The sequence below is a fragment of the Leiobunum rupestre genome, chromosome 9 (genome assembly GCF_980474605.1).
Source record: "Leiobunum rupestre chromosome 9, qqLeiRupe1.1.hap1, whole genome shotgun sequence".
Taxonomy (NCBI): Eukaryota; Metazoa; Arthropoda; class Arachnida; order Opiliones; family Sclerosomatidae; genus Leiobunum; species Leiobunum rupestre.
This window is the reverse complement of record NC_143392.1, coordinates 28,070,965-28,297,444: the sequence shown is the minus strand read 5'-3', so window position 1 is coordinate 28,297,444 and position 226,480 is coordinate 28,070,965. Positions and strand designations below refer to the sequence as shown.

Below are 226,480 nucleotides of genomic sequence, written 5' to 3'. Positions count from 1 at the left end.
TCGAAGAAATTCTAATTTAGCGTTTTATCTATAGATTAAAAACAAATGCGCCACCCAGGTTTCGAAACCAGGCCATTCGGCTTGGCAGTCGAGCGCTCTACCACAGAACCAGCGATAGCTGCTTAGCTTCACTGAAAATAAGACACTCATCTTAAGCATAATAGGTAATAAAGTCTTGAATTTTTTTATGAATGAATTTATGAAGGCCTAATCTGGTTTTTTTACGAATGAAATTATGTTGATTTAATCTTGTAAATATTTATGAACTGAATTTATAAAAAATTTATAATTTTATAACTAATTTATGAATTAATAATTTAATAGTAAAATACGATCATGACGAAGAATCGAACCCAGGTTATCGTGTTACTGAGCAGATGTTTTACCGCCGAGCTACTGACTTCCTTGAAACAAGAAACCTCACAGGCAAAATATTGAAGTAAAGGAGCCGTTATGATACGGCGTTTTTTTTATTTTGGTGAACTTGTTTATATTATTATAAATATATTAAACTCCATGGTTTCGTCTCAATTATTTTAATTAAAATTAATTTTATTCGTCTTAGTATCAATTTACGATTTATTAGTGCCGGCCGGGAATCGAACCCGGGTCTGCTGAGTGCAACAGATTTACTCTAACCACTTAGCCACCCACGCACGAGCTTTGCTTGTACCATTTAATTTTTTTTAAATGTATAAAATTTTCAAATGTGGAAATTGATCAATTTGTAGTTAAATACGAGCGTCGTCAGGAATCGAACCGGGGAATATTCTTATGACGCGGACGTTTTACCGATGAGACATTGACGTTTAAATCTCTATAGTTTAAAAAACAGTAAAACCGGGATAAAAATAAATGTAATATTTGTTTGGGTGGGAAGATTATAAACACCTTACGTAGATGTTTATTTTGTTTTTAAAGTCAACATTTTTTACGTATGGAAATTTACAGGTCAAATCTTGTTTTAGCGCAGTCAGCAGATAAGATGATTAAAGGGAAGAACCCGTTAGTTTTTTGTAATTTATTTCGTTTTTTCAGTCGTATATTATTATCTTTTGTGTTTAGCGTAATTGTTCATTTATGAAGAAAATATCGAGTTGTATACATCGCGCGCTTACACTTATGTTGGTCTGGTTTTTAACTGGGTCGTCATTACTTCGTAATTTATTTTAAACGTTTTCTCGACTGATTAAGATGTTTAATGCAGTTCATCAATTGGGTTTGTTGGTTTTAATTTATAAAGAGCCCTAACTATTCCGTCTACGGTCATTTATTGATATACGAGCTGTGGTTTAGTCAAGTGGCTTTCTGTGCTTTGTGAATGGTAAGTTTTTCGCTTCTTGTTAATACATTTTTTATTGGTGCGGATATTTGGACATCTACGATTCCTAATGCAGTCATTGATTTCCTGGGTGTGCGAGTCATTATATGATATTGGAAGTTGGACGGTATTGGTCTTTTTCATGCGGTATGTGTCACAACGTCAACTGGAAGTCTTCGAGTCGTCCATTACCAGATGTCGAATATAGCTATTCTACGGTATCATCATCGAGGGCGAGTGTTGAAATAAAATAAGCGTTAAAGATGCGGCAAGTATTTCGTAAGCGAGAAAAATACAAATACCCTCTGTAGATATTTCTTTCGTTAAAATTTGCTTCGTATTATATTTAACTGATAAACTTGCTCTGAAAATAGGGTTAAATTCAATTGTGCATTGTTTTAGTACGTCTAACTCGCTGTTGTAACTACTTAGTTTATATTATTCTGAACAAATTAAACTCGGTTGTTTCGTCTCAATTATTTTAGTTTAAATAAAAATTTTATACCGGGCGGGATTGAATCGGGATTAAGTTTTTAGTAAATAATTCTGAATTGCGGAAATATCTTAAAGGGTCGTCTCGAGAAATTAATACCACTAAGGACAATTCTTTCGAGGAGAGGTATATTTTGGCTTGCCAATATGTTTTATTTCTTACCCGTGTTTGACTCGCGGGGATGAAGATCAACGAAACGGGCACTGCTCGCGGGGACTTCGTTACCAGCTGTAATGTTGAAAATTTACCTATTGTAACATGATTTATTAATACAGTTAATTAAATGTTTACTTAACAATAAAACTTAATTGTAAATGAAATAAACAACCTTAACAAGAAGAAAATCAATTTTCTCAAAAACATTATTTGTATTTTCGAGCTCTCAATCAGACTTTCCATTTTAGAAACGTAGGTTGCTTCACGGGACTGCACTGTAAGGCCAAATCCAGGCGTGCGAAGACATCCGAGGCAATATTCGAAGCGGGAGTGTCAATTTTGTCAGTTAGGATATTGTGGCGTGAATCAACGCAGACTTTAAACGCATTCGTTTTAAAAGTGATTTGGTTAGATAACAAGTCAAATTTAGCGTCACGCGACTGTTCGAGTCACCGCTGACACCGGTGTTTTACTGAACGGCATTTTAATTTCGGGTATTGACGTCACGATAGTCATCGGTGAGACACCGAAGTCATCGAAAGAGACAGTCGGTTTTTCCGATGACTGACGTCATTACTGACGTAAAACTACTATAAAAGCTACGCCATTTTAAAAAAACAACGATGACTGAATAAAAGCGTTCAGCAACTTACGTCATTATGACGAAAATGCTCATCGGTGGAAAATATCAAATCCATCGGGTTTTTTCCCGTCGACTGCAGCTGCTGAACGTACCCCTTGTTTTCCACAGGCGCGCGCAACGACGCGTTTCTCAGCTTTGAAACGTTCAAACGTTTTTACGCGCGTAAAGAAAATAACATTATGAAGCTTGTTTTCCACTAGCGCGCGTCATAATGTTATTTTCTTTACGCGCGTAAAAACGTTTGAATGTTTCAAAGCTGAAAAACGCGTCGTTGCGCGAGCCAGTGGAAAACAAGCATTACGCACGCTAGTGGAAAACTTTACGCGCGTGGGTGGAAACAAAATGTTAACTTTGAAAATTCCCGCTTCTTATTTCCCCCACTGCTCTTCGTAACGTCTCCGTCCTAGCTTTCACAAGCCTTTGCTTCGTAACGGAGACAATGCCTTGTGGAAGGCTGGACAAATACGAAACGGAGAGCCAGTGGGCGCCTAGCCTTAGCTGCTAATTCAGTGGCCTCCGAAAAGATGTTAACCTCATCCAGCCATGTGTCTCAGGCATCCGCAGATGCATCACCCAAGGAAAGTTGTCCAGGAGCAGGAAACGAGGTAGTAGTGGTTGTCATTGTAGTCGTATTGCCAACGGTTGACGAGCCAAGGCCCGAAAGTTCCAAATTTAAAGTAAACAAAATGATGGAAAAGAATGATCCAAAGGGGAAAAACTTATTTTAAATAGAGCATGGTAACGGTGAGCAATATTGAGTCACTTCTGACACCATGTTAATATAATATCCTTATAATAATTATAATAAATAACTCTGCTAAATATGAAGCTCTTTATTTATAATTTTATATCTTTGTCTTATATCCTCTGACCCCATTGGTCCTTGGATACACGTGATCATATACATTTAGATATATTACGTGACATACATTATACCCGAGTTTGAACAAAATCGGTGATTATCATATTGGGTCGTCTCCTTGTAAGTGTAAATATCAATCATGAAATGAGTAACCCTATGAAGAAATTGTTTTTGCGGGGTTTGCAGAATTCTAACTTTTAATTGATGTAAATTTCTTCTGAAACTGTGTGGTTCTTTTTGAGGAGAGCGTTTTTACACCGAGTATATGAGACTGAAACAATATACTCTGTTTGTCGCGAAAAAAACTACAAGGTAAGTTCTGACGAACCAAAAATTATTTATTTAAATATTAAATTTAAACATTTTGTCCTTTCGGGACCGGCTATTGCCTGCTTTGGCAGTTTGGGCTTGGAGTAGAATTTTTCCATTCAACTGGTTTGACCAGTGACCACTCCTTAGCCGAGGTATTTATACGGGGTTCAAACATACTGTTCGGCCTCAGTGTCAGTGACGTAATCTCCACAGGGGTCAGCTAGGAAGCGATGATTTCCTAGTCATCCACGGGTTCGGTCGGTTTACAGTTCGTTCGACGCCGAGTTTGCTTTACAGTGGTAAGCAAAAACTGAGATTTTTTTAGCTTCTTTCATTCGAGAGATGGCGCCATTAGTAAATTGTAGCTAAAACGTACTAGTGGCGCCATCTCAAGAACTTCTGAAATTAAAAACAAAATCCTAACATCGCCCTGCCCCTGTGACTTACTACCCAGTTATGCATCAGTAAACCCACCTATCTCAGCCAAGGAGTGCTCTTATCGTCTAACAATGGAATTTTTCTGGTCGTTATTTTACAGTTTACAAATTTTACAACAAAATATTTTTTTCACTTTTATACTAAATTAATTATACATTTTTATTCATTTCTTTAACAATTTTTAATACACTAAAGACTAAAACTAAATAAACTAACTTAAAAGTAACCAATTAAAGTGGCACGTAATTATTTTTCTACACCCTATACCTCTTCATGAAAAGATTGGTTAGGTTAGCAATGACATATGGAGAGTTACACTTGATTGCAACATCTTAGAACATTATGTGCCCTTGCACCTGGAAAAATCAGGGAAATCAATTTCCCAAAAGTTGTATGAACCCTGAATAAAATGGTATTAAAGTTAAAAAATAATTGTTTTATATTAGGTAAAAAAACATTTAATTGTAAAACTTGTTTTCATTTCAAACCCAAGTTTTTTTTTATATTCTATCATGGTTAATCGTATAAGTTAAAATTATTAACCATGGTTAAAATTATAATTATTATTTTCAAGCTACTGTCTGGACTAAATTACAAATTAAATTTTAAATTTAGTCAAGACAGAAATATTATTATTTCTATCATGGCTCTTTTTACTTTTTGATCTTGGGAAACATTTTCCTAGATTTAGTAGAGATAAGCTAGTACCCAAATTAAGTTTGCCCTTAGAAACACGTAAGTAAAACAGTCTGCGTTTATTAAAGCCACGTCTACACTATCATACGTTCTCCCTACGCGTTTTTCAAGCGCGGGCTTAACCTTACTAAATAGCGTAGTAGGTAATTTAATAATCAGCTTATTAATAATAATATATATTGGCTTATGTTTTCCTAGTTTAAAGAGGGTGCTTTTTTATTGCCTTCTTGAGTTTTCTCTTTCTCATTCTTTCACAGAGCGCAAAAAATTAATTAAATATTGGAGAAAAGGAGAAAGCCAGGGAACTGACGTGAATGATTTCAAAAGAATAATCGTCCTAATAACTTTGGCCGTGAGCAATTCCAGCCACGCTGAAATTCCAAAGCGAGCCGGCAAAGCACCTCCTTCAACCCAACTCTCCATCTCGAAGGCATCCCGCGCGAGCTCTCACTCGCACGTGTCTCACCTCCCCTTCCATCCATCTCCTCTCCAGCATCCCGGCTCTTCTCATATTTCTCATCTTATTGCGCGAACTGCCCAAACCATACATGTATATATAAAAGCGATTGGAAGGTCTATTGTCTACAATACAGGGGCTCTCTACATTCTAAGTTTGGAAGTGCTTATAGAAAATATTTCCCGGGCTGGCTTGTCCTATGATTTGGGACTCGTGATGGCGAGAAACCAAACTCCAGAGCCAGTTGGACTTTTAAACCCCTTCGAGATCGGTTGAGCACGCGAGCTTTGCCGTTAGTCTCGGGTTTTCGCGTAATTGAATTCATTTAGCCATGAGTGTTCCAGAGCATACGGTTAGGAAAATGAAGGAAGAGGATCTTCCACAGGCGTTAGCGATTTGGGAAGAGACTGGAATGTATCAAGGCAGCGACAGTTTGAAAACGTGGTTTCAAATCGACTCCAACGGCATGTTTGTGGCGGCTACCGATGATGGTAAAACCTTTCTTTGATTTGGATGTTGTGTGTGTTACAGCGGTGTCGTACCGTGATTCAGTCATTTACGAGGATACGTGTTGAACTACCAGGTCAAGTATTAGGTACTTGCGCCGCCGTTTTCTCCAGAGATGACCTGGCCTTCTTGGGACTGTACGCCGTTCGCCCGGAATACAGAGGACGAGGTGTGGGTGGAGGTATGCTGAAAGAAGCCTTGGATTACATCGGAGATCGCAATTGCGCCCTCAACACTAACGAGAATCACTTGGTTACTTATCGAGACCGCGCCGGATTCAAAACCGAGACCGAGTGGATATCTATCGCTTACGAGAAGGAGGGAGCTAATGTGGACGTTTTGCGAGAAAATATACCAGGAGTCATGGTCGTCAATCTCGACAAGAGCAGATTTCCAGCTGTGGTGGCTTACGACGCGGCTGTCCAAGGTTATTGCAGAGAAGACCTACTTCGTTTGACGTTAAAGGAAGCGGATACATCGGCAGTAGTGGCGCTCAAGGAGAATGGTACGTTGTTGATGTTTTGTACAAACATAAGGTCCCTCTGTTTTTAAGTGGAAGCGACCGAAAAGAGTCTAGGTGGGCTAGTGTCTGATATTGTCAAATTAGATAAAAATGCCTAAATCTAGACGATATAATTTCGCTGTGTTACCACGTAGTGTAAAATTATAATAAAATAAAATAAAATAAAATATACTTTTCAACGCATATATTTCATTCACAATACGCAGGTTTAAATTTAGGCAAAATATCTAATACATTTGGCAGAAAGATACAAGCACGAAATTCCCGTAAATCGGCGGCGGGAATTTCGAATTTCGCCATTTTCTGTTGAATTCCTAAAGGTTCCTACGCGTGTTATATTAATCTATTTTAGAAATCTCTATTGCGTAAATTTCAAAGTTATCAATAAATATTGTGAAATTTTTCACCTTTACGGCAGCAACAAGCATTCCCCATGGCGTTCCTTTTTAACCAGGTAGCTTTTTTGACATATTAAGGCTTGGCAAAAACACGACATTCTGTTTACAAGTGAAAAATTTCCATTATTTCCAGAAGCACTATATCAACAATACCTTGCGGGTACTGGCTCTCGGAAATATTCTTTCTTGGCGATTTCCTATGAGGATGATTTATTTAAGCGCCTATAGACGGTATTCTAGAAAAGTTTATCACGCGCGTGCTGCGCGGGTATATTTATAAATTCAACCGAAAACAGGTCAAATTAGGAATTTCCGCTACCGATTTACCGGAAATTCGAGCTACCATGTCTTTCCACCAGATGTACTAGATACTGATATTTGGCTTTTCTTAACCTGCAACGGAGTATTCCCCTCTGCTGTTTTGATGGTAACTAAAAGAGTGTTTACTGCCAGATTTATGAATTTTTCTTTAATTTGACAAATCAAATGCAGACGCTAGATCATACGAGCTAACTCGGAAGAGCCCAACGGGGTCTCGATCGAGAAACGGTTTGAAATAATTTTTGGATTGCCTCCAAAATTCGTCTGTTGCTGACGTCACCCAGATGAGATCCCATTGATTTTCAATAGGATCTCATCTCAGTGACATCACGATGTTCGTTAGCAACGAAGTTACCATCCTTAGCCCTTAGCAACCACAGCGTATCGAGGCAACCTTTTATAGCCTAAAATGTACTAACCTTGGGAAGAGCCAGCATCGCAGCGCCGCCTACACTCGTTTAAGTCGCAAAATATGTATAACCAATACGCGCTTAAATAAACATCTTCCCAGAAATTTACAAGAAGTAATATTTCCGACAGCCAGGACTCATAAGTTACTATTTATATAGTGCTTGTTGAAATATTAGAAAGCTGGAAACTTTTCTCGAACATAACATCGGTTTTTTGCTAAGCCTTAACATGCCAAAAAAAGTTACCTGGTTAAAAGGAAACACTTGTTGGATACCGTACGGCAAAAGTAATACGTTTAGTTTTTAAAATATAATTTATATCAAACATCGTGCTTTTGTTTTTTAAAAAATCATTAAAATCAAATCTTTAAGGTTTAGTAACGTTTTCAGGACCCAGATGGGGTAAGGACTCCTTCAGTATCGCATTGTATTGACGGTCGTTTGTCTCTCACCAAAGACTATTATTACCTTGCCGCAATATAAGCAAATTAAAAATTAAGAGTTGTTAGATCTTTAGAAGTGTTGAAACTGTAGTAAATAATATAAAAACAGAATCTATTTAGTATTATACGTTTCCATTATTTCAATAAGCACTATGTAAATAGTAACTTGCAGGTCCTGACTCTCGGAAATGTTACTTTTGGTCAATTTCTAGACTATCATTAACCGAATTCGTTCTGTACCATAACTATGTTTATAATGTTACTTATGCTTACAGGTCAAACTCTTTGCGGGTATGGAATTATTAGAAAAAATGTCCACGGACACGGAATGGTTGGTCCTCTTTACGCGGACGACAAGGATGTGGCGGAAGTCATCTTCTCCAAGTTGATTCGAAGTTTCCCGGCAGCCCGGAACTATGGGGTCATTTACATTGCCTTGAAGAATAATGTGGAATCTTTAGCTTTCTCAGAGAAGCTGAATATGAATGTCTTTGATGTGGTCACTAGGCTTTTCAAGAAAGAAGCCGTGGGACCCGCTGAGCCTAATAAGATATGGGCGCAACACGACCTTAATTTTTGTAATTTTTAATAGCTGCTGCTGTCTATACATCCAAAATAATATTACTGCGTAATTTATCTAAATTCATGCTTAAGTAGCATCTGTCAAGTGTCAATCAAAGATGTGTAGTATAGCGTAAGTAAAAAGTTTCCTCAAAACGTATGTAACTTTTTGTTTCGTTCTGACATGTCATGTTAATTGTAGTCGTTTAAAGTGACTAAAACACTGTCGTCTTGGCAAATGTCATAAATATATTCACGTCTAATAAAGCTGATGTCAATGTGATTTGATGATTTCAATAAATATTTTTCAATAATAATCAGCTAGGCTAACACCCAAGGCACCAGCCTAGGCCGCAGTCAGCTAGCGACTTTTAATACCTTTTATTCGGTTGGCCGGGTTACAATGAGTAGGAATGTGGTGGCAAGCCACGTGAGCCAAAAGCTCCCTACACTAACTATCATCGTTAATCTCAACAAGGAGTTTTTACAAGTTTCTACCCAGTTCCACAGTGTGTCAGAATTTATAGCCCGGTGTACCTAGTAACAGAGACCATACCACCGGAGGTCCATCACCATAGTGCCCTACGCCAGCGTCCACCTAGCCGGACAGGTGACAAATCCAGCATGAGTAGTAGTACCCTACTACTGATGGTTGCCCCTTTGACGCAAGCCACTCAACCCAGCAGAAGGTGCAGCAATGAGTGGACCATTTCCCACTTCGCACACCCAGTTCCACAAGATGAGATCGAAGACGGCTACTCTGGCTGCGAGGGGAGAGGTCTAACCACTCGGGCACTACCCACTAATTTGTGACGTCTCGTTAACAATCAACTCCCGGTCCATTTTCAGAGCGTGATTGCGTCCCGACTTAATTCGCCTCCAGCTGTAGCGTCTTCAACCAACCTCGAAACGTATGACTACCTCCCGCCATGAGGTTAATGAGTCAACTAAAGATAATCTAGCGCTAAGTATAGTGACGTCAGGATTTCAGTTAATTTATTACTAACTAAGTGGGGTCACTTCCGCTTTGACTGACATGATCCGATTTTAAAGTCGATCAAATGGTGCCGTCACTTTCGCTTTGACTGACATGATCCGATGGTAAAGGCGATCAAATGGTGGCGTCACTTTCGCTTTGACTGACATGATCCGATGGTAAAGGCGATCAAATGGTGGCGTCACTTTCACTTTGACTGACATGATCCGATGGTAAAGGCGATCAAATGGTGGCGTCACTTTCACTTTGACTGACATGATCCGATGGTAAAGGCGATCAAATGGTGGCGTCACTTTCACTTTGACTGACATGATCCGATGGTAAAGGCGATCAAATGGTGGCGTCACTTTCGCTTTGACTGACATGATCCGATGGTAAAGGCGATCAGATGGTGGCGTCACTTTCACTTTGACTGACATGATCCGATGGTAAAGGCGATCAAATGGTGGCGTCACTTTCACTTTGACTGACATGATCCGATGGTAAAGGCGATCAAATGGTGGCGTCACTTTCGCTTTGACTGACATGATCCGATGATAAAGGCGATCAAATGGTGGCGTCACTTTCACTTTGACTGACATGATCCGATGGTAAAGGCGATCAAATGGTGGCGTCACTTTCACTTTGACTGACATGATCCGATGGTAAAGGCGATCAAATGGTGGCGTCACTTTCGCTTTGACTGACATGATCCGATGATAAAGGCGATCAAATGGTGGCGTCACTTTCGCTTTGACTGACATGATCCGATGGTAAAGGCGATCAGATGGTGGCGTCACTTTCGCTTTGACTGACATGATCCGATGATAAAGGCGATCAAATGGTGGCGTCACTTTCGCTTTGACTGACATGATCCGATGGTAAAGGCGATCAAATGGTGGCGTCACTTTCACTTTGACTGACATGATCCGATGGTAAAGGTGATCAAATGGTGGCGTCACTTTCGCTTTGACTGACATGATCCGATGATAAAGGCGATCAAATGGTGGCGTCACTTTCACTTTGACTGACATGATCCGATGGTAAAGGCGATCAAATGGTGGCGTCACTTTCACTTTGACTGACATGATCCGATGGTAAAGGCGATCAAATGGTGGCGTCACTTTCACTTTGACTGACATGATCCGATGGTAAAGGCGATCAAATGGTGGCGTCACTTTCGCTTTGACTGACATGATCCGATGGTAAAGGCGATCAGATGGTGGCGTCACTTTCGCTTTGACTGACATGATCCGATGATAAAGGCGATCAAATGGTGGCGTCACTTTCGCTTTGACTGACATGATCTGATGGTAAAGGCGATCAGATGGTGGCGTCACTTTCGCTTTGACTGACATGATCCGATGGTAAAGGCGATCAAATGGTGGCGTCACTTTCACTTTGACTGACATGATCCGATGGTAAAGGCGATCAAATGGTGGCGTCACTTTCACTTTGACTGACATGATCCGATGATAAAGGCGATCAGATGGTGGCGTCACTTTCGCTTTGACTGACATGATCCGATGGTAAAGGCGATCAGATGGTGGCGTCACTTTCACTTTGACTGACATGATCCGATGGTAAAGGCGATCAAATGGTGGCGTCACTTTCACTTTGACTGACATGATCCGATGGTAAAGGCGATCAAATGGTGGGGTCACTTTCGCTTTGACTGACATGATCCGATGATAAAGGCGATCAAATGGTGGCGTCACTTTCGCTTTGACTGACATGATCCGATGGTAAAGGCGATCAAATGGTGGCGTCACTTTCGCTTTGACTGACATGATCCGATGGTAAAGGCGATCAAATGGTTTGGGGAATAAAAGGTGTGGTTTGGTTTCTTTAAATCGCGGATCCTACTCGTCAAAAAATAACACTTCACGGAATACATATTTATTTGTAACATAAAAAGGTCACTAAGCTAGAAAAAGCTTATTGTATAACCCACAGGTATTATACAAAGGAAATTAACGTAACAGGAAACGTATGTAAATTGGCAAAACCAACGGGAAAGAAGCAATGAGAAGGAAATAATATTAAATATGATTACAAAGCATAAAATTGGGGAAGGGTAAAGCCTAAGTATTTAGACGTAGGTGGTCACGCGCACATCTTCGGACCTTACCTCGAGTACTGCAATTAAATACCTTCTCCGGCGAAGAGTTCTATTGAGAGATAAGGCGAAAAGTGAAGTGTCACTGACTGACCGTAGATTTTACCCGAGATTTAAAAATCTTGGCCCAATGACTTCTCGTTTTCCAGAGTACAGAAAACTGGAATAAATTTCGATGAGGTAAGTCAGAGCTCTCCTTCCACATGCTCCAAATTTGCGGTATATCATTTAGGGCATGCCCGAGAAAGTTTTATGAAAGATCTCGTTGAGTGAATTAATATTACTGGTGACCTTTGAGGTTTTGGCTCTGAATGTCAACATGTGAAGCTAAAATTAAATTAATTTTTTCACTTGTCCCCCAGTTTAACCAACATTTAGATTTCCAATATCCCCAATTCCAATAATCCCTTATCTATATTATAACAAGACGTACGACGGTCAGAATACACACAATCCTTCTAATGTGTTAAGTTTTTTTGAGCTATTCACAGCAACCTGCAACGCCGGTATCACAACCAATATATATCCACGGTCACACATAATTGTATTTACACTTATTTGTTACTTCTAGTCATACTTTGAAAACATCGAAGATTCCTTCGATCAGTGTAACTCTTATTTTTTACTTCTGATCACACTTATTTGTTACTACTAGTCAGTCGTTGAGTGTTATATTCAAAAATATAACTTTCATTAAAATCGGACTTAAATTAAGGAACTGTAGGCCTATGTAGATTTTTAGGCCAAAATATAAAACCACATTTTTGCTGACTCAGCATTTTTATTTGAAAAGTTGGCTCGTGTGAAAAGGTCTTAAGTTGAGCGCTCGAAGTTGATGGTAGAAATCCCATTTGTTTTACAAATATATAGTATGTGAACGAACACTCGGCAAACCCTATGGTAGATCCGAGGGCCGATTTGCTAAATTTTCAATTCAAATTCACAAATTTTCTCAAGATTTCATAAACATTTGTGGAAAATCATCAAATTTCCTAAGATTTATTAAATTTGAGAAATTTGTCGGAATCGATAAAAATTTGAAAATTTGCCAAAACATTGGAGAAATTTGAAAGAGTGTTGGACCCCTCGGTCCGTGGCTCTCTCGGCGTACGTTAGTCCCGTGGCCTTTATGCATTAGCCATTGCATACAGGAGGTTTAAAGGGGTACGACTGCGAGTTTGAGTTATTTTTGCGGGGAACAGGGTACCACGGAAATTCTCGCATGGGAAAAAGGGGAAGGTGGGTACCACGGTAATTATCACATGGGAAAAATGGGGAGGGGTACCCCGGTAATTATCACATGGGGAAAATGGGGAGGGGTACCCCGGTAATTATCACATGGGGAAAAGGGGAGGAAGGGCCTTACTGGGGTGGTTCTACTTTGGGGAAAAGAGTTACTGGGGTGGTTCTACTATGGGGAAAAGGGTGGCACGGAAATTATCCCATGGGAAAAAGGGGTTGGGGGCGTACTGGGGTGGAGTGCCTCGAAACACACAACTAGCTGAGGACCCGCCTGCGTCTTTATAATCATAATAATCATAATCATAATCATAATCAGCTAGGCTAATACCCAAGGCACCACCTTAGGTCTAAGTCATCAAGCGACTATTAAAGCCATTAATTCAGGTGGCTGGGTTACAATGCGTAGGAGGGTGGTGGCCCTTCAAGCCACGCGAGCCAACAGCTCCCTACACTAACTATCACCGTTAACCTCGACAAGTTGTTATGGAAAGGGAAACCGAAGAACTCGGGGGAAAACCCCTTAAACCAGTGGGGAGAGAACTTGCAAATTCAACGCAGAAGGAGGTGTTCCGAGTTTTCACCCAGTGCCACAAGCTGGGATCGAACCCGGCTCCTCTTGCTGCGAGGCGAAAATGCTAACCACTCCGCCACCCCACTTATGACTACTAACTACACTTGCTTATCTCTTAAATTTTTGGCGTTTTTGGGCCCCCGACATAAACTTTCGGGAACTCATTCTGGTTTTAGTTTTTAAAGTAAAAACTCCAGATATTATGCCTTTTAAAAATGGTACCACTATAGTCTTTAAAAAAACTAGTTTTAAGAATGGTACCACCCTCGGCACCACCAATAGTTTGGTTCAAAATATCTAGCTACTAAAAGCTTCAAAAAAGCCAACTAACTATATAAACTAGCCCGAAATGTTTTTATTTAAAACAAGCGCAGTATGGCTTCTTTAAACCTCTAGGAGATAGAAGTCGGCTCTTGCCAAAAATATTAAAACAAAAAGGACACTAAATTAACTGACTGAGAAAGACCCGAAATGTAGAGAACTGCTTTGAAGAAACACACAAAATGAAATGAAACTCTGGTAAAAATAATGTCTTACAGTTTTACCCCCATGGTGGAGGCCCACCCCTTCTACGATATTGCGCTTATCAACAAACGACATTCTTGAGGAGGGGTTATACAATCACCGTGTCTGTCAGTCTGTCTGTCCTTCGCAGTTTCTCGAAGGCAAAACCACCGTGTGACGGTGAGCGTTAACGGATTGATTTGCGGTTGGGTTTGGTTTGGATGGTTGTTTACTTCGTCAACGCTCTTCGTCGCGACAATTTTAATTCAGTTTGATTGGATATTTCGTTATTGTAATGTTTATGTGTAGGACGTGAATGTTGAGTTCGCGTTATGACGGTTGTGGGTGTTAAGCTTGTGTTATGATGGTCGTGGATATTGAGTTCGTGTTATGACGGTTGTGGGTGTTGCGTTTGTTGTGTTTGTGTTATGATGGTTGTGAATGTTGAATCTGTGGTTTTAGTACGGGCGTTTTCTCTCCAACTTCTTCTTAATGACTTTGGGATGGACCGAGTGCTGAGTATTATGCAACCTCTCAACGTCCAATGGCAGGGTTTCCACCAATTGTACACGGTATTCGTCTTAGTAACAATTTGAGATTTATTGGTGCCGACCGGGAATCGAACCCGGGTCTGCCTCGTGCAAGAGATTTACTCTAACCACTCACCCACCAACGCTTGTTAAGTTACGGTGTTTTTCTAAAAAACAGCTTTGGTGAATTTCCTTTACAAAGTTATAACTTTAGGTACTACAATTTATTCTACATCATTTTAAATATTTATAAATTATATTAATCTTATATTTAATTAAATATTTATAAATTATATTAATCTTATATTTAATTAAATATTTATAAATTATATTAATCTTATATTTAATTAAATATTTATAAATTATATTAATCTTATATTTAATTAAATATTTATAAATTATATTAATCTTATATTTAATTAAATATTTATAAATTATATTAATCTTATATTTAATTAAATATTTATAAATTATATTAATCTTATATTTAATTAAATATTTATAAATTATATTAATCTTATATTTAATTAAATATTTATAAATTATATTAATCTTATATTTAATTAAATATTTATAAATTATATTAATCTTATATTTAATTAAATATTTATAAATTATATTAATCTTATATTTAATTAAATATTTATAAATTATATTAATCTTATATTTAATTAAATATTTATAAATTATATTAATCTTATATTTAATTAAATATTTATAAATTATATTAATCTTATATTTAATTAAATATTTATAAATTATATTAATCTTATATTTAATTAAATATTTATGAATTATATTAATCTTATATTTAATTAAATATTTATAAATTATATTAATCTTATATTTAATTAAATATTTATAAATTATATTAATCTTATATTTAATTAAATATTAATAAATTATATTAATCTTATATTTAATTAAATATTAATAAATTATATTAATCTTATATTTAATTAAATATTAATAAATTATATTAATCTTATATTTAATTAAATATTTATAAATTATATTAATCTTATATTTAATTAAATATTTATAAATTATATTAATCTTATATTTAATTAAATATTTATAAATTATATTAATCTTATATTTAATTAAATATTTATAAATTATATTAATCTTATATTTAATTAAATATTTATAAATTATATTAATCTTATATTTAATTAAATATTTATAAATTATATTAATCTTATATTTAATTAAATATTTATAAATTATATTAATCATATATTTAATTAAATATTTATAAATTATATTAATCTTATATTTAATTAAATATTTATAAATTATATTAATCTTATATTTAATTAAATATTTATAAATTATATTAATCTTATATTTAATTAAATATTTATAAATTATATTAATCTTATATTTAATTAAATATTTATAAATTATATTAATCTTATATTTAATTAAATATTTATAAATTATATTAATCTTATATTTAATTAAATATTTATAAATTATATTAATCTTATATTTAATTAAATATTTATAAATTATATTAATCTTATATTTAATTAAATATTTATAAATTATATTAATCTTATATTTAATTAAATATTTATAAATTATATTAATCTTATATTTAATTAAATATTTATAAATTATATTAATCTTATATTTAATTAAATATTTATAAATTATATTAATCTTATATTTAATTAAATATTTATAAATTATATTAATCTTATATTTAATTAAATATTTATAAATTATATTAATCTTATATTTAATTAAATATTTATGAATTATATTAATTCTATATTTAATTAAATATTTATGAATTATATTAATTCTATATTTAATTAAATATTTATGAATTATATTAATCTTATATTTAATTAAATATTTATGAATTATATTAATCTTATATTTAATTAAATATTTATGAATTATATTAATCTTATATTTAATTAAATATTTATAAATTATATTAATCTTATATTTAATTAAATATTTATAAATTATATTAATCTTATATTTAATTAAATATTTATAAATTATATTAATCTTATATTTAATTAAATATTTATAAATTATATTAATCTTATATTTAATTAAATATTTTAGTATTTTAATGTAAAAGTTGATCGTGATCACGAATTGAACTCGGGTCGCATTGTAACAATGCGGATAGTTCACCGCCGAGCCATTGACTTCCTTAGGGAAAATATTTAAGTAAAGGAACCATTATGATAAGGCGGGTTTTTTTACTAAACGGATTAATACAATATCTGTATATATTGTTTATTGAACTTTTTTTAAATTTTTGTGAACTTGTTAAAGTCTAAATATTTTACGTATGAAAATTTAAAGGTCAAATCTTGTTCGAGGTTATTTTTTTTCCACGAAAACGTCCAGTTTTGGAGGAAACTTTACAGTGTGTACGTCGTGTTATTTAGCTTATCCGGGTCATAGTAATAACGTCGAAAATTCCTGTTTGTTAATGGTAAGGTGTCGCACTTCTTGCTATAATTAAATTTTCTATTGTTTTGTTTCTAAATTAAAGTATTTTTGTTTTGAAGGCTGATCGATTGGGTTAATATTAAATATTTGCATAGGTTATTTTTGCTCTGAAGCCTGATCGCTTGAGTTATTTTATATTTTTCTATTTGTTATTTTTGCTCTGAAGTCTGATTGATTGGGTTATTATTATAAATTTTTCTATGAATTATTTTTGCTCTGAAGTCTGATTGGGTTATTATTATTTATTTTTCTATTAATTATTTTTGCTCTGAAGCCTGATTGATTGGGTTGTTGTTATATATTTTTCTATTGGTAATTTTGGCTCCGAAATTTGGTCGATTGGGCTTTTGTATTTTAATTTGTTGATTGTGTTGAGCTTTTGGGCATAAATGTTAGCATTAAATTATTGTTCTTTGAGTTAAATGGTTTAAAGTAGGTTTTTTTGTTATTTAGGAATTGTATTATGCCACAAGGTTTGTTTTATTGAATTTGGTGAGTGCTTTTTAAATAAGAGTTAGTAAATTTTGAATATTAGATGGCAGGAGACGAGGGTTTATCTAAAGAAGAACTTAGAAAGGGTATCGGTTTTACCCAGGTTATCTTCATCATGGGCGAGTGTTGAAATAAAATGAGCGTTAAAGATGCGGCAAGTATTGCGTAAGCGCGAAAACTAATAACAAATACCCTCTGTAGATATTTCTTTCATTGATATTGGCTTCGTATTAATTGATAAACTTGTAATGTTAAGAGGGTTCCATTCAATTGTGCATTGTTTTAGTACGTCTAACTCACTGTTGTAACTATTTAGTTTATAATATTCTGAATAAATTAATTTCGGTTGTTTCGTCTCAATTATTTTTATTATAATTAAAATTTTATACCGGGTGGGATTGAACCAGGATTACGTTTTCAGTAAAAAACTCTGAATTGCGGAGATATCTTTGGGGGTCATCTCGATAAATTAATACAACTAGGAACAATTCTTCCGAGGAGAGGTATATTTTGGCTTGCCAACTTGTGTTTTAATGTAGAAAGAGCCCCCTTCCCCGTATATTGTAGTTTCTTATAATGCATTTAGGGTTGAGTTTTGTTGAAAGTTTACAACTAATCATCTAAATGCCCGACCCGACCCGACCCTTACCCGCGACTGCGTACTGCGTTGGTCGTGTGAAATGTTTCGGCCCTTCGGGTGTTGTACGAAGAGAGATAGACGTAATGAGTTCGGCGAGCAGCGCGACTAGCGTCTATTTCAAGGTCGTCCGATTCGCCTAAACTTCTCTTACGTTTCGTTTTGGTTTTACTTTCGATTTCACGGCGTTAAATTGTGTCTCGGCGTACTTTAAAAAAATATAACTAAAAGAATTCTAGATATTCCCGCGTCACAAACGAGTGACGAACGTGTATTTTCCAGGACGGGACTCATACTTGGTCCTCGAAGAACGAATTTAAAAGGTGCAACTCTTTCGCCACTAATACTCTTTACAGACGAGGCTTATATACCCGGGTTTAGATCCCGTTTTTGAAACCAGAGCTTATATAGCTATACTGAAATGTGCTATAAAAATTTAACTTTGGTTTACTGAACTCAGTTTTATTAGCCTCGTCTGAATAGGGTATTACTGTTCTTTACAAAAATTGTTTAAATAAATAAATGCCTCTTGTTATATTTTGTATTGAATATCTACATCTACACTTTATTATAAAATTAAAAAAGCTTCATGCTAGGGTTCTTCAGGTCTTATCGGGTTTCCTGGTCGGGTTGGGTCGGGTTTTCGGGAATTATCTGGTTTTCGGGTCTTGTCGGGTTTCCGGGACGGGAAAAATCGATTTTTTAATTTATCGGGTCGGGTCGGGCAAAAATTATTTTCATTTTTTACGGGTCGGGTCGGGTCGGGCAAAATTTAATTAAAAAATTTTCGGGTTGGGTCGGGTCGGGCAAAATTTTATTTTAATTATTTCGGGTCGGGTCGGATCGGGCAAAATTTATTTTTACGTTTTTCGGGTCGGGTCGGGCCGGAAAAAAAGTCGGCCCGACTCGTCTCTATCTATAACTCATTGTGCAGATGCTGCCATATATTTCTCTTTTATATATCAGTTGGATGGATATCCAAAAGAAAAAGGTGTGTAGAATTGAGCGATTGCCGAAATTAGAATTCTAGTGAGCTTACAAAGTTGTACTATTTCTTGTGAGAAAAACCTGAATAAGGTATTTTCACAAATCTTCCTAAACAATTAAATTCAATAAAATTTTATTAATTAATTACAGCTTACTTATTTGCAAGTTTTAATGACTGCTTTTTTGGCTTTTGACTGTCTAAATTTTTAATTCACAGCAAACTAATGAAATTTATCAATCACACCACAACATGAAAAGTGTTGTATTTTATTTTACAGACTCGCACTGGAGTTTTACAGAGGCTTTTATTGGGACATATTTTAATTGTTGAACTCGTGAATTAGTATTTTAGTGTTAGTTTGAAATGTTACACCCCTTCCTTTAGTTATAATTGATATTTCCAAGGTGCCACTCGTTTCCTTTCTAAAAATGGTTCGAATGACGATCTGGCACCAGAACATTTATTAAATATGGTCAGAAATACATGAACCGAAATTATCAGCGACCTATCCCGCTTATACTAAAAGCGTTTTCCCCGTCTCCCCCTCTCTTTACTCGGTTGTAGTCCCCCCCTCCGCGGAATGCAATCCTCTACGGGTCCGTGGTACAGATTTGAATACTCACCCTGGTGGCCGCCGTGAGAAACTTTAAAAAAACACGGACTAAAAAAATACTTAAAAAGTACCTTTTTCAGTCAGTGTAAAGAATTACAGCTACCATTATATCAGATATCAATTTAGTTAAAAAAAAACCTGCTTTCTTGACGCAACAAACGGGCGGTTAAGGTTTTTTAAATATCCTATCAATTTATCACGTATTCTTAAGTTTTCTTCCATTATTTAAAAAGTTAAACTACTTTCCGACTGCATACTAAATGATACTACAACTTCACAATCTATCAACTAGTAAGCCTAGGTTCGCAGACTATAATACGTTCGATAATTTGACCTTCGTTCAACTGGAACTATTTCATTTTTCACTCACTAGATGGCATAATACTCTACCCGGCATGCACTCAAAAATATACCTTGGCCGCGGGTGGGTTGAAATATTTGAATGCTTCCTTGTCACGCTCCCCTAGCGCTGTGGGAAAACGCCTCAGAATAAAAAAGCAGTCGCTGATAATTTCGGTTCATGTATTTCTGATATGGTATAATGTTATTATTAAGTTGAAAATTATTTTCATTTATAGATAGAATATAATTAAATTAAATGAAGAGAAACGTTGCTGTATGCAATTTGCAAAATAATTTAAGAATTTCACTCATAATGTATTTATGGTTTGATTTGAAAAGTAACATTGCACATATTTTGAAAACTATTTTATTTCTGGAATGACAAATTTATTACCAAAAATAATATATTTCAATATTGAATCAGCAGCTGTTTTGATTTATAAGTATAAACATGAAAAAAAGTTATCATCTGTGTATGTTATAATTTTATAAACAATGAAATTTGTATCTCAATGTACATAGTTTAATTTCAATTTACTACATTTAATATAACAGTACATCAGCTGTTTGGTGTTATTTGGAGACAAAACAAATAACTTATCACGAATTACAACTTTTTAAAAGGAGCTTTTTTATTGTAAAATTTAAACCATCTTTATTATTGTTTACATTAAAATCTAATACAATGCTCCTGAAATTTTATTTTATTCCTCAGTTCAGAAGAAGGGTCAGATATTATCGGAAAAAGTTCAGCTGCGCTGAGAAAAAAGGGGATATATAGGTACACCTTGGAATTTTACTGCGGTTAAGAAGGGACAGGTATTAGTGAGGATGGTATTAATTGAAAACGCACTAACTGACATCGTACCTAATGACATCTTATTTAGTGACATTGTACAAAGGGCCATTGCCCTTACAAGGAGAGTACCCGAGGTGTTTATTGCCGATTTAGTTCAAAGTCGGCCGTAATGTAGACCTATATGAGATATGAAATTTCCCAAAAGGAGACGTTGCACTACCCATTCGATTTGCCATGGCAACCGAAAATGTTTTTGACCACTTACAACCAATATAAGATTTTTTCCTTATTTTACGCAAAATTTGTTACAAATTTACCCTAAAAATGTTTCAATTTACCCAAACTTGATGAAATTAACCTAAATGTGGTCCAAATTACACATTTCGTGATTTTCAAAAATTTTCAAAATCACATGCTTTTTTAAATGGAGATTTTATTGTTTTAAGTGATCAAAAACATTTTCGGTTGCCATAGCAAATCGAATGGGTAGTGCAACGTCTCCTTTTGGGAAATTTCATATTTCATATAGGTCTACATTACGCCCGACTTTGAACAAAATCGGCAATAAACACCTCGGGTACTCTCCTTGTTAGTAGAATCTACCTTGTGGTATCGCCCTAAATGGCATATAGTACCTGGTGGCCTTGCCCTAAGTGGAATTGTACCTAGTGGCATCGCCCTAAGTGGAATCTTTATCTGGTACTGAAGTCTGGTGTGTTTTGAGAAGGGAAATTGGTTTTCAGCCTATATATCACGGCCTTTACAAACTAAGTAGGCAAACTTTACCCATATTTAAAAGTTATCTTCTGATATGGCAGTGTTATTACTATTTGCATGTTTCATTTAAATACAGAATATATTTCCATAAAATAAGTCAAGAATTCTATAATACAACGTTTGTCAAAAATATATAGTCCCCTAAGTATCGTGAAGTTTTCCAAATTGATTTACGTCATCAAAATAGCTTTATTAGTGAACAACGTTTTTAGTAAAAAATTTAGTTAAAATTATTTATCAGCACTTGGTAGAGTAACTGGTAATATCACCGTAATTATTTTGGGAGCTTTTAGAGTGCCGTACCTTATTTGGAAAATGGCAAGGTTTTGTAATTTACTCCTTTCGTCATCCAACGCGCATTAGCCCACGAATCAACGTTTTTATTATATTATAAATCCTTTTTAATCACAATTAAATATTATATCTACTTAGTTTGTAAAGGCCGTGATATATAGGCTGAAAAGCAATTTCCCCTCTAAAAACCCACCAGACTTCAGTACCAGATAAAGATTCCACTTACGAGGAGACTACCCGAGGTGATAATCACCGATTTGGTTGAAACTAGGTGGGTATGTAGACCTTATGGTAACATGAAATTTTACCAAGGGAAAAAGTGCAATGGGCTTTAGTTTTGCCATGGCAACCGAAAATGTCTTTGACAACACAGTATGTAAATTTTCTCATTGAAAATAGCATGGGAATCTGAGCACTTCTAAGGGTACCCCCTGTGAAACATTTTAAAAAAAATTTCAAACTTCAAAACCAAACAAAATAGATCAAAATTGACAAATGAAATGAATTTAATTATATTTTGATCAAAATATGTAAAAATTGATCAATTGTTATTTTCAATGGGACAATATACAGACTGTGTTGTCAAAAACATTTTCGGTTGCCATGGCAAAACTAAAGCCCATTGCAATTTTTCCCATGGTGAAATTTCATGTTACCATAAGGTCTACATACCCACCTAGTTTCAACCAAATCGGTGATTATCCCTCAGGTAGTCTCCTCGTTAGGGCGATGCCACTAGGTACAATTCCACTTAGGGCTAGGTCACCAGGTACTATATGCCTTTTAGGGTGATACCACTAGGTACATTCTACTAAGGGCAATGTCCCTTCGTACAATGTCACTAAATAAGATGTCATTAGGTACGATGTCAGTTAGTGCGTTTTCAATTAATATCATCCTCACTAATACCTGTTCCTTCTTAACCGCAGTAAAATTCCAAGGTGTACCTATATAACCCCTTTTTTCTCAGTGTAGCTGAGCTTTTTCCGATAATTATATTATAATTAACATATTTCCTGGAAGAACTTCGTCCATATCTCCCAGGAAAGCGAAGTGTATATAGAAACTGAGTACAGGAAATGGTTCATATTGTTCCGTATGATGAAAATCTTACATTTTCTAAATTTATATTAAGTACAGGTCTGTGATGGCTTTTATAAAAAAATAAATAAAAAGAGACCTACAGCTATACGAAATCATATTATAGCCTTGGTGAACTTGTTTACCTTAAAATATAAATGACCTCACCTCTTTCCGGTTCGGAGGCTCTGGCGAGGGCTCGCGAGTTAGTTGATGTGGTACAGGTCACCGTTGCTAACTTATTTCTAAAACCAGGTATCTCAAATAATTCAGTTAAAGTAAAGTTCGCGTTTCGCTAGCTTATTTCTTAAACCAGGTATTTAATTATCATTTAAATATAAAAACGGCTCTATCACGATCACCATTGGGGACTGTAACGTTGGGAGCTTGATTTCTCAGCGACCACTGAGGCGACAAATATGAACGATACGTCCATGAATGGGGTATGAAAACTCTCAGAGGCGTTTGGGTCATTAAATTTTATCTCGATCGCTATATCCATTGGGGCCCTCGGGGGCCCTTAAATTTGGGAAATTGATTTCTTGGAAACCGCTGAGACCAGATATCTAACGATATGTCGATTCATGAGCTAAAAAAATTTCTCTCGATAGTGATGCCCATTGGGGCCCTTGGTAACACATACATTTGGCCAATGTGGAACTAATATTACGGCGGGTAAGACTTGTTGTATAATAGAGTATGTGCCGAGTAAAGCTATTGTCAGCGTTGCCAGATCGAAAATCTGAAATTATCGTATCTAGGCCAAAAAATTATCGATTTTCCTGGAAAATTATCGTAAATTTATTTTTGGTGATAAATTTTAATTCATACATAAATGCGTTGAATTTAGATGATTTTTTAAAGCACTACAGGAGTTTTATTTCAGGGAAATAAACAAAATGTCTATTATAATTATTAACTGAACTTAATATGTTTAAAAATGTTTTAAAAAATGCGGTAATAGCTAGGAGTAATAAACTCACACTCTGGACTACGCGTACAGAAAATATATATCATTCATTTTTAAGTAGAAAAGTTATATAAATGAATAATAAAATATAAATCGTTCGTAGGTTTTAAAAAAAAATCTAAAGATTATCGTACATTATAGTACGTTGAGGCAGAATTATCGAAATAATGGTACGATATCGTACGCCATGAAAATTATGGTACGCCCTAAAAATTTTGATTAAATTATCGCACTGTGCGATAATTATCGTACGTCTGGCAACGCTGGCTATTGTTAAAACATTTGCGTGTATCATCCTTGTGAAATAGTATAATAGACATATTTTATAAACTTATATTATCGACTTATGCCAACTTTCTACCGACTTTGATACCGTAGCCTTTATTTTACGTTTCCCGCTCAGATATGTTACATTTTTAGACCGTCAATTGTTTTATTTTAACGCGAAAAAACATAAGTAAATAATAAATGATAAAACGTACATTTTACGCATTTTAGGTTTTTTATACAACAGTATATAAGATTTGACTCTTAATATATTTCCTTAGAGTCAAAGTAAGCGTTATACGTAATCATCGAGTCGCAGTTTCAACTAAGCAATCATGAGAGAATGTATAAGTATTCACGTCGGACAAGCGGGAGTACAATTGGGAAACTCTTGCTGGGAGCTGTACTGTTTGGAACACGGCATCAACAAAGACGGCACCCTGATGGAAAATCGTTCCGCGACGAAAGACCAGGACTGGCCAACCACGTTCTTCAGCGAGAGCAGTTCTAGGAAATTCGTCCCACGGGCCTTGTTGGTGGACTTGGAACCGACCGTCGTAGACCAAGTACGTACTGGGCCCTATGGTAAACTTTATCACCCGGAGCAACTCATCACGGGTAAAGAGGATGCCGCTAACAACTACGCCAGAGGACACTACACCGTTGGGAAAGAGTACTCCGATCTGGTTTCGGATAAGGCTCGGAAACTCGCGGAGTCGTGCGACAGCTTACAAGGGTTTCTGATATTTCGAAGTTTCGGTGGTGGTACTGGTTCCGGGTTCGCGTCCTTGCTCATGGAGAGGTTATCCGTGGAGTACGGCAAAGTGGGGAAATTGGAATTCGCCATTTACCCTTCTCCGAAGGTAAACATTAACCAGCACCAAAATTACTGTATTAATCAATAATCGTAACCGATCCTTTTTCAGGTATCAACGGCGGTAGTCGAGCCGTACAACTCAATCTTAACAACGCACACGACTCTGGAACATTCAAGCTGTACCTTCATCGTCGATAATCAAGCCATCTTCGACATTTGCACCAGGAACCTGCAGATTGAGAGACCGGACTACACGAGTCTAAATCAACTCGTTGCCCAAGTGATGTCGTCCATCACGGCGTCTCTGAGATTTGACGGTGCTCTTAACGTGGACCTCTCCGAATTCCAAACCAACTTGGTCCCTTATCCACGCATCCATTTCCCGCTCGTGACTTACGCTCCGATCATCTCGCGTGATAAAGCATACCACGAACAATCTTCCGTCATGGATATTACCCGCGCCTGTTTCGATCCTAATAACCAAATGGTGCAATGCGATCCGCGAAGAGGAAAATATATGGCCTGCTGTCTCCTTTACCGTGGCGACGTCGTGCCCAAAGACGTGAACAACGCCATCACCCAGATCAAGACTAACCGATCTATTCAATTCGTCGATTGGTGTCCTACTGGCTTCAAGGTACGCTAGTGTGTTGGTAAACATACATTCTTACTTAGTTTTGCGTTAACAACTATTATGTCCAGGTGGGAATCAACTACCAGCCCCCTATCGTGATTCCGGGAGGTAACACGGCCGAGGTGAAGAGGGCCGCTTGCATGTTGGCCAACACCACTTCTATCGCGGAGGCGTTCGCCAGCCTCAATCACAAATTCGACCTGATGTATTCGAAGCGAGCCTTCGTGCATTGGTACGTGGGTGAAGGGATGGAGGAAGGCGAATTCTCAGAAGCCCGCGAAGATCTGGCCGCTTTGGAGAAGGATTACGAGGAAGTGGGCAACGACTGTTTGGATGACGAAGGAGAAGAAGATGAAAACGACGAATATTAAACCAACGCCAGTTATTCCGTTACGTTTCATGATTTAAGTTATACAGTTCAATAAAGTTTATTTTTAATATCTTAACTGTGCTGTTATTTTTGGTCGTTGTATTACATATTAATACAAAATAAGAACTAGTCGAGTTATCTTCAAAGGAGATTATTACGTTGGGTTTTTGAAGCGTAACGAGATTCATAACGAAAATCTTGAAGCTCGATTAATCCTCCATAGTTGCGAAAAATTTCAGTTTAAAATTAGTTTAATTTGGGTCATTGGAAAGGATTGATACACGCACCGCAAAAAAGCCAAGAATTCTAAGAAGTCACTGTCCACCTCAACATTCTAATCATACACGCATTGTAAAATTCGATTTTATTGATTCCTCTAATAGCCTAACGTACGTGTACAATTCGGAAGCAAATCGTTTGATGTCGCCAGACAATCGGAGCCAATCCTGACGGACGTTCTTTCGCGTTTCAACCCGGAATGAAATTATTTTGCAATTCAAGGTTCGAAAACCGCGTGTACTGGAATGAGGGGATTATTTTCTGTCCGTAAAACTCCCGACTTGAGTGGAGACAACGTAGGGGTAGCAGCTGCAGCCTGGAAGAAAGATCAGATAATCTCTGCATCCGCCTGTTACTACACTTCACTATTATTCCCTCAAAATCTCATTTTTGTTCACGTTTATTACGATTTGAATATTTCTAAGACCAATAGTTCTCACATATTGCTCGCTTCATTAACTTTTTATTACATTGTGTTTGCTTCTCGGACAATTAAGTTGACGAATGACCTAAGTACCATTCGATTTTCCAGGCCCGAGGTTTAATTTTCGCGGAAATTTAGCACATAGAAGATGTGCTTCGACGACTTGTTTTTGAATGTTGTTTTTGACTTGCAAAATTATTTTGGTACAACTTGTTACCTGGACGTATTTGATTAATATGCCTTTTTACTTTGCCAACTTTACATTAATATCAATGGGGGCGGGTAAAAACTTTTAACCAAGTTTATTCGTGATCTCACCACGAGAGGCGCTGCGTGTCATTTTCGTTTGAAACCGACAAAGCGTATAAATAATAATATAATTTATATAAAATATTTAAAACTACTCCTACCTATGAAAATATACGTTTGTGCCTAATTTATCAAATGCAAAAACGCGCAACTTTTGACCATTTTAGGCTTTTTTTAGCACTTGTAAATATCAAAGATAATATAACTACGTACCCTAGATTCGAAATCAAACTCCTTTCACGTAACGCAGGCTCTTACCAAAGATAATTTAAACTCGTACCCTAGATTCGAAATCACTCTCTCGCGCGTTGCCGATAGCGTTTACCCACTTGCCGACGGAACTCAGAAAAAATTCGCTCCATGGTTGGGCCTTACCGCAACCACGGCCAACTTCGATTACGCGCTATATAGCGCGGCAGCGCGTGATCGAAGTTGGCCGTGCCGCAACCGATGGAGCCCGATTTTTCTGAGGTCACGTGCCGGAAAAGGGTAAACGCTTCGTAACAAAACCGTCAATGAGAAAGCTCTCAGTATTCGAATCTAGGGTATGAGTTTAAATTATCTTTGTTCATACATAGGATAAAAATTTCTATACCGCCATCAATTCTCCGAAATAAATTTCAACCAGAGAACAATATTATCAATATAACTGAAAAAGGTTTTCGATAAGGTAGGGCTCGCGAACACGGAAATAAATATAAAAAAGATGCTGGACCAAACTAAATACGTATTAACAATCATAGATGGCGATAGCTGTTTCAGAAAAGAATGTAGTTTTCGCAAGATTAAGAAATATAATTAATGAATTTTTATTATCAGAAGTAAATGAACATGAGTTATTGAAACTGGCTTAAAAACTGGAAGGCATTTTGTCTATGTGCCATACGCTAGATCATTGTCGCTACCTCGAAGGCTCGGAAGAGCGTGTTGCGCCAACTAAATTCGTTTCAGTCGCAAATATTCCACCATAAAATAATAATTGATGATAAAGTCCCAAACCAGAGAGTGTAAAGATTATTCCCAAACCCTCCGTTCATTTTCATCATTAGTCTCTTACGCAACCTTTCAACGGTTCAACCAATCAGTTAGCGTGTCGTTGCGTCCGCTCGCGATTCGTGAACAAACCACGTATGAATTGTTTCGAGACCAAATTCAATGAAGTTGCGATGATACAAAATACAAATTTAAGTTTATGTATAATTTAGGTTGTTTACGGAATCTTTCAGTCGTCTAATTCACAATTTAAAAGTTTTTTGTTAATTAAAAAATTACCCTTTCTACTTTTTACAAAGGTACTATACAATTATTGACTTTATTAGCACGAGTATAATTGGGCCTTGGATAATGGAAATTTTTATTTTAAAGGGAGTTTTTAATCAAGAATGAGTGAGATACAAACTTGGTTCAAAAGCTTACCAACATGTACACGATACTGGTTTGGTCTTTCCGTTGGTTTTGCACTGTTAGGAAGAATAGGTTTAATCAATCCGTATTATCTCATTTTAACATACGAACACTTTGTTAAAAACTTTCAGGTATAATGTATATCTGCCATAAATATCAACTTCAGACCTCAATTGCTTATTTTATTTACTTTCTTTTAGATATGGAGGCCAATTACGGCATTGTTTTACTACCCAATAAGTCCTAGTACAGGCTTTCATTATTTACTAAATTTATATTTCTTATATAATTATTCCATACGATTAGAAACTGGTAAATATGAATTTTCTAACGAGAATATGTTTCAAGCAATAACTAATTTTAAAATTTCAATTTAGGTGAATATGCAACTCGTCCTGGTGATTATTTCTTCATGCTTCTTTTCAATTGGATAAGCATTGTTGTATCCTTAAGAAATTCAATAATTTAAACCAGATTAATCCCTTTATTAATATATTTGCTTCCTTAAGTCAATTTCCCTTAAGCTTATTGCCTTGTTTAGTAATATAATGGTAAGAGTTCCCCCTTCTACACATTTTACTTAATACTCAAATTAACAAACAAAACTTTAAACTGTGTAGTTATTGATGGACCCCATGGTTTTAAGCGTATTATACGTTTGGTGTCAACTTAACAAAGATACCGAAGTTACATTTTGGTTTGGAACAAGATTTAAGGTAAATACAAATGTTACCCCCTAAAATACCAACCTGTGAGAGAGTTGCTCATGTTACAAATTTTTCACAGGCGATGTACTTGCCTTGGGTTTTGATGGGTTTCAACATGATTTTGAGCGGAGGGTAATTAGGATTTTATTTCCAATCTAAATTATTTAAATGCCTAATATTTTTATATTAAATTTTGAAGTGGACTTTATGAAATTGTGGGAATTTTGGTGGGACATCTATATTATTTCTTAACGTACAAGTACCCGCAAGATTATGGTGGTCGTCGTCTTATAAATACTCCGGATATCATGTAAGGCAGTGTTTGGGTTTAATTATTTTTAACCCTTTTTAAAAAATGCACATTCATTACGCAGCTATCAATATTTTCCAAGTCGCCAAGGCGGAGCAGGGGGTGTTGGACAGGCACCAGCATTTAGACAGCCTCCACCTCCAGCAAATAACCGTAGAGGTCATGATTGGGGTCGTGGTCATAGGTTGAATTAAACACCACACTTTCTAACCCAAGCAACTGTTTTGTATAAATTTTACATGGATTTTTTTAAGTTAGTTTATATCCCTGTAACTCACAAATAAGGTTTGTCGACTAACTTTACTAAAGGTTGGTAACAAAAAGCTAGTTGACAATCCCTGTTAATTTCTCCATGATATGTAAATGTACAGTTACTGTAAAAAATAAATACTATCGGAGCTGTCTTATTTATATACAGTATTTTGGATTTTCTTACCTTATAAATTTATTAACAATTAAATGGGTGTAGAATCTACAAGAACAATTCTTATTTACATGAATTCAATAAGTGATTAAATTAGATCTAGATTTAAAGGAAATTGGACCCTTAAGAAAAAGTTCAATCTAAAATAAGTCTTTTCTATAATAAAAGCTTTGGCAAGAGTTTTCAAAAAGACCTATTTTTAACAATGAATGAGGTCAACAATATTTAGTTTACTTTTTAGATTTTCTCTTTTGAAAGACAAGCTAATCTGAAATCTCGTGCCAGGCTAAAAAATTAAGCCAATTTTTTAAAATTTTAACTTGGTAAGAAAAATATTGGCCCATTATTATTTAGGAAAATAAGCAAATAATTATATAATGCAAATATTGAAGAAAAAGGGATAGAAACCGGATTGATGAATATCACTTGATTTTGTTTAAACAACCCATAATCTACCACGGTGCTGTTTATTGTTATAGATAGGAAGAATAGGTTCAGATTTAATTTTACTTTTCCGAGGGATGGAATTTGATTCTATCAACTCCTGGCATCAGTCCATTTTTAACTTGGGGAAATTTACAAATTCTTTGCCATGGATGTAAATGTAGGCCCAGACTGTTGCGATCATTAAAGCCCAAAAGAAAGTGTAGATTAAGGTATCTGAAAATATTGAATTAATTAAAGAGTTTAATATTTGTAATTAGGGCTGTGCGAGTACTCTGTCCCGAGTCTAAATCGGGTACTCAAGACTCGAAAATCGTTTTTCTACTACTCTATCGGGTATCCGGGTCCTTTGTCAAGGCTTAAAAATTACTATTTATTTATTTATTATCACAAAGCCGTAATAGGCTTATATGCAGGCTTCCAATCTTTTACAGGTGAAATGGTACAAAACACAATGTAATACAATACAAAATGGGGCAAGAACAGTAACAATTACAAAATCAGAACTAGAAGTGGAAGAGTTTATAAATAAAATTAACAATACCCGACCAGTCCATTATTTCCCGTCGATTATTTTTTTGCTTTGCTTCCAAATATTCCACAAATTTTTATTTAGTAGTTAATATTTATCACAAAGCAATAAATCTCTGATAAAAGTGGTAATAAAATTTAGTTTTTGAAATTTTTTTAATACCAATTGGAAATTTCAAATTAGTCATATAAATTTAATAATTAGTTAAGTACATAATGAATAATTAGTTAAAATATTTTTTTATGATTTTAAATGGATAAAATTTTGGGCTCTAATAGGACTCTATTAAAAAATTAGGACTCTTAATTGGCCTTGAAAGAGTTAAAATCCATTTCTTATGGACTCTAAGACTCGAATGAGTATTGGAAAATTGGACTCGCGTGTCTTCAAAACTCAGGATTAGACTCTAAACCTAAAAAACAGGACTCGCACACCCCTGTTTGTAATAAATCAGCCGTATACATACCAGTTGCCATAATTATAGACAGGAAACACATTGAAATTGCGGTTAATAAAATTACGGGGACGGCTAAAGACTTCCAGTCTTGTTTCTCTGCTAATGGGCAGGGAAGTTGGGTCCCTTCATTTTCTTGAATCTCGTAATTTCCCAAAAATAAATTTATAGCATCTTGTCGCGTTCCGTCGGCAAAGTTGTTTTTATAATAACGAATCATGGAGTTCAGTCCATCTTTCATTAACCCAAATTTGGTCCTTGTTCCAGTCCTGTTAAATTTATTATGTATTACGTTTTAAATAGTATTAAAAGTAGAAGAAATTACCTTGTAAAATCAGTTTTTAAAGCCCCTGTACCCGCATACTGAATACTGCAAATGTCTGCATTATCTGCCCAGGCTTAATTGAAATTTTTTACGTTAATTGTAAAACATCTAATAGTTGGTAGGTAAATAAAATTAAAATTACCATTTTTGTAAATTTCCTCAAAGTAGATTTGGTCTTCTACATTTTGATTGGGTTTTAAAATGCCTAAATACTGTAAAAATCAATAAAAATTTAGTATTTTTACTTCTAGACCCTAAAGTTAATCATATACATACCGTTAATTGCTTTTGGAGGCTTTTTCTGGCGAGCATGCTCTGAACTACGTTAGTTCTGTCCAGACAATCGATGCAATTTGTCCGGAAAACACCCTCTTGTAGCATTGTTACAGTCCCATCTCGCATCATTAAGAAATACCTTTTAAAAAAAAAGTTTATTCAAAACCATTTTTAATTTAAACTAAAATTATATCTTACTCCATCTTATCTAGGGAATCCGCTATTCTATCCATCAAAATAGAGAGCCTGTCCCATCGCATTTTGCCACATTCATGGTGAAAGTCAAACGAAACATAACTGAAATACAGGGTTTATTAGAAAAAAGTCTTATAACATAGATAATAAAAATATAATTACCTTATATCAGAATTGTTAGCTAATTTAGAATGTTCCGCAAAAGCTTTTTCCAGAACATCTTCTGATCCTTTATGATCAATCTAAACATTCTATTAATGCACAAAAATATCGTAGCAATAATTAAAAGTAAATATCTTACCAGATTAATTAAAATTTGGGGGCCGTATGTAACTAGCTGAGTGTCAAAATGGCGTTGAAATCCATTGAGCTGAAAATAGCCAAAAATTGAACTAACAAAATCTTATTATCTAGTTTAGCCAAATAATTACTTGTGGTTGACTTTCACTCATTTTCGGTTTGGGTTTATATTTGATATTCGGATACTGGTTCCAAAATAATGGAATAGACCCTCTGGTCTGAAATTTTAAAGCATTTTAATTAAATTTCCATAATTCATACGTTTCCAATAACAATATACCTGAACAAAAGAGCTCCTTGCCCCATCAAACTCTATAATCTGTTCAGTTTCAACAAAATTAGCAACTTCTCCTAGTGGATCAACTCCCCTCATAAAATAACGTGTTCCAGCACGAAAACAACTCCTCCGTGATAATAAGATCCAAGTAAAGATTTTTTGATTTATATTACATTGCTTGTAAATGATGCAACCATGAATTACTGGTAAACAGTATCGAACAAGCTCCGACTGAGCTTTGAGTTCCTTAAGCAAGTGATGGTTCCAAATAAACCTGCTATCAGCCTGCGTAAACAAGTATTCAGTAAGTAAATGCAGTTTTTCTGTACATTTTCTCAGTTATAAATTACCCGGTCACTAAAGGGCAGTTCTAAGAAATCTGGACTAGTGTTATTTAGCCTCTGTAGAGTGTGGCTCAAATCGTAAGATGTAGAGTAGTAGAAATAAGGCGTTTGAAGCACAGTTTGAATCATAGAAACGTACTGCTTATTGAATTGAACCTAAAATTTCATTAAAAGATACTTTGAAATACAACTTTTTTTAAACTAAATAAGCATATATCATAGCGACTAGATGGTTAATTTGAGGACCTGATGCAGAACTCAATGGCTTTGATCAGACAAAATTAGGATTGATTTGAGAACCAGGTAATCAAGTACCTAATTTTCTTAAAAACTAATAATAATTTTTTTCATTAATACCTGCTGATCGGTTAAATGTAAAAGTGCTCGTGAATAAGATATGATATCCGTGTCTTCTATCCTCCATATTACGTGACCATTTATTTCTCCAACTTTGCTTCTTTTGGTGATTACGATCAAATAAGGTCCTTAAATTATGACCAGATTATTAGTTACTTGTGAAGTAACCCTCCATTAACTTAAATTACCAGCTAAGAGACGAATAATTCCTAGTATTCCACATATGGGTTTAGTTATGGCATTTTCAGCAAGATGCCCTAGTTTGTCTGTAATGTAATTACGCAATAGTTGGGAATTTTGGTATCAAACTTCTATAAAATCATTTGCAATGAATGGTTTACCTTGCAATTTAATTTCTTGGGATACTCTGTCAATTACTAGGAACTCATTCTGAACTTGAGTTGGTTCCACAATGAACCTCTCTGATGTAATATGTCTTTACAAATATAAGGAAAAATATTACCTTATAATTAAATTGTGTTATTGAAATGTCTGGCAAGTACAGCTACTCCTGTTCTAATTAAATTTTACGTTATATTTTATACATTTTTAACTCAATGAAACTCTAACATGATTCATTAAAAGGAGAAAAAGCACTTGCGCTAATGTAAATTAAAATAAATTTTTAACTTACAGCAGAAGTTCATCATAAACTGTGTTCGCCATCGACTTCTTGTGGTTAGAGACGTGCAGGCGTACACTTTATTTTTTGAGGCTAAATCATACGATAATCTCGATAGATGGCAGGTGCTAAAATTAAATTGGCTTCTCTGCTAATGAAAACCGTTTCCTTTTTGGGCAATAGATGGCGAAATTTATTGTGGTTTTCGTGACCGGCGAATAGCGAATCAAAAGCTAACGCGTTTTTGACATTTCTTGAGTCTTGACAGTCAGCAAACTTAGCATCATAGCGTTAGTCAGAAGAATCGAAGAACGCTTTTATTTTTGGCGAAAATGTTGGGGTTTCGGTGTTTTTATTTATTTTTAATATATTACTTAACTTTTTGTCATTGCGAAGAGTTTAATGGAGAGGGTAATTCTATAATTTGAAGTATTTCACTTCAATGTTTTAAATTTAAAAACTGATTGTACTTATTTAGAAATACCAGTTGTTGAAGGATACCATGTGTCAGAGGATGAAGATGTGATGGTTTTAACTGAACAGAATTTTGATAGTGTTATCAAAGCAAATAAAATTATACTAGTAGAGTTCTACGCACCTTGGTGTGGTCATTGTAAATCTCTGGCTCCTGATTATGCATCTGCCGCTCAAACACTTAAAAACGAAGACCCTCCAATACCTCTAGCCAAAATTGATGCTACAATTCATGAAGGGCTAGCTAAGAGATTCGAAGTGCAAGGTTTCCCCACAATTTTCCTGTTTAAAAATGGTGAAAAAAAAGAGTATGACGGCCCAAGAAGTGCCTCTGGAATTGTGGAATATATGAAAAAGGAAGCTGATCCTAATTACCAACCACCTCCCAGTGACGTTGTTAGTCTTACGCAAGATAACTTCACAGATTGGGTCAATAAGCAAGCTTTAGCTTTGGTAGAGTTTTACGCTCCTTGGTGTGGGCACTGCAAGCGTTTGGAACCAGAATTAGAAAGAGCAGCTTCCACTTTATTAGCTAGCGATATAAAAATTGCGAAAGTTGATGCTACAGAGAACAGAGAATTAGCTGATAAATATGAAGTTAAGGGCTATCCCACCTTATTTATTTTCCGGAAAGGAAGCCATTTACGCTATCAAGGTCCTAGGGAAGAAAGGGGTATTGTAAATTATTTGAAAGAGCAGGCTAAACCTCCTAGCAAGTTGATTGAGAATGTAGCACATTTTGAAAAAATCACGGCCGGAAAAGAAGACAAAGTGGTTGTGATAGGCTTTTTCAACACAGAAGACAAGCTTTATGAAGAATATATAAATGCTGCAAATACGCAAAGAGGCGAATATTTATTTTACCACATTCTCTGCCCCAAAGTATTGGCTATATCCAAAACAGAAGCTGGAAACATAGCTCTGTATCAACCTGAATTTCTACGTTCCAAATATGAGCCAAAAAGACAACTTTATAAACCTGAGGTAAGTCATTTTGTGCGCTAACGAGAATGTATTCAGATTAACAGAGACTATAAACCACAACTAAAGGGTTTTTTTTTGTGATTCTGTACTGGTTGAGTGTAGGGAGCTGTTGGTTTGCATGGCATGAAGAGCTTAATTCCCCCCCCCCCCCTCATATGCATTGTAACCCAGCCACCTGAAATAAGGACTTTAAAAGTCGCTTGATGACTTAGGCGGTGGTGCTTTGGATATTATTATATTCTCCCTTTGCCTATGTGGAGAGAGCCTGTGATTTTAACTGAGAATCTTTGTTACCCCAAAAACATTTTTGGAATTTAGAGGAATAATCTTTAATATTTTTTCCACAGGATGATGCAGTTTATCATGATATGGTGAATTTCTTTGATAAATATCGCCTTCCACTAGTTGGACACAGAACAAATTCAAATGCAGCCCTTTATAGCACTCGTTATCCTTTGGTGGTTGTATACTACGATGTAGATTTTGGCTTTGAAAATAGAATACGTAAGTATTATCTGACTTTTAATAGTTATATGTGATATTTTTCTTAGTTTTACACTTTTTTTTCTCTATAGAAACTCAACTTATCAGAGAACAAGTACTTAAAGTAGCTAAAGAATACACAAGTTCTGGAGATTCTACAAGAGCTGTAACTTTCTGCATTGCGAAAGAGGATGAATTTTCCCAGGATTTGATTGATCTGGGCTTGGACGATAGTGGGGAAGATGTTAATGTTGGTCTGTTTACTGCACTGTCGATTCGATTTGCAATGCCATCAACGGATGACTTTGATGCTGATGTTTTACGCTCATTTGTTAGAAAAGCTCTTAAAGGTGAAGAGATGCGAAACAAAGTCCAATTTATTAGCGTACACTCATATTTCGATTATTTTTCAGGTGGAATCAAACCTAAAATAAAATCCCAACCAATTCCAAAGAAAGACAAAAACAGTGGTTCTTTAGTTAAAGTTGTAGGGTCCACTTTTAACGACATTGTGCTGGAGGGTAAATTTGGTGAGGGGGGAAGAAAGAGTGTGTTAATTGAATTCTACGCCCCTTGGTGTGGTCATTGCAAAAAATTAGAGCCCAAGTACAAAAGTTTAGCTAAACAGTTTGCACAGACCCACTCCGATCGTTTGGTTGTGGCAAATATCGATGCGACAGCTAATGACATACCTTCGGAGCAGTTTAAAGTAGAGGGATACCCAACTGTCTACTTTGTATCTCACATAGACTCTACAGATGAAAAAGCTAAGCCCAAAGTTATTAAATTTGATGGTGCGAGCAGAGAGGTGGATGATTTTAAAAAGTTCGTTTTGGAACAGTTTGGGGAAGATACGGGAGATTTAAAAAGTGAAAAGGATGAATTATGAGCTTTAATTTAAGTATACAATGTGCCAATCAACTATTTCTTAATTTCCAATGGTTTTTTGAAGTTATAATTATTGAAATTAAAAAAAAAATCGTGGGTTCTTCCAAATATAATATCAGAAAATGATCTGAGGGTATACATCTTTTCCAATTTACCCCACATTAATATTTTTTTATAAAAATAAAAATCTTTTTAAAAATTATTTTGTTGACTTTTTTCCTAGTATTAGTTGAGTTTATATGTTTATAACCACATTGGCGTTAATAGAGTCAAAAAGTAAGGTCTTAATTTTTTTAGGGGCCCCAAATTCTACTTTGCACAGGGGGGCCCACAATAGTGTTAATCCGACCCTGTAGGAGTGTAGCCACAACCAATTCTGATTAATATATTAAGGCGTTGATGACATTTTTTGGCAGCCAGGTTGAACAAAAACTTGTTACTTCACATGAAAATATTTATTTTTACAATTTATTGTGATATGATATTTTTTTGCCATTCCAAAGCGTACGTAGAGATCGTACATTTTGCCGCAAAAAGTTTAAAACAAAAACTATTATAGATTTTGCCAATCAGAATTCGACGAAGAGGGGCGCAGCGGTAGAGTTCGTCTGCTATCTACCTCTCGAGAGCAGCGTTCGAAATTTATACGTCGGTGTTTTAGCGTTTGTTTCCTGCTATTCGCTTCTTCAGTCAGTGAGGTCAAGTTTTTCGCTAGACTCGTTTTTCGGCTTTTGGGCGAAGTATTTTGTTTTGCTTTCATTTTAAAGAGGAAAAAATGATATCGTGCTTCCACGTAAAAACAGAGGATAGCCCAGTGCCGAAATATAAAGTCAATAGGTGGAGACGCAAAAAATCAAAGACTGAGAACGAAAATTCAACGAATATTTTGGAAAATTTCAAGGAGCGGGAAAATGCAAATATGCCAAAATTACCAAGGCCACCGTTAACTGTAAACGTAACGGATATTAGAAACTGTAATCGGAACAATATGGAAGTAGAATCTACGTCGAAAGTCAAAATTAGGCCACATTTTTCGCCAAAATTGCCGGCGGTCAGAGTTGAAAGTTTGAATTTGCCGGACGGCTCCTGCTTCAACAGATCTATGTTATTGCGTTTCTCCATGAAATTATCGGTAAAAGAATGTCAGGTATGTTTCATTATTTAATTATGTAATTAATATTGAGTATATCCCCTTAATTTTCGCGCACAAAACGTAATAGTTTTGGCGTCTATAAAACCCCAAACCGTTTATTTGATAAGTGGGCCAGGTGACTCATAAATCGGGGACGTAGTTTTTCATTCGACCTAGCCCTAGTATTCCTGTAATTTAAGATTGTTTGTAGAAGAATTTTTGGCATCTTTATTAAAATACATATACCTATAATAATGGTATAATTACAAGTTGTAGACTGTTGAGCGCGAGGGGCTAACCACTCTTAGAAAGTCTGTACACCGGATTACGCTTAGATTAGCACTACCAAAGGCAGGGACTTCAAAGACTACGCGTAATCCCATTAGTACAGTCAAAGGTACGGCTCTGTACACCGATTACGCGGAGTGATCAGCCCCTCGGTTGAGCGTAACTTTTCCTCTAGGAGTCTTTCTCGGGCCGGATGGGAGGGGAAACTGGAGCCCGGTGCCCGGTTTGGAAATCTTTTATCAAGTTGCTCCCTAAAAATATATAATTATTTCGAGTAACAATGTCAATCTCTGGGGCCCAGAATTGCTTGTTCGGGGCCCGGGCCCACTCTCGGTGGCCCTGGTTCTACTCGCCCTTTCAGTAGGAAGTTAGGAACCCACCCTCTGCTAAACGCGTCTCTAGGCTTAAACCAGTTTCCCGGTATGAGTTGTAGTTTGATTAAACGAGCTATAGAAAATATAAAGAGGAATAGCATCTGTAACTTTTGTTGACATTCCTCTTCTATATTTTCTGCGAATTAACCAAAATTGTAAGGTAATTTTTATTATGATTCTCCGATAATAGATTTTCTATAGTTTATTAAGCCTTTGTTGGTTACAAGGCCGTTTGCTAATCATTCCCGGAACTAAAAAGGCGAAGCCAATGACTTAACAAAGAACACGCTTTTTGAGTTAAAAAAAATTCGGAGTTTGGCAAGGTTGTTCAACTTCTAGTGAATCGTCTAGTTGGTAAGAGAGTCTTAAACTGTCTGAGCCTTTTAGCTTGTCATATGTAATTTTAAAATATATAGAAAAACAATTTCTCAGAATTGTCTGTTAGAGGAGATTGCGCAAGATTGTGGGTATAGTTTCTTGCCAAAAACAACTTTTGTTGGAAAGATGATGGAGACCTATTTAGACCGAGTTTGTTTGGGTTATCCATTAAATGGGCCAGTATAAACTTGGGTTCCTATCTAATTACCCTCGACCCGTTAAAACAATGGGGAAACCTTAGACCCGTGTGCCAATTTCGACCACTTTTTTTAAAACTATTTAGTTAACGTCACTTTACCTTCTCCCGTTGTTATAATCTACTGTCAGGTGAGTGGTTTAACTCGGAAGACCTAAATGCCGGAGACAGACTTCTATTGTTCACCTGAATATACGTATAATTAGAGTTTCCTGATCTACGCCTATCAGCGGAAATTCCTCCTTTGTTTAGTTATTTTAATTAAAGGTGTTATTGTTTCAAGGCCATGGCTAAGTTTATTTACGGCCGCTTGTTTGCAACAATAACCTAGACTTAACTTTTTACGGTATTTTACGAATTTTTACATACGGAATTATCAGGTTAACAGTAGGCCAGCATGGTTCCACGAACTTGAGCCCAAAATGTTAGGAAAGTTGCTTATTTTTTTAGATTTTGGTGGATTATTTCACATTCTCCCATGTATGTATTTTCGCCATCTTGGAAAATGGCTGCCCAAATCGATAAAATTACGCGTAACTCTGGTTCTACTTATCCGATTAATACGTCCTGAAATTTACAAATACCCGTTTATATAAAATCTATTTATATTTTATGGAGACTAAAAGCATTGAACTTTCAGTTAGCGTTAAGAAATTGTTTGAAGCTTTTTATAATTATAATAAGCTGGAATCCATACCTTTACTTGGAATGCTTTTCGTGGCAGATTTTCGTCACGATGTGGCTGACTGTTTTTTTGACGTCACTATGTTAAATTAACTAACAACAACGTGAGAGGGGAGCTTGCGCAGAGGGGATTTTTTTATCTCGTAGGCGGAGCCAAAGCCGTCAGAGTGATCTTACCATACGCGATACGCCAGGATAAGCATTCCAAGTAGAGATATGGATTCCTGTAATAAGCTATAGTTTTATAATCTGTAACAGGTCATAGGCCCTACTAACAGCTATACAGAGGACTTTAAAAAAGTGAGAAAGTTCTGGATAACCTTGCCACAGATAACCACTAACATCCTTACACTATCTATTAGTATTGCTTCAAAACGTCTGTAGGTATTTTTGGAAAGGGGAAACAGAAGTACTCGAAGTAAAACCCCTTTAACAGACGGAGAATGTGTCTTTGGCCAACCATAAGGCTATTATAATTAATTTCCTTAAAATATACTGAATAATCACAAAGAACACCAAGATCTTGGGTTCAAGGTGAAAATATATTTTTATTGCGTTCAGTTCCCTATCTTAAGCTGAGGTTAGGGGCCCAATCGAGCTCTGGTTTATTCGCCACGGCATGAAATACATCATTTTATTAATAAATTTTTGTTTTAAGCAGTGTTACCTAAATTTAAAAAATTAGAAATTATTGCCTTAAAATGACGTAGATAAGCCAAAATCACCAATTTACACTAAACGTTTTTTTCTGAAAATTTATTTTAAGAAAGAAAAATCTAAAAGACGGTTCATACGTTTTCAGAAAAATCTTTATTTCCTTAAAAATAGCAAAAAAATAAAATACCTAAAATAATCTGGCAACCCGGCTAGTATATTTGACTAAAATAGCCCAAACCTGAATTGTTTTTAATGACAATTTTTTTGTGATTTAAAAATATATATTTGCTACATTATTGGCACCTGTCATTTATCACTTTGGAACGCTGGTTTTTAAAAAAAATTAATTTATCAAAACAGCGGAATTTTTTAACGAAACGTATATCCGTCGTATTAGACTAGAATCTACGAAAACATCAGCTCTAAATTGCACGCTCAAGGTCTATCGAGTTAAAATAATACACTTATTGTTTGCTTACCCGAAGGTAAATTGGCAAGAAATAGCTTGGCAACAATCGTTCAGCCTTGAAAAGGAAATCTTAGTGCGTCCTTTTAAGTATATGTATAGACCAATTTGTGACTCGAATAAGTGAACAGGAGAGCTCCTACTTGTATTTCTAGTTTAGTACAGACCTTAGAAACAATTTTTAACTTAGAAGGCTGTATCTCACGTCAAATGTGAGTTTTTATAAATACATTTTAAATTCGACACTCTTTTAGTAAGCTCAAAGAAAATATGTTTTTCAATGGAAGAGGCTTAATTTTATTACCGGAAGTTACATACTCTAAATTACCCGAGACCATAAATCGGTTGCTATTTATCTTCTATATTTTCTTAATCAATTTAAAACTAAACATTTAAAAAATTTAATATTCATAGTATAAACCCTTGTACCACTAAATTCTTTAATCGCATTAATTAATAAATTGAATAAATGAGTTTCAATAATATCTGACATACGCGCAGTGGTATCTTCCCATTCGACCGAATTCCGCCAATGGTTTTGATGAAATTAGCCCAAAGGCGAGTTTTGTATTTTTCTAATCGACCGACGCAATATTCAAAATTGAGCGACCACAAAAAAAAATAGTTTTTCTTTCTACTCCTTTTGATTTTTTATGGAAGCGTTTTAATATATTTTTAAGTCTGTTAGGTTAGGTTAGGTAACACTGCATGCTGTTCTGACAGATGCTGAAACGGATAAAACCGAATCCTAAACCCGGAGAAGTGCGGTTTTTTCGGTGGAATGGGATTCGGCGCAATGGAACAGATTTCGCGCAGTTACAGACGAAAAAGTAGATGAGGATGGCACTTTGAAGTCATACCTCAGCGTGACCTCGATGACCTATGATAAATACCATCCTAATAGTTATTTTTAAAGCCGGTAGGTGGTTGGTGTGGTTATTGAAACTCGTTTATTGAATTTAATACTTTGAATATGGTAAATTAATTCCCTCTACCTTACACGATTCAAAAGAAAATGACTTTTAAGGTAAGGGAATAGAGTAGTAGCAGTCCTTAGCTTGGGCTAAGACCTCCATTTTCGGTGCAAGGTTTTTTCTATAAGAAAAATCATGGGTGACGTCATAGTACCTTTACTTTATACAGTGCGTTTCAATTTGATCTCCCAGGCATTTTGCTCAAAAACCTTATTACCTAGAAATTTGAAATTTTACACTATCGGGGAAGGTCGTTGTTATTTGTAAATTTCAGCAAAATTGTGACATTTTTCATGGTTTTGAAGTTTCAATTTTTTTAACGCAGACGAAAACTGTTAAAAAAAAGTTTTAGAGCATACTCTAAAACCTTTAATGAATTTGGTTTAGTCGGAATAGGTAAATTTTTCACTGAGATATTAGGTCATGGAAAAATAACAAGTTGGTAGTAGGTGGCCAAAACCTTTACACAACTAATTTAAAAAGAAACCTATCTAAATTGTAATGTTTGTATGGCGGTTAAAAATGAAGGTTTTTAAACAATTTGTTTTTGTTTTTCCGAAAGTGTTACAAAATTAAAAAAAAAGGAGATTGTAAGAAATCTACGAAAATTGTCTAATGCTTGTTTTTTTTCATGACCTAGTATCTCAGTGATAAAATTTACCTATTCCGACCAAACCAATTTCGTTAGAGGTTTTCGAGTATTCTCTACAACTTGCTCATTGATACAATTTTCGTCTTAAACCTATCGTTAAAAAAATAAAAATTCCATCCGTGAAAAATGTCACGATTTTGCTTTCCCCGATAGTGTACATCCTGAAATTTTAAAATTTCTAGGTAATACAGTTTTTGGACAAAATATCTGGGGCGTTCAAATTAAAACAACCTGTACAGTAGCGTACGAATAAAAAAAAATGCTACCTGAGTTTAAAAAGGTTGTAACTCTAGCTTTAGTATAGCCCGAATTACGATGTTTTTCAACTAAGGTAACGAAAAGCTCCATTTTAAAACCTTATACTATATAATAAATGTATATTGTTATTGTAGATAAGTCTTAATTAGCATTTAATGAGAGCAAGCGAGACTATAATTAACCGTTAACTAGTTTTTAATTTCGTTTAGCCGACCGTTATTATTGGCAGTAAACATCTCTAGAAACTTAGAAGTGAATTAAAAAATATCCGGTAGATGTCGCGATGGCGGCTTACGACGAATTCTTCGGGGATGACAAAGCATCGCTGGGAAACGTCCATTTAGGGGATTCAATGCCTTCGAAATTGGTGGCAATGTTGGGCTCGCCGCCTAAAGTGCAAACTGATGTTGATTTATCGCAATCCGATCAAGCCACCCCCGCCCACACGCCCACACGCCCCATCCTTCAACTCTACATCCCCCCGTTAACAACATCTCTCGCTTCTCGGACGCTGTCCGGGAGACGGACAGCGTCCGACGGACCTTGTTAACTTGTAACCGATAAAACCCTGTTTATCCATCACCATTAGCCGCCTCTTCCACTGATTTTATCCTTTGGTGGAATTCATTTTTTATTAGGACCCTTTCCCACATAACGATTATTTATACAGACTGATTTGCTTTTCCAGTATATTGGAAGTTTTCTCGTGGAGGGCTCTGACCAGGAGTCCAAAGCCCAATTCGTCACCGAGCAGTTGCAGAGATTAAAGGTAATTGGAAAGTTTTTTTTTCTAATTTGGCGCTTTTTATTTAGGTCGGTGAAAATAAAGGTATCTTGTATCTTTAAACATTTAATAATATGGACCAATAGACCTTGGATAAATAATAGTATTTCCTACCTGGATATAGCAATCTATAGTTCCGCGTGCATTTGCTAAGTGTTTGTTACGGGTTCTGCCTTGTAGAAGGCTAAGTGTTACGGGAGTTTCGGAAATTCACCCCTAACTTCACCGAAGCGGCACTGCTATCGCAAAAGCCATTTGCTAGTCAGGTTTTTTTTCACGTGATATATCCAGATAGGAACTACTACTAGTAATCCAAGAATAGACATGGTACAAGCCATAACTATTATGGTTGATTTAAAGTAGGCAGTTTATTTTCTTGGCACCTATTTATAGCGACAAATTTATTTTTCTTAAGTATTTTTCAAAATATAGAAATATTAAAAATTAAATATTATCGCAAAACTGTATACCATGGTTTACTTCATATATTTCATGTATTTAAAATAATAATTATAATAATAATCAGCTAGGCTAATACACAAAGCCTTTTAACCTGTATTATATATTACATAAATTATATTGTGAAATATTATTATAATTTAAGTTATTGTCCAATTTTCAAACGAGCCAATCAACCCAAGGGATACTTTTATGTCAAGCTTTTTGGTTCAAAATATAGCTTAAGTATCTTGTTTTGATTTCGACGCTAGCGACATCTTCTGGAAAAAGAGTTATTTAACGTCGAGCCGACACTTTCTTTAAAGTTTAAACCATATTTTTTACGAAAAAAAACAATTTCTTCTAAACCGTATCTTGTAAAACCAGCTGAAAGTACATTGAAAACGGTAATAGTGAGTGTAGAGAGCTGTTGGCTCGCGTGGCATGAAGGGCTTGCTACCACCCTCCTACGCATTGTAACCCGGCCACCTGTTTAAGGCATTATAAATCGTTAGATGACTTGGGCTTAAAGTGGTGCCTTGGGTATTAGCCTAGTTGATTATTATTTATGATTATTAAATTATTAACCTGGAGCCTGCGAAGGTAAATAATTGAGAGATGACGACAACTCCTCACTAGGATCATATCATATACAGGGTGTTTCAAAAGGTTATGGTTGTAGGGGGTGAGTTGAGAAGTATTCCCGTTTCCCCCCTTTTTCCTACGATGAGTTAAAAGAGCGCCAGAGAGCTTCAAAGTGTGGCCTACTAGCCCCTGGAAGTAGGCTGCAACAAGCGCCAAACCAAGCAGCAGGGACTTTAAATACTGTTTAAGTTTACTTTTTCACGCCGGTTTCCTCGAATTGTTTACAAAGTCCTTTTTAACCTATCACACGAACCCAAACCTTAATGTTCGCGTTTCCCTGCTGCTTGGTTTTGCGCTTGTTGCAGCCTACTTCCAGGGGCTAGTAGGCCACATTTTATATATTAAATATGTGGTAACAACGTCTTTACCACCAAAAAAATGTTTTACCACAGAAATAAAAAAAATTAGGGAACTTATTAGCCTCTAGGGAAGTAATCACGTGTTTGGTTTCCGAGGTCCCCCCCCATTTTTAGAGGGAGGAATGAAATAACCAATCAGAGCCTAGTTAGGAAGCTAGTACGGTGGAAGTTTCGTTGCGGAGGGGAGGTGTGAAGTTCCGCTAATAAACGGCGAAATGCGGGGAAAACTGTCGACAGGAGGAGTATAGGGGGGAGGGGGGGACTGCTTTTAATTACAGGCAAAACGTTCTAATTGCCCGGGTCATTTATAGTTCAAAAAATTAATTACGTTCACCCTTCTATCATCACGCGTTTGAAGAGTTAGCCCATCTCCCTTACTCGGGTATTAAGGGCCGGGTGCAGGGATCGAGCATTTCATTTCCTAGTCGTCCCTCGATCCCTGGGGGGCTGGGGGTTTTGAAGCCCCTCTCGGATTAAGGGCCGCGCTGGCAGGTCGATTTATGTCCGGTAATAATGATGATGAGTTCCCGAACGGATCATCAACGGATCCTTCCGCGAGTGCCATTCAACTCGATCAACCGCCATTTTTTTGGTCATATTTTCTTTTGGCGTTATTAATTCTTATTTACATCGACGTTTTTAATAGGCGATTCCTTTTTCGTTTCCGAGAATCATTTTTTTAATAAGCCTCGTTCGAGTCGACTTCCTAGCCTCCTCTAACGATGAACGGAAGTGTTAGTAGCGATTCCCCCCTTTTAAGAGAGGAACGATATTTTGTTAATAAGGTATATCGACTAGGCTTACTTGATATCGAGTCCCTTTAAGGTTTAACGCTCGCTTTACCACACTTCTTAGGCGTTGCGATAAGAGTCGGGTGAGATTTGGAAACCCCGGGCCAATGTTATTATTACGGAAAACTCGGGGAACTATTAAACGACTAGATCGAGGTGGCTTGTCGTCGGGATGTGTTTGAACAGTGGGTAGAGCGCCCACTCTCCGATCATTGTTTGTCCCCGGCAAGGTGATCTGTCACTCTGCCAACTGCCAATAGCGCTTAGTTGGCCTCTTTATTGATGCTTGTTCGCTATAGTGTAGCCTGTCAAGGGAAACCAATAAGCCAGTCAGTACCCTAATTCTCGGGGGAACTTCGAAGCCCTCTCTTACGTAACCGAATATCTAATGGGAATGCCCATAGATCTTCAATCTCTGATCTACTACAACGTTTTCGCTTTATTCCTCCGATATTTTTTATTTCGCGCCAAGGCTTAAGGTGAGCTCATTTACGTTATTTTTTATCTCCACCAGAGTCGTTTATTTTTATTTTGCACCCCTTTTTCGCGGGTTGATGGGTGCAACGCGGGGGAAAGACGCTCATTTGCGAGTAAACGCGGGCCTCTCTTCTAATGCGTTTTCCTATATTTCACGGGCATTTTTCCTTTTCCCGCTCGGTCGCGCCTAGCCCCACTCGCCACAAGAAAACGCTATCTAAGGCCTACAGCACTCTCTCTTTTTTGTCGTTGGTAATGCGGATAAAAAGACCACAAAGCCACCTAAAAGGGGCTGGTTTTTACGGGACTTGAAAGGTGAATTTGTCATCTGGGTATACCGGTATAGTGTCGGAGATAATTTAACCTATTTTGGGTTGCCCCTGGGTTAAATAGCGTTGCTTATCATTAGGCCGTTTTTTTTACATATTCGTGTAAGTTGGGCGCATGTTATTGAGTGATAATGTTGAGACTCTGTAATGTATCCGAAGTTTGACGACGAACGGATTTTCGAACCATTGATTTATCATGATTTTCTGTGATTTAGATAGATTTATCACGATTTTCTGCGATTCAGATTGATTTATCACGATTTTCTGCGATTCAGATTGATTTATCACGATTTTCTGCGATTCAGATTGATTTATCACGATTTCATGTGAGTTAGATGCATTTATCACGATTTCATGTGGTTCATATTGAGATATCACGATTTACTGTGATTTAGATTGATTTATCACGATTTACTGTGATTTAGATTGATTTATCACGATTTACTGTGATTTAGATTGATTTATCACGATTTACTGTGATTTAGATTGATTTATCACGATTTCATGTGGTTCATATTGATTTATCACGATTTCATGTGGTTCATATTGATATATCACGATTTCATGTGGTTCATATTGATATATCACGATTTCATGTGGTTCATATTGATATATCACGATTTAATGTGATTCAGATTGATATATCATGATCACCTGTGATTCAGATTGATATATCATGATCACCTGTGATTCAGATTGATATATCATGATCACCTGTGATTCAGATTGATATATCATGATCACCTGTGATTCAGATTGATATAATAAGATTTCCTGTGATATACATGCAGATTAGTTTATCACGATTTGGATTGATTTCTCACGATTTCTCACCATTTTCTGTGATTTAGATGGATTTCCATTGATTTCGCACACTTTTTCAGTATATCGCCATCTTTGAGTGATTTCCATTGACTTTCTGATGTGAATGTCAGTGTATTTATCACGATTTGTACACCCGATTACTTAAGTGACTCCGTTCTCTTTTGAATCTGAAAAATGATAATTCGACTTGAGACATTTCCGCTCCGACATGGCCCTCCCCGGGAAAAAAAATGAGTATGGATTCGTCATTTTGAAGTCGCAGCCAAGGTATCACTCCCTCTAAATGTGTCACTTTTTCTTCATTTCGAGCCAACACCTTTCTCGCATCTCCTAGTCGTAAGAAATTCCTTCTTCTCCCCCACGTAAGTAAGCCCTAGCTGTATCTGCCGATGTCCGCACCCGCTCCCATCCTATTACCAATCTACGATTTCCCGTCTTGGTACAACGGCTCTTCTTCCTTAGATTACATCTCCGTTTCTTGATATATTCTAAAAGCCTCCCGTCCCCGCCCTCTCGCGGGTACCCACGTTTCCCTCTAGACTATATTCTTCGTCTAGATTCGGCTGTGGATGTACGTTATGTATTCTTACGCGTTAAGAGTACACTTTGCCAATATCTCGGTTGCTGCGGGGGACCCTACTTCTATTGGTATTATGGCGACTTATGGCAGCTTTCGCGTTGGTTGGTGCCGGGGTACTTATTTGACACTAGACGTCGGGTACGAACTGCCACGCTGGCGTAATATACTTTATATCGGGTTAGAATTGGTACATAACACCTGTGTTTGGCGACATTTCGCGGGGCGTTTGGTGTTTTTGGTGCATGTCTAATGAGGCGTTGGCGAGTCCCGGGGGGATGTTTCAGACAGTCTAGGACTTCTTGGTTTGGGCTTAGGCTTAACTCTGTTTTCTTCGCAATGCCGTTATGGCTCGTTTGATGTCGGCTGCGGTAAAATTTCTTACTTTCTTTCGGGCTTCCCTTAAAAATACAAATTCCAATTTCGTCGGGCATCCGTGGTTGCTCTCTTGTTTTCCATTTTCCGTTTGTTAGACGCCGAGATTGTTTTATGGTAATGTGGCCACGGAGCTCTCTGAAGTTGGCGATAGCAGACGGCTCTGCGCTTATGGCACATTCATTTTAGTTCTTTTTTCCTTAAAAGTAAGTTATATATTTCGATTTGTAAGGAATTTATTTTTTAGTGTCTTTTTAGGAAGGTTTTCTTACAAGCGGATGGTTCTTAGAAGTTTTTATTAGTGGAGCGTGACTTTACTGGTATACTCGAAATATTTTTGGGTTTTCATGTCCTGACGCGGCAATGTATCATTTGATGAACCCTTCTGTTGATGTATTTGGTATCATTTTGTCAGTGGCGTAACGACAAAATTTGGGCTCCCCCGCAGGATATCAAAAGGGCCCTTTATAAAAAAAAATTTTTTTTATTTCCCCCATTTTTACAAGTTCTCTGAAAATATTGGGGATATGTGCCAGATTTCTACATTTTTACCAATAGTTAAAGCATAATTTTTTTAGTTATTTAAAAATTTAAATAAATTTTAAATCAATACTTAATACGAAAGGGCCTCCTATTTGGTGAAAATGTCATGGGCCCACCCGCGGTCGCGGGGTCTGCGGGTCCTTAGTTACGCCACTGCATTTTGTAACATAAGTTTCATAAAATTTAATTAACACATTATTTGAACAAACAATATGGCGAGCAACAACTTCCTAATTGGAACTAAATCCGTAAACCCAACGGTTCTCGAGATAGTTTTTGAATGACCTTGAAGACATGGTTCAAGGGCATTAAATTTGATACTAGTAAATGTCCCCCTGCACGAGGAATATTCCATATAAATTTTAAATTTTCGTTTTTAGTGTACACCGTGTATATATACTAACAGAATCTGATGAAATGAAGTACATAAGATTAGTTCAGGGGAATATGAAAGATTTACTTGACTAACTGATTATCTTCAGATATCTGATAATTCAAACCTGAATAACCTGATCAGTTGGCCGTTGGAAGAACTGTACTGTTCAAGTATGACTTTTTGTATAAAACATTTTTTAGCGAAACAGCGGAAACGTAAAAGCGGTTTTAATTACTGAAATTATTTAATTAATTCTGAAAATTAACAGAAAATGACGGATTAGCAAAAACTGAGGTTAGATAAAAAGGGGTGGTCTAAAAACGGTTCCTCATTCAGAGCTGTATAAAGGCATGTGCCAAGTGTACCATGGTATCGGGCCCTAAATGGGTCGGAGTGTGCAATAACTGGTGGCTTTACAGAGGAGTCGGGGTCCGGCTCTTGTAACCCGTAAGGGCGGTGGCGCACTGGGAGATGTTAGCTCTGATCAAATGGTCCTATCGCCACCTCCGACTTCGGTCAGGTTTGGGCTGGATACTGAACTTCGGTTCAGGCTAACGGAGAGGGGCCGGGCAAACTGGCCGCCTCGGCGGATTGGGTTGCCTGCTGTGGGGCTGCGGGCCTCCGTATGAGGGCGCGGCGGACCCATCTCTCGGCCTTTTGGATCACGCCGGGATCTCCGGTGCCAGCTGTGCCGGGTTACTTGGACTGCTGTGTGCCTGCCGTTCCCCTTTAGGCTCTCTCTCCAAAGGGCTTGGCTCCCTGCCTTTGTAGGTGGGGTGTCGGCCGGAGTTGCTAGAGCATCCGTTCTCTATCCCACTGCTGTGTGCGAAGTGGCGGGCTGGTCGTCCCATTGTTGCACCTTCTGCTGGGTTGAGCGGCTTGCGTCGAGGGTGCGACCATCAGTAGTGGGGTTCTGCTACCCATGCTGGTTTTGTCACCTGTCCGGGCTTGTGGACGCTGGCGTAGGGCATTCTGATGATAGGCCTCCGCTGGTGTGGTTTCTTGATTTTACCGGTACAGCGGGCTATCAATTCTGACAACATGTACCATGGTATCGGGCCCTAAATGGGTCGGAGTGTGCAATAACTGGTGGCTTTACCGAGGAGTCGGGGTCCGGCTCTTGTAACCCGTAAGGGCGGTGGCGCACTGGGAGATGTTAGCTCTGATCAAATGGTCCTATCGCCACCTCCGACTTCGGTCAGGTTTGGGCTGGATACTGAACTTCGGTTCAGGCTAACGGAGAGGGGCCGGGCAAACTGGCCGCCTCGGCGGATTGGGTTGCCTGCTGTGGGGCTGCGGGCCTCCGTATGAGGGCGCGGCGGACCCATCTCTCGGCCTTTTGGATCACGCCGGGATCTCCGGTGCCAGCTGTGCCGGGTTACTTGGACTGCTGTGTGCCTGCCGTTCCCCTTTAGGCTCTCTCTCCAAAGGGCTTGGCTCCCTGCCTTTGTAGGTGGGGTGTCGGCCGGAGTTGCTAGAGCATCCGTTCTCTATCCCACTGCTGTGTGCGAAGTGGCGGGCTGGTCGTCCCATTGTTGCACCTTCTGCTGGGTTGAGCGGCTTGCGTCGAGGGTGCGACCATCAGTAGTGGGGTTCTGCTACCCATGCTGGTTTTGTCACCTGTCCGGGCTTGTGGACGCTGGCGTAGGGCATTCTGATGATAGGCCTCCGCTGGTGTGGTTTCTTGATTTTACCGGTACAGCGGGCTATCAATTCTGACAACATGTACCATGGTATCGGGCCCTAAATGGGTCGGAGTGTGCAATAACTGGTGGCTTTACCGAGGAGTCGGGGTCCGGCTCTTGTAACCCGTAAGGGCGGTGGCGCACTGGGAGATGTTAGCTCTGATCAAATGGTCCTATCGCCACCTCCGACTTCGGTCAGGTTTGGGCTGGATACTGAACTTCGGTTCAGGCTAACGGAGAGGGGCCGGGCAAACTGGCCGCCTCGGCGGATTGGGTTGCCTGCTGTGGGGCTGCGGGCCTCCGTATGAGGGCGCGGCGGACCCATCTCTCGGCCTTTTGGATCACGCCGGGATCTCCGGTGCCAGCTGTGCCGGGTTACTTGGACTGCTGTGTGCCTGCCGTTCCCCTTTAGGCTCTCTCTCCAAAGGGCTTGGCTCCCTGCCTTTGTAGGTGGGGTGTCGGCCGGAGTTGCTAGAGCATCCGTTCTCTATCCCACTGCTGTGTGCGAAGTGGCGGGCTGGTCGTCCCATTGTTGCACCTTCTGCTGGGTTGAGCGGCTTGCGTCGAGGGTGCGACCATCAGTAGTGGGGTTCTGCTACCCATGCTGGTTTTGTCACCTGTCCGGGCTTGTGGACGCTGGCGTAGGGCATTCTGATGATAGGCCTCCGCTGGTGTGGTTTCTTGATTTTACCGGTACAGCGGGCTATCAATTCTGACAACATGTACCATGGTATCGGGCCCTAAATGGGTCGGAGTGTGCAATAACTGGTGGCTTTACCGAGGAGTCGGGGTCCGGCTCTTGTAACCCGTAAGGGCGGTGGCGCACTGGGAGATGTTAGCTCTGATCAAATGGTCCTATCGCCACCTCCGACTTCGGTCAGGTTTGGGCTGGATACTGAACTTCGGTTCAGGCTAACGGAGAGGGGCCGGGCAAACTGGCCGCCTCGGCGGATTGGGTTGCCTGCTGTGGGGCTGCGGGCCTCCGTATGAGGGCGCGGCGGACCCATCTCTCGGCCTTTTGGATCACGCCGGGATCTCCGGTGCCAGCTGTGCCGGGTTACTTGGACTGCTGTGTGCCTGCCGTTCCCCTTTAGGCTCTCTCTCCAAAGGGCTTGGCTCCCTGCCTTTGTAGGTGGGGTGTCGGCCGGAGTTGCTAGAGCATCCGTTCTCTATCCCACTGCTGTGTGCGAAGTGGCGGGCTGGTCGTCCCATTGTTGCACCTTCTGCTGGGTTGAGCGGCTTGCGTCGAGGGTGCGACCATCAGTAGTGGGGTTCTGCTACCCATGCTGGTTTTGTCACCTGTCCGGGCTTGTGGACGCTGGCGTAGGGCATTCTGATGATAGGCCTCCGCTGGTGTGGTTTCTTGATTTTACCGGTACAGCGGGCTATCAATTCTGACAACATGTACCATGGTATCGGGCCCTAAATGGGTCGGAGTGTGCAATAACTGGTGGCTTTACCGAGGAGTCGGGGTCCGGCTCTTGTAACCCGTAAGGGCGGTGGCGCACTGGGAGATGTTAGCTCTGATCAAATGGTCCTATCGCCACCTCCGACTTCGGTCAGGTTTGGGCTGGATACTGAACTTCGGTTCAGGCTAACGGAGAGGGGCCGGGCAAACTGGCCGCCTCGGCGGATTGGGTTGCCTGCTGTGGGGCTGCGGGCCTCCGTATGAGGGCGCGGCGGACCCATCTCTCGGCCTTTTGGATCACGCCGGGATCTCCGGTGCCAGCTGTGCCGGGTTACTTGGACTGCTGTGTGCCTGCCGTTCCCCTTTAGGCTCTCTCTCCAAAGGGCTTGGCTCCCTGCCTTTGTAGGTGGGGTGTCGGCCGGAGTTGCTAGAGCATCCGTTCTCTATCCCACTGCTGTGTGCGAAGTGGCGGGCTGGTCGTCCCATTGTTGCACCTTCTGCTGGGTTGAGCGGCTTGCGTCGAGGGTGCGACCATCAGTAGTGGGGTTCTGCTACCCATGCTGGTTTTGTCACCTGTCCGGGCTTGTGGACGCTGGCGTAGGGCATTCTGATGATAGGCCTCCGCTGGTGTGGTTTCTTGATTTTACCGGTACAGCGGGCTATCAATTCTGACAACATGTACCATGGTATCGGGCCCTAAATGGGTCGGAGTGTGCAATAACTGGTGGCTTTACCGAGGAGTCGGGGTCCGGCTCTTGTAACCCGTAAGGGCGGTGGCGCACTGGGAGATGTTAGCTCTGATCAAATGGTCCTATCGCCACCTCCGACTTCGGTCAGGTTTGGGCTGGATACTGAACTTCGGTTCAGGCTAACGGAGAGGGGCCGGGCAAACTGGCCGCCTCGGCGGATTGGGTTGCCTGCTGTGGGGCTGCGGGCCTCCGTATGAGGGCGCGGCGGACCCATCTCTCGGCCTTTTGGATCACGCCGGGATCTCCGGTGCCAGCTGTGCCGGGTTACTTGGACTGCTGTGTGCCTGCCGTTCCCCTTTAGGCTCTCTCTCCAAAGGGCTTGGCTCCCTGCCTTTGTAGGTGGGGTGTCGGCCGGAGTTGCTAGAGCATCCGTTCTCTATCCCACTGCTGTGTGCGAAGTGGCGGGCTGGTCGTCCCATTGTTGCACCTTCTGCTGGGTTGAGCGGCTTGCGTCGAGGGTGCGACCATCAGTAGTGGGGTTCTGCTACCCATGCTGGTTTTGTCACCTGTCCGGGCTTGTGGACGCTGGCGTAGGGCATTCTGATGATAGGCCTCCGCTGGTGTGGTTTCTTGATTTTACCGGTACAGCGGGCTATCAATTCTGACAACATGTACCATGGTATCGGGCCCTAAATGGGTCGGAGTGTGCAATAACTGGTGGCTTTACCGAGGAGTCGGGGTCCGGCTCTTGTAACCCGTAAGGGCGGTGGCGCACTGGGAGATGTTAGCTCTGATCAAATGGTCCTATCGCCACCTCCGACTTCGGTCAGGTTTGGGCTGGATACTGAACTTCGGTTCAGGCTAACGGAGAGGGGCCGGGCAAACTGGCCGCCTCGGCGGATTGGGTTGCCTGCTGTGGGGCTGCGGGCCTCCGTATGAGGGCGCGGCGGACCCATCTCTCGGCCTTTTGGATCACGCCGGGATCTCCGGTGCCAGCTGTGCCGGGTTACTTGGACTGCTGTGTGCCTGCCGTTCCCCTTTAGGCTCTCTCTCCAAAGGGCTTGGCTCCCTGCCTTTGTAGGTGGGGTGTCGGCCGGAGTTGCTAGAGCATCCGTTCTCTATCCCACTGCTGTGTGCGAAGTGGCGGGCTGGTCGTCCCATTGTTGCACCTTCTGCTGGGTTGAGCGGCTTGCGTCGAGGGTGCGACCATCAGTAGTGGGGTTCTGCTACCCATGCTGGTTTTGTCACCTGTCCGGGCTTGTGGACGCTGGCGTAGGGCATTCTGATGATAGGCCTCCGCTGGTGTGGTTTCTTGATTTTACCGGTACAGCGGGCTATCAATTCTGACAACATGTACCATGGTATCGGGCCCTAAATGGGTCGGAGTGTGCAATAACTGGTGGCTTTACCGAGGAGTCGGGGTCCGGCTCTTGTAACCCGTAAGGGCGGTGGCGCACTGGGAGATGTTAGCTCTGATCAAATGGTCCTATCGCCACCTCCGACTTCGGTCAGGTTTGGGCTGGATACTGAACTTCGGTTCAGGCTAACGGAGAGGGGCCGGGCAAACTGGCCGCCTCGGCGGATTGGGTTGCCTGCTGTGGGGCTGCGGGCCTCCGTATGAGGGCGCGGCGGACCCATCTCTCGGCCTTTTGGATCACGCCGGGATCTCCGGTGCCAGCTGTGCCGGGTTACTTGGACTGCTGTGTGCCTGCCGTTCCCCTTTAGGCTCTCTCTCCAAAGGGCTTGGCTCCCTGCCTTTGTAGGTGGGGTGTCGGCCGGAGTTGCTAGAGCATCCGTTCTCTATCCCACTGCTGTGTGCGAAGTGGCGGGCTGGTCGTCCCATTGTTGCACCTTCTGCTGGGTTGAGCGGCTTGCGTCGAGGGTGCGACCATCAGTAGTGGGGTTCTGCTACCCATGCTGGTTTTGTCACCTGTCCGGGCTTGTGGACGCTGGCGTAGGGCATTCTGATGATAGGCCTCCGCTGGTGTGGTTTCTTGATTTTACCGGTACAGCGGGCTATCAATTCTGACAACATGTACCATGGTATCGGGCCCTAAATGGGTCGGAGTGTGCAATAACTGGTGGCTTTACCGAGGAGTCGGGGTCCGGCTCTTGTAACCCGTAAGGGCGGTGGCGCACTGGGAGATGTTAGCTCTGATCAAATGGTCCTATCGCCACCTCCGACTTCGGTCAGGTTTGGGCTGGATACTGAACTTCGGTTCAGGCTAACGGAGAGGGGCCGGGCAAACTGGCCGCCTCGGCGGATTGGGTTGCCTGCTGTGGGGCTGCGGGCCTCCGTATGAGGGCGCGGCGGACCCATCTCTCGGCCTTTTGGATCACGCCGGGATCTCCGGTGCCAGCTGTGCCGGGTTACTTGGACTGCTGTGTGCCTGCCGTTCCCCTTTAGGCTCTCTCTCCAAAGGGCTTGGCTCCCTGCCTTTGTAGGTGGGGTGTCGGCCGGAGTTGCTAGAGCATCCGTTCTCTATCCCACTGCTGTGTGCGAAGTGGCGGGCTGGTCGTCCCATTGTTGCACCTTCTGCTGGGTTGAGCGGCTTGCGTCGAGGGTGCGACCATCAGTAGTGGGGTTCTGCTACCCATGCTGGTTTTGTCACCTGTCCGGGCTTGTGGACGCTGGCGTAGGGCATTCTGATGATAGGCCTCCGCTGGTGTGGTTTCTTGATTTTACCGGTACAGCGGGCTATCAATTCTGACAACATGTACCATGGTATCGGGCCCTAAATGGGTCGGAGTGTGCAATAACTGGTGGCTTTACCGAGGAGTCGGGGTCCGGCTCTTGTAACCCGTAAGGGCGGTGGCGCACTGGGAGATGTTAGCTCTGATCAAATGGTCCTATCGCCACCTCCGACTTCGGTCAGGTTTGGGCTGGATACTGAACTTCGGTTCAGGCTAACGGAGAGGGGCCGGGCAAACTGGCCGCCTCGGCGGATTGGGTTGCCTGCTGTGGGGCTGCGGGCCTCCGTATGAGGGCGCGGCGGACCCATCTCTCGGCCTTTTGGATCACGCCGGGATCTCCGGTGCCAGCTGTGCCGGGTTACTTGGACTGCTGTGTGCCTGCCGTTCCCCTTTAGGCTCTCTCTCCAAAGGGCTTGGCTCCCTGCCTTTGTAGGTGGGGTGTCGGCCGGAGTTGCTAGAGCATCCGTTCTCTATCCCACTGCTGTGTGCGAAGTGGCGGGCTGGTCGTCCCATTGTTGCACCTTCTGCTGGGTTGAGCGGCTTGCGTCGAGGGTGCGACCATCAGTAGTGGGGTTCTGCTACCCATGCTGGTTTTGTCACCTGTCCGGGCTTGTGGACGCTGGCGTAGGGCATTCTGATGATAGGCCTCCGCTGGTGTGGTTTCTTGATTTTACCGGTACAGCGGGCTATCAATTCTGACAACATGTACCATGGTATCGGGCCCTAAATGGGTCGGAGTGTGCAATAACTGGTGGCTTTACCGAGGAGTCGGGGTCCGGCTCTTGTAACCCGTAAGGGCGGTGGCGCACTGGGAGATGTTAGCTCTGATCAAATGGTCATATCTCCACCTCCGACTTCGGTCAGGGTTGGGCTTCAAAAATTTTGAAAATCACGAAATGTGTAATTTGGACCACATTTAGGTTAATTTCATCAAGTTTGGGTAAATTGGAACATTTTTAGGGTAAATTTGTAACAAATTTTGGGTAAAATAAGGAAAAAATCTTATTTTGGTTGTAAGTGGTCAAAAACATTTTCGGTTGCCATGGCAAATCGAATGGTTAGTGCAACGTCTCCTTTTGGGAAATTTCATATCTCATATAGGTCTACATTACGGCCGACTTTGAACTAAATCGGCAATAAACACCTCGGGTACTCTCCTTGTAAGTATTTAGTATTACCCCATCCTTTTTAAATATAGGCCTACTTTTAAATTATAAAGTCCATTTCACAAAAGTAAATTTATTAAATTAAACCTTGGTATTGGGCTAAGAATATTTCGAAAAATATTGGTCTAAATTGAAATTTATCCTTTGGCGATTTGGAATTGGTTCGTATCACAACATTGAAAATATACCAATTGGATAACCCTTTTTTTACGAACTTCTAAAATCAACAATTTTTCCATTTGCGGAAAGAAGTACCAAATATTTAAGTAAGTCGCAGTCGCTTGACGTGTTTTCTTTTCTCATAAAATTTAATGTAAAAAAAAATCGACTATGGATAAATGTAAGGTAGGAAAAACGGAGACGTGCCGTCGAAACGGAGAAGAGAGAGAGAAAAAATCATTGATTTAAGACTGGTACAAATTTGTCTTTGGATCGAATGGGGGACATTCCATAAAGGTCAGCAAGAAGGAGCGTTTCGACCTTCATCTCGCCTTGTTAACTTTATGACATTCGTCACTCGCGCTTAATGGCGAGGGGCGTTTCGTCGGCCATCGGAATTTTCCGTTTTTCTGTGGCCGTTAATGTCCTTCTGTCGTGACCTTCAGTCGTTAAATGATGGGAATTGCCCTGTCTAAGGGTTACGCGTCTCGACAGGCACGCTAAGGCCTGTCCCTGAAACAAAAAAGATACTTTCTTTAGCTTTTAGATATTCACCATTACCTCTCAATTTCTGACTCCATATTTATAAATGTTCTATGCTTTGACCAAGAATCTATTTATTTCTAGTTGGCCAGAACTACTATGTTGGGACGATTTTTAGAACTGCTACCAACCTCGTGTTCCAGGAGTAAGATCCTTCCCCCTAAAAATATTAAATCGGCACCAGTGTTCCGATTGGTAAATGTCAAATAATGTGGCAAAAGGTGGTAAATACCGACATGGCGAATAATACTTTTACTGGCTAATATGCCAAATAGTGGCAAATAATGAATTTTAATAAAAATAAAAAAAACATACCGAAGAAAAAAATATTTGTGCTATTTTAGACAAATATACTGGATTAGTTGCCAGGTTTTGGGCTAGAAACTCAATTATAGCCCAATTTAGTTATTCCTTTTGGCTATTTTTCAACGATTTTTCCTGAGTTTGAATTCCTCTTTTAGGTGTTTTTAATGGTTCTTTTGTGAACAACTGAAACATTATCTCGCATGTAAGTGATGCTACATATCTGAAAAAGTTAGTTCAATATTCCAATTAAATTAAATGTGATTTTAAAAGGAAAAGATTTAGTTACTCCGTTTAGTCAAGTTACTTTCCTAAGTTGTGACAAATATTTTTAGTTGAAAAGTTATAATAAAAAGACTGCTACTTCATGGATTTATAATTGTTTATTTTGATTAAAATATTGGGAGTTTTCGGACCGTAGTCCTTCGTCAGCCACTAGTTACAAGTGACTATTTTTCCTTTAAAGTGACTATTTTTCCTTTAAAGTGACTATTTTTCCTTTAAAGTGACTATTTTTCCTTTAAAGTGACTATTTTTCCTTTAAAGTGACTATTTTTCCTTTAAAGTGACTATTTTTCCTTTAAAGTGACTATTTTTCCTTTAAAGTGACTATTTTTCCTTTAAAGTGACTATTTTTCCTTTAAAGTGACTATTTTTCCTTTAAAGTGACTATTTTTCCTTTAAAGTGACTATTTTTCCTTTAAAGTGACTATTTTTCCTTTAAAGTGACTATTTTTCCTTTAAAGTGACTATTTTTCCTTTAAAGTTACTATTTTTCCTTTAAAGTGACTATTTTTCCTTTAAAGTGACTATTTTTCCTTTAAAGTTACTATTTTTCCTTTAAAGTTACTATTTTTCCTTTAAAGTGACTATTTTTCCTTTAAAGTGACTATTTTTCCTTTAAAGTGACTATTTTTCCTTTAAAGTGACTATTTTTCCTTTAAAGTGACTATTTTTCCTTTAAAGTGACTATTTTTCCTTTAAAGTGACTATTTTTCCTTTAAAGTTACTATTTTTCCTTTAAAGTTACTATTTTTCCTTTAAAGTTACTATTTTTCCTTTAAAGTGACTATTTTTCCTTTAAAGTGACTATTTTTCCTTTAAAGTTACTATTTTTCCTTTAAAGTGACTATTTTTCCTTTAAAGTGACTATTTTTCCTTTAAAGTTACTATTTTTCCTTTAAAGTGACTATTTTTCCTTTAAAGTGACTATTTTTCCTTTAAAGTTACTATTTTTCCTTTAAAGTTACTATTTTTCCTTTAAAGTTACTATTTTTCCTTTAAAGTTACTATTTTTCCTATAAAGTTACTATTTTTCCTATAAAGTTACTATTTTTCCCATTTTTTCTATAAAATGACAATATTTCCTATTTTTTCTATAAAATGACAATATTTCCTATTTTTTCTATAAAATGACAATATTTCCTATTTTTTCTATAAAATGACAATATTTCCTATTTTTTCTATAAAATGACAATATTTCCTATTTTTTCTATAAAATGACAATATTTCCTATTTTTTCTATAAAATGACAATATTTCCTATTTTTTCTATAAAATGACAATATTTCCTATTTTTTCTATAAAATGACAATATTTCCTATTTTTTCTATAAAATGACAATATTTCCTATTTTTTCTATAAAATGACAATATTTCCTATTTTTTTTATAAAAAATTTGATTTTTTCCTGTGTTCACCCGTAAATTCAAATATTTAAACCGAATAATTTTTGTACAAATCCTTTTCATTGCGCAAAACTCCATGGAAATGATTAATATTACTAAACTCTATAAATGTAATTTTGCTTTAAAAGTAATTTCTCATTTCTCGATAACTTTTCGTGGAGAACACGCTTGTTGGTCGAAATTGAGCCGAAAATTGATCTCCATAAATGTTTACTCCCATAAATAGACCTTTAGAAATATATATAATATTTGGTTAATTTCGGTTTACAGCCTCCAATAGATTTGTTTACCAAATCGTCAACGTTCGATAGTGTGGTTATGATTTTCGGGATAGTTTGGAAAATACGCGTCCCGCGTACCTGTTGCTTCCGAGCTCGCTCCATTCTCCGAAACGGCCGATTTTCCCGGAGACCGCTATAGACGGTAGCGCCGCTAACGGGCAAATAGCGAAGCTCTAGATTGAGTCCGCCCCCGTCTCCATTCCGTATCGTTTACGGAGAATTCGTTTTCGCACCCTAGCTGTTAGTCGGCTTCCCGGTCGCGCTCCGAGTCGGTTGCCTCAACCGCGGCTCTCTAGAGCCATTGGCTCCTCCCGAAAGATCGTCGGCCGCGCCGATCCTCGTGACGAGGGCTCCCCCGAAACCAATTTTTGTCATTTCCTTCAATTTGGGTGAGTCGACAATATCTCTTCCGTATCCTTCGAGGACGGGACCGGCTTTGTTTTGCCTCCCGTCCTTTGTGTGTGTTTTTCTTTGATTTAGCGTTTTCGATTTCTCCATGATGAGCACGTGCGGGCTGCTAGATCCCCCCCGCGTACGCCGCTACTTATTACGGACTGACCTTTATCAAACGTCTTCGCGCGGCTACGAAGCGTAGTGGAAGGCGAAATTGCTCAGGTTTCGAAGTTTCGGTCCACTCGCGTACATAGTTGAGGGTCCCGGGATATGGGAATAAAAGCACTCGCTTTGATTGTGTTCGCCCGCATATCGGCTCCTTCATCTTTACCACTAACCAGCCTATAACTGATGGGCCCCGATCTTTACAAAAGAAAACCCCCTTTAGCGGCTAAAAGATTCCCTCCGTCTATTGTATTTTGATATGCTCCGTAGTTTTCTTAATGTTAGGATATATCGCGTTTCCTTTATTTGGGGATCGCAATTTCCTTTATCTTACTTTGTATTGGACGCTTAAATTCATTTCTCTTTTAATATCTTTCCGTGTCCTTAAATGCCTAGGTTTTCTTCTGCCTCCCTTTAAATTAGGACAACCTGTTCAGCGGTTGGCCTACCACCAGGGTATTTGTGCTCCACTAACAAGGAGACGACCCGAGGTGTAACGCACCGATTTGGTTCAAACTCGGGGGTTTGGTAGACCATCATATAACTTGAAAAACCCTAAATGGAATTTATTCAATGGGCAACCGCTTTGCCATGGCAACCATAAATGTTTTTGACAACACAAAAAGGAAATTTTCCCATTGAATATTACATGGGAATCTGACCAATTTTAATTGTCCCCCCCCCCCCTCTAAAATTTTATCCAATTTCGAACTTTTTCATTATTTTTTTTATCTATATTTTCTATTTTTAGCATTTTCAAAAATTGCCCATTGAATAAGTTCCCTTTAGTGTTTTTCAAGTTACATGAAGGTCTACCAAACCCCTGAGTTTAAACAAAATCGGTGCGTTACACCTCGGGTCGTCTCCTTGTAAGTTAATTTAAAGGGGGACAGGCAGACAAAAACCTAGGCCTTTATGAAATCCGTAGACTTTGGTCTATTTTTAGACTACTAGCGCCTGTAAAAGTGTTCCTTCCGCGGTACAATGGTGTTCAGGGTGAAGTTAACCATTATGATTTTTTATTATTTTTAATTTGCCATTAATTTACGAGTCTTAATTAATATTCTTACTAACACGTTTAATTAATTATGGAACCTTTTATATCAATTATCCAAGTATTTGTGAATTACTTATGCCCCTAATGTATTAATTCGAAACTTATTTATGAAACTAAATAAGCGAACCTGATTCTAGGAAAAGATGTTACTGAAAAGTTGCTTCTCGTTTCAATCTTACAAATTACATCTACATAATTTAACGTGAAAACTGTGTATAGAAATTAAAAACTAAAATTTATTAGATACCTCGAAATGCGTTGCCATTTACCTATATTTGTGTTTAATTTAGCTATAATTATCCTTTATACAGGGTGTTTCAAATGATGATGCTAAAATTTTAAGGAGTTGTAGGGGATGAGTATAGAAGTAAGCCGGTTTTTTCCCTATTTTCCTAATATGAGTTAAAAAAGCGCCAGAGAGCTTCAAAGAGTGGCCTACTAGCCCCTGGAAGTAGGCTACAACAAGCGCAGAACCAAGCAGTAGGGACTTTAAATACTGTTTAAGTTACATTTTTACGCTGGTTACCTCGATTTGTTTACAAAGTCCTTTTTAACCTATCACACGAACCCAAACCTTAATGTTTGCGTTTCCCTGCTGCTTGGTTTTGCGCTTGTTGCAGCCTACTTCCAGGGGCTAGTAGGCCACACTTTGAAGCTCTCTGGCGGTCTTTTCACTCATCGTAGGAAAATGGGGAAAAAACAGGCATAATTATCAACTCACCCCCTACAACACATAAACATTTTTGCGTAACCTTTTGAAACACCCTGTATAAACAGCGAAATATACAAAGTTAACTGCGAAAGCAATTTAATTTAGACCATCTAAATCAACGTAAATTAACTCCACCGTTATTACATATACCAATCGGGTACGGTCTATACTGACAGACGTCGTTATGGGCTGTCAACTTTCTCTTTTCGTGGAAGATTCACTTCTTTATACTTTTAGTTTTATCATTTTATGTATACATTCCGGTAGAGATAAAATAGAAAGTTCCTCGGGATAAGAGGAAAAACTAAAGGATTTGTATTGTTATCTCAACGGGGGAAAAAATAACTTTTGTCCTCATAGCATCAGTTGAAACTCGTCGAGTTTTTGCCACCACTACTATATGAAAGTAAAAGTAAAGAAGGGGGGGGGGGTTCCTTTAATCTGGTCGTTGTCAAGAGTTTTCTGCCGTGAAAAATAGCCCGATTTCTTTTGGCGAGGAGAAATATCTCTAGATTTTGTGTATAAGGTGGAGAGGCGCAGCTCGTTTCGGCAAATAGGTCCAGCATCTTCAGCCGGAGCAGGATCAGATAAGGAGGAGGGAAAGTGGAGCTTGGAATAGCGAGCAAAAAATCCCCGGCTTCGGATTACTAGGCGGGAGTCGACTTATGTCTTTTAGCGATGATTATTTTTTTACTCGCTAGTCGTACCCCTTTTGGTCCGGGAACGAGTTGCCAATGGATGGGGATTGTTATTTTAATGGTGGTATTTTTTTTCCCAGCTTATTTTTTGTCATCCGGAATCAGACCTTAAAGTCTACAATTAAGGACTAATTTAGGCGTTGCCTGCGTCAGGGTGACCATTCTTCCTTTATTTTATAATTTTTCCTATATTTTAATGCTTTTCTTTATTTTCCTATAATTTAACCAGTTTTACTATATTTCAATGCTTTCCTTTATTTTCCTATAATTTAACAATTTTTACTATAATTCAATGCTTTACTTTATTTTCCTATAATTTAACCATTTTTACTATAATTCAATGCTTTCCTTTATTTTCCTATAATTTAACCATTTTTCCTATAATTCAATGCTTTCCTTTGTTTTCCTATAATTTAACCATTTTCCCTATATTTTCCTATAATTTAACCATTTTTCCGATATTTTCCTATAATTTAACCATTTTTCCTATAATTCAATGCTTTACTTTATTTTCCTATAATTTAACCATTTTTACTATAATTCAATGCTTTCCTTTATTTTCCTATAATTTAACCATTTTTCCTATTTTCCTATAATTTAACCATTTTTCCGATATTTTCCTATAATTTAACCATTTTTCCTATATTTCAATGCTTTCCTTTGTTTTCCTACAATCTAACCATTTTTCCTATAATTCAATGCTTTCCTTTATTTTCCTATCATTTAACCATTTTTCAAATATTTTCCTATCATTTAACCATTTTTCCTATAATTCAATGCTTTCCTTTATTTTCCTATAATTGAACCATTTTTCCTATAATTCAATGCTTTCCTTTGTTTTCCTATAATTTAACCATTTTTCCGATATTTTCCTATAATTTAACCATTTTTCCTATATTTCAATGCTTTCCTTTGTTTTCCTATAATTTAACCATTTTTCCTATATTTCAATGCTTTCCTTTGTTTTCCTATAATCTAACCATTTTTCCTATAATTCAATACTTTCCTTTATTTTCCTATCATTTAACCATTTTTCAAATATTTTCCTATAATTTAACCATTTTTCCTATATTTCAATGCTTTCCTTTGTTTTCCTATAATTTAACCATTTTTCCTATATTTTCCTATAATTAGATATTATTTTATATTTCGCGCGGTTTTTTCGAATTCCCCGCGTGCCTAATTCTCTTTTCGTAATACAGATGTACTAAATCCCTTTGATAAAATGTAAACTGCTTCTCTAAAGAACAACACTGCACGGAATTAAGAATATCACCGCCGGCTTAAAAGAAGTTCCTTTTATATTAAAACAAATTTAAATTTTATTTATGCAAATTTTCCGATATGTTCCAATATCATCAAAAAAATACTCCTATATTCTCCTACAAATGAAGTGTTGAATTTCCCTGCTACGTTATTATAAAGGCGCGAGAAATTTATTCAATAGGCGAAACTATAAAGTCCAGGGGAGCTGAAACGATGGTAGTCACGTGACTTGGAGAACTGCAGTGCCATCTATCCTAAGAAATACGAACTATTTTTAATTTTATTTTGCTTATGGCGGTTTATATTTTGATCGATTCATCCAAATAATCTAATTATTATTATTATTTAAAACATCTTGCAATAGAAAGGTGCCAGTGAATTAGCTGTCAGCAGAATCTGGAATTAATAGTTTTTCCTTTACCGTCGCACGGCCAACTATGAACACGAGTTACCGCATCGAAGTTGGCTGTGATATGGTAGTCACGTGATTTTGTTTTCCCATTTTAACAAGTTGGTTAAGACCGAATTTACTTTTTAGTTTCGCCTATTTCGGTTGTCTTAGTTCGACAATTATTTCGCCCAAGACCAAATTTACTTTATAGTATTGCCGGTTTCTGGTGTTTTAGTTCGACAATTCTTTACCCCGTTGCCTAGGTGTCAACTTTCAAAAGTCAAAAACCGAAAATCTGGGAGGCTATTCTGTAAAAATCAAATATGACAAAAAATCATGATCCGTCAAAATTGACAATGTGTGTGCGTGGAAGAGGCTGCTATCGAAATATTAAATTATCGATAGTATTGGTCAAATTGAAAATCGTGGAGGTCTGAAATGCCGACGTTAGTGATTTTAATGAAATGCTTCGACATACGGTCGATGGTGCCAATTTAAGTCTTGGGCACAAAAAATAAACGGGTATTTGTCGTCCGCTTAAGCATTTAGTTTATGATTTGACTAACATACCGGATATAGCGTAACATATCGATATTTTTTTGTAATTTTTGATTTTTACAGAATAGCCTTCATGATGTTGCGACGTGTAATCTGTTGCAATATAACAAATTTTAAATGCAATTTACATTTTAGCTTTTTTAAAGAAATTTACTTTTAATGGTTTAATATAAATTGTTGTTTGTGCGATGGAAAAGTTAAGCACAGGGTTGGAATAAAGGTTAAATAAAAACCCAAAAAACCGGTTTAAACCAGGTGATTTTGGTTTAAATTTTACTTTTAATCCATTTTTCGCTTTTGTTTAACCATCAACAGGAATGCTTATCCTGGCGTATCGCGTATGGTAAGATCACTCTGACGGCTTTGGCCCCGCCTACGAGAAAATAAAATCCCCTCTGCGCGCGCTCGCCTCTCACGTTGTTGTTTGTTAAGTTAACATAGTGACGTCAAAAAAAAACCGTTAGCCACATCGAGACGAAAATCTGCCGCGGTAAGCATTCCAAGTAGAGGTATGGATTCCTGACGTTAATCATTAATACGAGTATTATTTCAAGTCTCACGTGACCAGAACGAAGTTTTAGTTTTAGTGTCATTTTTGATTTTGTATAAATGCAGGGTGACCTGGAAAATGCGTAGAAAAATGGTTAGAAAAAATTGGAAATTTTGAAGCGAATTAAAGGAAAATATAGGAAAAAGCAAAAATGAGGATTTTTATCGAAAAACAGTAGATAAAATAAAGTGAAATATAGGATGAAGAAGGGTGAGCCCACGAGGACGGAATGTTTTCGGGTTATGAGAAAGCCTGAGTTATTTATAGAAGGTATCGAAAATATAGGAGATGAAAAAACTATTTATTAAAAAACATTTAAAAAAATAAGTTGGTTTAAACCAGTGTGGTTAATCCAGTCATCCCTGGTTAAGCGTAACTTTTTCAAAAATCCGTTATTATTAGATAGAGATCAGAAAGTCATGTTTCGTGAATCAGAAGCAAATAAGTCTTTGCGTCTTTAAAATGTGCCCTCATTGTCGGGGTCTTTATTATAACGTAGGCAACGATTGAGGTTACCGAGAACGTATAAGTGGACTGGTTTACCGAAAGCTACATGAGAGCTAAAGCTATTTTTGAAAGATAATCGAGTGTTTTAGATTAAGTTGACTTAAAGGAGAACTGTCACCACCCTAAAATTGGTTAAAAACGATTTAAACGGATAGAGGTCGTCCGAAAATGGTTGTACAAAAAATTTAATGTTAATATTTCCAGTATTTGATTTATTATAAGCTACCAAATTTCGTGTTTTATCCCCCCCGACTCGAGAATCTCAGAACCGATTGGTTGAACCTACCTGCAGCGCCGTCTCGTGAACGAAATATTTTTTCCCCATTTTTATCGTTTTTCAGTCGGAACTGTCGTCTGCTACGACATTCTCCTTGCCTTTTTAACCTAGTTATATTGGTATATTGTAGTTAATCGTGTTTTTAATATGCTTTACACTCCGCCCTTTCTCAAATTTTTGCCGCCTCATTCTTTTGGCGCTGCACGTAGGTTCAACCGCGATTTCTGAAATTTTTGGAGCCGTTTGATGTAGGTTGCGGAAAAAGTAGCGTAACTTTTTAAATACTTTTCCAATAACTATAAAATTTCAGGGACATAATTATTAATATTTTCTATCTTTCTGTAAACAAACCTCGTAAATTTTGGTTTTGGTGACAGTTCTCCTTTAAGAATGTTGCACTGTAATCCGGCCACCTAAATTATTGGGTTTTTAGAGTTACTTGGCTTTGGTTCTTGGACTGAAAATCGCAATTCAAATTCAAACATTACGCCATCTGTCTGGAAGTTGTTTTAAAATGAATTTTTTTGACACCAAAATTAAAAATATTCTAACGTTTTTTTATTTATGGTGAATTTAATCGTTTAGATTTAAATAACATTGTCGAAATAAATTAAGATTTAAATTGAACTTTTACATAACTAATTAAACAGCTTCTCCTTGGAGTAATTAAACTTGGGAAAAATTGTTTTTTTTTCTTTGAGAAGGAAAGTAGGAAACTTAGGTGGTTCTCAATTACCTAAATAAGCTCTTGCTACTTCGATTGAGCCTAAATTCTAGAGTTTTATACTTTTTGGTTTTCAAGGTCCTTCGATTTGCTATATGGCCTGTAAAATATTAAAACTGTGTCTCTAAATTATTGATAGTGCATAGTAAGATATTTTAAGTGTACTGTAAATGTTTTAAGAGTTTGAAGGTACCAAAAAGGCTGGAATATTACCTAAGGTAATATCAGCTTAAAGGCCGACTACATAGTTATTCGTTTTACTGTCTTTCACTGGTAGTTGGCTGCTTGTATAGCACATGTGTGCTGCAGCGAGCCAGCTTCCAATGAAAAGAAAGAGTAAGTATGTAGTCGGCCTTTAAAATTACTTTTTTATTTGTACAAAGTGGGTCTTTGATTTCCCAAAAAAACCCCAAAAGAATTAACTTTATCAATTTCACTCGCTAGACGAAAAATCCCACTGCCTAGGATGGTATAAATATAGCTAATACAGTTTATAGAATATAGTTTATATAGCAGATAAAATTTGGTTATTTCAAAACTGTTGCTGTATCACTCTTTAGTGGGGATGCACCAATATGAGTACAGCCGATATTAACAAAGTTATTAAAATAAAATAAAAACAACCACTTTTGCATAGTAAATTTTTTTTAAACATTTTATTTAAAAGTTTTTACTATGCAAAATTGGTTGTTTTTATTTTATTTTAATATCTTAATGCATAGGGTTAGTCAAACCTCCCCATTAACAAAGTTATCTTTAATAAAATCATTGTAAAAGACTGTTCAGTACACTCGCATACCATTTTATTCTAATTTTTCATTAAACAATTTGCAAGAGCATATCCGAATATGTTTCTTTTCATTTTACGTGATACATATTTGCTATCACAAATTTATCGTTGTTTTTTGTTTACACTCGTAACCTCCTGTCTAAAATAAGGGTATGATCTAGCTTAAACGAAGCCGATATTGGCCTATACCGATATTATAAAATTAGGCCAAATATATCGGTGTATGCCTACTATTTAGCAGACCACCATTTCTAGAATCGTTAAACAGTTCAGCAATGAATCGGGAGATGGCGCCACGTTTGCTTCGGCCGCACGCTAGTCACCATGTTAGGGTGTTATCGAGCTTAATGCTTCAGAAAATTAGATTCGATTTAACCGAAAAATCAACAGTCCCTAAAATTAAATTGATATCAGTAAACAACGTAGTAATTTACCAGATGAGCAACCCCAAAGTAATAGTTTATTTTTCGAAAAATACGTGACATTAGAAGTCGGTACTATCAACTGTTTCGTGAAAAGTAATTTGTGTCGCTTCAGAATATTTCCTGCAAAAACGTCGGTATACTAATCCAAAGGCGTTAAATTAAACGGTGCAAAAACGTGTTCTTGCTGTATTAAACTTTAGCTAAATTGAAGCCGTAACTCAAACGCGATTTTTTTCTCCCAGTTTATTAAAGACATCACGCGCCGCTAGATGGGAATCATTACCCGCTGTAACCTCCTTATAGGTTGCTTTTAGTAATTTCTCGGCGCTACGATACGGACCAAAAATTCTTCCTATTTTCCGCAAATGACGCGAGAGGGGGTACCATTCGCTCCGAAAGACAATTTATATATTTCTCTGTATTTTCATTTTACGTTTTGAAATTAAAATTCTCTCGATTTTCGGATGGAAATATATCTTGGAACGTTGATCCCTTAGCGCGGAATGACATCTTCATTAAAACGGAAGGTTCCAATTTAAAGTTTGAACCCTTAAACATTTTTTACCCTCTGGGGAGATTGTGTTACGAAAGTTTCATTCCCAAATGACGTCGAACGATTACTTTTCAAGTTTTAATCCCGGAGGAATGTTTTCGAAACGCAGTGGCGTAAATGAGGGCCACAGGGCTTCAGGGGGCTCCTAAATTCCTATCAAATAATATGCTAGGTACTGACTAAAACCCCGAAAAGTGTTTCGCGGGGCGGGGGGGGGGGGTGGCTAGGATGACTTAGCTACGCCACTGCACGGCGCTTCAGCCAAAAACGCCGATGATTTCGGTTCATTATTTTTCAAAATTTAAATAACATATTTGCTACTGATTTTATCGAAAATAGAGCAGTGTTCAGGGCCGCATTTACAAATTTTCTGCCCTAGGCACTAATAAAAATGGCGCCCTTTAAATTAAAAAAAATATTTGCAAAATTAAATTTTCCGCCCCTTGAAATATGCCACCCTAGGCACGTGCCTAGTATGCCTAATGGGATATCCAGTACTGGCAGACTTGTTTAGAAAATAGCGGGTTTAATTTAGTATTTAATTAATTAAATCACTTTTTAATTTATATAATTATATGAATATCAGGGTTGCTCAAAATGCTAAATACTTTCTTCATAACTCAAAATTAAAATTATAAAACGCATTTTGAAAACTGGTTTTTCTAAATGCAAAATGTAAAATTTAAAATGGGTTTTGCAGCTCAAAATAAAAATACAAAATGCATTTTTAAAATGATTTTTGAAAATGCAAACTGTTTTTTTCAAATTCACACTGTTTACTTTTATCACTATAACTGTGGTAACTAATTTATTAACACAGTTTGTAATAATTAATAAATAATTAGAAATTAATAATAATTCCGTAGAGATTTCAAAACCAACCTCGCAGCCAGCGTGGGCAATAAAGCGGTGGCACTGTACGAATGTTCGTCTGCTTCTGAGTATCCCCATCTATGATTACTTGGGAGAAAATAGCAGACGAACTTTCTATACAAGATCTGCGATGATGCTACCACAGTTAAAACTTTTCGAAAAAGCAGTTTGAAAATGTTTTTCCACATATCAAAAACCAAAAAATGTATACTTTAAAAAATAGTTTTCTAGAAACTCAAAATGCAAAATGTTATTTTGAACAACGCTGAATAATATATTATTATATTACGTATAATATCATTATTTCTGAAAGTTTGGAGAGTTATAAAGTGTGATATATGAAATCTTTGGAAGGGCAGTTTCGGGGGTACAAATACATGGATTGTACCCCCGCCCGAAATCTAGGAGGGTACAATGTACTCCTGTACCCCCTAAACCGCCGCCATTGTCCGCGTTAACAGAATTGGAGCCTAAATAATAGCTTCTCTTGTCACGATTCGTGGAAGATATATTAACTAGGGGTCGGACATTTGTACAAAATCCCGTACACTTCTCAAGAAATCTCCGACGAAATCGCAAAATCCCTGACGAAATTTCAAAATCTCTGCCCAAATTTCAAAATCTTACGAAATCCCGAAATCTTTGACGAAATCGCGAAATCTGACCAAATCGCGAAATCTCTGACGAAATCGCGAAATCTGACCAAATCGCGAAATCTGACCAAATCGCGAAATCTGACCAAATCGCGAAATCTGACCAAATCGCGAAATCTGACCAAATCGCGAAATCTGACCAAATCGCGAAATCTGACCAAATCGCGAAATCTGACCAAATCGCGAAATCTGACCAAATCGCGAAATCTCTGACCAAATCGCGAAATCTCTGACGAAATCGCGAAATCTCTGACGAAATCGCGAAATCTCTGACGAAATCGCGAAATCTCTGACGAAATCGCGAAATCTCTGACGAAATCGCGAAATCTCTGACGAAATCGCGAAATCTCTGACGAAATCGCGAAATCTCTGACGAAATCGCGAAATCTCTGACGAAATCGCGAAATCTCTGACGAAATCGCGAAATCTCTGACGAAATCGCGAAATCTCTGACGAAATCGCGAAATCTCTGACGAAATCGCGAAATCTCTGACGAAATCGCGAAATCTCTGACGAAATCGCGAAATCGCTGACGAAATCGCCAAATCGCTGACGAAATCGCCAAATCGCTGACGAAATCGCCAAATCGCTGACGAAATCGCGAAATCGCTGACGAAATCGCGAAATCGCTGACGAAATCGCGAAATCACAAAGATTTCGAAATCCCGTACGCTTTTTTTGGGAATGTCCGACCCCTCGTATATTAAGCACATTTTGATTATAATTAATTTAGGACTATAGTTCGTTGTCTTCGAGTTTACCGATGAAAACAAGGAGTGTCAACATTATATATATTTAAAAAGAACTCAAGTTTATTCATGGGTATTAAGTATCTAATAACAAAACATTTTCCCAACATAGTTAAATTAAAAGTTTATTATCTTTTGGCCGGCCGGTTTCTGAAGAAGCCGAGTTCCTGTCATCGAAGCCCGACACGAAGGCTCGCTGGTCAAGGCGACGGTGGAATCTTTTGGCCGCAGCTAGGAGCAACAAACCCAAGGAGAACGCAGCTAGCCTTTAAACACGCTAACGAAGGGTTGTGTACGAATTTCATTGGACGAACGTCACGAGCCTTTACGCTGAACGTTTTACGGGTGCGGGGGGGGGGGGAGACAATTTCTGAACTTTTCCCCTTCCGACGGCAGCAGGTGCTAAAGCGTCTAGCCAATGAAAATTGTACGCAAGAAAATAGAAGACTTTTGACGAGCAGCGTTCTCCTTGTGTGGGGTGTTGTGGGAAAACTGTTTCGGTGTACACGGTACTCGGTAGTCCCCGGCGGCGCGATTGGCGTGCGCCGACCTTTTTGTCGGCGGCGGCGTTGCGCGGCGTTTATATGAAATTTCGTTTTCATTGTAGGACGTTTTAGCAATCCTTTTTCTAGGAGTTTAAGACGTTAAGAGTACACACTAAATACCCACAGACGTGATAAAGGAAACTAAATTTTTGTTAAAGCTGCAATGAGACTGATATCAACGGGAAATCTGGTAGCCCTGTTAAAAATATTATAGAACGTCACCATTCAAAATCATTCGGCGGCGCAAAAAAACGATCGGCGTCGGCGGCTTAGAAAAATATTTGTGGAGAACGTTCATAAAATTATAATGAAGGTAGCATAGTCTTTTACCTGTGTAAAAGGCTACAAATTGTTACAGCACTTACCCTAAATAACAATGAAATCGACCCGGTATATAAAATAATCAGCTAGGCTAATACCCAAGGCACCCGGTGTTGCCAATGTTCAAGACTCGATTCCAGCTTGTAGAACTGGGTGAAAACTCGGAAATACTCATTCCGCGTTGGGTTTGTAAGTTCTCTCCCCACTGGTTAAGGTTGTTTCCCTTGAGTTCTTCGGTTTCCCCTTTTCATGAAAACTTGTAGAGGTTAACGGTAATAGTTAGTGTACAGAGCTGTTGGCTCGCCTGGCTTACCACCACCCTCCTACGCGTTGTAACCCGGCCATCTGTTTAAGGCATTAAAAAGTCGCTAGATGACTTCGACGGTTCGACCTAGCTGATTATTCCCCGAGTTTGAGAAGTATAACTTCGTGGTGCCAGCATTTAACATTTTTATAGTTCTTAGTTATTTCTACGTTATTTTCGGGAAAAATGAAATATCTTAAAAATACGAAAGATGTATTACTTTTGAAGGGTTTTTATTGTAGACTAGTCTAGAGGTTTATTTTTACTTTTGGATTCGACAAAATGAGGCGAAAATACCGGGAAATTTAAATTTGGGAATAATATTAGGCTAATCATAGAATTAAAACCTTTTTTTCCGGAAAAAAACTGAAAACTTTCCAGAGAAAAGGAATTAGTAATTTTCCGACTTACAACTCTACGTTTTCTCGAGAAGACTTTATCAACCTTGATTAAAATAAAAGCATATTATCTTGGAATTGAAGAAAATAATCGCGTTGTGGAGAAAATGCCAAGCTTGAAACGGGCCTAATGTTATTTTGATTACTTGCGACTTTTCTCGTTTTTAACTGCGAATTTGTCATTTTTCTTCGTTAAATCTCATTCTACGCTGGAGAGTCACGTCAATAATTTTCTCAAGAATAAGTAATTAATTTTAATATCTCGGTTTATTGACCTCGCTGGATTTAATATTTGAAAGCGTATTTCGATATAATCTCGCAAAGGCAAAATATTACAAAACGTTGATCAGGGTTGCCACACGTCAGGGAAATCAGGGAAAAGTCGGGGAATTTTAAGAATTTGTAAAAAGTCAGGGAATTCAAATTTATTTTGACACTTTTTGAAGGTATTGTTACTCTAGATTTATGACAAATTGTATGATTATCATTTATTTCCGTGAAAGTTTGGATAATTTTTTCAACATTGTAATAACCTGTTTACTGAAAAGTTCATTTAAATTTATTAACATCTGATAAAAGTAAAATATAAAATAAATGTTTTGACTTAAAACGTCTGGGAAAATCGCTTAAAATGGTCAGGGAAAACAGGGAATTTCGAGGGGTCGGACACTTGCCATTATTTTGTACGGGATTTCGGAATTTCGTAGAGATTTTGGCGATTTTATCATTACTTTTTGAAGTGATTTTGGGATTTCAATATTAATTTACCATAGTGAGAGTTAAAAGATTTTGCGATTTTAGACAAAGTGTACGGGATTTTGTTAAATGTCCGACCCCTCGGGGAATTTGAATCTCAAAATTGTGTGGCAACCCTGTTGAAAGAAGCGTTTAAATTTTAATGAAATATAAACTTTCCTTAATAAATAGCGCTATCCCAACAAACTCCCAAAGATATACATCCCATTGTGTAAATTTTAAGTAATTGTTTCCTTAAGTTTGAAGAATAATACATCATTTAATGAGCACCCTATTCTCTATCTCTGTCCCCTTCATTCCAAAACCCTCGCTACGACATCACAAAGGGCCAAGGAAGGGAGGCCTAAATTTAAACTATAATCCCTCGTGTTGGTCGTAATAACGCTTTGAATTCAATAAATGGGAATTTTGAAACCTCCTTCTCATTCTATTTAAAAGTCTTTAAAAGTCGCGAGGGCGGGAGTGGTTTGAGGAATCTTCCCCCGCCAGAGGGCGCGATAAGGATGGTTCCTTTCCTCGATGCGAACGAGACTCTCTTCGGTTTCCCTGAAAATTGCGAACGTCCGTTAAACTTTTGGACATTTCTGTCGTCTTGGCGAGTTAATCCAGATTTGGCTGGCTTTCTGTTCGGGCCTTTGCCGGCACTGCGAGAAATTCTCTTCGTTTTCTCTTCAAACCTTCGAAAAGCTCCTTTCCTCCGGTAGCTAGCGATAAATAATTACTGACTTGGCGACCCGAGCAGCGCCTTCTAGCGGAGGGATTAGTGGAAGCAATTAATTAGCCTGGGCTTTAAAATTGGGAAAAGCGCGGCCCCAAATTCCTCCCACCTCTTTTCCATCAATTTTGTCCCCCTCGCCGAAATGTTTGACGTTTTATAACAGCTCAGTTGTTAAATTTGGGGGAAATTTTCTTCCTTTTGTTTTAGATGTATTATTTGGCCCCACCTTTTAGCGTTTCCGACTTTACCGACGCGTCTGCCCCGATTACCTCGAGTGTTGTTTTCGTAACAAAACTGTCGACTTTAGACCTAAATCTGACGGTTTTCCAATTTTAAAATTTACCTATATTCTTAGAACTGGGCGTCATTAATAAATTTAGCTTGATGTATTGTATTAGCTGTCCCAATGTGTTGATTTATAATTACTACACGTAGTTTGGTTCTTTTTGATTGATTCATTCTTTTCCGAATGAAACGAGGCGGAGAAAATTTGCGAAAAGGGACTCGCATTGTAGACCAATGATTTAAGTGCCTGATTTATTTGAAATTATTCGAAATTTACTTCATTTAAATAAGCGAAAGTTAGTATAGGCTGGTCTTCGGGTCTGTATGAACCCGGCCCGAAATGGATTTAACCCGAACACGGCCCGAAATGGACTTAAACCCGAACCCGGCCCGAAATGGACTTAAACCCGAACCCGGCCCGAAATGGACTTAAACCCGAACCCGCCTCGAAATGGACTTAAACCCGAACCCGCCTCGAAATGGACTTAAACCCGAACCCGGCCCGAAATGGACTTAAACCCGAACCCGCCTCGAAATGGACTTAAACCCGAACCCGCCTCGAAATGGACTTAAACCCGAACCCGCCTCGAAATGGACTTAAACCCGAACCCGGCCCGAAATGGGCTTAAACCCGAACCCGGCCCGAAATGGGCTTAAACCCGAACCCGGCCCGAAATGGGCTTAAACCCGAACCCGGCCCGAAATGGGCTTAAACCCGAACCCGCCTCGAAATGGGCTTAAACCCGAACCCGCCTCGAAATGGGCTTAAACCCGAACCCGCCTCGAAATGGGCTTAAACCCGAACCCGCCTCGAAATGGGCTTAAACCCGAACCCGCCTCGAAATGGACTTAAACCCGAACCCGCCTCGAAATGGGCTTAAACCCGAACCCTGCCCGAAATGGGCTTAAACCCGAACCCGGCCCGAAATGGGCTTAAACCCGAACCCGCCTCGAAATGGGCTTAAACCCGAACCCGCCTCGAAATGGGCTTAAACCCGAACCCGCCTCGAAATGGGCTTAAACCCGAACCCTGCCCGAAATGGGCTTAAACCCGAACCCGGCCCGAAATGGGCTTAAACCCGAACCCGCCTCGAAATGGGCTTAAACCCGAACCCGCCTCGAAATGGGCTTAAACCCGAACCCGCCTCGAAATGGGCTTAAACCCGAACCCGCCTCGAAATGGGCTTAAACCCGAACCCGCCTCGAAATGGGCTTAAACCCGAACCCGCCTCGAAATGGGCTTAAACCCGAACCCGCCTCGAAATGGGCTTAAACCCGAACCCGCCTCGAAATGGGCTTAAACCCGAACCCGCCTCGAAATGGGCTTAAACCCGAACCCGCCTCGAAATGGACTTAAACCCGAACCCGCCTCGAAATGGACTTAAACCCAAACCCGCCTCGAAATGGACTTAAACCCGAACCCGCCTCGAAATGGACTTAAACCCGAACCCGCCTCGAAATGGACTTAAACCCGAACCCGCCTCGAAATGGACTTAAACCCGAACCCGCCTCGAAATGGACTTAAACCCGAACCCGCCTCGAAATGGACTTAAACCCGAACCCGCCTCGAAATGGGATTAAACCCGAACCCGCCTCGAAATGGGCCCGAACTCAAACCCGTCGTATACGATATGAAAGTATTAATTTTAGAAATAAGTTTAAATTTATTGCAACAAAAAAATGCGTTTAAGGGTTTTAAGTTTAAATTGTGTGGGTGGTCTCTGGTAGGTAATATACACACCAGTTTTTCTTCGACTTCAAGTCGACGCGTAAAAAATAAGAGATAATTATCCAACGATGTGCATTTACCCTCATGTTTAACATATACTAGTCCGGCTATGGAACCCGAACCCAACGCGGCGGCAAGCTTTGATTAACATTTTGCTCCAACTAAGGGTAATTTAGTTTAGTTAAAAAAAAGAATTTTAAGTATTGTAATTTTTAACAATTTTTGCCTTTTTTTTCTCAATTTTGAAATATTCAAATTGGACGAAATTTGAGTGTAATATGTTTGAAGAAGTATTTAAAAAAACATTCCTAAGTTTAATAAGTATAATTTACAAAATAACACGTCCACGGTTTAATGGAAGTTTTTGTAGTTTTGGAAAAGAGCCCCCGGAAATGTACCAACCGCATTACACGGGTGCTGTACACCGAAACCAACCCTCTAAATCCTCCAGGGGCAAAGAGTTTTCTCTTTTATCCGAGAAGCAGCAGCTCGGGATTTTAAGAAAATTTTAATTTTCTCACTCTTACCAAAGAAGAAAAAAGAATTCCGAAACACGTTTCAGGACTTAATTTATCTTTTGCAAATTAATTCCGCGGGTCCTTGCCAGCGCTTAAACAGCCCAAAAATCCCGAAATCTTTCCGCTTTGCGAAGTTTCGCCCCCTCCACTAGAAAAAAAATAAAGAAGTTGGAGAAATTAGAATAAAAAGAAAAAGTCTTTGGTGGTGTTGAACAATTCATAACGCTCAAGTTCTTCGAACAACGCTTAATTTTTCCGTTTTCCGTTTTCTCTAAGCGCCTAGCGTATTTGTACACTACCCCGAGAAAGAATGTCTTAGCCGCTCGCATCCGCTTTCAGTTCCTTTTAGCCCTAAATTATATCGAGTGGCCGAAAAAGAACGCTTAAGCCAAGCGGAAGGAATCTTCAGACCTTGGAATTAGGCTCGTGAAAAAATGACAACTTACGGGGAACAGTCTTAGAATGGTTAATTAAGATAGAACCGAAGTTGGGTCTTATGGGACCGTGACGGATTAGTGTTGATTTATGATTATTTATAATCGCTCATAATGAAAATTTGTCATTTATCAAAATAATTATGTTTGCTGAAAAATACTTCAAGTTTATAACTGGGATTTATACATACCGAGGGGCTGATCACTCTGCGTAATCGGTGTACAGAGCCGTATCTTTGACTGTACTAATGGGATTACGCGTAATCTTTGAAGTCCCTGCCTTTGGCAGTGCTAATCTAAGCGTAATCCGGTGTACAGACTTTCTAAGAGTGGTTAGCCCCTCGACACATACAGCGATATAAGTGGAATATTTATATACTTCCCTTCTGACATCATAAGGGGGAAAAACGTCATTGGCTACGGCAATTATTACTGCAATAATCATTAATTAGCGATTACATCCCAAATTTCTAAGCTTTTCGTCTACTCTTGTTCAGGAACTGTTGAAAATATCAAAGTATTCGGGGGCGCGTAAGATTTGTTCCGTTAACCAATTATTATTAAAATCGTACCTATTTTTAAATTAACGAGGCTAGGGTCGAGTAGCGTACCTTCCGCGACGTCTTGTTTCCGCTATCGAAAACTTTTGTTGGTTTAAAACATCACGGTAGAGCGAAAAGGTTCCAAAGTTTAATCTGATCAATTCACGGCAGAACGAATTTCAATAATCCCACCCAGTCGCCACCCCGTCATAAAAAGTAGCCACCCCACCGACCTTGGATTTGGAATCCACCGTCCCATTGCGATGATATTAGGTGGTTTCTTTTCGCCTGTTCGCGGACTAAAAGTGTACTCATTTTACCCTAAAACGTGTTATTCGCCTGTTCCGGGGATGAGAATTACCCCGTCCCATAAACTATTCGCCTGTTCCGGAGTATTAGGGCTACTCTTTTTACTCCTTCTGAAAAGGAGGTGTAAAGAGAGTAAATCGGATTTTGTTAACAAGAATTTATCTGCTACAGGCAGCAATTTACAGGGTTCGTACAGAACCTGGATATCCTGGAAAACCTGGATAAGTCAGGGATCTGTAAAAGGAGGGAAAATGACAGGGATAAGTCAGTGATTTAAATAATTTCGTAGAAAGTCAGGGATTTTAGTTAGTCAACCAAACCACACATTAACAAAGAATTTTTGACCTAAAATAATGAAAACAATGTCCAAAAATATAACCAAAAAGGGCAGGAATATTGGCAAAAATTGGTCAGGGATAACCTGGAAAAGTCAGGGATTTTAGATAAGAAAATTTTCGTACGAACCATGATTTAGGAAAAACGTTTTTACTCCGACTCAAACTATTCGCTACCACAGAATCGGACTATAATGACGTCATAGCCTTACTCTTCCTGCCCTACTCCCAAATCCCGGAACCAGCGAAAAGAAACCACCTCTTATTGGAAACCTCTCAATACATCGAAGACCTCAATTTGAAGGGGTTCTCTACTCTGTTAACTTTATAATAAATTTGTTTGCCTTTTATAAATACGCTTCTACCCATCGTGGGGGGTCGCGGGTGGAGTTGGGGCTAGTTAGCACTTTCAGTTCCAGCTTAAGGATTCACCCCCCATATTGAGAACATCCACGCTCGGCTGCCTAACGCGCTAGCGTTGCGGGGAAATGAACTCGGTAGGGGCTCTTTCCCAAAGAGTTCTTTTTCTAAGGTCTGAAAAATCCTATTCTCCGTGATATATTTTAATTTTCCAGTTTCGTCGTTCGTTTCTTTTGTACGGAATCGCGGGCGCGTACGTAATGCCCTCCCTCTGGCGGAGTAATTTATACGGCTGGCGTCAAAACTGTTTTTCCTTTGACTTAACCACATACTTCGGATCCAACGGACAAAACCGCGATGTAGTGAAGTTCTTAATTGCGTAACCGCGCAGACGTTACCCAGCCCCCCTTCTCACTAATGCGAGGCTGAAGCCTTGGTCGCCCTAATACACATAGACGCTGCTCTATTCATCTCTGTCTACTCTGTTTCGTCTTCTTCAGTCGACCCCTTCTTCGCTTCTACGCGTGGCTGGATTTTTCCGGGCTAGCAGACGACAATATCTCCGGTCTCCGTAGCATCGGGGTTTCGCTTACAACGAAATTCTCTTTGGTCCGGGAACTATGTTTTGTGGGCAGTGATGGGCACCGCTACTCTCATTGTGAGCGCTTTTGTTATTATGAGCGGTATTGGGCGGAAAAATGTTTATTTAAGAGTGCGAAACGAAAATGAGAGGAGCGCCAATTTCAGCGCTCGAAAAAGAGGGAATAGAGAGGAGCCCCGATTTGACCGCTCTAAAAAGAGGGAATAGAGTGGAGCGCCGATTTGACCGCTCTAAAAAGAGGGAATAGAGTGGAGCGCCGATTTGACCGCTCTAAAAAGAGGGAATATAGAGGAGCGCCGATTTGACCGCTCTAAAAAGAGGGAATATAGAGGAGCGCCGATTTTACCGCTCATCAAAGAGGGAAAAGAGAGGAGTGCCGATTTTACCGCTCATCAAAGAGGGAAAAGAGAGGAGCGCCGATTTTACCGCTCAAAAAAGAGGGAAAGAGAGGAACAATTATTTGAGCGGTCAAATAAGAGCGAAAAGAGAGGAGCGCCGATTTAACCGCTCAAAAATGTGTGAGCGTGAGCGGATATTAGGTTAGCGAGTGCGAGCGGTGAGTGAGCTGAGCGGCTATTTGACGAAAATGCCCAACGCTGTTTGTGGGCCTGGTAATACATCACTTCGAGACTAGCTAACCCCTCCCCCTTAGCCTCCCCCTTGTTTCCTTTTCATCATATTCCACCCGCTTCTACGCGCCTTAAAGTTGACACACTATTTTAGTTTTTATAATGAAACTTGCCAACGCCATCTGTTGAATTTATTATAACTTTATACGTAGGTCGCCCCATCTAGTTGACGGGAATCAAGATCTTGTATGTTTTTAAATGGAAATTAGTTTTTTAAACGATTCTGAATATTTTCTTTTCCCGAGAACGCTTAAGGCTTTACTAAGCTTTTATCAGCGGGGTATTGTCAACTAGTACAGCGAATGTGTAATTTATAAGCCTCCTATACTTACGAAGCTAACAACATTGCTATAATTCTGAAGTGGACTTGAATAAAAAGTTTATTGTATAACCTATCATAGGATATTATGAATCCTTTTAAATATATGATACGAAGGCTGACCACAGAACATATATTTTTATAATTTTTACTGTAATTAAACTTTTTTAATATTTTGAAAAAGAAAATTGACCAAAATTACGTCATTCATATTTTATCCATAATTTATTCCACCAATGTATTTATTTAGACTTAAAACCAGTCTAGGCTCTTTCAAAAGAAGTAACAACCACGTGAAAAAATACGCTACTATCATGTGCTTCCATCTATTGTTATATATAGAAACTAATTTAGCATGCGCTTTCATTTATTGGTGTATATATATATATATATATATATAACTAATTTAGAAGCTGCTATAGCACAATACTAAATGAGGGACCCGATTTCAAGACCCATTGTGGCTTAACTACCTTGCTTAGATGTTATTTTCGGTGACATCTATTGAGCGACATTCGAAACGAGTCGGAACCGTACAACATTCGACCATTCTTGATAAACCAAATTCCCTTTCATTTCAATATTTGAAACCTATATTTTTGTTTATATTTAACCTGAATTCTTCTATATTTTCCTTTTGTTTTTCTTGGTTTAAAATTTATAAATCGCCTGCAAATTTTCGTATTTTTCCGATACAAATTTCCTATTTAAAAATTAGTCTAAACATGAGGGAATATTCAGGTTGCAAATATTTCTTAAAAATTGCCAAACTTGGGTAAAAATTAAGACAGCGAAAATCCACCGAAATAGTTAGGGAAATGGTTGAAATTAGGTATTCTTTACTAAAATTTATTTTAAAAATATCCAATATATGGTTTACAAAATCAAAACGAAACCCGGAAAAGTCAGGGAATTTGAATCTGAAAAAACCGTTGCAACTTTTATGGCTTTATTGTGAAATATTTACACTTATATGTCGTGTAAATTTGCACTTTTAATCCTTAAACTATTTATCCAGTAATTCCCGTATTTGTTTGGGCACTATTGGTTTCGGTCTTTGTTGTTATACGAGTAAGATTAAATTAGCTTCGTAAATTTGCGATAAAAAGGAGCCGCGTAAAATGGGCAATGTACATTGGTTTTTGATCAATAGATGGCTCTTTCCTCGATCCGATTCTTTCAATTAGCAGCCGAATAAAGTTCCCCAGCCCTGGTGCAATCTCTCGCTCAGCGTGGGCCGCGACCCCCCGTTTTCCGTATTCAATACGCAGCCTCCCAACGCAACTCCCTAACTTCTCCATCCAGTAAGGTAACGATATAAATAGCGCGTAATTACGGAACTTTATTAAACCGCGGAGAACGGGTAGCTCCCCCGACATCCATGATTTTTCATCTCCCGCGTTTGGCAGTAGATGGCGCCGTGGGTGGGATGGAGGATGCTAGTTTTACCCGCGACAATCCCAAAGCAAAACTCAATAATATCCCCCCTAGCTTAAACTAACACGAATTTAGGATGGGGAAGGAGTTTATTTTTTTTCCTTTTTTGCCTAGATAAGGGGCCCCAACTCAGTTCCGCAAATGTTTTCATTGACGTATTTAATTGCGCGAAATGTTGTCAGATAATTTCGAATCTTAATTGCTTTTTGCCTCTTTTATAAACATACAAAAATTTGCTAATTTCGATTCAATTTACTTTTTTTATTTATTTTTGTCTATCGGAAAAACACGGCTGTAGGTGAAATAATGTCGTCTGCTTTGTTTTCCGCTCTTTTTATTCTCGCGTTTGAACGAATGGTAGATCTTTGTTACAGATTCGTTCGCGTTTAAGCGAGGGTCTAGTTACTCGATAATTTTTTTCGGTTTGTTTGTCTTTTGTTTTTATTCCTGGTAAAGCTAATTAAGTTAGTTATTCCTTTTTTCCACCGTGGATAAATTAGCTCTCGATTTGCGGAGAGCCAAAAAAAAGGTATAATCTCCGGTCTGGCTTTTGAGATAACAAGCGACTAGAGAGAGAAAGACCCCTTTGTTTCATTAGGATTAATAGTTGTTAAGTAGGAACGTTTTTCGCGACCACTTTTGCGGTTTTATTCCGAAACGTCGTTTATCTTTTTACGCCTTCAGCGACAAGTCTGATTTATAAACGGCCCCGCCTGGCACTCCTTTCAAGACGGTACCTCTTGTACGCGCTACGTAAGGACATTTAGTTTGCGTATAACTTTGCGTGAACTGTTAGGTTACTATTGCTTCAATGTTAACTTCTCCCAGTACGCGGATGTATTGCTAGTACAACACTTTTACGGGCGTTTTTAGGTCAAAATAGACACTTTTAAACCGGGAGTAAATTTATTATTTTAATTCTTGGGCGAAAGGCGTTTTGATTTATCAGGTTGAGGGACTGGTAACTCCCCGTAATCCGTGTACAAACTTGTAGCTTTGACTGTACTAAAGTGATTACAGAATTAGTATTGCCAAAGGCTGTACTACTCGCAAGTCAGTTTCATATTCCTGTAATCGGTGTACAGATTTTTAGGAAGTGGTTAGCCCTTCGTATTAGATTGTTAATTAGATTGTTGACAGAAAAGTCAGAGAAATTCTTATTTCTTTTTGGTAAAAATCAGGGAAATCATGGTAATTTTAGGGTTTAGAACGTTTTTCTTACAGTACAAATTTACATCAATACGCTTTTTAATTATAGATGGAACTTCATTACTTATTTTATATATTGTAATATGAAACCAATTTAGTTCTAATGTCAATCATGAAATGAGTGAATTTGTACCGCTTAGTTTTAATTGAGGTTATATTGCACCAGGAAGGCTTTTCTGTAAAAATCATAAATGACAAAAAAATCTTGATCCGTCAAAAAGGGCAATGCGCATGTGGAGAAGGGGCGGATATCAAACTATCGATTGCGTAAGTTCCATTTTAAGTAGTGGCAGTATGTTATGTTATATCCGGTATTTTGGTCAAATCATAAACTAAATTCTTAAGGGGGAAGACTACAGTGGCCATTGTCTACTTTCGCGCTATTTCAAGCTGAACTCTTTTAATTTTGTATTTTAACTTATAAAATTAATATTTAAGTGTAGAACACCCTCTTGTTTAGTGACTAAAATAATTTTTACAATTTTAAATTTAAAAGTAATTAAGTTTTTACGTTTTAATTCGGACCCCCGGAACTAAACAAGTTGGGCAAGTACCCAAACTACCCTTTAGTTAGGACCTTATATCTCGTTAACTATTAATATTAGAATTATCAAAATTATTTTAAGCACTAGAGGAAAGTTCAGCCTAATAAGAAAAATATAATTCAATTGTGTAATTGTTAAAACAGAAACGTTCAGCTTGAACGGAAAAGAGGCTTTTACTGTATTCTTCCACCTTAAGCGGACTTTAAAATACCTGTTAATTTTGGGTGCCCAAGAGTTAAATTGGTACCGTATGTTGAAGCATTTGACAAAGAGTGTAGTTAGATTCGAAACGTTGTGTCCAACTTTGTTGTAATGTATTAAGTTGTAAATAATGTGTTATTTTTATTGATTTTATTAAATCTTAATTAAATACACTCATGAGTATTCCGTAATATATAATAAGTTCTATTACTGAAGGCTCTGAAGCATTTCATTAAAATCTCGTACGTCAGAATTACAGACCGCCACGATTTTGAATTTGACCAATACTATCGATAGTTTGATATTTCGATAGCAGCCTCTTCTGCACACGCGCACTGTCATTTTTGACAGATCATGATTTTTTTGACATTTTGATTTTTACAGATTAGCCTCCCTGGAAAAATCATTGGAATAGTGGTGCGCAATCCTTGAAATATCAGGGAAATAGAATTTTCCAATAGTTGTATTAAAGGGGAACGGCCAAGCTTTAACCAGTTAGATAGCCCTATAGCCCATTAAAAACCTAAAATTTATGGCGAAAACCGCATCAAAAAATATTGAGTGGTTAATTTTTAATAAAATAAAGAAATTTCGGGAAATCGAAAAGCGCGCGTCCGCCGCGACATCTGGTGAGAAATCGGTGAGACAGAAAAACAACGTAAAAGCGCGCGCTGCTGAAGAAGCAAAAAATAATGTTTTGCGCGTTCCAGTTATAAGAGACCTAAGCCTAAATTGCGCGATTTTAAAAGTTAGGATAGCAAATCGCTCATACGGGGTTAGGGGCGCTGGCGGCAGCCCCTAAGATGGCGGCGAAAATTCAAACCCAAACACCTGGCGTTATTTTTCGTTTCAACTTTTTGGTCCAAAAGTTATTTTTTCAAGACAAAAAAAAGGTACGTGTTAGTATATTGAACGTCTTGTTAATCTTTTGATACGGAAATAAGGCCATATTTGGAAAAGCTTGGCCGTTCCCCTTTAACCCTGATTATAATATTCCAGATATAATTCTGTAAGTATTTTGTAATTATAATATGCACTACTTTCTCATGGTTTTTAGTCATATTTTGTATTATTTTTTTTAATTATTTTGTTGATTGAAAACACGGAAACGTTTTGAATTTGATTTTGCCATTTCAACCCGTTTAATTTCCTACAGTCTGACAATGTTTTTGTTAGAAGTAAATGCGAGTTGTCTTCTTGTCGTAACCTGGCGCGAGAATCGTACCTGTACGTCCTAAAAGTAGCTTTTTTCCAATTTCCTATTAGAAATCCTTTCCGAATAGTTCCGCTCTCACCTCGAGGTTTTCTCAATAGAAATTCCTTTAATTTGACGCGGGGACGGTGAATGTCAGGTGAAACGGTCAAGATTAAAAGAACGTTCCGCGTCCTTTTCATTCTTACCGATAGATGGCCACCTTTCGTTTATTACCTGCCCGGAGAAAAAACCTCACGTTGCTCTTCGCATTTTTTGCGCTCCAAGAATCTTCCCATAGTCTCTATTTCTATACCGTACCATTTGACGGCGCCTTCCGAAGCCGGGATAGGGTACAATCTACGCGGTATTACTGAAATGTCGTCATGTCGAAACTTTTCATTTCGTTCGGGAGTGGAAACCCTATACTTTCTTTTGTTTCTAAGGGTGACAAGTGGCTCCCTCTATTAGGTGGCCGGGAAAAAAGCATCCTCTGTCGGGGGCTTTGATTAAAAATTCCTGGATAGCATTAAGAGACGGAGCGACTCGCCCTATTGTCTAGTTCTTACGCCACTAATTCCATTCCCAGGTTTCCGCCCCGCTCGTTTCACCCCCCTCTAGCGGCTCTTTCTCGAATTACTCGCGACGTGCTAATTCGTTTAGCCGCCGCGATACTAAGTGAGTCTTGTTCTAATCTTTGCCCTCGTTTTAATTATTTTTAGCCTAATCCGCTTCTACGATAGGGTTCGTTGTAGCGGCTTAAGCCCCTCTAAGGTAGCTTAACGGCACCGTTTTTGGTGGTGACTCTACGTAGTTAAGTGGCGGGGACTATTTTTTCGAGCGGGTGTCGACGCTTTGGACTACTCCGTCGCCGGTTCGTTCTTGTTTATTTTTAGAACGAGAGTGTTATTGCCTTTGGGACGTACGGGTAATTTAGCTTAATGCACTTGTGGCGTTGTATGTACTTGCTCTTTTTTCTTAACTAGGCTGCCCCTAGCGCCATCTCTGAGACATTATTTGCTCCCTCTATAGTTCAATCTTGTTTTCGGTAAACTCTCCGGTTACAATGCGAAAGGGAAATATAATGCTAGGAAATGAAAAGTATCTACTTCGGGAAAAGGAATAAGATGAATCTGCCTTGTTCGTTTGCTCTTAGGATAATACATGGGTTCTGGTATCTACAGTAAGGGGACCGTTCCTGAAGATATTGCTACATTACTCACAAGGAGACGACCCGAGCTGATTTTCACAGATTTTGATTAAATTCGGGGGATAAGTAGACCTTTATGTTACTTGAAATTTACCAAAAGGAAAGGTTTCGAGTGACTTTAGTTTTGCCATGGCAAACAAAAATGTTTTTGATTACTTAAAATATACTTTTTCCTATGGAAAATAACATGGAGAAACATTTAGAATATTAAAAAATAAATCATGTTAAAAAAATTGTACATTGCGTATATTCAGTTTAATTTGGGTAAATGCGTGTAAATTTGGGGGGAAATTAGCAAATTATGTAAATACAAGAAAATTTGGGTTATATTATTTAAAATGGGTAAAAATGGGTATATTTCGGTAAACATTAGTAAAATGTGTAAATTAGGTAAATGCAAGTAAATTGCCTAAATTTTGGTTATGGATGGGCAATAGGTGATTCCAAAAAAGATCGGTGGTCACATGATTTGGAATTGGTTGTATGGTTAAAGTATTTGAGCGCGCGTTTCTTTTATAATTTTCAATTATATGCATTTTTCGTTATGCATTTACCAATAGGTGATTTTGAAATATAATAAGTGTATCATATTGTTACATAAGTGTGACACTTCCTGTTCTTCCCATGCAAAAGTTTTACTGAGAGTTATTCACAAGACCGACTGCATTACGGGCTTCGTCGCCGTTTTGCGTCCGCTTGCTAACGCGTCACACGTAGCCTTTGACAGCGCCTCGCTAGGGGGAGATTTTCTTCTTGGGATGACGTCACTCCGTCTTCGAGCAAACATAAAGATGCGAAACTCGGACTAAATTTCTAGCTATTTTATTTAATTTAGTTTAGTTTTGACTCTAAGATCTATTTGGTTAGAGATTCGCGTCTTCATGTTTGTTCGAGCTATTGGTAAGTTTTTAATTTTTTTCAAATTTGATTAGGGTTTAGCTTTTTTATCCTTTTTCAATATGGAATTTTCTACTTATTCGCGTATTTTATCAGTCTTTGCAATGCAGTCCATAGCCGTGATTCATTTTAACTTGGCTTAAACCACACTGGTTTAAAACAAGGGTTTTTTTGTGTTAAATTATTCTAAATTATTTGAACATTTTCTTACCAAAACACTTTTAAACTAAAACAAAAACGTCTTCTTGGCCAAAATATTTGTACATAATCGAAACTAAAAATCTAAAATATCGTTTCTGGCGAGACTTTGGTAATATTGAACATTCTATTATTAGCTAATAATAATCGACTAGGCACAGATAAAGTATATAAACTTATGTTTTTGTTTAAAGGCTTTAACAAATATGTTAATGAGAGGCAAAGCAGTGTAAACCCTTTAAGTATAGTCACAGTATATAAAAAGTTAATTTTTTCATTTTGACATATAATTGTTTTACTTTAAATTTTTTTAACTGAAATTAAATTTTAGCAAATAAAGAACAGTACGTATAGTTAAAAAGATTTTTAAAAAAAGGGAAAAAATTGTTTAAAAGTAATGTAAACCACTACTCAAATTAAATTTTAGTTCATAAAGAACAGTACGTACAGTTAAAAAGAATTTACACAAGAAAAAATTGTTTAAAAGTAATATAAACCCGTGTTTTAAATACACCTGGTTTAAACCAAAAAAAACCTGGTTTAATATAAATAAAACCCTGCTATAAATACTTTCTTTTTTATACCAAAAGAAAACGAAAACATTGCTTGTAAAAAAAAAACTCCAATACAAAATACCAATTTGCGCCAGCCATTGTAACCAAAAATGTTTTTGACACCACAAAATGGAAATTTTCCTATTGAAAATAACCTGGGAATCTGACCAATTCAAAGGGTTACCCCACCGGTAAAAAATTTTATTTTGTTTTTTAAAATGCTAAAAATAGAAAATATAAATAAGAAAATTATAGAAAAGTTCGAAATTTATTAAAATTTTTACAGGGGGGGGGGGGGTCAGATTCCCATGTTATTTTCAATGGGATAATTTCCAATTTGTGTTGTTAAAAACCTTTTTGGTTGCCATGGCAAAACGGTTGCCTATGGAGATATTCCCCTTTGGTGTTTTTCAAGTTACACAAAGGTCTACCAAACCCCCGAGTTTGAACAAAATCGGTGCGTTACACCTCGGGTCGCCTCCTTGTTAGTTTTAGGTCTGCTCCCTCAATTAAATATGGCAACTATGGACATTGCCCATAATCTAGCTTAGTGGATAGACCAACATTACAGCTCCCACTTATCGCGGATATCCGGATAAACGTAGTCCTTCATTTAGCTTTCGGTCCGCTCTGCTCTGAGCCATCACCAACATTCGGACCCCGACATTCTAACATCACCAGGCCGTTCCTACTTCATCGAGTATAAAAAGTAGAAAACTATAGATAAATTCCCTCGACTGTCGTCGCAGACTTTACCAAGATGGAACTTTTGGCCGCTAGTGTCCGTTGACCCTCTTCCGGACGTCGGTGGGTGGCGAGGTGGTCTTCTCTATCTTGACCAGACCTGGCTATCAGGCCCTCGTGACGATCGAGAGGGAAACACCCCAAAGTGAAATGGCCATACAAAGTAATTCGGGGTTGGGGTACTGGAGCAAATGCGAAAGGGGGCATGTAAGTGATAGCTCTCCTCGATTCGCCAGACTCGTCTTTGAGTTATTCCGGGAGTTCTTTTCGCGAACGCGACCATGTGGAGCGAAAATGTTAGCCTCGTCTCTCTGCGCTACTGCGCGTCATCCCTATGAATTTCACCGATGGCTCGTATCTTCGCGTTCGAAGGACGGGGAATATTTTAACTGACAATGTGAGATCATCTCGACGAAATCTACTGTATGACCATTTTTATCTAAAATATGGGTTTGTGAGATGGGGGAATTTTGTTATTGGAGAATTTCATCTTCATAATTTATAACGGAATTTTATAGTCTCATACTATCACCGTTAATAGACCCTTTGAAATACAGATGCCTTTATAGAAACAGAAAGGAAATAGAGTGGTCGGACATTCACCAAAAATGTGTACGGGATTTTTAAATCCGGGATTTCTCGTCCTATTTTGGAATTTCACGCTGGATTTCGAGATTTCTAGCCGGATTTTGAGATTTCTAGCCGGATTTTGAGATTTCTAGCCGGATTTTGAGATTTCTAGCCGGATTTTGAGATTTCTAGCCGGATTTTGAGATTTCTAGCCGGATTTTGAGATTTCTAGCCGGATTTTGAGATTTCTAGCCGGATTTTGAGATTTCTAGCCGGATTTTGAGATTTCTTGCCGGATTTTGAGATTTCTTGCCGGATATCTAGATTTCTTGCCTAGCTGATTATTAAGATTTTAAGAGAGATTTCGAGATTTCGCGTCATATTTTGGGATTTATCGTTGGATTTCAGGGTTTCTTAAGTTTTGTCCCGGATTTCAGGATTTATCGTCAGATTTCGGGATTTTTTAAGTTTTGTCCCGGATTTTGGGATATCTTGTCGGATTTCAAGATTTTGCATCGGATATCTGGATTTCTTCCCGGATTTCGAGATTTCGTGTCCAATTTTCGGATTTTGAAATTTATCTGATTTGTGTACGGGATTTCTTGAATGAAAAAACTACGATGAGTGACAAAATACTTATCGATCCTTTGAAATACAATTCCCTTTTATGTCAACAAGGAAACCATTATCTCGATTCGCAAACCAAAAATCATAACTACGATACATTTGTCAAGGGAGAAGATCCTTTTACGGGGGTGTAACGCCATTAAAGGCACACTTTGAATTCCCGTCTTTATGATCTTACCAAAAACCTTTTCAGTTGCCATAGCAAATCGAATGGGTAGTGCAACGTCTCCTTTTGGGCAATTTCATATCTCATATAGGTCTACATTACGCCCGACTTTGAACAAAATCGGCAATAAACACCTCGGGTAAACTCCTTGTCAGTAATAATATAATTTCCTATTTTCTCAAAATTGTTCCTATAAATTCCTATTTTTTCGAAATTTACTAGTTTTTCTATAGCTATATCCAGAAATTCCTATAGTTTTAAAAATAATGTATTAGAAAACAGCCTTAACTTTTGGGAAAAATTTGCCTTCTAAATAGAGCTTAGCTCTGGCTTAGGTCCGGTGTTCCCGAAAACATCAAAGATTGGGTTCCCAGAGCTCCTATAAATTCCTATAATTTCCTATTTTCTCAAAATTGTTCCTATAAATTCCTATTTTTTCGAAATTTACTAGTTTTTCTATAGCTATATCCAGAAATTCCTATAGTTTTAAAAATAATGTATTAGAAAACAGCCTTAACTTTTGGGAAAAATTTGCCTTCTAAATAGAGCTTAGCTTTGGCTTAGGTCCGGTGTTCCCGAAAACATCAAAGATTGGGTTCCCAGAGCTCCTATAAATTCCTATAATTTCCTATTTTTTCAAAATTGTTCGTATAAATTCCTATTTTTTAGCTAAGATGCTCTTATAAATTCCTATTTTTAGGCTAAAAATGTTCCTATAAATTCCTATTTTTAGGCTAAAAATGTTCCTATAAATTCCTATTTTTAGGCTAAAAATGTTCCTATAAATTCCTATTTTTAGGCTAAAAATGTTCCTATAAATTCCTATATTTTCTATGAAATTTCATATAATTCCTATAATATTTTTAAAAAAATCGCTGGGAGCCCTGACATTGAAGAATAGGAAGTGTCACACTTACAAATATTATACACTTTTGATTTAACATACTTATTAGGAACGGTCTAAATTACCCTTCGACGTAATCGCGCGTCATTATTACAATTTCCTTTGCACGAGGCACTTCACAGCCGTAATGACAATTACGAAAAAGGCGTCACCGATTCTAAAAACACTTATCTCCCCCTCCCCTTCATATTTTACATTGCCTCAATCGCTTCCATGTTCGTGAACACACTATATACATCTATTCATCTTTTAAATTTCCCGCAATGACGTCACCCTCGACGGTCGAGTGCATCCGGAAGTTTTTGGGCGCTGGTCAGAAAATGGCCTTCGCCTTTTAGGAAGCCTAAATAATACGTCCTAGAACTCGTCCCCCCCCCTCCCTATTTATGCGGACGCGGGGATGTTGGGGAGGGGGGTTGTAGAGGTCATTTCGGATCATAAATAACGTGGCGGCCGGAGCGATTAATCTTTCGGCGAACGAGGGTGGCCGTCTGATTTGTGAGAGTGGTCATGGCTTGACCCCCCTCGACCCGTCGCTTTCAGTTTCTGAATCGTTTAGAAAACGAGTCATTTTTGCTCCCCCCAGGGTCCCCCAGAGGTCCTATAATTCCTATGAAATCCTTTATTTTCAAAAATGTCCTATAACATCCTATATTTTTAGCGAAATACCCCAAAAGTCCTATAAAATCCTATAATTTTGATATTTTGCCCATTTCAAATCCAATCGCTCACATTGTCAGTTAAATAATAATAATAATAATAATAATAATAATAATCAGCTAGGCTAATACCCAAGGCACCACCTTAGGCCTAAGTCATCAAGCGACTTTTGAAGCCTTTAATTCAGGTGGCCGGGTTAGATTTAGCTATAGGATAAATTCCTATAGGCTATACCAAGTCATTCTAGTTATACTTTTGTTATTGTTAACATGGTTAAATTAAAAAATAAAAAAACCACGAATTTAATGCGTAAGTAAAATTAGTTATTAATTTAAAATAAATAAAAACAAAGCCGACTAGTTTCGACGCAACATTGTGTCATTGTCAAGGCGATAAAGAAGAGCGGCGAAAAAACATAGTTAGCTACTAGTATATTTTTGTGATAAAATGGTTAAATAGTTTCTATTTTTAAGTGAAAATCAAAGATTTATTTCTCTAAATATACATTTTGTTTTTTAAATGGATAAAGTTAGTAAATTAAATAGCATATTTAGTCCTATAAAATCCTATAATTTTGTAAAAATAGTTCTATAAAGTCCTATATTTTTAGAAATTTAATCCTATTTTTCCTATAAAAAATTGAAGATTTGAGTGGAGGCCCTGTCCCCCCCCCCCTTACCCTTATCCCGGGCCTTTTTGGCCCCTTTGGCGTAGGCTTCCTGGTAACTGCTTTCATTCGGGTTTTAACTTTTCGTTATAGTAGGGAAGTGTCCAAAGAAATGGACTCTAAAGAGTCCTTCCAATTTATCGTCGTTTCTATGGTCTCGCGTTATTTGGGAATTCTCGCTAGAAATATACGCGTACTTTGGTGTGGTTCCCATGGTGACTGGCTAGTACAAGAGGCCCGTTTTGCGATGAGAAGTTATCGAGGTCTGCAGGGGTTAGGAATAAACGTCAGACTTACACCTGTCTCTTCTGGTGTGTTTTGTTGTGAAGATAGTCTTACTAGTACGGCGAATGGCTGGGAATAGGGTAAAGTCCTGGCTATTTTCTTCCACTAGAATTTTTCCTTTTTTATATCGTTATATATAGTTGGCTTTCGTTCAGATAAAAATTGTATCGTTTCGGTTTTGGAGAGAAAACATGGTGGTTATTTTTGATAGATAATTTTAGTTTTCTAAAAATCCTCCACAATCTTCGAGATAGATTTGAGCCAAGGTTCGTCGAAATTTATTTCTATAATGGATTCGAGCGTACCTATATTTTTACGTGAAAAGGGCGAAATTTAATATTACGACGTTATATTTAAATTTATTTAAGTAGATTTTGATGAATTTTCTTTTTAAAGGCGAAAGACATTAATTAATTCCGCGAATAGAAGATTTTTATCGGAACATATTTTTCCCCGGATAATATTATTAAAAAATCAATGCAGATGGCGGTATATTAGTTTTTATTAAAGCGGGGAATGGAGGGATGTATAGATTGGGCTAAAAATAATCCGAAATCCATTAATTTTCCCCCTTTGGACCTTCGACTCGGAACATCCCGCGTACTATGACGTTGATTTTTTAATGAACTCGGGTACGTTATACCGCGTGGAAGGACAATTCGTACTAACCTCGCAGTTCCTTTAAAGTGACGGAACGGGGTAAAGCCTGTTTAACTCGAAGACGGGAATTATGTAAAACGACGTTCGTCCCGGGAACGATTTGAGATCAATAAATCATTAAGCTTCAACAAAGAATCCCTCTTTTCGTGATGATTATTACTTTGGCCGAAGTTCGCTTCTTCTGCCGCAGCCCAAAAAAGGGGATCTTTGATCTTTCGAACAAAACCCTTTTCGGTCGAGCCCCCCTTTCCCCCTCTGTGGTAGGGTCGTCTTCGATCTCTCTCTCTCTTGTTCCTCAAACGTGAATGGCTAATTATTCCGAAGTCTTAACAAACTTTGTTAGCACCCATTTTATCTCGAGCGCTTTCTTCCTCGCTGTCTGTAACGCAATTGGTTTTGATTGGTCTGACTGCTGTTTCGCCAAAATTGTAGTTTTTTGTTTGGACCCGATGAGAGAGAGGGAGCCGATACTCTATTCCGGAATTTCCGGAGCCCGTGCTGATTTGGGGGCCCTGACTTGTACCCTTTCCAAATATATCCCATTTTTTGTAATAATGCATCTCTTGGGGCCTTGATTTATTATTTTACCAGGGCCCGGGTTTCTACCCTTCCTACGTTTATACATAGTTTGCACCAAAGGGAGGGGCCTATGGTCTCCTTGGAAACCAGGAGGGGAGTGAAAATTTCAAACCATTTCGCCAAATAGGACAATAGGTAGCCATTTTGTTGGTAATCTCATCAAAGCGACAAAACGTACGAAAATTAGATTTATATTTTCAAATTTGTAAATTAATATCGTTAAGGGCCTTAAGAAAACCCAGATAGGATTTTAAACCCGGGTTATTTAAATAAAATAGCAAATAACGACAGGAATATCTAAGAAAAGAAGTTAGCAAAGTTTATCAAATTAGGCCTTTGTGGTGATCTCTTTTACAATTGCCTTCGGTATTGAATAAAATGACAATTTTCGGTCTCCCTTTCTAATGGAACTACTCGAACAATTTTAACTAGGCAGTTAACCATTTTTAACGTGAAACTTAATTCTTAATCATTTAAAAATAATTAAAATCCACAAACCGACGATTGAAACTGTTAACCCTTGCGTTTTACTGAGAAACCCACACCAGCAAAATGGCGACATCGTACCGTTCATTCTTGACTAAATTACATATTTATTTTTGGTTCATGTATCTATACTTGGAACTGCGTCATTGATGACGTAGGGATGCAAACTATGTATACCATCTTTATAAATTAGTAATAAGGAATCTAATGGGGCCCTGATTTATTATTTTACCAGGGCCCGGGTTTCTACCCTTCCTACGTTTATATCATCTTTATTAATTAGTAATAAGGAATATAATGGGGCCCTGATTTATTATTTTACCGGGGCGTGGGTCAGAATTTGTACCCTATATAACCAACAGGGTGACCACAGTTCCTATATTTCCTATTTTTTCCTATAATTTAACGTCCTTCCTTTTTTCTCCTATAATTTCATTAAATTTCCTATAATACCCTATATCTTAATTTAAAAGTCAGAAGAAATTAAAATAGTTGATATTTTACCCTTAGAAGTCTTTAAAACATCCTTGTTTTTAAAGATGCTTATTTCCAATTTGCCGATAGTTTTCGACTATTTCTATCGGTTATTCACTTTATTTTGAATGTTATACCCCTTAAACAATTTTGACAACCTTTTCCCTTATTGTATATTTAATTTTCTCCTTTATTTTCCTCCCCCCCCCCCCGGTTTTCTTCCTATATTTTCCTGATAAATTTCCTAAGGATTTTAAAATATTCTGTGGTCACCCTGAACCAAGTGAATACCATCTTTAGTAATGACGGATATTATGGGGCCCTGATTTATTATGGTCAGAATTTGTACCCTAGCCAAGTGTATACAGTCTTTAGTAAAGACGGATCTTACGGAGCCTTGATTTATTATTTTTTACTGTTGACGTTTTTAGTTTTAATTTAACCGCCTACGTTCAACGATAAAATTGACACGCTAATTTTTTAAGTTCAAATAAATCTTTTCGCGTAAATTTCCTGGGGTTTTATTTATCTAACGAGATGTACTTTATATGGGCCAACATGCTCGGCCTACGCGGTGCAAAGACCTTTTAAAAAGGTTCAACAGTGAAAAACAAATATCAGTCTTTTTCACCCTTATCGTATAAAATTAATGGTTTCTCTGGCCAAAGAAACAGAACAGTTCCCAGCTTTTTAGATAGCTGTTTTTTTTTACGGAGATAGCGAAAAAAATCTTGTTTTTCCCTCAATTTTAAATCTTTTTATTTTCTGAGGAAGACACTTGATTCTAAGAATCATTTTGTTTGGACCTTTTTTCTAGATTTGGTTTCTTCGATTTAGAGACAAGCTAGATTTTTTATTTTCTAAAACGATTAATAGACCAATTTATTTTACAATGTTTAAAGTGATATTTTTATTCCTAGATTTTTCCCCCGTGTTATTTTTTAAGGCTGTTTTTTAATGGAAAAGCCGATTGATTACCAGTCGCTTTTTATGCAAATTAGATTGTTTTTGGGGTCATTTTTTTTCAAAGTCCTAGGTTGTCCTTTTGTTGAGGCCCGTTCAATTTGTTTTATTAAAGACTAATTAGTTCTTTACGGGATTTTAAATTCTCGTGTAAAGCGTTTCCAAAAAAACGAAACAAAATACAATTTAACTTAAGGAAATATTGATGTTTTCTTTTGTACTTTTTTCTTAAAAATTTAAACCTTTTTCATACTAGAGGGGGCGAAAAAGTGGGCCCGAGTAATCCAATTTGCTCGTAAGTTTCTTTCATACCCAACTGGTGGAGCTGTCTTCTAACACGCCGGGCTAACGTATAGTAGTTTTATCAGATATAAACTTAACCCTCTACCGCCTGAGCCCAAAAATGTCAAGTAACTTTTGATACTCTGATGGAACGAACTCGCTGTAAACACTGCCAGGATAGGTTGGTTTAATGTGTCTCCGTTGAAAGAAAACGGCTCCTTTACATTTAGGATTCTTTGGGCTCTCTGGAGTGCATAAAGCGATTGAATTTCTTCTCCTTTCTTCGTACGCGGTATCAAAAATGTCCATAGCTTAAGCCAAGATAAATGGCTAGCGGGTTAAAATCCCCTTTTACACGACTCTTTGAGCTCCGAATATATTGTTTTCTCGACCCCCCCCCCCCTTTGCGCGCTGTTTTATGTTTATTTAAACAGCGTTTCAAACCCCGGTTTAGTTGGAAATAGATAAGTTTTATATTTTTGTAGAGTTCGTTGCATTTAAGTTCTATCGAAAGATTAAGCTCTTCTTCATTTTTTAAATTATTGTGAAGTGTTGAGTACCTTAACTTTATTATTTTCATCGCGATTAATCTTTAAATTGGTTCTAACATTAAAATTGTTTAAAATAAAATTTTATTTGTTGCTCTTCAATTGCCTTTAAGTTGCTCTCTTAAAACAGATTTTACAATCTTTCGGTTGGGATCAGTACCAAGCATAGCTGACCAAATTTCCGTATTAAAATATGAGCTTTTCGGGGTAGAGATCGTCATATTATTGGCAGTTAATTTTTATTATAAGATTTTAGTATATTTTCAATATTGTCATTTTCAAGGTCATGGTCGCCATTTCAAGGTCATGATCGAAATTTACCGAAGAACGCTAATTTGGTGTCCCTGTTATAAAATAAAGCGTTTTAATACAATTATCAGTGTATCCTGATTCCGTTATATTTCAAGACATTTGCGCAGGAATCCATACCTCTACTTGGAATGCTTATCCTGCCGTATCGCGTACATGGTAAGATAACTCTGACGGCTTTGGCCCCGCCTACGAGATAAAATATCCCCTTTGCGCGCGCTCCCTTCTCACGTTGTTGTTTGTTAAGTTAACATAGTGACGTCAAAAAAACCGTCAGCCACATCGAGACGAAAATCTGCCGTGATAAGTATTCCAAGTAGAGGTATGTATTCCTGATTTGCGTTATTACGGAAAACGATAATAAATAAATATAATTATGCGCGACCGATAACAAATTGAACATGATAACCGACAAGGAAAGTATACTTATCTGTGTTGCGTAGCAGAAAAATCTCAGCGAAAAGGTTAACTGGGAGGGATAACATTTTAAGAGCTAAATGTATGGAGAAAAAAATAACCTCATACTTCCTGCAATCCGGTAACCATCGTTTAGTATTAAGTTTTGAATTGTATCAAATTATACTTAAAATTTTATTTTAAATCTACCCTTTTTGAAGCTCAAATATATCAGGGCCCCCAGAGGTCATATAATTCCTATAAAATCCTATATTTCCAAAAATGTTCTATAACATCCTATATTTTAAGCAAAATCCCTCAAAAGTCCTATAAAATCCTATAATTTTGATATTTTGCCAATTTTAAATCCAACCACTCAGTTAAATTGCTAGATTTAGCTACAGGATAAATTCCTATACCAAGTCATTCTAGTCTATACTTCAATTATTGTTGACATGGTTAGCTACTAGTATATTTTTGTGATAAAATGGTTAAATAGTTTAAATTTTTTAAGTGAAAATCAGACTTATTTATCTATATATAGATTTTGTTTTAAATGCATGAAGCTAGTTAATTAAATAGCATATAGTAAAAATAGTCCTATAAAATCCTATAATTTTTGTAAAAATAGTCCTATAAGATCCTATAATTTTTGTAAAAATAGTCCTATAAGATCCTATATTTTTAGAAAAATAATCAAATTTTTCCAATAAAAACAATTTAAGATTTGAGTGGGGGCCTTCATATATTAAAGATTGAATGATGCCTTAATTAAGAAAAAAAAACACCCGAGATATTAAACAACCAAATACAGTTCCAAAACAAATAACTTCGTTTCGCCATTTTATTTTAATAGGAACCCTACCCTCAGCGCCATTCGGCGGTAGACGTGAAAACCAACTTAATATTAACGCTATTTTTACGAACCTTATCACGTGGTTGTCGAGTCACCCTGGTTACAGACGGGACTCGGAAGACTCTATTTAATGATTGATAAAGTTTCTGAAGAGGGCGTTGCGATCTCTGTAAGTTGAATAAATAAAAACCTTTAAGTCATTACAAAACAACCGCTGAACATATCTGAGCGTGGTTTTCGCCATAAAAATTCAGAGTTTCGTAGTCAATACTGGTTAAAGCTTCGAACTTCCTCTTGAACATCGTCAATGACAATTAAAATCCCTCTATAATTTTTGGATTCGCGTATGTTAGTCTTTAAAATTTATAGTTAAAAGGAACCACCTATGGACTGCATTGTAAAGGATTATATAATTAGCGAATAAGTAGATTAGTCCATTCTGAAAAGGGATAATAAAACTAAACCCTAAACAAATTTGAAGAAATTTAAAAACTTACTAATAGCTCGTACCGATAGGTCTTCGAGCGAACAAAAAGACGCGAAACTCGGACCAAATAGATCTTCGAGTGAAAAACTAAATTAAATTAAATTAAATAGCCAGAAATTCCAACGGTAGACCGGTTTCGTCCTATTTGGGACTCATCAGTACCGTGCGGGATATCTGGCTATAGTCAGTTGCAGGCTAAGAAAGACAAAATATATAGTACATTCGGCGCAAGGATACCTCAGACCAGTTCCGGCCAGTCGACCGCGCGTAATTTAAATTTGACCACTTTACGGTCAATTTCAAATTTCGTGAGTTTTATCATTTTTTCGCGCCATCTAGGAACCGAAATTGGAATCTATTTTTTAATTTCATGTTGTCATGAGTTTAATTACTGAATGCAGCTAAAGAAAATTCGATAATTGAAGCTCCAAATATTTTAAATAGCCCAAGAGGTTACTATAAAAAGCATGATAAAGGTTTATTGTTAACAAGTAAAGAGAAAAATATAATTTTAAACGTTTATAGCTCAGGGGCGTAGGAACCGGGAGGGGCAAGGGGGGGAAATGCCCCTCCCTAGAATTTTGCTAGGAGGGGCATCTAATGTTACTGCCCCCTCCAACTTTTTGGTCTGTTGGAATATTCAAAAGACTCAAATTCTCATTTTAAAAGCATATATAAAGCTTATCGAAATTCAACTGTATTTAAATTTCAGTCTTTTCCCGCCAATTTACATAGTGTTAAACAGTACACATGCATTCGGAGAAGCTACACTCCATTAAAAATTCAAAACCATTCTCCAGACCCCTGTTCGTTTCACTTTGCCCCCTCCAACTTCTAGAACGTTCCTACGCCCCTGCTATGCCTCATTAAGACAACGTTACCCCCAAGAAAGCGTGGTAACTATTTTAAAAGAAACTGCCGATTTAACTGGTAAGACGTAGAAATAAATTTACAAAATTAAATAATTATACATACTATTTTAAATTTAAGAATGATAGGAATGCCTTATCTTTTAAATATGCTCGCCACCACTATTATGAAATTAAAAAATAAAGATTCCAATTTCGGTCTCTAGATGGCGCCAAAAGACGACAAAAAGAGCAAAATTCGAATTTGACCGTAAAATGGCCAAATTCAAATTTCGCGCCGTGGAATGACCGGAAACGGTCTGAGGCATCCTTGCGCGCCGATTGTACTATATATTTTGTCTTTCTTAGCCTGCAACTCACTATAGCGACTATAACACCGAATAGAGAAACTAAGCCTAAATATTAAAAATTTCAAGAAGAGTTGCATAGCGACGGAAAAATTTATACCGTTTCTTAATTTTTTTTTAACTATCATAGATATGAAACTCGATATTTTATCGAAAAATTACCCTGTTGGGAGTAAAAGTGCTCGGAGCAGTAGTAAATCTTTTTTTCTTTGGGAAAATAGTTCTGAGAAAATGGGATTGAGAGAGCGGGTAGAACTTAATTAGTAAACTTTTCCCTCAGTCTCGCTTTGGCTGGAGTGTGGGCGGGGGTAGACTAGGGCTGGTGGTATCAATTAATATTGTCCCCTGCCCCAGGAAGGGGGAATTAATGGGTGAAGGGGCTTCTGCCTCTCCAACCCCCCCCCCCCCCCTCGTCTCTTTTATTAATAACCTGGTGGTGAACGATATGAAAGTGAGTGTGGATGTACAGCAATCGCGCCAGGAGAGGCCAGCCTGGGAATCCCGCGGGGACCATTCTTTCCCCAGGACAATTTCGATGGAATTAGGCATAAACTACAACGCAGACTTCCACATACATAATTTATAATGAGCGTTATAATAGGACAATTTTCCGTATATTATATATTTTAAATTATATGATGTATAAATAATATAGATAGACTATACAAATATGGGTTATGGACTATAGAATGTATAAATAATATAGATTATAGACTATACAAATATGGGTTATGGACTATAGAATGTATAAATAATATAGACTATAAAATATGGGTTATGGACTATAGACTGTATAAATAATATAGACTATAAAAGATGGGTTATGGACTATAGAATGTATAAATAATATAGTTTATAGAGTTTACAAATATCGGTTATGGACTATAAAATGTATAAATAATATAGATTATTGACTATACAAATAATATAAGTTATAGACTAGAATGTATAAATAATATAAGTTATAGACTAGAATGTATAAATAATATAAGTTATAGACTAGAATGTATAAATAATATAAGTTATAGACTAGAATGTATAAATAATATAAGTTATAGACTAGAATGTATAAATAATATAAGTTATAGACTAGAATGTATAAATAATATAAGTTATAGACTAGAATGTAATAATAATATAAGTTATAGACTAGAATGTATAAATAATATAAGTTATAGACTAGAATGTATAAATAATATAAGTTATAGACTAGAATGTATAAATAATATAAGTTATAGACTAGAATGTATAAATAATATAAGTTATAGACTAGAATGTATAAATATAAGTTATAGACTAGAATGTATAAATAATATAAGTTATAGACTAGAATGTATAAATAATATAAGTTATAGACTAGAATGTATAAATAATATAAGTTATAGACTAGAATGTATAAATAATATAGATTATAGACTATACAAATATGGGTTATGGACTATAGAATGTATAAATAATATAGATTATAGACTATACAAATATGGGTTATGGACTATAGAATGTATAAATAATATAGATTATAGACTATACAAATATGGGTTATGGACTATAGAATGTATAAATAATATAGATTATAGACTATACAAATATGGGTTATGGACTATAGAATGTATAAATAATATAGATTATAGACTATACAAATAAAATTTTATCGCCAAGGTGTGGACGTCAAAAAATAGAACATTCGCTAGATACCGCGGAGACGCGACTTTAGTGGCAAATTTGAAAAAAATCGCAAATTTTATTCGCGAGCGTCAATTTTCAGAGCGAAAATTGTTTTTTTCGCTAAGTGGGAACTAGGCTTTAACCGGGCCCTTCGATAGATACGGACTCTAGGCAATCGCCTATTTTATCTAGGCTAAAACATGGCCCTGTAATTTCATCATAGGCTACGAAATATATTTTTGGTCCGTACCAAACTGGACCTAATAGCTGTATCATAGATTCAATTAAATGCCAGTATTATAATGGTGAATTTCTACCCCATAGGTTTTAATAAGAACAATGCTATAATTAATCATCGTTTAATTTCGGCGTATCAAAACCACCGCAGCGACTGAGATTCTCGGCATATCTTGAATACGGTTCTCCTCCTGGCGTATAATTTGCCTTTGCCAATTATCTCGCCCGGAATGAATGAATGTAACTATAATTGCGACCCCTTATAACCGGTCACTACGGTGACTGGTCCGAGGTACAAGGACGGGGGTAAAGTCAATACCGTCGCGAAATGGGCGGCCGAGTCGAGTCCGCGGAGGCGGCGTTATTAGATACATCTTTTGATGTTGTCTGCCCGATTGGGTCCACAATCAAGCTTCATAATTCTCTCTTCTCACACGCGCCTCGATTCGGCTGCGCGGTAATTTTGCCTCCGTTCCATCACAGGCCGTTTCGCTTTGTTCCGCGGCGCTAAGCTTCGGCGTCGCTTCGCGCTAAGCCTCGGCCACGCTTAATCTTTAAGTTTCCTTTCCATTTGAATTTGCGAGTAGCGCACCTTGTCTATGGCTCTTTAGACGTAATAAATGAAGAGGCTACACGCGGACGGGAGGGGGGTATTTAGTTAAGACAGCTTTGTAGTCTCCCTTCCCCCCTCGTTCTATTTGCTCGCTGGCGTATGGCTTGGTCCTTTGCGGCGGCAAATCGCGAAATGATGTTGTAGGCCTAGTAATTAACAGCTGTAATCCAGAGTCTAGAAATTAAGCGATGGTACGCAATTAACTTCAATAGGAAAATCTTAAGCCACACGTCAGATTCTAATGTTTGGCGCTAGTTGTATTTGTTTTTTGCTCCCGTCGGCGAATTATAGTTTGGATTATGACAATTATTTCGGAACAGCGCATTTGCAAATTTGAGAGCGTTTCAAGTTGGATTTTAATTTACGGGATTTTTGGATTTAGTTCCAGGGATATTTTTTTAGTAGTCAGCCTGACTAGTGAGCCTATAATGCCTCTTATCTTCATTTATTTTAGTAGTCCATGACTAGTGGGGGTAAAAATGGGGGAACAAGGACAGCTAACATTTTGCTTTACCCTTCAGAATTAAAATAGTTACTATCACCAAGAATGTATTTATTTATACCTAGGGAGAATGTCTATGTCGAGACGGTTTTTAGCCTTTCTCTCAATCCACCCGTTGGTCCACCCAGTACGCTCCTCCGCTTAAAATAAAACGAATAGTCCCGGTATTCCATTGGCTGCTTAAAATTTACGTCACCTAACGCGATGGTAATCAAACGCCGGTGACGTTTTGTCTTTCCCCCCGCGCGAGACTGGGGAAAGGCTTTCAACGCGTCCGGCGATTGTCGCAACATAATCATTCTTCCTAAATATAAATAAATACATTCTTGCTATCACTTACATGTTGCAATTTTTTTTAAAATAAAATGGGATTGATGAATGATTAATTTATGATACGGCATATTCGCCATTATTTATGAATATTTTTGGTAAATTTTCCACTAGTTAAATTGACTAGTCAGCCCGCAGATTTCGATTTATTTTAGTAGTCAAATGCCGTAACTAGTGCCTTATGTCCCGCCCAAAATAATATTTCGCTGCGAGTAGCGCGGAAACGTAAAGTTGAAAAAATGAATGGAAAATTAACGCGTGGGCTCGCGCTGTTCAAAACAGTTTTAGAAGCGCGTGAATTTTCCATGCTTCTTCAAAAAAAAGAGCCACGAATGAAACTATTTATTTACGTTAATTATTTTATTAAAACTAGCGTTAAAATAAGGGGGCATCCATACATTAAGTGTTTCGAAACTTCTAAACGGCGGCCCCAAATCGAAAAAATGTCATAGAAAATTTTCGTCTTAAAATAATCTGTAGAACCCGTAGGACTTCGCTCATACCACCCTTTTTGAAACACCCTGTATAGAAGTTACTAACCTTTTAATGACCTAAAAAGAAGATAATTGTTTAATTCGTGCTGTAAATTTACCGTATGACTGAACGTTAAGACTTAAAAGCGAGTTAATATACTATTATAATAATTGGGTGCTTGCTCGTAGCGTCGAAGGCATACGTCATAACTAAGCCCCGCCTTGAAACGGCCGCCATGACATTAACGTCACGGATGACGAGATCCCGCTAAATAATTACCTGACCGCCATGGGCTTCTTAATGTAATGGCCGACCAATATCCGTTACCATGGCAACGAACACAAGCGCGTTACTATTGTCGATGTGGTACTATCGTTAAATTAGCCCCCCTTTTGTTTTGTATTTTTTAAATTTTCCCAATTCTCGAGATGGTGCAACGAAAAGTTTCGATGGTGCATTTGGGTGCATGGAGGGTAATAGTTAGTTGGCTCGCGTGGCATGAAGGGCTTGCCACCACCCTCCTACGCATTGTAACCCGGCCACCCGAATTAATGGCTTTAAAAGTCGCTTGATGACTTAGGCCTAAGGTGGTGCCAAGGGTATTAGCCTAGCTGATTATTATTAATAAGGTGTAAAACGTAATTTTTTTCTATTTTTACTTCAAAAAGTGTTTTTCTAAGAAATGAATGAGTAATAGTATAATCGCATTAATATCAAACCTTGAAAAACCTTTCCTCTAAAAGTTAGTTTCCCTCCAAACAATTTGTAAATCGTTCTCTACCAAGTGTTACATTTTTCAATTAAATATAAATCTACAATATTTAATCATTTAAAATATAAATCTTTGTTCTTAAAATGGTCATGAACCTTAGCATCTTTTAGCATTAGCCAGCGTAACAAATAGTGCTATGATTTGTTTATTCATTATCCACAAATTTTCCGATTTATTTAAAAAACGTTGGTAAAAAGAATACCATTTTAACTTATGTTTTTTACGCAACCAAGCATTTATTTGAATAAAAGTGATATTTATTTAAATAATTGTTTGTTTTATTTAAATAATAGGCTTATTCACTTTCTATTATTTAAACATGTTACAATTTTTATTCAACTACTGGTTATTTAAATAAATATTATTTAAATATCGCCGAGCTTTTTTTATTCATGGATAAAAATTAATCGAATGCCGAGCACTAGTAACAAATGCGAACAAGACCCTATGTACTAAGAAGGTCCGAAACAAATCATTCACGTACTTAATCCGCGTGCCACATAAAGTTAAAAACCAGATAGATATGGTAATGAAGCAAACCCGGTTTAAAATCCCGCTTTAAATGGGCACCCTTTTTAAGATTTACCTAAACGGCGCGAGAATCTCCATTGTTGGCCAAGTTGAATTAAGGGACCTTGGTTGTAGGCTTAACCAAACCGAACTGGTCATATTTTTAGTAATTAAGCCCAACGACGTGGGAGGCGGAGGAAAGCCTTTGTTCGCGAGCGTCCATTCTCTATCAATAGGAACCGAGGTGGGGCGAATGGCCACTTTTTGTTTTGATGGTGTATACCGTAAGCGGCTTTGTTAGAAGTCCTTATTCATTCGTATAAAGAGGACTCGAAGGAAGGCCGGGTTGGCTCGGCTGTTTCGTAAAAGACGCGCGTGCTCTTAATGTTTTGGGGTCCCGCGAGCCGAGCCTACTAATGAGCCTCTATATCGTTCGTCTCGGACGGGGGTCCTCGGGGCCGGGGCTGCCCCCGTTTTAATCGCCTTAGAAAAGGTTTTCCTCCGATAATTTACATCTTTATAAATGTTCCTTCTGGGCGCTACATTCCTTTGAAGTCGCTCGCTCTGAACCCGCGCTCATTTTTATTCGACAAATCTTCGGGGGTCTTCGCTACGTTGCTAATAAAATTAACTCCGGCCTTTTCCATTCGCAAGCGCGCCGGAGCGGTGATGGGCACTCTCCTCTCATCGTGAGATCAGTGAGAGCGATTGAGAGGTGAGCCTTCTCTAAGTTTCCAATGGAGAGGAGTATCCGAGCTACGCGTTTAAGTGAGAGAAGAGTGATTTATTAATTATCGAAATGCGATGAGAGGAGATCAGTTCAAAATTTAGTTTACGGTGGTGAGAGGAGATGAGTTTGAGTGTAAAATTTTAGAAACGGGAATGAGATGGAGTGAAAGGTATCGCAAAATCTTCCAAAATGCCCATCACTGCGCCGGAGAGGTTGGACTAAATAGAGACTCCGTTAAGTAAAGGAAGTCGTTACTAAGGCGCTTGTTTACGAGTTCAGTCTGGGGAGACGCTTACTTTGGGATTCTCTTTCCAAATTTACCTTTCGATAAACCCCGGGTTGGCTGCTCTCTATACGCAACCAAAAGTCTGTTAATATTATACCGTAAGTATGTTGCTTTTGGGGGAATATTGTACTCCGTAGCGAAATGAAATCGACTTACCTTTAGGCCCTGTTAAACGGTAACGAAACTGGCTGAATTAATGGCTTTAAAAGTCGCTAGATGACTTAGGCCTAAGGTGGTGCCAAGGGTATTAGCCTAGCTGATTATTAGTATTATTATTATTGGCTGTATCTTTAATGAAAAAAAATGGTTGTATGTGAAGAAAAGCGAGTGTCATACTTCTAATTAAAATATTTTATGCACTAATGATGTAACTTTATACTAATGTTATTCACTGAAAATTTAATTTCCCGTTTTCTGCTTGACTGATATTATGTCTCTGTAACTAATGACTTTTTTCATAATAACTCCCAATCAAAACTTTCCGAACCCCAATATTCTTAAAAAAATACAGTTCTTTACGCTGTTTTTTGGTTTATCTTGGAGCACGTCAGTAAATATATTACGATAGAACCTTTTTTAATTTCCCCAAAAGTGATATTTTTATTTGTGACTCGTGAAATTTAACGTCCACTCTCTATTAGCTAAGTAAGGTAATATTTTATGCTCTAATGATGTAACCTTATACTAATGTTATTCAAGCACTTGTGGTAATTAAAGACGTTATCCATAATCAAAACTTACGAACCGAATCTCAATAATTTTAAAAACATTACGTAATAATTACAGTTCGTGTACACTGTATTTAGGTTTTAATATCGCTTGGATCATTACTGTAGTATATTACAATAGAAACTTTTTAATTCCCCCAAAAGTGATATTTTTATTTGGGACTCGTGAAATTTAACGCCCACTCTCTATTAGCTAAGTAAGGTTTGTTCGTGTTCCATTCTTTAGTAGCGTCCCCTTGTAGTCTTTTGGAATGAAAACGTGGTGTTTCGCGTGTCTTTGTCGATTCGGAAGAAAGGTGGTCCGTCTGCGTGGAAGGGACTGCATTACCGCCTGGGCCTTCCGTTCTTTATCGCTCTGGTTCCGTCGTCACGATCCCGCATCCCGGCGGCCCATCTCGCCCCCCCCCCCCCCCCCGCGAAGCCGCTAATTAACCGGAGGCGCGGCGCCTATTAAGCGACACCGGAGAAAGAGCAGCTTCCCTCAATCCCTTTAGCTGCCAATATCTACTTTCTTATTATTTAAATGAATAGCCGCGATGTTTGGTCCAGAGAATTAATAGTGTTTTCGCTGGAGGTTTTTCCGCTTTTTCCTACCAAAAAGGAAACTATTTGCGATTCTATATGATTCGGGATTAATCCGTCGGCCGCTACTTCGGTCCTGGCGGGGGTGAGAGTGAAGTCTGCGACGCCCTTCGCTTCGACTAAGTACCAAATAAACGATATTATCTCGTTCTCTTCTTTTACTTAAGAGACTCGTTTCTAGATGGTAATCTTGATTATTCGATTAGTTCGAGTAGCTGGAAGAGCAATTACCTCCCGATTGCTTCGCCTTCTTCTTCTCGAGATCTCTGGCACGGTAGCCATCGTTCTCTTATTATGCCGAGCCTCGCTAATCTAATCAGATCTATTTTTAAGGATTACTCCGCGACGCTGCGCTGCCTAAGAGCACTTCTTAATGGATTTTTTTTTCTCGTAGCGAGAGAAGACACGGACGAGGTCGTGGGAAAAAGGAAATTGAGTTTCACCCCACCGATCACTCCCCCCCCCCCCTTCTCCTATTTGCCCTTAAAATGCTGGCTCACTTTCATTACATAGAGGAAATTCGGGCAAAACGCTTTTAGAGGGGCCGCTTGCCTCTTCTTTTTCTTTATCTCGATGTAGAGCAATTGTTTCGATCCTTGATTTTTGTTGAAAGTAGATGGTATTTTAACGTTAAATCCCATTTTAGATTGAAATTATCGTTGCCTAATTTTGCTACGATATGATTTTTAATTATTTGGTAATACTTGGGTCAAGAATTCATTGTAGAATAAATATCTTTTAAGGATCTATACATATCAGGGTTGCCACACGTCAGGGAAATAAAGGAAAAGTCAGGGAATTTAAAATGGGCCTTAAAAGTCAGGGAATATAATTTAAAAAGTCATGGAAAGGTCAGGGAATTCAGTTTCATATGGGAAATCAGTGAAAAGTCAGGGAATTCAGTTTTATATGGGAAATCAAGGAAAAGTCAGGGAATTTATAAATGGGCCTTAAAAGTCAGGGAATTCAAATTTTATTTAAAAAGTCATGGAAAAGTCAGGGAATTCAGTTTCATATGGGAAATCAGTGAAAAGTCAGGGAATTTAAAAATGGACCTAAAAAGTCAAGGGAAAGGTCAGTGTACTTTTTTTAAAGTCCTGGAAAAGTCAGGGAATTCAGTTTATTATTGACAGTTTTTTAAGGTAATTTTGCTCTAGATCTATGACAAATTCTGCAATTATTATTTTTTAGATCCTTGAAAATTTTTTAACTTTTGTACTGAAATATAAGTTGATTCATTTATTAACTTCTGATAAATATAAAAGTTAAAAAACTCTCTAATTTTGACCTTAAAAAGTCAGGGGAAATAACATATAATGGTCAGGGAATTTGAATCAGATAATATTGTGGCAACCCTGTAAATGTTGAATGAATTAATTAATTTTTATTGTCCCTTAAGCCCCATTTTCATGCTCGCTGGTAGCGGATATAAATCATCAAAATTCGCTTCCGCCACTCGCAAGCGTGAAAATAAAGCTAAAATATCTGTTTGAAACAGATCGACAAAATGAAAAATAGAAATGAAAAAGTTATATATACAACTACATACAATAATATAGCAAAATATGCACAGATAAAATTGAAAAACAATTGTTAAGGGAAAAGAACCTTTTACAAGCGTAATGCCATTAAAGGCCAATTTTAAAATACCCGAAGTCTTACCAGATGGCGCCAATAGTTTCAAACGTATACAAAACTAAATTTTTTTCGCGTTTCTTTTTGTGCCAAATTATAATTTTCCAGATCAATTCCTAAAACTTGGTTTGGTTAAAAATCATCCTTTTTCGTAATGTACGCTGTATAACTTATAATGGCTATATTTACGTGTATGGCTTCTTTTCTTGTAATTTATTTTTAGCGTTTCCGAAATGAAATTGCTTTTATAGAAGGATCTCTCTATAGTTCCCCAGAATACCTACAAGTCCCTAATTTTCCCTAAACCACCTTAAAATCGATATTGGTTCCTAAAGAACCATATTTTTAACAAATCTAGTGAAAAGCACAGCCAGATTAAAATATTCTTAGACTTTTGTATAAAAGGATTGTTTACAAAATTATCTGAGGTGCTTCATACGCGACTTCAGTTTTTGGGATAATTAAAAACAATTTTTGGGATCGGATAATTAAAAATAAGTCAGCTCTTCAAATAAATATTTAATTTCCAAGGAAATTGTAACTTCTAATTTTTCTGGAGTTCCAAAGTTGACTGCTTCCTACTATGGCTTTGATAGTGAAAGCGCATGGTGATAAATTGTTCGGAATTGGTATACAGCTCTGAAAATGGATATACACGTGCCTTGAACTATACTCTCGACTAACTAATTTTTGTTTTTCAAAAAGACATACTGGAAAAACGTTTATAAGCAAAAACCTGGTTGTTGCCGAGGTCGCGCGCATCTTCATCATGTTTTTAAATCCATTATTCTAAGTTGCACCGCATATCCGCAACTTTACAAATAAAAAATTGTAAATCGCGTGTTGCTCGGGTGGTAAAGTTATGAATTTTTCTATGGTGATACGTGTCATAGTACTACATAAAACCTAATATGGAACCACATTGATATATTTTTTACTTGACGTTTTTACCTTTTTCGTCGCTTTTTTTCTGTGGTTCGTTGCTATGGTAATACCTAAAAATTGTTGTTGTGGAGGGTATATTTCCTTAAAAATTGGGTGTATTTGGTTAATATTTTAAATATTGTCATCCAGATATCATTTCTTCAAACGACCAATATAATTTAATGATACATAAAAAAAGCTAACAAAATAAAGATACTTCCCGAGTTCCCGCATTATATCAGTTGCAATAGAGAAGGCTTATAAGAAGTAGATCAGACAGTACGTAGAGAAAGCTCTCCCGTATTAAATTTAACCAAATTTACCTGTTTTGCATGTATAAAATATTCTCCTTCGCCGCTGGCGAAAATTTCAATCTAACGTATAATAAGCTATCCCAGCAGCACTCCGTTGAAATGCCGCGTCAAGCAAAATAGCCACCCCTCGACCCCCCAATTAAAGGGATACATACACGTCATCTTCACATCCTTGTTTGGACCATAGTCTGAAATTAGCCACTTGGAAATGAAGCAGATGTCGGGGGAAAGGGTGAAGTCTGTAACCGAATCAGCCCTCTTCCGTCGGGGCGAGGTAGCGCGGAGGCGGCTTTGCTAATGAGCCCTCGCGCTCCCCCGAGGCTTCTACGCTTATTAGAGCGCTGGCTGTTGGGCGGAGGAACGAACGGCTGGCCGGATTATATTCTATTAGAACACGTTCAACACGGGGAGAAAACTACTCATTAAGTGCTGAAAACCATCTAGCCAGATTTATTCATTAGCGCTAGATGTATAAATTAAGTTTAATTAGTTTTATTTTTGATAAAAAGTTTGACCTTTTTAACGGGATAGCAAAAATTAAGTTAAGTTTAGATCGATTTACAATTTTTGACGGGCAAAGACGACTTTAAAGAGGTAAAATTCATCCGAGGTAACGTGGTGATGGCGTTATTTGTTAGTAGATGGCTCTCTGATAGCAACATGACGTCATAATTTTGATTTTCAACGATTGGTTGAAAGTTTTCAGTTTTTTGTGGAGAAAGGTTTTGTCGAGATTTAAAATACAAAATTATCTTCCCTGATTGGATAGTTTAAATTTGTATTATAGTGCCATCTATGGCGGAGAGTGCTAACTACTGTTAAAATTAATCGTTAATTTAAATTACAAAAATTATATATTTTTAATAGGGATTTAAAGTACTATAATTTAGTAATTAATTAATAACTTTTTAAAAAAGTTTATTTTTCATAAACTTTATAGTGTCGCCATCTACCTCAAACATGATTAAATAGGAAGGTACCTTGGGTGGATTTCGCCCCTTTTTGCATATTTCCCTGTAGGCAATATGTGAATGCGTCTATCGCCATTTGAGTTTAGTGTTTATTCTCATAGGGTCGTTGTTTGAGAGAATTTATAACTTGGTTCTTTTTATCATTTTGTCTCCAGGAATCGCCCGGGAAGAGCAGAAGAGTTGTTCTAGTGGTTTCCGAGACCGGCATCAAAGTATGCAGACCCAAAACAAAAGTAAGTTTTGTTTAAGTAATTGTCTTGGGCTTTATCTGGGGCTATTTCGACATTGTTATAGACCCAGTGAATGAATGTTTATTTACTCAACACAATACATGAATAATTTTTAAATTAGGGATTAGCCTCTTTTTTAGCAGATTATCTGCTTTAACAATTTCAACAAAATAGCAAAAATTTCTAAGAAAAAACTAAGTTAAAAAACGTATTTACAATAGTTACAAAAAATAAATAAATTCCAATCGCCAACGGTCATGTGGTCAGAAAATTTATATCCCGGTGCTCCAAGCAGAGCTTAAAGCTCATTAAGTCTAATACACCGGTGATCTCATCAGAATACCCTACGCCATCGTCCACAGCCCGGACTGGTGACCAACGGTCAATAGATTTAATAGTCACCTCAATGGTCAAATAATTTTGAAGGAGCTTAGGTCGGCGTGTGTTCCAGCTTTTGAGTATGGCGAAAAGGTTTAAATTAGCCCCATCTACTATAACAGGGTTGCCACGCGTCAGGGAAAACAGGGAAATCAGGGAAAAGTCACGGAATTTAAAAATGGGCCTTAAAAGTCAGGGAAATGTCAGGGAATTTTAAGAATTGGTAAAAATCCAGGGAAAAGTCAGGGAATTCAATTTTATCTGGGCACTTTTTGAAGGTAATTTAACTCTAGATGTATGACAAATTCCACGATTATCATTTATTTCCTTGAAAGTTTGGCTAATTTTTTCAACATTGCAATAATCTTTTTACTGAAATATAAGGCCATCTAAATTTATTAACTTCTGATAAAAGTAAAATATAAAAGAAAAAATTTGGCCTTAATAAGTCAGGGAAAATCTCTTAAAATGGTCAGGGAAAACAGGGAATAGTCAGGGAATTTAAATCTGAAAATTTCGTGGCAACCCTGTATAAATAAAATCATGAAAATCTAACCTATAAGGTTTAAATCAGGTTTTTTTAAACACTGCTTTATTTTACTTTTAATATATTTCCCGCTTTTGTTTAACCGTGCATACGTATTACCAATCAACTAAGAATTAATGAGTATTAAGTCTCACGTGACCAGAACAAAGTTTTAGTTTCGTTTTGGTATAAATGCAGGGTGACCAGGAAAATGCCTCGAAAATGTTATAGAAAAAAAAACGAAATTTTCAAGCGAATTAAAGGAAACTATAGGAAACACCATAAGCGAAAATAAAGATTCTTATCGAAAAACAGTAGCTAAAATAAAGTTAAATATAGGATTCAAAAGGGGTTCACGACGACGGAATGTTTTCGGGTTATATGCTACACTTGAACACCTAAGGAAATTAAAGGAAGGTATTGAAAATAAAGGAAATGTGGTCACCTTGTAAATTTTTTAGAAAAGTAATCATACAAACATTTTGGAATAATTTTTAATTAGTCAAAAAAACAAAAACCATGATTTATACCATGGTTTAAACAAGCCAACGCTGTGGTCGACCGTGAGCAATTTGTGAATCAATTCATTTAAGTGAAGTATATTGGTAAAATAAAACTACAATATAAGTTATTAAACAGCAATGTTATTCGTAGGTATTCAACTAACCCCCTAAAACTACACGTTAAAAACACAACGATTTTTTCCTTTTTCCTCTAAAAGTCTTTTGTTTCTGAAGCGATTGCAAAAGGAAATCTGATGGAGAACATTTTCAAGCTTTCTCCATTCTCAATCGCGATTTTGGTAAAAAGCTTTTTTAGTACTTGCTTTCGCGATCTGAAGCGACCGGTATCTTCGAAGTGAAAGGTTTTCTAGTTGAAAGGAGGAAAGTGGCGAGTCTTGACGGTGATCGTTATCGGGCACTCGCCGCTGAGGCCATTTGAAAGGGTGCCAGAGAAGGTTAGGGGAGATCATGACCTCTTGTTCGGACTCGCTTCGAACTTTTATTTATATACGGAATGGCACGTAAAAATAACCCTTGAGTAGAAACCGATAGATCCAATATGCCATTGAAACTACGATACTGTTCAGGTGCGCTGCCCATTGTACTTTCCACCCTCAAAGGATCTTTTTTCCGCGCGAACTAACCCTTATTTATTTATTGATTGTTTGGGTTTAAACGCCAAAAAATAATACAGCTCGCTTTAGTACCATCGTACCTTGCATTTTGAGACTGAATAATTTCAAAAAATAAGTTGATTATGATATACCCAGTTTCCCGAATTAAAGGCATTAAAGCTGACTTGGACATAAGGTGGTGCTTTGGGTATCATCCTGGTTAAATATTATAATTATTAATAATCAGGTAGGCTAACACCCAATTCACCACCTTAGGCTTAAGTCATCAAGCGACTTTTAAAGCCTTTAATTAATTATTATTACGTCAGTAAATATCACATTCTCAAATACAAAAGCGGGGTCGCCACTCTACCTGGAAAACCTTGAATTCCAGGAAAAGTAGGGGCATTTTAGATATTAGTCTAAAAATCAGGGAATTTAATTTTGGTTTACATGAAACCTTTACTAAAATATATGTTACAAAATAATAAAAAATTTGGTCACAAAATAAGTCGGGGAAAACCTCCGGAGATGATCAGAGAAAACTGTAAAAATCAGGGAATTTGAATCTGAAAAATGTGGCAACCCTGAAACAGTGTTGGAAAATTCTGGGATCCATTTTGGCCTTATGGAAAAAGGTAATTTTTATGAAAGTGTTGATTTTGTGGGAATTTTAATGTCTGCGGGTATTTATCCTATGTTTTATTTTAATTTGATTAGCAATAGAAAGCTCAAAATTATATAGAGCAGTGTATTTTCGTGAATCTTGGCATATAAAGGAAGCGCCTATTAATAGTACAATCATAAGGGTATAATATTGTTACATAAGTGTGACACTTCCTATTATTCACATGCAAAAGTTTACTGAAAGCTATTCACAAGACAGACCAAAGAATATAAAGCCCCAGGAATGGAAGGATTGATATTATTGGCCGCGTGTTTTGGTTGCGTTAGAAACTTCTGGCAAAGCAAATCAGAGTAACCGGAAACGGTTAACGCAACCCGGCCTCTCTTTAAAAACGAGAGGTGAAAAGGTTCCACTAGACGGAGCTACACCTTCCATTCCTGGTGCTTTATATTCTTTGGACAGACTGCATTACGAGCTTCGTCGGTGTTTTGCGTCCGCTTACACACGTAGCCTTTGACAGCGCCTCGCTAGGGGGAGATTTTCTGCTTCTGATGACGTCACTCCGTAACTAGCTCTCGGTAAAATATTCCCCAAAGTGACATCCTTATAGTACGATATTATAGACTTATGGTACAATCAATCAATGCATAGGCCTAACAAGCAAAATGTTTAAAACTTGTAATTTCAATCAAATTTAATTTTGAAAAGTTCATTTTCCGTTGGGGGGGGGCTAAATAGGATTGTGGGTATTCGTGGGAAATTTACTATAAAACAATGGGAATTTCGACTTTCGATCGTAGACAATCCTGCCCTGAAAAGTTAAAAATAACGTTCTCATTACCAATTTATTACCGAAAGTAAATACGAAAGCAGCACTTTCTCGAGAACTATGGAGCGAAATATGGTAAATGCGAACGTGAATTTGGACGGGATCTTCGCGTTGGTTGAAGGATTTAGCCAAAAGAAAGAATGATCGTCAGAAGCAAAGAGTGACAGTTGAAAATCCAGCGCGGGGAAGATTTAAGAAACAAAAGGAACCGGCCGCTTCGGATCCTGAGTTACGGTGATGCTCTACGTACGTGGATACATTTCCAACTTGTATTTTTTCCGGAGCCGTAGGTCTTCTGGCCCTGTTTCTATAGGCTTAGCCGTTCTCGGCAACTCTACAACTCGTACCTTTTCTTCGTAACTGGCTGGTTTTATAAGCCGGGATATTGTAAGGAACGGGTAACCCCGCACGTCCGCGGTCCGCACCGAGAGAGATTTGCATCTTGTGATAAATTATTTTCGCGTTCGGTGTGCCCGCTTTCTAAGCATTATTCGTATACACCGCGTTTCTTTACGGTAGGACCCGAAATAAGGTTCTAGGTTTTTTATATATTCCGCGAGCGAGGGCGAGGGCGGAGAAGTTGGATACCAGGGGGATTTAGTAGCCCTTTTTTCTTTCCGCGTATATTTATAGATGCCCTGCCCGATGCACTTTATTTCTTGTTGTTCCCAGTGACAAATCTTCGGGGTTACGGATACGAAGGCCGCAATCTACGTTGGGAAAATCTACAGCCTTCTAACCCGCATTGTGGGTTTGTTTTCAATAGAACTGCCCCGTGGAGGGAGTACCTTTCGTCTCCGGGGCTATTGCGCCACTGAGCACTAACCGTAACAATATTTACGGTTTAAAGTCCGCGTTATTTATCTTTGTTTTATACTTGTATCGGATGAAATGTGGTGGTTTTGGAAATTGAATGTTGAAATAAAACATCTTTGCATTGTTTATACGAGGGGTTCTTAAATAGGGTTTATATTACGGAAGAGATACTATTAATATTCGTCGTATGCTTGTGACGTTATCAGTGTTCACCCCGTTCTTCTCTGCTTTGTCTACCAAGACACCAAAACCTATTGTAGCCCATTATTTTAGAGAAAACCTCAGACGAAAAATTCGACACTTCCTATGGCTTGAATACTAATTTTATTGCCGAATCTTTTTTCGACACTAGGTGAGCTTAGCTGAACTAAACCTTTACTTAATTGTTAGTAATACCTCCGAAAATTGGTACGGTCATAATTTTCGCTAACTGACTTATTAATATTTTGTTGCTTATGGTGATGTTTAATTATTTAAAGCGAGTCTTGTTGAGAGGATTAGTTTCATCCATTTGGTTTCTGTCGCTATTGTAACGGAGATAATAGCAGTCATTTAATTCTTGACTTTTTATAAGACGTTTTATAAATTTTTTTCAAATTCGTTCCAGCGTATAGCGGTGCCGTTATTTATTCTTTAGAAGTCAACCGCTTCTCGTCCCAAAATTCAATCTCTTTCTTTTAATTCAAGAAACTCGCTCCCCAATATCTCGCCTTGTCTTCTCAAAAGGGAATTGGTTCCCGAACCAGTCGAAGCAAGCTTATTATTATTATTTTTCGTTGAGTTCCCCTTTTTAGCGAATTTTCAAGGCTGTCGACCATTTACATGACAATGCGTGGCCTCGCTAAGCATTTTTGGCCGTCAACTAGCTCCGGCTGAAAGACCAGCGTGCAAAAATCGGTTGGGTTCGCATTAACGAGTCCCCCACCTCCTTTCCATCTGCCAATCATAGATGAAATTCCGCTAGAGCGACCCATTTTGATGTTGGAATTTCACGTTTCACCGCTTTGTTTTCCCTTACATAATGTCATATAATAGAATAATATATAATATAAGGTAACATTCCGCTTCCTTACGCGTTTGGCCTATTTTTGACCTACTAGCGCCTGTAGAAGTGTTCGAGTAGCAATACACGGGTGATGAGAGATAGGATAACTTAGCTGATAGTACAATGGAAGGCGGTGTTTAGGTAGATTTTGCGCGGTTTAACTTTAACTGTGATTTGTTTTAACGTATTTCTTACTTCTGGCCTATTTTTGACCTAATAGCGCCTGTAGAAGTGTTCGAGTAGCAATACACGGGTGATAAGAGATAGTTTAGCTTAGCTGATAGTACGATAAAAGGCGGTGTTTAGGTAAAATTTGCGCAGAATAAATTTAACCGGCATTTGTTTGAACGTGGTGTATACTTAAGATCGTTAGTAACTAAGCCTAATTGGTATGATGAGGGAATTTTCTTCTCTCTTTTTTCATTAACTGGCGATATAAAGGGTTTACTTTCGCGGTTGACTTATTACCAGGTGTAAGGCTTCGTCGTTCACGGTCTTTTAGCTAATAATCCTCTGACAGGGGCCCTGTAATAATGGCTTTCTACAGCAGAACTATCGGAGACAGCTTTTGACGTCGCCTCGCTCGTAGTTGGGATCTTTGGGGCTTGTCATTCGGCGGTGCGCTGCCAGCTCCCCCTTCCTTTCTGCCAGTGAAATATTAATTGCGCGTCACGTCACGCCGATTACCGAAGAAATCCTTTTCTCCCCGGTCCCCCTCTGTCTCTATATCTTGGCTTGTGTGTACCCACCAAGTTTGCCCAAATCTAACCCTCCTTCGGGATTTTTGGTGGCACCTTATATTTGAGTTCGCGGCTTTATCGTAATACCAGAAGTTCCAGGATCCACTATCAATGCAGATGAACTTACTACTGGCTAAGCAGGCAGTCTAGATGTCAACTATAAAATATTTTTTTAACCTGAAATGTCCTTGAAATATTGTAATTGTATCACTCTGACTAGTGTAAATATAATTAACTTGAAATAAAGTAATTTTCTACGATGGACTGTACACTATCGAACACTTTATTTTTAAAAACAAAATTATAAAGTTTACGTTACATGTGTCGGCATATTTGGCGAGTACGCCGCCGTTCTCAAACGTTTCTATAATATTTATTTGTTGGGACAATTCTATAAGCAGACTCTAGTATCTGCCAGAGGCGTTAGACGTTTCTCCAATTTGACTATAACCGCTGCGCCACCTACACTCGTTTCGGTCGTGAATAATCAGTTTTTTTTTCGCAAGAATTTTAGTCCATTAATATCTTATATTATATTAACAAATTTGTCTTTGGTATTTAATACTATAAATAAAAATAAAATTATATTTTCCCTATGACGAATTTAAGACATTTTTATTATCCAAAATAAATTATTTTTATTTTTTCTTAGGGTATCCCTAAAGATAATAACAACAAGTTGAATATAGCTAGACATTTCCAAATTTATATGAATTATTTTAAAATAAAATTTTGTTTCAAATTTTGGTTTTATTGATTTTTAAACAATTTATCGCTTTTTCACTGTCAGATCGAATAATAACTTTGTGTCGGTAAAGGAATTTAAATTAATATAAAATTTTATTACTATTTGTGATTTTATTTAAATAATTTATTTGTAAATATAATAAATCACGATTGATCAAACGTACTTAAATCAAATGTTTTTATAAAAATGAACCATTTGATTTAAATAACCATTGTTCAAATTGATTTAGATGAAGAGTTTTTATAAAAATAACTTGATGGAATTATTTAAATCAAAAGTTTAAAGAAATAAATTGCTTAATTTAAATAATGTTTTTAAATCAAGTGTTTATAAAATATAGATCAATTGATTTGAATAACCGTTGTTAAAATTGATTTAACTCAAAAAAATAACGTTTGATCGAATTGTTTTAAATCAGTCAACGCTAAACTTACTTCTCGTGTTTGGATTTGAATTTCAACGACGTTTCTATTCAAGGTCGAGCGCGTTGATAGAACGTGATATTTCGTTATCTCCCTCCCCGCGCACGTACGCTCGGAGCGACACGTTGTCGTGATGAATAGTAGTTCTACTGTTAGTTCCTCGCGCGATGGAGCGTTTCCCACGATGTAGTGGTAGAATCCCGCTTGGAGCCGGGAACCGCCTTATCTTCAGTCGACTCTTTTCAACTGGGAAGGCTGTTTTTCGATCTCGACGGACGGACTTCGGCAGTAGATTTGATAAGGCGTTATCAAACCAGCGCGGTATCATAGGAGCTACTATAAATCCCACTATAAAATATAAATATAATTAAGAATATTCGTTAATTTAGCTCGATTAAGGAAGAGATTTTGTAAATATTTTTAAAAGAACGGTTGATAATATCTTGTCCGCCGGGTTTGGAGTCATATTCGAAGACTTAATTTCCAAATCACATTGAACGCGGTCACCTTCAAAGGACCCTTTGTGTTCGGCGGCCTTTAACCGCGGGAACTTCAAATAAAGGGCCGGCCATTGTAATTTATCGCTTCTCGGCCTTTTGGCTAAGATCAAAGTGTAGTATCTGTTCTTATCAGCTTAATATCTGATACGGGTCCCATCGGGGCCCAAGATATTAAACTTATTTTTGGACGGCGGCGGAGAGTTCGGGGCTTGCTCCACCTCCGCCACGGGTTGGCCTGGTATTGCAGTACCTCCAGGATCGGCCCACTCCCTTAAACAATCGAAAATCAAACACTTAAACTTACCTACTCCGTAAATAATACCTTAAAGTCATTGAAATATGATAATGAGTGTTGCTTTATTATCCTTCGAAAAGTCGGTTTTTAACTTTTTTAAATAGAACGTTTTTGCTTTAAAATCTGGCAATGTATTAACATACTAGGTGGTTTTTTTCGCTTGTCCGGGAACAAAAAGTGTAAACTTTTTACCCTAAGACGTTTTATTCGCCTGTTCCCGGGTTAAGATTTACCCTGTTCCGAATTTTGTTCGCTTGTTCCAGAGCTCAAACGTTACACTTTTTACTCCTCCTCGAAAGGAGGTGTAGAGGGAGTATTCTAGTTTTGTCGTCTGCTTAAATTTAGTTGCACGAAAATATGACGGTAAACTTTTTATAAATAACCTTCTCCCTTCTTACTCCAACTCGTTTTTTTCGTCAAGACAGAATTGAAGTAAAATGACGTCATATGGCTACACTTTTTAACCTGCTCAAAAAAACCACCTAATATCATTTTGTTAACAGCATTTTTCAAGTGCTATAAACAATTAAATAAAATTATGTTAAAACATTGCCAGATTTTAAAGCAAAAACGTTCTATTTAAAAAACGTCGGTACCTCAAAAAGATAAATTTGAGTAAAAAAATAATTTTTAAAATATAGTATTACCCCAATGACGCAAAGCGTCTAAAAATATAAAAATTAAATCGGTAACTTTTTAGAAACTAAATGTGCGTAAAGGTAGTAAGGCTTTTTCGAAAAACGCCAATAAAGCTAATTCGCTTAAGTCGGGTTATTTGGTTTTGGAACTAAGGTAGCCGACGTAACGGTTTAGCCTAGCGAAAAATTAATCATTTTTTTTATGAGCAGTGTATCTTGGCGTTCTCTCAATAGTTTTATACTTCCAAACTAACGAGAAGACTACCCGAGGTGATAATCACCGATTTTGTTGAAACTAGGTGGGTACGTAGACCTTATGGTAACAAAAAATTTCACCAAGGGAAAAGTTGCAATGGGCATTAGTTTTGCGAAATGTTTTTGACAACACAGTATGTATATTTTCCCATTGAAAATGACATGGGAATCTGAGCACTTCTAAATAATAATAATAATAATTCTAATTAAAATTATTAATTTTGATCAAATTCAAACAACTAAATTCTATTTTATTAGTTTTGATAAAATTCATTTATTACCGTCGATTTGGCGATTAGTTGGTAAATACAACTTTTTATTTTTATATTTCGCTTTTCTCCATTTTTATCGATTCTGATCAATTTTTACATATTTTGATCAAATCGACCAAAATTCATCAAAATATCATAAAATTAATTTCATTTGTCAATTTTGATCGATTTTTTTGGTTTTGAAAATTTTCACAGGGGGGCGACCCTTAGAAGCGCTCAGATTCCCATGTTATTTTCAATGAGAAAATATACGTACTGTGTTGTCAAAAACATTTTCGGTTGCCATGGCGAAACTAATGCCCATTGCAACTTTTCCCTTGGTGAAATTTCATGTTACCATAAGGTCTACGTACCCACCTAGATTCAACAAAATCGGTGATTATCACCTCGGGTAGTCTCCTCGTGAGACGGGCGTGATAGCTTAGATCAGTTCATTGGAAATTAGGAAGCGATAACATTTTACATTAAATCATTCAGAGTGTTCTAGCAAAGAGACTACTCATCCAAGATAAATACTAAACCCACCATCGGATAGCTGCCATTCTAAACATTCTAAACATTCTAAAAAAAATAAAAAAATAAACATTCTAGAGTTGTAAGTCGGAAAAATTGCCGAGGCCTTTTTTCCAGAAACGTTTCCGTATTTTTCGAAAATAAATTAAAAAAGGTTTTATTTCCATGATTGCCTAATATTGTTCGCCAATTTAAATTTCGCGTCATTTTAGCCTCATTCTTTCGAATCCAAAAGTAAAACTAAACTTCTAGACTAGTCAAGAATTAAAACCCTTAAAAAGTAATTGAAGTTGCAATTTTTTATTTTTCCCAGTTGCAGAAAATTTGAAAATTTTCTGGAATATTTTCCGCATTTCATCTTTCCGTAAAATTACAAACTCTAAAACATTCGGTCTTTAACATTTTATATCCGTTTAGTGTTAATTACTAAATAATTCAATTAAAAGTGATCAGATAATTTATTCGACCACCCGTAAATTTCAGCGGTTGGGAAAGAGATCAAACAATTCTATTTCTTCCATTAACCTCTAAAATATTCGGTATAGCCGTAATCACTACACTATTCATACTAAAAAAATTATTCTTCGTCAGGATTGGGAAATTTTGTCGTTAAAGTTGATATTTCACACGTTACTTAAAGTGTTAAAATTATCTAATGATTTGTATCAAAAGTCAAAATTTACAGGGCACTCTGAATGTGTATTAATGATTTGTAAATATACACAAGCACTTAAACGATTAACAGGCTCCATCTTGGATTAACAATAGTAGTGCCTACCTGGATATATCACTCTAGCGTTCCACGTGCATTTGTTAAGTGTTTGTTACGGGTTCTGCCTTGTAGAAGGCTACGTGTTACGGGAGTTTCGGAAATTCTCCGTTAACTTCGCCGAAGCGGCGCTGCTGTCGCAAAAGTCATTTGCTTGTCAGGTTTTTTCCGAGTGATATATCCAGGTAGGCACTACTATGGTTAATCCAAGACTCCATTATCTTAGCACCCCCTAACCCCATTTTGAAAATTAATGTGCACCATAATACACTCCTCATGCACCAACTTGCACCATCAATGGGGGGACGGAAATTGAAAAGTAAAAAGGGGTGCTAAGTTAACATTAAGTCAAAATGAAAAATTGATACTTGACACATAATGCACCCGTCATACACCATCGAGATTTTTCATTGCACCATGCTCCTTCAAAAGATATAGGAACTCGTCATAACCAAATGGGGGGTGCTAAGTTAACGGTAGCACCCCCACTCTCGATATCGATACTTTTAACGTGCCTAATAGATTGCGCCCGCTATGCACTATCGTGCACCACAGAGATGTTTCATTGCACCGTGTTAATTTTTAAATAAAAATGTTTCCGTAAAATCTAAATAATTAACTATAGCCCGAGGGGGTGCTAACGAGGAGACTACCCGAGGTGATAATCACCGATTTGGTTGAAACTAGGTGGGTATGTAGACCTTATGGTACCATGAAATTTCACCCAGGGAAAAGTTGCAATGGACATTAGTTTTGCCATGGCAACCGAAATGCTTAGAAGTAAAATTAAGGAACGTATTTGCCACTCTAGGTTATATGTAAACCACAGCTATTCAAAAATATAACTTTCATGAAAATCGGACTTAAATTAAGGAACTGTATGCCGATTTTTAGGCGAAAATATAAAACCACGAAAATTGGGCTCCCGTAAATTACCCTGAAAACTATACCTAAATTTAATATTTACTGATATAACCGAAGTTGTAGGTCCGCTGAAACCTAACCTATCCAATAATATTTTTTTTAACGTTATCGTACTTAATTTTAAATAAAATATCTATAACATAAAGCGAAACCACCGAAAATAATAAGTTGGGCAAATGCCCAACTTCTAGGGCTCCGATTTGAAAACTTTATGAAAGGCTATCAATGGTAATGTATGTACATTCGAACGAGATATCATTGACTCTTCTAGCCCTAACCGTTGAAGAGATATGCGCGACACGGCGGCATCGGCATCGGCTACACTGTACGTGAAACTAATACACACAAATCTTTAGGATTGTGTGTAAAAAAGAACGGATTTAGAAAGCGACCAAATGAAATACAATTGAATCTACAGTACCCTTCCTATTTGATAAATATGGATATTCAATTAATAGTTAACCCATAAAATAAAATAGTTACCAACTCACGTTGTCAACTAGTTTCCTTTTTACGGCTGGAAGAGTAATTACGGATCTTTCAATCAGTGTTGCCATATCGTCGGAAATTTCCCATATTGTGGGTCTGTGGGAAAAAGGAAATTTTTTTTTCAAAAACGTTGACTTTGTGGGAATTTTCATGTCTGCGGATATTTATCCAATGTTTTTTTAATTTGGCTAGCAATAGAAAGCCCGAAATTATCTAGAGCAGTGTATTTTCGTGAATCTTGGTTTTTATAAATAATATAAAGGAGGTGCCTCCTAATACTACAATCAATCAATGCATAGGCCTAACAACCAAAATGTTTAACCATTTTAATTTCAATAAAATATAATTTTAAAAAGTAAATTTTTCAAAAAAATTTTAAATTATGACATGTTTTCCGTTGAGTGTTCGTTGGGGGTGGGGCTAAATAGGGGTGTGGGAATTTGTGGGAAATTTACTACCCAGCAATGGGAATTTCAACTTTCAAGCATTGGCAACACTGCTTCTAATTGTAACGATTTTATGGTTGGAGCCCAATATTGCACTCCAGCCCACTTATTATATATCGTTAGCATTTAAAATAAGACCATATGTAACATAATTACTCATAAGTATGCCACTAGCTCTATTTCTTCACTAACGGTTTGTTTCACAGATATTGCGTCATCCGTACCCTACGTAATATTTGACGTCATCGAATCTCAAATGCCGATAATGCCGTCGACCAATTAGCTCTACATCTTATAAACCGACGGCCATTATTTTAGTAAACAAACCGGTTTGAACAACCAAGGCTTAGGAGCTAAAATGAACTACAATATAGTGTCAAGTTCTGTTAATGTAATTAATTTGCAAATTAATGAAGTTCTCGGAGATTCACGTTCTAAAATAAATTTGTATTGTCAAATAAAAGAAGCAGGTTTATTGGAAAAAAATTGTTGAAATTCAGGTTGAGCTTTTCTGGCGCATCTACAAGGTTGTAGCTTGGATTCAAGGTTGTAGCTTGGATCATGGAGAAAGAAGGGAAGGAGGTGTTTTGAAAAGGGAAACTCTCCCAGGCTCGTGATGTGAGCCTCCCACAAACGGGAGAATGGGGAGGGTTGAAAACGTGGGGAGCGCATCCTGGTAAAATCTCAACAGGCGGCCGATTTCGTCAGCTCGCGCCATCTAGTGCATCTAGCTGGGATTGTAAAACAAAAAATCGAGTGTAAACAAACATGGAGGATCGCGTAGTAGGATTTTATTAGGTATAATTTAATTAAAATATCTTTATAATGGGAAAATATTGTGTGTATAGAAGATGTAGGAATTACAAAACCGCTCATCAATCTCAAAGTCAGGAAATAAAATATTATCCTGTACCTAAACCAAAGAAAAACTTTGAAAAATGTATGTTATGGGTTAAAGCGATTAACAGAGTGGATATAAACACTCATTACGATGTTAAACCACATCATTACGTATGCTCTAAGCATTTTGTTGGAGGCAATGGACCTACGGTAGAACATCCCGATCCAATTAAAGAAACACAAGAGGTAAGATTAAAAATAATTTACCAATTCAATTGTTACCAAGTCTAAGTAATTATTCTTACCTGTTTCTATCTTTCGTTGCATTGCTTTAGTATTTTTCTTACGAATACCAATTTTGAAATAATTGTGATCATTTGGCTCCATCGTTGTTATTATTTTAAAACGCGCTTTGTTTAGAAACCGAGGAGTCCGAGGACCGCGTGGAAAAAGCGTTAACACGAAATTCAAAAAACAATTCGTTAAATAATTCTTCGGTAGGTGAAGAGAGGGCGCGAACAAATGTTTTCAATATGCTCACGTGATTTATTTTTACCAGGCTTCCCTCTTTTTTTTATCCCCCTGCTCTCCCGCCTGTGGGAGTTATTTATTACGGGTAGGGAGCTAAAAGGACCGTACAAAACACCTCCTTCCCTTCTTTCTCCATGCTTGGATTCAAGGTTGGAGTCTTTGCAGATTCTTTTGAGCCTAGGCCTAACTCTTCTAGACTTGATATTTGTTTTAATAACGCTGGTGGAATATCCCACTTCGACGACTTGTTCCATTTTCGGAAAGCGATCACTTATTGGTCATTTTCTCCAACTTTTTATTTTTCTAAATTACTCATAATTTAACTTCATCCGCACAAACCGAGCGAGTTTATAAATTTCAATAAAGCTACATTGGGCTGACTAAAATTCCGACGCAAAAAATTCCTTCTCAATTTAAAGGTTTTCCATTGGCTTAAATACATATGTTAGTAGCCAATAGTGTGACTCCCAAAATTACTACGATGAATAAAAAGGTTAAAATCTAACGTAGTCCACCTTTTTACTGGTTCGTGGTGAAACAAACCGATAGTGAAGATTTTTGAATGGAATAAAGGTATAGTGGCATACTTATGAGTAATTATGTTACATATGATAAGACTAATCTAGAAATTACAATTAATTTAAAACTGAACTATCTCTAATTATTACAATGAAGTATATTGTAAATATTTAATTTAATATATTAATATATATGTATAATATATTAATAGTAAATAAAACGAATTTAGAACACTACAGATTGGAATAAGAATTAAGAAACATTTAATTAAACATTAAGAATGGAATTACGGTTATTGAAATACACTAAAAATACTAAATATATATAGTTGGCAAAAGTGAAGAACAGCCCCCCTCCTCGTATTGGTTTTTTATTTTCTTAGATGAAAGCCCAGTTTGTAAGGAGTACGAAGGTATTTTATTTAGTTACCGCAAATGAGAATTAGTTAAGTTAACGCGTTTTGAAAACCGTCAATTTCAATGCATTTTCGACAATAGTTTAATGTGAGTTCTATACCTTTTCTCCCGAGATAGAGCAGGACACGTGAAATCAAACTTTATGTTTGGTGTGTACTAAGGAGTAATACTGAAAATGAAATTTGTAGTGGTAGTGTAGACTATACTTAACTCTTACAAATCAAGGATTTGGGAGGGAACTGAATATGTTAATGATATGTACTTCAAAGAACGGGATTTTTTAACAATGCAAAAAGTTTTAATCGCAAATTATTGTTTAAAAAGATATGATCAATGTAAAATTGTTACTTGCCAGCAATTTTTAGAACGGGAAATACGACATATTTCGAGATTTGTTTGTTTATTTGATGACGTAGGACTGATGAGGAGGACGATTCTTTAAATGTCTAGATTTTAATACGTTTTGGAGAACCTAGGACTGATGACGAAAAAGGAAAAGGCTGAAATGCAGAACAGTACTAACTTTTAAGGGTTGGGAATTTTTCTCGTATTTCAAAGCATTTTAGGTTTTTTTTACCATACTATGACTTTTGTGTGATGTTGACTTATACAACGTCGAATGTACTCTAAGTATTGGCGCCTAACGGCGCCGCGCACTCACTTCGCTCGAGCGCTGGGGGCGTGCAGCGCCTCCCCAACCCCATACTAAAAAAGGCTATGGGCCAACTATAACGCAACCTAGAGGACAGCACCAAGCCTGACGCATCAAGTATCGTAAACCCGAAAACAATAAACAAAACAAAAAAAAAACAAAAGTACCTATTGTTAAAAATAGCCCAAACGACTTCGTTAACACGTGTGAGAAATCTACAATTTCAAAGCATTCGCGAGGGTAAGAAAAGTTCTTATCGACTGAATTTCAACTTGTGCAATCGAAAACAGAATATTGGTGCCTGACGGCGCCACCCCAACCCCATTCTTGCTATCACGATGGGCCGTCTATAACGCGACCTAGAGGACATTACCTAGCCATAACGCATCAAGTATTGTCCAAATACGCGGAAAACTAAAATAGTTAATTGGTGTTCAATTAGTATAGACCAAAATGAAAGTTTGTTTTCATGTGTCCTACTCTATCTCGGGGTAGAACAGCCAGTGAAATCTCAGGATAATACCCGTGAAAATTGAAAAGTCCCATTCCCGATAACTCTTAATTTATATGTTTGCGGATAATAATTAATACACCATTAAATTCAGCGTAAAAAATGCTACCAATAAATCGAATAAAAAACGAAAAATAATAGGGGGGGCGCTATTCTTCACATTAGCCATATAGTTTTATACTTAGCAACGAAGCTCTATGATGAAACTCTATGGCGTTAGCGTGCGAGACCTTTTGTTAATTTAGAACTTCATTCTACTTATCTATAGACGAGTGGCGGGCTTGACTATTCAGGCATCGGTTCTGCGATTCGGGTTTCCGGCAAACGGCAAAATTCATCGCGCGTCCACCATGGTCTTTAACGGGGTTCATTTACGCACGTATTTAGCGCGGAAACGTTCATTTTAACGGCATCTAGTCAGAGTTCAAAATCACGACCTTTCAGCATCGAAAGCCACACCAGAATCAGAGAGAATTCGGTTACTAGACAGGCGTGTTCCTAGGAAAAACCTTAACACCTCTGTAGCACTGTAAAAGCTGGGGTAATATTTTGACCCGTGGTTAGAGATGCCACAAGTTACACAGCTCTAGGCTCTAGCTAGGGGAAAATTTTGACGAACGTCGAGATGGAGCCACAATCGGTATGCAAGTTGAGCCATAGAACACGCCTGTCTAGTAAGCGAAGCGTATATATAGAGCTCTACCACTTGTATTGGGGTCTACGTCACCAATGCTTTTTCGTATTGAGAAACCCGCTCAAAATGGCGACCATTACACTGCTAAAGCTAGGGAAAGCAGACGACGTGAAATATCTCTATAGACTTTGACCAGAATTAATCTTTTTCCGCGCGTTCTCAGTTTTTACCTTTCGGCATAGTTATCTATTTCACAACACTATGTCAGAGTGCACGAAGGGTACGGAAAATTACCACGGGGGTAAAACTTGGGGAAAAATCTTTTTTCGAGCCAGTAACGTACGAGGGGGATTACAATACCAGGGGGCAGCACAACGTGAAAAACCCGGCTGAATTTTCCCTCTCCCGCTTCGCCAAATGTCAGGCTCTATACCGTAAAGCGCAGGCGCGAGTGACGTACTGCGCCACGTGTTAAGTGTTCCCTGCTCTCCCGACCTCTCCATGTGGAAGGATTAAGTCGGGCATTGTTAGCGCTGTCAAAATTATCAGCAATTACAATTCCCTTGAGAACCGCGAAGTCTCAATCGCTATCAATATAAGTACGCAACTTATTCGAAGCGCGCGCATGCGCAAAGGTAAAATAAGCCTGCGCGTTTAGAAACGAGCGAGAACTTATTTTCCGAGGGGCAGATCACTTCCTTGACTAACGACGCACCCCTCAAACGATTAAATCCGATTTAATCGTGATTATTTTGATTAAATTCAATTTAATCACGATTAAGTTGATTAAATCACGTTTAATCATGATTAGAATGTTTAAATCTGATTTAATCATGATTAAATGATTAAAATGATTAAATCCTGATTAAAAAATTATATCGTGATTAGTATGATTAAATCGTACTTTAGTTTTGATTTTATGATAAATTCTCAATTCTACCGATTATATTGATTAAATCGTGATTAAAATGATTAAATCTAATTAAAATTATTAAATCTGTTTAAATGATTAAATCCTGATTAAAAAGATTAGATCATGATTAGAATTATTAAATCCTGATTAAAAAGATTAGATCATGATTAGAATGATTAAATCTCGTTTAAATCGTGATTAGATTGATTAAATCGTGATTAGATTTACTAATCTTGATTAGATTTTCCAATCTTGATTACCCTGATTTAATCATTTTACTATGATTAAGACGCACCCAAAATGGAAGTGACCTGCCCCTCCGTATTTTCGAACGCTCTCCGCCGGGTCATTGCCTTTCCCTCTGTTAAGTGTTCCCTGACGATACTATTGGGACTTGGGAGCCAGAAGCTAACTCAGATTATTACAATGGGGCTGGCTACGAACCTTGAAACCAGTGTTGCCAAATCGTGGGATCAATCCCATATCGTGGGATTTTTAATGGCTATTTTTGGGAAATGGGATAAAGGGATTGTTTAACAAATTTAAAGGGTTTCACGGGATTTTCCATTTTTTAAGCAATTTTCGAGGGTCAATTGAACTTTTCCAAGTTCAATCCACAACCTCGCCATTTTGAACTGCATAGCTCGAAAATATTCTATAAAAAATTTTAATTTTTAAAGTAAAATCTATATAAAAACAAAAATTATTTATTTGTCTCAAAACCTTATGCCTATTTTCCGAGGAGTTTTCATGACTGAAAGGGGGTATGGTTATTGGGCTGTTTTAGATGGAAAGTGTAGGATTTTCGAGTCTCGAACATTGGCAACACTGCTTGAAACGTATATTTACAAAGTGATAGGTAGTTGGCTGGACCGGATATTGGCCTCCAATATCTTTTCGCGGAAAACAAGAAGTCGCGCTAAAGTGCCTGAATATGCGTTATATAATTCAGTGTTTTATACTATTTATTTATTTTAAAATACATACCTACGAAACCGGAATGACTTGTGTTCTATTAAAGAGCTTCGAAATTTGGAATAGTCTTTGACGGAAATAAGATCTTGGGGCAATGAATTCCAGTCGTTTATAACGCTGTGAGCAAATGAGTTAAGTCGAGCGGTAGTAAGAGCTCTGGGCGTATTCAACTTTAAAGGGAATATAACCTGCAAAGCAATCTTTATAGAAGACCCCTTCAATTTATCAAATTAGCCTGTACAGTGGCGCCAAATATTTCTAAAGCCAAAGGCTAGAGTGGCCAGATCTGCAAACGATGGTGTTCCACACTAAATACCTGAGGTTATATTCCCTTTAAGGAATATATATAAATAATTAATTTATAACTAATTTAAAACGTTTACAATTAGTTTTAATATCGCGTAGACTCCTAATTTTGACGATTCCGAACTAGAATAATTAAAAATTTAAAAATTAACTATTTATGTAATTAAACTTTGAAAATCCAGCTTGCTAACACCGCACGTTACTATCCCATCGTCAAAAATGTTTTAGCCTAAAGTTTTGCCCATTTTATAGCCAAATTTGCGCATTGTCTGTCAAATAATTACTATATATGAACAATAAACAAACCAAAAAAATTTAATTTTTGTTTTTAGGAAAATTGTGGTCTAATATTAGGGTAGATCACGCGTAACCTTTACCCTCTGGACCCTCTGCGGTGGCACTATCGCCTCATTTTCTGGGCAGCCGCTATTTGGTGAAATTGGTGGAAGCCTTTTTTTCCCCGCAAAGCGCGCCGCTTTGAAAGGTGCCCCATTGGGCGAGAAAACCGCCCACCTGACAACTTCCAAACAAATACCCTGGTGGTACGCCAACGTGTTCCGCTGTTGGCCTACCACCAGGGTATTTGTTTGGAAGGAAAGTCAATTTAAAGAGTGAAAGGCAGAAGAAAACCCAGGCCTTTAAGATAGCGGTCTTCTACAAAAATAAAACTTAGATTACCGGGAAAAAAATACAAATTGAAAGTACCGAAAATTATAAACAAAACAATGAAACTCTATATGTTAAAATCAATTTAAAAATAGATTATGGAAAGGAACCAAATTATTAATAAACACGTTTACAAAATTTAAAGATTAAATACAATTTATCACAGAGCTAATTATTGATTATATCAAATCCGAAAATTATGAAAACAAACTCTTAATTACATTCTTGATTATATATGAAAAATAAGGATGAATTGAATTTTGAATATAGAGCTAACAGTTCTGCATCACACGACGTCACCCATGGTTTTCCTGTTGAAAAACATTAACAATTCTACCCAACATGGCAGCCACAGCCAAAAGCTACGTAGTGTTAGTTAGTTCCTACAGTCAGTCTTTCGTAGCACCCAACGAACTCGACCTTTGCCTGCAATGCCCTAAAATATCCCTTAATAAGTAATCTTTTCCTTTGTTATATCTTTTGTACTTTTGGTTCACCGTGCCACTCTTCAAATTGGACATCTATCGGGAAAACAGTAGTCAGGGGATTAATCCTTTAAAGTAACAGATTAAGGGACCCCGAATAGGAGTTTCCGGTAATTCGCTATTCAAATTTAAAAGGGTTTAAGCGCAGTTGGAAAAGCTGGATGCCAAAGGCTACTCCTCTTTTTAGTGCGGAATCATACTCTGATAAAGAAACAAATTTCATAAAATTTAGTTTTGGTTGACACCATTCCCAAAGATAGGGGGACTCTTGGATGTCTGCAAACTGGCTGCCAAGTTATAGAGGGCGAGTATATAGAGGGCTTCGTCGCTGTCCGTTCTAGGAATATGGAGCTCCTTATCTAGTGGCGCTGAAAGTTAAACCTAAAAGCGTAATTTTAGTTTTTAAGTAATATTAAATTAAAATTAGTACGAAATTAAAAGCGTAGTTTATTTTTTTAAGAAATCTTAAATTCAAATTAAGAATAAATCTAATAGCGTAGTTTTTTAAATAATATTAAATTAAAATTAAGAATAAAATTAATAGCGTTTTTTTAGTTTTTAAGTAATATTAAAATTAAAATTAATAATTAATTTAATAGCGTTGTTATAGTTTTTAAATAATATTAAATTAAAATTAAGAATAAAATTAATAGCGTTGTTTTAGTTTTTAAGTAATATTAAAATTAAGAACGAAATTAAAAGCGTAGTTTTATTATTTAAGTAATCTAAAAATTAAAATTTAGAATAAAAAGCCTAGTTTTAATTTTTAAGTAATATTAAATTAAAATTAAGCATCAAATTAAATTTTAAAAATATTCTTACTTTACTTTTCTTGCCCAATGCCCGTTTAAAGGGCGACTAAAGCGCCGGACTATAATTTGTCTTTTGTCAACTTGTCTTCGTAAGGGGATATGCAAAAATATAAAATTTACCTGTAAGTGGAACTTGGAAGGGGGTATGAAACAAAAATATATATTATTAACTCTCGCAAATTTACCGGTATTTTTTAAAGTAATAAATTATGGATAACTAGTTAACTGAAGGATTGTACTAACTAAAACACCACCAATTCCCAAATTGATTACAGGGAAACAACCCCCCTATTTCTCTGCACTCATATAATCTTGAAATAATAAATTGAATTGAATCTAATATAACAGTAAAGGGACGCCTTTCAATGTTCGATTTTAATGCTTCATTGTACTAGCTATTTTAATTTATTTTATGAAGAACACCAACTTCTAAAGCTATTTTATTTTATTAGGAACACCAATTTCTAAAGCTATTTTAATTTAATTTATTTTGAACACCAACTTCTAAAGCTATTTTAATTTATTTTATTAGGAACACCAACTTCTAAAGCTATTTTATTTTATTATGAACACCAATTTCTAAAGCTATTTTAATTTAATTTATTTTGAACACCAACTTCTAAAGCTATTTTAATTTAATTTATTTTGAACACCAACTTCTAAAGCTATTTTAATTTATTTTATTAGGAACACCAACTTCTAAAGCTATTTTATTTTATTATGAACACCAATTTCTAAAGCTATTATAATTTAATTTATTTTGAACACCAATTTCTAAAGCTATTTTAATTTATTTTATTAGGAACACCAACTTCTAAAGCTATTTTAATTTATTAGGAACACCAATTTCTAAAGCTATTATAATTTAATTTATTTTGAACATCAATTTCTAAAGCTATTTTAATTTATTTTATTAGGAACACCAACTTCTAAAGCTATTTTAATTTATTTTATTAGGAACACCAACTTCTAAAGCTATTTTAATTTGTTTTATGAGGAACACCAACTTCTAAAGCTATTTTATTTTATTAGGAACACCAATTTCTAAAGCTATTTTAATTTGTTTTATGAGGAACACCAACTTCTAAAGCTATTTTAATTTATTTTATTAGGAACACCAACTTCTAAAGCTATTTTAATTTATTTTATTAGGAACACCAACTTATAAAGCTATTTTAATTTATTTTATTAGGAACACCAACTTCTAAAGCTATTTTAATTTATTTTATTTAAAAATATATACAAATGTTTAACCCATTAATTATTCTATATAAAAAGTTCGAAAAAATATTAATCTCAATTTTTTAAATGACCTAAAAGTTCTATGTTTCAGGTGGCGCCATCTAGTAAAAGTTCACGTATTTAAAAATCGGCCCTTCAATGGCGTTATCCCCGTTAAAGGATCTTTTCCCTTGGTGTTATTGGTCTATGATATTCTGATAGTTTTATTTAAAGCTTTCAACCAAGGGTGTGACAAAGTAAGGTAACGATCTTCAGTGTTGGCCCAAATATGTAGCGTGCAAGGACAGGTGATAGAAAACCGGCAATTTCGTGTGAATCACTTTGTCGTGAGTCACGAAATTGTTAGGGCGAACTAAATCAATATTCCGAATGTCACGTTTAATGTTATATAACGCTCGATAACTTCTCACCCTTATAAACAAAATTAATAATCTGAAAAATTACAGGTATAGCACCTTCCGTTTCGTCATCGTATCACCTTTGAGTGACAACATTCTTAGAAAGCAACTTGTTGAATTTTATTGCGAAAGTTAGACGGGCGAGTGGCAGGTTCCACCGAAATTGCTTTCGCGGACATTTTCGCCGTTGATATTACTTCCTACGCGGGGGTGTCGGGTGCTGTCGCCTATTTCCTGCAGAGGAAAAATCACGTAACTTTCTTCTCTTTCCATTTTATAGTTTTTTTAACGGAAGTATGGACTTCGACGAAGTTCGCCTTTCTGCCACCAGGTTTAACAAAAGCTAGGGATGATTGTCGCTAGTTACGTTAATAAGCAAATATAGCGCGTGATAGCAGATGATTTAGGGAAATTCATACGCCTTTTAAACAAGGACTTATTTAAGCAATGGACAACCTGGAAATCAACTTCCACAAATAACAGAGTTTCCACACGTCAGGGAAAAGTCAGGGAATTTAAAAATGATCCTAAAAAGTCAGGGAAAGGTCAGGGAATTTTAAAATTTCTAAAAATTTAGGGAAAAGTCGGGGAATTCAATTTTATCTTGACACTTTTTGAAAATAATTTTACTCTATTTATCTGACAAATTCTATGATTATTAATTTGCTAATTTTTTAACGTTGCAATAATACTTTAGTACTGAAATGTAGGTTGATTTCAATTTATAAACTTCTTATAAAATTATAATATAAAGCTAAAATCTGTCTAATTTTGGTTTTAAAAAGTCAGGGAAAATCTCTGAAAATGGTCAGGGAAAACATGTTATAGTCAGGGAATTTGAACCTGAAATTATTGTGGCAACCCTGAATAACTAATTTTATAAATTTCCCACTACTTTTAAATAATACTTTTGTAAAATACTGTAACGAGAAGGTTAAATCTAAAATGAGAACTTTTTATGATATAAATTGAGTAAAATTACATTATATATAAAAAAAAAACAAAATAATATGAATGAAATGTAATTAATATTATAAAATATGCAGTATTTTTTAAAATAATATAATAATTAAATTATGAGAAATTTTTATGATATAAATTGTTTCGTATCTCATTCAAGAGATTTGCGCTCTAAAACTATAATCAAGATGAAGCCTGATTAGATATTTCTATAAAATAAAATGAATAAAAGTAAAAAATAGAATATGTTGCCTCTTACGTCACAGCTCCTTACTTTGACAAGTCTACGAGAGCGCAGTAACGTTTTTAGAAAACTGATATTTTGAAGATACGTGATATTGTTTTCGCCACTCGCCCCCCATTTTTTGATTGAAATTCGATATCTTATGGGTATATATTATTTTCATATGTAGTAGCGTTTGAATTCAATATAGAAGTATCGCATGATGTAGCCTCCACACTCATCTTTATTCCCGTATCTTATGTATTTCATAATTGGATAGATCCCTATGAGAATACAATGTTACTATCTCAGCCCTTACTATTTGTTTTCTTTTATCAGTATCAGATTCAACGTGGCCACCTCCCTCGCAAATTGTTTTCTTGGTAAAAAAAATATAAAATTCTTTCCTCAGCGTTTTTCCAAAAGCGAAATAGCTTCGTTTTCTTTTAGTTTAGTTTCTTTCTCTATTCTAAAAAGAAATAAGAATAAAACGAGTATAACAACAGCAGTCAGCGAAATTCTCCATTCTTCTTTTCTGTGTGCCCGGAAATAAATTGTTGATCTTTGCCGCATCTCCCTTCTTGCTAGAATATGCTAATTTGCCGCGTTGGCATTTGCTTCGTTTCGGGTATATTGTTCCTCCCGATTTTGCAGTTGTTTGATCTTCCTTTCGTGTAAAAGTCGCTGAACTTTAATCTTAAATGGCTTTAAATTTTATTTACTTAATGCAGCTTTTTTCTAAGTGTGTGTTAAAATTAGAGATCGGGGTTTGGATAAGAAATATCCGTTTTATTTGTTGGTATTAGTGTTGTAAGGCGAAAAATGACCGAGGCCTTTTTTCCGGAAAATTTTCCGTATTTTTCCGAAAAAAATAAAAAAAGTTTTCATTCCATGATTAGTTTAATATATTGTTTGCAAATTTAAATAAAGCGGCATTTTAGCCTCATTTTTTCGAATATAAAAGTAAAACTAAACCTCTAGACTAGCTTTAAATTGATTAACAATGTAGCACTATTAATGATTTGTAGTATGTTTACCTGTTATTAAACATTTTCTATCGATAAAAATTTAAAAAAATCAAAAACCCTTAAAAAGTAATATTTCAATTTTTTATTTTTCCGATTTGCGGAAAATTTTCTGGAAACTTTTCCGAATTTAATTTTTCAGGAAAATTAGCAACACTAGTTTTTGTCCATAACCAAAAATTATACGAATAAAAACTGATTTTTGCATTTTAAATCGTTTTATAACCGCGAAATTTTCCATAACCGAAATTTTTATGAATCATCGAAATTTTATCGGTTAATTTATCTGTTTCGCTGAGCTCTAGTTGAAATTAATATGATGTAATAAATTAAATGAATGTGAATGGAAAAAGCGTAATATTAATGGTAATAAATCAAATCACAATTTACTTACTGGAAATGGGAACCAAACATTTAAAAAAATAAGCCATAAGAAGTTCGATTTTAATGCTTTTATTTACTTTAGATGGCGCCAATTTAAGCTGTGGTGGTAAGAGAATAAATACTTACTAGTTAATTACAATAAATAATTACACTGTTTATAACTTTAACTAAAATTAAAAGTTCAACACTAGAAAATTCAACATAAAAAGAAACACGAAAACATTATTTAAAGTTTCACTGCCATCTGGTAACACTTTGGATATTTAAAAGTCGTCCTCTGTGGCAGCTAGGAGCAACAAACACAACACCCCCCTAGGTGGCAGGGTCTTCTTCCCTTGAAAAATAAGTGTAAATAATAATGTAGCTTTTTGTGAATATTTTTGAAAATGTACATAGTATTTTCATTTCGGCTAGTAACTGATGCATTGCGGTTTTTTTTACTTACAAAGGAGACTACCCGAGGTGGTTATCACCGATTTGGTTGAAACTCGGGGGTTCGGTAGACCTTATGAAAATTCCAAAAGGGAAAAGTTGCAATGGGCTTTAGTTTTCCAATGGCAACACAAAATGTTTTTGACCTCTCCATTTAAAAAAGCATGGGATTTTCTCAGTTACCCAAATTTGGTTAAAATTTAACCAAAATTGGTCAAGTTTAGCGAAAATCATTGATCAATTTTACCCAAAATAGGTCAAATTCATCTTTTTTGGGTATGTTTTGAAAATTTAAACAAATTTTTTAAGTAAGTAAGTACCCTGTGAAACCGAAAAAATCCCATGCTTTTTTAAATGTAGAATTTTTTGTTTTGAAAGTTCAAAAACGTTTTCGGTTGCCATGGGAAAACTAAAGCCCATTGCAATTTTTCCCTTTGGCAATTTTCATACTACCATAAGGTCTACCTAACCCCCGAGTTTCAACAAAATCTGTGATGACTACCTCGGGTAGTCTCCTTGTTAGTTTATACTGACTTTAATGACGGGCTAACCACTGTGAGGTAGATTGTACACCGATTACGCGTACTGTTAAAGGTACACCGATTACGTGGAGTGATTAACCCCACGGTTTTTAATGCTCTAGTGTACCCAATAATTGGGTTCCATTCTGCTGTAATTAGAGGTCGGGGTTTGGGTGACGAATATCCGTTGTATTTGTTTTTATCCATAACCGAAAATATTAAATCATTTTATAACCTCGAAAATAATCCGAATAAAATCTAATTTTTTGCATATTAAATCGTTTTATAACCACGAATATTTTCCATAAATAAACAGTTAACCGAAATCTTTATGAATAATCAAAATTTTACTATTAATTTATCTGTTCCGCCGAGTTTTAATTATAAAAGAGATTTGTGTATGCTAAGATAAAATAAATATACATTCATTCATCTTTTATTACTGTCCATCCCATAAATTTAAAACAATTTTTATACTACTTAATGTTTAGGAAGAAACCAATAGACGCATTCACATATTGCCTACAGGGAAATATGCAAAAAGGGGCGAAATCCACCCGAGGTACCTTCCTATTTAATAATATTTGAGGTAGATGGCGACACTATAAAGTGTATGAAAAATAAACTTTTTAAAAAAGTTATTTGTTAATTACTAAATTATAGTACTTTAAATTCTTATTAAAAATATATAATTTTTGTAATTTAAATTAACAATTAATTTTAACAGAAGTTAACACTCCGCCATAGATAGCACTATAATGCGATTTTAAACTATCCAATCAAGGAAGATAATTTTGTATTTTAAATCTTGACAAGACCGTTCTCTACTAAAAACTGAAAACTTTCAACCAATCGTTGAAAATCAAAATTATGACGTCATGCTGCTATCTACTAACAAATAACGCCATCACCACGTTACCACGGATGAATATTACCCCTTTAAAGTCGTTTATGCCCCTTAAAATTGTAAATCGATCTATTACGTCGTTTGTGGTTTGAGTTACTTAGTTTCTGAGCCGTTATAAAGTATAAAACAAGAACTTGTAGGTTAGTGCATTGAATCATCTGAAATCAGGCGCGTCGGGATCGTAACTGGTAGAGACGTTATTCGGGCAATGCCAACTTCGCTTGAAAATGCAATAGCTCTCTTCGGATATTTCCCCCGAGGTTCTTCTTCTCCGCCTAGTCGAGTTTGCTTAAGAATTAGGAGACAGTTCCGGCGAAGACTCGGAGAAGGGTACAGTCTGTTTACCCTTTTGTAATTCATACTTTAGCATCCGAACTCGTAGATAGTATAGTAGCTTAAGCTAGCTAAGCGATAAGAAAAATGTCCTTTAGCGAAAAGTTTTCTTTCGTACGCGAAGAAGTGTATAAGTTTCTTTTCCCAAAGTAGATATAGAAGGGCATTAAGAGAGAGGCACCACAATAGACATAGTGTCCACGCTCAGAATCCCTCTCCTGCCGAGTGTGGATTAGTTGCGGGAATACTGTAAGAATACCTATGGCCCGCCTATCTGTTTCTCTCGCTACTCTAGCATCTTTCGGAATTCTTGGGGGAAAGTTGCACCTCGTTCTAACATATTCAGGCCTTGAATCGGCGGAGTGTTTTGAATGAAAACAGATCCCGCCTTACGGGTGGTCTCCGCTACTTCCGGGTTTTGCGCTTAGTTCCTTGTAACAATAACGTTGGCCCTATGTCTAATATCCAAGGGACTTACGACCAAAAAAGCTGTCACTTCAATAATACCTTCATATTCTACTTCGAGGGGTCGGACATTTACCAAAATCCCGTACACTGCCTAAAATCGCAAAATCTTTTAACTCTCGCTATGGTAAATTAACATTGAAATCCCAAAATCACTTCAAAAAGTAATGATAAAATCGCCAAAATCTCTACGAAATTCCGAAATCCCGTACAAAATAATGGCAAGTGTCCGACCCCTCGTTCTACTTATATATTTTATAAAATATTTATGAATGGAACAAAATTTGCGAATATTTTTACTAATTTTCTATTGTGAAAATTTCATAAATTTTCGATTTTGAAAACTTTGAACGTAAGTTTATAATTGTGTTTTACATAAGTGTGTCACGTTCCTATTTTACCACAAAGTTTTGATGGATTTCAGACTAACAAGGAGAGTACCCGAGGTGTTTATTGCCGATTTGGTTCAAAGTCGGGCCTAATGTAGACCTATATGCGATATGAAATTGCCCAAAAGGAGACGTTGCACTACCCATTCGATTTGCCATGGCAACATAAAATGTTTTTGACCACTTAAAACAAAAAATCTCCTTTTAAAAAAGCATGAGATTTTGTAGGTTTCACAGGGTACTTCATATTCATTATTCCTAGAGCTCTGGGTTTGAATAAGATATATCCGTTTTCATTTGTATCCATAAACGAAAATTATCCGAATAAAAACTTATTTTTTGCATATTAAATTATTTTATAACCAAGAATAATATCCATAAATAAATAATTAACTAAAATTTTATGAATAATCGAAAATTTGGCGGTTAGTTTATCTGTTCCGCTGAGCTCTAAGCATAATTAATAATAATATTAATAATAATCAGCTAGGCTAATACCCAAGGCACCACCTTAGGCCCAAGTCATCTAGCGACTTTTAAAGCCATTAAATCAGGTGGCCGGGTTACAATGGTTAGGACGGTGCCACGCGAACCAACAGCTCCCTACACTTAAGATTACCGTTAACCTCTACAAGTGTTTGTAATTAAATCGGAAGTAAATGAACCGAAGTTATCAGACTGCTATACTCCCCATGTTGGAGGCGTTTTCCTTATGAGGTTACATTTTGACCTCAAATTGGAAATTTTGCGCGCTCCTAGGTTTTTATGAAACAATTTTTTATATATAGAAATAGCTATACCCACAATTCCCAAGCGCAATTTATCGCGTCAAAAGACGGGAATGGAAATTAGCTTTTATTTGACTCGATTTTCTCATCATTTTCATAAGGAAAACGCCCTCCGATTCTGAACGCTATTTCGATAACTTCCAGGGTTGGCAAGAGCCAGCCAGACTGGATTAAATCACCCTGGTTTAAGCCGGATTTAACCACCAAATAAAATCCATGGTTAAAACACTTTTTTTTATAAAAAAATTGAGAAATTAATTAGAAACATTGACAAAACTTAACCTTCACTTTTTGTCGCAAGTAATGAGAGCTAACATATAAGCAATTAGGGTATCTTAAAACTAATTTTGCGCGTGAAAATACGCTGCCATGTTAGGGTATAAAAGCGGGTAAATAAGTCTGCTATACCTCACAATGTAAAGGTACTGTCACGCGCAAAAACGTAATTTTTAAATCGGGAAATTTTAGCAATGAGGGCTTGATTTAAGCAATTTGATCATTTTTTATTAATGGTTTTCGCCCGTTTAAACCACCGGTTACAGCCGGATTTAACCATACTGGATTTTTCAATTTTTAAAAAAGCCGGTTTTTTGCCAACCCTGATAACTTCGGTTCATTTACTTCTGATTAAATTAAGTACATCCTTGATTTAATACTGTAATAATTCTAAAATAATGTTTATATTTTTCTTTCCCAGAGCGTGTTGATGGCGCACGCCCTGCGTCGAATTTCGTTCGCCACTTGTGACCCTTCGCAGTGTCAATTTTCGTTCTTGGCCCGCGAGCCCAAGGGACACGCCCGACTCCAGTACTGCCACACGTTCATCGCGGATACCGCGCAACAGGTTAGTGTCACGCATTTTCTTCCCGGCATCTTCTTCTTGCCGGTATCCGTCGGGAGTAGTTTCGGAGAGGAATCGTATCTTATGATCCTATTGAAGAGGAGGTCCAGGAGGAGCGTCGCTTATAAAAAATGTACTCTTCCCCGCATTGTTCGTAGTAAAACTCTCGTTGAAATATTCAAGTGATTCTCTCTTTTTCTTGGCGATTATGCCATTAGCTTTTAGACCCCTCCGCGCTAAAAGAATCATGCTTCACGGAAAATGGCTATAGGTATATTCTTACGCTCAGTTTGCTATACAGAGTTTGCCATATCCGCGTTACGATACCCCTAAAGGTCGGCTTTAAGTTGGTTATACACATCGCTGCCTTAAAAGAAGCGTTTTATAGGATGAAGTTTCTTTTTGAATTCCATAGATGGCGCCACTGAACCCAAAAATTCATTTTCTTTAGGGTAAGAGGGGAGTTAGCTTTTTCGGAGAGAGAGAGAGTACAAGTTTAATAGTGAGGTGCACCGTCTCCACGTGGAATTTGAATAGTTCCCGAGTTCCACAGTTTCTTTTGTTTGATAATTCGCTTCATTTACTAATTTAAAACCGAGATTGTAAGTGTGGAATTTTAATGCCTTCATTTTTCCTTCGTTCGGAATTTCAAACCTAATAAAGCGAAGTAAATTAAGGTAACGTATAATTATAAATTCAACCCGAATGGTTTTTTTAATTTAAATTTCGCTCAGGGCGAAATATTATATACGATTTCATGAGCTTAGCGGTTGTGGGGAAGGGGGGATTACTAGATTTGTTTGGGATAAAGTTTGGCCCGTTTCGGGGTTCCACGCCTTTCCAATTATGGCGGCTTGGAAGCGTAATCAAACTACGGCAAGAATAACCTTTAATCGTGGTTGTTGTATTGTTAAAGTGACTTAATATGCTGCGACTGTATCGTCCGTAATTTGGGCCGCCTTTCATTAGGCTCCTAATTTGCTAGCCCCTACAACCCCTTTAATTGGTCACTTAGATACATCCGCTCCTTTCTTCAACTTCTATTATACCTACCAGGGCCCTTCACAATTCGCGTGATCTCGACACATAAATAAAACCCTGCTTCTGAATAGATTGCCATTGAAATTACGGGTCCCAAATGATATGTCATAAGTAACTTAATATCCATAAGTAAACACTTCCCTATCTCCCGTCGCAGAATTTTTTAATAATTTCATTTCGCCAATAATATTATTATGACACATTGAAATTACTAGTCCCAACTGATATGTCATAAGTAACTTATCTTTAATAAGTATGACACTTCCCATTCTTCCAACGCGTATTTCAACACTAATATTTTAATAATGCATTTCGCCAACGACCGTATATATTATTAAGACACATCGAAGTTGCTGGTCATAACTGAGGGTCATAAGTAACTTATCTTTAATAAGTATGACATTTTCCATTCTTCCAACGAAAATTTTTCAATAATAATAATCTGTTTCGCCAATGACCATAGAAGCCCTTACGTGGTATCGAAATTGCAGGTCACAACGGATATCATAAGTAACGTTAACGTTACTTATGATATCCGTTGTGATCATAAGTAATTTAATTTTCATAAGTATGACACTTCCTATTCTCCCAACTCCAATTTTTCAATGATAGTCTGCTTCGTCATTGACCATTTATATCACTATGTTGCATTGACATTAGGGTCATAACTAATATCATAAGTAATATATAAGATTTTTAAGTATGACACTTCCTATTCTCACAACGCTAATTTTTTTATTGAGTGTCTGTTTCGCCAATGACCATATAAATCATTACGTGACTAAGGACTAACAATTATTTATGAGTTCATAGTAGTTTTTTGGAACTGGCAGCTGATCGTGCCTGAGAAATCGCCGCTCCTTAAAGGCCGACTACACAAATCTTCGGTCTACTCTGTCTTTCACTGGAAGTAGGCTTACTGCAATACACCTGTGCCATGCAGTCAGCCTACTTCCAGTGAAAGACAGAGTAAACCGAAGATTTCTGTAGTCGGCCTTTAATGACGGATCAACCATGGCTTATTCAAAATTGGAACCCTTTCAAAAGTAATAATAACCATTACTACTTTGGTAAAAAAAATTACGAATTATTGAAGTGTAACCTAATTTGACTATTAGAGACACACTTACGAGGATTATAATAATAATAATTCTAATTAAAATTATTAATTTTGATCAAATTCAAACAACTAAATTCTATTTTATTAATTTTGAAAAAATTCTTTTATTACCGTCGATTTGGCGATTAGTTGGTAAATACAACTTTTTATTTTTATATTTCGCTTTTCTCCATTTTTACCGATTCTGATCAATTTTGATCAAATTGACCAAAATTCATCAAAATATCATAAAATTAATTTAATTTGTCAATTTTGATCTATTTTTTTTATTTTGAAAATTTTCACAAAGGGGACACTTAGAAGCGCTCAGATTCCCATGTTATTTTCAATGGGAATATAAACATACTGTGTTGTCAAAAACATTTTCGGTTGCCATGGAAAAACTAATGCCCATGGCAACTTTTCCCTTGGTGAAATATCATGTTTCCATTAGGTCTACATACCCACCTAGTTTCAACCAAATCGGTGATTATCACCTCGGGTAGTCTCCTAGTTAGTTTCATCCCCATCGAATCAGTCTGGCGTCAGTTTCCTTACTATGACAGACTATCATTAACCGAAATGATTGTGTTATACTTGTAACTCGTGTAACATAATACTCGTATCTTTAACAAGGGCTAACGTTTGGTGAAAATGATATGCTTGGAGGGAAGGTAAAATCGTAGCTACCAATAATTGGCGTAGTCAGAAGTTTATTATACGGGGCAAGTACTCTTCCATAATGAAACATGTAACTTACAAGGAGAGTACCCGAGGTGTTTATTGCCGATTTTGTTCAAAGTCGGGCGTAATGTAGACCTATATGAGATATTAAATTTCCCAAAAGGAGACGTTGCACTACCCATTCGTTTTGCTATAGCAACCGAAAATGTTTTTGATCACTTAGAACAATAAAATCTCCATTTAAAAAAGCATGGGATTTTCTCGGTTTCACAGGGTCTCCTAGCTACGAAAATTTAGAAAAAAATTTAAAATCACGAAATGTGTAATTTGGACCACATTTAGGTAAATTTCATCAAGTTTGGGTAAATTGAAACATTTTTAATGTAAATTTGTAACAAATTTTGGGTAAAATAAGGGAAAAAATCTTATTTTGGTTGTAGGTGGTCAAAAACATTTTCGGTTGCCATGGCAAATCGAATGGGTAGTGTAACGTCTCCTTTTGGGAAATTTCATATCTCATATAGGTCCACATTACGGCCGACTTTGAACTAAATCGGCAATAAACACCTCGGGTACTCTCCTTGTTAGTAGGTTAGAAGTAGTCTTCAATGGGCGTTATTGGCTTTGCAAATCACGGATGCATACTCCACTGATATAAATAGTTTAAGAAAAATAGCAGGGTTTGGATCCGACCTGGAAAAGTCAGTTAATTGGAAAATTACCTCAAAAAGTCAAGGAAATTGAAAATGGCCCCCAAAAGTCAGGGGAAAGTCGAGAAATTTGAAAATGGTTACAAAGAAGTCGGGGAAAAGTTGAGGAATTTGAAAATTGTCACAAAAACAGGGAAAAGTCGAGTAAGTTTAAAATAGCCCCAAAAATTCAGGGAAAAGTCAGGGAATTTGAAAATGGGCCCAAAAAGTCAGGGAAAAGTCAGGGTATTTGAAAATGGGCCCCAAAAATTCAGGGAAACGTCAGGGTATTTGAAAATGGGCCCCAAAAAGTCAGGGAAAAGTCGAGTAAGTTTAAAATAACCCCAAAAATTCAGGGAAAAGTCTAGGAATTTTAAAATAGCCCCAAAAAGTCAGGGTAAAGTCAAGGAATTTGAAAATGGCCCCAATAAATCAGGCAAATAAGTTTTTGAAAGATGAAAGAAAACTACATATTAAATATTTAACCATATTTAATTTATTGTACAAAAACGGTCAGGGAAATTAATTCAAAACATTTTACGAACCCTGAATAGTTTATAAAAAAAACCACCCGCGTGAAATTTTGAAACATAAATATAATTTTAAAAAATATAAGGAAACCAGTACAAATGTAGAAATAAATATCGAAATAAAGTAATATAAACGGAAGGGGTGGTTATAGGGTGTAGTAATGGATCTAAAATGGATTGCTTCCGGCCTTGACCCTCGCGGCCCTTTCCTGAGTTAATCGTGGGAACGGGACCGGTATGGCACTTAAAAACTGAAGTGGGCGGCCACCTTTTGCACTCCGAGCGCAACTTAAATTGAATTCTTTCGCACCTTTGTACCAAAGGTAAAAACAATCCCACCTTTTCTTCGCGGCGTAGTTTCTTTGGAATTGACCGCCTGCCAAGATGGAAAGAATCTGTTGGACAACCTAACGGCTAAATCTCAGGAAATCCTGGCCTCGGTATTTGGTTACCGCGGCTCCGTGACAAAACACAGAGCGTTTTCTTTGTATTAGGAGCGTTATTAGTTACGCTGATCGTTCTTGCATTACGCTTTTTTTTATGGATTCTAGAGTTATCTGATGGTTTACGCCGTATTATCCGGATAGGTAAAAACTGCGTTCGGGATGACGGGGAGAGAATGTTCGATAAAACGCGAGCATAAGGGTAACGTCGTCTGCTTTTTCTCACGCCAAGCCTCGATAGATGCATTATACTGTTTTTTCTCACGCACTTTATTATCCAGCTGTGTTTATATTCAAAACGCCGCGCGCGCATGAACGGAAGAGGTCCTTTCTGGGGTTCTAGCCGTTTCGTTGTGTATCAGAAGTAGATGATTACGTCTATTCGTAATAAGTATGACACTTACTATGGTTTTAATGCTAATTTCCGGACCGAACCTTATTTCGAACATATTATCGCCACGCTACTACTTGACCAGTGCCGGATTTACCATAGCCGTGTTGAACATTTTCGGTGTAAACTGTATTAATAGCCGTACGATAAATACATTCGACAGTAAAATTTTACAATTTGTACTTTAGAAACCGTTTTAAAAGGTTCCAAAGTGTCTAGTGTGAACGCGACTCATTACGCACTTTAGGCACCGTGCCTAGGGGTTACGAAACTATTAGGGCCTATGGCTGAAATTACTTAACTAACACTTGTAAGTGTCTAGGGCCTACCAAGGACAGTAGATACAGGGACGAGAAAGCGGGGGGAAAAAATTCGATTTTAAACGTCTTCATATTCACGGGGAGTTAGATGTAAACAAACCGCGGCCATTGTTAAGACGTGGTTCACCATGGACAGTATTATTGTAGTTAGTTTTTACCATTTTGATGTTCAATTAAAAATAAAACTACGAGCGTAAATAAAAAAATGCCCATTTGTTTTGAACACTTAAGCCTCGTCTAGACCCGCTAAAATTAGGTGACCGCCATTTTTTTGTTTACAACTAACTCTCCTAGAGTTTAGGTCGTTTTAGGTGATATATTCCAACAGAGCCGCCAATACACTTTCCTTGGGCCTACGAACACCAAAATCCGGCACTGGACTTGGCCTTGCACTCGAACTGAGTAGGGTGTTATCGTCCTGGTTAGAAGTAGATTTTGCCTTAGGCGTATTTAGACAATAGGGGGCTCTGTGCTGATAACTAAATCTAGATTGCGCGTTAGAAGTGAAATCAATTCGGTGATAATTTTCCCTAATTGACATACTTAATGTTAATATGTTACTTATGGTAATATATTTTATATCCCTATCCTGCTTATGTTTCGAAGGAATCCATGTTTGAATTCATAAACATGGATGAAATGACCAAAAAAAATAAAAAGTTTTCTTTACTTCATTGTTTAAAACAACTAATTAAATCTAAATTTAATACCATGGTGACATTTCGGGTTCGAGACCCTTTTCAAGCGACTAAATAGACTGATAAAATCCTTCTGATCAGAATACTATCATATACTGATTTTAATACGAGTGGTTTATTTTTACTGAAAAGAATCCTCCGGGCCCGGTGAAAAAGGGCCCTGAAGCTCTCTTTTTAGGGGCCCGGTACGATAGGGGCCCCCATCGCCTTGCTCTTCACCAGAACCCCCTTTGACAATATCAGTTAGATGACATAATTTACCCCGGGGCCCGAAATGTCCTGCCCATAGGCATCTAACGAGCCTGTGAAGGTACGCTTTAGTTACTTCTTACCAAGATTTATTTTATGTACTTCTGTGTATATCAATAGAGTGGTTAAGAAAAATCAGCTATCAAACTAGCTTGTTGAACAAAACACAATTAACGCTTGGACATAACATATCTACGTCAGTGATCGGAGGTGGAAAAAGCCAGGTGGAAAATAGTGGAAAATTCCGGCCTCGACAAAAGTGAATTTGGTGGCCAAACTGGCCAAAAGTACCAATAAATATTTTTACCACAGAAAATTATAAAATAATTATGAAAAAATATTTTAACACAGAAATTTCAGATTTGGGCTACTTAAGGCAAATATATATGCATATATGAATAGTCAGATTCTGATCATCATTAGAATAATCTTAATTTTTTTGTAATAATTAATTCTAACATTGTAAGTTCAGTGTAAACTAAGACATTTTGACAATAAACTTCTTAAAAATGTAATTCAAATTATTTTTATTAGCTTTTAAATTCAATTTTCCTTTACTTTCCACTATTGGCAAGTATTTTCCACTGGTCCAAAAAGGTTCTAAAGTTGCGATTGTATTCGCGAACTAAAAGTGATAAAAATAAATTACAGTTCACCTTGACATAGTAATGTTTTTAATTTTGCCATATTCTTCTACGTGTACGTTGGTATTTTTCTCTAATTAGATCTAGTCAATGATAGGTTTGGTTTAAGTTATGGTAATGGTTAGGACATTTCGACTCGGAACGAAACGCCCGAGGCTAAATCGGGGACAACCGCCAGAAAATATTCTCAATCAGTATTGGAAAGGGGCACCCCGTTTTTGTAGCGTGTTATACCATTCTGATATAATTGCGGTTTGATAATATAAATTCATATTATTTTCTCGGTATGTCGTAATTGTTAGCTAGAAACGGATGTACGTTTTAAATTTGGTGCTTAAGAAAAGCTATTTCAATACCCGTACCGCCATCTATATGGCATAGGTCACCAGATATTTTCAAATAAGTCGGAAAATTTCCGAGGCCTTTTTCCAGAAAATGTTCTGTATTTTTCCGAAAAAAGAAAAAAAAAGTTTTTTATTCCAGCCTAATATTGTTCGCAAATTTAAACTTAGCGGCATTTTCATATACTTTTTTCGAATGCAGAAGTTCAACTAAACCTTTACACTAGTCTCTAGTCTAGATTGAAAACCCTTAAAAAAAGTAATATATGTTTAATTTTTTATTTTTCCGATTTGCGGAAAATTTTCTGAAACATTTTCCGAATCTTTTTTCGCATTTAATTTATCCGGAAAATTAACAACTCTATTTTAAATCCTTTAACATGTCTCAATTCATTGTACACTAAAAATAGTATGTGAGCAGATTCCACTTTTAATAACTATTATATTCAATAAACACTTCAATAAAACATCTTCAAGGAAATCGCCAAGAAGTAATATTTCCCAGAATCACTGTTTATATAGCTCCTGTCGAAATAATGGAAACTTTGTACATGTACAGTACGAGCGGTACAGTATGCAACAAGTGTTTCATTTTAAGTAGGTAGCTATTTTTGTCATAATAAGGCTTAACAAAAACACGACGTTCTGTTTACAGGTGAAAATATTCCATTATTTCAACAAGCAGTAACTTGCAGGTGCTGGCTCGATTTGGGTACATTTGTTCGAATTTCATTCGTCCGAACGGTGGTACAAATGTCCGAATGATCATTTGTCTGAATGCCGGAAAACAGGATCGTATGTCCGAAAACGTATTTCATTTGCCCGAAAAATGTATCACAACTTTTGTTGGTGATTTAGTCGTTCAATTTATGTTAACTTTACTGGCGAATTTCATTTGTTCGAATAATCGTTTGTCCGTTTTTTCGAACATTAGGAATTGGTTGTTTTTTTTTTAAATATTGTTAATATAATAAAAGTAACATTAACGTGAACCTAACCTAACCTAACCTAACCTAAAGTATCCACAACATTCAACGCAATTCCCACTATCTATATCGGCCAAAGGAAAAATGGACATAATAGGATAAAATGATTAGACATTATAAAAAAACAGCAATAAGAAATACTAATTTAGCGACAGAATTCGGACAAGTGATGCTACCGATTCGGACGAATGAAACAAACAAGTTGTCCAATTCGAACAATTGACATTTGTTATTTCGGCGATTGGGACGATTGAAATTCGAACAAATGTACCCCCCTGGCTCTAGGATATATTACTGCTTGACGATTTCCTCAAAGATGTTTCATTGAAGCGTCTATTAAAAATGTCCAAAAACATAAACGATAATTTATTTTGAAAAATTATAAACTTCAATATACGATCTCAGTGTCTAAAACCCTTTTTAACCATTACTCTGTAGGCCTAGTTAATAAATATTCAACAGGTCGGGTTCAACAGTATTAGATATCCTCGGGCGTTATTATTTTTTGTGCTATATGTTAATACCTCAAAATTTCGCGGAACAATTTAGAGGTCCGTAACCTTGCAACAAAATTTTAGGATGATATTTTCCGTTTTAATTGAAAATCGTTGAATCGTAAAAGAATTTCTTTTCGTTAGTCATAAAAAGAAGACCAAAAATGTAAACGCTAGTAGGGGGTACCTTAAACTCTTTCCTATCCCCCCGGGACGGTTACTCTTTTAATTTATGCCAAATATCGTCTTCCTCCCCTTTTTTAATTTGTTTAAGATGGTGGGCTGGTTTTGCTTTTTTTTTTTGAGGTTGAATAACTGGTTGTCTCGAACGCAGAATGTATTGAAGAAAAATCAACAATTTTATTTTAATTTTTTTTAATTTAAGGTTTGGTTACGAAAGCGTTGCGCAGATGTATCCATGATTATTTAAATTTGTTTTTAATTTTTGGGGGGCATATCGAAAAGGTTGAAACCGGTTGTTATGGGCGGATATTTGAAGTTAGAGAAAATATTGGCGGGTCTTTAAAAATATTCTTTTCGAGTTTTTAGAGCTCCCACCAGGTCCATAGAATACCTAACAGTCCCTATTTTTCCTTTTAAAGTTACCTTAAACTACCCTAAAAATTAGATTTGGACTCTAAAGTATTCTATTTTCAATAAATCCGGAAAAAAAATCACCATCGACTTAAAATATTTTAATACAAGGGCACATTAAAAAATGGTCAAAGCTAAGGCTTATCGACGCCTTGTTATAACTTAGTACATAAGGCAATACATTATGTTCATATTTTTTAATCGAACAAAATCAATTTATTTAATTTAAATCGGATTTTAATTGATTTTTTAATGTATTATGCCTCTTTTCTTGAAAAATTAAGAATTTGAGTGAAGCGGTAATATAAAATAAAATTTAAATTATCCTTAATAAAATTTAATTACTGTATAAAACTAAATATAATTAAGTTTGCTCTGAGTTAATCTTTAGCTGGAAAATATAAAAATTAACTATAAATGCTAATTTTCTTAATATCAATGAATAAAGTTTTTAATTTTTTTAAATTTGTTTTGTTTTTATTGCTTTTGTTAATACTAGATGATGCAAATTAAAACATTTGGTGGGAAGCAAATAAAAAATAAATTAGAAAAACGAATATTAAAAAAAATTATCGTGGTTTTTGGATAATTTGCAAATTATACATTTCAGATTAGAGGCGCCATCTGGTAAGACGTCGGATAGTTAAAAATAGACTTCTAATGGCGGGTAACGATCTTGTACTTTGTGAATTTGTGAAATGTGTATTGGTCCATTCTTAAAGTTTGCTGTAGTTTATACGTCGATAAAAATGTCTATTTGTAGGTCGCAAAAGCTTTATATTACGTTTGACGAACGGGAGAAAATGCGGCTAAAAGCCCTTTTATATTAGCGTCACTTTTTCGGGAATGTTTTGTGGCTGCTGGTGCGCCGGGTTGCGCGTTTGTATTTTCAGAATCAATTTGGTACGGTTTATATTGGCCGCGGCAGATTTGTCTCGAAGCCATTCAATTTAGCGTGTCAAATTCGCGGCCGTGTATTGACAGCTTGGGGCCAAAAATGCACTTTTCATTGGATGATGGCAGGCGACATCTCTTCCAAATTCCAACGGCGGTATGCCGCGCTCTGGCCTTTCTTCTTTACGTTCTTTCAAGAGCTCTTTACCCATCATTCGTTTTTTAAGACGAGGAGTCAGTCTCATTTCAGCCAATCGACACTCACCCAAAACAATGATTAAATCTAAATTACTATTTTTTTCCCTAGTCTAATATTTATCAATTTTCGAGTTTTATAAACATTTATCTGATATTTAGCAATTTATCAGTCTGATATATAAAGATTTATCAATCTGAGATATAACGATTTATCAATCTGAGATATAACGATTTATCAATCTGAGATATAACGATTTATCAATCTCATATTTAGCAATTTTTAGTTTGAAATATATTGATTTATCAATCTGTTATTTAGCCATTTTTCAGTTTGATGTATATTGATTTATCAATCTGACCTTTAGCAATTTATCAATCTGACCTTTAGCAATTTATCAATCTGACCTTTAGCAATTTATCAATCTGACATTTAGCAATTTATCAGTCTTACCTTTAGCAATTTATCAATCTGACCCTTAGCAATTTATCAATCTGACCCTTAGAAATTTATCAATCTGACCTTTAGCAATTTATCAATATGACATTTAGCAATTTATCAATCTGACGCTTAGCAATTTATCAATCTGACCCTTAGAAATTTATCAATCTGACCTTTAGCAATTTATCAATATGACATTTAGCAATTTATCAATCTGACGCTTAGCAATTTATCAATCTGACCCTTAGAAATTTATCAATCTGACCCTTAGAAATTTATCAATCTGACCCTTAGAAATTTATCAATCTGACGCTTAGCAATTTATCAATCTGACGCTTAGCAATTTATCAATCTGACCTTTAGCAATTTATCAATCTGACCTTTAGCAATTTATCAATCTGACATTTAGCAATTTATCAATCTGACCTTTAGCAATTTATCAATCTGACCTTTAGCAATTTATCAATCTGACCTTTAGCAATTTATCAATCTGATATTTAGCAATTTTCGTGTCTAATAATTTAAATACCAAAGCAGACTGTTGTAAGGGTCTCGCAGCACCCTGTATAAAAGCGTTTAAAATCTCGCCATAGTTTTATTTTAATTTTAACCATCCGTAGATCAAAACCGCTTAATTTAAAGCTATTGAGTTATTACTTTAATTTTGGACCGAATAAATGAGGTAAATTTGCAAATTAAATTTCCTAAGATTAATGGAAATTTAAGCATATCCAAACCACGCCTCTCCGATTCACCGACGTAACCGAAAAAGAATCCAAGCAGACAGAAAACAGATTGAGCGTCGTGTTATGGCGAGGCAACTTAGGTGGTCGAAAGATCACATTTTCCCCAATGTTGGGGGCTTTCCAAATGAGGATTATTTGGCACGCAATAAAAAAAGGGTTTCCTTTAACTTTCATTTTGAAGGTCAAATTACCAAAAATACGGCTTTAATGTTTAGAAGGACAGAGTAGCCATGCCATCATATGTAACGTAGCCATCCGTAAGTATGCCTCTGTATAACATTTCGATAGGGAAAATTTCAACGAGACTTTCTTTAGTCTGTGCACGGGAAACATGTAGGAGTTTCGACTTATACCTTTATTGTGTACAGCCTAATCTCCTACAAGTTCCACCTACACGTTTTCAAGAGGGTGGTTTAACCTGTCTATCAGGGTGGTTCAAAATGCATTTGAAGTTAGGAAAAGTATTTTGAATTTTATTTTACATTTGGCATTTTGAGTTCCTTGGAAACTATTTAACATTTTGTGGGTTTGATATGTGGAAAAACATTTTCAAAATGTTTTAACTCTGGTACCATCATCGCAGCTCTTGTAGAGAAAGTTCGTCTGCTATTTACTCCCAAGTAATCATAGATGGCGATACTCAGTTACTCACTTACTCAGAAGCAGACGAACATTCGTATTGTACCACCGCTTTATTTCCCACGCTGGCTGCGAGGATAGTTTTGAAATATCTACGTAATTATTAATTAATAATAATAATAATTACTTAGTAATTAATTATTAATAATTTAAATCTAAATAATTAAAAGTAAACAGAGTGCATTTGTAAAAACATTTAAAAAAAACCATTATCAAAACGCATTTTGTATATCGCATTTTGTTTATCACATTTTGTTTATCGCATTTTGTTTATCGCATTTTGTTTATCGCATTTTGTTTATCGCATTTTGTTTATCGCATTTTGTTTATTGTATTTTGTTTATTGCATTTTGTTTATTGCATTTTGTTTATTGCATTTTGTTTATTGCATTTTGTTTATTGCATTTTGTTTATCGCATTTTGTATTTGGCATTTTGAGTTATGGAGGAAGTATTTTGCACTTTACATTTTGCATTTGGAAAAAAAAAAGTATTTTGAACAACCATGTTGTCTATTAACTTGCATTATATACTATAGATTTTACGAATCTAGAAGTGACGTAATTTACGTCATAGAGGCTTGACAAGAGAGGGGCCATCCGGTACAAATGACCGGGGCCCGTGAAGCCTAGGGGCCCGAGTTTGAACAAACGACATATGCCTCTTCCGGTTTATCTCCTTAAAAAGTATAGCTATCTCCAGTAGTAACGGCTCTCTTGGGGCCCGGAACTTATATTTTGCTGGGGCCCGAGCCCGCTCTCGATACCACTGATCAGTGGTTATATCCTACGAACCAGCTTTCATTAAATAAAATACCTTAATGGCACACTTATAAGTGACTATGTTACGTATGATGGCGTGTTAAGGACGGATGCTCAAAAAGAATAAAGTCCGGGCAGAGTAACATTGTCTTCTCCTTCGTGGGTGTCGCGGTGGGCGGATGAAGCCGAATTCCTAGTGAGCCTTGTTGCGTAAATGCAATTACGCTTGTCCCTTTTTGATGGGACTTTTGGTTTTATTTGGGAAATGTCTTGTCAAGGACGTTTCCTTTTCTAGAATTTTTAAATTATTTTCGATTGCGTAAAACGTTATTTAGTCCGACATTTTTGTGTTCAAATGAAGCAATATTTCACCAGACTATTTAATACGCAATACTTACCGTAATATTTCGTTTCCTTTTTAGAGAGTAAGTCAAATCTAATGCTTGGAATTGTTTATTCATTATCCACAAAATTTCCGATTTATTTAACAAAAGTTGGTAAAAAGAATCTCATTTTAACTTATTTAATAGGCGCTTAAATAAAACATCTTCCCAGAAATTGCCAAGAAGTAATATTTCCGACAGCCAGGACTCATAAGTTATTATTTATATAGTGCTTGTTGAAATATTAGAAAGCTGGAAACTTTCTCGAACGTAACATCGGTTTTTTGCTAAGCCTTAACATGCCAAAAAAGTTACCTGGTTAAAAGAAAACACTTGTTGCATACCGTACTGCAAAAGTAATATGTTTAGTTCTAAAGGAATGAGTTTTCATCTTTTTCCGAAAGATAATTTTATACGAAATGAATTAACTCTGCCTCCATGAGAAGCTTTAAAATTGCCTGGTATTATAAAAATATTCCGTATAATTTTAATTATTTATACCTTAAGAGGATGATAATAATAATAATATCTTCTTATACTTAGTTTTAGTAACATTATATATTTTACCTTAAAATATATTCTCGAAAATTAACATTAGTATGTTCCTTATACACGTGAGCCGACGCGTTTCTTATCCGACGCAAAATTCTCATGAGGGCAAAAATGCGTCTCAAATTGGCTTATAAATGACTTTTTGGCTAGCCATTCTAACCGTTTAACCGACCGACCGGAAATAGCTCCTTCCCAGATGAATTTGGAGAGGGGAATAAAAACCGAGTATCTTTTATTGAAGCGTCCATTATGTTTTTACGCAACCAAGCATTTATTTGAATTAAAATGGTATTTATTTAAATAATTGTTTGTTTAGTTTAAATAATAGGCTTATCCACTTTCGATTTTTTAAACATTTTACAATTATTATTCAAATATTGGTTATTTAAATAAATTTTATTTAAATATCACCGAACTTATTTTATCCATGGATAAAAGTTAATCGAACGCTGACCTCTAGTCAAATCGAGAATCGCAAATTCAGTGGTAAAAATAAGATAAAAAATTATTAATCAACGTATTGTCTGAAAGCCAAATCCACGTATCTTTTTAATATTTGTGTATAAAGTTACGTGGATTTTTCTTTCAAGTGACACTGAGCCTTCAAGTGTTCGATTTGTTTTAGCAAAAGTAAATAGACTTACACGGAAAGTCTCGAAATTTTAACCTGTGCCACGGACATATAATCTGAGGAACTACTTAATCCCCTTCGCGGCGCGATACTAGTTGGGGCATTGAACCAGGCACGCGCGTGAACTGGTCCCAAAAAGACGAACCAGAGAGCTTATGCGAAATTCCGCCTGAGTCGCCAGTATCGTCAGACATAAATTTCCCAAATTATTACCCAATAAACAGTGATGGGCAATTCCGTTAGGGAAGCACTCCGCTCGCGGTCTCTCGCGTGTTAACCGCTCACGCTCTCAATTTTTGAGAGCCGGAGTAGGCGCTCGCGAATTTCCTCTCACTTTTGAGGGCCGGAGTAGGCGCTCGCGAATTTCCTCTCACTTTTGAGGGCCGGAGTAGGCGCTCTGGAATTTCCGCTCAATTTTGAGAGCCGGAGTAGGCGCTCGTGAATTTCCTCTCAATTTTGAGGGCCGGAGTAGGCGCTCGCGAATTTCCTCTCAATTTTGAGGGCCGGAGTAGGCGCTCGCGAATTTCCTCTAAATTTTGAGGGCCGGAGTAGGCGCTCGCGAATTTCCTCTCAATTTTGAGGGCCGGAGTAGGCGCTCGGGAATTTCCGCTCAATTTTGAGAGCTGGAGTAAAAATTGAAGTAAATTCAACAATTTCTCCTAAAAACTATAATATAAACTTAAAAATGTCTAATTTTGGTCTTTATAAGTTCAAGAAAAAGTTGGGCATATATATCATAAACACCCCGAATAAAGTAGCTTGTCAGTGCATTTCCCCAATATATTTTTTTGAATCGAATAAAATCGTTTAAAATGAAGCTGTAAAATTTCTTTTATAGAGAGGAAAATAAATTCCGTGACTTCCTGGCCGTTTAACCGAAACTTTAACGATGCTTCCATGAACTTAATCTTTTTTTTACGAGTTATTTTTCTCCTCCGCGAAGATGCTATAATTTATATATCGGACTTTCCCCCCTTCCTTCGGCACTTCCCTTTTTTTTTAAATAAGGACCTATTATGGGATGGAATTTTTATACTTCTAGAAGAGTGAAGAAAAGCCCCTTTTAAAGATGCATTTATATATAAAATGGTGGCCGTTTATTTCCTTTTTCAAGAACTCCGTTTAGATTTGATCCATTAGCAGACGGCGTTAGCGGGGGTGGAGGTAAAGTCTGTATGGGACATCTGTTTCGGGAATCCCACCCTCGTATAAAAAGGGTCTCAATTGGAGAATACAGTAAACACAAAAGGGTCCGAGTGCAATTGTGCCAAATTCCGAAACGTGACAATTTCGCTTCTTTTTTCTATATATGTGTCCGAAAAACCCATAGTTTTTTTGTGGGGCCGAAAGAGTATTACATTTTTGGGTCAGTTTCCTCCAGGGTTTAGCTATTATTGCTTCAAATAAAACCCTCTTTATATTAAACAGCTGACGGTAGATATAGCCTCTCCAACAAATGGACTTATAACAATATACCCGTTTAGATGAAGATATTTTTCTGTTTAGTTGCCCTATACGCAGTTGTCCTTAAAGACGAAATAACGGTTAAATTTTTATATTGCTAATCTCTTTTTATATACTTTAGGCATTTTTATTGGTTGTCCATTATTTTGGTACAATTTTGAAGTAATTGCCTTCACCATAAGCTTTTGCTTATTTGAACTATAATAAACGGATATTTTATATTTATCTTCAGTATTTTTTAAATATATTTTAGGCATCGTTATTATTTTGTTGTCTGTTCTGCTGGTATGATTCTGAAATAATTATACTTTGCCGCATTTAAATGAAAATAATCATACTAAATTTATACATTTTTTACTTACCTCAAATATTTTTTATATTTTAGGCACTATTATTATTTGTTATCAGTTCTGCTGGTATGATTCTAAAATAATTGTGCTATGGGTCATCTTAGGCTTTGCCGCATTTAAATTAAAATAATCATGATAAATTTATACGATTTTTACTTACCTCAAATATTTTTTCAGTGTTGGCTGTATTAAACCACACTAGTTTAAACCACGTGTTTTTTTGTTTTTTTTTAACTGTTTTTTTATATTTTTTTAACTTCGCTGCGATTTACTTTAAATTATTCGAAATTATTTTCTTTCCAAAACACTAACAAACTAAAACTTCTTCTTGGCCAAAATATTTACGCATAATCGAAACTAAAACACCGTTTCTGGCTACGTCTTTTGTAATATTGAAAACCGAATACAATGTACAACTCATTTTAAAGCGATACTGCTATTCTATAGTTGATTACTAGCTAATAACAATCGACTAAGCACAGAGAAAGCATCTAAACTTATGTTTTTATTTAAAGTCTTTGACAAAGAGAGTCTAACCATGTAAGAAGTGTAAGCCTATTTAGAATCACAGAAAAACAATTAATCTGCTTATAAAAATTTTGATTATTTAATTTTTTTAACTCAAACTAAATTTTAGTTAATAAACAACAATATGTTAAAAAGAATTAACAAAAGCGAAAAAATAGTTTAAAATTAATATTAACCAGTCTTTTAAGCCAGAAAATCCAACTTTTTTTCTAACCATGTATTTTTATAATTTAGACATCGATACGCTGTGTATTATTCTGAAATAATTACGCTATGGTTCATCTTAGGCTTTGCCGCATTTAAATTTAAAATAATCTGAAAATTATCAATTTTATATTGCCCTCAAATATTGTATACTTAGCTAGCCGCAACCTCCATGTTTGGTCGTTTTAATATTGAATTAGTTCCACATGACAAGCCAAGTCTTAACTAGAAAACGTAACCGCGTGCAGACGACCCGAGTTGATCGCTTACTCTGTATATAATTATCAGAATTTCCGCGTCAATTCATTAAAACTAAGCAGACAAGTAAAACACTTGGTTCGATGACGCCCGAGACTCTTAAATATAATGAAGAATTTTGGGGGATGGGGTGGGCCAATGCGTTACTCGTCCTATCAGCCTCCGATGGCGTCTCGGAAATTGACGAGCCAAAGCCCGATCGCCCAAATAACTTTATTTTCCACTTTATTGAAAATATAAAAGATAAGGAAGAATTCGACGAAACTTTTTAAAACAGATCCATCATTTCTAGTCAGCGGTTTTGGCGGACAGAAAATATTTTTCCTCGTATAATATACTAGCGCAAATTTAATAAGACACAAATTACGTAGATAATTGTAAATTACTATTTTCAAAACATCCCGTTAATAAGAGTAAGCCTGGAGTTAATTTAGCCTTAATTAAAGTATTGCAAAGTCTCGTTTTCACTAGCGGAATTCGCAAGAAACCTCTTGGAAACGTTTCATAAATTTTACAGGGTGTTTCAAAAGGTGTTGTAGGGGTTGAGTTGAGAAGTATGCCTGTTTTTCCCCCATTTTCCTACGATGAGTTAAAAGAGCGCCAGAGAGCTTCGAAGTGTGGCCTACTAGCCCCTGGAAGTAGGCTACAACAAGCGCAAAATAAAGTAGCAGGGAATTTAAATACTGTTTAATTTTACTTTTTTACGCTGGTTACCTCGATTGGTTTACAAAGTCATTTTTCACCTATCACCCGAACCTAAACCTTAAAGGGAATATAACCTCAGGCATTTGGTGTGGAACACCAACGCTTGCAGCTCTGGCCGCTCTTGCCTTTGGCTTTAAAAATTTTTGGCGCCACTGTACAGGGACATATGAAAAATTGAAGGGGTCTTCCGTAAAGATTGCTTTGCAGGTTATATTCCCTTTAATGTTCGCGTTTCCCTGATGCTTGGTGATGCGCTTGTTGCAGCCTACTTCGAGGGGCTAGTTGGCCACACTTTGAAGTTCTCTGGCGCTCCTTTAACTCATCGTAGGAAAATGGGGAAAAACAGGCATACTTCTCGACTCACCCCCTACAACACATTGAATTTTTAGCATCACTTTTGAAACACCCTGCGTATTTTCCCTCGCGTATGCGTTTGCGGAAATATTTCGTCATTGAAAAAACTGCTTACAATATGCGCACCTAGCTTTAATTCTTCCATATTTTCGTCTTTTTGAAAGACTTGAAAACTCGCTTTTTTACCCTGTGACTGTGAAGTAGAAAATGCGGGTCAAGTCGGTTGGACTGTTTTATTGTGGTCTATAACGGACGATGTCGGTTGACTCTACAAGAGTACCCCATTAACCGAAAGCTTTCTTATTATTATTTAAGTATAGGTCATAATATTGAACGCACTGTCGGCTTAGAGCGGATTAATACGTGAAGGTATAGGCAATAGTGTAGGATTTTATTTCGGGGAGTTTTGAGCGTGGGGATCCCCTGCGGCTCTTTTCGTTTGTAGGTAGTTGGGCCAAGTCGGCTGACCAAAAATTCCTGGCACGCCGATTATTTTCGCCACCAGACGCTCAGTTATTTGGGATCACGTATACATCACTCCCCCCCCCCCCCTATCCTCCGTCCGGGTTTATATGTATATTTTATTATAGGCTTCCTTTTTATAATTTCGCGGCGAAATATATTTCGTGTGGAACTATTATTTTACCTAAAGTGTTGTCGTAGTGGTTGTCCACTCAAAATTTTTTGTATTGAATAGATTTTTAAACCCAATAGGATACTAATACTCCCTAGCTTTGGCTGTGGCCTCCATGTTGGGTAGAATTTTTAAATTTTTTTTAATTTAATTTAATTTTTATTGTGCAAAAAAATGTGCAATTCAATAGGAAATGCATGGGTGACGTCGTGTGACGTAGAACTGTTAGCTCCCTATTAATAAGAAATACGAAGCCCTTCTGGTGCAATATTGGGCAATTTTAGTCCTAAAAAGTTGGGCATTTAATATATCGAAGATCTTTAAGGTAAGAATTGGAAATGATACTCAATCGATAGCTTTATAGTTTTAACCCACCCAGCAAAAATTTGAATTGATATGAAAGACCAATAAGAAACTGTTAATTCGTGACACGTCGTCTGAAACGCGGACGATTTTAAAACGAAAACACGAAACTACGCAAGACAGGAAATTCGTCTCCATATAAATTGAAATTTTGCAGGGTGGGTCGGCATTTTTACCCACCTTTTAATATAGGCGTATTAATAGAAAATACGAAGCCCTTCTGTTGAAATATTTGGGCAATAGGAGTCCTAAAAAGTTGGGCATTTAATATCTTTAAGGTAAAAATTAGTGTTGTTAATTTTCCGGAAAAATAAAATGCGGAAAATTTTCCGCAAATCGGAAAAATAAAATACGGAAAATTTCCGCAAATCTTAAAAATAACAAAATGAAACATAAATTACTTTTTAAGGGTTTTTATGTTTTTGACTTTTTATAAAAGAAAACCAGATAAATATTAATTTTAACTACAGCTCGGCGGAACAGAGAAATTAACCGCCAAAATTTCGATTATTCATAAAAATTTCGGTTAACGTTTTTTATGGACATTATTCGCAGTTATTAAACTATTTAATATGCAAAAAAATCAGTTTTATTCGTATAATTTTTGGTTATGGATAAAATATAGTGTTGTTAATTTTCCGGAAAAATAAAATGCGGCAAAAATTTCCAGAAAAGTTTCGGCAAATCGAAAAAATAAAAAATTGAAACATAAATTACTTTTTAAGGGTTTTTAATTTTTTAAACTTTTTATCGATTTAAAATGTCTAATAACAGTAAACATACAACAAAACATTAATAGTGTGTTAATCAGTTTAAAGCTAGTCTAGAGGTTTAGTTTTATTTTTAGATTCGAAAAAATGAGGCTAAAATGGCACTTTATTTAAATTGGCAAACAATATATTAGACTAATCATGGAATGAAAACTTTTTTTATTTTTTTCCGAAAAATACGTAAAAATTTTCGGAAAAAAAGCCTCGGTCATTATCCGGAAAATTTTCCGACTTACAACACTAGTTAGAATTGTAAATGATACTTAATCGATAGCCTTATAATTTTATTTGGCTAATTAGTGAAACACATTCGACGTGAAACTTACGTTCCTTCAAGGCCAACTTGTTTTGTAATGGTGGAGCGTTTCGTAGTCGGGAGGGAGGGGGGGGGGGTGGGTGCCTTAGCAGCAACCTGAATGTGGGTGTGACGCGTGAAAAAGTACGCGCGGGAGGATTTGTGTGTGGCATTTATGGGTCGAGCCTCAGCTGGTTTAACGTTTTATTAAATATGATACGCTATAGTTGCGTGTGAATGTATATTTCAAATTCATTTGGTCCTGTATGGTCTACGGAAGGCTGTAATTTCGTACTTATGTGGTGGTTCCGTAAGGTCGAAATTTCAAGCTTCGCGAATATACAGTTATCTGGTCTCATTTTATTAGCTTTATTTAAAAATTATTTACTCATATTACATATTTAAACTCGTTACCCTTGGATTAAAAATACCGACACTCTTAATTTTGTCTTAACATATTTTAATGTATGATCATTATTTCATAGAAATATTATTATCCTCTATTTTCTTAAATATTGAAAATTAAATTCAATATTAATTGATATTCTTTTTTTACGTTACCAGGCTACAAGAAAAATAAAATATTTAGAAAAAACAGTTAAAATAATCAATCTGATGATGACTAGCTGTAAATGGCGAAACTAAATAGTTGTCTTTGGGAGGTCAATGTATCAATTATTCATTATTTATATTTAGGTTACTGTTTTAGGATAAATAAACGTTTTTAGCTTTTTATTTACTTTCTTGTGCACTTGGTTTTACTGTTGTTACACCCATGCAAAGAAAACAAAAATCATGCAATTACCCATTTTTTTGTCTTATTTTTAAATGCAAAGTTATTTTAAACGTCTTCAATTTAATTGATGGAAAATCATCGGATCATAATACATTGCGCGTCATTGGCTCTAGTATTTAATTTTTTGAGATTTTAATTTAAATCTAAGCTTGCCTTCTTGCGCCCGGATTTTAAATCTGCGATAGTTTTATTTTAGTCAAAACAATGTATAGATTTATCTTAAGAATTCAGAATATAACTGTGCTGTTGGATAATATATATAATATATATAATATAGTATGGTTTAATAAATAATTTTATTGTTTAATTACCGAACTTAAAATGAACACTCGAAAATGCTGCTCCCAGCACGTTGGAACGCTTGAAAATGCTGCTCCCAGCACGTTGGAACGCTCGAAAATGCTGCTCCCAGCACGTTGGAACGCTTGAAAATGCTGCTCCCAGCACGTTGGAACGCTTAACAATCTTGCTTCGAGAAAGATCTCGAATCGAGCAATGAAAGAATACTCCATGTTTGATCGGAACAGAATAATAAATATTAATATCGGAGCGCTCCAGACCAGCCAAAAGGAAAACGCTTTAGATAATTAAAGATCTTTATTCTTTCTATTATAACAGCAATTGTCATTTGAATTATCGGTCAAAATAATAACGAATCGGCTTTTAATTAAGGAAACGTTTAAGATAGGAATGAAATCGGACGAGCCCCATTTCCTGAAACAAATACTTCTTCGCAGAGGTGTGAAATGGTCTTGGAATGTATTATATTCCCCACCCGGTAGCGAAAGATGCCCCAACTGGTTTTATTTTTGGAGCAATTCAATACGCTATAATAAATTCCATCTTATACAGACTATACGATTGTTTACGAGTTATTTTTGACCTCGAAAAAGCAGTCATATTTTTTTATCTAAAGATTTCTTGATCCGCCAAAATACTTAAGATAAGGCGGTAATTAATATTCAACTAAGCGTGAGAAGATGTTTAAAAAGAAATAAAGGCCTCCGGAGTTCATTCACATTTAAGTCTTCTACTACCATAAACAAAATTCGCGATAAACATACAATGGAAAAACGATTGTATGTAAAATGGTTCCGGTTGAAATATTGTTAATTAGTCTTTGCGCTTTATCTCACCTGACAGGCCAGACAACGATTTCTATATTGACTTTACCTGTTAGGGTTATTTTACAATTAACGTCTGGTAAATCATAATGGCAAACTTTTCTTCTTTAATTTTTTTTTCTCAGTTTGTTAGACTTAAAAATTGGTTATAAAATCTAGCGTGGGAAGCTGGTTTTACGCGTTATTATGGCGAAATTTGTTGCTGGCTTCGGAATTTTGTTATTTTTCTCGAAGAGGCTGAACCTCACTCGGTGTCTGTCCTTTTCAAAAAGAGATGATTGATGATGGCGTAATCATGACGTCACGGCTTAGGCGTTCAAACTACGTTAAATTAAAAAATTTGTCAGGTACGGTAAATTCAGCGGAGTTTGTTTAAAAAATGCCCCGTGTATACAAAGCGTATCCTTTGGGTTGCTGTATAAAACATGTAGGAGGGGGGGGGGGTTACCACTCAAGAATGTTGTGTTATAAGATATATTAACTATCTGTAAAGAAATCTAAAAACTTAAATGGTATTCCAAAATGTAAAAATATATATAAATAAATATAAAATATTCTAAAGAAATTGCAAATCCTTTTGTGAGCGGAGGCCCGACGTAAGAAGGGGTGATGCCAGTACTATGTACCGAGGCCCGACGTAGGAATGTGGGAAACCAGTACAATGTACCGGGGCCCGACGTAGAAATGTGGGAAACCAGTACAATGTACCGGGGCCCGACGTAGGAATTGGTGAAGAAAATACAATGTATCGTGGCCCGACGTAAGAAGGGGGGAAGTTAGTTCAATGTACCGGGGCCCGACGTAGATAGGGGGAAAACTAGTATAATGAACCGGGGCCCGACTTAGGAAGGGGGGAAACTAGTTTAATGTACCGGGGCTCGACGTAGGAATGGGGGAAGCCAGTACAATGTATCGTGGCCCGACGTAAGAAGGGGGGGAAGTTAGTTCAATGTACCGGGGCCCGACGTAGATAGGGGGGAAACTAGTATAATGAACCGGGGCCCGACGTAGGAAAGGGGGAAACTTGTATAATGTACCGGGGCCCGACGTAGGAATGGGGGAATCCAGTACAATGTATCGTGGCCCGACGTAGGAATGTGGGAAGCCAGTAAATTTTACCGGGCCCGTGCAGCCTGAGGGGCCCATGTTTGTCCTTTACTTCCAAGTTTTCTCCTAAAACTTATAATCACCTCCAGTAATATCGGCTTTCTCGGGGGTCTGGCATTATTATTTTACCAGGGCCCGTTCCCGGTCTATGGGGCCCTGTTGGTCCCTCCGAGGGACGTCGATAATGGTGGGGAACGGGGTCCAATTAAGACATACAAAGAAAAGTCTATACTTCCTAAATATAAACTTCGTTATCTTTTTTCCAAAACCAATTTGAAGGAGTTGTGGGAAAAGATTAAAACCTATTAAATAGGAATAAAGAAAGAACAAAATTATTGCCGCTGTGTGTAATTAAATTTTATCTGATTTAAATATCGTTCTTGATATATTAGACGGGCGTTTTCCACTTTACTCTTTTTTTTTTAAGTAAGCTCTCTTTTCGAGTTTGAAATCCCCCAAAGGGGATTAAGCCAGCAGCCTTTTATTCCAATTTAATGAAGTTCTTTTACTTCCTCCCCCGATCGACCGTAATATTCCCCCCTTCAACAATAATTACCCGATTTTTTTTATTCCTACCTCTAATAATCTTTTTGTTTCATACCGATACAAAATTTAATCCTCAAGTTTGTTATTACGCGGATAAAAGAAAGGCAATTAAGGGCTACTTGAAAATATAATCATATTTAATTGGGTTGAATCCCTTCGCTAAATAACGATGCTGGTAGTTTCGAATCAGCAGATGCGACACGAATTTTCGTGATGATTTCAAGAAAGAACTTATTTACGTTATTCCGAATGTACGTGCCTACCTTCCATGATCTACCACTTAGCCATTGTCTCAAACGAAATTTCGCAATTTTACACAATTGTATCACGTTGCTTAAAAAAACGTACATCCTATTTTGTGATGTACAATTATCAGAAGAAATAATTAAAAATAGTTTTCAATAAATATATTTTTTTAATTTCTCAAAAATTTCAATACTTACCCGAGATTGGAGATATCTAATTTTTTCCGGATTTAAAAAAATATATATATTTCTTTCTAGATTTCCAAAAATAATTATTTTGACTTCTCTCTACTTGTGTACATTTCTGAGAAGAAATATTGAAGACATAATCAAATATTTCTTATTTCCCTTAATTTTCAATACTTATTAGGATTACGCGAGTTCAGCGATTTCTAATAATTCCCCAGATTTCCCAAATTTTTTATTTATTTCTTGATTTCCAAAAATAATTGATTCGATTTCTCGCTTACGTGGCTAGCCCCCAGTGCTTAGGTCCTTGTCGCTTTGAGGCCCTTACTGATCATGGGGACTATTGTTTTCGTCATCGTTTGGGGGCCACTTTATTATTCGAGGGCCCGGGCCTGGGCCCTTCGTGGGTGCCCCGGAGCCTTTATTTACGCCATTGCTAGCCAAGCCTAGCCCATCTGCCTAGTATCGGTCAAAAAATCGGTTTAAAATTAAAATTTTACTCTTGATTTACTTCGTGCAACTTATAGGTAACCCATTGGTCCTATAATTTATATAAAATACTATACTTTAAACCGAGGGGCATATCACTTTGTTACAGGGTATTCTAGTAATCCTGATTAAAAATTTAATCAGGATTTAATCATTGTACAGCCAAAGCTACAGATTTAATTTTAATCTAATTTATCATGATTTAATCATACGAGGGTGTCCTAATAATCATTAAATCGCTTTAAACCTACCCTATATTATTCTGTAACCCTTCAAATGTCCTTTAAAGTCCTATAACTTTGAGTTAGTTTACTTTGTATTTATTTAGCGGCATAATTCGTGAGCGAAAACTATCAATTTGGTTTTGATATCATTTTTGTTTTAAAGGGTGAAATTTTGTTTTATAATATCCTGTATTTTAGGAATTTTTACCCTGTATAATAATGGTGTGTCCAGTTTAATTATCTAAATGCAAAAATATAATCCTATTTATCTTAAAACGAATTTAAATTGTTGGTTGGACACCCTCGTATGATTAAATAACGATTAGATTAAAATTAAATCTATAGCTTTGGCTGTAAAAAGATTAAAAATGATTAAATCATGATTAAATTTTAATCATGATTATTAGTACACCCTATTACAAAGTGATCTACCCCCTCGGCCTGAACTTAAATTAAAGTTGAATTTATTTCACGATTTAATTTTTTGTTATTGTATCAATTTGATTGAGTATTTATAATTAGGCCTAAATAGTACTCCTTGCTTCTGTTAAACCTAAATAATTTATCGCGTCAAGATATTCCAGACGTAGGCGTACCCGTTTTGTCTAATGAATCAAAGTCGCGTCGTACGTCAATGGAAGCCCTAATGTATTATTTCTATCAATTTATTGTATAAAAAACATCTAATTGTCGATTTATACAGAAAGGGGGTGGAAAGGTACGCGGGGAGGGGGCTGAATACCGTAAATTCCTTCGCTTCTTCTACAGGTTCCTTAGTTTGGAAGAATAATAATTTAGGATGGTGGGTCCATAGGGGTATCATTTCGGCCTCTCCGTCGGAACCATTTCGCTTCGGGGCTATTTTTTGCAGGCTTCCACGCATCTACTCCCTTTTTCGCAGTCCCATGCCGTTCTAGACCTACCTTTCCAAACGGCTTATGCTCTCTCTAGCCAAGTATGTCTGTCTTTTGGCTTGTGGTGATTCAACTTATTCGTTTTAGGAGTGACCAGTCCAAACTCCAAATAAATATTCACCTACTCCACGACCCTCTCTGTTCATTTACTTAGTTTGTTCCCCTCCCTATGGCTACCCCACTGGTAGTGACGTCACTAAGGGTGATAACTCACGGTGTTACTCCCTGGCCCATACTTATATCAAACTATATAGGACCATTAATCTTTTACTATTTTTAATTTTCCAAAATATGACTTTTTAATTTGCCAAATATGACCTTTTAATTTGCCAAAATATGACTTTTTAATTTGCCATTATATGACTTTTTAATTTGCCAAAATATGACTTTTTTAATTTGCCAAAATATGACTTTTTTAATTTGCCAAAATATGACTTTTTAATTTGCCAAAATATGACTTTTTAATTTGCCAAAATATGACTTTTTAATTTGCCAAATTATGACTTTCCAATTAGACAAATATATGACTTTTTAATTTGCCAAAATATGACTTTTTAATTTGCCAAATTATGACTTTCCAATTTGCCAAATTATGACTTTCCAATTTGCCAAATTATGACTTTCCAATTTGCCAAATTATGACTTTCCAATTTGCAAAATTATGACTTTCCAATTAGACAAATATATGACTTTTTAATTTGCCAAAATATGACTTTTTAATTTGCCAAATTATGACTTTCCAATTTGCCAAATTATGACTTTCCAATTTGCAAAATTATGACTTTCCAATTTGCAAAATTATGACTTTCCAATTTGCCAAATTATGACTTTCCAATTTGCAAAATTATGACTTTCCAATTAGACAAATATATGACTTTTTAATTTGCCAAAATATGACTTTTTAATTTGCCAAATTATGACTTTCCAATTTGCAAAATTATGACTTTCCAATTTGCAAAATTATGACTTTCCAATTAGACAAATATATGACTTTTTAATTTGCCAAAATATGACTTTTTAATTTGCCAAATTATGACTTTCCAATTTGCCAAATTATGACTTTCCAATTTGCAAAATTATGACTTTCCAATTAGACAAATATATGACTTTTTAATTTGCCAAAATATGACTTTTTAATTTGCCAAATTATGACTTTCCAATTTGCAAAATTATGACTTTCCAATTTGCAAAATTATGACTTTCCAATTTGCAAAATTATGACTTTCCAATTTGCCAAATTATGACTTTCCAATTTGCCAAACTATGACTTTCGTACTATACCAACTATAATAGATAAGTGACTGAATAAAATAACACTCTACTATAGCTCCAGGCATAATACTAGCAGTTTTAATATTAAATTTTTAACAATAGCACTTGTAACATTTCTTTGCTCAAAAGTGAAATGAAAATGTCTATTTATAAATTTCAAAAAGAGGAAGATATAAATATACTATGATAAGAGTGACGCCCCTTCTGAAGATGACACCCGGTGCGGTAAAGTCTTTGTAAAAAATGCGCTATGTAGACTCTATAACGTGAAGTACCCTAAAATATCAAAGTATTGTAACGGTCCATATAAACCACACTAAAATCCAAAATATCGCTACCCTATTGCCTTAAAATATTTTATATTAATCTGTTGGATAATTAAAAAATACATTCATTTTTGTGAAAGTTAAGAAAAAATCAAATTTTTGTGAAAATTAAAAAAATAAAACGAATTTTTGGGAAAATTAAAAAAAAACAATATTTGTGAAAATTAAAAAAATTAAACCAATTTTTTGGAAAATTAAAAAAAAAACAATATTTGTGAAAATTAAAAAAATTAAACCAATTTTTTGGAAAATTAAAAAAAAACATCAATTTTGGTCAGCCTTTGGAATAATTTAGTTCAAATGAAGATTCAATTTTGTTTAACATTGCTGCGTATTTGGTTCCTGTTTCTAAAATTGAGGATACAATTTGACCGCACTGATATCATGAAAAATCGCTTTACAAGTTTACATCTAAACGAAACCAAAATAAATTGTAATAAAAATTATTTTGAAGAAAAAGTAATTGGGGTGGTCCTCATAGTATATGCAACGCGACATCCCGTTGCTAAAAAAACTCGGCTGGCTTCCTTTTTTGGAAACCAAGGTTAGCTAACAATTAAATTAAAGCTTAGTTACGAGGTAAAGTTTGCGACTAGGGACTGGATTCCTCCCTCCGTGTTTTTCCGCAGCGTCCGCCCCGTTTGGATTCCTCCCCGGCTCTCGTCGGTTTCTCTCCCCCGTGTCTGGTTTTATTTGTCAGATGTTTTAGAACTGGCGCACTAAACGGGTCTTCGCTCGTAGCAGTAGCGGCAGAACGAACTAAAGCCGAGCGAGCCCAACCGTAAAAGGATTTTTCAACGTTTCCATCGCTTACTTTTAGCCCAAAAACTCGCTAAATTTTGTTGGTGAAATATTTTCGCTTTCTTCGCGAGCCGGACTCGCGGATGGTGAAGTTCTTTTCTTCATTTTTTCGCGAGAAAAGGAGAGAGGAATGTTCGAAGAAAAAGGAATTTGAGCAGTTGTTTTTTACTTCGCTATCCGACCGGTCACGGGCGTTTTTGGCCTTAGTAGCGGAGAGAGAAACTGCGCCTTTTAAACAAAGTCTGGTGATATTTTCGCGAACGAAGGGGGTTTGCATTTGGCGCCGAGCAACGTCAAGAAGCCGCCGGGTTTTTCCCATCAACGCGAGGATTACGTTATCAAAAAGTCGTGTCCTTTTGTTTCATGGATTAAAAACGGGCCTTCTGGAGTTACAAAACAGACTACCCCCGAGGTAAGACAAGCCGCGTTTTTGCATGTCTCTTACAGTTGAGGGGTTCGGGGTGTAGCTTACGGTATTTATTTACACTTTGGTAAGCTATTTTTGAAATAGATCCCACGTGATATTTTAAGTACCAGGGCCTCTAAAAATGCTGGTTACGAACGGTCCTCGAGGTCAGGGACTTTTCCTTTGCGATGATAGCGGGTCACGCCCCCCTCGTCATAATTTTAGTCGGTTGTCAAAAGGACGTCCAGTATTTTCAAGATGGAAATTTTGATGACATTGTTACGGGACTATTAATATGATGGTTGGACAGTGGCATAATTTTAAATACGGGCTTTTGAATGTCAAAAGGATTTCGTAAATCCGAGCCTGATTTTGAGATTTTAAATCTGGATTCTTGCGCTGATTTCCGTGATTTTGACAGGGTTCGTACACGACTTGGAAAACCTGTAAAAGTCAGGGAATTTGAAAATGTTTCCAAAAGGTCAGGGAATTTGAAAATGATTCCAAAAGGTCAGGCAATATTAAAATGTTTCCAAAAGGTCAGGGAAAAGTCAGGGAATTTGAAAATGTTTCCAAAAGGTCAGGGCAAAGTCAGGGAATTTTTAAATTACCCCTAAAAAATCAGGCAAATAAATTTTCAGAAGAAAGTATTTTTCAAGATTTTTACCTCAACCCATTCGTTTATTCTACAAAAATGGTCAGGGAAAATTTGGTAATTTGGTCAGGGATAACCTGGTAATGTCAGGGAATTTAATTCCGGAAATTTTTATATTTTTGAACTGATTTTTGTCAAGTTTTAGGATCTTCAAGTTATGACAAGATTTATAAAATCAATTTTATACGACCCTTCCCAATTTTTTATATAAGGTTTCGCCAAATGGTTGTGAAAAACATAAAATTGAGATGAAAAAAACTCCGTTCTTAGCAGCAAAAGCAACCTTATCGATACGCCCCCGCATATGAGTCTTTAATAAAATACCGAAACGTTTCCCAAGCCCTTTTTTTAATTACGATATAAATCCTTTTAAATTGAAATGGCTCGCTTTGCCGACTGGTTTCCACCCCACACCAAACGAAAGGGAGCAAATCTAAAATGTAGGACTCGACTTAGTAGCGGACAGTTGTTTCGCCCTATACCATTATCTGGGCGGATGGCGCGGAAAACATTTCGTGTCATAATTCACCGTCCATTGGTATATACTGAAAAAAAGGCCAGTCTCCATCTTGGTCGGCACGCGGGGGCTTGTTGGGTCAAAAACCTTTACTCGCGTGTATGTTTAGTCGTAGGAAAAAGATGCCTGATTTCTGTTTCCCATCTCACGCCGCCAATCTAATCCTCAATCTCCGCCAGTTGAACGTTGAGACTTTGATCTGATAAAGAGAAAAGATGAGTCCCCCCTCCCCTCTCCATCTTAAAACGAAGAGAGAGTAGAGTAGAGTTTCACGAAGGACCCAAAGAGATTGTTAGCGGAAAGAGCCAATGTATAGGGAGAAAGTGTAATTGGCTCTTTGGGTTTCGTTTCTTTTTATCGCTTCTGCTTCTGTATCTTCTTTTTGCTCTTTCGTGTCTACTAGATGGAGCTATGCACGTTAGTTTCTTTTGAAGGCCCGTAACGATAGGGTTAAAGTTCCCCTCCTCTCTCCGGAATCGAATGAAGCGTCATCATTTTATTTTTCCCGTAACTATTAGGAACGGCGGTAAATGCGATACGTGCGCTACATATCGCTTAAGATAATAACTTAATAAGGGTTGTCAACTCGTTTAACTTCTAGCATGGGCGGCCAGTGCTTAATCACGATGGCTAACTAATGGTTGCCTGCCACGTTCTTACATGGGCCTGAGAAAAGGGTAGTGGTTTGGAGAAAAGTATCTATCTGCTCGGCTATTAGTGATGATACATTCGATCCAATACAGTTGATTATTACTTATGGCAACCCAAAACAGGCGCAAATTCTTACTATCGCTGTAGTGACCCTAGATGGTTAAGCTAGTGAACTAGACTAAAAAAAGCTACTCTCCGATGCCGGTAGCTACATAAGCTCAGCTGGTAATGTACTCTTTTACTAGTTTAATACCTTAGCTAACGAATTAGAGGCTCAGTTGGTAAAATACCAATCTAATTGCTTAGCTAGTGAACTAGCAACTTAGCTGGTAAACTACCAATCATGTGGTTTAGCTAGTAAATGGTTGGTTAGCTAGTAAACTGCTTCTTAGTTAGTGAACTAGCAATCAGCTGGTAATCTACAAAGCTAGGAGCTTAGCTAGCGAACTAGCAAATCAGCTGGTGCATCAGGTCAACTGATGAACTATCTAGACTAATATTTCGTGGTTTGTGGTGCCATAATTTCCAGAATCAATGTAAAAACAATGCTAAACTAAACTCAAAAGTGACACGTAGTGTTGTTAATAATGGTCTCGGTGATTGTCCCCGGTTTAATTTCAATTCGCTGCTGGTCACAAAACCGGACCCAAAAGAGAGATGTTCTGATGGACGCCCTTCCCGTCCGTGTAAAAATGATGGCTTTATGAAATCATTTATAAAACTTGTACGAGTAAAACGATTTTTCCCATCCAATCCAATACTTAGGAAAAACATTTATCTTTTTAGTGGAGATAAAAATATACAGGGTATCTACAAAAAAACGAAAAATGATAAATAACTGAAAGTTTTTTTTTAAATTTCAAATTTATATGAAACATTCCTCGTGCAGGAGGACATTTACTAGTGTAAAATTGAATGACCTTGAACCCTGTCTTCAAGGGCATTTAAAAACTCGAGAACCGTTAGTTTTACGGATTTTGTTCCAATTAGAAAGTTGATGCTCGCCATATTATTAGTCCAAATAACTTTGATTTGACCAGACTGGACCCATCTGAAACCGAGAAATTGAAGGCTAATGAATTGAACCTTATTTCTGTAAGATTGGTTGTCGTAATAATTAATGCCTTCCGTGACATTTCAATTGAAATGTTGAACAACACTATGAACTCCGTCGCTAAACGATCTAAAGCAGGTATTGTAGCCGACGGTGGCATAATTGAACCGCTGTAAACCATTCAGTATTTATTTGATTTAATCACATTAAAACTAATCAGATTATTTTACTATCAAACACTGAATTCATTAACCTTCAATTTATCGGCTTCTGATTGGTCAAATTTGGTCAAATCAAAGTTATTTGGACTAATAATATGACGAGCAACAATTTTCTAATTGAAACCAAATCCGTAAACCCAACGGCTCTCGAGATAGTTTTTGAATGCCCTTGAAGACATCGTTCAAGGTCATTCATTTTTACACTAGTAAATATACCCCTGCACGAGGAATGTTCCATAGAAATTTGAAAATTTAAAAAAAAAATCGTTTTTTAAGTTATTAATCATTTTTCGTTTTTTAGTGGACACCCTGTATGTAGCGTTATAAGAATAGAAAATCGACACTGTCAATGTACAATTGCTTCGAGGAAATCTGGCGAAAAAGAATGCTTCTTCAAAAGCACTTTACTAGTTCTTTTAGTGAGATAAAATATATATATATATAAAGCATCTATACGAAAGGAAAAAACAACGCCTTTGAGTCTGTCTTTCTGCCTAGATGTTTTTTTTAAAGCCCCTTTTTGTAGAGTCGAAAGTGTGTCTCTGTTTTGGCTGAAGGCGAAAGGCGGGATATCCACATCCATACGCATCCCACCCTTTCTCTTTTCTATTACGGCAAAAGAAAGCTTTGAAATAATTGCGTGTCCTCGCTAATGGCTTTTAAGTCTTAACCTTCGGCTTCCCTTCTTTCAGCTTCCCGCTTTTACCCAAAAAAAAAGACGATTTTACAGGGGCTCCCTAAGTCCTCTTTCGATGGTAAATAGTCTGAATACCGAAATATATTTCGGGCTTTTAGGTTTTTTTTAAATCAGTTTCTAGCGTTGAATATTTATTTGGGGCTTAGCCACCTTTGTAATTTAAAATTACCCTTGATAGTACTGAATTAAGATTTACCTAGATTTGTAAATGCTTTTAATTTATTTATTTTATTAATTATTTAATTTTTAAATTTAAATATGTAACATATTCTTCTTCCTGGAGAGGTATTCGTATCTGGCTGGTTGGTGTGGCCTATTTCCGTTACGATAACATTTGAGACACTCACGTTACTTTTCGCCAAAAAGGATCGAGTGGTGTTTTACCCCCTTGATCTGTGACGTAGAATAGTGTCGTGGTGGAGCTTAGCTACCAAGAGTAGAATAGTGTAGTGGCGGAGCTTAGCTACAAAGAGTAGAATAGTGTCGTGGCGGAGCTTAGCTACAAAGAGTAGAATAGTGTCGTGTCTGAGCATAGCTACCAATCAGGATTGGCTGATTTAAATCACACAATGTATTCCAATGGAAGAATAAAAAAATACATAGAAAATCTGAGAAAACTAAAATATTAAAAAGTTATTAAATTTATTCAAGATTAAAAGTAAAATATCCGTTAATTATACAGGAAAAGAGCCATTAATTGTATAAAAATCAATAAATTCAATAAATTAAAATAAATCCGATTTAAAAAAAATAAAGGGATTGATTTGATTTTTATGAAAAAAATCAAAAAGTGCCAACCCTGAAAAAAATAGTCTCGAGTTTAGATGGATCGGGTGGTCCGAAATTCGTAAAATTCCCGTACACTCTAGAAAATAATAAATAATTTTTGAAATCTTGAAATCAACTTGAAAGTGATAAAATCTGGGCAAAAATCAGTTCCAAAATCTCAAAAGAAGCTGAAAAAACCGGAAATAAATACGAAAATTGTGCTCTAAAATCTCAAAAGAAGCTGAAAAAACCGGAAATCAATACGAAAATTGTGCTCTGAAATTTCAAAATTAGTTTCTAATTTTTGAAATCACTCCGAGATTGAAAATTCCGTGTGCAAAATTTGTAAACGTCAGACCCTTTCGAGATATATTATACACTTTTAAAACCACCAAATATTTTTTTAGTTTTTTTGGCCACGTGAATAATATGTTTCGAGTATTATTTCCCTGAAAAATGCACTCGCTCGTGTCCCTCATTTCTTTGGGTGGAATCGTGCGTCGTAAACATTTAACAGGGTCATTGTTAATATTTTTGGGGTAGAACCCGTCGTGAGCTTTTCTCCCCGAATTCTAAGCGCGCAATTTATTTCTATAACGTCTGCTTGTTAATGATCACACGCGGTATCAAAGTAGCGCGGCTTTCACCCTTCTCCCGCGTTTGGCTGAAGCGGGCAGCATTCGATGGTGCGCAAAAAAGGATGACCCAATATCATAGCGACCGCGAGCTGATGGGCCGCATTTTTTAACTCCTAAACGATCACGATTCTCCGTAGTCCGTGAGAAATTTTCATTCCACGAAACGAAGAGGGAAACAAACTGTTACAAGGTCGTCTTTTAATATTTGACGGGCCTTTTCCCTACCCTTTCTAGTCGGTTTTTCTCTACCCTTTCTAGTCGGTTTTTCTCTACCCTTTCTAGTCGGTTTTTCTCTACCATTTCTATTTGTTTTTATCGCTACCCTTTCTAGTCGGTTTTTCGCTACCCTTTCAAGTCGGTTTTTCGCTACACTTTCTAGCCGGTTTTTCGCTACCCTTTATAGTGTTTTTTTTTCACTATCCTTTATAGTGTTTTTTTTTTCACTATCCGTTATAGTGGTTTTTTTCACTATCCGTTATAGTGGGTTTTTTCACTACCCTTTATAGTCGGTTTATAACTATCCTTTATAGTCGGTTTATAACTATCCTTTATAGTCGGTTTTTAACTACCCTTTCTAGTCGGTTTTTAACTACCCTTTCTAGTCGGTTTTTAACTACCCTTTCTAGTCGGTTTTTAACTACCTTTTATAGTCGGTTTTTAACTACCCTTTATAGTCGGTTTTTAACTACCCTTTATAGTCGGTTTTTAACTACCCTTTATAGTCGGTTTTTAACTACCCTTTATAGTCGGTTTTTAACTACCCTTTATAGTCGGTTTTTAACTACCCTTTCTAGTCGGTTTTTAACTACCCTTTATAGTCGGGTTTTTAACTACCCTTTCTAGTTGGTTTTTAACTACCCTTTCTAGTCGGTTTTTAACTACCCTTTCTAGTCTGTTTTTAACTACCTTTTATAGTCGGTTTTTAACTACCCTTTATAGTCGGTTTTTAACTACCCTTTCTAGTCGGTTTTTAACTACCCTTTCTAGTCGGTTTTTAACTACCCTTTCTAGTCGGTTTTTAACTACCTTTTATAGTCGGTTTTTAACTACCTTTTATAGTCGGTTTTTAACTACCCTTTCTAGTCGGTTTTTAACTACCCTTTCTAGTCGGTTTTTAACTACCCTTTCTAGTCGGTTTTTAACTACCCTTTCTAGTCGGTTTTTAACTACCCTTTCTAGTCGGTTTTTAACTACCCTTTCTAGTCGGTTTTTAACTACCTTTTATAGTCGGTTTTTAACTACCCTTTATAGTCGGTTTTTAACTACCCTTTCTAGTCGGTTTTTAACTACCCTTTCTAGTCGGTTTTTAACTACCCTTTCTAGTCGGTTTTTAACTACCCTTTCTAGTCGGTTTTTAACTACCTTTTATAGTCGGTTTTTAACTACCTTTTATAGTCGGTTTTTAACTACCCTTTATAGTCGGTTTTTAACTACCCTTTCTAGTCGGTTTTTAACTACCCTTTCTAGTCGGTTTTTAACTACCCTTTCTAGTCGGTTTTTAACTACCTTTTATAGTCGGTTTTTAACTACCTTTTATAGTCGGTTTTTAACTACCCTTTATAGTCGGTTTTTAACTACCCTTTCTAGTCGGTTTTTAACTACCCTTTCTAGTCGGTTTTTAACTACCCTTTCTAGTCGGTTTTTAACTACCCTTTCTAGTCGGTTTTTAACTACCCTTTCTAGTCGGTTTTTAACTACCTTTTATAGTCGGTTTTTAACTACCCTTTATAGTCGGTTTTTAACTACCCTTTCTAGTCGGTTTTTAACTACCCTTTCTAGTCGGTTTTTAACTACCCTTTCTAGTCGGTTTTTAACTACCTTTTATAGTCGGTTTTTAACTACCTTTTATAGTCGGTTTTTAACTACCCTTTATAGTCGGTTTTTAACTACCCTTTCTAGTCGGTTTTTAACTACCCTTTCTAGTCGGTTTTTAACTACCCTTTCTAGTCGGTTTTTAACTACCCTTTATAGTCGGTTTTTAACTACCCTTTCTAGTCGGTTTTTAACTACCCTTTATAGTCGGTTTTTAACTACCCTTTATAGTCGGTTTTTAACTACCCTTTCTAGTCGGTTTTTAACTACCCTTTCTAGTCGGTTTTTAACTACCCTTTCTAGCCTTTTTTTAACTACCCTTTCTAGTCGGTTTTTAACTACCCTTTCTAGTCGGTTTTTAACTACCCTTTCTAGTCGGTTTTTAACTACCCTTTATAGTCGGTTTTTAACTACCCTTTATAGTCGGTTTTTAACTACCCTTTATAGTCGGTTTTTAACTACCCTTTATAGTCTGTTTTTAACTACCCTTTATAGTCGGTTTTTAACTACCCTTTATAGTCGGTTTTTAACTACCCTTTATAGTCGGTTTTTAACTACCCTTTATAGTCGGTTTTTAACTACCCTTTATAGTCGGTTTTTAACTACCCTTTATAGTCGGTTTTTAACTACCCTTTATAGTCGGTTTTTAACTACCCTTTATAGTCGGTTTTTTCACCGCCTTTTCAAGTCGTTTTTTCCCTACCTTCTCTAGTGGTTTTTCACTCTTTTCCGAGGGATATTTTACTCCCTTTTCTAGTTAATGTTTTGCTCGTTTTCTGATAATTTTAACTCCTTTAATAATTAATGTTTAACTCCATTCTTAATGATTTCCAATTACCTTCGCGTCACCTTTTGATCGAAGGTCCCTTTCCGATTTGGTACAATTTACGACGTTCAAGCCGTTACCAACCGAAAACAATCGAAAATGTTCAGTAAAATCTAACTCTAGGCTCAAGGAACACGGTGAAATGAACTTTTGATTGTCAAAGAAAAGGCAGTCGTTTGTCGAAGCGTGGAGAGAGAGATGGGCGATTAAAAGGGCACGCATGGCGGGACTGTGGCCGCGGGAATGTTTCGGCCCGGGTGTAATGAAGAGGTGCCCTGGGCATCGAAACCGCAACATTAAGGCGAGAGGCACCCGAGGAACCACGTCGGAATCCAACCCCTGCAATGGCTGCTCTCCCCTTTTCCCCGTGCATTATTTCAATTAATAATGGGGAAGTCATCGAGGCGCAAATGACACGCTTTGAGCCATCCCGCCAGCTCTTCCATAAATAGCTGACAAACTGGATTTCTCGATTTTCGGGGCCATTTCTCCAAGATTTTGCATTGGGACGTCATCGGCTCGGTGTCGTTTACCGGATTTCCAAGTTCCCTCTTGTATTTATAAATAATTCATCACCTATATATTTCCACGATAGGGGGCGCTTCGGATCGCCGTGTCGATACTCCCGATATTGACTGTTCCCAGGGTGCCAATTACTAACGAGGTCGGAGTGTCAATACTAACGGTATTGCGGTGTGTACGCGTCCTATAGCTTCGTTGATTCCGGGGTTATAGGCGATATTATTATATAGGAGATTAAGTACCGTATAAAAAACTGATAGGGAGAACGTTTAACGGTGCGTCCCTGCAGCCATATGCAGAATATTAATAATTTATAAAAATATTAATTTAATTTATTGATGCGGAGAATTTAAATACAATAATAAAGCAAGAATGTATTTATTTATACTCAGGGAGAATGAATATGTCGAGATTATTTTTAGCATTTCTCCAATTCCACCCGTTGGGGCCCCCGGTATGCTCCTCCGCTTTAATAAAATCTTGGAGGAGAGAAGTATTCTGGAGGGGAAAAGTCGGGCGCCACCTGCGGCTTTGTAAAATTCCCATCATGCTCTTTTTGGTCGGACGTCATCAAGCCAGAATGATGGCAGATAAAGCTGACGTCCGACCAAAACCGGGGTAGTCTGGGTAATTCTAACAGCAATAGGTGGGAAAGTACGTTCTTATTACCGCTATGGGATTTTCCACTCCAGAATACTTCCCTCCTCCAAGATAAAATCAAGTAATACTGCAATCTCATTGGTTCTTAAAAATTACGTTTTTCGACGCGATTACCGCTGCTGCGAGGACGCAAAAAATAAGAATATGAATAGGGTATACATTACATAAACGATAATAAGTTATATAAATTTGTATATACATAATCTGAAAGCCAGTGGCATATTCGTTTCTTAAATATAACAATAAATACTTTACTTTTTTTACTAGTTAATGAAGATATTTTTTTAGCGTTGCTTTCAATCCTCCTTACACTCTCAAGCCACGTTCAAACTTAACTTTGCCTTGATCTCAGGGTGACCGGACTTCCTATATTTTCCTATATTTTTAATGCCGTTCTATACATTCCTTTATTTTCACCTATTTTCCTATAATTTCAAGGTCTTTTGAAAATGAAAGAACGTTTTTGTACGTGTCATAGAAAATCTAGTAAAAACATGGCCACATTCGAACAAAATTTTGACATAGACGCATTCACATATTGCCTACAGGGAAATATGCAAAAAGGGGCGAAATCCACCCAAGGTACCTTCCTATTTAATAATGTTTGAGGTAGATGGCGACACTATAAAGTGTATGAAAAATAAACTTTTTTTAAAAAGTTATTTATTAATTACTAAATTATAATACTTTAAATTCTTATTAAAAATATATAATTTTTGTAATTTAAATTAACAATTAATTTTAACAGTAGTTAACACTCCGCCATAGATGGCACAATAAAACCGTTTTAAACTATCCAATCAGGGAAGATGATTTTGTATTTTTAATCTCGACAAAACCGTTCTCCACTAAAAACTGAAAACTTTCAACCAATAGTTGAAAATCAAAATTATGACGTCATGTTGCTATCAGAGCGCCATCTACTAACAAATAACGCCATCACCACGTTACCTCGGATGAATTTTACCCCTTTAAAGTTGTCTCTGCCCCTTAAAAATTGTAAATCGATCTATTCGCTAAGTGATCCAATAATGCAAGAAAGCAGTGTACAAAAATTATCAATATTCTAGGTGATTCGAGTCAAAGTATACCGATGTGCAATAATTACCTTATTAGTTTTTTCTATTTAGTATCCTATATTTTCATATAATTCACCTGTTTAATTTCATATATTTTTCTATAATTCTAAAATTCCTATTTTTTCTATAAAATTTGCAAAGCCTTTCCCTGGTCACCCTGTGATCTCGATTCATAACGCTAAGTCGTTTTAAACCGATACAAACAGTTTTCTAGCGCTTAACATAAACCTGGCGATCGAAGCATACGACTTTAAGTGCTTTCTTTTCGCTTGTCCCTGAATTTTGGAATAGGGTAAGACCAATAACGCTATGTCGTCATTTTACTTCGATTCTGTGGTGGCGAATAGTTTGAGTCGGAATAAAATATTGCCCTTTTCAGCAGATAAATTCTAACTAGCAGACGAAAAAATCCGATTTACTCCTTTACACCTCGTTTTCAGAAGCAATAAATAGAGTAGCCCAAATACTCCGGAACAAGCGAATGGTTTATGGGCCGGAGTAATTCTCATCCCCGGAACAGGCGAAAAAAACGTTTTGGGGTAAAAAGAGTACACTTTCAGTCGGTGTTGGTCCATTTGATCGAAAAATATGTGATCGACAGTCGATCATTATACGTTGCAATTGATCGAAATTCCATTTGATCGAATCCCATTGGTCCTTTGTTTCATAAGATCGAACTTTCAAATGATCGAATACTATTTGATCGAATTCAAAAGTATTTATAGTACCAGTTGGTATGTTTTTATTTTACCGAATGTCAATAAGAAGTGCAGAAGGAATAATGATGGAATAATTCATTGCTTAAGTGCAGAAGGAATAATGATGGAATAATTCATTGCGTTAACTGTATTAAGCCACAAAGATGAAGAGATTTTTACTTAATACACTATATGATGGAATTTTTTATGACATCGACGATAACGGCCCGTTGTTTTTGATATATATATAAATAGGGTCAGGTTAGGTTAGGTTAGGTTGATGTACGGGCGCCGTAGGCGCGTATGCACCGTTGCCTTTTCGATTTACTCCCAAAAACTAGTAGTTTTACCCTACAGTAGCTTTCGATCAAATGGAAATTCGATAAAATGGGACCCGTTCGATCATTTGGGAATCGATCAAATAGACTCAAACCTTTTAGTCAGAGAACAGGCGAAAAGAAACCACCTAATATTTGTTTCACATCGATGAAATGGCATACTTCAAAAATAATTTTACTCAAACCGAAATATTTGAGATACCAGGTTTTTTAAATAAGTTAGCGACGGCGCCCTATACCATCGCGATTAAATCTCGTTCCTTCGTAAGCGCGCTCGAACGGGGGAAGAGGTACAGTCATTTATGTTTAAAGATAAAAAAAAGTTGCATTCAATTATGGCAACCATCATCGGGAAATTAATTAATTTAAGTTAACTATTTATCCGGCCAATTTCGCGGAGTTACTTACGCGAATTGCATAACACGTGCTTAAAATCTCAAGGAGGGGTAATATTCAAAGCTCTGCCAAATTGTAATTAAAAAGGTTAATCTGACGAATCTTGGTTCTGCAGCTAGCGAGTAGCCTAATAAGTAAAACGGTATTGATAGGTGGAATGAGGGTCAATGACTCGCGGAGGAGTAAAAATTAAATATATGCAAAAACGACAGGAAAAGCAAATATTTTATGATATATTGCGAAATTTGGTTAAACGTTTTTTATTTAAATTGGGGGTCCTGGTGACCCCCGACCCCTATTTCAGTAATTTATTTCGAGGGTCCCAGCTTTTATTTCGAGAGTCAATGACCCCCAGACTGCCGCTAATTGCAAGTCTTCTAGGTGGACCTGATACATATTTATTGAAAAAGAAATGATTGAATTATGAAAACAACGAAATTTCCATGTGGAACCAAAAATCGTTCTTGATAATAGTATTCACGACCGAAAACTATCGCTACGCCCCCTTTGGTTCGCCATTGAAACATCGATAGGTAGTGACTAAGATAGACTCTATTGGTTTTTCCTCATCGTTATTCGTAAATTTGACTATAAATAATGATACTTGCATTTTAATATAAAATTTACACAGTTTTCTTAAATTTTGATAAGTTTGTTGAAGAAAAAACGTTCTTATGACTTCTTAATTTGACTGTAGCAGACGCTAGATCATAGGCGCCACCTACACTCGTTTCAGTCGTGAATAGAATTAACAGATGAAGTATTGACGTTAAAAAGCAAATTTTCAATTAATAATTAGGCTTAGAGTAAAAACTTCTCTCCGTTTAATTAGTTTTCTGTTTATCCAAGTGAAATGTTTACTCAGTTCGCGGTCGTTTCGACGAAATTGACAGGTTTTCTTCGAAGAATTCGCCCACTACATTCGACAAAAATCGTTTCTTGAATTACTCTTAGCTCAATAAATCAATTTTATTTGCAGTGGGTAATCTTACCCGTAGCTTAACCCTCCGATATGCGTGCAATCATTTGGCAAACGCTACTAAGGTTTCCCTGTATGTTTGATGTTTTTTTTATATTTCGGTTGGCGTGTTTTTGAGCGATCTGTTTGGGAGGGGGTGTTTTTCTTTAAAAAAACACACGCTCGAGCAGACGACAAAAATTCTTCGGTGAAGACGGCGGGCCAAGTTTATTCACTTGTTGATCGGAGCGGAAGAAATAAAACCTCGCTCTCTTTGAAATGGAAAGGGCGCTTACTCCACTCTGGCTCCCTTTGGGCCCCGTTGCAAGCTTCGCCGCCGGTTAATGAGATCCCTATTTACGTCTGACGTACGGTTTACGCTTAGACCACCTTTATCCAACGGGACTAGTATTATGATTATATTCTGTATAGGGGAATTCTCATAGTTTAAACGCGGATAGACATCTATTGTCAGTTTCTATAAGCTTTGAAGGTGCTTTAGTTAAAATTGAAATATTTTACGAATTATTATGAATAAAATATTTCTAGACTCTAATTAAATTAACCTTTAGTTAAAATATAAAATATTTTACGAATTATTATGAATAAGATATTTCTAGGCTCTTATTAAATTAGCCTTTAGTAAAATATTCGTAATAATTCGTAAAATATTTTATATTTTAATTAAATGTTAATTTAATAAGAGCCTAGAAATATCTTATACGTAATAATTCGTAAAATATTTTATAAGATATTTCTAAGCTCTTATTAAATTAGCCTTTAGTAAAATATTCGTAATAATTCGTAAAATATTTTATATTTTAATTAAATGTTAATAAGAGCCTAGAAATATCTTATACGTAATAATTCGTAAAATATTTTATAAGATATTTCTAAGTTCTTATTAAATTAGCCTTTAGTTAAAATATTCTTAATAATTCGGAAAATATTTTATATTTTAATTAAATGTTAATTTAATAAGAGCCTAGAAATATCTTATACGTAATAATTCGTAAAATATTTTATAAGATATTTCTAAGCTCTTAACCTTTAGTTAAAATACGAAATATTTTAGGATTATAAGATAATAGTTAGTGTATGGAGTTGTTGGCTAGCGTGGCATGAAGGGCTTGCCACCACCCTCCAACGCATTTGTAACTCGGTCACATGTTTAAGGGCATTAAAAGTCGCCTAAGGTGGTATTAGCCTAGCTGATTATTATTACCTATTAATATCATATAAGTTTACGTTAACGGACAAATGATGACGCCACCAAAATAGATTAATTATAGCAATGATAAGGATTATTTGAGTACGTAGTTACGGGTCCTGTTGCGTATAAGTGGTCTAAAGCTGACGTCATTTTCAATCGAAATAACTCGTCAACGCACGACGACTTGTTTATCCTTGATATCGCCGTACGCTACCGCCATCTATCCCCGGAGAAGTTGAATGCTCGTGCGTTTTATTTGTTAGGTAACTTCCGCCTTTAATAAAAATACAAAGAGCGCGAGAGGGAAAGTTTTTTTTCATCCCGTCTATAGAAATAGTCGCTTTTGTAGTTGGGTTATTGTTGTTTACCATACTTTGAAGTTCAATATTTCGGTTACATTACCCGCTGGGGTAGGGGGAATAGTGTATTAAATTCACCCTATTTCTTTATGAATCCGGTATCGGCGGGGAATCTACAAAAAAAATCAACATAATACACTTAATGCTTTTAGAATTCCGTAGAGATTACGTATTTTAACATTTCCGCCGTATTAGATATAAAAGAATTGATTATTTTATTTATAAGTATATTATAGTCTTTGTTAGCCTCGTACTCGGCAAATTTCGCTCGAAATATAAACTAACAAGACGAATCATTATGTTTTACGACCATTTGATGTACTTTTATACGATAGAGGCGCTCTTTTTATTACAACGGGGTTAACGATAGCCTAGAGCCAACGGAATCTTAGTTTATTACGATGGTACTGATAAAATGAGCGGCTCGCACTTGTTGGTGGTCTTGGAAGTTAATTACGTCCTCTTTGTCTTTGACAGGCTGAAGAGTTAAGTCGTCTGGTTGGCGAGAGTTTTCGGATGGCCTTCGCTCAGCAACTTCAACAGACGCATCCGCCGCCAGGGGCCGCAGCCACGTCTCCCTTGGCCACCTCGGCCGCCTTCTTGGACCTCTTGTGCGAGATTCAGAGCAACAGGCTCGATGTAAGTACTTGCGCCAGTACTTCGATCGCGTGTGACTACATCATAAGTAACATCATAAATTAATGATACCTCTAAGTACACAAATAAGCCCTTTCAAGGAGGAATCTTTGTCCAGAAAATGTGATGTCAAATCTTGTCCCTCCGATTCCCGCAAAAATGAAAGATTTGAAAAATATCTCTGACCCAGCGCCGCTGTGCGGTCGAGAATGAAACTATATTGGGAGGGGCTACTTTTACTAGTCGTACCTTAGTGGGGGTGCCTTAGCGGGGTGGAGGGGGAGAGGGAGAGGGAGAGAGTTCATTCGTTATAATTTCAGTCACATGAGAGAAATAAACCAATAGCAAAAAAAAACGTTTTTCTGCCTCTGCGGGGGGAACGAATTTTCTAAGGGAATATCGAAATTTACCTCTTTTGGGGAAGTTCCAGCTAGCCTTGCACCAAACAGGATTAAAGAAACGTAAGCTTCGGCAGTTCCAAGTGTATGTTAAGGCTACTTTGATACGCAGTACGGAGATACATAGGTCAATTTGGACAAGCATTTCCGCCATAGGCAGCATAGCCATTTGTGTACTTAGAGGTATCATTAACTTATGGTAACATCGAGGGGTCGGACATTTACCAAAATCCCGTACACTTTGTCTGAAATCGCAAAATCTTGGGTAAATTAACATTGAAATCCCAAAATCACTTCAAAAAGTAATGATAAAATCGCCAAAATCTACGAAATCCCGAAATCCCGTACAAAATAATGGCAAGTGTCCGACCCCTCGAGTAACATAATAACAATAAGTACGGCAATTAACGAGATTTACAACCAAACTGATTTTCATACAGGGTTGCCACACGTCAGGGAAATCAGGGAAAAGTCAGGGAATTTAAAAATGGGCCTTAAAAGTCTGGGAATTTTAAGAATTGGTAAAAATTCAGGGAAAAGTCAGGGAATTCAATTTTATCTTGGCACTTTTTGAAGGTAATTTAACTCTAGATGTATGACAAATTCCACGATTATCATTTATTTCCTTGAATGTTTGGCTAATTTTTTCAACATTGCAATAACCTTTTTAATGAAATATAAGTGCATCTAAATTTATTAACTTCTGATAAAAGTAAAATATAAACGAAAAATTTTGGCCTTAATAAGTCAGGGAAAATCTCTTAAAATGGTCAGGGAAAACAGGGAATAGTCAAGGAATTTGAATCTTAAAATTTTGTGGCAACCCTGTCATAGTTATTGCGTAATCAAGATGTTTTCTTAGTACAGAGCCCTCTAGTGTCTAAATTATGCGAGACTTCCGCTAAGCCGAAATATCTGGTTTCCGATAGATAGGCGGAATATTATGCGCCACGAGCTCATGTTTTTTTATCACGCGTGATTCGCACGCGGGCTTCAAAACAAAGCCAAAGCCCCTCGCAACTAGAGAACGTGCTCTCCGATATTAGGCTTAAATTTTTATCAAAAAGTAGTCATCCAAAACGGTAAGTCTCGAGTCCAAGTCGAAAAAAGGTTCGGTTAGGAAGTGTCATACTTATTGTTATTATGTTACTTATGTCTATATGTTTTTACTTTTAATAGACATGTATTTTCAATGCCTTATTACAAAACAATTTTCCTAGTTTTCGGAATTTTTCCGTACTTTTCTTATTGATTATACCTATTTTTTAATATAAACAAAAATATATTTATTTATTAATATGGTTAACAGGGTGACCACAGTTCCTATATTAATAAACATTCAGAGTGCCCTATATTCCCTATTTTTTCCTATAATTTAACGTCCTTCCTTTATCTTAACTCAAAAGTCTGAAGAAATTAAAATAGGTGATATTTTTCCCTTTGAAGTCTGTAAAACGTTCTAGTTTTAAAAGATGCTTATTTCCAACTCTGTTCGGCGATAGTTCATTAGTTTTTAACTATTTCTTGTACATTATCTTAATAAACAGAGTACTATTTCTATCTGCTATCAACTTTATTTTGAATGTTATACCCCCTTTAAACAATTTTTACGACCGTGTTACCTTATTGTATAATTAATTTTTCCAATTTTTTTCCTTTTTTCCTCAATTTTATTCTATTTTTCTCCCAATTTTCCCCCAATTTTCCTCTATTTTTTCCCTTTTTCTCCTATTTTTCGTTTTTTTTATCCCAACTGTTCAACATTATTAGCGCCTATTACGAAGCAGATTTGAACCAAACTGTTCAACATTATTAGCGCCTATTACGAAGCAGATTTGAACCAAACTGTTCAACATTATTAGCGCCTATTACGAAGCAGATTTGAACCAAACTGTTCAACATTATTAGCGCCTATTACGAAGCAGATTTGAACCAAACTGTTCAACATTATTAGCGCCTATTACGAAGCAGATTTTAACCAAACTGTTCAACATTATTAGCGCCTATTACGAAGCAGATTTGAACCAAACTGTTCAACATTATTAGCGCCTATTACGAATCAGATTTGAACCAAACTGTTCAACATTATTAGCGCCTATTACGAAGCAGATTTAGACTAGGGATGCACCGATATGGGTGCAGCCGATATATTGGCCGACCGATATATCGGCTATCCGTGGCCGATAATATCGACCGATATATCGACCACGAATATCGGCCGATATTAACAAAGTCATCTATCATAACAGTAGGGTATATGATAAAATGATTGTAAAAGACGGTTCAGTGCACTGTCGTACCATTTTATTCTAATTTTTCATTGAAAAAGTTTGCAAGAGCCTATCAGAAAGTTTCTTTTCATTTTACGTGATACGTATATTTTCTATCACAAATCCAATATCGTTGTTTTTTACCTCCGAGGGGACTTTGTACCCTAGGAGGGGTTATACAACCACCGTGTCTGTCTGTCTGTCTGTCAGGCCTACGAACGCGTTCGCATTTTCGGGGCAAAGGGTAATCGCTACGTACGCAGTTTCTTAGAATTAGGGAAAAGGTTTTTCCAAAAGGGCCCGTTTTTTGTTGTCATTGGGTGTAGTATAAATGTTTTTCAATTTGCGTTAGTACCGGGCGGGATTCGAACCCGAGCCCTCCTGCACGTCAGGTGAGCATTCTACCACAGAACCACGGATACATTGTAAACTTCACTGAAAAATAGAAACTCTTCCGAGGAGAGGTATATTTTGGCTTGCCAACTTGTTATTTGTTTCCACTCGTAACTCCCAGTCTAAAAAAAGGAATGATCTAGCTTCTGAAGTCTGGCATACGTGGCGCGGCCAGTCACTCTTTGGGTCTTTTAAAAACGTTCTTTGTTCAAGCCGATCATGGATAGTAGATTTTTTAAACAATCTTTCCTACGAAATAGACTAGAAATTTTCAATTTTTATTACGAATACTTTCTTGTAGTCACTTCGGGAAAGGGTAGTTTAAAGGTATCGAACTTAACACCGTTCTCTTTCCAACAGAATACGGTCAATGTCAGTAACGGAAATGGCCTGGGCATGTTGCAACCCAGTTATATCAACGGCTGTCCCGATTCTGCGGGTCCTTCCGGTCTCAGTCGGCCACCACCCAAAAGGTCATCAGCTTCGAATTCGGCCACAGCTTCACCGGTTCGCCGCGATATGAAGGACGTGCTGTCCTCGCCCGGCCGCGGGACTCCCAGACTGGCCAGTGCCGAGGAGCTCAACGGTAACAACGATAGAGAAGTGATAGGAGCCGCCTTAGCCGCCCAAAGATTGGGTCAAAGTTCACCCTTCCACGGGACGCCCACGGAACGGATTTGGGTGAGTTACGTTTCTCTTTGTTCTCTTCAGAGTTAAGACCCACGCCAGGGTGGGACACAAGGTACTAGTCACGGCATTTGACTACTAAAATAAATGCTCTGACTACTAAAATTAATCGACATCTGGGGCTCACTAGTCAATCAATAAACTCCTATTTTAATTCGGACGGGTAAAGCAAAATGTTGACTGTCCTTGTTTTTATACCCCCATTTTTACCCCCACTAGTCAGTGACTACTAAAATGAATTAAGATAGGAGGCTCACTTATGAATTAAGATAGAATGCCCACGGATGCTTTTGGGCATTTTACAAAGGTGGCGGCCCATCTTCAGATAGTCGAAGGGGTAATTATAATAATAATAATAATCAGCTAGGCTTAATACCCAAGGCACCACCTTTATTAGTGCATTCATAGCTCATCAAAGGGGGTATTTACCCGTGTGCCAGCCAATATTTTTCAACAACTTTGTCACTATAGTTAAACACGAAAGGTTGAAGAAAATTACTGTTTCTTCGAGATACAGTGGTCAAACATAGGTGAAGAGTAGTACGCAGCAGGAATCCATACCTCGACTTGGAATGCTTATCGCGGCAGATTTTCGTCTCGATGTGGCTGACGGTTTTGTTGACGTCACTATGTTAACTTAACAAACAACAACGTGAGAGGGGAGCGCGCGCAGAGGGGATTTTTTATCTCGTAGGCGGGGCCAAAGCCGTCAGAGTGATCTTACCATACGCGATACGCCAGGATAACCATTCCAAGTAGAGGTATGGATTCCTGTTCTCCCTAATATAAATAAATACATAGTTGCTAAATAAAAATTGCTTAAAGGGGAACGGTCAAGCTTTAACCAGTTATATAGCCCTATAGCCCGTTAAAAACTAAAATTAATGGCGAAAACCGCATAAAAAAATATAAAGTGGTTAATTTTTAATAAAATAAAGAAATTTCGGGAAATTGAAAAGCGCGCGTCCGCCGCGACACCTGGTGAGAAGTCGGTGAGACAGAAATGTTTTTGGTTTGTGTATTTATCTTCTTATCGCTGTTTGTATATACTTTAAATTTGTAGTCTAATTCTGTATGATGCACATGGTGTGAAGGCCTTCGCTGCCATATACACCAATAAAGTCTTTCTTATTTTTGAAAAAAAAAAAAAAAAACAACGTAAAAGCGCGCGCTGCTGAAGACGTGAAAGATTTGTTTTGCACGCACGCCGCGTTCCAGTTATACGAGACTTTAGCCTAAATTGCGCGATTTTAGAAGTTAGGAGTGCTGCTGGCGCTGGCGAAACACCTTAAGATGGCGGCGAAAATTCAAACCCAAATACTTGGCGTTATTTTGCGTTTCAACTTTTTAGGCCAAAAACAATTTTTTCAAGACAAAATAAGGTACGTGTAAGTATATTGAAGGTCTTGTTGATCTTTTGATATGCAAATAAGGCTATATTTGGAAAAGCTTGGCCGCTCCCCTTTAAGAATTATTTTATTTAATTATTTGGAACCCATTTTCAAAACCTGGCCAGCAAAAGCGTTTCTGTGTAGAACGTTTTGCTAAGTTCACATGGAGTAACTCTGATTGCAACCCGTGTGCTCAACGCGACCCGTCACGTCAAGCATTTCCTATTTTAATATCTTTTCTAATGGAATACATAATTCATGAATTGATCCACTCGTTGTATCATCAAAAGGATGATATTCTTACGAGGGAGGATTGAAATCAGGCGGTGGGTTGCGCATTTTGTTAAAAAAAAAATATGATTTAGTCATAGAAAATCTGACTCAGTTGCATATTTAAAATTTTGTCTTCCGCTTCAAGTATCAAAGCGCTTTAGGATTAAATTTGAACTTTTATGCCAACTTTTATTCTTATTCATATTCCTTATCAAATGTTGGTGGTGTTAGGGAAAATTTAAACAATTTAACTTTTTATTTATAAATTCAGTCCCATTGTCCACTGATGTGAAGCTTAACAAATTTCCGGGGCCCGTGCAGCCTTGGGACCCGGATTTGTACGAATAAAGTACCCTTCTATAGGTTTTTTACTATAAAATGTAAATTTATATCCTGTAATACCCGCTTTTTTGGGGCCTGGAGTTATAGTTTTAATGGGGGCCCGTACAGCCTTTCCGGTTCCGGATACCCTTCTCAAGGTTTCCTCCACGAAAACGAATAGTAATAACTGTCTCTCTAGGGGGCCCCAATTGTTTTACCGGGGCCCGGATTTGGACAAACTAAGTATTCTTCTATGGGTTTCCTACAATAGAAAGTCGGTGAGCTACAGTAATAACGGTTCTCTTGGGGCCTGGAATAATATTTTTACTGGTTTTCTTGGGGCCGGTAATTGTTTCTACTGGTTCTCTTGTGGCCGGGAATTATGTTTTTACTGGTTCTCTTGGGGCCGGGAATTATGTTTTTACTGGTTCTCTTGGGGCCGGGAATTATGTTTTTACTGGTTCTCTTGGGCCGGGAATTATGTTTTTACTAGTTCTCTTGTGGCCGGGAATTATGTTTTTACTGGTTCTCTTGGGGCCGGGAATTATGTTTTTACTGGTTCTCTTGGGGCCGGGAATTATGTTTTTACTGGTTCTCTTGGGCCGGGAATTATGTTTTTACTAGTTCTCTTGTGGCCGGGAATTATGTTTTTACTGGTTCTCTTGGGGCCGGGAATTATGTTTTTACTGGTTCTCTTGGGGCCGGGAATTATGTTTTTACTGGTTCTCTTGGGGCCGGGAATTATGTTTTTACTGGTTCTCTTGGGCCGGGAATTATGTTTTTACTGGTTCTCTTGGGGCCGGGAATTATGTTTTTACTGGTTCTCTTGGGGCCGGGAATTATTTTTTTACTGGTTCTCTTGGGCCGGGAATTATGTTTTTACTGGTTCTCTTGGGGCCGGGAATTATGTTTTTACTGGTTCTCTTGGGGCCGGGAATTATGTTTTTACTGGTTCTCTTGGGGCCAGGAATTATGTTTTTACTGGTTCTCTTGGGGCCGGGAATTATGTTTTTACTGGTTCTCTTGGGCCGGGAATTATGTTTTTACTAGTTCTCTTGTGGCCGGGAATTATGTTTTTACTGGTTCTCTTGGGGCCGGGAATTATGTTTTTACTGGTTCTCTTGGGCCGGGAATTATGTTTTTACTGGTTCTCTTGGGCCGGGAATTATGTTTTTACTAGTTATCTTGTGGCCGGGAATTATGTTTTTACTGGTTCTCTTGGGCCGGGAATTATGTTTTTACTGGTTCTCTTGGGGCCGGGAATTATGTTTTTACTGGTTCTCTTGGGCCGGGAATTATGTTTTTACTGGTTCTCTTGGGGCCGGGAATTATGTTTTTACTGGTTCTCTTGGGGCCGGGAATTATGTTTTTACTGGTTCTCTTGGGGCTGGGAATTATGTTTTTACTGGTTCTCTTGGGGCCGGGAAATATGTTTTTACTGGTTTTCTTGGGGCCCTTCCCACGGTCTTTTTATAAGTTCGTATCGGCACTTTTATCGTGCTACCCTGTGTCCACAGATTTTGGTTTTAAAGTGTTAATTAACTTAATTTTAATTACCACTAAACCTTCTTAACAACATAATGAAATCCACGTTCGTAGTCAATTGCTTATTTCTTGTGTAAATTTGACAACAATATGCCCAAATGAAAAGTTAATAATGAAAAGGGGGGGGGGGCAAAAAAGGTAAACCTTAAACAAATGTAAAATTAAAAAGCTCGGGAATTACTCGTACAAGTAGGTTTTCAAGAATAAATAAAAGATGTGAAATTCGTATAAAAGAGATCTTAGAGTTCAAAACGAATTAAAAATTAAATCAGATAAACAGAGTTTCTAACGATAGACCGGTTTCGTCCTATTTGGGGCTCATCAGTACCGCCATAAGTGTATAATATTCTTACATAAGTATGACACTTAGAGCTATTCACAAGACAGACTGCATTACGGGCTTCGTCGCTGTTTGGCGCCCGCTTGCTAACGCGTTTCACGTAGCCTTTGACAGCGCCTCGCTAGGGGGAGATTTTCTTCTTGTGATGACGTCACTCCGTTACTAGCTCTCATTAAAATATTCCCAAAAGTGATAAACTTACGGAATATTATAGACTTATGGTACCACGTAGTAAAAACACACGGAAAAGAGAAGCTAAGCCTAATCATTAAAAATTTCAAACCTCGTTGCAACGGAAAGCCGAATTGGGAGATAGTGGTTGAGAATAAAATACGGCAAGTCCATAATAACTGTTCTAACTTATCTCGCGTTTTGCCATTTGCATTGCAGTCCATAAGTGGTTCTTATTAACTTAACTAATGAGCCTAGATTGGTAAAAGGTACAAATACTTGATTAACTATCAATTCCTCTCTTAGGAGACGAATTTGTTAAGTACATTACTGCCACATCTAGCTTCATTGTAGTGTTGTTAGTTTTTCGGAAAAATAAAATGCTGAAAAAATTTCCGAATTGCGGAAAATAATCTGTAAATCGGAAAAATAAAATATTGAAAAATAAATTTATTGATATAAAATGTCTAAAAACTGTAAACATACTACCAAACATTAACAGTGTTACATAGTCAATCAGCTTAAAACTAGTCTAGAAGTTTAGTCAATCACTTTTAGATTCCAAAAATGAGGCGAAAAAGCCGCTTTATTTAAATTGGCAAACACTTAGACTAATCATGGAATTAATTTTTTTTCGGAAAATCCAAAAATGACCGAGGCCTTTTTAAGGATAATTTCCCGACTTCCAACACTACTTCATTGCTTTGATAGTTAATAATTCAGCAATTCATCTAGAACTGATACACTGCAAATCTTTATGACATCTATAAAGAGCGCCTAAAATCATCGGTTGAACACATAAAATGCCTTCATATGACTTAGATGCTATTTACATATTTACAAATGCAATACCGATGTTCAACGTGTATTCTAAATGGTCTAATCCGTACTCTATATGTCCATAGGACATCTGTTGAACATGGAACATCTATGTTGCGTCTAAGGGTCGTTTAAGGAGCGCCTGTGTTACACAGTGGCGTAGCTGAGAACTCAGAGGCCCCCCCCGCAAAAATCTCTATGAGGCCCCCCTTTTTAATTTTTTTATGGTAAGCGGAGCCCCCTGAAGCTTTAGGCCCCCATTGAAGCTCGAGGCCCCCCCGCACCGCGGGCCCTGCGGACCATCAGCTACGCCACTGGTGTTACATATTAATACCAAATTACCTATACGTGGTAGTCACCACCTGTGACAACTAGTGGTGGCGCCAGTAAAAAGAAGCTAGAAAATTAAAATAAGCGAAAATGTTTAGGGCTAACTTTTAAATTCTTTTACATTCTTAAGAAAATTATTAAACTTTGGGTTATGAATCACCAAATCCTACTTCTGTACATTTTCATAAATACATTGAAGTATATTAATCATGTCAGACATATTTTCATGGCGTCCGTAAAATTGTCATCCGTAATTCCCAGGTCATTTAGACTTTATATATTGCGGTATCGCGTTTAAGATCTGCAGCAACTGATTTTTCCCGAGAATCACATTAAAGAAGAAAAATCTTAACGCGAAGGGGCGAAAACGGAGGGTCGGGAATTTATCACCCCGTTTATACTCCCCCCCCCCCCGTGCTTTTCTTAGTAGGTGGATAGATTTACCTGATTTGGTGGGTTGATTTAAGATCGGGATAGTGTGGCATGCGGTGGTTTATCGGGATTGCTATCTAGGATAGACTAGCTCGAGAAAATATAAGATAGGCTCTTCGCTGGAGTTGTGTGGGCCATAAGAACCAGTAACTTTCTCCAACGCCTTAGGGCCATTTGTGCCCGACTTAGACCCTTAAATTTTGATGGTGTTTTCTTTAAACTGATTTATTGTGGCTCGTATGCAAATTTTAAACTACGTCTTTTAACCTTTTTTTTTCTTCGGAAAATAAAATGTTTGAGGTAAGTTTTTTTTTCAAAACGTTTTATATTTTTTATATGTACTTATCTGAATCGTGCGAACGAGGCGTGGACCCGTGTTTTTAATTTCTTTGGAAGGAAGTATTCTGAAAGTTAATTGGCGTTTTAATTAATGTTTCCTAACCTGGAGTTTGTCAGGTTAATTAGCTTGTCATAATCAAACCGGGGTTTATTTCCGATAATTAATCGTGGCTATTTTTAGGTAAAACGAATTTGTTGGACGTCTTGATTTATTCGCCTTTCGGCAGCCACGTGTAGTGCTTAGATTAGAATGCTGTTTAAAAAAAACTAAAATTAGTATTACTAATGCATTTTGATAAAATTGTTGATACAATTAAATTAATTTTATGTAATAGCTTTAGTAGGAAATCTAGCAAAGAACAAATTACCAAAATTTATTAAATTTAATCAGGATTAACTTACACTTTTCTATTATTAATAAATTAGACCGGAATCAGTAAAATTTAAATGTGTAACAATGAAATTACCAGTAGTAATTGAATTTAAAAAAGAACAACTTCAATTTAGTATATAAAATTAGAAATTAAATATACCGGGAGCAGTAACATTTAAATATCTAAAACTCAAACGAGTAGTTTTATATTTTATTATTTATATACAGGGTCTTTTTTTTTGCTCGGAAAAGTGTTTTTTTTTCAAAAACTATTTATAGTACCGATTTCAAATTTGGAAGGTCAATTCTCTATACCGGGGGACATCAGTTTGAGAAATTTGAGCGTTTTCGGTAATGTTTTTCACCAATTTTGAAAAATTATTTTTCGACCACTAGGTGCGAGATAAAAAATTTCTATTATAAAGTTGTAGGCCGTCATCGAAAACCCTTAAAAATTGTGCACTCGACGAAAAACAACTTATTTATCAGTGAAAATTCGAGCTTGAAAAATTTACAAGTTGGTGAAGCCAAATTACGATTGTTTGAAACGATAATTGAAAAGGGAACAAGTCTAATACAAACGTAGTAGAGTTTTCACACTTGAAAAAATGTACACGTTTGGTTTTTAAATGCAGATATTTTATTCACATAAATTTTTACAAAACATTTTCAATAATATCACCATTGGCTGCAACACAGGTTTGTGCGCGGACAATTAAGTTCTCAAACGCTTTCTCTACCATTTCTGGTGTGACGTCTCGGCAAGCACTGATTATTCGTCTAATGAGTTCCTCCCTAGTTTCAATGGGCGTGGCGTATACCTTTGCTTTAACGAATCCCCAGAGAAAATAATCCAGCGGTGTTAGGTCAGGTGACCTTGCTGGCCAATGCACTGGACCATTTCTCCCTATCCACCTTTCAGGAAACTCGTTGTTGAGGTGCTCAGTTACTTGCCGGGAAAAATGCGGAGGGGCGCCATCTTGCTGAAACCACAACTGACGTCTTTCAGCCAATGGAAGGTCGTCGATTGCGTCACTCAGTTCGTTCTGTAGAAAATGTAAATACCTTTGGCCGTTGAGGTTCGTCGGCAGGAAAAAGGGACCAATCAAACGGTTTCCAACAAGTCCAACCCAAACATTGACCCGTTCAAATTGAACCTGGTGATGATATTCAAAACCCCATTGTGGGTTGATGTCAGACCAAAGATGGCTGTTTTGATGATTAAAGGGCCCATCTCTAGAAAATGACGCTTCGTCGGAGAACAAAACATGGCGCAAAAATTGTCTATCTTCTTGGACAGCATTTAGTAACCAGTTGCTAAATTCATAACGTCTTTGATTGTCTCCGTCAATTAGTCCTTGGTGGAGCGTAGCTCTGTATGGGTGATAGCGATTCTTACGAAGAATTTTCCACACACGATTTGCAGAACAACCCAAATCAGCAGCGGCGTTAGCGCAACTGTGACGAGGATATGCCACAAAGTACGCGAGTACATTGTTCTCGAAGTCTAAATCCGGTTGACCCAATCCGCGAAACCTAGGTTGCAAGTTACCAAATTGATTGAAATCGTGAATTGCTCGTCTTACTGTATTTACAGATGGTGCTCCATTTGGATGTCTTTCTGCGAAGATTTCAGTCACTCTTCTAAGGTTTTGCGCTGCTTCTCCATAGTAAATGGCAACTATCTCGGTACGCTCAGCTACTGAATAACGAGGCATTGTTCGAAATATTATCAAATACTGATAATAATCTCCCAAAGTTTTCCTTTAAATACCCAATGCATGTTTAGGATTAACCTATAGCCTCGTGTTTTTTAAATCCGGTCGTTTTTTTTAACCAAAGTTTCAACTGGATTAGGTAATTCGGTTTCAATTATCGTTTCAAACAATCGTAATTTGGCTTCACCAACTTGTAAATTTTTCAAGCTCGAATTTTCACTGATAAATAAATTGTTTTTCGTCGAGTGAACAATTTTTAAGGGTTTTCGATGACGGCCTACAACTTTATAATAGAAATTTTTTATCTCGCACCTAGTGGTCGAAAAATAATTTTTCAAAATTGGTGAAAAACATTACCGAAAACGCTCAAATTTCTCAAACTGATGTCCCCCGGTATAGAGAATTGACCTTCCAAATTTGAAATCGGTACTATAAATAGTTTTTGAAAAAAAACACTTTTCCGAGCAAAAAAAAAGACCCTGTATAGTACGAAAATGGTGGATCAAATTCCAAAATTATATCCAAATTGCAAAATTGGACTCAACCAAATTGTATAATCTCAAACGTTATATTTGATCGAATTACAATTTATATTAGATTGAAATTTATTCCGATTTGATAAAAATTATTTGTTCCAAACAGAATTGGAAACAAACTGGATTATCGTGATAGACTTGATTCCAGATGTATCCAAATTTGTTAATTGAATCAAGTCATTTTGAAAATGAGATGAATTTAATACAAAAAATTAGGAAATTTTTTAAATATCTAACAGTCAAATAAATACATAAATATGATCCGAGTTTCGCGTTTTTTGCTCGAAGACCTATTGGTACGAGTTATTAGTAAGTTTTTTAATTTCTTCAAATTTGTTTTAGGATTTAGCTTTATTATCCCTTTTAATTATGGACTAATCTACTTTTTCGCGTATTTTATCATCCTTCTCACAGTCCAGAGGTGGTTTATTCTAACTTAAAATAAATAAATATCTAAATCAATGAAAATATCAATATTTTTTTTCTACAAATCTTCATTTTTGGAGAACCATGTAAAAAGTGGAATTGAGGATAATTCAGAGTTGTATACAAGGATTATTCCATCGCTATGTTAATGTAAATAGATGATGGCACTCAGCTTCTGGATTTCATTGCATTCGCTTTCCGAAGCTTATCTTTTACGATCCACGCGGATGTTACCGGCAATGAACTTCCGGATTGCGCCAGGAAGAAATATCGCTTCGACCGACCTGATAGCCCGATCAACCGCGGGTCGTTGGGTAAAGTCTACCCGTTGACGAATAAAGGTTAAGCTCGGGGTAAGTCCCGACTGGGACTATTAATCGCTGTTTGTTTGGCGAAGCGATCTTAACAGCGAAGCAAATTTGGGATTTATCTCTTTCCACTTTCAAAACTTGTTTGCTTTTCCATTCCGGCTGCATTTTCGATTGGAATCTTATTTCGGGTATTTAGGATTGGAAATAAACCCTTTTAAAAGTTTTCGATTGATCCCAGTTTTATTTTTCTGAAAAGTCTGAATATTTATCAAATCGAAATATGTTTTAGGACTATTCGCACGAGCCTACATTTTTAGGCGACTTTTGTCTTTATTAGTTACAGAAAAAATTTGTCTGCTGGAGTTAGCGTTTTTGTTCGCGCGTTCCATGAAACGTTGTCGAGATTTCGGGCTAATAAAGTTGTTCGTAATCCTTATAAAAACACGATTTCCACTATAAAATGTAAATTTTGCCCCGATAAAGGTATTTAATGTTAATATTATCATTTTAGTTTAGAGAACAAATTTTTTTTTGCTTTGGTCAGAAAACCCGGCAGTTCTTCAAAGTTCTGAAATATAAATACCGAATGTGTAACGGGATTTCACGCAGGATTTAAATATTTCGTATTTCTTAACTTAACGGATTTTGGGTTTTCTCGTCGGGTTTTGGGTTTTCTTGTCGGGGTTTGGTTTTTCTCGACTGATTTTGGGTTTTATCGTCGGGTTTTGGGTTTTATCGTCGGGTTTTGAGTTTTCTAGACGGATTTCGGGTTTTCTAGACGGATTTCGGGTTTTCTCGATGGATTTTGGGTTTTCTCGTTGGGTTTTGGGTTTTCTCGTTGGGTTTTGGGTTTTCTCGTTGGGTTTTAGGTTTTCTCGTCGGGTTTTGGGTTTTCTCGACGGATTTCGGGTTTTCTCGTTGGGTTTTGGGTTTTCTCGTCGGGTTTTGGGTTTTTTGTCGGGGTTTGGTTTTTCTCGATGGATTTTGGGTTTTCTCGTCGGGTTTCGGGTTTTCTCGTCGGATTTCGGGATTTCTCTACGGGTTTCGGGATTTTTCGTCAGATTTCGGGTTTTCTCGTCGGATTTCGGATTTTCTCGTCGGGTTTCGGGTTTTCTCGTTGGATTTCGGGATTTCTCGTCGGATTAAAAAAAATAAAGGCCCGTGTGAATAAGCCTTATAAGAGGAAACGAAGCAAAAATGAAGTTGTAACGGAGCCAGGTTTGATGCAGTTCACGTCGTGATCTGACTTATAATTTAAATCGGTAAATTTGTTCGACGTTCCTTATGCAAATTTGTAAAAGGGGGCTGCTTCATGCTATATACTCGTGCATTTTAATTGCTGGATTTATAATCGAGACATCCGGTTTCACTCTTTTAAGTTATTCAATCAAATGGTAAAGTAGCAAATTATAACTCCACCCTCGGCCTTGGAAACCGCGATTCCGAAAAGCGATTTAAAAGTCAAAAATGCTGGCACCCTTTGAACTTCTATCGTATAATCTATTAACGGTACCGTTTCTGAATTTATAATTTATTTTTGGAAAGTATTTTAATTGAAATCTATGTAGGCTAACGATTACTTGAGTTCGACAGTGGAGTTGATTCTGTGGGCATAGACTGGACTGTACTAAATTATTTCCCTCCTCGACCCCTTTGAACTCTTACATATTATGATACCCACGACTTGGCGTAGCTTTGACTGTATTAAAGTTTCACCCCGCACCGACCCCCGGTAAATATTAATATTAATATAATAATCAGCTAGGCTAATACCCAAGGCACCCCCCCCCCGTGCAGAGGGGTTAGGAGGCAAAATCCCAAGGGCCCGAAAGCATGCATTTTAGAGGCCCGGTACAATATGGGTCCATTGTTTGGCCCTTTACCAACACTCTCCCTTGAAGATTCCATTTAGAAGGGCCCGGGATGACATAATATGCCCCGGGCCTCGATTTATCTCTGCTCGGCCGGTACAATATGGGTCCATTGTTTGGCCCTTTACCAACACTCTCCCTTGAAGATTCCATTTAGAAGGGCCCGGGATGACATAATATGCCGCGGGCCCCGATTTCTCTTTGCACGAGCCCGGGACCAGCCTCACCCCTTCCCCCGGTATAACTTTGACTGAACTGAAATTCATCACACCCTACAGAAACTTTACAAAGTCTTGACCCTCCTTACCTGTGTAGGTAGGGTCAGAAATTTATATACCGGTGCTCCAAGCGAATCAAAAAGCCTACTACACCGGTGGTCTCATGAGAATGCCCTACGCCAGCGTCCACAAGCCGGGGCAGGTAGTAGAACCCTACTACTGATGGTCTCACCCTCGACGCAAGCCACTCATCCCGACAAAAGGCACAGCAATGGGACGACCAGCCCGCCACTTCACGCACAGCTGTGGGATAGAGAGCGGATGCTATAGCAACTCCAGACGACACCCTACCTACGGAGGTGGAGAGCCAAGCCCATTGGAGAGAGCTCCTAAAGGGGAACAACGGGCACACAGCAGTCCAAGTAACCCGGCACAGCTGGCACCGGAGATCCCGGTGGGACCCCAAAAGGCCGAGAAACAGGACCGCCGTGCCCTCATACGGAGGCCCGCCGTCCCACACCAGGCTACCCAATCCGCCGAGGTGGCCAGGTTGCCTGGACCCTCTCTCCGTTAGCCTGAGCCGAAGCCCAGTATCCAGCCCAAACCTGACCGAAGTCGGAGGTGGAGATATGACCTTTTGATCAGAGCTAACATCTCCCAGTGCGCCACCGCCCTTATGGGTTACAAGAGCCGGACCCCGACTCCCCGGTAAAGCCACCAGTTATTGCACACCCTGACCCATTAAGGGCCTGTGTAGGTAGGGTGTCGGCTGGAGTTGCTACAGCATCCATTCTTAATCCCACTGCTGTGTGCGAAGTGGGGATTGGTCCACCCATTGCTGCACCTTCTGCTGGGTTGAGTGGCTTGCGTCAAAGGTGCGACCATCAGTAGTAGGGTTCTGCTGCCCATGCGGGATTTGTCACCTGTCCGGGCTTGGGGACGCTGGCGTAGGGCACTATGATGATAGGCGTCCGGTGGTATGGTCTTTGTTACTAGGTACACCGGGCTATAAATTCTGACACACACCCCTCCTCTGGTCGAATTTCTGGCAACGCCACTGGAATTCGCTGATAGAAAGTTTTAAAGTGTTCTGACTACCGCCTTTATTTGGAACGGATATTCCGTTTGGAAAAGGTGTCTTTTGGGAGAGATTTGATAGAATGAGAGTGAATACATGTTCGCTGAGGAACTAACATGATTTTCCCACCCAAAGATGGATATAAAAAAAGTTACAATTTTTCACCCTCCCCCCTATAAGCGAGCTTTCCCCGCAGGGTTTCATCCTTTTCTCTTACTACAAAAACCCCTTTATCTTTGAAACGTTTTCTACCGGCGTAAAATTCTTTTTTTTAAAAAATCACCTTTAGAGTCTTTGAAATCGAGACTACTTACGACGTTAGTTGACACTTACATCGTAGGGTGGAAAAGGGTAAAGTTTGTATCGTATTGGTCGGCTTTTCACACGCAACTGGCAGTGGTAAGGATCTTCTAAGCCTTTGCCTCGAACTTTATCTAAGTTATCAATTTCCTTTCCGTAAAATAGACGAAAAAAATTTTCATACTCGAGGAAAAACTATATCGTAAAACGTGTAAGGTTAAAAATTTAAAAACATGGCTTTAAGTTCTTCTTTGTTTGAACTCCATGGGAGTTGAAGTCTCCCTAAACGGCCGCTAACCTTATAAAAATCTGACGAGACGCGTACCCGTTTGGAGCTTCTTATTGGCTTATCTCTAAAGCCTACGCGATGGGCCTACGTTATTATAAAGACCCACGCACGCCTCCCGATAAGTACAGTACATTTTAACAACGTGACGACTTGTTTCAAAATAATAGGCTTAACCTTTTCCTATGAGACAAAACAATTTATATTAAAACCATTTAAATTAATGAAATACCATTTTCTGTGATTTACATTGATTTCTCACCATTTTCGATGATTTTCATTGATGTCTTACCATTTTCTGTGATTTTCATTGATTTCTCACCATTTTCGATGATTTTCATTGATGTCTTACCATTTTCTGTGATTTACATTGATTTCTCACCATTTTCGATGATTTTCATTGATGTCTTACCATTTTCTGTGATTTTCATTGATTTCTCACCATTTTCGATGATTTTCATCGATGTCTTACCATTTTCTGTGATTTTCATTGATTTCTCACCATTTTCGATGATTTTCATTGATGTCTTACCATTTTCTGTGATTTACATTGATTTCTCACCATTTTCGATGATTTTCATTGATGTCTTACCATTTTCTGTGATTTTCATTGATTTCTCACCATTTTCGATGATTTTCATTGCTTTATCACCATTTTCTGTGATTTACATTGATTTCTCACCATTTTCGATGATTTTCATTGATTTCAAATCAAATCAAATTTTATTTATTTTTTAAGCGTATTGGAAAGAGGTTAGAGGGCCAAGTCTTAGTGCGACTTATAGCCCTCTGATACAAAATTAAGTTTACTTAATTACAGAATGACCTAAAAAAAACATAGTAATAATGATGATAAAAATTATTAATAAAACAGCCAACCAAAGTTAATTGAAGGAAATACAATTAGCAATTAGGGATAATATCTGACGGTCACAAATCTTACCATATTCTGTGATTTACATTGCTTTTTCACCATTTTCGATGATTTTCATTGATTTCTTACCATTTTCTGTGATTTATATTGATTTCTCACCATTTTTCCTGTGATTGTGATTGATTTTTCACCATTTTCGATGATTTCATAGATATTTTAAGTGATTTCCATTGATAAGTAAAACTGATTACTTAAGTGTCTACCCCCTTTCTACTTACCAGTACAAAATACGTATGTTTCCCCGCGTAGGCGCAGTTGTATATAGTAAATAAGGTGAAGGTAATTGCCCGGGTTGTCCTGACGACGTGAAATCCCCCTCCCGGGTTTCTATAAAGTTGGGATTAGTGTTTTCCCAAAAGATAAAGTACTCGTTGCTAGATAAAGGAGTCTCGCAACTTCGGGTTTCTGTCTTCGGCGTCCGACTAAATCCGCGGGAAGAAGAGTTTGCCATTTTTCGTCGCCGGTAAGATCTTCGGCACACAAGGAGCGGTCAGTCTCAGCCCGTCTTCCAAGGCGCTGAAAGCCACTCTGACTTTCCGGGAAGGGATTTGTTGTCGAGTGTCGTTGTCTGCCGACTTTGATTGAAAGACTCCGCTTTCTGAACGATGGGAATTTAAGCCTGCTTTTTGCCACTTGACGCGAGCTTAGCCGCTTACGGCAGATTTTTTATCGGCGATCTAGGTTAATTTGTACAAGGACAGTAGATACAGGGACGAGAAAGCAGGAAAAAATATTTCGATTTGAAACGTCTTCATATTCACGGGGAGTTAGATGTAAACAAACCGCAGCCATGGACAGTGCTATTGTAGTTAGTTTTTACCATTTTGATGTTAAATTAAAAGTAAAACTACCAGCGTAAATAAAAAATGCCCATTTGTTTTGAAGCCTCGTCAAGAGCCGCTAAAATTAGGTGACCGCCATTTTTTTTTGTTTACAACTAACTCTCCTTGCGTTTAGGTCGTTTAAGGTAATATATTCCAACAGAGGCCGCCAATACACTTTCTCGTCCCTGTATTTACTGTCCTTGATTTGTACGGCCGTTCTTCCTTATAAACTGGAGTATATGATAAACAAGTTGCAAAGACAGTCGCCATCTAGCGACACCGTTAAATTCATTATGGATTTTCGATTTTTAATGGTTTGGTTAAAGGGAGTGTCAACAAAAGGGGGAAGGAACTTCATACCTTTATTAGTGCATTTATAGCTCATAAAAGGGGGCATTTGCCCGGTTTGCCCCTCCCCCCTGCGGGCGCCTATGGTGAACTCCAGATTTAAATGAAGCTAGGAATAACTGGCGCTAGTTACGTTAATAGTGAAATTAGCGAATAAGTAGATTAGTCGATTATGAAAAGGGATTATAAAGCTAAACCCTAAACAAATTTGAAGAAATTTAAAAAATAAAAAATAGCTCGAACCGATAGGTCTTCGAGCAAACAAAAGACGCGAAACTCGGACCAAATAGATCTTCGTGTGAAAAATTAAAATAAAATAAAATAAATAGCCAGAAATTTGTTTAGGGTTTAGCTTTATTATCCCTTTTCATAATGGACTAATTTACTTATTCGCTAATTTTATCATCCTTTACATTTCAGTCCATATGTGGTTCCTTTTAACTTTACGTTAAAAGTAAACTGGTTAGCAGACTTTAGTTCATATTGTCTTTGAGAGGTGTTTCTATAAAATACGGGAGGTCACGTGTAAATGTTTTTTCTACGTCACTAGCTAAAGTTTTTGATAAAGATTTTGGAATTGGAAGACCACGTGCGAAAGGCGCGTGCCAATAAAGTACTAAAAAGCTTTTGCTCGTGACGCTGAGAAAAAGTATTTTAATCGTTTATTTTTTTGTTTCATTTTATTTAAACAGGTATTGTTTTATGCCCTTTAAATGCTGTCGTGTGGTTTTGTCTCACGGTTTGGTATAATTCGTATTATTTTATAGTTTTTTTTAATATTTTGATGACGTCATTGGTCATAATGCATTTCGCGAATTCGTGTGGTATCACTGCTAGCTTGCATTACGACCAGTGCCGGATTATTCTTAAAATTGCCAAAAATAATTCAAGAAATATCTTTCCTTCTATATAAGCAATTTCTAATATCTGTTCCTTTGGGAACTCAGAACTACTCCTTCCACGTAGAGTTTGCGAGACCGGTTGATTAAAGCTGGTTTCACATTCGACGGAAAATAAGCAGCGTAAAGTAGAACGTTAGCGGTATATCGAATGGGAATCAATTTTCAGCTCGGCGTTTATTACCGTCTTTCCGGCATATTTTCCGTCGAGTGTGAAACCGGCTTAACGGTTCGCGTGGTGTGAAGGGCTTGCCACCACCTTCCTCCGCAATTTAACCCGGGTACCTGGGATCTAGACGCAACAAACACAGCACCCCACACAAGGAGAACGCAACCCGTTAAAAGTCGTGGATTTTCTTGCGTACATTTTTCATTGGTTAGACGCTTTAGCGCCTGCTGCCGTCGGAAGGGGGAAATTTAGTAATTATCTTCCCCCCGCCCGTAAAACGTTCAGCGAAAAGGCGGGACCAATGAAATTTGCACACAACACTGCGTTAGCGTGTTTAAAGGTTAGCTGCGTTCTCCTTGTGTTTGTTGCTCCTGGCTGGGATAATGACATTACATGTCGCTAGATAACTTGGGCTTAGGGTGGTGCTTAACTGATTATTATTATTAATGCTACCATAAGTCTAAAATAGTGTTCCACAAGTTAGTCACTTTGGGAAATATTTCACCAGAAGAAAATCTCCCCCTAGCGAGGCGCTGGCAAAGGCTACGCGTGACGCGTTAGCAAGTGGGCGCGAAACGGCGACGAAGCCCGTAATGCAGACTGTCTTGTGAATAGCTCTCACAAGGAGACATCCCGAGGTGTAACCCACCGATTTTGTTCAAACTCGGGGGATTGGTAGACCTTCGTGTATCATGAAAAATTCTAAAGGGAATTTATTCAATGGGCAACCGTTTTGCCATGGAAACGAAAAATGTTTTTGACAACAGCAAATGGAAATTTTCCCATTGAAAATAACATGGGATTCTGATCGATTCATAGCCCCCCTGTGAAAAATTTTAACTAATTTCAAAAATTCTAAAATTCCAAAAATAGAAAAAATAGATAAAAATTGACAAAAAAAAAACATCAAAACTGATCAACTTTTGATCAATTTGAGGTTAAAATCCCATGTTATTTTCAATGGGAAAATTTAATATTTTGTGTTGTCAAAAACATTTTTCGGTTGCCCATTGAATAAATTCCCTTTAGGATTTTTCATGATACACGAAGGTCTACCAATCCCCCGAGTTTGAACAAAATCGGTGGGTTACACTTCGGGATGTCTCCTTGTCAGTAAAACCTTTGCGTGTGAAGAATAGGAAGTTTCACACTTATGTAACAATATTATGATGCTACCCTTTAATGTGATCGGCAAAGAATCACTTTTTTTTTATGAATATCTTTACATTTGCAGGCTAAAACCGTCGTGGCCCATACGAAGCATCACGATCCACTGGCGGAAAGAGGCGCTTCGGCCATCTCCGGTTTAGCGTCGGGGATTCGCATGTCCCCTCTGACTCCTAGAAGACATCCGCCGACGTCTTTCCAAAGCAATTCGCCCTCGACGTCCCGGGGGGACGGAGCTTTCGCCATGGCCGCCGCCTCGTCCGACTTGTGGTCGCCCAGCAGCACCAGTAGTTGCGAGGACAACACGGGCCTGCTAAGTTCCCCGACCGAGTTCAACTCTTGCAGTCAATTCCGCGATAAACCGCCTCTGGTCAAAACGCTCGAATCCTCGTGGACGATAACGGAAGGGAACCAATCCGATTCAACCGGACCAGATTCCTCGAGTCAAGTTAATGGCGCGGACAGAACTGACCTACAGAAATGCCCCAAGGTAAATTACCTTTTTTCCCCCCATTTCCGCGATATTAAATTACCGAGTCTCATCCCTCCGGGATTCGCGATTCCTTTTAATGTTTGTCATCCATTCAACGAAATTTAACTTTTTTTCATCCCCATCGGGGACGTCGAATCCAAAGAAAGATATTTTTTCCCTCTTTCGAGAAATTAGTTTTTTAGTTAACGTTTTATCCAAAGATAGATACATTAGGTTCTTCGCGAATGATGCCGCTTTCATTTTGCGCTCTAGCCAAACTCAACAGAACTGAAAGCGGTGAATATTTAATCAACGGACTGTACCGTTATCTACCGCGAGATTATAGCCACAGTACGGCGGAGTTATTATCTTTATCCCAGAGGCTTTTAGGCATCCTCCCACTGTTTCTTTGGGTTTTTACCCCTTTTCCATAATTAAACACCCAGAGGGGAAGGGGACCTAAAGAAAAAAACCTGGGTCTAGGGGCTACTGTCTTCCGTTCTTATCCACCCTAAATAGAACGGCTCAGCCCATTTTTCCTAGACTTAATATCTTTTTTCCCGCGCCAAAAGGTCTGTATACAAAGCTTCTCATATTCCGGAGAGGACTTCAATCGGATCTGACCTGGCAGTTTATTTTCAGACGGGTGAACCCCTCGATAACGCTATGTTGATAGTATCAGGTTAGGGGCGGTATCACTATGGTAGTTGGAAATAAAATAATGATGCGATATTTTTACCGGCTCGGGATGTTTTCTCGATAAATAATAAATTATTCCCAAAAACAGTTTTCACGTAAACCGAACTGATGTTTGCCTTCGCATTAAAGAAAGTTTCTTATTCCTTATGGATTCCGGGGGCCAAACGGTGGTAGTTTTACCCCCCACTCCGACTATAACCTCCAAAGCGTCGTTTCAAAACATAATTAATTTTGGTCTTAACATTAAAGAAAGTTGTTATTCCCCCCTTATAGGTCCAGGGTGAAACGGTGGTAGTTTTACCCCCAACTCCGACTATAACCTCCAAAGCGTCGTTTCAAAACATAACTAATTTTGGCCTTAATATAAAGTTATTTCCCCCCCCCCCTTTAGGTTCAGGGTGAAACGGTGGTAGTTTTACCCCCAACTCCGACTATAACCTCCAAAGCGTCGTTTCAAAACATAACTAATTTTGGCCTTAATATAAAGTTATTTCCCCCCCCCCCCTTTAGGTTCAGGGTGAAACGGTGGTAGTTTTACCCCCAACTCCGACTATAACCTCCAAAGCGACGTTTCAAAGCAGAACTCATTTTGGCCTTAACATTAAAGAAAGTTGTTATTCCCCCCTTATAGGTCCAGGGTGAAACGGTGGTAGTTTTACTCCCAACTCCGACTAAAACCTCCAAAGCGTCGTTTCAAAACATAATTAATTTTGGTCTTAACATTAAAGAAAGTTGTTATTCCCCCCTTATAGGTCCAGGGTGAAACGGTGGTAGTTTTACCCCCAACTCCGACTATAACCTCCAAAGCGTCGTTTCAAAACATAACTAATTTTGGCCTTAATATAAAGTTATTTCCCCCCCCCTTTAGGTTCAGGGTGAAACGGTGGTAGTTTTACCCCCAACTCCGACTATAACCTCCAAAGCGTCGTTTCAAAACATAACTAATTTTGGCCTTAATATAAAGTTATTTCCCCCCCCCTTTAGGTTCAGGGTGAAACGGTGGTAGTTTTACCCCCAACTCCGACTATAACCTCCAAAGCGACGTTTCAAAGCAGAACTCATTTTGGCCTTAACATTAAAGAAAGTTGTTATTCCCCCCTTATAGGTCCAGGGTGAAACGGTGGTAGTTTTACCCCCAACTCCGACTATAACCTCCAAAGCGTCGTTTCAAAACATAACTAATTTTGGCCTTAATATAAAGTTATTTCCCCCCCCCTTTAGGTTCAGGGTGAAACGGTGGTAGTTTTACCCCCAACTCCGACTATAACCTCCAAAGCGACGTTTCAAAGCAGAACTCATTTTGGCCTTAACATTAAAGAAAGTTGTTATTCCCCCCTTATAGGTCCAGGGTGAAACGGTGGTAGTTTTACGCCCAACTCCGACTATAACCTCCAATGCGTCGTTTCATAACATAACTAATTTTGGTCTTAACATTAAAGAAAGTTGTTATTCCCCCCTTATAGGTTCAGGGTGAAACGGTGGTAGTTTTACCCCCAACTCCGACTATAACCTCCAAAGCGTCGTTTCAAAGTCAAGCGGACGACGCTAGATCCGTGTCTTCCACGTCATCTTCCGACATGAGTTCGGGTCCTAACAGCAAGAGGGCGTCACAGTCGTCCAATTCCGAAAATAACACTCTCCCCAGCGAGGATTCTCAATCGGAATGCTCCACTAGCGCCGGAAGTAGCAAGCGGCGGGGCAGCGGAAGTTGCGTCGTGACCCCGCCTCCCATTCCCGAAAGGTCAGTGTCGTTGTTTTTACGAACGGGTGATGTGGTTAAACATTAAAATTAGGCCTAATTTCCCCCCTTACGACAGGCACGACTCCTTGAGTTCCCAGGAGGAAGAGGATGAACGCGAACTGAGAGGCGCCCCGTGGTTCCAGGCGGGAATTCCCAGGTACGGCCTCAATTACCTTCCTTGGACCAAAAGTGACATAAGACCCAAAAGTGTGTGCACCCGTTAAAATATTTACTGAGAGCTAGTCTCACAATAGACTACTTAACCTACTAGTTGGAATAGTACAAGCAACTTTATATAATTTAGTCTATGGTCTACCGATTTTATCTCTTCGATTTATTATCCCGTAGACATACGTTCTAAAACGCCTCACTTGGCGGCGCTGAAGTGGAGGAAATTTCAAATTTTGATGACGTATTTTCAACCCCCTCTACCACTCCCTCGTTTTACTTCGCGACAAGCTCTCATTAAACGTTATACCGTACTGACACACTTTTGGGTCTTATGTCGCTTTTGCTTGGACCAATTGGTTCTTACGCGCTAACTATTTCCTTGCAGGGAAATAGCGTTGGAGATTCTCGCCCAAGAACCGGTAGGGTCCTTCATGGTGCGCGAAAGTACCAGCAAACCCGGCTGCTACGCCCTATCACTAAGGGTACCTAGAGACTTTCAACCAACCGGTATCGCCCACTACCTCATCATGAGGACGCATAAAGGCTTCAAAATCAAAGTATTTACCACTAAGTCATTCAAAGTCTGTAATAATGTTCCATAATTGTGTCAATTAGTTGAAATAATTACTGATAGCTTTGAGTGAAGTGACGTAGAATTGACGTCAATTTCAAAAGATGTGCACCCCCAGCTTGTTTGCAAGTTCTTTCTCTCCCCTTTCCTTGTTGAGGTTAACGGTATAATAGTAAGTGTAGGGAGGTGTTGGCTCGCGTGGCTGAAGAGATGATTTGGGTACATTTATTCGAATTTCATTCGTCCGAACGGTGGTACAAATGTCCGAATGCCGGAAAACAGGATCGACCTAGTTTTTAAAGATGCTTATTTCCAACCCTGTTCGCCGAAAGTTTTCGACTATATCTATCGGTTATCAACTTTATTTTGAATGTTATTCCCCCTTTTAACAATTTTGACAACCGTTTTCTCTTATTGTATAATTAATTTTCTCCTATTTCTTCCTTTTTTTCCCCAATTTTCTTCCTATTTTTTCCCTTTTCCCCCCGATTTGCTTCCTATATATTTTCCTATATTTCGCTGATAAATTTCCTATAATTCCTTTAAAGGGGAATTTTCACCAAAACCAAAATTTACGATGTTTTTTAAGAGAATGATAGAAAATATATTAATGATTATGTCCCGGAAATTTTATAGTTATTGGAAAAGTATTTAAAAAGTTACGCTACTTTTTCCGCAACCTACATCAAACGGCTCCTAAAATTTCAGAAATCGCGGTCGAACCTGCGTGCAGCGCCAAATGAATGAAGCGGAAAAAAATTGGGAAATTGCGGCGTGTAAGGCATTTTAAAAACACGATAAACTACAATCTACGAATGTAACTCGGTTGAAAAGCCAAGGAGAATGTCGTAGCAGACGACAGTTCCGACCGAAAAACGATAAAACCGGGGTAAATAATATTTCGTTCACGAGATGGCGCTGCAGGTAGGTTCAACCAAGCGGTTCTGAGCACTAACTTTCTCCATGTTCTGAGATTCTCGAGTCGGGGGGATAAAACTAAAAATTTGGTTGCTAATAATAAATCAAATACTGGAAATGTTAACATGAAATTTTTTCTCTAACCATTTTCGGACGTCCTCTATCCATTTAAATGGTTTTTAACCAATTTTAGGGTGGTGACAATTCCCCTTTAAATTAAAAATATTATGTGGTCGCCCTGTGGAATCCTACTCGAATCACGGGATTTCGTGCCAATCATGGAATCAAAGATGAATCACGGAAACTATTTTTTTTTATTATTGATGTATAAATTTTTGGTATTAGCCTAGCTGATAATTATTATGTCTCAGTAAACATTTAAGATAATAGAAATTGGACAACTGACACATTTATGAGAACCAGAATTATAAACGTCCAAAATTACCATCCACTAACGCTTGTTTTGATTAATTATCAGGGCTTTATGAAGGAATTTTGCACTTTGACGGCCTTAATAACGCACCATTCTGTGATGCCGGAACTACTGCCTTGTCCACTGTCACTCTCGCGTTACAACCCCGTCTTTAGGAAACAAGACACGTCCGAAGATATGGTGGACATTGAGGATCCCGACTACAACCTGCTGGCGGATTTCCGGAAGGTCATGTCCGACCTCAAAGTTTGACCTCCCATCCGCGAGTTACCAGGTAAACAACCATCTGACAATGCTATTTCGCGGCTACTAAATCAAAACGCGAGACCAAACTGTCGTTTTGTTGGAAAATGGTGCTCTTTCAACGCGTTTATTACAAACTAGCCCGGCATTCGTTACCCTTTACCCCTGTGCAGAGTGCGTTTGTGTTTAGCGTAGCAATTTGCGCGTTTGTCGGACACTACCTTTTGTGACAGACGCGTTTTGTGATACAAGGTAATAATATACAGAGAACGAGCCAAATATACGACGCATCGATAGTTATATAGATAAATTAAAAATTATATATTAGAATAATTATATTCAAATTAGGTATTTGTTTCTTTTCCGTGACTGTCTACTAAACTCTTCGTTTCAATTCCTTTTACGATGTAAAATGGTCTTCGGACCTTTGCTAAAGAAACTGTACTATAGTCTTGTACCATAAAAACAAATAAAAAGTTTGTTTTTTTCGACGATTTAAAATCAGTCTACAAATTATTTTCGTCTATAGCTTCGTGCGTTGTTTAAATTTTGGTCATAAGTATTGAATATATGAAAACTCTGTTTCTTCAAAATTATCTCTACACAACAGCTGAAAGTTACAACCATAGACCATCTACCCCAAGAGGAACACGCATCGCTGGTAGTAATTTTTAAAAAAAAAATTGTCTCGAATCTGATGCGGCTATATTAAGAACGCGCCATCTTACGGCAAGAAGAGGCAATTTTGAAGGTGCAAACACGAGCACGCTCAATAATTAAAAATGCAGAGTTGGCTGGTTTAAATCATAGTTTAAACTAAGGGATTTTTTAAAAATTAATTTGGTTTTTTTAATAATTGTTTTTTTAATTAACTAAAAATTATTCCAAAATGTTTGTACATGTTCTTACCGAAATTATTACATTTCTAAAAAAATTACTAGGTGACCACATTTCCTATATTTTCAATACCTTTCTACAATTCCTCCGGTTTTCTCGTTAAGTATCTCACCCGAAAACATTCCGTCGTCGTGTACCCTTCTTCATCCTATATTTAAATTTATTTTAGCTACTGTGTTTCGATAAAAATCCCGATTTTTGCTTACGGTTTTCCCTATATTTTCATTTAATTCGCTTGAAAATTTCGTATTTTTGCTATAAAATTTTCGAGGCATTTTCCTGGTCTCCGTGCATTTATACAAAAACGAAACTAAAACTAAAACTTTGTTCTGGTCACGTGAGACTTGTAATATGTATACACGGTTAAACCAAAGCGAAAAATAGATTCAAAGTAAAATGTAGCAATGGGGTAATTCCATGACAAATCACCCGTTTTCGGAAAAAGTTTCCCACGGCACCATGCGCGATTTCGACGTTACTTTACACGTTAGTAATATAGATAGTTTTAGTGGGAAATCCAAATTTTTAGCCCAAAATTCAACGTAGTTTTTAAAATATGATTTTTTTGGAAAAATGATGTCTAGGGTGTACATTTTCGAAATGCCGAAAATCTTGGTATGTGCGTACGAATAACTCATAACGTATTCAAGATAGACCCACGAAACTTTTTATACTATAAATATAGGTAACAGTGAGTAACTTGGAAGTTTTTTTCCGAAATATGTAAATTAGGTTTTTAATAAAAAATATTTGAAAATGGCGATTTTAACTGAAATTTCGTTTTTTGAGGTATACTAAAGATGATGTTGTCGCCAAGATATTAAATCGGAGATAAATATGAGAGTTGATATTATGTTAAATGGACCCAATGAACACGAAAATAGCGCTGAAAGAAATCTCAGGAATTTAGTTTTTGAGTTATAGCTACGTGAACCGACCTATTATTTTGAAAAACTACCAAACATGGTAGTGATTGCGGCAAAATTACGGTACGTAGGGAGTTGAAAATCAAAAAAAGGTTGCCACCGCTAAAAAGCTAAGGTTTTAAGCTACAAAATACGTAAGTAAAAAAGTTGTTCATGGGAGACCTAAATAACCAAAATCAAGATTCAATTTTAAGTTATTTCAACTTGCTACGTAAGTTCTAAAACTTCGCACACGTGGCGCGGCAAACTATAACGTTTGTTTCTAGTTTCTACTCTTAGATATTCCTTTTTTACGGATTATGTCGTGGGCTTATCAGATTATAAACAGATAAACTAAAGATTTGGTCTGCTACAAACTTCCAAAATATCGTCTAGTCACAGTATACAGGGTGTTAACTAAAAAACGATACAGAGCCAATTACTCAAAATGTGTTTTAGGTAAGAATTTGAAATTTGGTGTACACAAAATGTTAAAAACATCCATTTTAGCTGTTTAGACTTAAAATTAAACGTAGAACACATTTCGAATTGGAACCATTCTTTTAATCCTAACGATTCTAGAGATAAAATTTGAATGACCTTGAAGACCTGGTTCTAGGTCATTGAAATTTCCATTGTCATTTGTCCCCCTGCACCCTCTATGTAACCTGCAAATTTCAAATTCTTACCTAAAACACATTTTGAGTAATTGGCTCTGTATCGTTTTTTAGTTAACACCCTGTATACTGTGACTAGACGATATTTTGGAAGTTTGTAGCAGACCAAATCTTTAGTTTATCTGTTTATAATCTGATAAGCCCACGACATAATCCGTAAAAAAGGAATATCTAAGAGTAGAAACTAGAAACAAACGTTATAGTTTGCCGCGCCACGTGTGCGAAGTTTTAGAACTTACGTAGCAAGTTGAAATAACTTAAAATTGAATCTTGATTTTGGTTATTTAGGTCTCCCATGAACAACTTTTTTACTTACGTATTTTGTAGCTTAAAACCTTAGCTTTTTAGCGGTGGCAACCTTTTTTTGATTTTCAACTCCCTACGTACCGTAATTTTGCCGCAATCACTACCATGTTTGGTAGTTTTTCAAAAAAATAGGTCGGTTCACGTAGCTATAACTTAAAAACTAAATTCCTGAGATTTCTTTCAGCGCTATTTTCGTGTTCATTGGGTCCATTTAACATAATATCAACTCTCATATTTATCTCCGATTTAATATCTTGGCGACAACATCATCTTTAGTATACCTCAAAAAACGAAATTTCTGTTAAAATCGCCATTTTCAAATATTTTTTTTTAAAAACTTAATTTATATATTTCGGAAAAAAACTTCCTAGTTACTCACTGTTACCTATATTTATAGTATAAAAAGTTTCGTGGGTCTATCTTGAATACGTTTTGAGTTATTCGTACGCACATACCAAGATTTTCGGCATTTCTAAAATGTACACCCTAGACATCATTTTTTCAAAAAATCATATTTTAAAAACAACGTTGAATTTTGGGCTAAAAATTTGGATTTCCCACTAAAACTATCTATATTACTAACGTGTAAAGTAACGTCTAAATCGCGCATGGTGCCGTGGGAAACTTTTCCCGAAAACGGGTGATTTGGCATGGAATTACCCAATGTTTAAAATAACCTGGTTTAAACAAAATAACCTGGTTTAATTCGAAATAACCAGGTTTAATCCGAAATAACCTGGCTTAAACCAAAATAACCTGGATTTTTTAAAAATAACCTGGTTTAATCCAAAATAACCTGGTTTAATCCAAAATAACCTGGTTTAATCCAAAATAACCTGGATTAATCAAAAATAACCTGGTTTAATCCAAAATAACCTGATTTAACTAAAATAACCTGGTTTAAACTAAAATAACCTGGTGTTTTGAGTTTTATTTAAAATAAAATTTCCAACTCTGTAAAAATATATTGTAGAAGCTGGCTTGCGCGCGACTTTTTATTATAATTATGTAAAATAACGAATTTTCTGTTTGCTGTAAAAAAACCGCACCACTTTGGAAACACCTTTTTCGATGCAAGTCGTTCTTGGGGTAGGTGGTCTGTGTTTAAACTGTAAAACATTGAAATTAAAAAGTCGTCTGCTATTTCTTCACACATTTAGTTGGCGGATATTAAGGTAGATGGCGCTATATTTCCTAAGCTATATGTTCTCGCGTATCATGGTTGGAAGTGTAAGAAAAAAGGGAATTTTCCACCTTAATCCCAAACTTTCTCTACGGAGTGCTTTTCTTTTCCAAAGGTGGGAAAGGTAAAAGCCTAAGGCTTAAATCTCGACGAATTTCGCGACAGATGGATTTGGAGAATCAATCAAGGAGTCAATATTGTATTCGTTCCTTCCAGCTTCCGATTTCAAATCCCGCCGACTGAGAGAAAACTCAATGAAGTCCGGGCTCAGCGGGAAGACTTACGAATAAAATTTTCCTTAGGACACTTTTTTCCTTTCAAAAAAATACTGTTCTCTTTTCTCTAGACTTTTTGACGCTGTTTTTCTCTCTTTTTCCCTTATCCCTTTTCACGGCTAGTGAATGTATGTTCGATAATTTCTTTACGCGTCCGTATTCAGGGTTCGTACACGACCTGGAAAAGTCCGGGGTTTTTAAAATGTTTCCTAAAATTCAGGGAATTTTAAATTGTTCCCAAATGGTCAGGGAATTTGAAAATGTTCCCAAATGGTCTGGGAATTTGAAAATGTTTCCAAATGACCAAGGAATTTTAAAATGTTCCCAAATGGTCAGGGAATTTGAAAATGTTCCCAAATGGTCAGGGAATTTGAAAATGTTTCCAAAAGGTCAGGGAATTTGAAAATGTTTCCAAAAGGTTATGGAATTTTAAAATGTTTCCAAAAGGTTAGGGAATTTTAAAATGTTTCCAAAAAGTCAGGGAATTTGAAAATGTTTCCAAATTGTCAGGGAAAAGTCAGGAAATTTTAAAATGTTTCCAAAAGCTCAGGGGAAAATGTTTCCAAAAGGTCAGGGAATTTTAAAATGTTTCCAAATGGTCAGGGAAATTTAAAATGTTTTCAAAACGTCAGGGAAATTTAAAATGTTTTCAAAAAGTCAGGGAATTTTAAAATGTTTCCAAATGGTCAGGGAAAAGTCAGGAAATTTTAAAATGTTTCCAAAAGCTCAGGGAAAAGTCAAGGAATTTTAAAATGTTTTCAAAAAGTCAGGGAATTTGAAAATGTTTCCATAAGTTCAGGGAATTTGAAAATGTTTCCAAAAAGTTAGGGAATTTTAAAATGTCCCCCAAAGGTCAGGGAATTTGAAAATGTTTCCTAATGGTCAGGGAAAAGGTCAGGGAATTTTAAAAGGTTCACCAAAGGTCAGGGAATTTTAAAATGTTCACCAAAGGTCAGGGAATAATAAAATGTTCACCAAAGGTCAGGGAATAATAAAATGTTCACCAAAGGTCAGGGAATTTTAAAATGTTTCCAAAAGGTCAGGGAATTTTAAAATGGTCCCAAAAAGTAAGGGAATTTTAAAATGACCCCAAAAAAATTCAGGCAAATAAATTTTTTAAAGAAAATATTTTTTAAGATTTTTAGCTCGCACCATTCATTTATTCTACAAAAATGGTCATGGAAAATTTGGCAATTTGGTCAGGGAAAACCTGGAAATGTCAGGGAATTTAATTCCGGAAATTTTGTACGAACCCTGGTATTATACTCTCATTAGAACGACTAGATTTTTACGTAGTCGTTTTATACGGTATTACATTTCATCATAAGTAACATAATAGCTCTAACAAGGAGACGACCCGAGCTGATTTTCCCTGATTTTGTTTAAATTCGGGGGATAAGTAGACCTTTATGTTACTTGAAATTTCCAAAAGGGAAAAAATTCGATGGGCTTTGTTTTGCCATGGCAACTAAAAATGTTTTTGAATACTTAAAATCTACTTTTCCCTATGGAAATTAACACAAAGAAATTGCAGATTTGAAAATATTTTAAATATTAAAAAAATAAATTATGTTAAAAAATGCAGGCTAATTTGGGTAACTGCGTGTAAATTTGGGAAGAAATAAGCAAATTGGGTAAATACCAGTAAATTTGGGTTATATTATTAAAAATTTGTTCAATTTTCTTGAATTTACCCAAATTTTGCTTATTTAATGGTATTTTCCTAAATTTAGCCACAATTTTTTAATATAATTTATCTTTTTAATATTTTAAAATTTATTCAAAGGGAGGGGGGCATTAAAATCTGCGATTTCTCCATGGCGAAACTTTTCATTTTGGGAAATTTCAAGTTACATAAAGGTCTACTTAGTGTTGTTAATTTTTTAATATAATTTATCTTTTTAATATTTTAAAATTTATTCAAAGGGAGGGGGCCATTAAAATCTGCGATTTCTCCATGGCGAAACTTTTCATTTTGGGAAATTTCAAGTTACATAAAGGTCTACTTAGTGTTGTTAATTTTTTAATATAATTTATCTTTTTAATATTTTAAAATTTATTCAAAGGGAGGGGGCCATTAAAATCTGCGATTTCTCCATGGCGAAACTTTTCATTTTGGGAAATTTCAAGTTACATAAAGGTCTACTTAGTGTTGTTAATTTTTTAATATAATTTATCTTTTTAATATTTTAAAATTTATTCAAAGGGAGGGGGCCATTAAAATCTGCGATTTCTCCATGGCGAAACTTTTCATTTTGGGAAATTTCAAGTTACATAAAGGTCTACTTAGTGTTGTTAATTTTTTAATATAATTTATCTTTTTAATATTTTAAAATTTATTCAAAGGGAGGGGGCCATTAAAATCTGCGATTTCTCCATGGCGAAACTTTTCATTTTGGGAAATTTCAAGTTACATAAAGGTCTATTTAGTGTTGTTAATTTTCCAGAAAAAAATGCGGAAAAATTTCCAGAAAATATTCCGAATTGCGAAAAAAAATGAAACATAAATTACTTTTTAAGGGTTATTAATTTTTTTTTACTTTTTATTGATATAAAATGTCTAATAACAGTAAATATACTACAAACATTAATTGTTTATCAGTTTAAAGCTAGTCTAGAGGTTTAGTTTTACTTTTAGATTCGAAAAAATGAGGCGAAAATGCCGCTTTATTTAAATTTGCAAACAATATATTAGACTAATCATCGAATGAAAACTTTTTTTATTTGGTTCGGACAAAAACGGAAAATTTTCCGGAAAAAAGGCCTTGGTCATTTTTCGACTTACAACACTAGGTTTACTTATCCCCCGAATTTAAACAAAATCAATGAAAATCACCTCGGGTCGTCTCCTTGTAAGTATTATGACATTAGGTATTTTTTTACTACATCCTTTCTACTTAGAGTTATTATGTTGCTTATGATTTCATACATAACCTTCCCACAAATAATTTTGGTCAGCTGGAAAAAATAAATTTCTGACGATTTTTTCAGGAAGCTTTTTACCAATAAAAATTCCAATAAATATTTCTTCAAGTTATTTGGAAAAGTTAGGATAGAGATGGAATTCTAACCCCTTTAAGGGCCACACAATTAAAAAATGTACGTTTGGGGGGGGGGTATCCCTTCTCTCGGTACGCCAAAGTCTGTATCTGTATTTTTACCAATGAAAAAATAAGCTTATCTGCCAGCTAGCTATAAACCAAATAATTTATTTTAATGTTGCAAAATGAAAAAACGCTAACTTTTATATAGTAATGAGGTATATGGAGCAAGCCTACCAGCCATTTTTATTACTTTTCCGCTAAATGGTAAAACGTAAAAAATTTATAGTGAAACGTAATTCCAGAATCAGATTATAGATGCCGCCACTTCCTGGGCGAAAAAGTTTTTTTATCGAAGTTGGTTACCATAGCGACGACTTTGTTGATGATTCTTTCGCGGGGGAGATATAAATAAAAGTCCCGTTTCGTCGACAATATGGCGCTGTAGCCGTTTGAAAGTGTCTAAGAAAAAGGCGGTTTTAAAAAAGATGGATGTTCTTTTCGGTGCTGGCTGTTTTATCTAAATTAAAAAAGGGGACCAGCGGAGAGGGGGTAGGGGTAGGAAGAGATGTCAGTGACGAATTCGTCGGACCTCTCGTCCATCCTCAAAGAGAGATTACGCAGCGAGCTGAGCGGCACCGTCTCCAGCGTCCTAAATAAATTATTGAAATCCGAGGAGGAGGTCCAAGATGGAAAGAAACTCGGAGAGGATGAGTTATTACTCCAAGCCGTCGCCGAAGTGTCCAAAACGGAACGTTATTGGAAAACGCGCAACAATATCCTGCTGGACTGCCGACGTTTGCATCTGGAAGCCACCCCTGTCAGAAGCAGTTACAGTTACCTCCCTAACGACCAGATTGAGGAACTGGGGGAGTTATTGTACCATCCTGATTTGGAACTGCGCTTGAAATCTTTGGATTACTTGCTACGGTGTGTCTCTAACGAATCCCTACTGGCGTTACCAGGCTGGAAACGATTGGAAAATGGACTGAGACTCAACGTTCTTCACGAAGTATCTGTTTTATCCGAAGTTACTTTACAAGTTTATACTAAGTTCCTGCATTCGGCGGATTGGCGTTTAGTGAAGGAAATATACGGAAGTTTGTTGAAGACGTTGAGCGTAAAGTTGAGCGGTTTCGACCAAGAATCCCGGAATAATCCCAAAGTGAGGATTGTCAAGGTGATGGTGGCCTTTCTACGCGATGTACCTCCCAGATGGGTTCGCTATCCCGAAGCCGCTATCAATTCCATTATCGCGGATACGGTACATTGCTTAGATTCTTGTAAATGGGCGGCGATTAGTCGAAACGACGATGACGTCGAGGACGAAATCGGTCTCGGTTTCTGTTTCGGTTTGGTCGATCCGCGCGCTGATTGGTTGAAAAGTTTACTCCAAGCGGCGCCCGTTCGAATTAAATTTTTACAACAGTTATCGACTCGACGAACGTTCGTCGGTACCGTTATCGACTTAGTTATCGATTGGGATTGCGATTGTAACGCGGATTTCGATTTAATCGAATCGTTATCCGTATTATGTCGGTTAATCGAATCCACGGAAGGAAGCAATCTGATTGGGTTAGACGCGGAATCCTTTCGATTATGGCATAAAATGGTAACGATTATCGCCCGTCTTCCGAACGAGATGGAAACTAAATCTGTTGATTTCTTTTCCATCGAAAAGATATTCGAGAAGAACCTTAAACACGGTGCCGAAATAATTAGACCCTTCCTGACTTTTTTCGCGTCTTATCCGGCGTCGGACGACGTCGTTAAAACGACCGACGATCGTTTATATTCGTTACGAGTTTTGAAAAGGGCGCTTGCCACCAGTTACGGCAAGAGGAGGCGCGTAACCGTGGAATTGAGGCGGTTCATTAGCGATTATTTAGTTAAAGCGAGTACGGACGCCGACGAAATTGATGTAACCCGAAGAGTAATTGAAATTTACTCCTTCCTAATTAGCGAACCGTCCTCCGAGGAGGTTCCTTTCCTATCCGCCGTCTCAGATCGCGTTTTTAACTTATTACTGGAGAGCTCGGATGATCCTTTAACTCTTAATGTGATTTTCGGCTTTATGAGGAGATTAACGGATACTTATTCGGGCGTACACTTAGTGGCCAAAATGGGGGGCGTTAAGAATGAGATGTTCGTCAATTGGGTTAGTCAAGCCATGTCAGACTTTCCTCCTCCTTTACTCTTAACGGAAGTGGCGAGTGGCGCCAACTCGCGGTATATTTTATCATTAATTACCGATATCATACACATATCAAACGCCTTAGATTATTTAAACGATGTAGTTCCTATTATAGTAAGGTCGATATGGTCGAAATATTCGTGTATTTGCGAAGGTTACGATTTAAACTTTATCGAAAAAATATACTTAATACTAGTGCCATACTACCCGTCTATTCTCGGCGATCACCAAACCGGTGACCTTTCAACTCTACCGTTATTATTTCATTTTCTACCCGATCGAGACGGAGTACCTTGCGAAGAATGCTTCCAAACGTTATCCTTGAAAATTTTCCGCCTGATATTCCAGTCCGTCCCAAATATTTTATTTTTCGAAACCCGTTATAATATTAGACGAAGGATATTAGACTCCCAATTGGAATACGCGCTGGATGGACTAGAGAGTCCGATCGTGGACCAGAACTCGATATTGAAGAATCACCTTCTGGTAGTAACGGGATTGCTGGGTGGTCCTGACGAGAAGACTCTACCTCCATGCGAACTTAATTCCGCCGAGTACGATTACCCCTTTGTGAATAATTTAAATTGTCCCTCCAATTTCGGGGTCCAATTAACGCGCAACGATGACCAGGTGGACATCCATTCCCGAGACGGAAATTCCTTAATCGGAGAATTTATAAATTATCTGAAACGGCAGCGGCTGATGGCGCACGATTTGGATAATAGGAGAAAATTTTGTTTCGCCTTGTTAGATATTGAACAGCCGGCTTTAGAAGAACAGGAACAAACTGAAAATCTAATCGTGGAAGACGAATTAATGGTCAAAATGTATCTGGATTACGCCATATCTCACAATTGGTTGAATAACGCGGTCGTTAATCATTACGAAAATGCCAGCCAATTGATGTCTAATCGGGAAGCGTTTGTTTATCTAGCGTGTTACGTTATTGGAGACGGGATTAACGATCAAGTTATTTCCATGTATTCTTTAGCCGAACGGTGTTATTTGACCCATTTAACCCGGAATTGCCGGCGTTACGACGGAAGTGACCTCATTACTACGAAATTCTCGAATTACTTTGACTTTATCGTCCGTCAGGAATTACCGACTGTATTTAATTGTTTTAGAATGTCAAATTTGAAACCCAGTGACGCCTTACGACATTGGACTTCCCAATTTTTCTGTAACATCCTTACAATGTCGGATTTGGCTTGTTTATTGTTGTTTTGTATCGTTAAAGGACCTAAGGAAATATTGTACTGGGGTGTCGCCGTGTTAGAACATTACAAGATGGAAATTACTTCGAAGGCAGATCAAAATCACTTATCAATTTTCGTAGTCGAATCTGCGGAAGCTGAGAATCACTTCAACATCGTCAGTTACTTAGAAACGGTGGAAGAACTACGTCTTAAATACGCGGAAATAGATTTTATTAAGTAAATATACAAAAATAGTGTAAAATAAATGTTTATTTTTTGGCTAGAGCGTTTGATATCATATTTTCGCTTATGGTCCATAAGGTTGATGCCAACTCCGCGTCTTCGGCCAGCGCGTAAGGCCTACAACGACAACAATTGTTGAAATACATGCCACCGACGCCCTCCAAGTCCGGGGCCACCGCGCAGTAGACGCTAGTAGACGCCGCCTGTTGCAGCGACTTAGTGAAAGGCCTAACCAAGGCGTAGAGCAGCCGCACGATCCACCAGCTCATTTGGAAATTGGAGGACACCATGTTGCCCGGATGCAAAGCGTTGCTGTGGATTCCTTTATCTCCGAACCGCCTTTCAATTTCGTTTGAAAATAAGACGTTGCATAATTTCGTATTGTTGTACAGTAACATTCCGATCGTACCGGAAGCCGTTATTGGTGATAGGTATTCTTCGCTTATATTGCCTTTATTTAAGTAGCTAAATCTGGAAATATAAAAATAATAACTTAGAAAAATCTGGCCTATTTTTCTTCTACTGGCGCCTGTAAAAGTGTTCCAACAGCAACACGTCGATGTATCGCGGGGTAGTTTAACCAAAGGTAATATAAACCTCCTACCCTAGATTCAAAATCAGTCTCGCGCTCAGTCAATAGCGTTTTCCCACTTCCTGCGGGAACTCCGAAAGCATCAGCTCCGTAGCTACTATGGTAACCAACTATAGATTGCTTCCTGCAGCAACCCGATGGGGGCCAATTTTTCGGAGGTCACGTGCCGGAAGTGGCTATTCGCTTCGTAACAAAACCGTTAATCCCAAAAGCTGTGTATTCGGTCTAGGGTAGGGAGTTCTATATTATCTTTTGGTTTAACCCTATTGCTACTTACCTGTGGCTCTCCGAAGACACCATGACGACTCGCGGATTTTTGGATTTGGATAGTAGCGGTTCTAATTGTTGAAACAAATAGAAATGGCCCAAATGATTGGTCTGGAAGTTGACTTCGTAGCCATCTTCAGTGAAAGCAAAGGTTTGGGATACTCCGGCGTTTAATATTAAAATATCTAATTTGCCAAATTTAAGTTTAAACTCGTTGCAGAAATCACGGACGCTTTTTAAACTTGTTAAATTCATTTTCATGATGGTTATGTTTGCAGTGGGCTGAAAACAAATTGGGGTTTAATTAAATCATTATTACCAGGGTGCGTAGAATACCTAAAGTTCCTATTTTACTAAAAGGTTCCTAAACTATTGGTCCTCTAAAGTACTCTTACTTTCAATAAATCTAGGCTTTAAATATTTCAATACTTTTGCTCAGTGGCAATTTACAAAATGCTGAAAGCCGAGACGTATCAATACGAAGGGCCTTTTTTTGGGACAACTTAAGATTTATTTTAATAATTTTTAAATTGTTTCATTATTTTCAAAAAATTCTATTTCATCTTGTTTGTACCGTAAAAAATATAATTTTTAAAGTTTCCGTTATTAGTTATAAAAAAAATTAACACCAACCCTTTCATTTTTTACGGTTGAGACAACTTTTTCACCCTTTTCAATATTTCTACATGGAATGACAACATCAGCTCCGTGAAACGCTAAAGATTTGGCAGTTTCATATCCTATAATCAATGTAAGCCATTTAAATGTAACTTAAGTAATTTAATTTAAAACCTATTACCAATTCCACTTGTGGCCCCAGTGACCAGTACTGTCTTGAGGCTTAAATCCATACCATGCAAAATTTGCATTGCGGTGGAACTTGCGTCAAATCTTTGCCTTATATCCATAATATCTTCTTTCTCTTCAATAGCAAATGCCAATCTCGGATCGGTATACGTTGTTTTATTATTGATTTTGCTAGGACGTTAATTAAACTAAATTATTATATTCTAATTCCAACTAGTATTTCATTCAAACTGTACTCCACGAAAATAACTTGTCCACCTTCGTTAATTTTCCGTTCCCAACCAAAAGGCAAATCTTCGAATTTATTTATGAATGATAATTAATTCATTATAAGCATGAAAAACGTAAATATTTCAAAATTTACCTCCAGAGACCCTTTTCCGTTTTCCCGTTCTAGGGTGAACCCACTGAGTCGCTTTTAAAATGTGACTTTGAGATACAATTTATTTATAACTAATATTCCTAATAATAATTAAAAAAATTGTTCTGGATTTATTTACTTAGCGTAGAAAACCTTTCCGTCTAGCGTCGCGCGTTCTTCCCAACCGGGTGCTAGTTCGTCTTCACTGTCGGACTCTGGAAATGTAGCCATTTTTTCATTTTTGCTCCATTTTACCAGCCGTGATTTTACGAGTCAGTTTTTTCGGAAATTATTAACTAATTCAGAAACATTTTGTGTATTTTATAAGCGACATTACAACTGTGTTATGTAAAATTATAGGATGATACTAGCTTGCCAAAAATATAAAAGTTAACCTAGTCGTTAACTCCGTGGCTCGTTTCTAGATGTCGTCAGCTTCGCCAATTTGTACCTTTGCGACATCTAGTGGTATAAAATGCATTTTTCTTTGTAGTATTACGTTTAACTGAAAATTTTACTTAAATTTATTTTAAATAATGTTACTCTAATGAAATTAATTTGAATCAAGCGGTTTGAATTTATATTTTGTTAGTCAAATACTAGATGGCGACACTATATCAGATTTTCCTATGTTTTAACTTTAATATTTTGGTGGACCAACGAGTGGACCAATATCGGGACCAGCTTTAAAGGTTTCGTTGAAACCCGTAGTCTAGATTATCTTTGATGAAACATAATAGGCGCAGAAACAAATCATCCTCCCAGAAAATCACCAAGAAGTAATATTTTCGAGAGCCAGGACTCGCAAGGTATTGTTTATATAGTGCTTGTGGAAATAATGGAAACTTTTCACCTGTAAACCGAACATCGTGTTTTAAAAGGGAACGCCATGGTCAACGCTTGTTGCTGCCGTAAAGGTGAAAAATTCCCATTATTTTAACAAGCACTATATATGACTTGCAGGTCCTGGCTCTCCGAAATATTACTTCTTGGCGATATCCCGGGAGGATGATTTATTGAAGAGTCTATTGTGAAGACAGACACAGTGGTTGATAACATCAGCCATATTGACTCGTTAAAAGAAGTTTAAAGTTACATATTTTTGGTGGATCACATAATTTCTAACACCAGGTTTATTAATATCTACTGTACAGAGTTCTATATTATCTTTGATAGGCAGTATGTATATATATAATAATAATAACAATAAGTATGACACTTCCTATTGCGTTAATGCTAATTTTCGAACCGATCCTTTTTTCGGCACTGATACTCTCTTCAAGCTGTGACTTGGACTCGCGACTTACCGTTAAATTGGATGACTACTTTTTCTTAAAAATATAAGCCTAATAAATTATCGGAGAGCACGTTCTGGAGTCGCGTGGGGCTTTGGCTTTGTTTTGAAGCCCGCGTGCGAATCATGCGTGATAAAAAACATGAGCTCGTGGCGCCGAGAAAAACATTTTTAATTTTTATAATTGACGGCTTTTAAAATTCATTTTGCGCGTGAAAATACCTCTACATGTTATGGTCAAAAAAGCACGCAAAGAAGGCTGTGTGCCCAAGACATGTACCTGTAGTGTCGCGCGCTAAAACGTCATTTCAAAATCCGTAAATTTTAGCCTAATATTCCGCCTATCTATCGGAAACAAGATATTTCGACTTAGCGGAAGTCTCGCATATTTTAGACACTAAAGGGCTCTGTGCTGAGAAAACATCTTGATTACGCAATAACTATGAAAATCAGTTTGGTTGTAAATCTCGTTAATTGTCATACCTATTGTTATTATGTTACTTATGATACATACATACTCCCCATCAAAGATAATATAGAACTCCGTACCGTAGATTCGAATTCTGAGAGCTTTCTGATTTACGGTTTTCAAACAAAGTGTTTACTCACTTCCGGCACGTTACCTCCAAAAAATCGGCCGCCGTAGGTCGCTGCGGGGGGGGGAGCGAGCTTCGGGGGGCCCCACTCACCATAAAAAAATTGAAAAGGGGGCTCCATGTAGAGATTTTTTCGGGGGGGGGGGGCTCTGAGTTCTCAGCTACGCCACTGCTTTGATTGTCGCAACAGCGCGTCATTAAAGTTAGCTGTAGTCATATCCAGGGTGGGAAATAAGGACATATGACCAGCAACCCCCGTTTCCTGGAATAAATAAACTGGTCAGGGATCGGAGGGCAAGTAGTCTGCTAATCTTAAATCTTAAGGCCAATTTGAATTGAACTGGACCACTGACCCCCCTACGATTTAATTAATAAACTGGTCCGGGCAATATTTAAACTGGTCATTTGCCCACTGCCACCGCCTTATTTCCCACGCTGCTCATATCTATAGTTGGTTACCATGGTAAATATGGAGCTATTGTTTTCGGAGTTCCGGCAGGAAGTGGGTAAATGCTTTATACTACGCGCGAGGCAGTTATTTCGAATCAAGGGTACGAGGTTTTATTATCTTGGTCCATACACAACGGCTATTTAGAATTTTAGACAATTTTGCGTCTTTGATTTGGTAGTTTATTTTACACTTTACTGGTTGTTTAGTTTTGAACCAATTTAATACTCAATATAAATTCCATACACATGAGCAATATGACATGACTAAAATATTGTCATATACCTTTTTCACAGCAATAAAATATTGTCATATACCTTTTTTCACAAGGTACGTATAAAGTATTGCCTGAACAACACTGCTTTATCACGATGTAAAAGTAAAGAACTATCAAGGCTCAATTTACAATAACAAAAAATAAATTCTAATACATCG

General features: G+C 37.1%; 8 protein-coding genes and 1 non-coding gene across 12 annotated transcripts; 7 read left to right on the top strand and 2 right to left on the bottom strand.

Moving 5' to 3' along the window:
* The first annotated feature begins 5,646 nt into the window (after window positions 1–5,646).
* Window positions 5,647–8,742, top strand: LOC149927070 (uncharacterized). The gene is made up of 3 exons (XM_090158738.1): window positions 5,647–5,869; window positions 5,962–6,390; window positions 8,256–8,742. Exons 1-3 carry the CDS (start codon window positions 5,710–5,712, stop codon window positions 8,567–8,569), a joined length of 903 nt encoding a protein of 300 aa, XP_090014864.1. The 5' UTR covers window positions 5,647–5,709; the 3' UTR covers window positions 8,570–8,742.
* A 15,766-nt stretch (window positions 8,743–24,508) lies between these two features.
* On the top strand, window positions 24,509–26,084 carry LOC149927069 (tubulin alpha-1 chain-like). Its single transcript, XM_090158045.1, has 3 exons — window positions 24,509–25,089; window positions 25,153–25,680; window positions 25,746–26,084. The coding sequence occupies exons 1-3, from the start codon at window positions 24,562–24,564 to the stop codon at window positions 26,046–26,048; spliced, it is 1,359 nt and encodes a 452-aa protein (XP_090014171.1). The 5' UTR covers window positions 24,509–24,561; the 3' UTR covers window positions 26,049–26,084.
* Window positions 26,085–28,061: 1,977 nt separating this feature from the next.
* Der-1 (derlin 1) lies at window positions 28,062–29,900 on the top strand. 2 transcript variants are annotated; one of them, XM_090158099.1, is made up of 10 exons: window positions 28,062–28,187; window positions 28,265–28,351; window positions 28,425–28,594; window positions 28,664–28,775; window positions 28,841–28,905; window positions 28,988–29,014; window positions 29,084–29,179; window positions 29,250–29,302; window positions 29,370–29,480; window positions 29,545–29,900. In XM_090158099.1, exons 3-10 carry the CDS (start codon window positions 28,442–28,444, stop codon window positions 29,672–29,674), a joined length of 747 nt encoding a protein of 248 aa, XP_090014225.1. In that variant the 5' UTR covers window positions 28,062–28,187; window positions 28,265–28,351; window positions 28,425–28,441; the 3' UTR covers window positions 29,675–29,900. The 2 variants fall into 2 exon arrangements, with proteins under 2 accessions (XP_090014225.1, XP_090014224.1); XM_090158098.1 differs by having other exon boundaries at window positions 28,081–28,351.
* Sac1 (phosphatidylinositol-3-phosphatase SAC1) lies at window positions 28,769–34,170 on the bottom strand. Of its 2 annotated transcripts, XM_090158097.1 has the most exons (16): window positions 34,043–34,170; window positions 33,750–33,844; window positions 33,597–33,674; window positions 33,409–33,536; window positions 33,058–33,207; window positions 32,711–32,992; window positions 32,562–32,648; window positions 32,432–32,500; window positions 32,293–32,372; window positions 32,134–32,232; window positions 31,936–32,074; window positions 31,802–31,871; window positions 31,660–31,732; window positions 31,347–31,603; window positions 30,415–30,564; window positions 28,769–28,910 (listed from the first exon to the last, which is right to left on the bottom strand). In XM_090158097.1, the coding sequence occupies exons 1-15, from the start codon at window positions 34,072–34,074 to the stop codon at window positions 30,455–30,457; spliced, it is 1,749 nt and encodes a 582-aa protein (XP_090014223.1). In that variant the 5' UTR covers window positions 34,075–34,170; the 3' UTR covers window positions 28,769–28,910; window positions 30,415–30,454. The 2 variants fall into 2 exon arrangements, with proteins under 2 accessions (XP_090014223.1, XP_090014222.1); XM_090158096.1 differs by lacking the exon at window positions 28,769–28,910 and having other exon boundaries at window positions 30,003–30,564.
* A 146-nt stretch (window positions 34,171–34,316) lies between these two features.
* On the top strand, window positions 34,317–37,061 carry LOC149927066 (protein disulfide-isomerase A4-like). Its single transcript, XM_090158650.1, has 5 exons — window positions 34,317–34,441; window positions 34,509–35,488; window positions 35,836–35,992; window positions 36,064–36,321; window positions 36,385–37,061. The coding sequence occupies exons 1-5, from the start codon at window positions 34,363–34,365 to the stop codon at window positions 36,858–36,860; spliced, it is 1,950 nt and encodes a 649-aa protein (XP_090014776.1). The 5' UTR covers window positions 34,317–34,362; the 3' UTR covers window positions 36,861–37,061.
* Window positions 37,062–37,474: 413 nt separating this feature from the next.
* Window positions 37,475–211,246, top strand: LOC149927064 (uncharacterized). Of its 2 annotated transcripts, none has more exons than XM_090159356.1 (11): window positions 37,475–38,006; window positions 43,607–43,687; window positions 111,246–111,323; window positions 140,695–140,841; window positions 184,187–184,348; window positions 187,767–188,087; window positions 205,580–206,002; window positions 208,147–208,424; window positions 208,501–208,581; window positions 208,981–209,152; window positions 210,563–211,246. In XM_090159356.1, exons 1-11 carry the CDS (start codon window positions 37,635–37,637, stop codon window positions 210,767–210,769), a joined length of 2,322 nt encoding a protein of 773 aa, XP_090015482.1. In that variant the 5' UTR covers window positions 37,475–37,634; the 3' UTR covers window positions 210,770–211,246. The 2 variants fall into 2 exon arrangements, with proteins under 2 accessions (XP_090015482.1, XP_090015481.1); XM_090159355.1 differs by having other exon boundaries at window positions 208,477–208,581.
* Window positions 119,150–119,341, top strand: LOC149927065 (U2 spliceosomal RNA). The gene has a single exon (XR_016476153.1). It is a non-coding gene; the product is annotated as a U2 spliceosomal RNA (small nuclear RNA).
* A 7,366-nt stretch (window positions 211,247–218,612) lies between the features above and the next one.
* Window positions 218,613–221,678, top strand: LOC149927063 (protein broad-minded-like). Its single transcript, XM_090157793.1, has one exon. The coding sequence runs from the start codon at window positions 218,613–218,615 to the stop codon at window positions 221,676–221,678; it is 3,066 nt and encodes a 1,021-aa protein (XP_090013919.1).
* On the bottom strand, window positions 221,659–224,169 carry Wwox (WW domain-containing oxidoreductase). Its single transcript, XM_090158979.1, has 7 exons — window positions 223,847–224,169; window positions 223,711–223,775; window positions 223,583–223,640; window positions 223,339–223,517; window positions 223,173–223,279; window positions 222,550–222,821; window positions 221,659–222,151 (listed from the first exon to the last, which is right to left on the bottom strand). Exons 1-7 carry the CDS (start codon window positions 223,936–223,938, stop codon window positions 221,707–221,709), a joined length of 1,218 nt encoding a protein of 405 aa, XP_090015105.1. The 5' UTR covers window positions 223,939–224,169; the 3' UTR covers window positions 221,659–221,706.
* Window positions 224,170–226,480: the final 2,311 nt, after the last annotated feature.

Coding starts and splice junctions, on each gene's coding strand:
- LOC149927070 (XM_090158738.1), top strand. CDS start 5,710: ATGAGTGTTCCAGAGCATACGGTTAGGAAAATGAAGGAAGAGGATCTT. Junction 5,870..5,961: donor TGTGGCGGCTACCGATGATG/GTAAAACCTTTC, acceptor TTGAACTACCAG/GTCAAGTATTAGGTACTTGC. Junction 6,391..8,255: donor AGTGGCGCTCAAGGAGAATG/GTACGTTGTTGA, acceptor TTATGCTTACAG/GTCAAACTCTTTGCGGGTAT.
- LOC149927069 (XM_090158045.1), top strand. CDS start 24,562: ATGAGAGAATGTATAAGTATTCACGTCGGACAAGCGGGAGTACAATTG. Junction 25,090..25,152: donor CCATTTACCCTTCTCCGAAG/GTAAACATTAAC, acceptor ATCCTTTTTCAG/GTATCAACGGCGGTAGTCGA. Junction 25,681..25,745: donor GGTGTCCTACTGGCTTCAAG/GTACGCTAGTGT, acceptor TATTATGTCCAG/GTGGGAATCAACTACCAGCC.
- Der-1 (XM_090158099.1), top strand. CDS start 28,442: ATGAGTGAGATACAAACTTGGTTCAAAAGCTTACCAACATGTACACGA. Junction 28,906..28,987: donor TCAATTGGATAAGCATTGTT/GTATCCTTAAGA, acceptor ATTTCCCTTAAG/CTTATTGCCTTGTTTAGTAA. Junction 29,015..29,083: donor CCTTGTTTAGTAATATAATG/GTAAGAGTTCCC, acceptor TAAACTGTGTAG/TTATTGATGGACCCCATGGT.
- Sac1 (XM_090158097.1), bottom strand. CDS start 34,074: ATGGCGAACACAGTTTATGATGAACTTCTGCT. Junction 33,675..33,749: donor CCAAGAAATTAAATTGCAAG/GTAAACCATTCA, acceptor ATTACATTACAG/ACAAACTAGGGCATCTTGCT. Junction 32,501..32,561: donor TGAGTGAAAGTCAACCACAA/GTAATTATTTGG, acceptor GGCTATTTTCAG/CTCAATGGATTTCAACGCCA.
- LOC149927066 (XM_090158650.1), top strand. CDS start 34,363: ATGTTGGGGTTTCGGTGTTTTTATTTATTTTTAATATATTACTTAACT. Junction 34,442..34,508: donor CGAAGAGTTTAATGGAGAGG/GTAATTCTATAA, acceptor GTACTTATTTAG/AAATACCAGTTGTTGAAGGA. Junction 35,489..35,835: donor GACAACTTTATAAACCTGAG/GTAAGTCATTTT, acceptor TTTTTTCCACAG/GATGATGCAGTTTATCATGA.
- LOC149927064 (XM_090159355.1), top strand. CDS start 37,635: ATGATATCGTGCTTCCACGTAAAAACAGAGGATAGCCCAGTGCCGAAA. Junction 208,425..208,476: donor CCGCCTCCCATTCCCGAAAG/GTCAGTGTCGTT, acceptor CATTAAAATTAG/GCCTAATTTCCCCCCTTACG. Junction 208,582..208,980: donor TTCCAGGCGGGAATTCCCAG/GTACGGCCTCAA, acceptor ATTTCCTTGCAG/GGAAATAGCGTTGGAGATTC.
- LOC149927063 (XM_090157793.1), top strand. CDS start 218,613: ATGTCAGTGACGAATTCGTCGGACCTCTCGTCCATCCTCAAAGAGAGA.
- Wwox (XM_090158979.1), bottom strand. CDS start 223,938: ATGGCTACATTTCCAGAGTCCGACAGTGAAGACGAACTAGCACCCGGT. Junction 223,518..223,582: donor GGACAAGTTATTTTCGTGGA/GTACAGTTTGAA, acceptor TTAACGTCCTAG/CAAAATCAATAATAAAACAA. Junction 222,152..222,549: donor GTGTCTTCGGAGAGCCACAG/GTAAGTAGCAAT, acceptor TTATATTTCCAG/ATTTAGCTACTTAAATAAAG.